Consider the following 261,281-nt stretch of genomic DNA (forward strand, 5'->3'; position numbering starts at 1 on the left):
TTCCAGCTAAAAGACTCTCTATATCCATACATGGGATGGTAGACTAACTATCAGTATGGCAAAAAATCATGTGACCGTGTATAGTTACGACAATCCCATGAAGGAATTATAGCAATAGTTTCAATGCTCTTTGTTACTTTCATAGCTACATGGATCCAAACAGCAAGAATCCTATCTTTCATAATAATTCAACCTGAAAATACTGTAAAATAACTTTTCTAAAATTGTTTTTCTTGCCCAGTAAAGAGATGAAAGATAGTCAGAAAATACTTCAGAAGAACTGGTGTTTTGCCAAAATGATTTACTTAACTATGCATTGCATCATGAGCCTGTGTTTTGTAGCAGTAGTAGTGTTCCCTTTTCTCATTGTGTGTATGTGATTTCTATTATTGCTACTTTCTTGTACCTCGATAGCTACCGGAATACAATTGAAAGGCAGAAGAGCCAATTTTCAATATGATCTGCTCCAGAAATGTGATGTATTTCTTCAACTGTATTATTTTATCTTTTAAAAAAAAAAAAAAATGAAAGTGATCATCCACATGGAATTCTGTATTTCAACATTATTTTTACATTTAATCATAGAAGCAGATTTATATTGGCTTATATAAGCTATTGTCTCAAAATTGTTTTTTTCTAACTATATTTAATATTTCCAATTTAGGAGGTGTCGCATCTCCCTGTGCAAATACAATCAATTTATTCCTTTGGTGAGCACAGCAGCATGCTGACTTTGCTTTAGAACAGCACATGCCGAGGGCCACAACTTAAGTGTGGTTGCATATACATGCAAATATATATGCAAATAGCTTATTTCACACAATGCCCTGGCACTCCTGGCACCTCCTCTCTGGGAGCTAGAAATGCCGACACTCTGAACCCACCTGTTGCAGCCAGCCCATCCACTTGCATCTTTCATTGCTCACCCACCTGGGAGATGCCTCGCCATTGAAGAGCGTATTCCCAGTGAAGGCCATGTTCAAAGGATCCCACCCGCGGGCCATGCATTGAGCCCCGCGTAAACCCAAACTGTACCACGGCCTACAAAGAAACGGGCCATAGGCCATGTGTTGAGTAGCCCTGCTTTAGAACATTAAACTGACGCACGTACACACAAATTGTACAATAACAGAAATGATCTCACATTCCCACAGTCAGTGATATGGTCCAGATCACCATAGTATGTGAGTGCCCCATAATCAATATAATTTTCCTCACAACACCTATGAGGTAGGGAGGTGCTATTATTAGAGATATTTAATGTTATATAGGAAGCCAAAGGCAGAATTGGGAACTGAGGCTGTGTCTAGACTACATGGCTCCATCGACAGAGCCATGTAAATTAGGGTTGTAGGCAAAGGGAAATGAAGCGGCAATTTAAATAATCGCCGCTTCATTTAAATTTAAATGGCTGCCACGCTGAACCGACAAACAGCTGATCAGCTGTTTGTCGGCTCAGCGCACTAGTCTGGATGCTCCGCGGTCGACATCAAAGCCCTTTGTCGACCACTCCGTTATTCCTTGTGGGATGAGGTTTACCGCGGCGGTAAATTTAAATCGCCACTTCATTTCCCTTTGCCCAATAAACAAATCTACATGGCTCCGTCGATGGAGCCATGTAGTGTAGACATACCCTGAATGTGTAAATCTCCCAAGTCCCTGACTACCATTCTAATTCCAAAACCATCCTTTCTCTCTACTTTGTCCTGTCTTTAAGCTAGCAGTTTTCAAACTATGGGTCAGGACTTCAAAGTGAGTCTGTTGCTGAGGTTCAAAGCCAAATTCTCATCAGTGGGGGCCAAAGACAAAGCTCAGTGGCTTCAGCCCTCGATGGCTTTGCCCTCTTCCCACCCCTGCCCAGGGCAATGTGCTTCAGCTTGGACTTTGACCTAGCCCACAGTGGTGGGGCTTGGGCAAGCTTAGACTCCCCGCTCCTTTAGGGTTGTGCAATAATTTTTGTTGTCACAAGGGGGTTGCAGTGCAATGAAGTTTGAGAATGCCTATTCTAAGCAACATATCCATTAGTAGTTTTTTATATTTTGTTACTGTAGCTGGAGATTTCCAACAAGTTCAAAGCTGTATTCCCTGTAATGGCATCTGATCTTGCAAACATATACATATATATGTTTTTAACTTCTCTCACATAAGTGTGCCACCTGAAGTCAGCAGAATTATTGACATATGTAACTTTAAGCACTCATGTAATTATTTGCATATTGGGAGCCATAAGAAAGGGGCCTAATCCTGAAGTCATTTACTGATATGAGTAAATTTACCCTGCTCACTTCAACAGGATTATCTGAATTAATAAATTTACGTAAGTAAGTGTTGGCAGGATCAGATCCTACAATTGCTCTTATACTCTACTGCTGCAGACAAAAGAAAGCATTTCAATAAAAAGATGTTAATGTAACCCTTTTGCCACGTAGTGTCAGCTGCAGCTATGGCTGGGTTAAATATCTGGGGTTCCCTCTCAGAGGGGTAGCCGTGTAAGTCTGAATCTGCAAAAGCGACGAGGAGTCCTGTGGCACCTTATAGACTAACTGGAGTGTAGGATGCATCTGACGAAGTGGGTCTTTGCCCACGAAAGCTTATGCTCCTACACTTCAGTTAGTCTATAAAGTGCCACAGGACTCCTCGTCGCCACAACACAGTACTGGCTCGAGCCCCCACTCAGTAACCTGGGAAATTCACACAAGAGCCCTGCTGCCTCTGGGAGGCAATGCTTCCTCACTCACAAGCAGTTTGAGTGTAGAAAAGACACCAGTACAGGACAAGGAAGAGAACTGGCAGCATGTAACTTCTCGAAGGAAAAAAAGGCCAGCACAAGAATCCCCCATTCCTACAGAGGTAAGTAAATGCTTTCATTGCTCTTCATGGGTTCTGCGATGGTGAATGCTTTGGAAGACCTCACAAGGAAGAAATCGGAAGGAAACCACTTCTACTGGAAGGCATGGGATGCATAGTCCTAGGAATGGGGGTTCCATGACCACCACACCCAAAAGAAGAAGGCGAGTGGTGGTGGTCGGGGACTCCCTCCTAAGAGGGACTGACCCATCAATCTGGAAGTTTTTGGAGAACGTTGGGGATAATTTCTTGGTACAAGTGCTGAAGGAGCCGACCAGAGGCCATATGCAGCTTAACCTTTGAAAGCCTCGGGGGAAGCCGGCGGCGGGGCATCCCAGGCGCGCATGGGCTGCCCGCCCGCCGGAGCCCCTCCGCGGCCTTGAAAGCCTCGGGGGAAGCCGGCGGGGGGGCATCCCAGGCGCGCATGGGCTGCCCGCCCGCCGGAGCCCCTCCGCCGGCTTCCCCCGAGGCTTTCAAAGCCGCGGAGGGGCTCCGGCGGGCGGGCAGCCCATGCGCGCCTGGGATGCCCCGCCGCCGGCTTCCCCCGAGGCTTTCAAAGCCGCGGAGGGGCTCCGGCGGCGGGGCATCCGGCGTACAAGACGACCCCCGATTTTTGGGGGATGTTTTTTAACTTCAGAGGTCGTCTTGTACGCCGGAATATACGGTACTTTCTTTTCTTCCTTTGGTCAGGATCCTGAAATCTACCATCTCATCGAATTAAGGGCTCCGCTATTTCGAATTAAATTTGAAATAGCAGTTTGCATGTATAGATGCTATTAAAGTTCATTCAAAATAACGGCTGTTATTTCAAATTAACTTTGCAGTGTAGACATACCCTGGGAGTGGAGGGCAGGGGAGGCAGAGGTGTGAGCAGCGCAGGGGGGACAGGGAAGGCTGCCCCTCACTTTCCCCAGCAGCCTCTGTCCACAGAGAGCTCGGATCCCCATGGACAGGGGATGCTGCCACCCCACAGTGCTGCCTCTATATCAGAGGCCACAGTGCAGGGCTGCAGGTAGCCAGTCTGCGAGGGGAGCTAGTTTTCAAATTGACTCCTCTTGTGGACTGGCTCCCGCCTGGCACCCTGTGCTGCTGTCTCTGATACAGAGGCAGCAGTGCAGGGTGGCAGGGGACTCCGTGGGTGTGGGGGAAGATTGCACTGGCTACTAGCCCTGCTCCTGGAGAAGTACAGAATAGCTGACTAACCTCTTCAGATTTCATGCAGTTAGTCGACTATTCTGTTATCCACTATCTAACATCCCTAGGATACAGTGCATGACAAAACTGAATGGGAAATGTTAGGCAATGACCAGCAGAGCTGAGGGCTTTATCTCTTAATTGGGTGCAACAGAAAATCTTTGGTGCTATACATTTGGGATCTGATCTTGTGAAGTACTGAGGGTTTTAAACTCCTGTTGCCTTTGACATGAGTTCAGTGTGCTCTTCTCCTTGTAGCCATGGGTCCTATGCTGTGATGTTTTCAATCACCACTAGTCTGTATTCAGTTTAAAAAACAAGTCTACCATATGGCAGCATGCCAAGCTCATTTGAAATTTCTTATTTAGCTTTAGGATGGGTGTTAGAGAGCTCTTCTCTAAGTGTGTGACAGTCTGGCTACTTAGCACAATAAATTAATTATTGAGTTTAAATGAGGAACTTTCTCTTTCTTATATGACATGGCATTAAATCAATGACAATAAGAAACAATCTTTAGGCAAAGCACCTTTTAAATGATATAGGCCTGTGCAGCATATATCCTGTCCAAAAGGGACTCCCATATGTTTGTGCAGACACATGCTGTGTAGCCATCCTCATGAACCACCACTGTTCAAATTAAATCTGCTGCCAAGCTTGAGGTGGTAAATGTACATTCAACTTGCAAAAGGATAACTCTTTCTGATCAAACAGAAAAGATAAAAACAATCAAATGGATCATTAACTGGAGTTATGTGCAATTTTCATGGGGTTACTGTAATGTCTATTTTACAAAATCTGCAGCAGCAGCATCAAATTTGCAAAGGAAAATTATGCAGCATTTTGAAGAAATTAACTTGCCTTCTGTTAATCAGATTAAGTGTTTAGTTTTATCTTAAATAAAAGCATGTTTTAGAAGATTACAGTAAATCCTCAGACCAACAAGTTGTATTGGAAAAGCCTGTCATACATCCTGCTGTGGCTGAGATCTTTGCCATTTCAGAAATGAAGTACAAAATGGAGGGAAACAATGGAGACCCCCATCTCTGCATATGTAATTATGTGGTTCCACAAGCTCATAAGGAAGCATACAAGAGGTGCACACCTTAATATAGCCCCAGGGTTTTCTATGAGTGGTAGAATAATTGTGCTCATGCTTAGCTTCTTTACCTGGGCTTTCCTCAGACGAACAGTATTTGCTGCAGTGTTCTCAACTGACTCCATAATGAACCTGATCCTCTCACTAATAGCCTGATCCTGCTCCCATTTAAGTCGAGCAAAATTCCCATTGACTTATAAGATTAAATTCTTTCACTAGTATTATCAGGAGTAAATGAAACCAATAGAAGTGCTGAGAAGAAGATACTCAATGCCTTAATTTTTAAAGCTCCAGTTCAGTAAAGTACCTGCACATTCTTAATTACCATTAATTTATCCCCATTACTTAAGTGCTTTGCTGATTTAGGGACAAAGAGAGTCATAAATAACATTCAGTTGCAATGACAGTCTTATTATTTGGTATTTACTTCTCCTTTGCAAGTGGGAGTTACCTTCCTAGCAATGACAAGTGAGAAAGAACTGTGAAGATTCCAGAAGCAAAGTTTTTTTTGGCTTTTGTTTGTTTGTTTTTGTTTTTCGGTTGTTGGTTTCTTTGTTTTTTGGCAGATATAACCAGCCTTTCTAAATCATCAGCTCCTCAGAAGCAGGTCTCAGAGATACCTGATCCACACAGAATTCCTTTGAAATTCCCAAAGAAGATGTAGAAAACACCCACGATACTATGGCTTTCTCTAATTTCACTTTTACTTGATTGCATACTTTTATGCCAAAATAACTATGTAGCAGTAAGAACACTTCTACTGTGAGTAGAGACTCATTGACTGACAAGCTAGTGAGCCGTAAAAGTAATATGTGTTAACAAGAATATAAATAAAAATAGACAAAAGTTTTCATAGGGCTTTAAAAACACTAATGTGACAGTGTGACTTGTGTTGGCCATATGTTGCTTTCTCTTATATAGAGTAGGTATAACTTCATTGACATTGTCCGGAATAGAGTTACTGGTATGAGGTCACTTTCAAACCCTTAGAGCTCAATCCAACTCTATTGAGGTCAATGGAAAATCTTGCCCATTGACTTCATATGGAACTTGGAAGCAACCTTTAGATTATTGTTTAAACATAAAACAAAAGCAAAATCCAGGTGGCTTAGATACAAATTATATACATTTTATTTATTTTAAATAACATTCTTATGTATAAATTCTGACGTATTCAAATCATACACAGCTTTTTTAGAAATGCATTTGGAGACATTTTATTTGGATGTGTTGTAAGACTGATAAGATTTTAATTGGGAGTGACTGTAATTTTAATGATTTAGGCCTATGTTTTCCCATTTGAATTGGAAACATTATTAAGCAGAGTCCCTTGGAAGCTAATTTTAGAACTTCACTTTAGGCTTCAATCTTAGGTTTTTATTTAGAAGAATTTGTACCTACTGTTTGCCACACACATTTATATATAAATAAAATAAAGCTTACACTACATTTAATATCTGGACTGAAGATACTGTATCTCAGAGGTCAACTGCCCCAGAATGCTAGTACAATGTTAAAGACTGTCCATCCTGCCTCAAATTATGTCTGATGGGCTATGTTTATTTTGCCTGGTTCGAGAGAGTGACTATTTCAATATATGACACTCCATGATAACACTCCCTGGCCTAAAACTTCATGTAGTTATTTATAGCTATGATGTTCCGTGAGATTTCAGACCTTACATTCACATTAGCCCCATTTTATTCTTGTATTTTTGTCTGTCACATCCAGTGGTCATAGAATAGCATCCTACCTTGTGATCCAACCAGGGAGCCCCAAGCCTATTATAAACTTGCTGTTTTTATACTTCACCCATGCCATTAGAGGAGTCTTTTTGTTCTCATGTACTTGACTATGGGATTTCTGTTCCCTCATCCAAATCAGCAGGGAAAATGGCTCTCCCTCCTCCATGAAATACACATAAGAAGATAATGGAGAAAGTACTTAAGGAATTCATCCGCAGACATCTGGAAGATAATAAGGTGATAGGTAACAGCCATCATTGATTTGTAAAGAGCAGATCACGTCAAACCAATCTGATAGCTTTTTTTGATAGGATAACAAGTCTTGTGGATAAGGGAGACACAGCGGCCATGGTATATCTATAAAATATTTGTTAAGGTCTCGCATGACCATCTTATCAACAAACTAGAAATACAGCCTAGATGGGGCTACTATAAGGTGAGTGCATAACTGGCAGGATAACCATTCTTGGAGAGTAGTTATTAATGGTTCGCAGTCATGCTAGAAGGGTATAACAAGTGGGGTTCCACAGGGGTCTGTTTTGGAACCAGTTCTCTTCAAAATCTTCATCAATCTTTCAGATGATAGCATAGACAGCATGCTTATTACGTTTGTAGATGATACCAAGCTGGGAGGGGTTGCAAGTGTTTTGGAGGATAGGGTCATAATTCAAAATGATCAGGACAAACTGGAGAAATGGTCTGAGGTAAATAGGATGAAGTTTAATAAAGACAAATGCAAAGTGCTCCACTTAGGAAGGAACAATCAGTTGCACACATACAGAATAGAAGCAACTGTCTAGGAAGGAGTACTGCAGAAAGGGATCTAGGGGTCATAAGCTAAATACGAGTCAACAGTATGACACTGTTGCAAAAAAAGCAAACATGATTCTGGGGTGCATTAACAGGAGTGTTGTGAGCAAGACATGAGAAGTCATTCTTCCATTCTACTCTACGCTGATTAGGCCTCAGTTGTAGTATCGTGTTCAGTTCTGTTCACCACATTTCAAGAATCATGAGGAGAAATTGGAGAAGTCCAAAGAAGAGCAACAAAAATGATTAAAAATCTAGAACAAATGACCTATCAGTGAAGACTGAAGGAACTGGGCTTGTTTAGTTTAGAAAAGAGAAGAGTGAGCAGGGAGAAGAGACATAGCAGTTTTTAAGGATCTAAAAGGGTGTTACAAGGAGGAGGGAGAAAAATTGCTCTCCTTGGCCTCTGATGATAGGACAAGAAGTAATAGGCTTAAATTGCAGCAAGGCAGGTTTAGAATGGATGTTAGGAAAAACTTCCTGTCAGGGTGGTTAAACACTGGAATAAATTACCTAGGGAGGTTGTGGAATCTCCATCACTGGAGATATTTAAGAGCAGGTTGCATTGACATCTATCAGGGATGATCTAGATGGTGCTTGGTCCTGCCATGAAGGCGAGGGATGACTTGATGACCTCTCAAGGTCCCTTCCAGTTCTAGTATTCTGTGACTCTAAGATCATTACCATTAGAAACAGCAACCATTGATCTTTCACTATATTTCTCTATACTGTCACATCTCCCTCTTACTACATCTTCACCATGCACAGATATGTATGGCATCATGCCGCTCACATTGTCTCTCAAATTAATCTTTTGTCTTGCAGGATTGCATACTATTCCTTTAGCTGTTAGCAGATGGGACAATCGTACCCACCAAAGGTACATGCATATCTGTAGTAAGGTGGTCCGTTGATCAGCTAGCCTAGTGGGTAGCTCATGGCCTTATGATTTCTGCTAGTCTAGTCAGCCCAGAGGGGTTCCAGCTGACGCCTATATCACTTCCTCATGCTCTAACTGCTCTGCCATTATTCAATCACTACAAAGAAGCCAGGAAAACAAGGTAGAGGGACCCAGGCACGCCCATCCCAGCAGGTCCCAAACCAGGGTTGTTGGAATTAATCAATCTGTCCTGCCCAGTTACTGAGCTACCCCAAATTATATTTCCACCGTATCACTTCCCCTCAGTCTTAAGCTATTGAGTTAGGGAAATGGTAACTAGCTTAGTAACTCCTCAGCATCTTAGGGCTTTCAACTCTCAAAGGTCAAGCAGGAAATCCCCCACTGCTAGAGCAATTCCTACCACTCCTGGAAAACATCAGCCCCACTTCCTGCTGCTATGTGCAGCACATGTCTACCTGACCTATTGGTCTCCTTTTAAATTATTCCTTCTTCACTGGGAACATGCCTTGCACCTCTTAAGGGATGGTGCCTCTCATGCCCAGTATTGGTCTATGCTGCCCTAGTTCAATATGGGGCCTGTAAATGCCATCATAGTATCAGTGCTGATACTTCAGCCATCTGTGCCCAGTATCATAGATGCCCCTCCACAGGCTTTAGTGCACCTGTGCTGTTCTCTACCTATTCATCTGTGCATGTTCCAAGCTGACTCGCTGCATAACTTTGCTCTGTGGCAAAGTTATGCAACGAACAAATGACAGGAGGGTGACCCTGGCTGGACCAGCCAAGGACTTTGGTAGGCTGAGAGAGTTTCCAGTGGATGTTTCAGGCAGTGCAATATGTCCAGGGGCAGTCCAAGGTGACCAAAAGATACAACTAGCTCATTTTATTCCTCCCTTTATCCCTATAAGTAAAGATGCTCAGGTATGTGGTTAATAGAAGGGATACAAACTGGCTATACTCCCAGATATCACAGAACTAGGCTGAACATAAAGTAGAGAAGTTTCTCTTTACTCTTCCTTCAATTGTGTTTTGATTTTTTATCACGTTATTTATCCAATAAAAAGATGCGACTGAATGTGACTGTTTCTTCTGCTGAGTCATTTCACCCTAAGGCCTCACCTCTGTGAGATTTCCAGTTTCTGCTAGGATGAGGTTCCAAAACTAAGCCTGCTATATAACAGATACCCTTCTACAGGCTCAGTAAGATCAGTCTGGTTTTGAAAAGCTTTATGCAAGTAGAGGCCACACAAAAGACTCAAATTGACTTAAGAGGCTTTGGATCAGATCATCAGGATGTTCTCTCAAAATCTGAGAGAATTTGCCATCAGCAAAATAACTCAAATCCTATTGCCTTCCCACCATTACAAAGTGTAAGATGAACTGACCTCCTCCCTACATCAAACCTGCACTCAGATATAGTACCTACCTATTCATTTCCTTTCCTCTGCTTGTAAAGGAGAAAAGGGAAAAATCAAAGTTCCAAATCCACATACCCCCATTTTTAGTGGTGGGATAGGAGGGGTCTGTCTCTATCTGAACTTAAAATCAAACTCTGAAGTTGGCCACTCTATAATGGAGAGAGCCAAAAACCAGGATCTGAAATCCAAATCAGAAGTGGCCCATCCTTGTTATAAAATAGCCTACAGGTTTCCCAAGGTTATAGGAAGGAACATATTGTAACAGTTCTCTTCTTTGCAAACTCCTCCCAAGCTCCCTAAAAAAGATCTGACATGTCACAATGCATACACTTTCATTTTGCCTTTCAGCATTATTGCTCTAACAACTATTTCCAGAAATGTAAGCTGGGGTAATTTTGCCTGTGAAAAGTTGCCTAATCTTTACACAGTAGAAAAAGGTAAGTAGATATTAGAAAAGACACTGCCAAGTAATTACATAGAGATTTTAAGCATTTCTTTCCATTGCCATTAATCTACTCTTAAAAAATTGTATATGCAATCTATGATCTTCTTTTGTCTTTGTCCTCTTCTATTTTATCACTTAACATATCTGCATGACTTAAATCCAAACTTCTTATAAATTTAGGACTGATCCCAAGCCCACAGCAGAGAAAGGGACACTTTCCATTGACTTCAGTGGGCTCTGAATCCAGCATATACACTATTACATCCACCTAGTACTATGGCCCCCCTCCCTCTCTAAATCCCTATGTCATTCACTTGTGCCACATATTAAATTAGACTGTAAAGTCTTTGGGGCATTTTTTCACTGCACCAATGTAGACTGAATGAGTCACTGAAAGTTACAAATTGTCTTATACTCCTTACACCTGCTGCGAACTGTTAACAGGACAAAAGAAGGGCTGGATCAGGCCTCATGACCTGCACTCAAAGGCTGTTAACTGTCAACATTTTTTTGGAGTGGTACATGGATATACTTTCATCATCCACATTACACATAGAGGCCTGTGCATTGAGGCCTGAGGCCTACATCTTAGAGTCACAAGGAGGCAACCTGCTTCCATGTGGCTTAAAGGACATGAATATAAGCTAGAAAATAATTATCAAAGGGAACACAAGTTAACCAAAGGAACTATGTACGTGTCTTTAGCACCTGAACCTTCTGTTTCTCCCCAGCATAAAACAGCTGTAAACTGCATGAACTTCTAGGCATAAATTGCTTGGTAGTGTCGGCATAATTTATTTTAAACTTATGTTTAACTAGAATTTTGCAACAAAGGACCTGATCCTTTAAACTCTTAGGTGACGCCCTTATTCTACTGAAGTGAATGAGTGATAGAAATGTAGCCATGTTAGTCTGGGGTAGCTGAAGCAAAATGCAGGACAATGTAGCACTTCAAAGACTAACAAGATGGTTTATTAGATGATGAGCTTTCGTGGGCCAGACATTCTGCTACATTCTGCATTCTGCTACAAAGACCTTTTACATCTGCACTTGAAAGGGAATCCTCTGAACTGTCATTCATGTTAAAATTCGACACTTTCCAAAAAGGACTCAACAAACATTTGAACTATCTCACCCATTACCAAGATAGTTTCCCCAATTATCACCTCTAATACCATTAACTCACAAACATCCCACTCTCCCTACCTCTAATATCATCAATTCACAGACACTTACCTTCCTTCCTTCCCCCCCCCCCCCCCCCGCATCTTCCTCCTGTTCTGCAATGTGATTTGTCCTTTTCATATTTGTTCATTTTTTTAATTGTATCCTTTGGTATATATGGTTGTGACTACTTTCTTCCACTATTTGATCTGAGGAAGTGGGTCTGGCCCACGAAAGCTCATCATCTAATAAACCATCTTGTTAGTCTTTAAAGTGCTACATTGTCCTGCATTTTGCTGAAGTGAATGAGTGTGTCAACGTTTTCTGGCAATCCTTATTCCTACAAGTATTTCTTATTCACATGAGCAGTCTTATTGACTAGAAAGGGATTATACATGTGAATAGAAACAGTGCATGTTCATCATGGTTTTCAGGATCAGGCCACAAATAATGAAGCATTTATAAGCGTATGTTTGCATTTTGTGCAGGCATTTCACAGGAAGATACCAAATGTTAGATCAGGTCTCTGGAAACTGACTAGCCTCTATTCATGATATGCTCAGTTCATGTCTTTAAAGGAGTTGAGGAATTTGAACAGTTGTACTAACAATTAGGAAAGAGTCAACTTTAAAAAAAGATTTCAGTGATATCAGAAGTGGAACTTTAAATGATGGGTGTTTGCTAGAGTCCCAGCTCCAGCAATATTGCCATATGATTTACACTATTTTAAACAATTTTTGTTTGTTTGTTTGTTTGTTTTTACAGTGCCACTAACCGCTGTACAGATAAAATCTAGATGATAAAATATGACTCATGGGTTTTTTGGGGTTTTTTTTACAAATAGTTACAAATACAATGGAGAGAATATATATTACATTTTATGTACAGAACACACCATTTCTGTCAGGGTAGGATATTAAGCCTAGCTTTTATTTGTACAGGTGATCCTGAGATGTCTTGTCTTCTTCCCTTGTACAGTATGTATACAAGTTCATTAACTCCTATTAAAAATGGATTCATATGTTTTAATAGTATCATCACATTGTATGAGAACTCAGAAAGTGGGAAGAGTGACCCATCCTCAACATTTTCATGATTTATTGATTCTGTTCCCCAAATTGTTGAAGAACTGAAAGTGGATTTTAGTACATGTGTTACACTTACTTATTTAAAAGTGAAACAAATAGGATTTCCCTTTTTATATACAAAAAGCACAAATTCGTACCAGGAAATAAAATTAAGTCTTTACAAAAAAGTATTTTCTGAAAGTCCACTGCTAATTAAACAGGCTGCTTTTCAAAATATAGGCTACTGGTCTAGGCTTTAGTTTCGCTGGAAGTCAAAGTAGTTTTTGATTAATCAGGGGCACTGGTTACCCCCCATCTTTTCATATAAAAATATACTTTAAGATCAGCATAATTGTATGGAAAGTCTTTAACAGTGAAGTCTATGGGTCCTCATGGAAAACATTATACTGAATGCATTTCATAATATTACCTGAAATTCTTATGCGCTACACTCCTTTTCTGCTCACCAGCATGCTAGACCATGCACAACGTAAGAGAGTATCTGAGTAGCAAATTCCTTTGCTTGGAATCGTGGTACAGATTTTGATAGACCTTCAGCGAGGATTGTACATTTTTTAATCCGACTTTGGAATAAGTGAATTGATTCTTGTTTTAAGCTTTATAGTTATGCATTGGAGTTGTCAGTGTTAGCTGTCCATTTGGTGCCACTTCATTTCCATCATCCTCCAGTAAGCCTGAAACATCAGCATTGGGTATGCTGTCATGGTAGCTGCTAAAACTAATGTTGTCCTCCTTGAGCTCAATGGTCCAGAAAGGAGCATTAAGTTTTCTATTTTGATATTCACGGTACATGTAGACAGCACCCACAAATCCCATCAACAGGGCCACAACAATGATAATAACTGTCAAAATAATGATGTTAAATTGAGTCCAGGAGACATCTGCTAATGAAGAGGTACTATTGTCTAAAGAGCTGATAGGAAATATAGTCTGCACAGTTGCTGGGGCAAATGTACTGTTTATCACTCTAGTTGAAAATGATGTTGCCCTGCTGATGTTGGGAGTCGTAGGTACAAATCCTCTAGGTTCAGGACCAAGAATGACATCTACAAATTAAAAAAAGAGATACACAAATAAATATAAACATAAATAATAAAATACATGGTGAGCCATTATGGGAGATCAGGAAATAAATGGCTTTACCTATACCTCACTCTTAGGAATACAACAAACTAAAATTTTAAGATAAAAATTCTTCAGGTCCCATTTACACATCAAAGTATTTGGCCAGATTTTCAAAACAGCTCAACACGTGGTGTGCTGAGTTCTTTTGAAAACCTGGCTAAATGCATCACAACAGGAGCTGCTGGGTGCTCAGCATTTTGAAAACCTGTTCCTCATTTAGTTATCCAAAGAAGAGCTGAGCTCTAGAAAATCTGATCCTGATTGCAGGTGCTCAACTCTTGAAAATCAGGCCCATAAAACCTGGATTCCTCATGATGAATGCAAGTTACTTCAAGTGCAACTCAGTGGGTAAAATCTTGGCTTCGCAAGAGTCAGTATGAGTTTTGACACTAAGGGAAGCTAGGATTTCACCCATACAAAAGGCTCTTTGAAGAGACCTTTTACTAATAAACATAAAAAACAACAAATGGTCTGGTAGCACTTTAAAGTCTAACAAAACATGTAGATGGTATCATGAGCTTTCATGGGCACAACCCACTTCTTCAGACGACCAGAGTGTTGGATGTCCAGAACCAAAATTAAATAGGGGAGAAGGGGGGGGAATATTTTCACAAGCCACAGTCAGCTATCTCACCATGTCATTAAAGCGGCAAGAGAGGTGCAGGATGGAAAAAGTCATTTACCAATGCATTAGAACTGGAGGCAACAGATGGACCAAAGTGAAATTGCTATCTGCAACCTGCAGAGATGGGCATACATAAAGTTACAATGAATTAATATTAAATTCTTACTGATCATCTCTCTTCCGTGCACAGAAAACAATCCTGCCGTCTGTTGGTTCAAGTATCAGCAAGAGAATGAAAGTTATATCAGCTCCCTCTTGAATTAAATCTCTTGTAATGGCAGGAAAAAATGTGGACCTGATACATTCTGGAACTCTGCGCTCTCCTTCCTGTGTAGAACCACATATACATGGAGCCTGCAGCCCATTTAGTGGAGTAAGAGGTTACTCACCTAAGCTGTAACTGACATTCTTCTAGATGAGCGTTCCTGGGGATGATCCACAGCAGGTGTTGGTGCGTCCCAGCGCCATAGAGCATATTCGTCCTAGTAGTGCATTGGGGCCGTGCATGCGTGGCGTCTGAAGCACACAGCTCCATCCAGTATTACTGCACATGCATGGCCGCCCTCCCTTCAGTTCCTTCTCTATCTGGAACCCAGCCTAGTGGAAAAGACTTTTTTTTGTCCAAAGTGGAGGGGAGGAAGGGAGGGTAGTAGAACCCAGAGACATTCATCTCAAAGAACATCAGTTACAGCCAAGATGAGTAAACTCCTCTTCAAGAGAGAGACACATCCCTGGGAGTGCTCCACAGCAGGTGACTGCAAAGCAATTTGTCCTATGGAGGTAGGGACTTCGGATCAGGCAGGTAAGCGGTCTTTAGTATAACCTTTGCTACTCTTGTAGAGTGAAGAAGGCCATCAGAAAGTGCATAGCGCTTAGCAGAAGTTTGTTCTGATGTCCATGTAGCAGCAACACATATTTAGTCAATGGGAACCTTCCGCAGGTAAGCAACAGAAGTGGTGACTGCTCATGTGAAGTGTGCAGGGACTGAGGTAGGTGGTGATAAACTATTGAGAGAATAGCACATGGTGATGCAGTCAGAGATCCAATGGGAAAGCCTTTGGAATGATATCTGATGCCCCTTATTACGTTCCGCAATGGAGACGAACAGTCACGGGGATGACATGAAGGGTTTTGTTCTGTGAAGGTAGAAGGAGGGCACCCTGTGCATGTCAAGGGTATGCATCTGTGCCTCAAAGACATTGGCATGAGGCTTAGGGAAGAATACAGGTAAGTGTATTGTTTGGTTAAGGTGGAAGGTGGAGCGTACCTTGGGTAAAAACTTTGGATGTGTCCATAGAGAGATTTTGTCCTTAAAAAAGATGGTAAATGGTGGGTCTGCCATTAGGGCAGCCATCTAGCCAACATGCTGACATTATTACAACTAGGAACTCCATTTTGAGCATTAAGTGGAGAAGGGAGCATATGGTCATAGGTTCGAATGGAGGTTTCATGAGCATGGTCAATACCAGACCATGAAGGTCCCACGGTTCCTGTGGGGCAGTAATATCAGGATATAGGACCTATAGGCCTTTGAGGAAGCTCTTGGTTATGGGATGTGTAAAGACTGTGGTGTCATCGACGGTCATATTGAACATTGTTATTTCTGTGAGATGTATTCTAATTGAGCCCAAGGAAATCTGGGATTGCTTGAGATGTAGTAGGTAATCAAGGATTGTAGGTAGGGGGGCATCCTCCGGTAATATGTTACGGAAAGCAGCCTAATGTACAAAGCAAGACCACTTGTTAATGTATGTCTTCCTCGTTTCAGGGGCCCTACTATGTAGGAGCACATTATGTATCTGCACTGAACATTGTAGTTCTATGCCCGTGAACCATCGAGGTACCATGCTTTGAGTTGAAGAATGGTAAATCGTGGGTGAGAAGCTTCAGTTCCTGGTTGGAATAGTATGCTTGGGTTGCATGGGAGTGCGATTGGGTGTTGTAGAACCATTCTGCTCAGGAGGGGAAACCACGCTTGCCAGGGCCAGCAAGGTGTTATTAGGATAACCCTCCTTTTGTCCCTCATTTTGACGAGTACTCTGTTGAGGAGGAGGAAGGGAGAGAATGCATAGAGTAAGTGGACGTTCCACTTGATGATAAGAGCATCTCCGAGACAGTGCTTTCCCATGCTCACCCTGGAGCAATAAAGTGGGCATTTTTTGTTTGTTCCGGTAGCAAACAGATCTGTGAGGGTATCCCCATCATGCAAATATCTCTGTCAGCACTGAATGGCTGATCTGCCACGTACGATCAAGAGGTAGGGCTCTGCTTAGGGCATCTACTGTGGTGTTTAGGGCGCCAGAGAGATGACACGGACTTATGGAGATGCCATGAGTTAGGCACCAGTTCCAGAGTGCAATGGCTTCCTTGCAGAGAGCGTAGGCTCATGCCCCACCTTGTCTGTTTATATAAACATACAGACCATATTGTCCGTACATATTCTGATGTGGGTTCTGGTGATGTGGGGAGGAAAATGCTGGCATGTGAGCCAGATAGCCTTGAGCTCAAGGACACTGATGTGTAGTGTCTTCTCTGCCAGAGTCCATAGGCCCTGGGTTGTTAGGTCTCTCGTGTGTGTCCCCAGCCCATGAAGGAAGTGTCTGCGGTGATGACCACTGTGGGTTCTGGAGTTTGTAAGAGTATGCCTCTGCGTAAATTGTATGGTTTTGTCCACCATCGTAGTGATCTTTTTACTGTGTCAGGGACTGACAGTGTTTTGATCAGTAACTATAGATCTAAGCCATCCCTGGAGACACCTCAAACAGATGGGCGTTGGGGCTCACCGTGTTGTATGATCCCATGTATTCCAGGAGATGTAGACAGTCATGGGTTGTGACGCTTGGCATTATGTAGAGTAAATGAACTAGCTTGCAGATCCTTAGGAACCCGTCGGGAGGTACGGAAGCGATGTCTAAAGCAGAGTTGAGATGAGCCCCCATTAATTGTATTGACTGAGTCGGTGTAAGTACTGACTTGCTCTCGTTTATTAGAAGTCCCAGTGATTGGAAGCACAGTTGTACCAGATGGGTGCAATGACAGAAATCATCTTGCGTTCTTGCCTTGATGAGGCAATCATTGAGGTACGGATAAATGGTAAAGCCCCGTTTTCTGAGGTTGGCCATAACCACTGCTAACAACTTGAAGAAGTAATAGGAATAAAATCAGATCCTCTGAAACTCTAGGAGAACGGGTTCTATAGTGCCCGGTTGTAGATTATACTACAACAAGAAGTAGATCATCTCACGAGAGGGTTCCTGAAGATGGATGGGGAGGGTGGGTGGGCTGGAAGGATGGACAGGAATGGGATGACATATCCAAAAGAAATTGTCTGTAGCTCCCATTTGTCAGATGTAATGTTGAGCCATTTGTCATAAAATGGTAGAAGACAGTAAGTGAAAGGTTTCCTAATATTTGGGAGCTAGGTAAGATGGTTTTCAGTTTCTTAACAGCCCCTCAAATCTGCTTACTGGACTGAGGTAGGTGGTTGGAAGTTTGGCCTAGCTATGTCGATGCTGCAGTCTACTGTGGCCACATTGTTGGTATGGAGAGTGATCTTGCTTTTGGTAATGATATGTGAGTTGTGGGTATCTTGGCCTCTGGTATGGTTGGTATCTGTATTGCCTGCTCCTTGTTGCCGGTGTCTGAATACCAAGAGAGCATAATGTGGCCTGGGAATCCTTCATGGAATGGAGAACGTCATTGGTTTTCAATTAAAAGAGCTTTTCGTGCTCAAACGGTAGGTCTTCCACAGATGACGATTTTGCGAAGGAAGGTGGAGGAATTGAACCATGAGGCCCATCTCATGACAACTGCTGTGACTGCTGTTCTTGTGGCCATGTCAGCTGTGTCTAGGGCAGCTTGAAGGGTTGTCCTCAATATTGCCTGGCCTTCTGTGATAGTCGCTCTAAACTGTGTCTTGTCTCTGGTATATCATCAATAAACGTGTTAAACATTGCATAATTGTCATATTTACTGAGGAGCGCTGGCCACTCTTATTTGTAATGTGGCTGAGGTTTACACCTTTTGCTGAGTATGTCAAGTCTTCTATTATCCTTGTCAGATGGTGTGGAATGGTTTTGTTGTTGCTTGTTTCTTTGCTGAGCTGCATCAACTACTATGGAGTTTTGTGGTGGATGAGTAAATTAAAAACTCCGATCCCTTTGTCGGGACATAATACTTGTGGTATGCCTTTTACAGATGGGAGGGATTGAGCCAGGGCTTTCACAAAGAATTTTGGCAGGTTCCATTATGGCTGAGTTAATAAGCAAGACAATTTTTGCAGAAGGCATACCCTGCAGGATGTTTGTAAGCTCATGTTTTGTGTCCTGCACTTCCTCCATTGCAATGTTTAGATCAGCTGTGTCTCTCTTAAAAAGTTCATGAAAAGGAGTGAAGTCCTCAGTGGTTACCAAGGGTGGTGGCATAATAGCCTCGCCCATCACAGAGGGTGAGCTTGTGTCCAGCAATGCATCCAGACCCAATTCAGTGGACTGATGTTCGTCGATTTCGTTCCATTCCCTCTTTATTAGATGGGATTGGTATAGGGGAGAAAATGCTTTCATAGTGTGTTTGGTTTATATGGCCTCTTTTTGTGATGTTGAGGCCATGACTCCATTACTGCTATTGTGGTGGATAAAGCATGGGTGGTGGCAGTCCTTTTTTTTTTGGTAAGAAAAAAGGTGCCGGTACTCCGGGGGGGGGGGGGGGGGGGGGGAGGGGGAGGAGGGATTGTTGAACAAAACAAAACAAAACAAAAAGCCATGCCAAAACAGGGGGGAAGAAAGTGGTTGAGAAAAAGAAAAGAGAGGAAAAAAAAAAAGAAGATCCTTGACTTTAGCAAGGCTTTTGATACGCTTTCCCACAATATTCTTGCCAGCAAGTTAAGGGATTGTGGATTGGATAAATGGATGGTAAGATGGATAGAAAGATGGCTAGAAGGCCGGGCCCCGCGGATAGTGATCAATGGCTCGATGTCAGGATGGCGGTCGGTTTCTAGCGGAGTGCCCCAAGGTTCGGTTCTAGGACCGGTTTTGTTCAATATCTTTATTAATGATCTGGATGAGGGGATGGATTTCACCCTCAGCAAGTTTGCGGATGACACTAAGCTGGGGGGAGAGGTAGATACACTTAAGGGCAGAGATAGGGTACAGAATGACTTAGACAAATTGGAGGATTGGGCCACAAGAAATCTGATGAGGTTCAACAAGGACAAGTTTAGAGTCCTGCACTTGGGATGGAAGAATCCCAAGCATAGTTACAAGCTGGGGACCAACCGGTTAAGTAGTAGTTCTGCAGAAAAGGACCTGGGGGTTACAGTGGATGAGAAGCTAGATATGAGTCAACAGTGTGCCCTTGTAGCCAAGAAGGCTAATGGCATATTAGGTTGCATTAAGAGGAGCATTGCCAGCAGATCCAGAGATGTCATCATTCCCCTTTATTCGGCTTTGGTGAGGCCGCATCTGGAGTACTGTGTCCAGTTCTGGGCCCCCCACTACAAAAAGGATGTGGACGCACTGGAGAGGGTCCAGCGGAGGGCAACCAAAATGATTAGGGGGCTGGAGCATATGACTTATGAGGAGAGGCTGAGGGACTTGGGTCTGTTTAGTCTGCAGAAGCGAAGAGTGAGGGGGGATTTGATAGCAGCCTTCAACTTCCTGAAGGAAGGTTCCAAAGAGGACGGAGAGAGGCTGTTCTCAGTAGTGACAGATGGCAGAACAAGGAGCAATGGTCTCAAGTTGTGGTGGGAGAGGTCCAGGTTGGATATTAGGAAAAACTATTTCACTAGGAGGGTGGTGAAGCACTGGAATGGGTTCCCGAGGGAAGTAGTGGAGTCTCCATCCCTAGAGGTGTTTAAGTCTCGGCTTGACAAAGCCCTGGCCGGGTTGATTTAGTTGGAATTGGCCCTGCCTAGAGCAGGGGGCTGGACTTGATGACCTTCTGAGGTCTCTTCCAGTTCTATGATCCTCTAAGAGCCAGGAAGCCCAGCCGCCCCAGGAAAAGGGGTGCTGGTACTCTCGAGGAGAATGCAATTAATTTAAGTCATGCAGGGGAAATAGGTGCTGGTACACCATACGGGGCATACAGCCACAAAAAAAGCACTGGGTGGTGGTATCTATGGGTATAGAGCCCAGGGGGCTATGCCCTTGTTGGCAGGGTCAGCAAAATCAGAATGAAATGCATGTCCCAATGTTTCTCTCATCACTTGATAACACAGTAGGTGATTAAGTATATTTGGATCATGGTGAATATGATGGTTTGTTAGTGCTTAAAAATGGAGAGTGAAAAGTTGAGGAGACCACCAGTTTTCTCTGATGCCAATAGGTAATATAAGGAGTGAAAGAGCAAGGCTAATGATGTTATACGCGGCGCTGGTGCCTGTGGTATTCTAGACGCAGAACACACAGCGTGAGATGTTGCCATGGTCATCAAAGGAAGGGCAGTGCTGATAGGAAACCCTGTCAGCTGTTGCAGTGCCGTGTTAACCACTTTTGGTCCCGTGATCCCAGTGCTGCTCCGCACCATGGTCGGTGCCAAGTTCTGTGAGGCAGGTACTGTATGATCTGTACCCTCTGAACGGGCACCGTGTGAGGCATCTCTGTGGTGAACTTGGAGGTGCCCAGCTTATCACATGTGCTGAGGCATGACTTGCCAGCGTTTGTTGCCTGTCTCTCAGTCAAGGGCCGTTTAGGCGAGTGCAGATCTTGTGGGAGAGAGGTGACCCATTTCTTCAGAGATTTGTTTAGTTTGTCCCCTTTATCATTGGCAATCTGCGGAAAATCTGGATTTGTGGAAGGGTGTTTGCCCTTTTTTATCATTAGCGTTTTTAAACTGAGGTCTCTGTCTCTCTGTGTCCATGCCTTAAGTTTAGTGTGGTGTGGGCAGTACCTATGAACATGGGAGTCCCCAAGACACTTGACACATTGAGCATGGCCATCTGAGGCCAGCATCTGTGCAGCATTTAAACCCCGGTGGGCCCATAGTTTCGGGTGATCTTAAAACAGCGGGAGAACCAACTTGGGGTGAATGGCATTTTTTTTTTTTTTTTTTTAAAAGAACCTGACTAGGGAGAAGAACTTGGAGTTAACTAAGAGGAAGTTACTCACCTTTGTGCAACTGTGGCGTAGCGGAGGTGCTGTCTGATCTGTATCCCGGGGTCCCCCTGGTTGTGATGTGTAATTCCCACTGACTCCCCCACATGTTGTGATGTAGTGTCAGTACCTTGCTGGTTGCTATGCTTGGGCAGTGGGCTGCGGAGGACGTCCTCTGGCGGTTGTCTGTAAGCACGGCCCAGCAATAGGGGCCTCAGGACAGTGGCCAAACTGGTTCTACTGGTTAAGGGAAGAGATGGGACAAAGGAAGTGTGTGCTGGGGGAAGGGGCAGTCTTGGGCTGAAATCATGGAGGAACCGGTCTAAGGAGAGGGCTGGAATCCAGGGGCCTAGGGACTCCATCTCAAGGGGTCTAAGGTATCCTGGCCCAGACTCCTGTAAACACATCACGTCTATGCTGTGCTGTATCCTGGAGAAGCAATAAACCCCCTCAATTCTACCTGCTGGCGGAGTCTGTTCTTGCTGCTATGGGGGTGCAGGATCGGGGAAACCCCGACTGTGCCATCATAGTGGTATCAGAAGTGGGATGCACTACACCTCGTGGATGGAGCTTCCATCAGCAAGTGACAAGATGCAGTAGAAGGAAGGGGCTTAGAGCCAGGCGTGCTGGAGACAGAGCGAAGCGGTTCCTGGGAATCGTGGGGAGCTACAGCACTAGATCGGTGAGTCTACACCATGGGGACTGGAGGGGAGATGGCTTACACCCAACTCCTGTAGGCAGAGCTGGTTGGGGCTGTACAGAGAGAGGGGCCTGCCCATGGGGAAAGCAACCAAGGCCCAGTTGATTGCCCGGCTGGGAGAGAATGACCCATTCAGGGGCCTGGATCCTGTCCCAGCGGGGAGCAGCCAGACACCACCAAGGAGTGTCTCAGGCTCTCAGACCAGACGGAGGACTGGAGCCCACCAGAGAAACGTGGTGCCCACCCAGACAAGCCCTGCCAACCGCAGTTTGTCCAGGGCGGAGACCAGCCCGGTAGCGCTGCGGTGGCTGGAGATCGAGCTGCGGATGAAGGAATTGGAAGTACAGGACCGTAGAGAGCAGCAACAGCATGAGCGGGCCATGGCAGAGAGAAGAAGCTGCGGGGCCCCAGCTGTGGTGAGAGGGGAGGACTCCAGGGGGCCCGGGGCGGCCAGACGCTTGGAGAAGCTCATGTTGGCCCAATGTAAAGATGTGGGGGACATGGACGAGTTCCTCAGCTCCTTTGAGTGGGCCTGTGAACTGCACCAGATTCCTCCAGCTGACTGGCTGCAAGAGCTCACCCCCGTGCTGAATCAGAAAGCTGCAGGGGTGCTCAACCAGCTGGAGGATTTGCATCCAGGTGATTACGAACGGGTCAAAGAGGCCCTGCTGCACAAGTTCGGGCTGACCCCAGAGATGTACAGGAAGAAGCTCCGGGGGATTCAGAAGGAGCCACGGGAGACCTATGTGGATTTGGCCTCCCGCCTGGCGCAATACTGCCGCAAGTGGGTGTTCAGGGTCGGAGCCCAAGCCGCAGAGGATCCACTTAAGCTGATGATCCTGGAGCAGTTCTCTGAAGCATGCACACTTAGCCTGAGGCTCTGGCTCAAGGACCGGAAGCCAGAGAACCCCCAGGACGCTGGGAGGCTGGCAGATGAGTTCACCAACACCCGGTCTGTGTGTGAACAGGAATTGCGGTGAGAGGGGACCGCACAGAGACCAGTTCTTGGCTGAGTAACGGAGAGAGTCACCTACGAGGTGAGCCCAAGAGACAAGGACGAACCATCTGCGCCCCAGAGAACCAGCCAGGTCCCGGGCAGAGCCGGCCCAAAAGGGCCCGCAGGACCTAACTTGCCATCTCTGTGGGCCACAAGAGGGCTCAGTGCACCAGGCACCAGGACAGGTCCCAGGACCTGGGACTTTTCAGGGTTAACTGGCTGGGGCTGGAGGAAGGGCAGGCTGTCCCAGAGGCAGGGGCTGGCAGGCAAACCTCAATTCAGAGAGGGGGAAAGGATGCTCAGTGCACCTCCCCTGGGAGATCTGACCCTCTGGAGGAGGATTTCTCTGTGTACCAGGTGGGGGCAGGGCGGTCCCTGCGGAGCGAGTGCCTCGTGCCCCTGGAGGAGGATGGCAGGAGGGTGACAGGTTTCTGGGACACTGGGGCGGAGGTGACGCTGGCCCAGACTGAGGTAGTGGCCCCAGACTGTATGGTGCCCAACACTCAGCTGACCCTGAGGGGCATAGATTGGACCCCGTTTAAGGTGCCCACACCTGGGTGCATTGGAAATGGAGGGCCAAGTAAGGCCCCAAGGAAGTGGAGGTGCACCGGCACTTGCCCACGGAGCTGCTGATGGGGGGTGACCTAGAGGAGTGGCCAGACAGACCCCATAGAGCCCTGGTCACCACCCGTAGCCAGAGCCAGTGAGACGCTGGTGACCCTGACCCAGGGGAGGGCTCCCTGCAGAGGGCTCAGGATCTCATCCCAGTCCTGATCCCTGCCCCAGCTGCTGAATTCCAGGTGGAGGTGCAGGCAGACTCCTCCTGGCAGAGGCTGAGGGACCAGGCTGGCCTCGGCACAGCTCAGCCCCTGGGGAGAGGTGACCAGGAGAGATTCCTGTGGGAGTGGGGATTCCTGTACCGGGAATGGCTTCCCTCAGGGAAGGTGAGGGCATAGGGCAGGGGTTCCCAAACTTTTTGACCCGGGGACCAGTAAATCCATTCATGAGCTTTCGGAGGACAGGTAACATTCATTTGCATATCTGCATATTCAATAAGCAAATGATGAATATTCAAATAAGTTGTTTCTGGTCCTCCCAAAGCCCCCAGTGCCAGAGTTGTCAAAGCTTTTGATACAGTCACCCACAATATTCTTGACAGCAAGTTAAGGGAATATGGATTGGATAAATGGACTGTAAGATGGATAGAAAGCTGGCTAGAACAGGGTTTCCCAAACTTTTTACTTTAGTTGGACCCCGGTTTTTTTCAGTACTGTCTTTTGCAGCCCAAAAATATAAACGCATATAAAAAAAAGAATGAAAAATGAATACATTTTCAGTGTTTCACCCGGCTGCATCCTCCACCCAGCCTGGCCCAGGGCTTGGGGGACCCGGTGCCACATGAGCACTTCAGGAGGTGGAGCAGATTGGGAGTAGGGTATCTGGCTAAGAGGGAGGGTGCAAGGAAGGGTAGGGTTGCCAGGTGTCCGGTTTTGTACTGGTTATTCCGGTATTTGAAGGTTGTGTCTGGGAAAGAAATTATCAGACATATAAAATGCCTGGTATTTTCTAATTAGGTACGTTTTATTATACTTAGGTGTATTAGTCCTTAGTTGCCTCGCTGGTAGATGTGCTCACGCTGTCTGAGTATGTCTGCCTGCCAGTACCAGGCCGCGGCCCATAGTTGGGGAAATGCTGGCATAGGGGGTCCAGCAGCAGCTGGTAGTCCCCCAAAAGTATCACTGCAGGCTTCTGTATCTGGCCCACAATGTCCCATTCGCGGGCCACTGGGGTATCTGGCGCACCCAGCTGAGGCTGCTCCAACACTTCTACTGGCTGGGGATATTTGCCCATCCTGCGATTCCTGGGGAAGGCCCAAGATGGGCGGAAAGCTGCTTGGAGGCCCCTACCCCATATAGAGGAATGGTTCCGGAAGACAGAATTAGAGATAGTGGGGCCTGTCAGCCAGGTGACCCAAATGGGGAACAAATACATCCTGGTAGCTGTGGATAGAGCTACCAACTGCCCTAAGACCATGTCCGATCTGCAGCACCGGGACAACCAGACACAAACAATGAAGCACCCATGGGGACATCACTTGAAGAATCTAGCTATCTACGAAGAACTAATGAGGAATGAAGAGCACTGCGGAGGTCCATCTTGAGCCGGGGACAGTATGAAGGAAATGAAGGGAGGATGGCTGCACATGTGCGGTAGTGCTGGATAGAGCCAGGCACCTCACTTGCCGCACAAGCACGGCCCTAATGCAATGCTAGGAAGAATCCATTCTGCAGCGCTGGGACACACCAACACCCGGAACACCCACAAGGACATCTCTCAAAGAACTTAGGCCTTGTCTACACTGGCATGTTTTGTCACCAAAACCTTTCTTTTGGTGACAAAAACAGTGCAAGTGTTTACTCTACAATGTGACATTTGTTGGGAAAAACAACTAGTTTTGGCAACAAAAAACTTCCACACCTGTAAGAGACTTTTGTCTTTTCCACTCCCTTTAATATTGGCAAAGAGCCAGAGTGGACTCTGCAGTTTGTTTTGTAGAGAGAACTGACTTCTGCCAGTATTCTACGATGCCTGCCTCAATGACTGTGCTCAGTGTTTTGTGATCTCTGATGCCCTACAGGCATGTACCCCTCCCCTTTCACAGCTCTGGGAAGTATTTGACAGCTGGAGTGAGATGCTCCCTTTGGGTAACAAACGAAAACCAAATAATTGGAATGCTTCTGTTCTGCTGCTACTGTACGGGGATGTGGGTGGAGAGACTGCTGTGCTGTTTTGACATTCCTTAGCACGGAGAGCTCACAGAGCTATAAGGGAATCCCAAGAAGTGCAGGTATCAGCTCTGCCTTCCCTCAACCCTGCACTGTGTTGCTTTTCTCCGTCGAAAGGCAAGCTAGCAATGTGGCCATGAAATGTCGACAATGAGATGCAGAAAAACTGGTTTGATTGGTTTTCAATTTCAGTGACGTTTGTGTGTCAACAGCACTGTTGTCCCATCACTCCCAGTGTAGACATAGCCTTACTGATAATCTATGAAAGAAGAACTTTCTACCATTTATTCAGAGTTCTTATAAGGTAGCTTCATTGCCACTGTGCACCTGAGAGTGTAGATGCAATGAGACTGAGGAATCAAAAGAGGCCTCAAAAATCAGGCAATGATGAGTTCATATTCTTGCTCTCCACTGATTTGCTATGTGGCTTTGGCCAAGTTTCTAACTGTTCTGTGCCTTTTTTCTCCATCTACAAAACAGAGGTGATAGTACTTCACAGAGTTGTTTTGAACAGTTAGCATAGTAACGCCTGCATAGTACTTTGAAACTAAGTGTTATGATAAAAAAGCCATTATAAAGGTGCCTTTCCCCTAAATCCTTACTGATGTGAGAAGTGCTACTGAATGTAGTCAAATATATGCAACTCATAGGGGGTTAAGAGTTTGCATCCAGCTATAGAAATTAGAGATGTTAAAATGTAATTATGTAATCGTGTAATTGCTGAAAAATTCAACCCCGTGTGCACTGGCTCTCATCTTCCTCCTTGCCCACCCTCATGCTACTGCCTCTGATAGAGAGGCAGCGGGAATGGAAGGAGAGTTGTTGGTATTACCATGTAAACAGTTATACTTTTACATCTCTAACAGAAATTGGGACACAAAATGAATTATACATAGTCTTTTGTTTCCATTCATTTCACGATATTGCCTGCCACATTTTTGGGGAACAGATGAATTACCAAAAACCTAGATGAATCTCCAGTTAACAGACATTCTATATAACACAAGAAAGAGGACTATTTTGGTGTATACAGACATGCACACAAATATGCAGGAAAGGAATCTCACTAAAACTTTTCTATGCTCAAACTCTGCAGATCCTCCCAACATACTGTCTTGAGCTATACAGAGAGGTGTCTGTCAAGAGCCATTTCCAGAATGCCAAAGGTTAGCAGTGCATCAAAAACATCACTGCTGCTCCTTTCAACTTATGCAGTGTTCAGACAAGTTCTCAGTAACTCAAAATAAAGCTTTATAAAACTATAAATGGCTACAGGGAAATTTTCTTTCAGTGTCCCTTGGACTTGCCCTTTTTAAGGAATGAGTTCCCGTGTCCACCTTGGAAAACTCTAAAAGCTGCTTCAACTTCAACAGCAAAACTTTCCATGAATGATTATATACAATATTTTCTCCTTACCCCCATGCAATTTGTGTGTATCTGAATTGTTAAGGAAACATGCCATTGATTCTAGGAGAAAGGTTTACCTTTCTTGGTGCAATTGGCTCCATCTGGATCTTTGACATAACCTTCCTGACACTCCTCACAGTGGAACCCAGCTGTGTTGTGGAGGCAGCCAATGCATTCTCCTGTGTCTGGATTGCACATCTTGGGTGACTGGTCTGGGTCTACATTCCCATTACATTTACATCTAATGCAGATGCTGTCAGAATTGTAATAGCCATTGTCACACTGATTGCAGTCTGGGCCAGTGTATCCAGCTCGGCATCTGTCACAGGTTGGGGTGTGTTGACCAGGTTCTGAAGAAAAAGAGACCATATAAATATAACTGAATGAGTCCTATGGAAGAATGCTCCTTGTGCCACTTGCATGTTTGCTCTGCATCATGCTGATTTACAATCAGATTTTAATATCAATAGGAGATTGCCCATGGAAAAGCTGAACAATCAAGCCTTTAAAAAGCAAGCTCCTTGCTGCAGACTTCTCTCTGTTCAGTCCTTTGTATCTATGCTACCCCATAACCTCCCCACTGCCCACATGCTTAGGTTTCTAAACTTAGGTGCGAAGTCACAGAGCATAGTTAGAATATTTCCAGTCAGCCTCCAATTACTACTACTTCAGGACACCTCTGTCTTGACTGATGGATTGAAGGGAGTATTTGACCCATGCCAGTGAAGTTACGAATGGACAAGAACTTTTCAGATCATTTCAACCCAGGGGACCAGAGGGGAAAACAATCACCAGGTGCTGAAATTTTTATTACAACCTCAAGCTAAGGGAATATCTCCGCACCAGAGACTGACCTAGTGTTCAATTTAGAGGGTCTAGGTAAGACCCATAAATTGAATGAACAGGGCAGCTCCAGCTGGCACCTGTACTCCTTGTAGTTGTGAGGAGTAAGGAAAGCCAATGGGAATGTTTGCTCCTATTTCCCTCATGCTGTGGGGACATCACCAAGCTCAGCATATTTTATGTAGCTGGAGTTGTGTACCTTAAACCAACCTTCCAGGTTTTGTATAGTCCTGGCCTAAGTTTACTCCCCCTCATACCATTTGCCTTAAAACTCAAGTACTCTCAACCAGCTTCATGAAAGCTCACACAAGACCTAGACTTGTTAACATTTATTCTTGCTTTGATAGTAACACAAAGGTATCACACAAATTCTGCCTTCAAATAAGAGTCATCCACCTACAAAATGTTGGATAAAACTACTCTAGTCCATCTCCCAATTAGTGCAAGATTGATCCCAACAGTATGTTTTCTAGCATTTTGTCCAAACTCAAGCAATAGGGCTTCCATCTCTCTTATGTCGGAAGTCTCTTACACTGCCAGAGCATCTTAAGCTCCCCCCTGATTAATTTTCATTCCATCATTCTGTTCCTGCAGAAATAATAAGGCACAGAATTTCATAAGTCTTGCACCCAAGCAAAGAGCATAGAATGTGTGTGGCAGGTCTATTTTCTGTGAGCACTTGACATTTATCCCTGTACAAAGGGTCAGCATATTGCCTGTGCACTCTTTCAGTTCCACGTAACTAGGAATGAAATGTAGGCCTGTTGCTAACTGTAGGAGAAAGAGCCTGAGCATGAGCCTGGTGCTTGAACCAAAGTAAGCAAGAGTTATAGTATGAAAAATAGACAAGCCGTGCCAAAAGTAGATGTTTGCCTGCAAGTCAGTGTCTTTCAGCATTAGACTAGCTAGCACTAATAAAAGCATATAAAATATGCAAATACATTCCACCAAAACAGTACAAGGACATCCAGCTAAATACATTATAAAATAGTTTGAAACAACAAGAGTGAAAGTAGAACAACAGGTAGTAAATGATTTGGAGGAAAGTACAAGGGGAGGTACCAAATGTGTCATTAATGCACAAGATGATATGTAAGGCGTGCATCATAAATTATTTAACTCCGTCTATAAATATTGGGGTACCTCGACTTAACTCTTTGGCCGGCCTGAAGGCAATAGTGAAATCCATACTATTAACTGAGCCAAAATCCATTGTCATGGGTACAAACACATAGGAGCTCGGAGGCCATCTGGCTACCGACAACTATTAATGTACTTCATTTGACAATAAACCTGACTCGGGTGCCTTCTCATCTTATCTGACTCTGTGGTCTTTGGGGGCTCTCGTGAAGTCTGTCACACTAGCTACCTGTCCAGAGCTGGCATAATATACTGAAGGAGCATACAAAAATCGCACATAGCTGAACGTTTATCATCACTAACAGAGCAGAAGACTTGTCAGGACACCACACCAGTAAATCCTGAATTTACTATATTGCTGTCCTGAACTACTACACTAACTTAATGCAGAAGAATGAATTTCATCCACTGCTGATAATGAAGACTAGCTCCATTGTATCTATTTCTTTTTGTCTGCAAAACAATAAACAACACGTAAGCAGGCAGCGAAAACCACTATGAAAACCACAGTAACATGTAACAATTATTGCCTACAGCAAGAGAGATATTCCAGTAGTTTCTATTGCTCTCATAGCCCTGGTCCAACTAGGGAGTTATTTCAAAATAACAAGTAGAGCATCCACACTACCAAGCCCATTATTTCAAAATAACTAGCCCGTTATTTTGAAATAAACATTATTCCTCATGACAAGCAGTTATTTCAAAATAGTTATTTTGAAATAGCAGCGGTATGGCTGCTATTTCAAAATAACTACTCTTCAGAGTCATTATTCCCCAGTGCTTCCTGGTGCTCTAAGTCGAGGTAGAGCATCCACATTAAGGGAGGATGCTTCGGACTAATTTCAAGGTTTCACTGTACTGTGGGCACGCTATTTTGAAATAATGATTTTGAGAGTTATTATTTCAAAATACATTATTTCAAAATAATTTCCTAGCACAGAGATGCCTATAAGAAGTATCATAAATGCTCTAAGAATACTGTTAATAAATACTGCACTCCTAAATAGCATGTGTCACTTCAAAAAAAAAAACACACTAGTTCCCATGAAAGAGGGGATTCAAAGGAAAAGCATGAATTGGAACACTAGAATTATCAGCCCTGAGTACAAATTAGCTGTGAAATATATTGAAACAAGTTGCTTTCACTAGCATAAAAAAAGAGCCTTACTTATTTGGCAGCTTCCAGTAGATGCCACTGTTGAACATGGGCAGAGGTGACATTCGAGGCCTGGAAGGATGCTTCTAAAGAAGCCCACCTTACATTTTTCACAGTGGCTTCCTTCTGTATTTCCTTGACAGTTCAAACAGGTGCCTAAAGAGAGAGAGGGGAAAAAAAGCATAAGCAACATACAATTCATTTAGCAACAGCAGCAGCAGAATACACACACACGTTGTACAGCTTAAATGTTCATGACTAAATACTGATTTTTGTGATGCCTCTTTTTTGGGCAATAAACCTAAGACACATTCAAAAGATATGATTCGTGGCACCACCATATATTTTCTGACCACTACCTCCTTGTGTCTGGAGCAGATGGCTCCAGCCAAATGCATCGACAAAAATAGCTGAGCCAGGACCATGAGGGAGGATTTGCTGCTTGTTTAGGCCAGCAACAAATTATTAATCTGTAAAAAGACTGAGTGAGCAGAGGAGGATTTGGGGGTTCCTGAGCCAAAGTCCCTTCTCTGGGATACTCCTAAAAAGCAAAACAGTAAAGCAAACTGTTGCTTCTTACTAGGGGCTGTACCCTTGTGGCACGATCTAGCCCTCTGTCAACTTTAATTTGATGTTTTACAACTATAGGGAGGAAATGCTGCTAGATATACAAATGCAGCCCCTTTTGAAAGCTCATCCATCAATATAGTACATAAACAATGTAGGATCATCTGCTTCAACGAGCATCTTACTAAGGAGTGAGGTGATGTGGGGAGCTTATTTGTTTAAATTCCAAGTCCAAAACTCTGAAAGGTAAAAGCAGCCCCACAATAAACCAGGGTGCTGCAGAGCAGCATAGTAACAGTATAAGCACAGCACAGGTACTTGCTGAGTTAAACTGTCAGTGTTTTAGACGGGACAAAATATTAGTATCAAATATCAATAGCAACATTACTCTTAGTCTTTCTTTGCTGGTGCAGCAATGACTCTGAAGTCTCCATCTAAATATAATCTGTCCTTGTATTTGATCCTCCACTTAATGGGAGAATGCATAACTGGCTGGATATATTGCTTTTTGGAACCAGCTGATTCACACATATGGCAGAGACTAGCCTTGCCTCTTGTGACTAAAGATGCTTGCAGTGTTCCATAAATCAATCTTGCAGTTGATATTTGATCCTTATTCAGTGGTATGTATGACAAGAGCTGGTGGCTTCTGTGGGATACATGTCCACATGATGAAACCCCCAATCCCAACTGTAATTTCTATTGGCAACCTCACCATGGAGACCAAGGGTTGAATGAATCAAGGAGAAAGTCAGCTATTAGAAATGGTCTCGCATGGTCAGCTTTATGGCACTGGAGCTGGACTTGGCTCTCAGTTTTCCTGCAGTAAATCTGGAATAACTTCACACATTTTATGTGCAGACCTGTCCATTTCAAGACCACGTCCTTTTCCATCAGCAGGATTTGCAAGCATCTACCTCTGTAATAATGCAACTGGCTGGGTTGCCAATGGACCAATTGGTAAACAAACCATGCTAAATATTTCGGAGTGGGGATCACTTCACAACGAAAACCATTAATATTTCAGAACACTTCCATTCTGATTGCACCTTGCAAACATTAACTAAGCCTTGTGACTCCTCAGGTAGATAGGTGTTGTCACACTTACTTTAAAAGATGAATACAGAGAGGTCAAGTGACTTATACAAGGCAATATGTGCAAAAATAAAAACCCAGGATTCTTAACTTCCAGTTCGCTTGCTTAACTACTTTCTCTTTAACACACTAAACCTAATGAACCTGTATCCATACTGTGAGAAAATATCTTTTATATGAAGTTCTGCCACATTACCAACTGGGGTTTCTCAAAACAATGTAGGTCTTCAGTTAGCCATGAGATGGAGCCCACAACTCAGTACTAATGCAACAGAAACATTGACAAGTAATACACGATTTTATATAAACCTGCAGAGGTCAAACAAAGTACACTCTCTAGTTCATATCAAGAACTATGTACATACACTGTGGCTGTGTCTACACTGGGCCACTTATTCCAGAAAATCAGCCGCTTTTCCGGAATAAGCTGCAAGCTGTCTACACTGGCCCTTGAATTTCCGGAAAAGCAACGATGCTCTACTGTACAAAATCAGCCGCTATTCCGGAAAAACTATTCTGCTCCCGCTCGGGCATAAGTCCTTATTCCGGAAAGCCCAATAGTCTTTTCCGGAAAAAAGCCCTGATTGCAAAAATGGTGATCGGGGCTCTTTTCCGGAAAAGCGCGTCTACATTGGCCACAGACGCTTTTCTGGAAAAAGGGCTTTTCTGGAAAAGCAGCCTGCCAACGTAGACGTTCCTTTTCCGGAAAAACTGAAAACGGAATAGTATTCCGTTTTAAGCATTTCCGGAAATTCATGCCAGTGTAGACACAGCCAGAGTGTTAGAAATCAGATCTAATTTACTATCTGCTTTTCAGCTTCAACAACAACAAAAGCAAAGGCAAGAGAAGAAAGAATAAGAATTTTCTACCATTCCATGATAGATCAAACTAACACCACCATGGTCAGACTTTGATTCTGCAAACTATAAAGATGGATTTTTGGCACTCATGGCAAAGAGTTCTGCCTTCGTAGACTGACTGCAGAATCAAGGGCAGAAACTGGCATGTAATTTCATATCAAAATAACTAAAACACACACATTAAGACACTGACTCAGCAAAGCACTTAAGCGCACCTTAACTTTAAAACATGTTCTTATGTCTCAAATTAAGTGGGATATAATCACATATTTAAAGCTAAGAATATGAGAAAGTGCCTTGCCGAATTAGGGCCACACAGGACAAAGTTTGAATATCTGCTAGATATCCCATTATATTTGTTCTTTAGACAGAAGTGGTGGTGTTACTGGCTTACAGTTAATTCTGTGATTCAATACTGACTGTGTCTTTGTTAGAAATGCACAGACAATATAGTACATAAACAATGTAGTAAATAAAGAGAAAATAATTACAAAATATAATTAATTTGATTAACTGTTTCTTTCTGTTGACAAGCCATTTGCAAACAGGTTGCAAACTTTTTGAATTCACTGACTTTCTAACTCACTAGAAAAAATGTTGGTGAGTTTTATTTTACTCTGTAGCTCCTCACTGTAAATTTAAATTTCAAAATTGAAGCTCTGTTGCTGAGCTGCAACTGGTTGTGTAAGTCACATGATATTGACTTTGTTTCAGTTTTTGGTGTGTGCAGGTAGTCAGGAAGGGTCAGGATTTACTGCTAAGGAGTCCTTATCTGTTGATGATGATAACCAGAAGGCTGCTTGAATGCATGCTCAATGATGTATATTGTGCCAACTTGTGCACTCAGGGTATATCTACACAGTAAAGTTATTTCGAAATAACTTTACCAGCATCTACACAGCCAAACCGCTATTTTGAAATTAATTCGAAATAGCCGAGGGCTTATTTCGAAATTGGTAAACCTCATTCCACGAGGAATAGCGCCAATTTCAAAATTGCTATTTCGAAATACAGCCTGTCTCTGACTTACGAACCGGTTACGGACCAAGCAATTGGTTGTAATTTGGTTTGTTTTTAAGTCGGTCCCCATTGAGTTACATGCGACCGCGCTGTTCGTAAGCGCGGATCGTGTTTGTAACTCAGGGTCCGCCATTTACAACACTTTTGGTCGTAACTGTGAACGGTCATAAGTCGACCGTTTGCAACTTGGGCACCGGCTGTAAGTGCTGTGTAGATGCTTATTTCAAAATAGGGGGCCCCCAGCCCTTCCCAGGGTGCCCTGGTGGCAACTCTGGGCACAACCAAGAAAACTCCTCTCCCTCCCTCCCCAGTGCCCTTAAAGAGGTAGACTCTGGCCACAGTGCCTGTACCAGCTCCAAGCCTGCCAGCTCAGAGCCAGCAGTCACTGCACCTGCATGAGCCAGGCAGCCAGTGCCAGCCAGCCCTCCACCACTCCCCAGGACCAGTCTGCCAGCTCCCAGGAGCCTGCAAGGGGCTGGACAAGGCGGGTGCCTGCCTGGTCCAGTGTGGAGATCAGGGACCAAATTCAGGTTTGGGGGGATGCCTCCAACGTCCATGATCTCTGCACTAAATGGAGGAACGCAACCGTCTACAGGCGGATAGCTGCCAGCCTGGCCACCAAAGGCCACATGAGAAGTCAGGAACAGGTTCATATGAAAATAAAGGAGCTGCGGCAAGCGTATGCCAGGGCCACAGGAGGCAGCTCCCAACCAGGGGCATACCCACACCCCTCCCACTATTTTGATACCATGGACCGCATCCTGGGGTCTATTTAGTCTGTAGGACGGTCTGTGCCCTTCAAGTGGTCATCGACCCTGGGGCAGAGCTTGCTGCCTCCTGCTGCTCCAGCCCCTGTTGCCTCCCCAGCTACAGCTCTTTCTTCCTCCCCACACTCCCAGGGATGCCGAGGTCCCCGCACCCACAGTGCTGGGAGACAGTTGGACCAGTGAGACCCCCAACCCTGAGCTTTTCCTTCCACTTCCTCCCCTTGTCTCCCACTGCCAGCTCCCTCCTCCCGCTGCCAGCTCCCTCCTCCCAGGTTTCCCCCTCTCCTCTCCCACCATCCCTCCTCCTTGCCCCAGTCTTACCTCAGTTTCATTCCCCCACCCCAGTTTTGTTCAATAAAGAGGCTTTGTTGTAATGAACACACGTGTCTTTTATCGTACAGCAGGAAGGGAGGTTAGGGAGGGGTAAGTGGAAGGACGTGAGGAAGGAATGAGGCACAAACCCCCAGTGAGGCACACCAGGGAGGCTGCTACTGCCTGCAGAATGTGCTGCCAGGCTCGCAGGAACACGTCCAGGAGAAGCACCAGAGTGCCTAGGGGCAGCTCCGGCTCCATGCTGCAGAGTGCTGTGGTGTCCTAAGTGAGGGCAACCAGAGCACACAGAGAAAAAAATGCTTTGCTGTCCCTTAGCGAGGAAGGCAAGAAAGCAGGGAAACCTTAGAACCAGCTGTCCGGGGGGGGGGGGGGGGGGGGAGGGGTCCCTTTAAGCACAGGTTTCAGATAGCCTCAGGCAGCAGCCACACAAGGTAACTCCCAACCTGATGCCCTGACAGAACCGGTTCCAGCCAGCCTTAAATGCAATTCAGCATCCTATCAGTGTGGACGCGCTAATAGCAAAACACTATTTCAAAATGCATTTTGTGTCTAGACACGTTACCTCGAAATACGATATTTCGAAATAATTATTTCAAAATAAGATATTTCGAAATAACGCTGTAGTGTAGACATACCCTCAGTCTCCACAGCAGACCCTGAGAGGAGCCCCCAAAGACCACAAATCAGATAAGGATTGAAGGTGCCCAGCTAGGTTTATTGTTAAGCGAAGTACAGTAATAGTTGTCAGTGGACTCTACTGAACCACTATGCATATGCAATTCATAACAATGGAATGACTCAATCAATGGAAAATTTCCATTGCTCCGTAGGTCATCCAAAACCGTCCCCCCAAGATACCACTTTGTATACAGGTACTAACAAATTACACATCATTGTTGACGTGTCAGGTTGCCACCTTCGGACGTCAGGCTAACACTTCTTAAATACCACCCATCACCTGGTACCCTGTCGTTTGATTAGACAGCATGATTGATAGAGATGATCATTTTAGACCCTTTCTCGCACCTGGGTCTGTAGCTGTGCAGAGTGTGTACCAAGGTCTTTTTTAATGAGCTGGTGATACCATGTGCTTTCAACTTATGACCAGTACCCATTACTGGGCTCATTGCCAATTAGTGTTTTGCTTTCTGTTCGTGCCTGTTCTGTGAGCAGGGGCCTGTCTCTTGCTCACAGCTTAGCTTTGCTTTACATTAGCCATGTTTTGTCTGTTAGCTAAGCCTCAGACCAGGCCTGTGCTACATGGGCTTATGTTTTAGACCTTCATATTATTACAGTGTGAAGGGACACAAAGACAATTTACTTTTTTTGGCACAGAAAACATATGTAAATTAGGGATGTTAAATTGCATTTAATCAGCTAATCGAGTAGTCTATGAAATTTCCATTGACTATTCAATTAGTTGGTAATGCAGGGAAACTGCAGAGCTGCAGCAGGGTTAGGATCTGGCCCTGCAGTGGCTCTGCCTTTTAAATGTATTAAGAGCATCTTTTAAACCAGCTCCCCGCCAGCACCAGCTCCTGACAGAGGCAGCGGGGGGGGGAGGGGGGGGGAGTGGGAAAGTGACTAGTCAAGTGACTACTCGACTACCCAATGAGCATGTGCTCATTGAGTAATCAATTAGCTGCTTCCATCCCTAGTGTAAATCGATCACAACGTTTAAGAAAAGCCGACACATCATGGATGTAAGGCAAATTCATTACAAAACAAACAAGCAAATATGAATAACCTGTTTCTATAGAGCTCAGAATATTATTGGTGACAATACCAGTTGCATTCAGCCAACACCTGAACAATACATGCTTGTGGTAAATAAAAGAAAGAACAAAAAGTAAGCTCTTAAGGTTAAGCATCATCTTTTGGTTATGCTTTGTACAGGGAGCCCCTAGGGTTCCAACTAAGAATCTAGACGTCATAATAAAGGCTCAGTGTTGCTGTCAAAGTGAATGTCAAAGCCCTCACCAAATTCCATGGGAAGCAGATCAGATCCAAAACAACAAGAATTTGTCATGCAAGTAGATGATTTGACGCCCTATGAACAAATACAATTAAATGAAAAATACAAAGGGGTGAGATTGAAGAGATTAGTCTTTTGAGGGCTGTAATACTTTCATCTGATTCTAGTTGTGGGCTTGGTGCATAGATGGCTAGGGGTGGTATTTAGTGGCCTGTGATACATAGGTCAGATTAGATGGTATGGTGGTCATTTCTGTCTTTCAACTCTGTGAAACTAAATATAGCAGAAATCAGGAAACAGTTGACTACATCTACACAGGAAGCAGAAACTCACAGCAGCAAATTTCACAACCCAAGTGTTATGGCTCAATTCCCCAACCTGGCACTTCGAGTGTAGATATGGAGGCTGGCTAGCAGAATAAACTCTGTAAGAACCGGGATCTGTAATTCCCAGAGAAAAACCTCCCCGAGACCCAAAAAAAAGAGAGGATTGGTCATTGCCACCACCAAGTGTAAATAAAAATATAAAATAAACCCTTTTCCAGGGAAGAGATCACTTGGAATCCCCTTGCTGAGGCAAAGCTCTCCCCGCTGCCCCAACTTCCATTTTGCTTGGAGTTGAGAAAACAAACAGAAATAACCCGCAGACAACAATGGAGCTCTGCTCCTCCTGAGTAATTTAGGCACATAGGTTTAAGGACACAAAAGTCAGCCAATACCAGTTAACCAAAACAAAAAGAAAAAACCTTTATTATTAGAACAAGACTACTGTTGCATACAGAGTAAATGACTGGGTGTTAAAAGCCATGAAGTGAAAGAAACTCAGAGAGACTCCTTGGCCTGTAATTCTCAGTTACAAAATAACCAGCTCAGACATGATTTCCAAACCCACAAACAAGGAAAACAAGACAACCTGATAGACTACCTAAACTTTTCCCTACTTATACATTTCAATGAATTCAAGGAGTCTGTTCCTGGGAGACTCCATCTGTCCTGCTACCTAAGGAAAAAAATGCTCTCCCCAAAACAAAGGAAGAGAAAAAAAACTCTCTAGATTTGAAATTCTTTATCTCCATTTCATTGGCTGAATGCCCAAAGCCCCCTCCCTCAGGTACATCTCCAGAGTTGCTTAACCCTTTCCCTCACTCTCCAGGTAAGTTAGACTCTCCTTTGCAGCTCCTATTCATGACACCAAGTCTATAAATTCAGGCCAGAGAGCTAAAAATAGCCATATAGACATTCCCGCTTAGGCTGAAGCCTGAGCTCTGAAACTTAGGCAGGAACCCAAATGTCTACATAGCTATTTTAGCTCCATGGAATCAAGCCATACAAGCCTGACTCTGTAGACTCAGTGCTGTAGATTTCTGCTTACTGTGTAGATGTATTCTAGATGGTAAGGTCCCAAACCACTACTCACTCACCATTGCAACCTTGCTGATGTCAATAGAGCCCCATCAAGGTTACAGAACTTGGCTCTAAGCAATCAGAAATATTATACCTGTTAAGATATCACAGCTGTTGGAATAGTTATTGCACTGACATGGTTCACAGCTGGTTTGGTTGACCCAGTAGTATCCATCACGGCATTGGTCACACTTGAAGCCAGTTATCCCAACTTTACACTGGCATTTTCCGAAGCTGCAAAGGAAAAAAAAAAAAGACATTTGAATTTGCTGCTTGATGACTTGGTAACTTCCGTTCTCAGTCTCATAGGTGCAATGTTCTCCTTCCCCAAGGGGGGGATCTGTTCCTCCTAATATCACACACACACACAGCAGCAAATGTTTACCAGAAAGTTAATTGCTGCAATATAAAACACAAAAAAGAGTACTACTGGAGTATAAAGCACCTGTGCAACCTCACTGAGTTCATTAGATTGTGTAGGTGTAACTGTACACAGAATTTGACCCTCTATTAACTTTCACTTCACACTTTATCACCCTTACCCTCTGATAATGATCCCTTTCTGAGCACAGCAACTCAGTGACTCACCCCTCCCTTTGAAAGAGCTGTCTCATTGACTTACACATCTCTAGATATTGATTAGCAATGGTGACCCTTGTCATGGACTGTGGTTCTTGATGACTGTCTCCCTCTGTGATTGGAAAGCACCTAATGCTTTTTGGGCACTAATGTGATGTAAGCAGTGGTTTTTTTGTTTTTTTTTGATGGTACTGCCCAGTACGTAGTACCGGCACCCCCAGACACTGTACCAGCACCTTCAGTCAGAGCTCAACAACTTTTCCCCTGGAGTATTGGCACTTTTTTTTTTAAACAAAAAAAGCACTGGATGTAAGCAACAAATGAAATAAGATGACAACAGTTTAGAGTTTGAGTTTGGTTCTGATAAGTAAACCCCTAAAATCAGATGCATAATCAAAGCTTCTCCAAACCACTTTGATCAAAATGTGGTGTGATCACAGATATTTTAATATTTGAAGTTCTGATCAAGGCTAGAAACTAAAAATGAAGAAAATTCCTCCATCATATCTGGATATCCTAATATTTCAGACCTTTTAAAAAGGTTCTCCTTGAGAAACAGGTAATGTTATTTCCTCTGGACCAACCTATCCATCTAAAGTAATGATAGCATGGTCCCATGGGCAGGAATTGGACTGGGGACTCCATTCCCACTTCAGCTTCTATAGGCCTGCTCCAAAGCCAACAGAAGGTAATGAGAGTCTTTTCAGTCACCTCAACAGGGGTTGGAGTAATGAGCCTTAATACAGTAACTTTCACCTGAAAATCATTAAGCCCTTTACAACTGTGAGTAAAAAATATTTCCATTTTACAGATGGAAAAGTTCAGAGATGCAAAGATGACAGAGCCAGTCAATGGTATTTCAGAACAGCTATAGTTCCCCCTACAAATCAGAGACAAAAGTTCTAAGAATTAATGTAAAACATTGAGATTTCCCATCTGGAAAGAGCTACTGATGGGCAAAATGTACATGTCCATGTGTAACATACACTCCCACCTTTTATTTGCGATCTCAGCATTTGCTGTGCCATCCTCAACAAACATCAATTATTTTGTACAGTTCTTAAAGGGGAAGAAGAGACAACTAACTGTGTTTATGAAAAGCTGATTAACACTAACAGAGGCTGATACACAGAATAGCTGGTGTACTGTTTATATTTTGTTTTTAAATAAATGCTGTAGATTAATTAAATGCTGTTTTTGGACAGCATCATTTTTAAAAATTAATATATTTTAGCATTCTCTTGTCAGTTCACTTGGCAAAAACAGTAAATACCCAAAGTGCCATGCACACCCACACAGAAGGAAAACCCACAAATCTAGCCCAAGAGGCTAAACAAAGCAACATTTTCAAAATATGAATTTCAGACATGCTTAATGGACTGATTACATAAAAGAGTAAGAAACTTGTTTCATTAGCCTCCACATCATATCAGGAACTGCAGCCAGCGGAGGCAAAATTTAAATTGATGTGGATAGGCAATTCAGTCCCAAAACAATAAAAAAAAAAAAAAAAAATTCACAAAACCTAAAGTTAACTGAAATCTTATCTTGATATTTAATCCAAAAGCAAATGGAAACCATTCTTCATTTGCATTTGCACATTTCTCCTGCAGCATTTGCAAAATGGTGCTGCTGTGAAATAGAGCGAACAGCCCTGTAGAAAACAAGACTTATTAGACGAGCCAGAAAGTGAAACCAACTGGATCTGTTGTTCTAAAGACTACCAGGACTCCCTCTCTCATGTAGCTGGAACCTCATCCTATCTACTAGTATGGACAAGGGTAAAATGGGCGTGACACCCAAGTTGAGAGCCCATTAAATTGTCTAGCTCAGGGGTGGGCAAAATCTTCTTAGCAGGCTGGATCCAGCCCGCCTAGGGCTTTGATCTGCCCTGCAAGGCAGTTCCATGCCCCACCCCCTAACAGGCGGGCCCAACCTGTAGCACACATGCCGCAGGGGAAGGAGCTCAGCCCCACTCCTCCTCCCCCCGTGCAGCCGCTGGAGAGATAGCAGCGCTGGGGATGAGGCTCCTTAGCAGCACCTCAGCCATATGGTCCAGGGCCAGCCGTGGCTATGCAGTCCGGGCCTGGCCCTGGAAGCACCACTACCATGGCCACAAGCTGGCCCCAAAGGCGCCATGGTCCAAGGCTGGCCCCAGATGCTGAAGGTGCCACTGCTACAGCCATGCAAACTGGGGCTGGCCCCAGAGACACTGCGGCCAGGAGGCTCCAGGCCACCCCAGAGACCAGACATGCTGCAGCCTGGAGCCAGCCCCAGAAATGCTGCTGCCATGGCCACGCAGCCTCGGGCTAGCACCTCTGGGGCTGTCCCCAGGCAACGTGGCCATGGCAGTGGTGCGCCAGCAGCGCCTCCAGCCTCTGGGGCCAGCCCTCGTCTGGGGCGCCTCCAGAGACAGGCTGTGGCCACAGCAGTGGTGCCTCTAGGCCTGACTTGTGGCTACGTGGCTGCAGCAGCGGAACCTCCCTCTGGGGCGGCCGGGACAGCGAGGCTGCAGCCATTACTTCAAGGAGCACAAAACCAGGTAAGGTTCCCCCTCATGCTCAGACCCCCTCCCCAATCTCTTCACTTCCCTCCCCCTCAAGGCCTGGCACCCCTAGATTGCTCCGATATTCTCCCTTGTTCTTGCACCCTCTCTCCTGGTCACACACTGCACCCTCTATTCCTGCTCCCTCGACCTAGCCAGACACCCTACTCCCAGCTTGTTTCTGCACCCCACTGCCCTCCCACATCCTGCACCCCATTCCTACCTTACTTGCTGGCACACCTATCTGGTGCACTGTACCCCTCACTTTTGTCCCTACCCCAGAATCTAAGGAGGTCCATAACTTTTCTCCACTAACTCCAGAACCCCAGAAAAGTAAATCTGGTCTATGGGAAACCCTGAATCTCAGTTCCCCCCTTTCTTTCCCCTCACTCTATGAGTCTGGGACACCAGAGCAGTGAGGTGTCTCAGTTAAGGCCACACCAGTGAGCATTGGGGATTATTGGAATATTTTTGCTTCTCACTCGTGTGGTCTCCAACTGATTTTTTTGTGAGTCAGTGACCGCTGACCCAAAAAGGATTCCCTACACCTGCCATAAATAAAGAAAACATTGAAACCTTTTGTGGTGGACCAAAAAAAGTCACAGAATCATAGAACCATAAAAATGGAAGAGACCTCAGGAGGCCATCAAGTCCAGCCCCCTACCCAAGGCATGACCAATCCCAATTACATCAACCCAGCCAGGGCTTTGTCAAGCCAAGACTTAAACACTTCTAGGGATGTAGACTCCACTACTTCCCTAGGTAATCCATTCCAGTACTTCACCACCCTCCTAGTGAAATAGAAAAAAACTAATATCCAACCTGGACCTCTCCTACCGCATCTTGAGATCATTGTTCCTTGTTCTGCCATCCATCACTACGGTCATCTGCAAACTTGCTGAGTGTGCAATCCATCCCCTCATCCAGGTAATTAATAAAGATGCTGAACAAAACCAGTCCCAGAACTGAACTTTTGGGCACGCTGCTAAAAACCAACCGCCATCCTGACATCACTACCCACTGGTCCCGACCTTCCAGCCAGCTTTCTATCCACCTTACCATCCATGTATCCAATCCACATTCCCTTATCTTGCTGGCAAGAATATTGTGCAAGACCGTATCAAAAGCCTTGCTCAAGTCAAGGTATATCACATCCACTGACTTTCCCATATTCACAGAGCCAGTTACCTCATCATAGAAGCTAAGCAGATTGGTCAGGCACGACTTCCCTTCGTGAATCCATGCTGACTATTCCTGATCACCTTCCCCACTTCCAAGTGCTTCAAAATGGATTCCTTGAGGATCTCCTCCATGATTTTTCTAGGGACTGAGGTAAGACTGACCAGCCAATAGTTCCCTGGATCATCCTTCTTCCCTTTCTTAAAGATGGGCACTACATTTGCCTTTTTCCAATCATCCGGGATCTCTCACGATCTCCCGACTTTTCAAAGATAATGGCCAAAGGGTCCTCAATGACATTTGCCAACTCCCTCAGTACCCTCGGATGTATTAAGTCCAGACCCATGGATTAATGTATGTTTAGCTTTTTTTAAATAGTTCCTAACCTGTTCTTTCCCCATCTGCGGCTGTCCACCTTCGTCCCATATTGCGTCACTTAGCGCATTACTCTGGGAGCTGACCTTGTCCGTGAAGACAGAGGCAAAGAAAGCATTGAGTACTTCAACTTTCCCCACATCATCTGTCACTAGGTTACCGCCCTCATCCAGTTGGGGTCCCACACCCTCTCTGATCACCTTCTTTTTGCTAACATGCCTGCAGAAACCTTTCTTGTTATCCTTCACATCCCTTTCAAGTCGCAATTCCAATTGCACTTTCGCCTTCCTGATAACTCCCCTGCATTCTTGAGCTATACATTTATACCCCTCCCTAGTCATCTGTACAAGTTTCCACTTCTTGTAATCTTCCTTTTTGTGTTTAAGCTCACCAAGGATTTCCCCGGTAAGCCAATCTGGTCTTCTACCATATTTGCTTCTCTTGCTACACATTGGAATTGTTTCTTTCTGTGCCTTCAATAAGGCTTCTTTAAAATACTGCCAGCTCTCCTGGGCTCCTTTCAAATACTGCCAGCTGTCCTGGGCTCCTTTCCCCTTCATGTTAGCATCCCAGGGGATTCTGCCCATCAGGTCTCTGAGGGAGTCAAAGTCTGCTTTTTTGAAGTCCAAGGTGTGTATTTTACCTCTTTTCTTCCTTTGGTCAGGATCCTGAAATCTACCATCTCATGATCACTGCTTCTCAGGTTGTTACCCACCTCTACTTCCCCTATTAGTTCCTCCCTGTTTGTGAGCAGAAGGTCAAGCTGCGCACGGCCCCTGGTCAGATCCTTCAGCACTTGTACCACAAAGTTATCCCCAACATTCTCCAAGAACTTCCTGGATTGGCTGTGTACTGCTGTATTAGTCTCCCAACAGATTTCAGGGTAATTAAAGTCCCCCATGAGAACCAGGGCCTGCGATCTGGAAACTTCTCTCAGTTGTCCGAAGAAAGCCTCATCTACCTCATCCACCTGATTCGGTGGCCTGTAGCAGACACCAACCACAACATCACTGCTTTTGCTTACACCTCTAAACTTGACCCACAGACTCTCAACAGACTTTTCTCCCTCTATATATTGGAATTCTGAGCAATCATAGTGCTCTTTTACATACAGTGCAACTCCTCCTCCTTTTCTCCCCTTCCTGTTCTTCCTGAACAGTTTATATACCCTTCCATGACAGCGCTCCAGTCATGCGAGTCATCCCACCAAGTCTCTGTTATCCCAATCAAACTGTAGTTCTTGGACTGGGCCAGGGCCTCCAATTCTTCCTGTTTGTTCCCCAGGGTTCTTGCATTGGTGTATGAACACCTTAGATAACCAGTTGATCGCCCTACCCTCTCCATTCAAATCAGGGGTCCTTCTTTGTTGCTCGTTCCTCTTTGCATTTCTTCCCGGTATCTGACTTCTCCACTCCTCTCAGGGTTTTGGTCACCGTCCCCCAACAAACCTAGTTTAAAGCCCTTCTCACTAGGTTTGCAAGCATGCCCGCAAAGATGCTCCTTCCTCTCTTTGTTAGGTGGATCCCATCTCTTCCTAACAATCCTTGTGCCCGGAACAGAGTCCCATGTTCGAAGAAACTAAAGCCCTCTCTCCAACTCCACCTGCGCAAACACGCATTTACTTCCTCAGTTCAACGATCCCTACCCAGTCCTTTCCCTTTAACAGGGAGGATGGACGAGAACACCATTTGTGCTCCGAATGTTTTACTTTATTTAAAATGAAGTTTGATAAACAACACGAGAAAGTTAAAACACTTAATTGGTTTAATAATTTAAATTAAACCATTATTACTATCTCCAGCTGGTTCAGAAAATAAGGTCACCATACCCAGCAGGGTAGTTCCCAACCCTGCCCCTTCCGCCCAAAGCTCTGCCCCTTTTAGGTCAGCCCACAGCCACTTCTAAAATTTGTGAACTGGCCCCCCTTCCAAAATTATTGGCCACCCCTGCTCGCCAGCTGCGCGGGTTGGCACACTGCGCATGTGCTGATCGCACTGCGGCACCATGCTGGGCTAAAATCTACTCGCCACGGGCGAGTAGATTGCCCTAATTGTCGAGCCCTGACCATACTGATGAAAAGGACATCAAATTTATAAGCTAGAACTCATCTGAGGAAGAAGAGGGAGGAAGCTTGATTAAAGCACAAAGCCAGCAGTCAGAAATCCCGGGTTTTATGACCATAAAGATATATTTTTAAAGGTACTTACAGGGCTTTCATCTCCCTGGTATTGTGATATAACTGTTACAGGAAGCAGAAAAATAGAAATAAAAAACAACTGAGGAGAAGAAACAGCACATTTTACCATCAAAAGTTATGGTGTATTCTTAACCTCCATTGGTTTGTACTTGTCATAAACAAGGAGTTACTTATAATCCTGGCGAATTACAGACTTACAATCATCTTGTTCTCAACTGATGCAAGAGAAGGTTACTCACTTTGTGCAGGAAAGGAGATTCTTCAAGATGACTGTCCTTGTGGATGCTCCACCTTAGGTCTTGAGTCACCGCTGCATGCCTAGTTGGAGATTTACAGTAGCAGTGCCCTCCACTGGGCCGCGTAGGCAAGGCCGCTACCACGCATGTGCAGCGACCATCCCCTCAGTTCCTTTTCTGCACCAGAAGGACAACGAGTCCAAAGAAGAGGGGAGGAAGGATGGGTGGTGGAGTGCCCACAGGGACAACCATCTCAAAGAACCTCCATTACTGCACAAAGTGAGTAACTTTCTCTTTTTCTTCAAGGAGTTTCTCTGCAAATGTCCATAAGAGGAATACTGCTAAGGTAGGCCATAGAAGTTGTGATGGCCCTTGTGAAGTGTGCACGTAATTGGAGTGGTGGTTGTTGATTAAAGCTGGTGTAAGCCAGGCAAATGCTGTCTACAATCCACCTGAAAATTCTCTGCATAGAGATTTGCATGCCCAAGGATCATTCAGCAGAGCAGAGGAAAAGTCTATTAGTTTTATGAATTGACCTTGTCTCTTCCAAATAGAAGGCAACAGTGCAGCGCACATCAAGCATGTGCCATTTAACTTCCTCAGCGGTGGCATGAGGCTTTGGGCAGAAGATGGGTGGTAGCAGAGGTTCGTTGCAATGCTAGGAGATAAGTATCTTCAATAAGAACTTTGGATGTGGTCGCAGAATCACTCTGTCTTTATAAAATACGGTAAAGGGTATATCAGCCATTAGAGCCCCAATTTCGCTTACCCTTCTGGCTGATGTAAGCGTGACTAACAGGGCAACCTTCACTGGGAGGTGCAGCATTGAACACATGGCCACAGGCTCAAATGGTGCACAGGTAAGAGCTCCTAGTACAAGGTTTAGGTCCCAGGCTGGGATTAGTATTCGAACAGGCGGGAATGTGTTTTGAATGCCCTTTAAAAGGAACAGTCATGGGGTGGGCGAAGACTAATTTGTCTTTGATAGATTGGTGGAATGCAGTTATGGCTGTGAGGTGTAGCTTTAATGAGCTGAGCAAGAGACTTGTATGTTTTAGGTATAAAGGGGACTCTTAAATATCACCCAGTGGAATCATGGATGGATCTGCTGATCTCTGGCTCACCCAGAGAGAGAATCTTCACCACTTGTATAGGTAGGATTTTCTTGTTGCGACTACTTATTAAGATCTGTCTGACCTTATCTGTAAATGTAGCTTCTATTGAGGAGAACCAGTGAGGAGCCACGCTTGGAGAAGAAGGATGTGGGGAGACGGATACCGGATGTGACCCTCTTGCTGAGTCAGGAGATGCGGGACTATCAGGAGCTGCCCAGGAGGTCTTATGGCCATGTGGAGCAGGTAAGTGTACCGGGTCTGGCGGGGCCATGCTGGAGTGATGAGTATGACTAATGCTGTCCCCGCTGTTATTTTGTTGACTACTTGGAGAAGAAGAGTGATTGGCAGGAAGGCATATGCAAGGGGTGTGTCGCAAGGTATTGTAAAGGCATCCCCCAGAAAGTGTAAGCCCAATGCCCGCAAATGAGCAATACTGTGGACATTTCTTTTTTGCATAGGTTGCAAATAAGTTGATCGTTGGGAATCCCCAACGTGTGAATATCATGTGAAGTATGTTGTAATCTATCTCCCGTTCAAAGTTGGAAGCGAACTTCCTGCTGAGGGTGTCTGCTGTAACACTGTCCTTGCCCGGAAGGTAAGAGGCTTGCATATGGACATTGTGATCTATACATCACAACCATAGGTGGGCCACCTCCTGGCACAGGTGATAGGATCTGGCTCTGCCCTGCTTCTTTATGTAGTACATTGTGGCTTGATTGTCCGTAAAAATCTGTACAATGTTGCCTTGTATTTGTTGCACGAAGTTCTAACATGCATAACTATCAAGGCTGACCCAGCTGCCTAGCCAGCTGGCCACAGCGCTCAGCCAGGGTGCACCAAGCTCCACGTGGGCAGGCACAGAGGAGAAGCCGCCAATCAGCTGGAGTGCAGGGCAGCCTCTTTCAGCTGAAAGCCACAGTCAACTGGCTGGGGTGTTTCAGCCCTCCCAACCTCCCAGCTCCCACCATTCCTTGCAGCTACTCACCTGTGGTGTTGGTCGGTGAGTAGCTGCTCCTCAAATGAGGAAATCTAATGTAAATGTACTGCGCAGGCGCGCAGTTCAGAGAGGGCTCAAGAGCTACTCTTAGAGCTCCTGAGGTCGCGATCTACTGGTTGGTGACCACGGTCTTAGGGAGTGGGTGCCAACTAAGGGCTCCTCTTCATCATCACTCAACAACTGCAGTGCCGAGCCTGAAGTATCTGAGTGTAAGAAATTGGTCAATGCAGGAATGCCGTCATTGCTGAATAATGGTGTTGCGGGCACCAAGGATACCCTGAGCTCTTCTGCCGTGATGAAGGGCTGGTACTGGTATATTCCATGCCCAGGGCAGCTGGGATGGAATTATGGCCGCTATGTGCGACACCAACAGCACTGAGAGGAAGTCGGTACCGCATGCTTGTGGCTCTTCAGTGCCAAGGGAGTTATGGGTGCTGACGGTACCATATGTGGCTTGAGCTTTGTCGGTGCCGGAGGTGCCACGGCTGTAGCCAGTTTGGTCTTATCGTTCCTCAGTGCAGATGTGTGCACTGATGGTGCCAATGAAGCTGATTTTGCCTTGGCTTTGCATGGCGCCTTGCTCAGCTTAATTAGGTCCTTGGACCCTCAGGAACCGTTGGTACCGGATGCTCCCGGAGCCTCCCTGTCCAGAACCCTGACCATGGTTGGAACAGGGGGCACTTTAGGTGCTTGCTCCTATTTTTTTTGAGGGGGAGTCACCTTTACACAAGGAATGAGAGGTCTTCCTAGTTTGGTTAGAGGAAGTTTCTTAAAGACAAGCTGGTCGACGTTGCTCTTTTGGATATGGCCAGAGGAGATGGTTGGCATGAGGGAGAGGAGTGCTCTGGATCTGAAGCTGGTCTCACTGTATTCTCCAATGAAAGGAGTTTTAATTGAAGCTCCCGGGCCTTCCTTGTGTGAGCGATAAGCAGTTTGCAATGCTGGCACTGTGCAGTAGCGTGTGCCTGATCGAGGCAATGCACACAATGGGAATGACCATGAGAGACGGGGATAGAAAGCCTGCAGGAGAGGGCAACGTTTGAATCTCAGGGAACCAGGCATCCCAGGGTGAGTAGAACTGTTAGGCCACAAATTGGTGAGGTCTAACAGGAAAAAGGTTTTTAGTTTTTTTTAAATGAAAAAAACTTAACTCTAACTGTAACACTAACTAATAATCAAAAAATATTCAAATTACTAAGCAAATGAGGACAGCAACTGTGGTTCCAACTGATGCCGATGGCAGCGGAGAAGGAACTGAGGGGATGGTTACCGCTTTTGTGTGATAGCAGCACTGTGAGTGCTGCCTGCCCCGCCTGTGTGGCCCATCAGAGGGCATTGCTACTGTAAATCTCCGACTACGCGTGCAGTGGTGCCTCAAGACCTAAGGTGAAGCATCCCCAGGGACAATCCTCGAAGAATGGAGGTTTTGTGTCCTGTGTGCAGAAGATTACAAAAGGTTTATATACACAGCTGAGGTTAAAGGAAGTAGAGCATGAACCTGACCACAAATGTGGTTGGAAGCTACAATTTTAAGAGATTTAAGAAACCTAATTCCTTCCAGTCTGACTCTTTCCAGAAGACTTGCAAGGGACCATTCAAGATGGAAGTCTATTGTACTTACCAACATGGCTGCTTAATAGCCACATCTGCAACCTCTTGCCCCAAGTGATCTGCAGGGCAGAAGACTCTTCCATCAAGAATGACAGTTGGAGGATGGGGGTTAGGGTTTAGATGCCAGTGCTAACCAGGGCAGGCATGAATGGAGGGGGAGAAGACAGACCAAGTCTGTGAAGGGGACTGGAGCAAGCCCAGGGAGGGCTTAACAAAACGGAATAAAGCAATTTTGATTTGGATAATCAAATGCACTAGGGAACCATCGGAGGCTGGTCTATGGTGCAGTGTATAGGTATGAAGGTGAAGAGCAGCCCTCCCGTCTCCAACACACATGCTCCTCTAGAACAAGCATGGTCTTGTGGGTAGGAGACTAGTGGGGGATTTTTTGATGCAGTCGGGTATTGAACACAGTACTCCAATCTCCCTCTGTGACATGGGCAAGTGACCTAGTTGCTCTGGGCTTCACTTCCTCAACTATAAAATGGGAGTGACAGTACTTCCCTGTCTCAAGGGGATTGTCAGGTGAAATACACTGAAGAGCACAATGAACTCTGCTACCAGGGAGATGCAGCAACATGAGCCACCTGGCTGAGATGAAGCCCTGGTGGTGTGTGGAATGCATTTCCATCTTGAATGATCCCTTGCAACTCTTCTTCTGTCAGTATGAGAGGGTTTACATTTCTATTCCAGTGGCCACTGCTGAACTGGCATAAAAGAGACATAATGCCAAGAACTGGCTCCTATATGCTGCACCAGCACTATGAAGAGGGCATAAAGTGCATGGCTAGGGCCCCTGGAGAATTTCTCTTGGTATAGAGGTAATCCCTAGGTGGCAAACAGCCAGCACACCGGGTCTATTCCAGTCTCCTGGGACCATGGCCAGAAGAAAAGGAGCTAGTCCTAGTGACTGAAATGATCCCTTGTAGACGTGAGCAGTCAAATGCAAGTTAGAGCAGCTCAAAGGCTCAAGGATAAGATAAATGCAAAGGTGACTTTGTCTCAATCCCTCTTGTTCCTGCATAGGGCATATTTCTATCAGGGTATGTCTACACTAGCACCCTAGTTCGAACTAGGGAGGCTAATGTAGGCATTTGAAGTTGCAAATCAAGCCCGGGATATAAATATCCCATGCTTAATTTGCATCTTTCTGGCTGGTCGACATTTTTGAAATTTACAAGTCCGGACTAACTGCCCGCGTCTACACGCAGCAGGGACCCGGTAGTTCGAATTAAAGTCCTAGTTCAAACTACCTGTTATTCCTCCTGGAATGAGGTTTAACAGGTAGTTGGAACTAGGGCTTTATTTTGAACTACTGGGTCCCTGCCGCGTGTAGACATAGGGGCTACGTCTACACTGACCCCTTTTTCGGAAGGGGCATGCTAATTTTGAAAGTGGGAATAGGAAAATCCGCAGGGGATTTAAATATCCCCCGCGGATTTAAATAAACATGTCTGCCGCTTTTTTTCCAGCTTGGGGAAAAGCCGGAAAAAAAGCGTCTAGACTGGCCCGATCCTCCGGAATAAAGCCCTATTCCGGAGGATCTCTTATTCCTACTTCATAGCTAGGCAGTTAGTCCAGACTTGTAAATTTCAAAAATGGCGACTGGCCAGGAAGAAGCAAATCAAGCATGGGATATTTAAATCCCAGGCTTGATTTGCAACTTTGAATGCCTACATTAGCCTCCCAAGTTTGAACTAGGGAGCTTGTGTAGACATACCCTCAGAAAAAAGAATCAGGTCCTTGTAGCTCTCTGCTTCGCTGATTAACAGTCTCATTTCAAATTCAGCTGAAAAATAAATCTTTTTATTTTCTGCCCTTGCTACTGCAGATATCAAACTGAGCTCTGGTAACCACACAGTATTTTGAGACGGGGTACAAATTAAGGGCCTAGTTCTTCACGTGAGTAGTCCAAGTTTACAGAATCATTTCCTAAAGCTGTAGCCTCTTGGACTGGTTTCCCTTGATTCTGAGGTGTCCCTCTTATTTTGTAACTTTAGTATTGACCAGTTGTCTATTTTCACGGAATCCTCCTCCCCAGCAGCCTCTTTCCAGCCAGATTCCTGCTTCATTTTAAGCAAAAAGTCCCCCCCCCCCCTTAGATCTCTTCTGTACTTACATGTATCACACGTGGGACAACACCCATTGATTTTACATGTTAGATTAAAAATAACAGGACAGGAAGTTATTTTGAACAAGTTTTGGAAAGTTTGGTATCAATGCTTCTCCAGGAGGATTTTTCTCCATATGTTACACATGGCACAGAGCCAAGTCTTGCATGTGTAAAGATTAAATCATTCAGCACACATAAAGCTTTGCCTGTGGTCACTGCTTCTATAGGATAAAGCCACTTACAACACTGCCTTTCAGAGCTCCAGTCCAGTGAAGACTGTTGAACACTTTTCGAAGCAAAGGTCAATGGCATAAATGCACTGAAATCACAAAAAAGCCTTGTTACCAGAGCAATTGAGCCCATAAAAAAATCCAAAGACTTGAAAAGAAAAGACCCACAGTTTAATACTTGAAGAGTGAGAACTAGACTAGATTTGGAGTGTAAGCCAGGAATATTTTAGGGATAGAGACAGTAAGACACAGCAACGTAAATTGCTTGGTTACTATTTCAAATGATTAACCATGCTGAAACCAGCAAGTTTTTAGTTCTTGGAGCTCACACAGTGGAGGGCCATACTGGAAAAATCTTGATTTCTTGTACCAAAACAGGCTGTCTGCTTGGGATACTATTTTGATCTGTACCAATATTTAAATTATACAGGGGAGATGGACACTACCTAGTGATTCAAAAAAATTCTTCCAGTTGTAGGGCACAAGTGCATTTAAAACTACATTTTTAAAAAAAACCTGCCCTTTTTTTGAAAAGACTTCATCTGTGTCCACATTGCAATCATGTTCTTTCAAAATTAAATCGAAAGAATGCACATAATCAGAACCTTAACAGCTCCTGAAAGGTTCAAGTGCTGGAGAATATAGTTTGGGAACATCTACAGGCTAACCATCAAGACCCTGATTCACCTGGGCTATCATGAAAGAAAAAGCATACATTACAAGGAGAGGAGCATAGAAAAATTATTGTGTAGATGTTGTTCTCAGATGATTTGGACTGATAAAGGAGTGGAATGTCTGTAGGGCAGATGCTGGGGTGGAGAAAGAGGCGGGGGAGAGAAACCCACACTAAAACCAGATGGACCTGTACAACCAGGTTTGATTTTGTTTCCGTTCACCAAGGCTGCATTCTAGCCCCCAGAGAGAGAAGCCATGTGGGATGCAAAAAACACCACACCTCTTGCAGAGTTCTTTTAGAGCATGGAAACCCCTCTCCCCAAATCATTATTTTAGGGCATGGATTCCCCTCTCCTGCCCACCCCTTTAATGGGGCTCAAGCTGGGAGGGCAGAAGTATCTGAGGCTCTTGAATAGCTCCCTGTGTTAAATTATTCCACCATAGCAATCCAGTTCCTGAAGGCACCATGTAGCTCATATTGGTACTAGCAACAACACCATCTCCTTGTTAACAGCATTTGAAGGTGAAATCTCAGGGGCCAAGGGGTGACTGGACAGGGCAATTTATCTGGCTCTCAGCTGGCTACTTGGAAACCTTCCCGGACACACAAGGAGCACACTACTGAGAGCATCTGATGTCTGTTTCCTTCCTCTGATCATCCCCATGCCATTCTCAAGCTGCAGAATACCTACAGGCAGAGAAAAATACAGATCCTTTTGATCTGCTGTAGCTATTGCCACAGTGGGGTGAGATAGCTGCCTGAAACAGGATTCCATCTGAAACTTGGGATAGCCAGCCTATCACTTATACCACTGCGGCAATACTGCTATTTTTAGCATGCTAGCTTAATCAGACTAGCATGGTACATATAACCCAGCTGGAAATTACATCTCCAACTCCAAAGCAGACATACAGGTATTTCACACTGTGGTTCCATAGATGGTGAAGTACAACAAACCTTGATGAGACTCCCACTCCCAGGTAAATTTCTCCAGTCAAAAAGGGCCTTCAGGCTACTATGTCCAGGACAGATAACAGAAGGCAAGAGCATATCCCAACCAGCTGTTGATACAATTCAGTGCTATCGTGTACAGAAAATAAATAGTATATTGTAATAGTGTGTGTTTTCTTTACAAGTGGGGAATCTCTATGGGAGTACCTCACTTTAAAAAAAAAAAAAAAAACCACACATCTGATAGAAGTCAAGAGCCAGGATAAAATTCTTAAATTTTCTAGGCCATTACAAACAGCTCATAGAAAAGTTAAGGACATGCTAGGGGAGGGGGATGAGATCTCTGTTACTGGACCAACTTCTCCTGGTGAAAGAGACGAGCTTTCAAGCTGCACAGAACTCTTCTTCACATCTGTGTAAGCTTGAGCTGGTCTCTCTCACCAACAGAAGATGGCTCAGTAAAAAGATATGACCTCACCTATCTTGTGTCTCCAATATCCTGGGATCAACCCAGCTATAATAATATTACCACTAGCTATAGCAGAGTTATCATTCTACCACTAATCTGTATTAATCTTTCACATCCCTAACTGGTAGGCATCACTTTTAACAGATGATGCTTACTGGGTCCAGTTAACTGTTAACTTGTGGGGGGTGGAGCAGCTCCCTGCCTGCTGCGGGTAGGGGGCTGGTCCAGCCTGATGGGGGCCCACCATCAATAAAGCCAGGATAGAGCTGTCCCTGCTTACAGTGCGGGGACCATTCCAGCCTGGCCTTGGAGGGTGGGGGGGCTGGAAAGGCCCCCATACCCGCAGCTCCTTTAACTGGGCAAACATCACATTTAACCAGTTAACCAATTAAACGTGATTTTACAACTTTAATTTATATGGGACATTCATGGAGGATCATCATAATTAATATGTGCCAGGAGCATGCTGAGCCTTAACTCAACCATCACAATCTATATGCTGATTTTCAAGCTAATTAATGTGTATAATAACCAATGGGGAAATGACGAGCCATTATAGCATACGGTTCACATTCATCTCTCTGCTCCTCTGGTTCCACTACAGCTGTTAGAAGTCACACAATTTTTCCATAGTGGTAATTTAATAACACCTTTTGTGTGCCGATTCAGATGCCAAAGAAGCCCCACGCTGATTATGCAACCCCACTGAGGGTTCTTTTTGTGGAAGGGAGAAGAAGGATGGCTTTATTGCAGCAAACATTGGGTCATTGTGTGAAACATTCCTTGCTTTGTGCCAGTGGACAAAATGTGTGTATATGGAATCCATCGATGGAGTTGGAATACTTAACAGCTCTGAAAGGGCATTTTATAAATGTCAAAGGGCCAGATCATCTGGCCACTGGAACTGCCTCCATAGTGCCATCTCCCCCGCCCTAGGCACTGATCATCCCCTCCCTGAGGTCAGGGACATATGGATACAAAGAGGAAAGCCTAGGGCACAACATTGTGTCCCACGAGCCCCATAGAAAAGCCAGCTGGACTGTTTTAACTCCTCCATACTATTGATGGGGATCCTAGGAGCATCAGTGGCTGGGGGAGCAATGACAGGGCTGATCCAAGGGAGCCATGTTCTCAGGAAGAAGCAGCACAGTGGCCCTGAGCCAGCGGAGAGCCCTCCTGTAGATCCCAGGAGACAAGTGAAGCTTTGGGGTAGAATCACTACCCTTGCACAAGCAGTTATGATCTTAGAACAGAGCAATTCCAAGGTTGCCATTGTTTGTATTATTGTAGCGTGCAGAACCCACATTCCTGCATCCCATCGTAGTAGGCGATGTATAGAGATAGAACAAAGATTTATTCCTGGGGGTGACCCAGGCCAATGACCCACTTACGGCTCATATAAGCACTGAGAGGGGTATTCAATAGCAAATGATTAAATGAGATCAGACAATAAGCCACAGACCTGTAATGCAGCTTATAAAAAAGGAAATATTTATGGCATGGTGAAGAGTTGCATGGGAGTAACAAAAGGGTTGTCTAGACCAACAGATACTCTATGGCCATTTGGAATGTAAATCCACAGAACACAAGCGTGCCATGTCCATGTGGCTCCGTTAACCATGCACTAAAAGCTCCTAACCCACTATTCTAAAAGGGTGTAGTTAACTGCTCTCTAAAGGACAGTTTGTGGGCTGTAGAAGGATCAACATACAGCGTGTGCTGTAAGCAGATACTGCAACTTGCCACAAAGGTAACAGTTCACCTAGATACTACTTAAGCAATTCTTGATCCTGGATTCCTTGCATGCTGAAAGCTCCCATATGGGAGAAAGGGAACTGGGGATGCACAAGGAATATAGGATTGGGCCTTGGAGCATTAGAATTGTGAAGGACAGAGCAAGTGATTGTCAAACCAAGGATACAGGGCCAAATCCTTAGCTGGGGTAAGTTAAAACTGAACATGGGCAAAACACCTATTTACAGTAGTGAAGGATCTGGTTTTAGTACTGGTTGCCTGAAGTTCCTGGGATTGCACCAACATATCAGCAAAGAAATTGGCTCTGTATATTTTCTACACTCAGGCTTTGTCTACATTTAAACCACTACAGTGGCACAGCTGCAGTACCTCAGCGTAGATGCTCAATATAGCAAGGGAAAAGACGCCCTTGTCACTGTAGGTAATACATACATACGAGGAAGAATTTCATAGATGGGTTGAGCTAACGTTTTAGTTTAGGCCTGGTGGTAGCACCTGATTCTCCTCTCATCCACCATTCCCACACCAGCATTCATTTTCCTTCACAAACTGATATGAGGAAGAGGAAGACTGGTTTATAATCATTTATTCACCCCATTGTCAATTACTGTACCTACCATTGTGGATCTGGAACTGAAATCTCATTGCCTATGGCCCAGACTAGCAACCTAGCCACTGGACTATCCTGCCTCTTCAATTACCAACACCATGCAGAGTTAAAGCAGAAGTGACTGACTCACACAATTACAGACTGAGTGTACATATGTGAGCCCTTTTAGTCATCTTTTCTGGATATTCAGTCATCAGAAAAACAAGGCTGTCTCTTTTGGCTAGTTTCTCTAGTATTATCTTTATTTTTTAGAAACACCCTTATAGCAAAAAAGCCAATTATGCAGATGACCCGTGTAATAAAGTGTTTTTGCAATAAAAGGAAAAGCCCCCCCACAAACCCCTAAACACTGTAAAAGTTCTCTCTCTTTCTGGAACCTAGAATCTGCATTGTTACAGCCTTTATTCTTCTATTATAGAAAAAAACATTTTTGCAAAGATTTTATAGTCAGATCTTTTTACCTTTATTACTGCAGTGCAAATCCTCTGATACAGAGGCAGCAAGGGGGAGGGAGGATGCTTGTAGTTGACAGGATTAACCAATAAAGCTAAGTTCAACAGTTAATGGTTTACTTGAATATATGCTAATATCCCTAGAACTTGCCCTCGATATTTCACTCCATTTTTTTTTATTATTATGGCACTTAGAGGCTCCAACCAAAATCAGAGACCCATATCTAGCATAGGAAAGAACATGGAGTAAGAGAGAGTCACTACCACAAAGAGCATTCAGAGAACAAGGAGAGAAACAAAGGCACAGAAAGATAAAATGATTTGTCCAAGATCACACAGCAGAACTAAGAACAGAAGACTCCACCATCCAATGTCAATGATCTAGCCACTAGCTCAACTTACTCCTGTTCCCTAGATTACAACGAATGCTTTAAAGGAGGATTTTAGAAGTGTTGATTCAATATTTTTAAGAGTACTGATTCATCCAGCAGCGAGGTGCAGCTCTAGGGTAGAAACTTAGGAATGGGAAAGCCTGCTACAGAGTCAAGAAAATAACAGAATTTCTTGGGAGGCCAGAGCTGCTGCAAAAGAGAGGATAAACAACCTGCAGTTTTCCACTGGAGAAGCCAGCAGTAATCAACTGCTTTGAGGGGAAAATGTTTATGAATTCCTTCAAGTCAGCAAATGAAAGTAATATCCAGGTTCACCATTTACTGATGGGAGGGGGGGTTAATAAGTTGTAAGAGATGAGGAAATCGTAACTAATTTAAGCACACAACAAAGTATATTCTTAGTCAAATCCCATTTATTGTATGTTGTCCTTATGTAACAATTCCCAATAGAAATAAAAATGCATTAATTCACAGTGATATTGACAAGGCATTATTCAGGAGATGATGAACCAACCTCATTTCTTCTCCGCTAGTCAAAAAAACTGGAAGCAGTTTTTTTTTAAATAAAGGTTTGGGCTGATTTTTTTCTAAGGGGCATAGGGGAGTTAATTTCTTAGGGCCAGAGTTAAAGTTATTTAGACTCCTAAAGACAGAGATGCATAATGGGATTTACAAAAGTGATTAAGTGACTTTTAATGAGAGTTTGGTGCCCAACCTAATTTAGGTGCTTTTGTAAAACTGGGCCCACTAGACCCCTCCGCGGGCATGGAGTCCGCACTAAGGGGGATTTAAAAATGGTGGCGCCTGGAAGATGCAAGTGGATATTTAAATCCCGGGCTTCATTTGCAACTTTGAATGCCTACATTAGCCACCCTAGTTTGAACTTCGGTGGCAGTGTAGACATACCCTTATATACCTTGGTGAATCAGGCCCTCAGCTCTCAATGCTTTTAGAAATGCCAGCCTTTATGTACAGATCATACCAAACACAAGGCTGTCAAGATCCACCAGTAACATCACTAATGCTGTTTAAATCCATAGGAACAAAGCTGGTTGAATCAGCCTTCCACTTCAGATCCAGAGCATCCTCTACTTCAGGGGCCAAAGTTATGTATAATTGTTTCCAGGAGGGTTCCATTTCTATGCCTTTTACTAGCCATACTGGGCATGAGATTCTCTCTCCAGGGGAAGAACATCTATTATTTGACATTAGAATTTATTTTTAAATGGAACAAAATGACAAGACATCCCTACAATGAATTTCAGCCAAGGATCTTAATGTGAACTAATTAAGTGTCACACCATCCCAGAAAGGAAAGTAAAAGTTTGCTATCCCATTCGCAGATGGGAAATTGAGGTATGGAGAAATGACTTTTTTCATTGTTGCTTGCCAAACCAGTGGAAGAGCCAAGACCAGAACACAGCAGCCTTGACTCTCAGTCCCTGCTTGTATCTTTAGGGGAGGCCTTGTTTTCACTGTGAAAACAAGATCCATTTTTAACCCAGGTCAAGTCAACCCTTATTAAGTAACCAGTGTTACTAGCCCAGTGAAGACAAAAATCTATATTAGCTGGTTGGGATAATACAAATTAAAACTACCACTGTCTTGTCTTCACTATGATTGTGACATTAGTCTAACATGTATTGGCTTAAATTACAGCTATTTTTCCTAGCAAAGTCACAGCTATATATACACACACACACACACACACACACACACACACACACACACACACACACACACACCCCCACCCACCCCACCTCTTCCAGTCTCAGGCCTGGTCTACACTAGACCAGGCAGGATGGCTTAAGGTACACCATCCAGCTACACAAAATGAGTAGCTAGATTTGGCTTACCTTAAGCCGAGCCATTGCAGTGTCTACGAGGAGTCCCTTCAGGGTTAGATTTGGGGTTCTACACTAAGGATGTTAAGGACTAGTCAACTAGTCAATTCCCCCCTCCCCCTTGCTGCCTCTATCAGATAGAGGCAGCAAAAGGGGAAGGAAGAGAGGGTACTTCAGAGGGGCAGCGCCACACAACTGATCCCAAGCACTGTGTGGCACTTCAAAGCAGCCTGGCATTTCAAAGTGGCAGGGCCTCGTGGAACCCAAGGTCAGCTGCGGACTCCCTAGCTGACCCTGGGCTCCCTGCGGCATTTCTGTGGAACCCGGAGTCAGCTGGGGAGTCCCCGGGTGATCCTAGGCTCCATGCGATGCTGCCACTTTGAAATGTCGAGTGGAGCCCGGGATCAGCTGGGGACTCCCCAGCTGATCCCAGCTCACAGAACCGGGGCTCAGCTGGGAAGTCCCCAGCTGATGCCGGGTTCTGGGAAATGCCATGCAGAGTCTGGGGTCAGCTGGGGACAACACAGATGACCCCGGTTTCTGGGAAAATGCCATGCGAAGCCCGCTGTGGACTCCTGTACATTTCAAAGCTGGCACACCATGTGCAGCCCAGGGCCAGAGGGAAGTCCCACTGACTCTTGGCTCCACGTGGGTGCTTCCACTTTGAAATGCACAAGAGTCCCCCAAAGGGCTCTTATGCATTTCAAAGGATACACATCCTCATGGAGCCCAGAGTCAGTGGGACTTCCTGCTGGCCTCGGGCTGCATGCAGAGTTCCGCATTCCTCCTCTGAAATTTACAAGAGCCCCAACGGGCTCCTGAGTCTACACTATGGCCACTAACTCGAACGCTAGAAGATCGACCTCCAGAGGGCCTATTACATGTGAAAGTGATACCAATATTAAGGGATGGTGTGAATTTAAACTGCTGTAACTGCACTACTGAACTCCCTTTGGGGACAATCTTACTCTGGTGTTGAGTGGTTTTTTCGGGTTTAGTTTATATTTCTTTGAAAGTGGTTAAGATACATAGAAAAAAGTCACTCTCCTTCTGAAGTGTCTCCACAGGGGGCTCTTATACTAGCACACTCATAGCAATATAACTGAATAAGTTTCCTATGTACACACACAAGCCCTAAGTTGATCATTCTCTCTTGCCCTAGTAAGGGCAGCACGTAGTTTTTAAGTAGGGGAATCCAATACGGCCCCCTATATTGAAAGGAAAACCTTGAAAGAAACCTGGAACTATGGTTTGCTGAATACAAAGTAATCTGACAGTGGGAGGACTTTCCCGAATATTATCAGCCGGGCAGGATGTGGACAGCAAAAAGCTCAGTGAGGATCAGGTCCTTGGCACGGGCACAAGGGAGGGACAGACTATCCTAGCCAGCTTAGCCTCACCACATTGGAATTGCTCCATGGAGACCCCAGTGCTTCCACTGCTTTGCACTGACCCATGCTACTATAGTTAGGAAGGCTGAAGACTGCCTTTCCTGCTTTCTTTCTTGGCTCCTTTCCTGGCTACAGAAAAAGTGGGAGATTAGAGGCCAAACAAAGCTCTTGTGGAGGAATCTCAACTGCTTTCACATAATAAAAATGCAAAGCCTATGAAATAAAAATGGTTATTTACCTGTAACTGTTGTTATTCGAGATGTGTTGCTCATGTCCATTCGAATTAGGTGACTACCAAGCTAACCCCACTTCTAGGAGGAGGGGTCAGAGCAGTCAGAAACAAAAAGTCCACGAAAAGTTGAACAACCCAAACAAATTTATTCAACCAAGCGAACACAGAAAAAATTGTATCAAGTGCAATGTGACACTGATAAACCAAACATATTTACAATACAGAGCTGAGGACTGCAGTGCCCGCCCCTATGTCCTCCCTGGCCTGTTGCGCCAGAGCGTAGTGCGCCATAAAGTAATGGAGTGACGACCACGTGGCCACCCTGCAAATTTCAGTGATTGGAACCTGCGCCCCAAACACTACAGAGGACACCTGCGCCCTGGTAGAGTGTGTTGTAACCCGGGGCGGGACCTTCCCGGCCAGGGCGTAACACTCCCTGATGCACCCTGCGACCCAGTTGGACAACCTCTGGGTTGAAATGGGGAGCCCTTTCATCCTGTCCATGACAGCAATAAACAGCTGCTGAGACCTGTGAAAGGGTTTGGTCCTATCAATATAAAAGGCTAGTGCACACCTAGTATCCACGGTATGGAGCACCTGCTCCTTGGGTGAGGTGTAGGGTTTTGGAAAGAAAACCGGGAGATAAATTTCTTGAGACAAATGAAAAGGTGATACCACCTTGGGGAGAAAAGCCAGATGGGGGCGGAGCCTCATGTTATTGTCAGAAAACACCAGGTAGGGCGGATTTATAGTCAACACCCTCAATTCGGAAACCCTGTGAGCTGACGTAATGGCCACAATAAATGCAACCTTCCAGGAGAGGTGCTTCAAAGAACACGTAGCCAGCGGCTCAAAGGGAGGGAGGGGGCGACATAAGTCTAAACAACACGAGTTTGAAGTCCCAAGCCGGGAGAGGGGGTCTAACCGAGGGATACAACTTATCCAAACCCGTAAGGAACCTTTTGACCATAGGATCAGAGAACAGAGAAACTCCTGCCGAACCAACATGGAAGGCGGAGAGAGATGCCACATGGACTTTGATAGAGGAGAAAGAGAGGCCACTAGACCTAAGTTCAAAAAGATATTCCAGAATGGACAGGACAGGGGCACAGGATGGGTGCACTTCCCTTCGGGACGTCCAAGACGAGAAGCGCCACCACTTAGCAGAGTACGACAGTCTGGTAGAAGGTTTCCTACTACTTAGGAGCACCATCTGTACCTCCTGGGAACATTCCCTTTCTGATTGGTTCAACCATGGATAAACCAGGCCGTCAGGTGTAGAGTCTTGAGATTCGGGTGCCCTAGACCCATCCAGGTAAGGGAACACGTGTACCCCTGATCTGCGGAGGAATGCCGCCATGACTGCCATGCATTTTGTAAAAACCCTGGGTGCTGTAGAAAGGCCAAATGGGAGCACAGCAAATTGGAAGTGGCAGCGGGACACAATAAAACAGAGGAACCTCCTGTGGCTGGGTCTTATTGCCACATGGAAGAAGGCATCCCTGAGATCGAGAGTGGCATACCAGTCTCCTAACTGTAGAACCGGAATGACAGAAGCCAGGGTAACCATTTTGAATTTGGATTTCACGACCACCTTGTTGAGGTCCCGTAGATCTAAGATGGGACGGACCCCGCCCATAGGTTTGGGGACTAAAAAAATATCGGGAGTAAAAACCCTTGCCCTCCAGGTGCGGTGGAACCCTCTCTACCGCCCCCTTTTGGAGGAGCGTCAGCATGTCCTGGCGGAGGGTGTCTTCGTGAGAAATGTCCCTGAAAAGGGACGGGGAAGGAGGGTTGGAAGGGGGCGAGCCCAGAAAGGGGATGGTATAGCCACTCCTGACTAAGTTTAAGACGCAGGCGTCATTTGTGATTTTTGCCCAGGCTTGAGCAAACCGGGTGGGAGGCCAGTGCGCGACTCTCTGGGAGCCTGTCAAAATTGTTGTTTGTGTTGTTGGGAGGGACCTTGACCAACCCCACGGGGGTTGTCCACTCTTGTGCGGCGCCTACGGCCCCTTGAGGCCAAGGAGCCCGCAGCCCCCGTGCTCCCACTGGAAGCATAAGGACGGCGTCTCCAGTATTCCCCACGGGGGATCTGGGACTGCGGTCTCCCCTGCTGTCTGTATGGCAGCTGACGACGCTGAGGAGCAGGCATGTGAATCCCCAAGGACCGAAGGGTAGACCTCGTGTCCTTGAGCGTATAGAGCCTCGAGTCCGTATGCTCCGAGAATAACGCCTTGCCGTCGAAAGGCAGACCTTGGATAGTAGACTGGACATCAGGAGGTATTCCAGACACTTGCAGCCAGGCACCATGGAGCATGACCACACCTGACGCCATGGTGCGGGCTGCAGAGTCGACCGCGTCCAGGGAGGCCTGGAGGGCTGTACGGGCGATGGCCTTACCCTCAGAGGTCATGGCCGCAAACTCCTGACGGGACTCGGCAGGGAGCTTATCCTTGAACTTATCCATGGCCTGTCAGGTATTAAAAGCATAACGACTTAGCATCGCTTGCTGATTAGCGATGCGGAGCTGCACCCCACCAGTGGCGTAGACTTTTCGATCCATTAAGTCAAGGCGCTTGGGTTTCCTAGCTTTTGGGGACGGCCCCAGCTGGGGGAGCTTTTCCCTCTGGGCCGCTGCCTGGACGACCAAGGACCCCAGGACAGGTTGGGAGTACAAGTGCTCGTGCCCCGACTGGGGAACATAGTAGCGCCTCTTGACACCTTTTAAAGTAGGGGTCAGGGTCGCCGGTGTTTGCCACAGGGCATTAGTAATTTTTGCCACCGTTTTATTAAGTGGCAAAGCCAAACGGGTGGGCACTTCATCCGAAAGGATATCGACCATCGGATCTGTGGACCATCGGCTCCACCGGGACACCTAGGTTGGAAGCCAGACACCATCCATAGTAGGGAAGGCCGGTGCCGGATCCACCAGGGCTTCGTCAGGAGACGATGATGACGACTCCTCCTGTATCGGTGCCGGATCTACCACAGGAGCCACATGCGGTACTGGTTGGACATAGGGCACCAGCTGCGGGCAAGTTTCTGGCACCGGGGCATGTGCCTGTGCCACAAGGTCCGACGTAGATGGCCTCTGGGGGGAAGGAGGAGGTTGCGATAACGACGACGATGGTTGCATTCGGCGACCCAAAGCGTCCGACACCACAGAGGGGGGCACGGGCCCCTGCCACTGGTGGTACGCCCACGGCATCCAGAAAGGCCACTGCAGATGCGGCGGCCAAGTCTGCTGCACCTGCGAATGGTTACGTCGATGCCGGGAACGGGATTTCTGGGCCGAGGAGGCTCCCGAGGACCCCGACCTGAGGGATGTCGCATCAGAATCGGACGAATAATCGGACTCTGGCCAGGGAAGCACTGACGAGGAGCGGGGGGCAAACCTGGCCATGGACTCAGGCTTGCCGGCATGTACACGGTGGGGACATGCCGGCGCCTGTTGCGGCACCTTGGGGACCCAGGCCCGGTGCCGAGAGAGTTGTTGGCGCCTGCGGCACTGGGGGACCTAGGCCCGGTGCCAAAAGCAGTGGTGGCACCAAAAGAGGTGCCGGGAGGCCCAGTCCTGGTGCCGGTTGCATCACCAGTGCAAAGCATGATGGAGCTGAGACAAACCCGGAAGAGGACGACATAACTGTCGTCTGGGACACCGGCAAGGTCCACATGGTCGGTGCCGGTGCTTGCGACGGTGTCAAGACGTGCATCGGTGCCGAAGAGCCCGGTGCTGCAGACGTTGCCACAAGGCTAAGGTGGTACGGCACTGGTGCAGCCAAATGAGGAGCCGGGAGAGAGCCCAGCACCAATGGGGGTCGAGCCCAGTCGGGTGCCGAGTGAGGCTTAGGAGCAGGCGTCGATAACTGCGTCGATGCCGAGGCAATTGGTACTGGTCCCACGAGGGACGGTCCCAACGCGTAAGGTGCCTGAGCCTGCCGGTCATGCCAGTGTGGAGGTGAAGCCAGAGCCAACACGGCCTCTGGCGTGGGTGACCTTGACCCTTCTGCCTCAACCAACGACGGAGGGGAGGTGGTGAGACTGATGAGGTCCCGCGCCGCCTCAAAGGTATCCGGTGTGGACAGGCGGTGCGGGGGCAGTTGCCCTGGGCTCGAAGGGCATTCTGCTCGCTTACGCCGCACTGCAGAGGATGTGTGCACCGGTGAGTCGGCACCACGGTGCAGGGCCGGTGTGGTCTTCCGAGACTGGGACCTTCCACGAGACTTTTTCGCCCTCTTGGATGTCGGAGAGTGAGACCAGTGCCGGGATCTCGACGCTGAGGCCCAGGCCCAGGCCCAAGCAGGATATCCCGTGTGGACGCCGGCGCACTGCGCACCATAGGTGGCCAGTCGGTACCGGCTGTAAAGCCGTTTTCATGAGAAGTTTTAGGCGGGAGACCCTCTCTCTTTTAGTGCGCAGCTTGAAAGACTTACAGATCTTACAGGCGTCTGTGAGGTGGCTCTCACCCAGACATTTCAGACAGCTGTCGTGTGGGTCTCCTTTGGGAATGAACTTTGCGCAGACAGCGCACACCTTAAAGCCTCACGGCCCTGGCATTCCTCACCCCCAAAGGGGGAGGAGGAACAAAGGACGAAGGAGACACTAACTACCTAACTAATAGAACTATTTACAATGCTAAGAGAGAAACGGGAACCATTAACTAAGCTAAGAGAGAGAGACTCTCCAACGACCGTCATGGGCGGTAAGAACGAACTGAGGCGGGGCAGCGCCAGCAGGGGTACTTATGCCCTGCCATGGCGGCGCCACTCCAGGGGGCGCCCTGACGGCACTACGGGTACCGCTAGGGAAAACGCTCCGGAAGACGTGGTGCACACACCTAATTCAAATGGACATGAGCAACCACTCGAAGAAGAACTATTGAGTTTTAAAGTAACTGATTCAACCAATCCAGGCTCATTTAACTTTCTTCAGGATAATTTATCCCCTTTGACTAAGAAACAGTGCCCTAGACCCATCTGAGTATGACAGTGTGACGTAGTGGGGGTACCTGGCTGGTTTCTATGCTGCTGGCTCTGGGGGAACCCCCACTGGCTGCCGCCACGACCCAGCAAAACAGGATGAGTCACTATGCAAACCAGTGGCCAGACACCCCCCATGGAGAGGAACAAAGGAAGGTGGAATGCTGCCTTGGCTGGGGGGCAGGGCTGGAAGTTAGGGAGTTGGTTGCTGCCTGTCGGAGGGCATGGAGGAGAGCCTAGGAGAAGGGGCTGGAGTTTAGGGGCCCAGTCTCCCCCATCTCAAGGGGGCCTGAGGCATCCTAGCCCAGTTACTGTGACCAGATTACATCTGTGCTGCGCTGTGCTGGAGGAGCAATAAACCACCCTCAATTCCACTGGCTGGTGCAGTCTGTTTGTGCCATTTCGGGGTGCAGGAGACGGGGAACCCCCAACGCGCCGTCACACTGGTGTCAGAAGTGGGATGCACTGCACCCCGTGGATGAAGCTCCCAGCGGCAAGCGACAAGGCGCAGTAGAAGCAAGAGCCCTGGAGCCAGGCGTACTGGAGACAGAGCGAAGCGGTTCCGGGGAATCGTGGGGCGCTGCAGCACTAGACTGGTGAGTCTGCACCGAGGGGCCCAGCGGGCAGATGGCCTACGCCCGACTCTTGAAGGCAGAGCTGGTGGGGCTGTGCAGAGAGAGGGGCTTGCCTGTGCGGAAAGCAACCAAGGCCCAGCTGATTACCCAGCTGGAAGAGAATGACCAGCCACAGGGCCAGGATCTTGTCCCCAGGGGAAGCAGCCAGACCCCCCCTGAGAGTGTGTCAGGCTCAGAGAGGGGGAGGAGCGCTGGAACCCAACGGAGAGATGAGACAGCGTCTCCCGGGAGGCCTGCAAGCCGTAGCCCATCTAGGGCAGGGGCCAGCCCAGCGGAGCTGCGGCGGCTGGAGATCCAGCTGCGGATCAGGGAATTGGAAGTAGAGGACCAAGAGAAGGAGCGCCAAGATCGAGAGAGGCAGCGACAGCATGAGCTGGCCATGGCAGAGCGGAGAACCGGCGGGGCATCGGCTGCGCCAAGTGCGGATGGGCCCCAAGGTCCCAGGGCTGCCAGCCACTTGGAGAGGCTCGTGGTGGCCCAATTGAAGGACATGGGTGACATAGACGGGTTCCTCAGCTCCTTTGAGAGGGCCTGTGGACTGCAACGGGTTCCCCCAGCTGACTGGCTGCAGGAGCTCATCCCCGCACTGAGCCAGGAGGCGGCCGGAGTGCTCAGTCAGCTGGAGGACCTACAGCCAGGGGATTACAACCGAGTCAAGGAGGCCCTGCTGCACAAGTTCGGGCTGACCCCCGAGATGTACAGGAAGAAGTTCCGGGGGGTACAGAAAGGGCCACGGGAGACCTATGTGGATCTGGCCTCCCGCCTGGCGCAATACGGCCGCAAGTGGGTGTCTGGAGTCGGAGCCCAGACCGCAGAGGAGCTGCTCAAGCTGGTCATGATGGAGCAGTTCTATGAAGCGTGCCCACCCAAACTGAGGCTGTGGCTCAAGGACCGGAGACCAGAGAACCCCCAGGAGGCCGGGAGACTGGCGGACGAGTTCACGGAGAGCCGGTCCGGGTGTGAACGGGAGTCCCGGAGAGAAAGGGAACCGCGCAGAGACCGGATCTCGGCTGAGCGACGGAGGGAGTCAACTACGGGGCGAGACCAAGGAACAGGTCGTCTGCGCCCCAGAGAACCAGCCAGGGCCTGGACAGAGACAGCCCAAAGCCTAACTTGCCAGCGCTGTGGGCAAAAAGGCCACAAGAGGGCTCAGTGCACCAGGTCCCAGGACCGGGGACTTTCCAGGGTTAACTGGCTGGGGCGGGAGGAAGGGCAGGCTGCCCCAGAGGCAGGGGCTGGCAGGCAAACCTCAGCTCAGAGAGAGGGGAAGGATGCTCAGTGCACCTCCCCTGGGAGGTCTGATTCTCAGGAGGCGGATCTCTCCGTGTACCGGGTGGGGGCAGGACGGCCCCTGCGGAGCGAGTGCCTCATACCCCTGGAGGTGGATGGTAGGAAGGTGACGGGCTTCTGGGACACGGGGGCGGAGGTGACTCTGGCCCGATCTGACATAGTGGCCCCAGAGCGGATACTACCCCACGCGCAGCTGACCCTGAAGGGCATAGACGGGTCCCCGTTTAAGGTGCCTGTAGCCCGGGTGCATCTGAAATGGGGGGCGAAGGAAGGCCTCAAGGAAGTGGGGGTGCACCCGCACTTGCCCACCGAGGTGCTGATGGGGAATGACCTAGAGGAGTGGCCCCATGAATCCCAGCGGGCTCTAGTCACTACCCGGAGCCAGAGCCAGCGGGGGGCTGACAACGTGGGTCCAGGGAAGGACTCCTGGCAGCGTCCTCAGGGTCCCATCCCAGTGGACACGGGGTCCAGCCAGGCTGGGACTCCGGACCTAGGCAGAGGTGGGGGACAGGTCCCGATCCCTGCCTCAGCAGCTGAATTCCAGGCTGAGGTGCAGGCAGACCCCTCCTTGCAGAGGCTGAGGGACCAGGCTGGCCTCCATGCAGCTCAGCCCCGGGGGAGAGGTGGCCAGGAGAGATTCCTGTGGGAGCGTGGGCTCCTGTTCCGTGAGTGGCTCCCCCCCAGGAAGGCGAGGGCATGGAGGGTAGAGCGGCAGCTGGTCGTCCCCCGAAAGGATCGCCTCAAGCTGCTGTATTTGGCCCACGATTCCCCCGTTGGGGGCCACCGGGGGATCCGGAGCACCCGGCTGAAGCTGCTCCAGCACTTCTATTGGCCGGGAATCTTTACAGCCGTGCAGCGGTACTGCCGGTCCTGTGACTCCTGCCAGAGGGGCGGGAAGGCCCAAGACAGGAGGAAAGCGGCTTGGGGGTCTCTACCCCAGATAGACCCTCTGGGCTTGCTGAGAGAGTTATGGGAGGGGAAGTCCTCCCTGGATGGAGCATCGGGGGTGGAAGCCGCCCTGGCTGTCCAGAGAAGGCTCGCTGGGCTCATGGCCCCGGCCCGAGAGACCCCGGCCAGAGATCAAGGCCAGCGGAAGGGTGGGTGTGACCCCCGAGGACAGGCCTGGGCCAGTCACCCTGGAGCGGGGCGGCGAGTGGACAGAGGGAAGCCAATTCATGTGGGGCCTCGCCACGGCCGGCCCGAGTCAAGGGGAGCACCCATGTCCCCAGGGCGGGTTCCCACGCAGAGGACCCGAACTTCCCTAGGTCACGAGCGGAGTGACCCTGCTCAGTTCGCTCTCGGAGGGGGGAGAACTGTGACGTAGTGGGGGTACCTGGCTGGTTTCTATGCTGCTGGCTCTGGGGGAACCCCCACTGGCTGCCGCCACGACCCAGCAAAACAGGATGAGTCACTATGCAAACCAGTGGCCAGACACCCCCCATGGAGAGGAAAAAAGGAAGGTGGAATGCTGCCTTGGCTGGGGGGCAGGGCTGGAAGTTAGGGAGTTGGTTGCTGCCTGTCGGAGGGCATGGAGGAGAGCCTAGGAGAAGGGGCTGGAGTTTAGGGGCCCAGTCTCCCCCATCTCAAGGGGGCCTGAGGCATCCTAGCCCAGTTACTGTGACCAGATTACATCTGTGCTGCGCTGTGCTGGAGGAGCAATAAACCACCCTCAATTCCACTGGCTGGTGCAGTCTGTTTGTGCCATTTCGGGGTGCAGGAGACGGGGAACCCCCAACGCGCCGTCACAGACAGACAGAACCTTCAAAGACTAACAGCAAAGATCTTCTAATTTGCTACATATGAGCATCCAGCAAGACACACAGCTTGTCTGGGATGTAGAGGAGGAAGCTGCAGAATCAGAGTCATATCCACAGATAAAAGGGATTTTATTTTGAGCTGATGCCTGCGTGACAGCTCTTAATTCCTTCAGCAGACTTCTCTCTAGCCAAAGCTAGCAGGGTGGATATAAGCTGCCATCTCTGCCTGGTTGGTGCTGTTTCAAAGTTCACTCTAGTCAAACATGCAAGTATAAAGACAGTTTAAACAAGTGAGCTAATGACTTAGATCCTAGCCTACAAATCAAGAGACCTGGGTTCTAATTGCAACTCTGTTGAGTGACCTTGGATAAGTCACTTTACTTCTGTGATTTACTTCCTCCCCTCATTTGCCTTTTTCTACTTGGACTATGAGCTCTTCAGAACAGGGACTGTCTCTTACTATGGAAGGTTCATACAGCACCTGTCAAAGTGGTTTGACATCAGTTGGTGTTCTAAAGCTGTTAAAATGTGGTTAATTGCCTAGTCTCGCCTGCTGTCCCTTTGAATTGTGCAGAGGAAATCAGCTGTGTGGCAGCTCCGCTTTGAAACTGCCACCTCCAAGTGATTCAAAGGGGCAGAATGGAATTCCAGCTGACCCTAGGCTCCCTGCAGCAGGTTCCAGGGAGGTGCCGCGTGGAACCAAGGGTCAGCTAGGGACCCCCAGCTGATCCCGGGTTCCAGGGAAATGCTGCTGGGAGCCCAAGATCTGTTTTAAAGGGGCAGTCCACCACACAGCTGATCCCAGGATTAGCTGTCTAGCTGCCACCTTAGAGTTTCAAAGTGGAGGCTTTGAAGTACCCCTTCCCCCGCTTTCATAGAGGCAGCAAGGGGGGGGGGGCATTTACTAGTTGACAAGTCAACATTACTATCCAACTAATCTTTAAGGGTACGTCTAAACTACATGGCTCCGTCGACGGAGCCAATGTAGATGTGTTTGTTCGGCAAAGGGCTTCATTTAAATAACAGTCAAGTCACCCAATTATATATTATTATATATTGTAGAGTCACAAATAAAATGTCTGTTTTTTATTATTACTCTGTATTCCAGTAAATAGAACACCATAAGGATGTTAGGGTGTGTCTAAACTACATGGCTCCATCGATGGAACCATGTAGATTAGGCTGATCGGCAAAGGGAAATGAAGCCACGATTTAAATAATCGCGGCTTCATTTAAATTTAAATGGCTGCCTCACTGAGCCAACAGCCAGCTGATCAGCTGTTTGTCGGCTCAGCACGCTAGTCTGGACGCTCCCCTGCCGACATGAAAGCCCTTTATTGACCTCCCCGGTAAACCTCATCCAACGAGGCATAACGGGGAGGTCGATAAAGGGCTTTCAGGTCAGCGTGGGAGCGTCCAGACTAGCATGCTGAGCTGACAAACAGCTGATCAGCTGTTTGTTGGCTCTGCGCGGCAGTCATTTAAATTTAAATGAAGCCACGATTATTTAAATCACAGCTTCATTTCCTTTGCCGATCAGCCTAATCTACATGGCTCCATCGATGGAGCCATGTAGTTTAGACACACCCTAACATCCTTATGGTGTTCCAGGTTCTATCTGCTGGAATACAAAGAGTAATAATAAAAAACAGGCATTTTATTTGTGACTCTACAGTCCAATAATATGTAATCAGGTGACTTGACTATTTTTAGAGAACAGTCTGCTGTAATAGCTAAACAGAAAGCAAAACAATGAGGCAAGATGATATTTTAACTGAGCAAAATTAAAAATAGTTTTAAAACAACTCTGAACTGGCCACTGGGCCATGTATAGAAACACACCATCCCAGAAGAGACAGCACTGATCTCTACGGATAATGAAGTTGAAAAAAGGTCTGATTAGCAGCACAGGAATCCATTCATAGCGACAGCACTGTCAGGTCAATGTTCACTCCTAAAATCAACTGTATGCCTGGGGAAAGAGTTTTTGTTTGGGTTCCTTTATGATATGTTATGTACTGGAAGTCTAGTTAATAATTAGCACATTGGGGTGGGGTGGGTGACACTGTAGGGTAAAGTGTGCTTTAAAAAAAAAATAGTGATAGAAATGTAGCCGTGTTAGTCTGGTGTAGCTGAAACAAAAAGCAGGACGATGTAGCACTTTAAAGACTAACAAGATGGTTTATTAGGTGATGAGCTTTCGTGGGCCAGACCCACTTCCTCAGATCAAATAGTGGAAGAAAATTGTCACAACCATATATAATAAAGGATACAATTAAAAGAATGAACACATATGAAAAGGACAAATCAAATTTCAGAACAGAAGGAGGATGGGGAGGGGAGGGAGGTAAATGTCTGTGAGCTAATGATATTAGAGGTGATAATTGGGGAAGCTATCTTTGTAATGGGTAAGATCATTAGAGTCTTTATTCAAACTTAGGCATAAAGTGTCGAATTTAAGCATGAATGACAGTTCAGAGGATTCTCTTTCAAGTGTAGTCTTAAGAGGCCTTTGAAGCAGGATGCAGGTAAAAGGACATTGTCTCAACAACTTGATTACCTGCATCCTGCTTCAAAGGCCTTTTAAGATTATACTTGAAAGAGAATCCCCTGAACTGTCATTCATGCTTAAATTTGACACTTTACGCCTAAGTTTGAATAAAGACTCTAATGATCTTACCCATTACAAAGATAGCTTCCCCAATTATCACCTCTAATATCATTAGCTCACAGACATTTACCTCCCCCCCATCCCCTTTCTGTTCTGAAATTTGATTTGCCCTTTTCATATGTGTTCATTCTTTTAATTGTATCCTTTGGTATATATGGTTGTGACAATTTTCTTCTACTATTTGATCTGAGGAAGTGGATCTGGCCCACGGAAGCTCATCACCTAATAAGCCATCTTGTTAGTCTTTAAAGTGCTACGTAGTCTTTTTTTTTTATATATAAACAAAAAATAGGAGTACAGTTGTCCTTTGCAAAGCAAAGCAACCTTTGCAAAAGTGCAAACTGATACAGAGGAGATACATGCTGTTTCTCCTTGGAGCCCAGGATCCAGCCATTATGCTTCTCAAATCAAGGACTGCCTAGACTGGTCAAAGGCCCATGTTATGGGTTGACGAAGACCAGTCTTCCATTGAATAGACACTTTTTAAAACGGGCACCTGGGTACTAGCTTATGCAATGTGTGAACTTTAGAAAAAACAACAGCAGCAGCTTAAGGTATTTTCATTCTACAGATTGCAGCTCTATAAACCAGAAGGCTCTGGTCTGGCAACATCCGTGGTCCAGAAGGATCAGAATCACAGACATTCCAGGATCAGAGTCCCTGAGCACTGTGGGGGAGTGAGGGGCAGGGACTGTTGTGCGATGTAGGGGGAAGGGACATGAGGCCAAACTGGGCTGCAGGGATGTGGGAGTGGGAGCCAATGCACGGCTCAGCTGAACTGGGGGCATGCCAGTGGCTCAGCTGGGATGCAGGAAGTGCCAGGAAGCCTGGTGTGTGCGCTGGGGGGGGGGGGGGGGGGGGGGAAGGGGGAGGGAGGGGGGCCCAGAATGGGGCTGGCAACAGGGGAGCCAGAAATGGCCTCTGGTCTGGCAAAATCCCTCATCCGGGACAAGTCAGATCCCAAGGGTGCCAGACCAGGGAGATCCAAACTAGAATACCAAAAACAGAATAAAGGGACATGCCCTCTCTGAAAATAATGACTGTATTGGTCACTCTGCTCTTCTAAAGTAACGTGTCTGGGACAGGGACTGTCTACAGTTCTCTCTCTCTGTCTAGTGGTCATCACACTGGATTCCCTTTCTCTATTGGCTTCTAGGGAATACCATTATTATTAGATTGCAAGCTTATTTATTATAAACAGGTAAGACACAAGAAGAGCGTGGGAATGAGGAGAATGAATTATTAGCCCCATTTTTCAGGTGGCAAACTGAGGCACCGAGAGTAAATACCCTGCCCAAGATAACATGGGCAGTCTGCGGCAGAGGTTGGAATAGAAACTAGGTCTCTTGAATCCATAAGACCACATTGAGTGAAATTCTGTTCTTAGATACCAATGGGCAGCTCCTATCAACTTTGACAAGAGAGAGAGGTCCCCACACCTGAGGACATTTTAATCTAGAGTTTTTTGCAGAAGCTTTGGAGCAGGGAACAGCTTTACACTGTTTCAGGCCAGAGAGTACCAGCAGGCTCACCAAGTATGACCTACTGCATATTGCGGGCCACAGAACCTCACCTACCCACTCCTGTAATGTAGCACAATGAAGGCCCAATTCCAAGCAAAGGCTGTAGATGCTACAGCAATACAGATGAGTGTAAAATTTACACAGAATACCAGCTGAACAATCAGTCAAAAAAGTCCAAATACATTTCCTTTCCCATCTCAGTCAAATATCTCCCTCTTATCTTATATAAAGATTTAGTGCAATATGTTTGTAACTTATATGCTCATTAAAACGAACCTGTTTTAACTCCACTGAATGCAGTAGAGTACTTTGCCCTTTGCTTTTTGTTTCCCATCCAATTTTTTCCACATACCAGCATCACTGTGCGTGAGTCTGCCCAACTTATAGAACTAGGACTATCAATATTGCTACAACACAGACAACCGACCTACTTTTTTTTTTTAAAATACCTGGAGGTCATTTTTGTCTGTGGGGAAAAAGTACTGGGTATGAATTGGAAACACAGCAAATTTTTATTCACATTCTCTCACTTGCCCCCCATCTTATTTTCCTCCGACTTTCATTTTTGCTCCCTCTTCAAAAAAGTTATGGAATTCCACAACATCTCAAATTCAGAGACTTCCGTCAAAGAATTCAGTCAGAATATGAAGTCCTTTGAACAAAATGCTACTGATAAGGGGTTTGCCCTGGTGGAGTTAAGACAGGGGTGGAGAATAATTTTTGATGGGGACCACTCCAAGGCCACACTCTTCCATGATATTAATGGAGGAGGTGTAGGGTCTGAGATGGGGTATGGGTGCAGAAGAGGATTCTGACTTGGAGTATGGGTGCTGGAGGGAGTGGAGGCTTTGGCAGGGGGTGGTGACCTGGGACAGGGGTATAAAAAGGGTACCTGGGTTTTGGCTAGAGCAGGAGGGAGTTATGACCTGGACCACAGGACAGGTGTGTAAGGTCTGGAGGGGATATGGGTACAGGAGCAAGAGTGCAGAGGGTTTGGGTTATGACCTGGGGTAGGAGCAGAGGGTAGAGAGGGTCTGGGGAGCCAGGTGCAGACTCTGGCTGAGAGGCACTTATTCAGGTGATTCCAGGCTGAGAGCCCAGCAGGTCCCTCAGGGAGGCTACCTGCCTGCCGCACTCCCGCACACCACTCAAAGTGACTGGCTCTGGGAGGAGGGGTGCCCAGCAAGCACATGCAATTTTCCAGCCAATGAGAGTTGCAAGATTGTGCTGGGGTCAACCTGAAGCTCCACCTCCCCCCAGGGACTGGCAGCACTCAGGGTATGTCTACACTACAAAGTTAATTCGAACTAACAGACGTTAGTTCGAATTAACTTTGATAGGCGCTACACAGGCAAACCACTAGTTCGAACTTAATTCGAACTAGCGGAGCGCTTAATTCGAACTAGGTAAACCTCATTCTACGAGGACAAATGCCTAGTTCGAATTAAGTAGTTCAAATTAAGGGCTGTGTAGCCACTTAATTCGAACTAGTGGGAGGCTAGCCCTCCCCAGCTTTCCCTGGTGGCCACTCTGGGCAGTACCAGGGAAACTCGTCTGCCCCCCTCCCGGCCCTGGAGCCCTTAAAGGGGCACAGTCTGGCTACGGTGCCCGTAACAGGTGCAAGCCTGCCAGCACCCAGCCAGCAGACCCTGCACCTGGCATGACACGAACCAGCCACCTGCTGCCACCCAGCCCTCCGCCTCTTCCCAGGACCAGGCTGGCAGCTCCTAGGAGCCTGCCCAGGTCCGCAAGAGGCGGGCGCCCACCAGGTCTAGTGCAGAGATCGTGGACCTCATACATGACCTCCGCACTAGGCACAGGAAAGTGGCCCTCTAGGACAGGATAGCTGCCAGCCTGGCCACTCAGGAGCAGGTTTGCATGAAAATCAGGGTGGTCCAGTGAGACCCCCGACCCTGAGCCCTGAGCTTAGAATGGCCGTACTGGGTCAGACCAAAGGTCCATCTAGCCCAGTAGCCTGTCTGCCAACAGCGGCCAACACTAGGGACCCTGGAGGGGATGGACCGAAACAATGACCAAGCCATTTGTCTCATGCCATCCATCTCCAGCCTTCCACAAACAGAGTTCCAGGGACACCATTTCTACCCCCTGGCTAATAGCACTCCATGGACCCTACCTCCATGACTTTATCTAACTTCTCTTTAAACTCTGTTCTAGTTCTAGCCTTCACAGCCTCCTGCAGCAAGGAGTTCCACAGGTTGACTATTTGCTTTGTGAAGAATAACTTTGTTATTAGTTTGAAGCCTGCTACCCATTCATTTCATTTGGTGTCCTCTAGTCCTTCTATTATGGGAACTAATGAAGAACTTTTCTTTATGCACCCTCTCCATACCATTCATGCTTTTATAGACCTCTATCATATCTCCCCCCCCCCCCTCGGTCTCCTCTTTTCTAAGCTGAGAAGTCCCAGTCTCTTTAGCCTCTCTTCATATGGGACCTGTTCCAAACCCCTGATCATTTTAGTTGCCCTCCCCTCTCCTACCCTCTCTTTCCCTCTCCCACCTCCTTTTCCCAGTCTCCCCAAGTTTTGTTCAATAAAGAGAGTTTCCATTTTTGAACAAACGTGTTCTTTATTTTGTACATCAGGAAGGGGGGCTAGGGAGGGGTAAGTGGAAGGAGGTGAGGGAGGAATGGGGTACGAGCCCCCGATGGGGAGGACTGGGGTGGCTCTGCGGGCTCCTCGGGGTGGAAGCTCTCCTGCAGCCCTCTGATTGACCCCCCCCCCCCGGATGGCAGCCTGTGGCAAGTGCAGCCGGGATGATGGCAGAGTCATGTGATATGCCCAGTGTGGGCATTCAGGGCACTCCAAGCCAGGACTGCTTTGCTGTCCCTCATCAAGTTAGACAAGCGAGCGGGGAACCCCTGAGAACTGTCTGTCTGGGGTGGGGGTCAGGTCCCTTTAAGCACAGCCCTCGGCTAGCCTGAGACAGCAGCTCCACGATCTAAGTCCTAATCTGATGCCCTGCCGGCACTGCTTCCGGTCATCCTTAACCCCGGTTCAGGGTCCACTCAATGTGGACATGCTAGTTCGAATTAGCAAAACGCTAATTCAAACTAGTTTTGAGGTCTAGATGCACTAGTTCGAATTAGCTTAGTTCAAATTAACTAATTCAAATTAAGTTAGTTCGAATTAGTGCTGTAGTGTAGACATACCCTCAGAGAAGTACATGTCTCCTGCAGCTGGCCACTTTGTTTCAGTGTGCAAGGATGCAGAAGGCAGGCCTGCCTGAGGCTCCTGCTGGACTGCAGGACACTGGTGGGCTGGATCCGGCAGTTTGGCAAGCTGGATCTGGCCCACGGGCTGTATTTTAACCACCCTTGAGTTAAGGGACAGATTTTCCAAATTACAATGACTGAGCAGATGTTCAAAGCCCACATAATTCCCCTTTGTGCCTTTGGGAACATTCCCCTAAGTTTCCAATGACACTTCCAGGATTATTCTATTTTACAAGGTAGAACTGTTAAAACTGTAGGCCAGAGAGTGGGCAGATACGAGCTCTTACCCCGACTGACTGAGGTGTGAAGCTAGTCCCATGAATCAAGGTCAGACTGTGAAGTAAACCAAGCATACCCTGGGTATGTCTACACTACCCCGCTAGTTCAAACTAGCGGGGTAATGTATGCATACCGAACTTGCTAATGAAGCCTGGGATTTGAATTTCCCGGGCTTCATTAGCATAAAGCTGGCGCCGCCATTTTTAAAAGCCGGCTAGTGCGAACCCCGTGCCGCTACACGCGGCACGGGCTAGATAGTTCGAACTACGTAGCCATTCCGAACTATCTGTACTCCTCGTTCCAGACATACCCCTTTTCATTCCAGGGGCACTGCCCACAAGGGTGTGTCAGGGGGTTTACAGCCAGATCCTTAGGAACAGATCCTGATATCCTCCAACAGGCTGGGAAGCATCTTTCTCTGAGTTATTGCTGTCATTGATTACATGTTGTATTTGTGAGATGAATTAAGGTCCTATTCAACCTGAGCTTCTGGATATCAGAGCTCGGCCTTGGACTGTTCTGTTCCTTGGTTTCCCCCAAGAGGATAATAATCATTTGACCTTTCTGAAACATTTTGAGTAGGACTGGTCACAACTTTGTGTTTCACGAGGAGCAACGGTAGTTCGGACTAGAAAGCCTAGTCCAAACTACCTAGTCCGTGCCGCGTGTAGCCGCGCAGCATGGAGTCCGCACTAGCGGACATTTAAAAATGGCGGTGCCCGGCTTTATGCAAATGAAGCCCGGGAAATTCAAATCCCGGGCTTCATTTGCAACTCCAGTTGCCTACATTACCACCCTAGTTCGAACTAGGGTGGTAGTGTAGACATACCCTATGAGATTCTAAAGGTTGGACCTCACTGGTCTGGCACCCTTGGGACCTGACTGGTCCCTGATAAGGGGTTTTTCTGGTCTAGGGGAGGTCATTTCAGTCCGCCCACTGCATGGTAACTCATGGTGGGCCCCCCGCCAGCCCAGCTGAGCCATGTGCTGGCTCTCTGTCCCCACCTCCTCGCAGTCCAACTGAGCTGTGCACAGGTTCTTGCTCCCTCGCAGCCCAGATGAGCCATGTGCTGGCTCCTGGCACCCCCCACCCCCACAGTACAGCTAAGCTGCACGCCGGCTCCCTTGCCCCTTCTCACAGCCCAGATGAGCTGCATGGCTCCAGCCCCACGCCCTCAAAGCCCAACTGAGCCATGTGCAGGCTCCCAGCCCCCACTGCCCTGCAGTGCACCAGGACTCTGGTCCTGGAACATCTGTGGTCATGCCAGACCATGGATGTTGTCAGAGCACAGAATCCCTGAATTTAGGGATGCAACCTGTATTCAGAGTTCAATGTGCAACTGTTCCATACCAACCAGTGACGGGACTGGGATTCTCCCATAGGAGCTCTGCCAATGAGGCAACAGCAGGGGTGCACGGACTCAAAGCATCTCCATGCAGTCCTAGCAGCATGCCCTCTCAGCCTGCACCATTTGCCTCCTGTGGGCTGCCAGTGAAGGGGAGGTTGCAGCTGCTTACCGTGTTCCTGACTGAGCTTTCCAATGCCATGAAGGCTCTAAATGTCTATTAGTGTGGAAAACAACACAGACGCCAGATGGAGAATACTCCCTATGACAGAGTTCCCCTTTCAGGCACAGGATTTGCTCTTCTAGATCAGATCATTGAACCATCAAGCCACGTCTCCTAGGTCAAATGGCACAATCCTTTACAGTGAGAAAAAAAAATCCTTCAGATCAGTCATGCTAGTGCTATTTACGGGGAGATTCCTTCCTGACCCTTGTGGTGATCAGCTGATCAGCCTTGTGGTGATCAGCCTGAAGCATGAGATTTGAGTACCTTAAAAATCCAATATAAGATAATGAAACTGCCAAGCTGAAACTGCTCTGGGAGTTGAGGGAGAAAGTTGCTTCTTTTGCCTCATATAAAATACACGCTGATGGGCAGCAGGAGGCAGCAGGTGAGAGTAAAGACTGGCAGCAGAAAAGAACACAGTGTGCCCCTGTAGTGGAATATACAAATATTCAGGTAGGCAGGCAGTAGAATGGACTAAAAGCAAATGGAAGTTATACTTCAGTCCAAAAAAACTACCTTCACATTTTTAGTAAACAGCTTTTGACTCAAAAGGACACCCTTAGCTGTAGGGTTCTTTCTGTACAAGTGAGAACTGACATGTATTTCACAAGAAGTGAGATTAGTTGTTATTAAGAACCACAAACACAGGGAAGGAACAATCTAATCAAATAATATTAAGTACCTGATGAATCCTTAACAAGGAGGAGTAATTCTTGAATTTTCCTTCTGCTCCACTGTGTTACCAAACCCCCGAACTCACCTGACTCTGAATTCTCATTTTCAAATGCAAAATTCAGCCTAATCTCTGAGCCAGTCAGTAAAGCTATGAATTAGTAAGTCTACAGAAGGCCAGGAGATTCTAGTTCTGAGTGAAATGGTTATTTTGTATAAATGCTTTCTTCTTCTGAAGTCTAATTCAGTTTAGAAGCACTGGTTGTGGCGATGTACCTGGGGAAGGACGATCTGGATGTAAGCTTTACAGCAGACTGTCATCTCTACAATGGGCTAAACAATACCCCTCCCCACTTCAGGAGCCTGCAGGCAGCTTCACAGTCTATAAGAGTCAGTGCAACCATTTGCTGCTCAGGATCACGGCTAGTTTTGACAGCATCTTGCTTTGAGCTTGGGCTTTTATAAACCCCAAATTCAATTGTTAGTAAAACACATAAGCCCAAAGCCAAAGTTCTACCACTTGCAAGTGGAGATAGCAGATTTTATGGGGGTCTAGAGGTTCCCAAACTGCATAAAATGCCCCAGATAAAGTGCCTAGAATCCTACTAAAGTGACATGGAGTCCTGTAGCACCTTATAGACTAGTAGATGTATTGGAGCATAAGCTTTCATGGGCAAAGACCCACTTCCTCTATAAGGTGCTACAGGACTCCTTGTCGCTTTTGCAGATCCAGACTAACACGGCTACCCCTCTGATACTAAAATCCTACTGAATGTTCAGTTACAACACAGCAATGATTTGTGCACTGCAAAATGGATGTTGTTATTAAGACTTCCAGACCTCTAATGATTCACTATGGGGTTGTCCTAACACAAAGCAAGGAGGGTGAGCAGAAGACATTAGAAAACAGCAGAAAAGAGATAGGTTTATTTTTAATCCAGTTATTTTTTTCACCACCAATGGTGAGCAATTTGAGATCCTAAAGCTGTTGACAGAGCAGTGAGCTATATTGTATATTTTCTACATCTGTTATCAATGCCACTAGGCTGTCCATAATCCCAGAAGAATTTAATCATTCAGCAGTCATTAACAAATAACCGATTACAGGATAAGGCCCTATTACTCTAAGTACAAACATTTTACAGCCAATATAGTTTTTAAAAGTGACTAGTAATACATGGTGCCTGAATTTCTGGGTGTCCAACCTGAGATGCCCTTAAATGGTCAGATTTCCATCCTCTCTCTATGAATCAGGCTCATTTGAGATGTCACAAGATGAACCCCTGAAAACCCTGGAAAATGTAGGCAGCATTATTTTTCTTTATTATTTACATTACTGTAGTGCCTAGCACGCCCAGGCACAGAGCAGAACCACACTGTGCTAGATGCTGAACACACACACTACAAAATGATGATCTTGGCCTCACAGAGTTTACCGTATTTTACTACCATGAATAACCTCCATGCTGAGTCTAAGTGGAAAGTAATGAATTGGTAAGGCCAGAGAAGGATAGGAGACTCCAGTTCTTAATTAAATGGTTTATGTAAATGCCTTCTTCGGAGGTCTAATTTATTTCAAAAGCTCTGGTTGTGGAGATGTAACTGGGGAAGGAGGGAAACTGAGGCAGCAGTGCATCCAACAATGGCAATAGTAAGGTCCCATTACAGTCTCTTATTCACTCAACTATTTATTTTGTGAAGTGCATAGAAACAAAGTCACAAAGTTCTGATTGAGATCCCAGCCTCTGATGCAAAAAATTTGCTTTGAAAGTGACTTCTCCCAACACACATTTCCCTGGTAAATTTAAGGCATGATGGAAATATTGTGCGATGAGCATTGGATGTACAGGGAATTAAAAGAGAAATTCTGCAGCAGCATACATTCCACTCAGAAATGGAAGTTAACTCCCTTGTGATTTGCTAGGGGTTTTGCTACAGCTATAGATATTTTCTGATCTTTTATAATCTGATCTTTAAAAGGGGGGGCCAAATATGCTTCATCAATTTTTATAAGGCCAGCTTCCTTCCTAATTTTTTATATACACACCTTTGGGCTATGCCTACACTGGCGGGTTATTGCGCAAGAACGGCCGTTCTTCCAGAAAGTGTCCACACTGCCCACCCACTCTTGCGCAAGAAAATTTACAGTACAACGTGGTAAGAGAGGGCTTCTTACGCAAGAGCTACGCTCTTTTTTTTAAACAGGTGTAAGCTCTCTTGCACAGGAGCTCAGCAGGGGTTTCTTGCGCAAGAAACCCCTATGGCTAAAATGGTCATCAGAGCTTTCTTGCGCAAGAGAGTGTCCACACTGCCATAGATGCTCTTGCGCAGAAGCACATCTCGCATATGGCAATGTGGATATGTTCTTGCACAAGAACCGTTGCGCAAGATGTTCTTGCGCAAGAAGCCGCCAGCGTAGACATAGCCCAAGTTCCACACTACGTGAGGCAATCCCCCACTTGAATCTTAAAATACATCCTGGATCTCAAAATACACCCAAATTGCAACATATTACACAAAATCACTGGGGAAACTTACTGAAATGTAAGTTACTTACTTATCACAAAAGGAACTGACAGAGCCTTTGGAATTGCAGCCACATGGAAAGCAGAGCCCACTGGTTTGGTTCATGAGATATCCCTCCTCGCAGTTTTCACACCACAGACCAGTATAGCCTGTGAGACACTCACATTGTCCTGTTGAAGTATTGCACTCATTCACACTTGCACTCCCAAGAGAACTGCAGTTACATAGATCATCTGCAAAAGGGAAAAGAAACTGAAAGTAACATGCTCTAGTCATAAAATGAAGCATTTAAAAAAATCTCTATGCATGCAAAAATTGTGTGTGTGTGTGTGTATATATATATATATATATATATATATATATATATATATATATATATATATATATAGGGAAATCAGGTGTGCATACTCTTCCTGAGCTTGTAGCTTTGAAACAGCACTACCAACCCCAAGCAGTCAAAGACTACGAGTCAGGGCCTCAAAATAATCATAGGATTAGCTTAAAAAAACAAAACAAAAACAGCAAATTTGGGAGGGAGGGGGCAGGTTGTTGGGGTTCTTCATATTTGCTTTCTCCTGTTTGAATCTCTAAAGTTCATGTTTTCAAGCTTTTCTTCCTAAAACTATGAAGACAAGAAACTTTTTAAAAGTTGAGACTCCCACGACTCAAGGAGCTGACGCTTTTGGAATAACACAAAATATCCCAAGACTCATGATAAAGCTACGACATTTGGTAACATTGCTATCTACTTACATGGATGTCAACTCCATACTATCAGAGGCCCTAACAATCCATTGATTTATCTTCACAAAACTTCAATGAACTAAGGCTATATTATCATCCGCACTTTACAGATAGGAAACTGGTCAGAGAGGTGAAGGACCAGATTTTCAAACAAGATCAACACATTGAGTGCAGACCATGCTGTATGAAAATTATCTTATAAACATAAATGTGCACAACTCAGAGATGCTTTGGACAAAATACTTCTTGTAACCTATCATATTAATTTTATAATCTGCTGGATCTATATAGCCTGTTTTGGTGTATGTATCATTCTTGAATGTGAAGTTAGAAATGTGAAGAATGAGACTGTTCATAGTTTTAAATGTCCCAATGAGAGCCATTACAGGTGTGCCGTCTCCCCGTCTCCCCGCCTTAACAACTTGGTGATCATCCTAACAATCTGTAATTACAATCCTGTAATTACAAAAATGATTAAACTAGTAAGACCTGTGTCCATTCCACTTAGTACTGGAATCCACCTTACACCAGATCAATTTCCATGGAAAAGAGAGGGGGAATGTAAAACAAAAGATTCCCACCCTGGAGGAGAGTCTATTTAAGCTGGCCTGGCACACTTCAAAAGGACATAAACAGGGCTGAAGACCCAAGTCAGAGTAAAAGAGTTTGTCTCGGACTTCAAGATTATACCTGAAATAAGAACAACTCTTTAGGGTAAGAATCTGCTTGAAATATGTTTTTTAGTGAATTAGAACTAGCTATGGGTTTTCTTTTAATTTCGCAACATTGATCTGTTTTCACTTGCAACCACTTAAATCCCACTGTTTGCACTTAATAAAAACATTTTTATTTACTACCAGATGCAGTGTAAATAACTGCTACCGGGGACAGCAGCCATTGTGCATATGTCTCTTTCATTGATAAAGAGGTTGAACATTCTCATGAGCTTTCCCTGCATGAAACTTACACAAAGAAAAAGTGATTTATTTGGGGGTTTGATCCCTTTTGGTGGTTGGTTTCCTGAGTGCTGTGCCCTAACAAAGCATCCTCCCAGAGTTGAAGTGGTTCAGAGTCTGCATCGCTCTGCACATAACCCCAAATCTGCTTTGTCTGGGGGGAGATCACAGGATCTGGCCCAGCAAGACAGGGTTGTGGGAAGACCCAGAAAGAACAAGGTAGGTATCAGTGGTATGATCAGCACACTGTAGAGTAATCCCAAAGGGTATGTCTACACTACCCCGCTAGTTCGAACTAGCGTGAAACGAGGAGTAACGGTAGTTCGGAATAGGCACCCTAGTCCGAACTACCTAGTTCGAGCCCCGTGTAGCCGCGCTACACGGGGTTCGAAGCAGCGGGGATTTAAAAATGGCGGCTCCCCGCTTATGCTAATGAAGCCCGGGAAATTCAAATCCCGGGCTTCATTAGCAAGTGCGGTATGCATACATTACCCTCCTAGTTCGAACTAGGAGGGTAGTGTAGACATACCCAAAGGGACCTCTGTGACCTCACTCCGACACAGTGAATTCTTTTTCAATGCTCCTTGCAAATGGTACAACAACAGCAGCTGTGATGGATGCTGCCCATGGTTCAAAATCTAGCCCTGATGATGGGGCCATCTTTTCTGAAAGCATACCAATGATTGCGCATGCCAAGCATCTGAAAATCTGGACCTAAAATGACTTGCATATAGGAAATCTGTTGCAAAGCTAGAAACTGAACACAGATTAGCCAAAAGTACAATCCAGTGCCTTAACCACAAGAAAATCCTTCCTTTTGTTACCTAAAAGGAAACAAGTCAATTTTAGCCTTGCTGTTGGCAGGCAGAACTACACGGCAGGGACAGCAGGGCAATGATCTTATCTGGAGAGTCACACACATCCCTTCTTCCAGTTTACTTCCCTAGAAGTTCTTCATTTGGAAAGTCTACCAAACCAAGCCCTCAAAAGGTTCAAACCATAAGTTTTCAAATCTATATGAACTGAAATGTTTAGGATTAAAAAAAAAAAAAAAAAATTGAAGAAATTCTATCCAGCAAACTGGGAACTGATACTACAGTAAAACTTCAATAGTCTGGCATCCAATAGTCCGACACTCCTGATACTAGGCTTTTGCCATTTTGATGCCGGACTGAGTGAGCTTCGGCAAAAAATGAGTCATAAGGTAACAGCGGCAGCAGCTGAACTGAGCGAAAAGGGTAAAAAAGGGTTAAAAAAACCAAAAACATTACAGTATACTGTATACAGTATGTACAATAAGAAGGGTTAAGAACACTTTATATACAGTATATACATAACCAGCTTATAGTACTTCCTGATACTCCGGCATATCTGGTAATCCAGCATCACCTAGGTCCCATAGGTTCCAGATTATCGGAAGTTTACTGTATTAGTTTTAGCTTCCTGTCTTTACTTCCACTTCCTCTTTAGTCTCTCCCACGAGCACCACATCACCATATGCAATAAACACACTCAGGGTGCCACTCCTGTAAAATCATCAGTGCTTTTCCAGAAATACTATGCTGCTCCCGTTCAGGCAAAAGTCTTTTTCCAAAAGACTTTTGCGCAAAAGGGCCAGTGTAGACAGCATAGTATTGTTTTCCGCAAAAAAGCCCCGATCGCGAAAATGGCAATCGGGGCTTTTTTGCGGAAAACCGCGTCTAGATCGGTGAACTCTACATGTACTGTTTTCTTCTATATTTCTCCCATAAGCAAAGACAGTATCCACTGAAGAAAAATAAAAATTTCCTTGCTGCCCACTTAGAATGAGAAGCTGACTTGTGGCTGATTTTTGCAACACTGCCTACTATGAAAAAAATCAAGCCTTCCAAAGGGAGTGGCTGTACATTAAAAAGAGACAATAATGGCACCATAACTGGTTAACTTTCTGAAATCACGGAGTTTAAGACCAGAAGGAACCACTAGATTTTCTAGTCTGACCACCTGCATCATTACATCCGAGTATGTACACTAGCAGGTCTTTGGCCATTAAACAAACACTGTTCCACTAAGTCAGTGGTTCTCAAATGTTTTGGTCTCCGGAGCCCTTTACATGCGTAAAAATTTATGCAGAGCCCCAGCGGTCCACTGATTGTATGTGTTGTACCTATCGATGTTTCCAGTTTGAGATGTCCCAAGGAGCCCTTGGGCTCTGCAGAGCACAGTCTGAAAAACACTGCACTAAGTCAAGTAAAAGATTCCAGATGGCAAGGTTTCAAACAGTGGGACTGATGTAGATTAAATACACTAGAACGGACAGGGGTGGGCAGGCCGGATCCAGCTCGCCTAGGGCTTTAATCCGGCCAGCAAGGCAGTGCCAGGCCCCATCCCCTAGCATGTTGCCTGGGATCCGGAGACATACGAGCCCTTTTAATTATTTCTATTTAAAGGGCTCACACCTTCCCTATGCCTGTCAGGCAATGCATTGCCTGGCAGCCACAGGGAATACAATAGCCCCTTAAATAGAAGCAGTTAAAAGGGCTCGTAGCTCCGGTGCCACTAGCAGATTGCTAGGGAGCCAGAGACACATGAACACTTTCAACTGCTTCTAATTAATGGGCTTGCATTTTCTGGGTAGCTGCGTTGCCTGGCAGCCATCAGGCAGGCACAAGCACTTTAAACGGAAGCAACTGAAAGGGCTTGCAGCTCTCGGTCCCACTGGCTTGTTGTCTGGGAACTGCCCGGGAGGTGCAAGCCCTTTCAACTGCTTCTACTCAAAGGGCTTGTACATGCCAGGTGGCTGCCAAGTAAGGTTGCCAGATGGTTTCAACAAAAATACTGGATACACATGACATTACATCACAATCTACATTACATCTTATTTAAGGATACCAGACATTTATATTTTCTCATTTATATTTTCACAATTTGTTTCCTGAACAGAAAGCTCAAATACTGGACTGTCCAGTTCAAAACTGGACACCTGGCAACCCTACTGCCCAGCAACAGGTTAGCAACAGGACCATGAGCTGCCAGCCATATTATGTTAATTCTAGGCCTCCATCCCAGACAACTGTGGAAGGAGGCTAGCTCCCAGCACCCTCCCTTCTGCTCCAGGTCCCTTCCATTGGCCAGAAGTCAGAGGGCAGGGACCCATGGCCAAGCAAAGCTCCCGGTAGGGTAGCTCTCAACCCTGCCCTTTCTACCCGAGGCCCCACCCCTTCCGCGCTGGCCTGCAGCCACTTCCGAAATTTGTAGCCCCTCTTCAAGAATTATTGCCCACCGCTTCACTAGTTACCTAACATGGTAGAAAATGCAGCAGTAATCCAACACAGAGGAAAGTATGCAGCTTTTCATTCAGAACCTAGAAAAACCAACTCTCCAGCTGTCTCAGCAACAAAGCTGGTGGCCATTTCTGCAATTTTGTCTAGCAAAAGCAGTCTTGAGAGGCATTGAAGTAGCTGTTACAGAATCTACTCAGCCAGTGCACAGGAAACAGACCTGAGCCTTTCTGCTGCTAAAGCAGTTAAAAACCCTGAAAAAAGTCACGTGCACAGTGCATATAAACAGTGATCAGATACAGATACGGCTCTCTCAGCCATTTTTTTCTTTCAAAGGCTGCCTGCTTACAAATAATACTTCATGCGACATCCAGTTATATGAGGCTCCTCACACAGATTGCCTATGGTCATAGTGCCCCCCTATGACCCTCACACACACTCCTCCCTAACACAACTCCAAATTAGCAATGCAGAAGAAAATCCATGGAAAAAAAATAATATGGCTCTGTGAACGAGTTCGTCCCTCAGAGTCAACTACAAACTAGTCTAACACAGAGAGTCAACCATGAGCAGCCACCACCACGGCCAATGGCCCTTTTATTGCGCACGTTCGTGCTTCCACCCGAGCCGGATCTGTCGGTCAGCGGAGTAGGGGGGTTCGGGCCCGCCCCCTCTCCGAACCCCGGCCCAGGGCCCTAAAGGCAGGGACCCACGGTCCCTCCCTAGCGGATGGGGGAATGCCCCAAAACGCACCCGCTCACGGGCTCCACGACCCCGCCCTGGGCCGCTTCCTACTCCACCAGGCCTCCTGGCCCGTCCCCCTTGTCATATCCTGCCTCACCTCTCCCTCCTTCTCCTTTCCTCCTGCTCCATTCACCGTGCTCCTCTGCACCGTGCCGACCCCGGGTTTAAATTCCCCGTTGGCTCCGCTCCCCCTCTCCGTCACTTCCCCTGCGACGCCTCCCAGCCACCCTTCCCCCGTGACCTCATCCCTCTGCGCCTCGCCGGCCCCTCCCTCTTGGGCCCTGCCGATCGGCGCCTTTTGCCTCCTGACGCTCCCCGCGCCGACTGCCGGCGCGTTCATGCAGCCCGACGCGGCGGGCTTGGCCGTGCTCTCCACCCCCCGGTGTGTCCGCCCGGCGTCCCCCAGCGTGCTCTGAGTGCGGGGCAGGAGTGCCCCGTCACAGGCTCCGAACTGTACCACTCTGTGTCTATCAAAGGTACTTCTAGGACCTTAATTATCATAGTAAAAGATTGAGGCATTCAGGTAAAGTATATGCCATGACAGGTCACCTGGGAGGTAAAGAAAAGCAATTAACCCACAGAGACACCAAGTGTTACACAGAAAACTTGTAGCAGTGCAGAGACAAGAACGCAGACCAGTGCCCTAACCAGAGAGTCACCCTTCCTCCTGAAAAGCTTGATGGGGCTTGAGAGAAGATTATGGACAATCCTTTCTTCTGGTTTTGCCAATATCCTGCCATGTCCCTGCACAGATTGTGGCCTAGCAGAGAGGAAGAGTGGGGAATGATGGCATCAAGGCTGCTGAGCCTCTTCCCCCTACCTTGTGACAAGGAGCAACATGTGCATGGAAAGCACTCTCCATGCAGGACCCTGGAATTCACAATCCTGCCACCCTTGAAAATTGGAAATGGAATAGACTTATGCACCAAATCAATCAATTCATCCCACTGGCCAGCGCAGTATTGCTCCCTTTAGCACAAAAGATTCCCCTAAGCACTGTCTGTCTGAAAGCAGGAAAGAACTAGACAGCTGCTTTAAAGTCAATTATGAATGTCCCAGAGATTTGACACTGCTGACTATCCAGACTGGGAAAACCTGAAGCTTAAAAGAATTCACTGCCACTATAGGGTTGTGTTGGAAAATGTAAGAATATTTCTGAGGTCACCTCTAACAATTAATCAGATCTGGAATAAAAACTTTTCCTTTACAGGGATAGGCTTTTAGAGAGAACAGCTGGGGTGCTTCTCAGGAAGAGATTTAGGATGGTACCACATTTAAGCAGGGAAGGCTCCCAGCATATTTGTTAGGAGTGGGTTAACCTTGTGTGGTAAATAAAGCTAAAACATCCTGAAAATTATTCAATTGAGTTTCTTATCTGAACAATCATGGGCCATTCTCTTGCCCCTTTAATGCTGACTTCCTGAGATCACTGTAGCGATAGAGGCTCTCTAGCATAGTTGCAGAAAGCACATTTCAAATCCAGGCAGGCCAGAATGCACTCAATCAGAATATATTTGTATTCCCAGTGCCTGTAATAACAATACCTTTATCCACCTTAAGTAACACACTGAATATCTCACATGGATCCAAAGATTAAAAAATTCAAATAAATATTTGTCTACATTTGAATAAATGATGATTTAGTGGATATCCATCAAACAGAAGAGAGGCTAAATATGTCAAGATAATTTGTTCATTTCAAATTATTAACTCTAGGGTGAAGTTTCTCAACTTCCTTCTGATCAAGTAAGGCCTGAAACCAGCATGACTAGTGGGTAAAGATGTAATGAAAGAAAAGCCAAAAGTTGATACTGTATACACAGGGTAGATTCTTTCTGCTCCTACCTATCTGTGTCTATCTTAGACTTTGGTCTTTAACTTGACCAAACACACAAGGAAAAAATGGGAAGGGAAATCTAGTCTCAGGTCTTTGGGAAATTTAATTGAGGGCCCTATCCACTCATACAAAGAAAGCAGTGACTGAAGAGATTCTTATTGAACAAGAAGCAACAAGGGGCATTTATGAACCATCCCCTTTGGGGGACGTATTGCCATCATGGCATCAGAGTATCTGATAAGGACAGAAGGAAAACTAGGGAAACAGAAAATTCCAACCAGGAGCTGCAATGGTGCCTGTAATGTAGTAGGGAAATAGGATCTGGCTGCAAGAGTGTTTTACTGAGGCTGCTGCACAATCTGCAATAAAAACAAACAAAAAAACCACTCATGGCTGGCCCATGTTAGATACTATTGGGCTCATAGTGCTTGGACTGAAGGCTGTAAAACTGCAGTGTCGATACTCAGCTCCAGTTGGTACCCCAGGAGGTGGGGTAAGAAACCCAGAACCCAGGCTCCAGCCTGAACGTAAATATCTAAACTGCAATTTTTTAGCCCCACAGCTCAAGTCCAAGACAGCAGCCAGAGGGGTTTTACTGCAGTGTAAACATATCCTCAGAGTACAGCTGTCCCATCCATAGGATGGTTTGGGGGAATGCCCCAGGCCCTGCAGCCCACTGCAGCCTTCGGGATTACCTGGGGAGGCCAAGTGGGGGACAGCAGCAGGGAGTTTGGGCCCCCCCTCACTCATAGCAGCAGTTATGGGAAGCTGAGCGACACAGCAGACTGCTCACTGCCATCTGCAACTGTAACTACTGTAACAAGAAGTTACAACGGCACACATTACATGGCAGATATGGTGTTAAATCTAACCCTAATCTGTTAACATACAGTGAAGGTCCCTGTAAGGCAATGGAGATGTGTTCTTTGCAAGGTCCAAGTTTTGCTTTAAAGCAGGTACATAAAGTTCTCAGGGGAACATCTGTACTCATGCAATTTGGAGGCAGGCAGGCAGGGTAAGGGGTCTACTAGGACAGGATCCAGTGGGAGGGTAGGGAAGAGATGAGGTCCGATCAGGCTGGTGGGGCAGAGTGGCTTCCCTCTGGGTCTCGTACACGCAGCTTCCCAGGAGCATGCTATTTTCCCCTCCCACAGAAGCCTGTGGGTAGGACTGTGCAGACAGAGTCCAGTCATGCCAGTAGTGCAGGCTGTGAGTGGGAAGGTGAGTGGGTGCCAGAGGCTGAAGCCATGCGAACAGCAGAGGCAGCTGCTAATAGCTTCTCCTCTTTCATCCAGGTTGCCATGTAAGAGATCAGTCTTCACCAAATCACACAGAGTGGCAGAGTGCAGATGACTACTGAATGTGGCCAGAAGCCTGGGTTTTATACTGCAGTGCTATCAGACCACTCACTGATGGCTTGGCATGGGAAGGCATCCTACTGTAGAGGACAGAATAAAGCTGGCCTCCCCAGAAACCTTGAGAAGAATCAAAGAGTTCCCATCTGAGAGCTTCATGGACATATGCAGGGAGGATTCCAGCTCCAGACACATTAGCAAGTTGTTGCAGGCCTACCATGCTGGGTGCAATGTGCAGTGTGCTCTGTGCCTACACAACTGCCTTAACTCACTTGTAGTATGAAAAAAAATTGTGAACTTACCCCAGAAGTCCCCTCCCTGGTGCTCAACTGTCTCAGTGCTTGACTCAGACATCCTGGGAGGAGGGATTGCCACAAAGTGATGAGAAGCTCTTGGTTCTTACGGCTTACCAGCTTGCCATTCTCCTTTTCCCACCCTCCACCATGCAGTTCTCCACGCTGCTGCCAGGAATGTCTTTGCGTGGACCCCCAACTCTATGGCTTGGGAAGCTGGTTTGGTGTCCTCCACACTAGGTTCACATGCAGCTGGTCACAGAAGCAGCACGTTTATGGTGATGCGCCAGACTGTCTGTTTGCCTCCTTTGTTTTGTGATAGGATTGCCTCAGCTCCCTTAATTTAACTCAGCATTGCTGGGTGCCCCAGGAGTATCCTTTCTCTACCTTGCACTTGGCTATCTTTCAGCATTTCTTTTGCTGTTTCAGAGCTCTGAGAGAATGGATTCCTCTCCCTATGCCTTGATGAGGTCCAAGATCTCCTGCACACTCCACGCTGGTGCTCTTTTGCACCCCAGAGAACTGGAGCTCATGGGACTTGGACTTATGGAAGTCTTGGCCATATGTGTTGCTCAGGTGGGCTGTCTGCTCAGAGGCGCACTCCCAACAATGGCTACACAGGAAATGAAATTCAAACTGTCCTGGGGCTTTTCCTGTTCACCTGGGGTATGTCTACATTACATTCCTCTTTTAAGTTTATACTCCTTATAAAATGAGGTTTAAGGGTAATTTCGAAAGAAGGGTTTTCTTTTGAAATCAACGCAGGCTAGACATAGTTCTTTTTTCAAAATAGGGTATTTCAAAACAGCGATTATGCAAACAAAACACGAGAAATTCAAATCCGTGCTTCATTTACAGTTTCGTTCATCTGCATTTGCATTCCTCTCTCAAAAGAGGAATGCAATGTAGACTTACCCCTGGAGAGCAGTAGAAGCACAAGTTCTGGTCACAGCTGGTCACTGTGGGATGCCTCACAGAGGCCAAGAACCTCAACTTTCTCTAGGCTGGGTCTATGCTACTATAAATTCAACCAGGCAGTCTGGAATTGCATTACTCCTTGTGAAATCAGAAGTATCCAACATCAACTTGGACAGCCCTTAAAGTTGACAAGATAGGCTTGTTTTGCTGCCAAGCTAAAGCTATCCTTTTTACCTGCGCTTTTATTGGTGCTTGAGATTGTGTGTGGGGGGGAGGGGGGGCCTGCCTCTTGGTGGCTTTATGCCCCCCCTCTTGGGGTCTTTTCTTCTCCTTTTTTATATACTGTGTTTAAAATATTTGAGGCGGCTTACACAATTTTAAATAGAAAGGTGGGGTATAAATTTTATTTTTAAATAATGGAATAGAAGATAGCAGACATGGGCTCACTTCATGTGCACAACTGCAGAGAAAAATACCTAGTTCTTATTGTTACACTTTGGTTCCGTGATGTGATGGGAGCCTCAAGGGTTAAAGCCGACTACCCAGTGAAAACTACTGGATGATGGTGAAAAATTATTTGTATTAAGTGGAATGATTTTTTTTAATCAAAACTAACAATTAGCAAATGGTTTTTTAAACTAGCAATTGCCCAATGCTTTTACAGGGTAGAAAACCCTAAACTTAGCTGTACTTAACTAATTACAAACTTCTTTGATTACAATTCAACTATACCAAATCACTGCCTCTAATTTGCTTAAGGCAGCACAGCATGCAAACGAAAAATACAAAAACAAAGCCAATATAACTATAAATAAAAACTCCATCCAAAGCCAGCCCCTTTATGGTTATTTTAGGGCAGCTGGTGGAGTTAGTCATAAATCTACTTTTACAACTTAACAACTCCTGGGCTTCTAACACTTATACTTAGCCTAAGCCTAAGCACAACACAACACAAGATTATACAATTTACACAGTATGGTTAACAGAACTTAGATACACTTTACAGAATTACACAGTGAAATTAACACAATTTAACTATTAATTAAACCAATACATTTAAGCAATACTTACAAATCCAGCAACGATAACACCACAAAGACACACTAGAACTCGGAGCATGCTCAGGACTCACGCACCCCTATATTTGACTCGAAGGGTGGGGAGGCAGCCTCAGGGTGATTAATCCTTTAGCCGGGCAAAAAAAAGACACATGCCCTCAATACACGGAACCTTTGTCAAACAAAGGGGTTGAGGGTCTTTTATACAAAAATTCGGTGTAATGCCATGCTAGGGTCTGCATTTGGCAGGGCCTGATAAGCTAGTGTAGGGCCTGATAAGGTAGTATGACAATACTGCCCTATAGGAGTTTTTGTGATGTATGCACGATCCCTTCATGGACAGGACTAGATGGGGCATGGTTAGTGTGAGACAGTTGTGTTTTATTACCTTATGTTTTCTTTTTCTCTTTCCTCTAAGACCGTCAAGCTATAGTCAAATGAGGCTTATCTGTAACTGCAGCTAGGCGCATCTAGTCATGCTCACCTCCTTGTTTTCTGGTGCCTGTGAGTCTCAGGATGCCTGTAAGGTCAAATTCCATTCACAGAAAACTGCATTGTGCTTCCCATGCTCCTCTGAATATCTCACAGTCTGGGTTTTCTGTGAGGGGCCTTGTGTGGCAGGATGGGCTATACGCGAAGGCCATGGACAGAAAAAGCCTGCTTTACAACATGCCCCTGTGGCCATGGCCGAGTGGCCCAAACGCCACTGATTATACCTCCTCCTCGTCCTCATCGCCACCTTTATTGGTGTCGAGTAAAGGTTTCTGTTCAATGAGAAGCACTTGTGCAACAATGAGTCTTGTACAGGCTTTTAAAACAGCGCACCCTAAAACAAGGCAAACAATACATGTTATGAATGTGATGAAAATAGAAACAAAAAGTTCTTTGTATCGTCCTAAACCAAACCATGAGGCTAGCCATCCCATCATGGAACCAAAGTGTAACATGGCGTCACGAACAGGATGTGGTGAATGCCCCTGGGCAAGCAGACCCCCGAGTGAAACTCAGGAAGATGTATTTAGTCATTTAACGTATCACAAATTGGGAGATAACGAGAGTAATAACCCCTCAATGATTTTTAATATAAAAGTAAGGAACTGGGCAAGCCTTAAAAACACAGGCAGCCCCCCTAACAATGTCTTCTCTGGGATGTTTGTTAAGGACACACCACTCTGTCACATTTTATCCGGAAGAGGAGACAAAAGGCCCCGCCTGTGTAACAACAAGGTTAAAAGGGAACGAAACAGACCTGGCAAAACTTTTGACAGCAGCAGAAAACGTTTTAAAGAAATCTGATAGCCACGTGTCAGCCACCCTTTCAGCTACCCATTACCCACGATAGTCCAGGGCACACTCTCTTAATAGAGTTAGTTCAAAAGTTAGAAGAATCCCGAGAGCAAAAGAAATTAAAGCCTGCTTTACAACACTTATAAGTAGGGAGGAAATATTATCTAATGGTTCAGACAGACAGTGTAGGACAGAAGAGCTTTAAACTGGTACAATTGGAACCTCTGGCTTGTCAGATGGGTTACTAACAGACTTGCTCTGTGACCTTCCTCTATGCCTCAGTTTCACCATCTATATTTACCTACCCCGTTAGGTTGGTGTTAAAGAATTGGGTCAATTTACAAAAATTAACACTAAGGACTTGTCAACATGAGGCAATTTCCAAGCATAGCTATACTAAAATAGCTCTTGTACTACAGTTATATTGCTGTCCAGTGTGGACATGCTATTCCAGAATGAAAGTGATGCTGATCACTCAAAAGTGGAGTAAATATTCAGAATAAAAACATTTTTACTCTGGAATAGGATGTTTGCATTGAAGATTTATACAAGTGGAGGAACAGCTATCCCACTATAGCTCTGCTGGGAGTTTTCTCCATGTAGACAAGACCACTAGGTTGCTTTACACTATGTTCAGAGGGCTGAATATAAATAAGAATCAGGCCCCAAGACGCTTAGAATATATGCAGCTATAGAAATACCAAAGCAAACTAAAGAAATGCTCAAGGATTGCTTCTTTCCTTTAATTTGCTTTAAAAGTCTGCTGGGCAGTTTGCTTTTGCTGACTGCATTTTCCTACTGTTTTCATCAACACCTGCAGCCATATAAATGTTCAGTTGATTATAGTTAAGATTTCTATACTCTTTAACCACCCAGGATGTGACAAAGCTAACTGAACACTTCAAGCTTATATATAAACAATATGAGACAAGGATTAAAAGGAATGCTAGCAAACAACGCCAAAATAGCACAAGGCAACCCCCAGACTACCAAAAGTTCAAACTGTGCTTACATATGTACTCCATTGTCTGACATCTCTCGGGAAAGATAATGTCAGAAACATTTTTTTGATACAAGATCAAGACACCTCTGATGAAGCAAGCCTGAAAATGTACAGGCAGTCCCCGGGTTACGTACAAGATAGGGACTGTAGGTTTGTTCTTAAGTTGAATCTGTATGTAAGTCGGAACTGGCGTCCAGATTCAGCCGCTGCTGAAACTGACCGCCAGTTCTGACTTACATACAGAATCAACTTAAGAACCCCAAGCGTCCCCAAGTCAGCTGCTGCTGAAACTGATCAGCAGCTGATTCCAGGAAGCCCGAGGCAGAGCAACTGGGGATGCCTGGGGCAGAGCAGCTGGGGTGCTGCTGGGTTGCTCCAGTAGCGCCGCTCCTCGGCGCTACTGGACCAACCCAGCAGCACCCCATCTGCTCTGCCCCAGGCGTTCTGATTCAGCCGCTGCTGAAACTGACCAGCAGCGGCTGAATCAGGACGCCTGGGGCACAGCAGCTGGGGTGCTGCCGGGTTGGTCCCGTAGCGCCCAGAGCGGCGCTGCGGGACCAACCGGCAGCACCCCAGCTGCTCTGCCACAGGCGCCTGGAGAAAAGCCTAGTCTGCTGGGGGGGAGGGGTGTACTAGCTGCGCCCCCCCTCCCCACCCCAGCAGACCAGGAAGATGCGGGCGGTGGACCGAGACGCACCGCGGTCCCGCCGCCTGGGTCCTCCGCGGCTTTGCTCCCAGTCTCCCTGGTCTGCTGGAGACCAGCAGACCAGGGAGACGGGGAGCAACGCCTCTGAGGATGCCAGCAGCGGGACAGCCATGGGGCGTCTGGGCTGTCCCGCTGCCGGCTTCCCCCGAGGCTTTGCAAAGCCTCAAACTCTCATATTCTGCAGAGTGGAAACACAGTTGCCAATCAAGCCCCTGGACACAGTGGAACATTGGTTCTGGTGCCCTGAGACAAGCACAGAATGGTGGGATCCACATGGTGCTTCAGGTATAGGATGATCAGCAGCAGCTACAAAACTCCCAAACGTGCAAGGCCACTTTCATGGAACTCTGCAAATGGCTTTCCCCCGCGCTGAAGCACAGGGACACCAAAATGAGGCCTGCTCTAACCAGGGAGAAGCTCTAGAGGTCCCAGGTTCAAGTCTGCCTGTTGGCAGTTACACATGTAAAACATGACCATTCTGACGTGGGAACATCTTGCATTGGTGTGAATGGCAACTCAAAGTGTGAGGCAGCAGAGAATCAGATTCACTCTGGATGTGTGCGCACATGCACATGCAGATATTAAAACTTGCTTTCCCATGCCTAAAGCCAGGTCAGTATTAGGAACTTCCACCTCTATAGTCATGTCACTGAGGAATATGATTCATCCCTAATAGTTGACAAAGCCCTGGCTGGGATGATTTAGTTGGGGTTGATCCTGCTTTGGGCAGGGGGCTGGACTCGATAACCTCCTGAGGTCTCTTCCAGCCCTAGGATTCTATGTGCCAATTGCCCTGAGAAAGCTTGCAACACCCAACAGCTACTGGTCAGTTGGGAATCAATTTGGAGAGAAGTCTACAGTGGGGGCTGCTGTGATCCAAGTAGCCAAGGCAATCAATACCAGCCTCCCAGCACTGGGATCTCTGCTGCTGGTTTAAGTTATTTACCTAGCCACACTTTCACTTCAATGCTTAAAGGGCAGCTCTTTAATGTTTTAAGTGTAGACTTAAGTCATTTGTGCTACTGGGCCAACAGGACATTCAAGTCTCTGTTGGATTGTTCTCTCATTATTTACTATATCACCGCATTAGAAATGCGTGGATAAACCAGTCTCTCTGGTTTCACAAAACAGGTCACTTGGAGGAAAGAAAAGAGAGCCTAGTAAGAAATACAAGTAGATACTAGAATGAGGATGATTTTAAATGGGCATTGTCAGTGATTGGATATTAAACCTGCCAGCTTTGTACGGGTGTGCAGGCGTGTACATAGGCTATGATCATTGCACCATCCATTCTGATGACTCTATTCTTCTCAACTGGCAGGCTAATGAAACTTCAGTGAAACCTGTACTTAAGACATTTTTTACATTTAAACTGTTGTAATGTTTTTATATGTGCGTGTGAAGTATTCCTAAAGCTGATGGAATGACAGAATTGAATGGATTCCTCTTAAATTACTAGGTTCCAATCACCATTTACTCATTTTAAATAGGGAAATGCAAATAATTGTAAGCTGTTGATAATATGGACTATTCTAATTACTTTACTGTTTCTAAGATAGGCCAAATTCTCTTTTTATCATGCTGGTTCAATGCATTGAAGTCAAGGAGCCAAATTAAGACCTGATGTAAGCAAGTGCCACGCCCCCTGGTGTTTTACTGGATCTTAGTGGTTCAAACTAGGGCTGTCCACATGTTGTCGACTACACAATTAACCACTACACCTGGGCTTATCAGTTAATCTTGTCCACTACATGCACTCTCCCCCTCCCTGCTGCCTCTGTATTAGAGGCAGCTAGGAGCAGGGGAGGAGTGGAAGCTAGTGCCCATGAGGAGCTGGCTTAAAAGCTGGTCCCCCAGAAGCACCAGATCTGCCCCACCTCGCTGCCTCTGATAGAAAGGCAGCAGTGTAGAGGGTGAGGGGGGCAGATGGGAGTCGATATATTCAGGGAGTCAGCTTTTAAGCAGGCTCTCCACACGTGCCAGCTCTGTGGACCCACCTGCCCCGCTTTGTTGCCTCCTACAGAGGCAGCAGGGGGTTGGAGGTTAGAGGTAGGTAGGACCCAGTGCTGGGGGGAGCTGGCTTAAAAGCTAGTTCCCCCCAGCACCAGCTCCACAGTGCCACCTGCCTCCCACCCCACGCTGCTGCCTATCAGAAGCAGCAATGTGGGAGAGAGGGGCAAGGAAGGCTGCCACAAAGCGGCCTCTGTCTGCAGTGGTCTGGGCTCCCCACAGAGAGGCTGCTCCACAACAGCAGTCCCTGCCTGTGGGGGTCTGAGCTCCCCACAGGCAAGGACTGCTGCCATGGAGCAGCCTCTGTCTGCGGGGATCTTGGACACAACCCCCCCTTATCCGTGGGCAGAGGCTGATGCTACCACATGCTACTGCCTCTGTATCAGAAGCAGCAGCATAGGGCAGCGTTTGGGAACTGGTCTGCATGGGAAGCTGGTTTTTAAAGTGGCTCCCCTCGTGGGATCTACTCCCACCTGCCACTCCATGGTGCTGCCTCTGCTACAGATACAGAAGTGTGGTGTGGCAGGGGGCTCCCTGGGAGTGGGGTCAGGAGTATACTGGCTGCTGGCCCTGCCCCCAGGGACTATCAAATAGTCACGTAACTGCTAAAAATTTAATGTGGTTACAAGACTATTCAGTTACACAGTATCTAACATCCCTAGTTCAAACTGATGAGTAGATGCCTTGCATTACTCTTACGTTAAAGCACCATATTCCAAGATGGTGTAAATCAGCATCCCGCCATCACAGCAAACATGCTAAGTGCCCAGATGGTGTAAGTTGCTGTTGCTCCTTTGAAGCCAGTGGGCCTTATCCTCAACTGTAGTAAATCAGCAAAGAACACCTGAAGCTCTTTAGATCCATTCTGCAGAGATGTAGGTGATGCCACCAAAGGCGAGGCACTGCAGAATCAGGCACAAAGGACACCAAGATCAATAAAAGCTAAACTGCAGAGATACTTCCATGATGAGAAAAAAAAAAAAAAAACACCCTCAGCCCAACTTTTTTCTAGATGAAAGAGTAGAGGAAAATATATATACAAAGAGCTCAGTATCATGGTATGAAGTAGAACTTCATAAACATTAATGAATTAAACTTCACAAAAAACACACCTGTGACATCGCAGAAGGGTGGCAATATCATCTTCATTTTACAGATGAGGAGGATGATCTTGAGAGTCTGGCAAAAAGATCCTGAGTCTGAAAACCAGAGTCCCAAAATCCTAACTGCAATCTAAGGATATGTCTACACTATCAATCTTACAGGCTTTGAATTAGCGGGTCTAGTGAATACATGCTAATTCAAACTGAGAGGGGCACTCCGGTTGACATTGGTAGTCCTGCTTCTATGAAGAGTAAGGGATGTGCAAGGGAGAGTGTTCTCCTTCGACTTCCTGCAGTGTGGATAGTGCCAAAAGTCAAGTTAAGGTACTTCAACTTCAGCTACACAATTAACATATCTTAACTCAATCTTATTCCATAGTGTAGACTAGGGATGTTAAATATCCATTAACTGAATAGTCAATTAGCCTCACGAATTCTTATTGGCTGCTCAACTATCCTCTAGTCCCCAAGGGTGGAGCAGCAGCCAGTGCGCTCCAGCTCCACTCCCGAGGAGCTGCCTGCCAATGTGTGCTGCTGCCTCTATTTAAAAACCAGCTTCCCTCAGACTAGCTGCCTTTTGCCCCATGCTGTTGCCTCCGATAGAGGTAGCAACATGAGGTGGCAGCAGCCCCTGTCTGGGAGGGTGGAGCTGAGTTCTGAGATCTGGCGAGAGCTGGAACCGAGCCAGGCTGCCTGCCCACATTGCTCCTAATACACTTTAAATGCAGAGCAACAGCGGGGGTAGGACCTGGACCTAGCACGAGCCAGGACTTAGCCTGGCTGCTGACCAGCCTGATTAAAAAAAAAGAATTACTAGCAAAAGGTAGGGGGGGAGGAATGCAAGTAGTCTATATCATTCACCTTTAAGTTTTTGCTTATCAGTTAATCGACTACACTATTACATCCCCAATGTAGATATATCGTAAGGGAGCTGCAGGTGTTCAACACCTTTGAAAAATCAGGCCCTAACATCACACATCAAAGTCAATGACAGCAGCAAGCTCTTTAAGGCATGGACAGCCTCTGACTTGTATGTGTGTATAGTACCAAACATAAAGAAGCCCTGATCCTTCATTTGGGGCCTCTAGGGATTATAATAAGAAGTCAAGAACAAAACTCCCTTTCTTTGACACCGAAATCTATCTTCTGATGGCAAGATCATTCTTCCTCCATAATTGACCTAAAATTTGGCTTTTTATGTAGGGAAACCAGCACTGTAGTCTCATTTCATCCCAGAAATATTTTGGTCACCAATTTATGTTAATTGTAAGTGGATATGGGTTGCAAACAGTACTTCCTGAAATGAAACAAATGAGAGATGAAACAAAATAGAGGATTCAAATGTGGTGCTTCACTACGAATTAACGTCACAGGCATGCTATTAACGAATAGTAAACTTCCTGGAACAAAATGCTCCCAGTCAAATAGTTAAGTCAAGGCAAAGACATTCATCATCTGGAGTCAGTCTTGGATTTCTCAACAGCAGTTGAAAGCAAAGGAAAGCATGTTAATCATAATACATACTTTGCAGAAAATGTATGCCCTGTATTCCCAGTTTGCTCTTGGAGAAAGAAGCTCTATTGGCAAGTATAACATTCGCTTGCTTTTTCTTACATAACAGGTATTGAGTTGTCTACAGCTGTGAACTCTCTCATAGTGTAACTCATTAGTGAGTTTCTCTCTGCTCCCACCTTGGTATTGTGTAGCTCACTGTTTGGTGTGTTTTGTATAGTCCAATTTGCACCTGACCCATAGGCTACGTCTACATTGGCAAGATTTTGCACAAAAGCAGGTGCTTTTGCGCAAAATCTTCCCACCTGTCTACACTGGCCATGAGTACTTGCGCAAGAGTACTTGGAGTTCCCAGTGGCTTGGCTGTACCTGTGTCAGCTCAGATAAACCAAGTGTCTGGTAGCCAGCTAGCAGCTTACCCTTTCAAGCTGCATTCCAAAGTTTGAAAAACCCTGCTCTAGAGACTCACACCCAGGGCTCTAGAAGCCTGAGGTTTAATCTCCAGTGAGGACAAGGACAGTCATCATAAACACTCTATCGTTCAGTGCTGGGGATATGGTAGGTAGTCATAACTGCAGCACATATGAACTCATGGGTTTTTTGTTTTCTGGTACTGCACCTTGCATAGGGTTGCCAGGTGTCTGGTTTTGAACCAGACAGTCCGGTATTTGAACTTTCTGTCCAGGAAACAAATTAAGTACAGGCAGTCCCCGAGTTATGCGGATCCGACTTACGTCGGATCCGCAGTTACGAACGGGGTTCCTCTCCCTGGTCTCCAGCAGACCAGGGAGAGGAAGCAAAGCGGCGGAACACGTGGGCAGCGGACAGGGCTGTCCGCTGCCCACGCGCTCTGAGGCTTGGCTCTGCTTTGCCCCCCCCCCCCCCCCGTCCCCCTGGTCTGCAGACTAGAGGGAGGGGGGGGGCAAAGCAGAGCCAAGCCGCGGAACGCCCGGCCAGCTGACAGCCCAGACCGTCTGGGCTGTCAGCTGATCGCGCGCTCCGCGGCTTGGCTCTGCTTTGCCCCTCCCCCCCCATCCCTCTGGTCTGAAGACCAGGGGGACGGGGGACGGGGGCAAAGCAGAGCCAAGCAGAGCCAAGCCGCGGAGCACGCGGGCAGCGGACAGCCATGGCGCGTCTGGGCTGTCCCGCTGCCCCCGTGCTCTGTGGCTTTGCTCCAGACACCTGTGGTACAGCAGCTGGGGTGCTGCCAGTTGGTCCCGTAGCGCCGCTCTGGGCGCTACTGGACCAACCGGGCAGCACCCCAGCTGTTCTGCCCCAGGCGTCCTGATTCAGCCACTGCTGGTCAGATTCAGCAGCAGCTGAATCAGGACGCCTGGGGCAGAGCAGCTTGGGGGCTGCTGGGTTGGTCCAGTAGCGCCGAGGAGCGGCGGCGCTACTGGACCAACCCAGCAGCACCCCAGCTGCTCTGCCCCAGGCGTCCCCAAGTCAGCCGCTGCTGAAACTGACCAGTGGCTGACTACAGGAAGCCCCTGCCCCGGGCTTCCTGGAATCAGCCGCTGATCAGTTTCAGCAGCAGCTGACTTGGGGATGACTGGGGTTCTTAAGTTGAATCTGTATGTAAGTCAGAACTGGCGTCCAGATTCAGCCGCTGTTGAAACTGATCAGTTTCAGCAGCGGCTGAATCTGGACGCCAGTTCCGACTTACATACAGATTCAACTTAAGAACAAACCTACAGTCCCTATCTTGTACGTAACCCGGGGACTGCCTGTACGTTTTATTATCAGGAGTATCAGTACGTAGTTGCGTACTGCCTGGCTGGTAGACATGCTCATACTGTGTGAGCATGTCTACCAACCAGGCAGTATGCATCTATGCAATAGGAGGGAGCGGGGGCACAGCAACATGGAATCCTAAGGGCGGACTCGCCCATGCACCCTGCTGGGACAGTGCACGGGACAAGCAGCGCCCCGGGATCTGTGTGTGCCTGGGTCAGCCCTGCTCCCTGCAAGCTGGTTCCCCCCCAGCCAGCCCCGCTTCCCCCAACCTCCTCCCGGCCAGCCCTGCTTCCCACCGGCCATTTCCTTCCCCTGATCTCCTACGGCCAGGCCTGCTCCTCCCGACCTCCTCCCAGCCAGCCCTGCTTCCTGCCAGACGGTCCTACCCCCTCCCCCCTCAATCTCCTCTGGCCAGCCCCTCTCCCCTCCTGGCCGTTCTGAGATCACGTGTGTCCATTGTTGTTTTTTTTTAAACCCATCTGGTAACCCTAATCTTGCACAATAGGGCCACATCCCTTACCTAGGGTTTTTAGGCACCAGGGTAATAAAAACACTAAGTCATCATAAGTATCTGAATAACTGAGGGCAAAATGGGGAGAGTAAAGACCATCAAACCTAAGCAGGATTCCCTACTGAGGCAAATAATCCATTGGGCCAAATTCTACTAGCAGGTCTTATCCACCCTAGGGATTCACTCAAATTGCAGTCACCAGTGTAATCTCTAGCACAGACAAAGCTGCTATTTGCATTGGAAGATGTGCCCCCTGCTGGAAAGCATTGCAAACTCCAATTGTGTAAACAACCCCTTTGCAAGTCTGCCCTAGTAGCTGTATTGGGGTCAAATCCCCAAGGCAAAAAGGAGGCAAGTTCTACCATTAAAACTTCCGAGAGAGTTTTGACCTAAGTAATATGGTTTGAAGAGAAGGAAAGGCCACAAAAATGGGGGGAAAAAAGCCAGACTGAAAAATATGACAAAGGCAGAGAATGAAGGGACTGCTATAAATAGAAAAGGAAGCTGTAAGAAAAGACAGAGACAATATCCAGACCGGACAGGAGCCAACAGGTCTGCATTCTCATATGATTTGGGAACTTTGTTTATGAAAACTCTGTGGATGAACTTTTTTTTGCGCTTGGTATCATGGAATCAGAAGATTAATTTAAAATAATAATTAGAAAACCACCTATCAGCCCTTCTAGACTGCCTATTCGAGCTGTAAGGGGAAGGGAAGTATGAAAATGAAACCATTTTATACACTCTATCTTGTGTTATGCAATTCAATTTACTTGGTTTCCTAAAGCAGTAAAACAAAACCATATATTTAATAGCAAAGCAAAGGTGTGGAGGGAAACTGGCATGGATTCAGCTGATTACTCAGACAAGCTATCCCTATTCTGTAAGAACAGCACCTAGTTTACAAGTTCACGCAAAAAGTCTCTCCTGTTTCCAAGTCCTCTATTCTGATACAGAGATATAAAAGACCAGGTCATATTTTTCTCCTCTATATATGGCCACTTTTATGGTGCTTACATGTTACTAGGTCTGGATGTTGGGCAAAACAAACCAATATAGCTACGTTTTGTTTGCTTATAGTATGAAAGGTAATAAATAAAGCTGATCAGAAAGAGGAAGTCTGATATGTCAACATTTGTTTTTATCCCAAAAATAAACTTTGTGAAATAAAAAAGTTAAACATTTTTTGATCAGAAACAATCAAAAAATGTTCAACTTAGATTTTTCCAAATGAAAAAGGTCACTAAAACTTTTTCTCCATAAAAAGTTTCAACTTTTCACAAACCCCATTTTCCAATGGAAAAATGCTTTTTTTAATTCAACCAGCCTTAATAATAAATAATAAAATAATAAGCAACAATAATACTCTTAAAGCACCTTTCATGCAAGGGTTTCAAAGAACTTTAGAATTACATGATTTATTACTGATATTACAGTACACATAGTTGCTCCAATCAAGATGAGGGCCCCACTGTACTAGGAACTGCACACGTACAGCGCACAAGGCAATCCCTACTCCACACACGTTACAATCTAGACAAAGGATGGGAGAAAGGCAGTACTATCATCCCCACTGCAAGGCCATCTTGGAAGTCTGTGGCAGAGCTAGGAATTGAATCCAGGTGTTTTGAACATTAGCCCAATGCCTTAACCATAGGACCATCCCTCCTTGTTCCCTGTTCATTCAAACATGACTAAACTATGCTTTACAGTTCTCCACTATAGCACAAGTATTAGAGGCAAATCCATGTATCAGCGTGACCTCTTTTGCAGTTTTCCTGATGTTGAAGAATCTGTATGGTGGAATCTCCAAGTGAGGATGGCAGGGAGAGAGGGGGAACCACATACCCCACCTGTCCCCTCACAAGGGAGAACTCCCCATGGGATCCAACACCCTGGCATTGGGATGTGGGCTGGGACATGAATCTGGCCCATTATATTCAGTGTACATATGAGAACAGAGCTCAGCAATATAACACTAAAAAAAGCTCCCATAACTCTAATCACTGAACTGGGGCTGTCCCAGAGCCTTGGAAGTCCCATTCTGTGGCCTCACTAGTGTACCACCACTACTCCAGAGCACTGCATCTCAGATTGCAGAGAAAAAAAATGTGAGAGTTCTGCAGGAAATCAGAACATTGCAGGGTAAGTAAAGCTGTCACATTTCACTTCAGGTGAAACTGTGCAAAGGAAATGCCTTCTGACCCTATTCTCTGCACGAAGGACATCTGCTTATTATTTCCAGGAACTGGAAAACCTACACCTTCCCAGGCTACAGGGCAATGGAGTCTGCTGGGCTCCTTTCTAGGATCTAAGGCTGTCCCCCATTCAGAAACTCTGTTTCTAAATAACAGTGTTAGCATGAAAAGACCTAGTAAATCCCAATCTGCTTGTAATCAACAGTTGTGAAAGGGATTCCATAATCCCTGGGTCAAGAATCAAATAAATGTGAGGGCAGGGCATGTTGCACACAGCATTAGAATAAAGGTTACAGGGAATTATTAACAATCTATTTTAGGAACAGTGAGATCTTCTGACTCAGGTGGTGTCCTCAGAATGAGTCACTGCTCAACTCCAAGAAGTACAGTGATCACTGTGATTCTTTCTTATGGTATGATTACAACTGTTTCCTTAACATAACACTAACCTTGAATGAACACTGGGTGACAGAAGACATTAATTATATACCTCAAATTAGACAGGTTTCCCTTTTTTGCTAGGATGCTGCTACAGTTTCCCATCCAGTGTTCAAATTACTGCTGAGGATTGGCAAAGGGCGCCCACACACAATCACCCTAACGTAGCCTATTTTTGTTTCCCATATATCCTCCCACCTCTCTGATCTCACCCTTATCTGGCCTTTTAGACTTTAAGCACTTTGTGAAAGGGACTTATTTCCTCAGGTTTGTACAGCACCTAACACAATGGAGTTTCACTTGGATGAGGCTGCTACGAGTTAGAGTCCCAACAACACAGAGCTGTCAAAGCAGCTTTCATGGGCTCCCAGGAATGGAAAAGAGGGGGCAAGAAAAAAAACATACACTGCAGCTATGTGTCAGCCACTTCATCTTTCTTGTCTTTTTACTCTGACGGTTGGAACTGTGTGTGCACAGACCTACATCAAACACCCCATACACTGAGAACAATCCTTATGAGTATGGATTAGAGAGGTAGTGGAAGCTCCAATATTTTGGCATTTAAGCTAGACTAGATAAAGATGCAGAAAAACACCCCGAAGGAAATAATCAACATTAGGAGGGGATTGGATTAGAGGATAGGACAGGTTGTTTTCACATCTCTATCTTCCATGAGCCTCCAAATAGATGCTCTTATAATTCTTAGGCCACATAATGCAGTCAACAAATTCTCTATTGTTACCAAGAAAACATGAATGCACTATACTAATGTAAGTGGCCCTTAAAAGAAAGGATCTATGGAAATTGAAATACTGTAGTTCAAGAGGAAGCTATTGAAAAGACAAGCATGTTGAAATGGATCATAAGCAATTTAAAGAACTGGGCACAATATAATAATCTCACACAGCTCTTACAGTAAAGCCAGTACTTTAAAAATACACATGGCATTAAATCATCTACCCAGAAATATATGCCATCATTTCCATAAATAATACAAGATCAAAACAGTGTTAACTGCATTCTCTGTTAATAGAGACAGCCAGTCGAACTACAGTGTAAAGCTGCTCAAAAATTGATGAAATATAATTTATAGGGAAAGAAAAGAAGCAGATTCAGCTGAAAGCATACTGCAGGCATGAGCAGTAATGTAGGTAAAAGGTTAAACTTTATAGGCTGCCTATAAAGCTTGTGAAATGTCAAATTAGCCACCTTTATCACTGATTTAGTAATCGCCATGAAGAGCTGGGATGGAGGTGGAAGGAATAAATCACTCTCAAGGAAGGAGTGTCCTCCTGTTTCGAAGTATACCTACACCCTAGGTTATGGGTTGAGTAGCAGTAGCTGCAGGTCCAAAATATGTCAGCAGCCATAACCAAAACAATAGGGACACATATGGGGAAAATTCCAACTACTTTTCCAGATTCTCAGTAGTTAATTAACCTGGCAACTAAACTGCGAGGTAGATGACTATTATATTATGGACATTAAGGCATGGATAGATTAAGAGCACAGATTTTTTCCCATTACACTCCACAGCAAAACTCCCATTGATTTCAAATGTGAATTGTGGCTGGTCCCAATTAACTTGTACAGGTGACCAAGCAAGCCAGCAGCTGTAGTCCATCTGCGATTGCTAATGGCAAATACATCCAACAGCCTGACATGGAGCACTAGAGAGGGAGAGCTCTAAGCATCAACAGCAAAATTTTTCCCAGGTGTCTGGCTGGTGATTCCTGCCCACATGCTGAAAGTCTAACTAATCACCATATCTGGGGTATTTGGCATTGGGAAGGAATTTTCCTTCAGGTCAGATTGTCAGAGTGACTGGTAGGGATGTGAACTATCATGTATTTGTGTAAGTGTGTAACCACTGGATTATTTTAGTGGTTATACCTTTACACACAGGGGTAAACAGGAGCCAAAGCTGGCTCCCAGCAAGTTCTAGCTCCCCTCCACCCCACTGCTGCTTCTGCCTTTATCAGAGGCAGCAGCAGGGGGGGAGGGAAGGTGGGGCACGTGGCTCTGCAGGAGCCAGTGCTCCTTCCTGGGCCCACCCACCCCCCCAGCCTTGCCAGTGCCTTTGTGGAAGGGAGCAGGGTAGGGGCGACAGTAAAAGCAGGCTCCCAACAGGCACCTCCCCCACTTACTGCCTCTGATACAGAGGCATCAAGGAGTGTGTGTGTAGTAATTAGGATTAATCAACAAAACCAGGCTTATTGGTTAATTGTGTAACCAACTACAGGCAGTCCCCGAGTTACGCAGATCCGACTTATGTCGGATCCGCACTTACGAATGGGGCTTTTCTCGCCCCAGAACTCGCGGGTGGTGGGACCACCCAGACGCGCAGTGGTCCCGCCACCGCGTCCTCTGCGGCGAGAAAAGCTGCTCCGGGTGTCCCTGGTCTGCTGGGGGGGGGGGGGGGGAGCACACCTAGTGCACCCCCTCCCCCCAGCAGACCAGGCTTTTGTTGTGGACGCCTGGGGTAGAGCAGCTGGGGTGCTGCCGGGTTGGTCCTGGGGGGACCTACCCGGCAGCACCCCAGCTGTTCTGTCCCAGGCTCCAGATTCAGCCGCTGTTGAAACTGATCAGTGGCTGATTCCAGGAAGCTGGGGGCAGAGCAACTCTGCCTCGGGCTTCCTGTAGTCAGCCTCTGGTCAGTTTCAGCAGCAGTGGCTGAATCTGGAGCCAGTTCTGAGTTACGTACAAATTCAACTTAAGAACAAACCTATAGTCCCTATCTTGTACGTAACCCGGGGACTGCCTGTACACACTAACATCCCTAGTCGTTCGGGGTTCTTTTTTTAAACTTCCTCTGCATTTTGAGGCATAGGTCACTTGCTGGTTTGAAGTAGAGTAAATGGTGGACTCTCAGTAAACTTCTAATCTTTACATCAAGATTTGAGGACTTCAGTGACTCAGCCAGAAGTTAGGTGTCTATTACAGAACTCGGTGGATAAAGTTCAGCAGCCTGAGATATGCAGGAGGTCCAAGCAGATGATCACAATGGTCCTTTCTGGCCTTAAAGTCTCTGAGTGGCAGAATTGGAAATATGACCCAGTAGTCTGATTCCCATCACTTAGCCTGCTCTGTGTTAGGCCCACAATCTCCCGTTAAGGTTGCCAGCTGTCCGGTTTTGAACTGGACAGTCTGGTATTTGAGCTTTCTGTCCGGGAAACTGAGAAAATACCAGACATATACATGTCTGGTATTTTTAAATTAAATAAGTTTTATTATCATCTTGAGTATCAGTACGCAACTACACAGTGGGGGAGGGGGGAGCCAGGATGGGATGGAATCCCCGGGGCTGGACTCGCCCGTGAGCTCTGCCAGCCCTGCTCCCTACTGGCTGGTTCCCCCCTGCTCTTCACCCCCAGCCAGCCCCACTCCGCTCAGCCTCCTCCCAGCCAGCCCTGCTCCCCGCTAGCCAGTTTCCCCCGCTCTTCCCCCGCAGCCAGCCCCACTCCCCGACTTCCGACCCTCTCCCAGCCAGCCCCACTCCCCACTGGCTGGTTCTCCCCCCCACCCGATCTCCCCCAGCCAGCCCCTCTCCCCCCGACCTCCTCCCAGCCAGTCCTGCTCCCCTTGAACTCCTCCCAACCAGCTCTGCTCCCCACCGGCTGGTTTTCCCCTGCTCTTCCTTTCCCTCCCCCCGACCCACGGATCAGCCCTACTCCCCCTGACCTCCTCCCAGCCAGCCCCGCTCCACCCTACCTCCTCCCAGCCAGTCCTGCTCCCCTCAACCCCCTACCAACCAGCCCCACTCCCCACCAGCTGGTTCCCCCCAGATCTCCTCCTCCCCCCTCCCATCTGAGATCAAGTGTGTCCAGTATTTTTATTGAAACCATCTGGCAACCCTATCCCCTGTCCTTTTATGACTTTCATCACTATAGCAACTAAGCACCTCCTGTGTAATGTATTCATCCTCCCTATCTCACAGTGATGTTGAGAAGTGCTATTTTTCCCATTTCACAGATGAGGAGCTGAGGTACAGGGCGACAAAATGATTTGCCTGAGTTCAGAGAGGTCAACTGTGGCAAAGCAAGGAGCCGCACAAAGTTTTCACAATTCTCAGATTACTTCTGTAACCATTAAACCATTTTTCTCCTTCTTCCTAGAAAGGGAGTGGTGGCACTATTGTTCCCATGGCAGAAAGCTGGGCTGATGATATGCTAGTGACATGCCCCAAAAACTGTTTTTGGGAACATTCAGACAAATCCTGAGAAAGGGTTCCCATTTAGGTAGCGTGAAGGACAGCTATAAACAGCTCAGGAACACTGGCAAGATAAACACAATAGTTTTAAGGCATGTATAGCGATAAATACTATCAAATACCCAAGATTGTCATGGCTGGCTGTTCTTCTCTTGACTTATGTAGGGGCTAATGAATTCAAAATGTTAGCTGATCATCATAGTAAATCTTATCATAGAGATCTGAACCTTGGAGGGAGAGGCAATACTGCAGAAGTTCTGCAAAGAAAAACTCTGAGCTCTCATGCTTAGACTCTGAATTGGTTATATTTATGGGCAAGCTTTACTTTTATTACTTGTCATTCATAATATATGTCTAATATGAGTAGTGTTAGTGTAAACAAACACAACTCCACTAAGGTTGCTTCTACTCAGGGTGTGGTATAGGGGTGCAGGGCATGAGATAACCCCTCCCTCCCCCCGCCCTACTGCTTTCCCCAAGTCCTCGCCCCACCTCTTCTCACCACTGCTCCACCTCCACCCCACCCCGCTCCTTGCCCAAAGCCTCTGCCCCCTCCTTTCCCAAGCAACACCGGGAGCCAGAGTATAGCAGAGTGGAGTTTGTAACAATACTGCCAATCCTGCACTGCCCAGGCCCCATGCTCCCCCCGCAAAGCCCAGGGCCCAGGACAACCACCACAAACCATCCTATGGATGCAACATCTCTGCTTCTGCTTCCACTTCCACCTCCTCTGAAACAGGACACATGTGCCTGGAGTACAAATTCTACAGCTAACCCTGAAATCCTCCTTAGGTAGAAGAGTCCTGTTCATCTCACTTAATCTATTCTTCCATAGAAGGACCAGAAAGCCCATCTTCTAGCCATATTCTGCAATTCTTCATGTGTTGCTGACTCTCAGTGGAATTAATAGGGAACAGCCAGAAAAGCATCAACCAGGAAAGGAATTCAGTAATTAAACAATGGGCTAGCTTTAGTAAGATCAAACATTCCTAGGCAGATTAGTGTTATGTCATCATGTTTAGATGGTCTGTTCTCTGCACTCAGTGATGTATGTTCTGGAAAACTCCAGCCAAGCATCTCTCTCTTCTGTTTGATGAAAACAGCAGAGGGCTTGATTGTCACATACCTAACTCATCCTTACAAGACCCCCACTATTCTGCTAGACTGCAATACTGGTTATGGGGAAGACAGATGGGACTACTCACCTGAAATTCCCCACTATGCCTCAGCAAAACGATGGCCAGGAGCAGCAAAAACTGTGATGTTCCCAAGAAGGCAATGAAGTAATTCACTCCTCTTCCAGAAAGAATAAACAGGAGCTGAATTCAGGTTTTGAATCCTAACAGGGCCTATGGTCCTTTCCTGGTGTGCAGCTAGTCACTGCCTGTGTAGGCAGGGTACATGGCAGAGTTCCAATCTAGCCTTAGGTAGCAAAGAAGATATAAAAATCCCTACCTTGGGGGCAGATTCTGTCCCCCTTTTCCTCATATTCATGCCAATCAACATGTTACTGTATAATAATCCTTGCCGATTCCAATGGATGCTCAGTGTAACCCAAAAAGGAAGAATCAAATACTCTATGGGCACCCAAGGTTTGAAGATAATCAGAGCCCTTGTTTAGCTTTTATACAGGAGATACCTACAAAGTCATTGCCGCAATCTAATTTATGTAGGCAATTCAGTCCCTGTAAGCTGTTTTTTCTTTTAATATATTCTTAATGGAGAAAAGCAGAAACAATCCATTCTCCCCAGCTACATGTTCCCAAGAGAAACATCAGCTCCTTGCAGCCAGCATGGAAATGAGGTTATTTCTATTGATACAAGATGTATCTTGAAAGTAGCAATATCCCACTTTCTCTTGAGAGCTTGGCCAATCAGATCAGTTTGGCGGAAGCATTTCCTGCCTTCCAAACGGCATTAACGTTTTAATTTTATGAGCAACAGAATGAATTACCTATGTGTTTCAAATCCAAGGGTCTGACTCAAAACCTACTAAAAATCTTTCCAATGACTTAAGGGCCTGATCCACAGTACATTGGAGTGCAGTGCTGTGACCTGCTTCACACGTCCATAGATGGTAAGAAAGAAGAGGTGGATGGGAAGTGGGCCTAACAGTCTTTGGACTACCTCACAGGACAGCAGGCGCAGCTGGGCTGGCACAGGACAAGGGAAATAATTTGTTACTGTAATGAGCAATAGCTGATTACTTACTACTTTAGAGTAAGGGGATTTGGAAGCAGAGAAGGGACTCTGAAAGGCAGTCATGATCCTTTCCTTGGTCTGCCACAGCTGCCCATTACCCCTTATTCACACTTCTGGGGTAAGTTTCAGTCTCACCTTTGAGGGACACACCTCACTGCTATGTTTTATGGGGAAGGGAAAAGAGACTGGTGGCTTTAAAGGCTGACAGTTCTCTTGACAGCAAATTATTTCAGTTCCCATCATGGGTATCAGGTATGTACGGCAGGGGAAAGCTCTGCTCTCCCAAACTGCTAGGCATAGCCCCACCCACACTCTGCCCCGACTACTGCAGGTGTTCTGGGGGTGAAGTGTTGCTGCCCCTAGTACCCGCCCTCCTCCCTCCCCCACTGTGCTCCAGGGCTGGAGAGGCTGGGCTGGGAGGTGCAGCACACTCTGCCTTTTCCCTCCCTGGTGCTCTGCATGGCCAGCCCAGCCCAGCCTCTCCAGCCCCAGAGCACAGGGGGAGGGAGGAGGCAGGGTGTGCTGTGCCACAAGGCCTGGCCAGGCCCAGCCTCCTCCCTCCCCCCGTGCTTCACAGGGAAGGCTGGACTCGGCTGTGCGATGTGGCATGCCTTCCACCAGGGTTGGGGAGGCTGCAGCGAGTACGCACCCGCTCCCCACCCCTCCCTGTGGTTGGAGGTGGGAGCACTCGTGTGGCACGCCACCTCACCTCCCGGTTCCATGCTATACAGCAATTCCTCATTTAACACGTACCCACTTAAACACGTTTTCGCAATAGCATGATTTTTTGAGGGGGAATGTTTTTTGAATTACACGACCGTCCCTGGAATAACACGATTTCCCCAGCCGGCCCGTTGCCAGCAGCTGCACATGGCTTCCCCCACCTCCCTGCAAACCAGCAGAGGGTTCACCACTCACCGCACTATTCCCCGGCAACGCCCCCTCGCCGGACACAGTGCAGGTCCCGGCAGACACGCCACAGGGGCATACTCCCAACCCAACCCCCCTCCGCTCTCCTTCCCTTCCCATCCCCAGAGCCAAACACCTCCCCCCCTGCTGTAACCCATTCCCTTTTCTCCCCCAACCTTATGTCCCAGTTCCAACAGACACCACCGCTTGAAACGCAACCCCCACCTTTTCCATTATTTTCAATGGGAAAATTGACCCCACATAACACGTTTTTGCTTAGCATGATCATTTTCTTAAACATATCTATAGTGTTAAATGAGGAATTACTGTACTTCTATACCAGTGTCTCAAACATTTTAAGACCAAGGAACACCAAATTTTTTTTAAATGAGGAACACCACAAGGATTTTTTGTTGAGCAAAACAAACAAAAAACCCCAAAGGTGGGGGGGGGGGGGGGGGGAAGGGCGGGGAGTTACTGAGCCAAAAAAAAAAAAAAAAGGTTGCCTGCTCCTTTAAGGGTGGCCATTTTGAATTCTCTTGTTCTCCACGGCAAAACGGTGTGCCATGGAACACAGTTTAAGAAACACTGTTCTATACTGTGATAATGGATGACAGATAAGTACTTTCGGTAGACAAATGTTCTCTACTTCAGAATTGCTAATTCTTGTGATTTTATACTTGTTTGTGGTTTTTCTTACATCCCCATATCCTGGAAACATGTGAGTGCTTATTTTAAAAACAAACAAACAAACAAACAAAAAAAAAGCCACCACACACACACACACACACACATCCCCCCAAACCAAACATATACATTTGTCACTCTCTTCATTGCTGAGAATGTTTGAAAATGTGATTTCTAAAGGCTCAAGAATCAGCAAGTAGAGAGACCCACAATTTATTATTGGCTTAAAAATCTTGAGATTTTTAAAAGATTTTTTTGTTCATAGTTTGATGCATATTAGGGATGTAAATTCTCAGTTAAAAAGTTAACCGGTTAGACTCTATGGTTAACCAGTTAATCCTGAAGCAGCCCTCACCATCCACTCCACAGGCAGATAAACTGCTTTAGCTAGACTGGACCCACTGGTTAATCGGTTACCAGATAAACATACTGGTAAGGCTCATGCTTATCGGATAACCCTTTACATCCTTTACCAATTAAGGAGGGCAAAGGGAGCCACTCCAGCCCGGCCAGGCTGGCATGTCTCCTCCCTATTGCAGACAGGGACTGGAGCAGCCACCTGCCCACAGCAGGAAGAAAGCTACTCCAACTCCCACTGGTTAACCAGAACTAGTAAGCATCACCTATTAAGGGTGATGCTTCCTAGCTAATCTTTCATATCCTGAATGCTTATATGAGTTTGACATGGCTCAGACCACAGCACTGCCTCTCCACTGAAAAAACAATTCTGTACTCATTGCTACATTTCCTGCTGAAGGCAGCATCAAATTATTCATTTTTTCCCCACTCACAATATGAGGCTCATTATTTGAAATAAACACCCTGACTCCGGTGACCCCTCCCAGATGGTTTCTACATAGCACAACTATTCTATTCCTTAAATACATCTGAAGGCTGGAAGTAATTGCCCTTTCTTATAAAAATACCGGGCACCCCTCTTTGAAACCTGGATATCTCAGCAGCCACATTGAACTGCAAATCCTGAGCTTTCAAATGACACTGACCATAAGCTGCATTTCCAAGCACTTAAGGATACGCCTGTGGTCTCTATATAGAGACATGGGTTTATTTCGTTGGGGTTGTTCCTGCTTAAGCGAGAGGTTGGAGTAGATGACCTCCTAAGGTCTCTTCTTCCAACCCTAATCTTCTATAGATCTAGGCTGGCTCACAGCTGCTCCCATAGGTAGTTTTACATGCATATCATACCCCCTCCCTTAGGTCTAAGGCAAGTGCCATCCGGATCTTCTTGGATTGCTTTTACCCAAGGGCTGCATCGAGATTGGCATGATTTTCTGGAAATGCTTTTAACTGAAAAGTTTTCCGTTAAAAGCATTTTCAGAATAGAGTGTCTAGATTGGCACGGACGCTTTTTTTTGCGAAAAAGTGTCCGTGCCAATCTATTGGAGCTTTTTTTGGGAAAAGCACATATCACCATTTTCGCGATCAGGGCTTTTTTGCAGAAAACAAAACTGAGCTGTCTACACCGATTTCAGACAGTAGGAAGTCAGTGCTTTTGCGGAAATTCAAGCGGCCATTGTAGACAGCTGGCAAGTTTTTCCCGGAAAAGCGGCTGATTTTCCGGATAAACTGGCAAGTCTAAACACAGCCAAGGTGTCTCCCAGCACAAGGAAGAGCCCAATATCCATGGACTGAGAACCTTCATATTTGGACGGTCATAGATTTTTAAGGCCAGAAGGGGCCATTATGATCATCTAATCTGATCTCCATGAGACAGGCCACAGAACCTCACCCAGTAATTCCTGCATTAAGTCTTACAGTGTGCCAAGAGGGGACAAGGGATGCAAAAAGTTAACTGATCAACTTGTAAGCATTATCCTTAATCGGTAACTTGTGTGGGTCTTTGCCCATGAAAGCTTATGCTCCAACACTTCAGTTAGTCTATAAGGTGCCACAGGACTTCTCGCCGCTTTTGCAGATTCAGACTAACACGGCTACCCCTCTGATACTGTTAACTGGGACACTCCAAACCCTGTGCACCCTCACTTTAATCACATAAACATACCATTTAATCAGTTAATTAAACGGGATTTTACATCCCTAAAAAGGGCCACAGCGAAGTGCTATGATATATAGCAACACCTAGCAGTAGCGGCAAAAGGAAGATTACAGTACTCATCTAGGGGAAGGAGGCAGACATGTGGGCAAAGATGAGAAGGGAGGCAGATCAGCCTCAGTCAGATGGAGGAAGAAAGCAAAGAGTGGCAGGGAATAAGTTGTCCTGGTCTGATTTCAGACTAGCATGGACATCTTCGAATAAAACACATTTCAAAATTGTTTCCTCATTCCCTACAAAAAGCAACCAACAGCTGCCACCTTTTCAGACCTTGAAAAGCAACACACCCTCAGTTCTTTATTAAAAGACAGGTCCAAACCACACATGAGAACCTCACAGATAGCACACATTATTTCTCTAAGGCAGTGGTTCTCAAACTTTTTGGCCTGTGGACCACCTGACTCAATGTAAACCTATCTGAGGACCACCAGCTGCTAATAGAAATGCACCGTTAATTACACCTGAGCCATTCTGCTAGTAATGCAAAGAGAGAGACTGGTTTAATTTAAAGTATTAAACAGATTAAGAGTTTTACCTCTCTCATGTTAGTTTATCAAACTTAATTTTAAATAAAGTAAAATATTGTTTTATGCCCAATACAAAAGTTTTCAATGTTTTTTTTATTTATGGCAGGTGTAGGAACCTTTTTTGTGCCAGGGGCCACTGACCCACAGAAAAATCAGTTGGGGACCAAACAAGTGAGAAGCAAAAAAAAAAAAAAAAAAAAAAACCTGCTCCAAAAATTCCCAACCCTCACTGATGTTGTCCCCAAATGGGAAGCCTCACTCCTCTGGCATTCCAGCCCCACGGGGTGAGGGAAAAGGAGAGAGAGGAATGAGGTTCAGGGCTTCCCATAGGCTAGATTTACTTTTCTGGGGTTCCAGAGTTAATGGATTTTATGGACCCCCTTGCGTGTAGGACAGGGCTGCCAGTGAGTGGGATAGGGATGAGGTGCAGGATATAGGAGGGAGGGAGGGTGCAGAAGGGGGTAAGGGTGCAAGGTCTGGGTGGGAGGTAGGGTGCAGAAGCAGACTAGGGGGTAGGGAGTGCCTAGGGCTAAAGCTGGGGTCCAAAGTAGCTGAGGAGGTTCAGGGAGATAGGGAACAGGGTGCTCCTGGGAGTAGGGCTGGGGTCAAGGGGGCTTCGGGAGGGGAGGGTGAGTCAGGAAAATGGAGGGGCAGGGAGGCTGGGCACAGCACAGCAAGGTGGGGGTGGGCAGGTAGGTAAACCTGGGGTGTCTAGCCCTAAAGGGGGTGGAGTCCTGCGGGAGTCCAGTCCATGGCACCCTCCCCCCAGACTGAGTCCCCATTGGTGCAAAGCCCTGAAGGGTCCAGAGCCTCCACCTGCCCCCTGTGTGTGCAGGGTCCTCAGCCCCAGTGTCACCTCCTCCCACTGCCACCAGGCTGCGTGCACCCCAACCTGCTGCTATGAAAGGGGGGAGCAGCCGCTTGCACAGCGCGAGAGTCCGCCTCACCCGGCCAAGCCCTGCGCAGCCCAACCTGCTGCCTGCCCCATATGGTGAACTGAGGGACGCACTGCTCTTACCATGGCAGCAGAGCTCCTCCACATGTAGCTCCCCAGTCCACAGGAAGGAGAGGGGGAAGTCTGCTTTCTTCACCTCCCCACTTGCTGGTCAGAGCAAGTGCTACAGCCTCATGGCTGAGCGCAGACCACAATGCTACAGCAGTGTTGGCCCCCCACTGTATTGGGAGAGATGTGGGGGCTGAGCTCTGGCCACAGACCACCTGGGAGGTGGCCGCAGACCACTAGGGGTTCACAGATCGTACTTTGAGAACCACTGCTCTAAGGTAGCACCCGTTATGCACTCAGTGCTTCCTGTGTGCTCAAGGACAGGCCTTGGGACAGAAACAGAATGTTGTAACAGAGGAAAGAATGTTGTAACAGACAAATGATGCACAAGTCAGCTCCATTGACTGTAGGAAGCAGGAGCGGATATAGGGCAGGGCGAACGGGGCAGCAGCCCCGGGCCCCGCGCTTAAAAAAGCCCCGCGTATGCGCCGTGGCAAAGGGGGGGCCCCGCGGAGTTACGCTGCCCGGGGCCCCGCAAAACAGTCATCTGCCCCTGGTAGGCAGTGCAGGTTTGGGGATTTGAGAGGGGGGCGGTTGGATAGCAGCCTTCAATTACCTGAATGGGGGTTCCAAAGAAGATGGAAAGAGGCTATCCAGTGGTGCCAGATGACAGAATGAGGAGCAATGGTCTCAAGTTGCAGTGGGGGAGGTCTAAATTGGATATTAGGAAAAACTATTCCACTAGGAGGGCAGTAAAGCACTGGAATAGGTTACCTAGGGAGGGAGTGGAATCTCCATCTCTAAAGGTTTTTAAGTCCTGGCTAGAATGATTTAGTTGGGACTGATCCTGTTTTTAGCAGAGAGTTGGACTCAATGACCTCCTGAGGTCTCTTCCAAACTTATGAGTCTAGGATTTAAAATGCAAGTAGAAAAACACAAATCAGCTCAGAAGGGTCATTTCATGTAAAGGAGAGGGGCTTGTGGAAGAAGGCACAAAAGGGATTGTGTGAGAAGCTGATAAATATGTGGAGAAAGCAGCTGAGAAGTGGAGTCCCAAAGCTTGGTAAAAGACAACGAATGAGTAGGGGCAAAAGAGTTATGTAGGGCTTTGGTGACAAGGGATACTTTTTTCAAAGTGCAGCTAAGTGTCTTAGCAGTAAGTCCCAGTGGCATTTAGCAGCTTTGAAAATGTGATACAAGAAGCTTAAGTCTGATGCAATAATAGGTGGGAGCCTTTAAAATGTTGTGAATGTTCAGCTGGATCCAAACTCTGTCACAAAGGCCTATCTCTTTCCTTATAAACACTGCTTTTGTGTTAGCTCAGATTTGTGAAGAGCTGTGCATGTTAAGATATTACATTGTACTACTCCTCTGTGAGGTGGGCAAGCGTTGTTATTATCCCTCATCTACAAGCGGCGAAACAGACTGAGGTTCGTGTGACTTGCTTGAATTCACAAAGGAAGCCTATGACTGAAGCCAGGGATTAGAACTGAGCTGTTTTTGGTTTCTTAGCACCATACGTATCCCATCCTGCCTTCCCCTTTGTGTATTCCCAGAAACAGAGACCTCAAGAGCACAGCCAATGGCTAACTAGAGGTGGTGACCCAATCAGGGCCATGAAGTGTCAGGATGAGTAAGGAAACAGAACTGCAAATGTCCTCAATAACCCCATTTCCAAAACATTTCGTTTACAAGACAGCTGATTGGAAGTACTGGACTATAACTACTCCTTCCAGGTTTGTATAATCCTCTATGGGATTTGTCTCTTGTTTGTGAGCTAAGTCTATTAGCTAATCTTTCTTTCTAAACACAGACACAATCTGGCTGCTTTCAGATGCACCTTTTCAGAAAACCAGTAACAGTAACAAAGCAGAACATATTGTAGTACAGGCAGTCCCCGGGTTACGTACAAGATAGGGACTGTAGGTTTGTTCTTAAGTTGAATCTGTATGTAAGTCGGAACTGGCGTCCAGATTCAGCCGCTGCTGAAACTGATCAGTTTCAACAGTGGCTGAATCTGGACGCCAGTTCTGACTTACATACAGATTCAACTTAAGAACCCCAGGCATCCCCAAGTCAGCTGCTGCTGAAACTGATCAGCGGCTGATTCCAGGAAGCCCGGGGCAGGGGCTTCCTGTAGTCAGCCACTGGTCATTTTCAGCAGCTGCTGACTAGGGGACACCTGGGGCAGAGCAGCTGGGGTGCTGCTGGGTTGGTCCAGTGGCACCCAGAGCGGCGCTACGGGACCAACCGGCAGTGCCCCAGCTGCTGTACCACAGGCGTCCGGAGCAAAGCCGCGGAGCACGGGGGCAGAGGGACAGCCCAGACGCGCCGTGGCTATCCTGCTGCCCTCGGGCTCCGTGGCTTTGCTCTGCTTTGCTCCCCGTCCCCCTGGTCTGCAGACCAGGGGGACGGGAAGCAAAGCGGCGGAACACGCGGGCAGCGGGACAGCCCAGACGCGCCGTGGCTATCCTGCTGCCCTCGGGCTCCGCGGCTTTGCTCTGCTCTGCTCCCCGTCCCCCAGGTCTGCAGACCAGGGGGAGAGGGAGCAGAGTAGAGCAGAGCGGCGGAACGCGCGGCCAGCTAGCAGCCCAGACGCGTCTGGGCTGTCAGCTGGCCGCGTGCTCCGCTCTGCTTCCCCCCCCCCCATGGTTTGCAGACCAGGGGGAGGGGGAGCAGAGCGGAGCACAGCAGAGCAGCGGAACGCGCGGCCAGCTGACAGCCCAGACGCATCTGGGCTGTCAGCTGGCCGCGCGTTCCGCCGCTCTGCTGTGCTCCGCTCTGCTCCCCCTCCCCCTGATCTGCGGGGGGGGGGGGAGCAGAGCGGAGCACGCGGCCAGCTGACAGCCCAGATGCGTCTGGGCTGTCAGCTGGCCGCGCGTTCCGCCGCTCTGCTGTGCTCCGCTCTGCTCCCCCTCCCCCTGATCTGCGGGGGGGGGGAGCAGAGCGGAGCACGCGGCCAGCTGACAGCCCAGACGCATCTGGGCTGTCAGCTGGCCGCGTGCTCCGCTCTGCTCCCCCTCCCCCTGGTCTGCAGACCAGGGGGACGGGAAGCAAAGCGGCGGAACACGCGGGCAGCGGGACAGCCCAGACGCGCCGTGGCTATCCTGCTGCCCTCGGGCTCCGCGGCTTTGCTCTGCTCTGCTCCCCGTCCCCCAGGTCTGCAGGGCTGTCAGCTGGCTGCGCGTTCCGCCGCTCTGCTCTGCTCCGCTCTGCTCCCCCTGGTCTGCAGGGGGGGGGGGAGCAGAGCGGAGCGCGCGGCCAGCTGACAGCCCAGACGCGTCTGGGCTGTCAGCTGGCCGCGCGTTCCGCCGCCGCTTTGCTTCCTCTCCCTGGTCTGCTCGAGACCAGGGAGAGGAAGTGCCCCCGTTCGTAACTGCGGATCCGACGTAAGTCGGATCCGCGTAACTCGGGGACTGCCTGTATTCTAAATGTGGTTACAAAGATCACTTATTGTATACCTTGCTTTGACTAATACTGCACATTTCAATACACCAAGATCTGCTTTATTTACACAACTAACCGGGGCTATGTATACCCTACAGAGTTTTTTTGAAAAAAAAAAAACACAATTTTTCCAAAAAAAATCTTCACTTACGTCCACACTGCAATCACATTCTTTCAGGGAAAAAAAAAAAAAATCAGAAGAACAGAGGGGTTTTTCCAACATTGGTAAACCTCTTTCTATGAGGAAGAAGCCTTTTTCTAAAGGAGCTCTTTTGGAAAAATGTGTGTGTGGACAGCGAAAAGGGAGTTCTTTCGAAAGAAGAGGAAAAAGCAAAGTTTCCCTGGTGGTCACGCCGTCCATAGCATTCACAGCTTAAATGTAAGATAGTGTCCATTCAGTGTGGATGCTATCTTTCGAAAAAGCAGATCGCTTTTTCGATGCACTTTGGCAGTGTGGACACTCTTTCCAAGTACGTTTTTTCAGAAGATCTCTTCTGGAAAAGCTTCTTCCGAAAGAAACCTGCAGTCTAGATGGAGCCTGTGTACACACAATCATTTCAGATACATCTTCTGATTAGTGCTCAAAGGATTATATTTTGTCCCCTACACCCAAAATATGCATGTTGAAAAGTTCAGATCTGGATCCAGATTCTGTATACCCAAAATTTTGATGGTAAATTGATCTAGAGATCCAGTTTGAACCATTACAAAAGTAGAGGCAGTTTCTGAAATCTGGATCTGCATTCAGATTTCAAACAACCTTAAAATTCCAGGGATTGAGGGCTTCTGACTGTAGGATAGGTAGCAATGAATCCATTATGTGTGGAGCAAACCATTACATTTAATAGGTCTATCTGCCTGTCCATCTTCTTGATTGGGCCCAAAGTTTTTAAAGAGAATCAAGATGGATGGATGTATACAGTGAGACACATTCTGATCTGTCTCTTGTGAAGATTTTGCATTTGTTCTCTCATTCGTTACTCTGATACAAACAAACTTTCTGAATTGAAACTAGAGATCTTGCTCTCTGTGTTGAGAGAACACGCGAAGAGACAAACCCTCCAAATCCTGAGATTCACATGAAAATATAACTGTTTAATAAAGAGAGCCCCAATTGTGTTTTTTTAAGTTTCCACTGAAAGCCCTTGAGGAGGGAGGGGGTCACATTTTCAAGCTTTTCTCTACAACCTTGAAAGCTAGAAATGAAAGCTGAGATTCTGATATTATCATGATTTCAGGACCCAAGGCTTGGGGAATAGCCACACCACACATCATGAAACTAGTGATAAAACTCACAAGGGATGGCAACACCTCACCTACTATTGAAACAACTGTGAACTGAAGTGTGGAAGGGAAAAATACATTGATAATAAAATAGCAACAGCACTTAAACAGCAGTTCATATTTGGATAGAACCAAGCATTAGGCCTGATTTTCCTCCCATTTATACTAATTTTACACCAGGGTAACTCTACTCACTGCAATAGAGTTATAGGCTGTCCTCGCTATAAGTCTGAGATATAAGTCCAAGTTTTTTTGGAATATAGCAAAAAACTGAAAGCGGGGAATATTTTCCCCCCACAGCTGACTTCAATTTGCACAAATTGGGGGGTGGGGGGTGGCCCTTGGTGCAACTTAATAGTGGGAAATGGGAGGACTTATAATGTATCAGTTCCTACAAGTGTCAATTACTTCAGTATGAAACGGATATACGAGCTGACTTATGTGGGGACACGCGTATTCCTTATTTACACTAGCTGAGAATCAAGTCCACCGGCTTCAAACAAAATGTTATTCTCCCCAGTATGGGTTGCAATAGTAGAGCTGAGAGTAAATGTAAGCCTTGATAAAAAGAGGGCCATTTCTGTAATCGGCCATGTGAGATCAATTGATTGTAATGGTAGCCATGTGGTTAAAACCACACATGACTGTTTGAAAAAGAATCTCTACCCTTATGAGACTCCCAGTGACACTTCTCAGATTGGAAAAGTACTAAAAATGTATGGATTAACTAGGGTGCATGCTGAAGGCTGTGCCTACTGTGTATATCAACTTCACAAGTTAAACAGGCTTTTCCATTTGAAATCAGGTATATGCCTCTGATTAAAAATTATATTGCACACACGAGAAATATAAATTACTATATTGCCACTCTCCTGTCCCATGTATTTTGGGTTCAGTGGCCTAAACCCATTACAACTTTTAGTGTAAAATAAATCCTACATGAATCAAACTCAAGCCATTTTTGCTAACAAACATTCAAGAATTAGTGTAACTTGTCCACAGAAGTGTTTCTAGGTTGCCCATCATTGTGAATAATGTAAGGATCAACTGGTTGTAATTATTAATAAGTGGTATTTACAAACTTCTAAGCATTATTAACAAATCATCTTTCCATCCCTGACACAGATAGGAGAAGTATTATTATTCCCATTTTATAGAGGAGGAATTTGAATCACAGAGAGGTGCCCCAGAGCAAGCAGGAGTGTCAGAGGTAGCACTGAAATTAGACTCAAGAATTCCTGAATGCCAATCCTTAACTGAAACCATCCAACCCTGCAACCATGCAAGCACCACACATGGGAACGTAGAAGAATCATGCACAGAACACAGAAAAGTGAGGATCCTCATTAAATTTTGAGCTATCCTTTCAGGCCTTGCATTATCTATGCAGAATACGTGTGCTTTTGTCTATAAGGAAACTAGATAGTCCGGTTAACTGTCTCAAAGCATAAAATCAAGAGGTCTCTTGGCCTTAAAAGGTGGTGATTTTGGACAACATTCCAAGATACTGCTGCTAGAAATAAAGTCATTTTAGAGGGAGCATATCAGTACTTTCTGATACCGCATTACCTGTTTTGGAGGTGATACACTACTTGCAGACATGACCATAAACATTTTTTGAGTGATGGCTAGAGTGTCTTCCAAATATTAGTAACCTTCTGTCCTAGCAGATGTCAGTCAATCAATTTGATGAGAAACACTATGCATACAATCAGATGGAGAATATATTTGTAAATGACTCAACAACCTATATATTCACTTTCTATACTTTCAACCCTCAGGTTCAAACCACACATTCTGGACACTATAATTCGTCAATTAATTAGTTGTACAATGATCAAACTTCATCTGTTTTGTCAACAAAGAGAACTGGTTTTGCTCAGAGAAAATACAGCCATCTCCTAATCTTACCTATCATTTTCAACCTTCGCAATGAAATAAAGACACAAAACTCAACAGAAACAAACGGGGAGCAGGGGTGCAAAATGGGAAAAATCCAACCCACAAACTGCATTTCTAACTAAGTAAGAAAACTTGACTAAAATAATCTGCTGAGAAGGGCACAGATTGCTGAAGCAATAAGAAACAGCAAAACACCCCACTCTTTCACATACTTGTCCAGAATTTGACATATTTTGAAGAAACTATCTTCAATGCTGGGTTACGTAGATGTATATGTCTATGTAATCTTCATTTCTAAAATTACAAGGACAAATTCTCTGCTGGAATAAACTAAAACAGCTCTATTGACTTCAATGAAGTTTTGTCTACTTTCATTAAGAGAACTGAGTTTCCAACACAGATGGATCAGAGCATGAAAACTCTGGAGAGGGATGTATAAGCCCTATTTCCCTTTAAATATCTGCTGAAGACAGCTTTTCTCCCTAGCCTCTGCTACTAAGTATCTCTCAGGCTTTCCTATAATGCCATTTTGAAGATAGATATTTGGAAGAGCCAGCACAAAACTAAATTTCAGACTCAACTCCACTGAATTGAATGAGAGCAGAATCAGTTCTAGAGCGGATTATGATACAATACTTCCCAGAATGGAAAAAAGCTGAAGGCCTTTTTCCCACTTGCCCCGGGGGGAGGGGGAAGGGAGAAAATCAGGCACTGCATTTGCACAGGCTCCTACCAAAGTCTCTAAAAATGTTTATACTTTGTACATCCCCTTCCCAGTATACAGAGTTTAGACAGCATCCACATAAATATATGTACCACGAATCCCAGTCTACGTGAATTTCCTGTCACTGGATGTGGGGATAGAACCTCTTATTCTTAGGACTCAACTTAGGACAGGGGGCACAGTGCTTTACAGTGGGCACACTGTAGTGTAGTTTCACCTCAGAACCTATCCAGTTCTGCTGACTAGAATGGAAGGAGAATCATGCCCTCCTTCACAGTCTTCCCAGTCCATTTAAGGATGTTTCTGCTCCAGCTAAGAGCTGTTCTTGCACTCAGCATCTTCACTGGTGCCCTTGCACAATTTACTCAAGATGGAAGGGAAGGTGTCTTTGTGCCTTCCTCCTCTTCCGTGTATTCTATGAGCAGCCCAGTCCCCCCACCATATATAATTAATAAGTATATACAGGTGTCTCATGTGTACTGTTTGGATTTTATCTCATCCTCCATTGCAGCTGAGATGCCCTTTATCATGAACGCTACCTTGCTCCCTTTGAAGCCAATGTGAGTTTTGTCATGAAATTCAAAAGGAGCAGAATTGGAACCCAATGTACTATTTGTTCTGTAAACTGTTTTTCTGTGATGCCTTCAATTACCCCCTCCTCCATGTACAATTTAGAATCCAAAGCACTAAAATAAATGTCTTTTAAATGGAATGCCTAGTTGTAGTTCCTGGTCAATAAAAAAAAAACCTCATCTTTGCTTGTATAAGCATTATTTAATATATGGGCATGGAACCGTCTACTATTTAATCCAATTTCTAAGTTCTCATTGACTTCAATGGGAGCAGGATGAACCCCATAGTAAAGGTTAGTATGTATACGTAACAAAATTGCACATTGACTTTCTTACCCTCATACCCATTTATAAAAACAAGTGATGAAATACTGTGTATATATTCTAGCTCAATTAAACTCAATTGGTTTGTATTTGCATGAGTCCATTGTTGCCAAAGTAAAATAAAACGATGGAAATCATGGTTGCCTGTTAGAGGAAGATACTGGACATCAGGCATCTCTTTAGAATAAGGCTTCACACGCTTCTCTGGGGTTTTACAATGTGTCCATTTGTCATTACTGTCCATGTGACATTAACACAGGCTGGTGCAGGAGAAATAGGCAGCGAATAAAAAGTTTAAAACCTTCACTCACTGTTAATGTGCAACTGATTAAGTTTACATCCACCCCTTGTTTATTCTTAAACAGAACATTATCTGGCCTGCACCTGAAATTCCCACTGCAGGGTCTTCTATTTTAAACACCACAGAATCATAGAATACTAGAACTATAAGGGACCTCAAGAGATCATCAAGTCCAGTTCCCTGCCTTCATAGCAGGATCAAGTACCATATAGATCATCCCTGATAGATATCTCTCTAACCTGCTCTTAAATTTCTCCAGTGATGGAGATTCCACAACCTTCATAGGCAATTTATTCTAATAATTTAATCACCCTGGCAGGTAGGAAGATTACCCTAATGTCCAGGGTAGGAAGTTTACCCTAAACCTCCTTCCTTTGCTACAATTTAAGCCCATTGCTTCTTGTCCTATCCCAGAGGTCAAGGAAAACACATTTTCTCAGTGAATGACCCAAATGTACTGCCAGAATTTAAAAAAAAAAAAAAGAGAGAGAGAGAGAGAGAGAGAGAGAAGTGAGAATGCCAGAGGATGTACAAAAACAACTCTCCTCCACTCCCCCCCTCCCCAAAATCCAAAACTACAACCCTTTCCTTGCTACCGCTAAAATCAGATTTATTTGGAGGAGGAAGGGGAGGAGTGGAAAGGGAAAATGGGAAGCAACATTTTTCTTCCGGGCTTTCTGCATCTCCCACCACCAGCACAAAAAATTGCCATGGTCACCAGGAGTTGGGGGAAAGGGAGACCAGGGCGGTTTCCTTTGGTGCTGCTCAGGAGCCCGAAGGAAGATGCTCAGGCTGCGCAGCGATTCCTACGCCCCCCTAGCTAGTTGGAACCTGCGGCTCCCTTCATTGTTATCCGGCAGGAAACGAGGCAGGGCGGGGGAGGGAGGAAACTCACCTTTGCGGCTGCTGCCGCTGGTGGCCACGTCCAAGTCCTCCTCCTCCTCCCCGGCAGGTGGGGAAGGAATTGCAGCGAGGAGGCCGGTGGGGCGCGGGGTCGGCTGGGGAGAAGCTGCTGCCGCCGCCGCTGTGCCGAGGCTAGGCTCAGCGCCCGGCGGGGTTAGGCTCGCCCCGTCCGGGGCTTCCGCCGGCGTTTGCCCCGAGGTGGCGCTGGGCTGGGGGCTCGGCACCGCGGCGGCTCGGGTGGGCGGGGCAGCGGTGGCCTCGGGGCTGTGCTCGTCCCCCTCCACCGCGCCGGTGACTGGGCGAGTGCCCGGCAGCGCCTCTCCCAGCTCCGAGCCGGTGCCCAGCGCGGAGACCAGGAGCCAGAGCAAAGCGAGCCGCGCCGGGCTCCCTGAGACCCTCATGGCGTGACGCAGCCCTCCGCCATCCGCTCCGCCAGCCAGCCCCCCGCGCCGCCGTGCGAAGAGCGCTGCCCGCCAGCCGGCCGCGGCACCATCCCTCCGCTCCTCACAGTGACAGCCGGCCGCGAGCCCTGCCTCCCTCGCGCCGCCACGGGCGGGTGGCGAGCCGCAACCAATAGCAAGCCAGCCCGGGGCACGTGATGGCGCCGCCCAGCCAATGGCAGGCGGGCTGGGGGCTTGGTTGCAGCGGACGGGGCCGTGCGGCATTGTGCGTTACCGGAGTGACATGGGAGGCCGCGCGTCGCTCGCTGCTGCTGCTAACAAAGAACTCACCTCCGCTCCCGCGTGCCCTTGGGGGGGGCTTGTTTCCATGGGGGGGGGCAGCGTTGAAGCTGCAGCAGGATTTTCCCCTTTCGTGCTTTTTAAATACAATTCCCGCTGGCATTTTGTCAAAGCCCAAGGTGCGGGGCTTGCGGGGAGAGGCGAAAAGCCCGCGGCACCGTGTCCTTCTCAGCCCAGAGCTTTCGTAACAGCCTCTCGCCCGTGTTTTCGTAACGGGAGCCCCAAGCGCCTCTCGCTGACAGCTGGAATGCAGCCACCTCTGGGGTGGAGTGGCCTGCTGTTCTGCTCCACTGGTGAGGTTATGTAACAGGCTCCAGTGGGAAGAAGCATGTTGAAGGGAGTAAGAAGGGGGTTGTGGTTAATGTTCACTCATGTTTTCCATCCATGGGTGAAATTAATTTTATGTGCACAGAGGCAATGCAGATGGCACCCCCACTAGAAATACATGCTGCTAGGTGTGATGCTCTACTAAATAACTGGGAGACACTTGAGTATCTCCTAACCCATGCACTCATTTTACAGGGAACACTGGTTCATAGGTACTGGAACTAGGCTTGTCAGAGTGCTGCAGCATCCCCTGGCTTGAAGGGTTTTCATTATGTACAGGGTTTCCCATTCCATACATCTATCACTACCCCTCCTATACAAATTGTTCCAGCACTCCTGCACTGATTGTGGTTACATGCATTAGATTGCTGTTCAGGAGATTAGGATGAAATTCTTGGCTTTGACAGAGTGCTGTCATCTTGTACAAATCACTTAATCTTTGGGCCTCAGTTCTCCACTGGTGAAACTGGAATAATAATGCTTTCTTTCTCCTGCTCTTTCTTTGTGTTGCTTATTAAAACTGCCATCTCTTAAGAGCAGGGACTATTAGTGTCAAGCAAGAATAGTCATTTAGAAACTAACCCATGAGGCTGATAACACTTTGAAATGAGCCTCAAGTTTGATAAAACACTGGCCACAGATTATGATCTAGGGTATTGGAGGCGACCTTAGTGAGACTGCACTATCATGGAAAACTACTGACACCACTGTGGAAAAAAATGGAATGAAATTATTATTTATTGAGCACCCAGAGTGAGGACACTGCTTCACAAACTTAACAGGGAGATCCAGCTCTGCTCCTCAGAGTTACAAGCAGCCCTATTCTGTTTTGTTACTAATGAAGAAAAACAAGACTGTGATAAACACAAATGCATGTGTGCCCAAGTGACTGCTATTGCGTTTTTACGTGAGACACTAGCTGATTATAGTGGGAGAACCTCTGCTAACACAAGACAGACAGGACATCATGTACTGCTGGAGCTGGAAGTAATGCAGATGTTTGCAATGTGTTTAGGTATTGTTTATAAAAACTGATAATTCAGGCTACTTTCAAAAAAGAAATGTGCTGGAAAATGTAGTCTTGTCAGGGTGGCGGGTATATTAGACAGGGGAAGGCATTGCCTTCCAAAACTGCCAGCATGGCCCCATCTTTCCCTTCCCTTCCCCTCCCCTCCCCTCCAGAATGCCTACTGGGGGCAGAGTGTTGCTGCTCTTGAGCACCCGCCCTCCCTGTGCTCCGGGACTGGGGAGGCTGGGGCTATGCACTGCCCACCCTCCCCATGTTCTAGGACTGGGGCAGCTGGGGTCATGAGCCTTCCTCCCTCCCCATGGTGCTGAGAGAGGGCAGCTTGGCTCCCATGGGGCAGGGCCTGAGCAGAAGAGGTAGGGCAGAGGGCTTCCCCCAGCCCTAACTTCACCCACTGCCCATGCTTCTTGTCACACTTTACTGTTGCTGATCTTATCAGCCACATGTTCTCATCATTATTTACATAGCACTTTACAAATGAGTAAGGGAGGCAACATCCCCACCCTGAGGATCTTAAAGAGACAACAGACAAAGGGAGACGGGGAAATAGGATGTGAAAAAAATTACAGAGTGAGTAGGATGTTTGAACTTCAGCATATCTGCTTTGGTTTCACATTTGGCTGTCTGTGATCTCTCTTTAGCAACAAAGCATTATGAGCTACCAAGGGTTGCTGGGCAAGTAGTGACACATCCCCTCATCCATTTGGATTTGTTCCATAGGGCTGTTAGGCATGCATCCTGTAGTTTCAGATTTTGTTGTTGGTAAACAGTATATACCATACTACACACATGCCATCCTCCCCCAAATGTGCTCTCTGTGAGTATATGGAGTTAATAAGATGCCTGGACAAAGTGAGTTTTGAGAAATAAATGGAAGGCCACACCCAAAGCCCATTACAATCAGTATTGACTGTATTGATTTCTGTGGGGTTTGGATCAGGCTATGAAAGAGGAGAGGAGTGAGTGGGGAGATTAGAAGGGAGTTACAGGCATACAGGACTTCATGGAAGAAAAAGTGCAGAGAGCAGAGCGAGAGGAGGAAATGAAGGAGGCTGTTAGCTGTGTATTCTTGTAAAAATGACTATCAATCTGAACAGTAATTTCTATTGTGCTGCTTCAAGGGGTAACTGAGTTAGTCTGTACAGGATAGACTTAAAAAAACAAATAGTCTTTAAAATGCTACCAGACTAACAAAACATGTAGATGGTATCTGTTCTTTTTACTACAGGCAGCAGATTTCAACAGGTGCCTCTCCAAAGTTTAGACATTACTTGTTGGAAGGCGGCAAGGTGATAGGGAACAGCCAGCATGGATTTGTAAAGAATAAATCATGTCAAACCACTCTGATAGATTTATTTGATAGGATAACGAGTCTTGTGGATAAGGGAGAAGCGGTGAATGTGGTATACCTAGACTTTAGTAAGGTGTTTGATACAAGCTTGCATGATATTCTTATCAATAAACTAGGCAAATACAATTTAGATGGGGCTACTATAAGGTGGGTGCATAACTGGCTGGAGAACCATACACAGAGAGTAGTTATTAATGGTTCACAATCCTGCTGGAAAGGTATAACAAGTGGGTTTCCTCAGGGGGTCTGTTTTGGGACCGGTTCTGTTCAATATCTTCATCAACAATTTAGATATTGGCATAGAAAGTACGCTTATTAAGTTTGCAGATGATACCAAGCTGGGAGGGGTTGTGACTGCTCTGGAGGATAGGGTCATCATTCAAAATGATCTGGACAAATTGGAGAAATAGTCTGAAGTAAACAGGATGAAGCTTAATAAAGACAAATGTAAAGTGCTCCACTTAGGAAGGAACAATCAGTTTCACACATACAGAATGGGAAGCAACTGTCTAGGAAGGAGCACAGCAGAAAGGGATCTAGAGGTTATAGTGGACCAAAAGGTGAATATGAGTCAGCAGTGTGATGCTCTTGCAAAAAAACCAAACATGATTCTGGGATGCATTAACAGGTGTGTTGTGAGCAAGACACGAGAAGTCATTCTTCCGCTCTATTCTGCGCCGGTTAGGCCTCAGTTGGAGTATTGTGTCCAGTTCTGGGCACCGCACTTCAAGAAAGATGTGGAGAAATTGGAAAGGGTCCAGAGAAGAGCAACAAGAATGATTAAAGGTCTAGAGAACATGACCTATGAAGGAAGGCTGAAAGAATTGAGTTTGTTTAGTTTAGAAAAGAGAAGACTGAGGGGGGACATGATAGCCGTTTTCAGGTATCTAAGAGAGTGTCATAAGGAGGAGGGAGAAAACTTGTTCATCTTGGCCTCTGAGGGTAGAACAAGAAGCAATGGGCTTAAACTGCAGCAAGGGAGGTTTAGGGTTGGACATTAGGAAAAAGTTCCTAACTGTAAGGGTAGTTAAACACTGGAATAAATTGCCCAGGGTGGTTGTGGAATCCCCATCTCTGGAGATATTTAAGAGTAGGTTAGATAAATGTCTATCAGGGATGGTCTAGACAGTATTTGGTCCTGCCATAGAGGCAGGGGACTGGACTCGATGACCTCTCGAGGTCCCTTCCAGTCCTAGTATTCTATGATTCCCCTCCCTTACTCCGAACAAAGCCAGATAACGCCTTTTCTAACTCCGCACTTGTCTACGAGGCAATTGACTGGCATAGTGCAACATGGACAATTTACTGGCACAGTGCTTCCTACTGGTCAAACTGGGAATTAGCTCAGTCCTCAGTCAGGTGCCCCCTTCTGGATGGTGTCTTGTCTATCATTGCTCTACATCACTGTTTCCTCTAACATTCTCTATCCTTGGTCAGGTTGAATTTTCTTTTGGATAGGTTAAACTTCTTATGTGCAACACCAGTATTGAAGTAGTGTATGGATGTGCACCACCAATATAAACAAAACACAAATCTTTTACAAGACACCTGTGTCTAATTGCTGTGAGGTACCCTTAGTGACTACAAAGCTTTCTTCCACTTGAAGGAGACTAGAAGCCCCAGAACAAATTAACACATGGCTTCAGGTTTTGTAGACAGATGCATGTTTCAAACAACTTGCAAATAAGGTTTCATCCTACAAAACAACTAGCATCACACCTATTACTTGATACTTCTGACTCATAAGAGCCAGAACTCTACCACATAGCAAAGATCTGGCCTTAATGCAATACAATATACCATGTATTAATTAGTAACACAGGATTAAAAGAAATCATTAAGTTCAGAGTTTTAGAACTGTAACGTTCAAAAAAATCTGTTGAAAATCTTTTTTTCTTTCTTATCTTAAGTTTTGAACACCTATGTAAACTTTGAAATGTAATCATGCAAATGTCTTCCTGGCACACAACCCCCCCATGCAGCCAGCTTCCTCCCCTCCCCCCGACAGATAGAGAGGACTGCAGCAAGTGAGTCAGGACACCCCAAACAAACTGCCCCCTGCCTCTATCTCACTGCACGTGCCAGCACCCACTCACCCTCTTGCTCCCATCCTACCCCATGCACTCAGCACCTTACCTCCCTCTTCCCAGCCTAGGAAGGTTGAAGAGACTGCTAGGTTTCTGTGTCTACCCCTCTCTCTTTCTCTTTCTCAGGCAGACAGGTCTCTCCAAACTCCCTTCTCCTCCCCTCCCCTCTGACTTCTCCCCAAGTCAATTAATTAATTACTCCCTCCAGCCACTTATTTCCTGCTTATCTCACCTGCTTATTTGCTCTGGGAGTATTTTAGTTCAGTGGGCGGCAGCTCTGCTTAGCTGCTGCTTAAAAATGCCTCACCCCTTGCTAGTCACCTGAGCTCCCTGCCTGTGCTGGAGCTTTGAACCTCTGAGTGGGGCTCAGAAAATAGCTGTGCACTCACACAACCATGCAGCTTAGAGGGAACTTAGCTCTACATTCTCTTTACCTTCTGGCTCTGGACCCACATTGCTCCCAAGACCACAATATCCTCTTCAGAACACTGCCCTCTGGCAGTGCCCAGTACTCTGGTTTCTTGCCCCTTTCCAGGTGTATCAGCAATGCTCAGTCTTGCACCTGCCACCCCGGCCAACTACAGTCAACATCTAGCCCCTCACCTCAAGGGCAAGCTGTTGCCTATATAGGCCATGCTCCAGTGTGGCTACATGCAAGGCAAATGAGGAAGGCAGAGGGACCAAAGGCCCACCCACTACTCTGGGTCCCAGCCCAGGGATCCTCTGGCAGCAGCTTTGTTCTGCCCTTCTTCACTCCCCTCTACTGCCTCTTGTTCCCTGGGACACTTCCCCATGACCCCTTGCACCTACTTGGTCCCTGTATCAAGGCCTACAGCTCCCCTGAGCCTGCCCAGCACAGTTCTATCCAGGGTGCTTTATCCCAGGGGCTACGTCTAGACTACATTCCTTTTTCGTAAAAGGGATGTAAATTATGTCTAATTTTCATAGAGGGATAAGGGATCTTTCAGAAAAGGCTTTATTTTCCGCAAGATCAGCATCTAGACTGGTGCTTTTTTCCGGCAAAGCTCCGTGCGGAAAAAAAGCGGCAGCCATTTTTATGCTAATGAAGCGCGGGAGATTTAAATACCCACTTCATTAGCAATTGCGATATGTCTAATTTACATCCCTTTTACGAAAAAGGGATGTAGTCTAGACGTAGCCAGGGAGTCTTGCAACCTCCCTGATCAAGACCCAGCTGCTCACTGTTCTGCTAAGCTGCTCCCTATAAACAGGGATGCTTCAGCAAGCCACCTTTTCATTGTCTCTCCTAGGAGGCCTTTCCTCATTGGCTGGGGCTCTGCACAAGCTCCCTCCAGCCTGCTTTAATCCCTTCTGGCTAGAGTGGAGCAGCCACCCCACTACACATAACTATTCCAGAATAACAATCTCAAAGCAAAACCCAAAGGGATGTAGCCTCCCTGCAGATCAAGCACCATATGGATTGATCTCTAGCTATTATGTAATAACTATTCTGGAATATCTTTCACAATGCAGAGTAATTATTCCAGAATAAAATCACTTTTTTTCAAGGAAAGAATAGCTCCATGGGAGGTTTTCCAGAATAACTAAATTATGCCAGAATTGTGATTCCAGAATAGTTATTTCAGAATGGCCATGTTGGCCATTTGTCTCCAAGTAAATAAGCAGGTCTTCATTGAAACTTTTGGCATGTTCCCACAGAATGTTTCAAATCTATCAAATCAGCACTTTCTGATGGAAAGCCATTCTCCTCGAAAAATTTCTATCAGCCATTCCCAAGCTCCAAACCACCCAAGCTGACCTCCCACATTTCAATGACAATTTAAAAAGTTAATTCTGACACCCAACAAAATACATGGTTCCAACATACAAAACTGAGTTTTTAAAATCAATGTTAATTACAAAGCAAGGAAAATTATTCCTCTCTGTGGAGTTAGTTTTCAAATCACTGAGCATCATATAGCATCACAACTCACATTAAGTCTATGAGTACAGGTTGCACCTCTAAAATCCGGGTTTCTAACGTACCGCAACATCCATAGTCTGGCTCAACCACGGATGAAAGGATCAGCGAGTCCTGGTGTGCTGCAGGGTGGTAGGGGCCCGGGAGCCTTCACATGGCTCAGCTGTGCTGCGGGGGAGGGAGGCACCAGGAGCCTGGGCACAGCTCAGTCGTCCCTTTTCCAGGACCCGTCAGGTCCCAAGGGTGCCAGATTAGGGAGGTCCAACCTATATTAAGCAGTTTTTGACATTATAGTGTCCTCTTAGTAAGCAAATCCCAGAAATTACTGTGAGTCTGATATCTACAAATGTGACCAGCCTTGTGATATAAATGTCAGTGTATGATTGTTTTGCTCCTTAAAAAGTACACTCCATAAACACACATTAATTCTAAGAATTCAAAATCATCCTCTGGAGAAAGTTGTTCTACATTATTATTATAATCTCCTGTCCATGTTTTATCGGTACAAGACAGCTTTTCCTACTGTGTGAATGTGAAGAACAACAGTCTGGCTGCGGTTGCTGTTGCTGCTTTAATGATCCCTGCCTCCTTAATTGGAGAGACTATATCTATGGGAGTAACCAGATTTGTTCATAGAGCCCTTCCTGGCCAAACTGTGGTGCCGTCTATTGTTACCTTTAGAACTCTAGTCTCTGTGTTAACAGTTGCTGTATTTAAAAGGAGATAAACTTGTTTAGGTCCCCACTTGTTGATGAATAAAATAAAATAATAACTTATTATTATTATTATTTACAATTTTTTTTCAAAATTAAATTGTCCCATGCAGCATTTGCACCCCAAACATTAAAAAATTGTGCTAGTGTATGTGAATCAGAATGGAAGACTGCTTTAGAGTCAATCTGAAATATAAGCAAAAGGCTTACCCCTGTTTTTGCTCCTGTAGACTAGTGAAATGCAAAAAGTAAACAGCATGGCTGCGTCTAGATTGGCATGATTTTCCGGAAATACTTTTAACCTAAAAGGTTTTCTGTTAAAAGTATTTCCGCAAAAGAGCGTCTAGATTGATCCTGGAGTTATCGTTAGAACGATGTGCTTTTGCGCAAAAGCGTGTCTAGATTGGCGGCGCACTTTTGCACAAAAGCAGAAGCCCGGAACCATTTTGAAGAGGGCAAAAGGGCACCAGCCCTTTCCGGGGGCAGGGCTGGAGCTCCGTTCAGATACGTGCTTAAAGGGGTCTCACCGGACAGCCGTTTGTCTCCTGTTCTGTGTGTTAGGACCTCTTGCAGGGACTGACAGCCCTAGCAGGTTTGGTGGTTGCCCTCTGCCTTTTGGACACCATCCTTTTGCCCCCTAGTGCTTTTTCCTGGTTTTGGTTTCTTGTGCCTTGCTTTGTCTGCCATGGAGCCACGGGTGGTCATGTGCCTGCTCTGGCCCCTGTCGGCCATTTTCGAGTGCCTGCAGCTGGTGCTCCAGGCTGGTGCCCTCGTGTTCCAGAACCAGGAGGTGCAGATTGCCTTGGACTCCCTCACCAGGGAGGCCATGGCGTCCCTGAGGCATCCCCACCCCACCGTGGAGAGGCCTGTGACGGACCGGGCCGTGTCTGGGCACAGCTTAGGGCGTCCGCTCAGGGCGAATTGCTCAAATCCGGGGCTCTTTACAGTCCCCCTGACTGGCGACCTCTCCAAACAGGCCACAAACCAGTCCCACAGAGCGCTTCAGCAGCCTGCCTGAAGCCTCCCGAGCAAAACCCCTTCGACACCCCAGCAATATCCGTGCCCCAGATGGCCCCAGGCCTATACACAGGTGGGGGGTCCTAGCACCCAATCCCACCTACCCCGAACAAGTTCTGTCCGGTTCCAAGAAACCAGCCACAGATCCCTGGTCAATTTACCCTCTGGATCTTACCCACAAATCACGCTGGGCCAATCCTTTAGAATCTATATCGAAAGGTTTATTATTACAGGAAAGAAAAGCATGAGAGTAAGGTTATTAAAGTACAGTACGTTACATGCACCGAATCTCCCAGTTCTCGATGCAGGCGCTAGCAGAGATGTTGCAGCTGCTGGTTAAAAGTCCTTATTGCACATCCTGAGATCAGGATGGGTTCCCAGGTCTTCCGGGCTCTTCAATCCCTGCAGTGCTGCCTCTGGGATGAAGTGCTGAGCTGAGAACCAAAATGGCCTCGACCACATGGCCTATTTATCTCCTTCCTGGCCTCTTCTGGTCTCAGCCGGTCACCTGGTCCTCAGCCTCTCTCTGCTGGCAGCCCTTGGGTCTCCGCCCTCCTGCTTTAGGTGTGTCTTTGGGCCATCAAGGGCCATTGTTCCACAGGGCTTTGCTACCCAGCCTGTCCATAGCAATGCTCAACCACATTCACAGAAATATCCAGCTTCCACACATATTACAGATTCCTACCTACACACATAGACATTATACATTCACATAAATAGCGTACATAAGATCAACAAACAATTCAATCCCCATTCAATCCCCCCATACCAATTTCTGGGGCCAACACCCCCACCCAGGGGTGCAGCAGCGATCTGGCTGCTTCCCTCCAATTCAGCAGCGTGACACCCCCAACGCAAAATTGATGCAGGAAGTGATGCCAGTAACATCACTGAGGGCATCACAGGCCTCCCCCAACAAAATGGTGGTGTGCCTCAGTTTCCCTTCTTACACAGGACCTTCTGGCTGGAACCCTTTTTGTACTGTAAGAAGTTCCAAGACCAGTTACAAGTGTTAACCACGAAATAGCAACATCACAATGTCCCCTTACATACCGTCTGTCGTTTGGTACATCTCCAGACAGATCACATGGTATTTTCATAAGATCATGCACACTGTATACCGTTACAATTCTCTGCAACAATAATCCATTGGTTACAAGAATTAACATCAGTAACAAGAACAATCCTATCTCAGGTGTATATTGACATTCTCCATCAGGCCCCTTCTCTGGCCCCACACCATTGCAGTTTTGGCCCTTCAGGTTTAAACTGCAAATCTTCCTGGCCAAAACAAGTCCTGCCCCTCCCCCTTGTCCTCTGGGCTCCAGGCCTGAAACCTCTGGCCAGACCAAGACAATGGGCTGGCTGGGTGTGACTCCCTGGCTCACAATGGCCCTGGAATTTTCCCCCTTCCCCCACTCAGTGGGGTAACAGCAGTGAGCTGTAGACTCCCAAGTCTCTCCTCTGTCCACCTCCAACCTCTGTTTCCACATGGAACCAGATATCCACCTCCCTGATTGAGTATGAGTGTCCACTGTGTCCAGAGATGGGAGCGTAACTGCCATCTCCTGCATCCTAGGGAGAGTGACCACACAGCTGTTCTGCTCTGCATACTTAGCTACACAGTCCTCCTCCTGAATCTGAGACACTAACTTCCCACTCTCCTCATTCACCTGGGAACAATCCTGTCCCACACACACTGACTTCCCAGCAAGCTGGTCACACACAGTCACTGGGTTAGCAGCCTGCTCCAGTTCTCTGGCTGTTCCTGCCTCCTCTGGAACAACCCTCAGTCCCTCCGAGACCTCTCCACCACCATCCACACTGGGTTTCCCTAAACCCAAGTCAGTGGAGTCACTGTTAACAGACAAGTTCTGTCTGTCAGGCACTGCAACAAGGGCCTCACACAAGAAGCTGCTGCCTTTTACAGGCAGAGCTTTCTCCTGAATGCCTTCTCCCAGCAAGGCCCTGTCACCTCCCTCAGTTACAGCAAACTGCTTGCTACAAGCACTGCCAGGACTCTCCTCCCTATGAGCTTCCTTAAGCAGCAGTTCACCCTTCCCTGGCTCTGCAGTAGCATTGCCCTGCTGAGCCCCAACCAATTCCTCCTGCAATTCCCTTACTCCCTGGGTCATCTCTGGCCCCTCAGGTGGATTCACAGATAATCCCCTTTCAGGCACATAGATAGACTCACAAGAGACAGGATCAGAGGCATCTTCACTCCCTGTACAGCTCTCTAGATGGCTGTAAACGGCCACACCATCATTAGGCACCAGAGTTAACACACCCTCATTCTCTCCTTGTGCCTGGGCTAAGGGGTCTCCCTGCTCCCACCGAGCAGCTCCCCCCTCTGCCAGCAACACAGCAGCATCAGGCACAATATCAGGGTCACCACTGTCCGGTCTCTGGGGTTCTGGTAAAACACTGACTGACTCTACCTGAGTCACCTCATCCCTCTCCCCAGCAGACACAAACCTTGGGCCACCCCCTTCCTGGGCCTTAGCCATATCCAGACCCAACTCTGGGACAACCACACTGCTCTCAGCCTTCACAGGCTGTGGGGCACCTTCCTCAGACACAGGAAGAAACTCTTCCCCACACACAGCCAGACAACCAGAGACAGTTTCACCCTTGTCCCAACACCCCTGGCTAATCTCAGGCATACAGCTAGCCACTGGGACAGCTTCCTTTACTGCCCCCTTGCTACTTCCACCAGCCAAATTGCCAGCTTGCACACACTGTGCTTCTTCACACAAATCAACTTCAGCTTGTGCAGGTTCAATTCCACAAACCTCACCAGCCACCAACTCCTCAACTAAAACTTCACTCTGGCCAGCCACTCCAGGCTGCCTCAGAGAAACACTTCCCTGATTTCTGGGCTCTTCTTGCCCTGGTTCTGATTCCAGCCTCACCTCTGAGGCATCAGACAGGCCCTCACCCACAGGCTCACTGCCCCCCTGCACAGACACACAGCCATCTGCCACAGGCACACATGTAGAGACACTTTCCCCTTGGTTACAGGGAGACTGACCAGCTCCAGGAAACTTTTCATACCCACATGCACCCCCTTCCCAAACCTCCCTGTTAGCTACAGGTAACACAAAAGGTTTGCATTCACACATGCTTTGGGGTTGGGTCATCACATCAGCTGGGCAAAATACGTCTGCCATATCATAAGCACACTGCATACCCACAGAGTTATACATTGAACCTTCAGGAGGATACAGTCTCTCTTGTTCTTTTAGTCTCTTAAGCTGGAGGTCAAGTCTAGCATCTTCCTCCTTGGCTAGGGCCATCTTCTTCACATGCTCTACCTCTTCCCTCCGCTGTCTCTCAGCATATTCTGCCTTTTTCTCCTCAAGTTCTGCTTTTCTCATCTCAAGTTCCCGATCCAGCTCCTTCTGTCTCTTAGCAATTTCTTCATCTGCCTTCTGCCTTCTTTCAGCAGCTTCCTTGGCTTGCTTCTGATCCCTTTCATCCACATCTCTGGTTAGTAACAACACTACCAGATCTAGTTTAGAGGCCCTTTTCCTAAAGGCAATGCCTCTCCCCAAGCACAAATCCTTCAGAGCACTTTTGCTCAGACTCTCATATAATTCCGGGTTCATTGCAGCGGCTCTTTAATCAACCAAACTCTCAACACCAAAAATCAAATTTAGACAGCGTGGGGTCCTGATCCCAAAGCTCAATTGACCAAGATCTGTGGATCCTGCCGACTACGCCACTGTGACGGACCGGGCCGTGTCTGGGCACAGCTTAGGGCGTCCGCTCAGGGCGAATTGCTCAAATCCGGGGCTCTTTACAGTCCCCCTGACTGGCGACCTCTCCAAACAGGCCACAAACCAGTCCCACAGAGCGCTTCAGCAGCCTGCCTGAAGCCTCCCGAGCAAAACCCCTTCGACACCCCAGCAATATCCGTGCCCCAGATGGCCCCAGGCCTATACACAGGTGGGGGGTCCTAGCACCCAATCCCACCTACCCCGAACAAGTTCTGTCCGGTTCCAAGAAACCAGCCACAGATCCCTGGTCAATTTACCCTCTGGATCTTACCCACAAATCACGCTGGGCCAATCCTTTAGAATCTATATCGAAAGGTTTATTATTACAGGAAAGAAAAGCATGAGAGTAAGGTTATTAAAGTACAGTACGTTACATGCACCGAATCTCCCAGTTCTCGATGCAGGCGCTAGCAGAGATGTTGCAGCTGCTGGTTAAAAGTCCTTATTGCACATCCTGAGATCAGGATGGGTTCCCAGGTCTTCCGGGCTCTTCAATCCCTGCAGTGCTGCCTCTGGGATGAAGTGCTGAGCTGAGAACCAAAATGGCCTCGACCACATGGCCTATTTATCTCCTTCCTGGCCTCTTCTGGTCTCAGCCGGTCACCTGGTCCTCAGCCTCTCTCTGCTGGCAGCCCTTGGGTCTCCGCCCTCCTGCTTTAGGTGTGTCTTTGGGCCTTCAAGGGCCATTGTTCCACAGGGCTTTGCTACCCAGCCTGTCCATAGCAATGCTCAACCACATTCACAGAAATATTCAGCTTCCACACATATTACAGATTCCTACCTACACACATAGACATTATACATTCACATAAATAGCGTACATAAGATCAACAAACAATTCAATCCCCATTCAATCCCCCCATACCAATTTCTGGGGCCAACACCCCCACCCAGGGGTGCAGCAGCGATCTGGCTGCTTCCCTCCAATTCAGCAACGTGACAAGGCCACTCTGGAGATTGGACACCAGTACGGACTGGTGGGACCGGCTGGTCCTTGGGCAATGGGACGACCAGCAATGGCTCCGGAATTTCCGCATGCGAAAGCGGACGTTCCTGGAACTGTGTGCCTGGCTCACCCCTGCGCCCCCGAGAGCCACCACCCGGCTACATGCACCCATCGCCGTGAACAAGAGGGTCGCCATCGTGCTATGGAAGCTGGCCACCCCGGACAGCTACCGATTGGTGGCACACCAATTCGGGGTGGGAAGATCCACCGTCAGTGGAGGTAAGTCCCAGAGGGTATGTCTACACTACCACCCTAGTTCGAACTAGGGTGGTTAATGTAGGCAACCGAAGTTGCAAATGAAGCCTAGGATTTAAATATCCCGGGCTTCATTTGCATCTTACCAGGCGCCGCCATTTTTAAAGCCCCAGTAGTTCGGATTCCGTGCCCACGGCTACACAAGGCACGGAGTAGGTATTTCGAATTAGGATTTCTAATTCGAACTACCGTTACTCCTCATTCCACTACCTAATTCGAACTACCTACTTGTTCCACTAGCTAATTCGAACTACACTGTTTAAATCCCGGGCTTCATTTGCAACTTCGGTTGCCTACATTAACCACCCTAGTTCAAACTAGGGTGGTAGTGTAGACATACCCAGAGGGAGTGGGGTGGGGGGAGGGTGCTGCACTCCATGCCCAGGGGCAGCCAAGACTCCAGGCTGGGTCACCCAGGGGGTTGGTCCGTCCCTCCCTTGCACAGGCCTGCTGGTGGCGGGGGGGGGGGAGCATGGGGCAAGGGGGCCCTGGTGTGTGTGTGTGTGCATGCATGAGGACAGAGGGAATCACGGGGGGCGGGGGCAAGGGAGCGCACACTCACCCCTGCCTTATGTGACGTGTTCCGTTGTGTTTCTCTGCACCCTTCTGCAGGTCGTCCACATCATCAATGGTATCCTGCTCCCGAGAGTGATCCACCTGCGCGATGTGGATGCTACGCTGGCCGGCTTTGCTGCCCTCGGGTTCCCCAACTGCGGGGGAGCCCTGGATGCAACCCACATCCCCATCCAGGCCCCTGAGCATCGAGCAGCCCATTTCACGAACAGGAAGGGGTACTGCTCCATTGTTCTCCAGGCCCTCGTGGACCACCAAGGCTGCTTTCTGGACGTCTATGCAGGCTGGTCCGGCAGGGCACATGATGCCCGCATCCTCCGCATTCCGGACTGTTTCGCAGGCTGGAGGTGGGCACCTACTTCCCTCGGCAGGAATTGACTGTCAGGGATGTGCCTATGTCCATCTGCGTCATCGGGCACGTGGCCTACCCCCTGCTGCCCTGGCTAATGCGGCCCTACACGGGGCGGCCAGACCAGAACCGGGCCCGGTTCAATGACCGCCTCAACAGGGCCCGAAATCAGGTGGAGCTCGCCTTCGGCCGCTTAACAGCCCGCTTCCGTTGTTTGCTCACCTATCTCGAGATGGGTGAGCAGAATGCAACAGAGGTACTGGCCAGGTGCTGCGTGCTCCACAACATTGTGGAGTGGAGTGGGGAGGCCTTCCTCCCTGCATGGATGGCAGCTGAGGCACAGACATTTGAACAGCCCCACACAGCTACCATCTGCCAGGCACACCAGGATGGGGTGCGCATCTGAGAGGCACTGACGGGCATGTTCGCACAAGCCCCATAGTAGGGTCACCTCGGTCTCCCCATATAACTCCCTTCCATCCCCTCCCCTTCCTCCTCCCCTCCCCTCCCCTTACCTTCTCCCAACTGTAAAGCGTTGATTCCAAGCACATCGGCCGTCATTGTAAATGTTCATCGGGTGCATTGGACATAGTTAGGGTTTTTCTTTTAGTTTAGGCTACGGTTTAGGCCACCATCGCCTGTCCGAGCTGTCCCAAAGAACGGGAAGAGGATTCAGGGTTCGTGCAGAAGGCTCGAGTCAGCGTACCCGATTCCAGTCGTCTTTGAGGGATCTCCTGGCTGTTCCTCTCCCAAGGCCCGGAAGGACCAAAGGATTGAGGTGGCCAGCAACACTACAATCGTCCCTGTGTCTATACTATGTACATATTCTTTTGTGTGCGTCTTTTAACCTTTCTTGCTTGTTTGTAATCTATGTTAATATAGTTGTGGTTTAAATTTTACTTAAAAGTGTCAGTATTTATTTATGCACCACAAACCAATGACCAATTAAAGGAACGACTGGTGATAGATACAGAATTTGGTGTCCGCATTTTGTAATCCTCTTAAATTTAGTTGGCTAATTGGCATCTCAAATCATTTATTACAGTTACCTCGAGTAACACAATAACCAACACAGTTTTGTTTTCAACTGAAAAACTTGTATGTTTTTATTTACAAGGGGGAGAGGGGGAGGAGACCTTCAACTGGGAGGGGGAGGGGCTACTCCTGGGAGGCGTAGCCCCTGTGACCGCTCCTGCGGGGGCGGACCTGGACATGGGGGGCAGGCTGCATTGGGGCAGGCTGCACGGGGAGGTGGGCAGGAGGGGCTATTGCAGGAGGGGGCATGGGCAGTGCTAGGGGAGGGATCGCGGGGGCATGGGGTAAGGCCATGCCATAATGAATGGCATGGGCTATGTGGGCAGTGAGGGTGGCGATGGAGTCAGCCATCCTCGTGCACTGGTCCTGGAAGGTGGCCCAGGCCTCCTGGCACCACTGCAGGTCCCACTCGACGCGTTGCCCAATCGCAGCCTCAATGTGCTCAATGGCCTGCACATGGCACCGAAGGAGCTGGTCCCGGTGGTGGAGCCTCTGCCTCCGTGGTTGGGCAGCTGGGGGTGCAGCTGCTGCCGGACTGGAGGGTCCCCGGCTTGTGCTTGGTCTCGCTGCAGGGAAGAGAAGAAAGGATGGGTTAGTCAGGCAGGCCGGCCACTGTCCCCACACCTCATGCCCTCCACCCCTGAGCCAAGGTGACACCGAGTAGTGTGGCTTCGGCCTACTCAGGGTATGTCTACACTACCCCCCTAGTTCGAACTAGGGGGGGTAATGTAGTCATACGGAGTTGCAAATGAAGCCCGAGATTTGAATTTCCCGGGCTTCATTTGCATAAAGCCGGCCGGCGCCATTTTTAAATGCCAGCTAGTTCGGACTGCGTGCCGCGCGGCTACACGCGGCACGAACTAGCTAGTTCGGATTAGGCTTCCTATCCGAACTAGCTGTACGCCTCGTTCTACGTGTGTGAGGGATAGTGGGAAGGAGAAGGGGGGGAAGTGCTCGAACTGCCCTTAGGGACACCTGAGTTTTGCTGCAAGGATGGGATACCCCCCCAGTCACTCTCCTGGTTCCGTCCAGGAGACATCCCACACGATGGGGATCTGAGAGCCCAGACCACCTCTGCCAGATGTGCTCCCAGGCACTGTGTGGGGATGCATCTCGCTCCCTGTCAAACACGAGGCGTACAGCTAGTTTGGATTAGGAAGCCTGCATTTGTTTTAAGATCTCAGGTTACCAGGAAGTCCGGGGCTACTACGGGGTCTCCCAGTGTCCAAACCGCTTTTTTCTGTTTAGCCTGCTTTTGTGCAAAAGTCTTAGCTAGCTGTCTACACTGGCTCTTTTGCGCAACAGTTTTTCGCAAAAAGGACTTTTGCCCGAACGGGAGCGTCAAAGCATTTCTGCAAGAAGCACTGATTTCGGACAGTAGATCATCAGTGCTTTTGCGGAAAATCAAGCGGCCAGCGTAGACAGCTGGCAAGTTTTTCCGCAAAAGCAGCTGCTTTTGAGGAAAAAGTGGCCAGTCTAGACGCAGCCCATTAGTGTTGAAATGTTTTAATGATTAGTGATAGTGCTACAGGTTGGACCTCCCTGGTCCAGCACCCTGGGGACTTGACTGGTCCTGGATAAGGGATTTTTCTGGATCAGGGGAGGTCATTTCAGCCTCCTCCCCAGCTTCCTGACTCCCCCCACAGCCCAGCTGAGCCACATGCTAGTTCATGGCCCCTCCCCTACCCAGCTGAGCTGCCCACAGGCTCCCTGCCCTCACCACCCTGCAGCAAGCTGGGGCTCTCTGATCCTGGAACATCTGTGGTCATGCCAGACCACTGATGTTGCCAGACTAGAGAATCTCAGATTTTAGAGGTGCAACCTGTGGTCACATATAACAAAGAGAGAGAGAGAGAGAGATTAGATGGTTTTAACTTTACATAGGTGTCCTTTAAATAAACTATAGGATCACTCCCTTGCTTCTGCTAAGGCTAGCGTGACCAGATGTCCTGATTTTATAGGGACAGTCCCAATATTTGGGGATTTGTCCTACATTGGGTGACTGTAATCTACTAGCCCTAACCCAATTTTTCACATTGCTGTCTGGAAACTAGGGCAATAAAAATCCAGTTCAAATGATTTCATAGTATTCTTGAGGCTTGTTTACACTGTAGTTTCAGCCATCATTTATCTATACCACTGTAGCTGCACTAGAAGTGTGTACTGCAAGTCTCCCCACTGCTAGGCTTACCTCATGGTTTCAAAAAAAATACCGGACACACTTGATCTCAGATTGGGGGAGGGGGGGACTGGCTGGGAGGGAAGTGGGGCTGGCCAGGAGGAGGTTAGGAGGAGCGGGGCTGGCTGGGGAAGATCAGGGAGGGCGGGGGGCAAATGGCTGGCAGGAAGCAGGGCTGGCCAGGAGAGAGCTAAGAGGAGCGGGGCTGGCCAGTGAGGAACCAGCCGGCGGGGAGTGGGGCTGGCTCGGGCGCACGCAGATTCTGGGGTGCTGCCCATCCCGCACACAGTCCCAGCAGGGTGCACGAGAGAGTCCAGCCCCAGGGATTCCATCCCGCCCCGGCTGTACCCCCCTCCTCTCTACTGCCTGGCTGGTACACATGCACACACAGTGTGACTGTGTAGTACGCCAGGCAGTACGCAACTACGTACTGATACTCCTGATAACAATAAAACTTAATTAGAAAATACCAGACATTTATATGTCCGGTATTTTCTCAATTTGTTTCCCAGACAGAGAGCTCAAATACCGGACTGTGGATCAAAACTGGACACCTGGCAATCCTACCCACTGCAAAAGGGTCAAAAATACTTGCATCAGTGCAGTGTAGCAGTTTTTAAACGAGGGCAAGTCACTTAGTTTTTACTTTACTACTGCATAGCTACACAAGGAATTCACACGACTGCAGCTACTTTGGTTTACCTACCCAAGGTTAAACTCCCAAAGTAAACAAAGAATTCTCTCCTGTTGCAAACTACGGAGGAGGGAAACTGCACACAAAATGGATGCCTCCCAATTTCACTAAGGCCTGATCTTGCAGACATTTCTGTTTCTTATTTGAGTTTACTCACATGGATGCTCAGGGAGCTACTCACATAAGTAGAGATATTCATGGATCAGGCTTAATAAAGCAGAGACCATGCAGCACACCTCTGCCTTGAGAATAACACTGCAGGGAGCTAAGCTTAGGCTTTGTGCGCCAATATATTCATTTTCCTTTAGCAATTACCAAATCCTCTTACCCCAGCCACACAGGGAATATCACGTGGCGTATTTCTTACAGAAATTAAGCACTTACTCCAGAACAGCAATCATGTTACTTTACAAGTCACTTGACTTGACTCCTGGCTCCCCACATCACAGGAGCCACGAAAAATTCTGCCTCACCATAGAGTAGCCACTAATATAGATGCATGTCCTTCATGTCAGTGCAAAGTCTTCAGATGAGTAGGGCTGTCCAAAACCTCAGCTCTGCATTCTGGGGATTTCCCATTGGCCATGGCAGAAGCTGGAGAAGGAATCTTTCCTTTATGTGGCTGCAGAGCTGGTTGACAGCCTCAGAACTGCAGAAGCCTGTATAACTTTGCCACTCCCTATTTCCCATTTGCAAAATAAACTTAATCAGCATCCTTCTTGCAGCTTTTCAGAAAGCAGCACAAGTGCTGCCACAGGCCAGCTAACCAGACCTAAATATAGAGCATAGAGCAGCAGCCAGCTAACCTCAGAATATGAATATAAACAAAAACAGGAAGAAGACCAGGTCGAGCTACAAGACCCTTGTAATTTCCCAATAAACATAATTATCAATTTGCTGTCCCTAGAGCGTGTTTTTTGCAGACTCTGCTGAAGCTATAGGGGATGACTTAGCAGTCCCTGTTCCTCTGTTCATTTGTTTCCACTAGTGCAAAGTACCTAGGGTGACAATATTTGCTTGAGGCGCCCCTGCCATCCCTACATGGAGAGCTGGACCAAGACCCCATGCTGCCTGCCCACTCAGGGCTGGCCCAGTCTGAGCTGCTCTCCCAAGCCCTCCCTCCTGTACATACATGGCTGGAATTGCCGCTTCCCTCCTTCTCTTCCCCCACATGTTCCTCCACACACTGCTAGGGGTTGCATCCCACCTAGGGCAAAGAGGACAAATACTCAGATTTGTCCAAAAAATCAGGACAGGACTTAAAAAAGGAACTGTCCCAGCCAAAACAGGACATATGGTCACCCAACTAAATCAGAACAGCAGCAATTTATACCTGCTAGCCTTAGTATTGGTATAAATTACAAAAGGCATCAGAATGGTGCAGTTGGATTTGCTAACCTTAGAATGGCAGCACATTCAAATCCCTACAGCACCTACTCTTCCCTCTTCATCTTTCTGAGGCAGAAGAATTGAACGCTATGCAGTTTGCTTTGGGGGAAATGGATGAAACCTTCACTGCTAAATGTCTGTGTTAATTTAAAAGATCTTTTGACCCTTTCCACAAGAATAGTGAAATAAACTGAATTTCTCCTTATTTGCTAACTGCACCAGGAGCTACTTTCTAACAAAGTAGATTTATTCTAACTGTATTATATGAAGAAAATGTGCACAATTCATGTAAACTTTTTCCTGCCTTAACTCTCATTGGAATTGACACATACCAATGAAATATTTAGATATTATTTAAACTACACTTTCCATCAACTGTTCCATCGACAATCCTCCAGCAAGCTCTCCTGCTAACAGAGATGTTTTTTAGCTGTGCTAGCCTCACTGTCCCCTACATGGAGTTCACAGTGGTTGTGATGAACAGCATAGTGTTCTTTGGTGGCCTTGCCTTTGCTGCAAGATTATTTTCCATGCTTTCCTGCCCTCCTGGTCTACCATCTTCCTGTGACTTCCTTTCTACAAAGGGTAAGTTTGGAGGCCCTTGGGTGCTGGTGGTGGCTGAGTGTGGAGCCATACAGGCTTCTGGGGAACAAGACTGTGCAGCATTGAAAAACAAATCTGTTTCTGGATTTCCCAGATTTCTCAAGCGTGGTGGGGCTTTTGGCTTCAAATCCTACATGCTATGATGACCACACTGAATATCAGCCCCTGCGCCCTGTTCCTGAGAGGTCAATGATGTGCCAGCCACACCCACATCTCCCTTGTGAGAAGTGGGGGACACTGCAGTGGGAGCCCAAGGTCCTTCAGAGTTGGTGTAGTCCAAAGTTGATGAAGAGTTCAACTGTGACCTCTCTAATTCTTCACTTGTCCCCAATGTCTGGCATAATCAGCTGGATAGGTGCTTTGGGCAGAGTGTGCAGGTGATCAGTGATTCTTTAGATAGTACTAAGGGGAAATAGGAAGTCAAGGCCTATTTCCCCTATTTGCTGTGCTTTGTTCTTCTAGTTGCCCATGATTTGAGGGACGCCTTGTTCAACTGCAGGAAACATTTCTGTTTGAAGAAATGTGCTAGGTCAGGAAGAGTCCAGGGGACTCTCCATAGTTCATATGAGGCTCGGTAACACCTTCCTGCCTTTCCATGGTTTCTCTCCACTCTTTGACTTTCTCCTTCTTCCACCTTTCAACTGAGCTTTGAATGCCTGTGCTGGGCTGTCATAAAAGGGCATAATTCTTTGGACACCTCAGATAAAAATCAGATAGAGCTGGTTTCTTGCAAGAGACACAGTTGCTCCTGATAGACAGAAGGAATGGTTGAAGGAATAGGAAGGGGACGCTTTCTTGAGCCACAATTTAAATGTCAGTACGGGGGCTGCGTCTATACTACAAGCCTCTTCCTCAAGAGAAAATGTAAATGGAGCGTTTGTTTGCAAAGGTTGCTCTCTCATTTGCATTTCTTCTTTGGATCCCTTTTGTGCAAGAGGTTTTTGTGCAAAAAAGCACTGTGTAGATGGCTCCTTTTTGCACAAAAACCCCTTTTGCTCAAGAGCCGTTCTTCCTCATTTTTTGAGGGGGTTTTTGCTCCCCATCAATCACAGTGATGTGGAGGAGACCAATCCCATGCATGGGAACCTGCCAGGGGGGTGAGGAAGAGAACCTATTAGTACTCTTGCCAGCAAGCGGTGTCTGCCACTCACACACACTTCCCCCCACTCCGCCTCTCCTCTAGCAGGCAGGGATAGAAGTTCTCTCACTGTGGGATGCCACCGCTGCAGGACCTGGCATATGCAGGACACAGTAGGAAGCCAAGCCGCCCCATCTTCCCCTCCTGCCTGCAGTCTCCTGGCCTGGCTGGCATCTTCCCATGCCAGCTTGTCCCCGGGCTGTGTAGCAATGCTCCCCTGGGACATCTGTGCCCCGTTTAGGCAACACATGGCCTTGCTCAAAGCACATCACCATTGTCTCAACCAAGACCTTTGGTATCGGCTCTGACATTAAGGCTAGCTTCATATACAGTGTCTCCTGTGATGACAGCTCTTGTAACTTTTATTCACTGCTGGCCCAGATGCGAGCTTGGTTTGTCCCCCAGCTTCCATGCCATCTACCCAACTCTGCAGGATCCACAGAATGAAATGCATGCAGGAGGACTTCATGTGGGAGCAGTTGGCCTGCTTGCAGTCCCTCATCTGGGGGCTTGAGGAAGAGCATCAGGAGTGGGTCACTGACCAGGAGGAGCACTGGGCTGACCGGGAACAAAGGAAAACTGCCTGGGACCAGCTGCTAAGCCAGCACAATGCCATGTGTTCCTCTCTCACCTCAGTGATGGAGCACATGGCTTCGTGTATGGCGTGGGCCATCAGCCACCTTCCCCCGCCCCTCCCCATGGCTTCCTCTCCTAGTCTTCCCAGGGGCCATCAGGGCCCCAGAACATAGGTGGTGGGATCTCTTGGGTAGCCAAACCTCCCAACCATCCAGAGGCAGGCACCGGTCCCAGCCCTCATGCTGGAGCCCTCCTCCTCCCTCTCCCATTCCAGGTTCTTTCCCCAGTCCCTCCCAATTCTAAGTCCCTCAATAAACAGTCCTGTTTTTTCAAGAAACATGGCTTTATTATTTGCTCTGCAGGGGAGAGGGGAAGATGTGAAGGGAGGGGAGGGGGATGAAAGGCACACAGAGGGAATGCAGGGGCCCCTTGTGGAGAGGCACGGAGGAAAGTCTCACAACTGGCCTTGTACAAAACTCTCCCACAAGGCCTCTCTGATGAGCAAAGTCCCTTGATATGCTCTCCTTATGGCAATAGTGTCTGGCTGCTCAAATTCCCTGGCCAGCTGTTCAGCCTCTGCCCTCCTCCCTGGCAGAAAAGTCTCCCTCTTGCTCTCTCATAGGTTGTGGAGCACACAGCAGGCAATCACCACGAAGGAGATATTGAGCTCCTGAACCTCCCCTTTAAATGGCCGAATGCACATTCCACCACCACACACACTGATGTCAATGAAGTGTCCCTTGTGATCCCTGCAACACCATGGAGAAGTACCCCTTTTGGTTGATAAAGTCCAAGGCATGGTGGTCTGGGGCCAGGATGCGGATGTGCATGTCGTCTATGACCCCCCACAGTTGGGGAGGCCCATGGCAGCAAAGCATTCCACGTTCCCCAGAGTGATGACCCTCCATAGCAGCATCTGGTTGATGGCCTTTGCTACTTGTATGAGCATGGCCCTGACTGTGGATTTCCCCATGCTGAGCTGGTTCCCAATGGAGCAGTAGCTGTTTAGCATGACAAGGTTCCACAGTGCGATGGCAATGCGCTTCTGTGTGGGGATGGCGGGTTGCATGTGCATGTCCTGTCACCTGACAGCAGGGGCAAGCCACTTGCAGAGCTCAAAGAAGGTGGCCTTCTGCATGCGGAAGTTCTACAGCCACGGTTGGCCATCCCATCCCTGCATGAGAATGCAGTCCCACCAGTCCAAGCTTGTCTCCTGCCACCAGAAGTGGCATTCCATGGTGTTTAGGGGATTGAGGGTCACGTGCAGCAGCAGGAGCACCAGGACCTGGGTGAGCAGGGTCTGCAGTTCACGCTGGAGTTTATCCTGCAGATTCTGGTCCTTGTCCTACTGGAGCAACATGTGGGCAGTCTGGAAGTACTGTGCCATGAGGCTCAGCACGAGGCCCGTGAGCATAGCACTGCTCTGCAGCAGCTCTGGCTCCATGGTTGCAGTGCTCTGGCATCTGCAAGGGCAACCAGAGCACAAGAAGGCATGTGCCGACTGTATCCCTTTTGTGTCTCATGAGGGGGGATGCAGTGAAGGAATGACTTGTAAGATGCAGCTTTAGAGAGGAGCCTCCATAAGCATATGTTGCTGTTTGTCTGACCAAACAGCCACAGGAAGTATCTGCCCTCCTGGTGCCCTTCCCAGAGTGCCTCCAGGGGCTCTAAGTCTGAGGTAGGCTCCAGTCAATGTGGACATGCTATTTTGACTAATTCTGATTTCGATGCTTCCCCATAGTGGAAACATTTGATACTATTTTGATTTTGTTAAATCGGGAGTTATCATGTCAATTTTAGTTATTTTGGAATAATTTCTTAGTGTAGACATACCCTTGCAGAACTTTGGATTAGTGGACATCTTGAGGTGCTTTCACCCCACAAGTAGGCAGCAGTCCTAGCTGAAGGATACTCCAACCCACATTTCAGGGGATTCTTCCCTATAAAGGCACCAGACCAGTCTCACATACACGTCAGCTGCCCCTCTGGCAAGCAGGAAGCCTCACAAGCAAAACCCCTTAAACACCCCAGCTTTCCTGAACCAGACCCGCACCTTACATAGGTGAGAGGTTATAAAACCCAATCTCACCAACTCCAAACAGGTTTTTCCAATCCCAAAGAATCAGCCACAGTCTCAAGTCAATTTATGTCTTGGATCTTACCCCAAAGAGCACTCTGGGACAATCGTTTAGCATCAAAAATATAAAGGTATATTAATAAAAGAAAGAAAAGAGTTGAGAGTGAGATTGTTAAGGAGAATACATTACATACATCAATCACCAAGTTCTTGATGCAGGCTCTTAGCAGAGATGTTACAAAGTGCCAGCTTAAATCTCTGGGGGTATGTCTACACTACCCCGCTAGTTCGAACTAGCGGGGTAATGTAGGCATACCGCACTTGCAAATGAAGCCCGGGATTTGAATTTCCCGGGCTTCATTTGCATAAGCGGGGAGCCGCCATTTTTAAAACCCCGCTGGTTCGAACCCCGTGCAGCGCGGCTACACGGGGCTCGAACTAGGTAGTTCGGACTAGGATTCCTATTCCGAACTACCGGTACACCTCGTTCCACCTCGTTCCACTAGGAATAGGAATCCTAGTCCGAACTACCTAGTTCGAGCCCCGTGTAGCCGCACTGCACGGGGTTCGAACCAGCGGGGTTTTAAAAATGGCGGCTCCCCGCTTATGCAAATGAAGCCCGGGAAATTCAAATCCCGGGCTTCATTTGCAAGTGCGGTATGCCTACATTACCCCGCTAGTTCGAACTAGCGGGGTAGTGTAGACATACCCTGGTGTACATCCTATGACAGGATGGGTCAGCAAATCCTTCTAGGCTTTTTGTCCCTAGTAAAGGTGTTTCTGGAATCAGGAGCATGATTGAGGACAAGATGAAGGTGGCCTCTGGTACTTTTATATCCCTGGTGCCTCCCAAACTGTAGTTGGTCACATGACCAAGTGACTTATCTCTGTCTTACATGCAAGTAGCCATGATGCACTAACTGGTTTGCAGGTTTCCAGACACATTCCTCAGGTGTGTATTGGCCACTCTGAGAGCCATTGTCCATGCAGCATTGCTAATTAGCATAGCCATTCACTGAATAACCATCCCTCACAATAGCTGGTTGAGGTCCTTTGCTCCCTCCATGACAGAGAACATTTAAAATACAAGAAGAGAGCCCATATTCACAACTTCACATACAAAAATCATACAAGTATATGAGTAGCATACATAAAATCAGCATAGCGTAAGCTTTCACTTGACACCTCACATGTCCCACTTTGCACTGAATTTGGAGCAAACACACACCAGTGGGTGCAGCAGTGACTTGGCTGCTCACATAAAAATCCAATAATGTGACAGCTGGAAGATCTGAATTTCACCAAAGCATTTGCCGTGCTCAAGGAATATTGGCAGCAGCAAAAGTCCTTGTACAAGGTGGTGGTATGTTAGGATGGTCCAGATCCAACTCTTCTCTGAACAGTCAGTGCTTTGGAACATGACATCTTGGTCCTTCAGAGTAGCCTGTATTTCTATAACTTCAGCCATTACCCCTTATTAAATGGAATAGTCCAGGAAGAATCATTGGAAATTTAGGGGAGATTCTCAAAGATAGTAATGGGAGTGAGGTGAGATTTGGATCCCTGCCAGCTCATTTTGGAACCCCCCCCCCCATCCCTTAATTTAGTTTTTTCTGAACAGACTCCTGAATGTGCCAGAAAGGGCTCCTATAACATTTAATTAGAAAGATTTAATATTCTGGCAACATCCTTTTACATCAGTCTCAGAATTCAGAATATTGTTTTCCAGCAAGAAGCATTTATGTAGCGTATGGCAACCTGCAGCATTACTCCACTCTCTCTGGTCTCCTGACACTTCCTGGTGGATGCATGTGACCCTGGGTGATTGTGTTTTCCTGGTACAGTGGCTCTCAACCTTCAGGCTCCTTGTGGCCTAATCAATAATCAGCTGCAGCCCATGTGATGTCCTTAGGGCCATGCAGGTAGTATATGTGTAAGCAAGGTCTGAATCAATGCTTCCATTGAGAACATAAGAATAGCCATGCTGGGTTAGACCAAAGGTCCATCTAGCCCAATATCCTATCTGCCGACAGTGGCAGATGCCCCAGAAGGAGGGATCACAACAGGTAATCCTCACATGATCCCTCCCCTGTGTCCCACTTCCAGAGAAACAGAGGCTAGGGGCACCATTCCCACCCATCCTGGCCATTATAACCAGCTGGAATGGGAAAGAAATCCTGGATGTAGTTATGTAAATACAGTTCACTCAGTTTGCTTAGTTCCTGCTAGACATTCAACTGTTAGAAGGTGTTTTGCCCATTGTAACCAATTTGACTCTTGTGGGGTCATAAACTGTGTTAACACTAAACGTAGAAGTTGTAAGATATGATCACCAATGCTTGCAGTTAGTGGGGGAATGCAAAAAAGTCCAACTGTGTTTAACTCAGTTAAAAAGAGAGACCCTGTCAGTATAAATACATTAGGATGGACAAAGGCTCGTCTTCCAGTGTCCTCTAGATCAGGGATGGGCAAAAGGGCCCCGCAGGCCAGATCTGGCCTGCCAAGTGAGTTGATTCAGCCTGCGGAGGCCCTGCCGTTCACCTGCCCCCAGGCCAATTAGGATCTGGGGGCAGGGAAAGCGCACAAAGTTTCCTCTGCCCTGCCAGGAGTACGTAGCACTTTGAAGTGCCCTGTGCTCCTGGCAGGGCAGGAGAAGACTTCACGCATTCCCTCGCCCCCAAGCCCTGATTGGCCTGGGGACGGGAAGAGCATGTGAAGTTTCCTCTACCCTACCCCTGCCCTGTGAGGAGTGTGTGGCACTTTAAAGTGCCGTGTTCTCTGCGCAGGGCGGGAGGAGGCTTTGCACACTCCCCCACCCCCAGGCCAATCAGAGCCTGGGGGTAGGAGAGCGCATGAAGCTTCCTCTGCCCTACCCCTGCCCTGTGAGGAACTCGTGGCACTCCAAAGTGCTACATGTACCTGGCAGGGTGGAGGAAACTTCATGCGCGTCCCCTGCCTCCAGGCGCTAATTGGCCAGAGGGTGGGGGAGCGTGCAAAGTCTCCTCCTGCCCTGCCAGGGGCAAGGGTGTTTAGTGGGGGGGGCAAAGGGGCTCTCCCACCTCTAGACCAATCATGATCTATGGGCGGGGAAGCCCAGAAACATCCTGGCCCAGCCCCTTCTGTTTTAGGCCCCACTGCGGCCCGGAGCTACTTCAAAAATTTTTGAAGTGGCCCCCGGCCAAAAATTATTGCCCACCCCTGGTCTAGATGAAGCTGGAGAGGGAGGTGAGTTAGCAGGCTGCATGCCCTCCAGACATGTTTCTCCCCCACTGTTTCAATTATAGAGTTAAAGAAAGGCTCCATAAGGAGTCTCTTTTGTATGTAAATTTTCTCCAGTGGGTGCTGGAATCTCTTGTGGCTGGACTGTGCTTTGGGCTAAGAGCTGAAATCACTGGCCCAGAGCCAAATACACCACAGGCCTGTGGAACATGAAGTGAGCAGCCAGCAGGGCAGCGATGGAGAGGCGTGAGGAGTGACCAGCAGAGCGGCAGCAGAGAGGGGCAATGAATGGCCAGCAGAGAGCAGGTGGATGGCGAGTGACCAGCGGACTGGGTGAGATGCCTCTAACTCCCACCCCCCACTCAGGATGGGAGGTGAACTCTGCAGATCACCTGTGAACTCTGGTCTGCCCTGACCAAGGGCAGCGACTGTGAGTGGGGGTCAGAGAAGGTTTGGGCATGTGAAGGGACATTTACATTGCTGGCCGTGTGAGCCTGAGAGGAAAAGGGCGTCGCCTACTTGAGCTGGGACGTTTACTCATCCTTTTGGTTATGGACTCTGCTTGTGGTGTTTTCCCAAATTAATGCCACGTTACTTCCCTCAGCTTTTATTAAAGGTTTCTTGTCTACACACAGACTTTGTGCTGACGAGTAGGGAAGCATTGCCTCCCAGAGGTGCCCAGGGGTGTGTGAATTTCCCAGGTTACTGGTTGGGGGGTCGAGCCAGTTCTGTGTTGGATGGATGAAAAAGAACCTGGTCCTGGCTGCTGCTGGTGCTATCTGGCAGAAGGATTACACATGTGTGGCATTGATATGCCCCACATAAAACACAGAGAGGTGCATATATGGTCCACAGTAGTAAATTGGTTGAGAGCCACTGTCCTGCAGGATGCTGTACAAGCTTTTTATCACACAGCACTCTGATAACTTGCACTGGGGGTTCTTGCACAACATGACATAAGAACATAAGAACAGCCATACTGGGGTTACGTCTAGGCTAAGGAATTTTTCTGGGATACCAGAGGTATCCCAGAAAAACTCCGGTGCATGCAGGGAATGTGTCTGCTTTTCTGACATTTTTTTCAGAAGAGCAGACGCTCTCTTTCGGAAGCCCCTGTATTCCTCATTTCACAAGGAATAGGGACTCTTCCAAAACAGGAGGTTTTTCTGAAATTTGGCCCATAGTCTAGACATAGCCAGGATCAGACCAAAGGTCCATCTAGCCCAGTATCCTGCCTTCTGACAGTGGTCAATGTCAGATGCTCCAAGGGGAGTGAACAGAACAGGTAAATCTTCTCCTGTCACCCATTCCCAGCCTCTGACAGAGGCTAGGGACACCATTCCTACCCATCCTGGTTAATAGCCATTGATGGACCTACCCTCCATGAACGTATCTAGTTCTTTCTTGAACCTCTAGTTCAAGAGGGTTTAATTCTAGTTAATTCCTAGTCTTCACAACCTCCTCTGGCAAGGAGTTCCACAGGCCGTGTTTTCTGGAAGATCACCAATGCATGATTATTCGATGACAATATATACCTCCAAACCAGTGGCACCGCTATGGGCACCCGCATGGCCCCACAACATGCCAACATTTTTATGGCTGACCTGGAACAACGCTTCCTCAGCTCTCATGCACTAACGCCCCTTCTCTACCTACGCTACATTGATCACATCTTCATCATCTGGACCCATGGGAAGGAGACTCTGGAAAAATTCCACCACAATTTCAACAGCTTCCACCCCACCATCAACCTCAGCCTGGACCAATATACATAAGAGATCAACATCCTGGACACCACGGTGCAAATAAGTAACGGTCACACAAACACTACCCTATACCAAAAACCTATCGACAGCTTCATGCCTCCAGCTTCCATCCCGGACACACTACACGATCCATTGTCTACAGCCAAACACTAAGGTACGACCGCATCTGCTCCAACCCCTCAGACAGAGACCAACACCTATAAGATCTTTACCAAGCATTCTTGAAACTACAATAGCCACACGAGGAAGTGAGGAAACAGATTAACAGAGACAGACATGTACCCAAAAGCCTCCTGCTATAAGACAAGCCCAAGAAAGAAACCAACAGAACACCATTGGCATCACCTACAGTCCTCAGCTAACACCTCTCCACCGCATCATCAGTGATCTACAACCCATCCTGGACAATGATCCCTCACTTTCACAGGCCTTGGGAGGCAGGCCAGTCCTCGCCCACAGACAACCCGCCAACCTGAAGCAAATTCTCACCAGCAACTATACACTGCACCACAGTAACTCTAACTCAAGAACCTATCCATGCAACAAACCTCGGTGCCAACTCTGCCCTCATATCTACACCAACGTCACTATCACAGGACCTAACCAGATCAGCCACATCATCACTGGTTCATTCACCTGCACATCTACCAATATAATATACGCCAGCAATGCCCCTCTGCTATATACATTGGCCAGATTGGACAGTCCCTTTGTAAAAGAATAAATGGACACAAATAAGATATTAGGAATGGCAATATACAAAAACCTGTAGGAGAACACTTCAATCTCCCTGGATGCACAGTAGCAGATTTAAAGCAATCCTGGAGCAAAAAAACTTCAAGACCAGACTTCAAAGAGAAACTGCTGAGCTACAGTTCATCTGCAAATTTGACACCATCAGTTCAGGATTAAACAAAGACTGTGAATGGCTAGCCAAGTACAAAAGCACTTTCTCCTCTCTTGGTGTTCACACCTCCACATCAGCTGCTAGAAGTCAGTCTCACCCTCTCTGATTGAATTAACCTCATTATCTCTAGTCCACATATTTATACCTGCCCCTGGAAATTTCCACTACATGCATCTGACGGAGTGGGTCTTTGCCCATGAAAGCTTATGCTCCAATACATCTACTAGTCTATAAGGTGCCACAGGACTCCTTGTCACTTTTGCAGATCCAGACTAACACGGCTACCCCTCTGATACTCTAGTAGATTAGTAAGTGCAGTGCCCCCTTTCTACAGCTTCAGATAGTGTTTCACTGCCTGTTTGATTTCTGTCTTCGATTTTTTGCATCAGCCTTTCAGCAGCTTGGAACTGATTTTCTCCAGCCCTCTGTTTATTCTAGTAGATAGTGGAAGATACAGCAACCCCACAAGGCCTGTCGTTTGTTAGGCCAAATGGACCATTCTGAAATCTCACAATGACAAGATGGTAGGTGTAAAGTGATTTGATGTGTTTGTGCAGCTTTGGGGATGGATCACAGTTTAGCTGCAGATTGACTATGACTTTCATAAGTGATTTGTAATCTGGATACTTTGTTAACAATATCCTCAGTGATGGTGACATCATCCAAAAGCACACACAAAGATTTTTGCCTTGGTTGCATAAAGAGTCTCTCATTAGTACCCACAGATTCTCCATAGGTTACACACTCCCGCTCGCACACTCAGATATTTCTCTAACAACACAGCCAGAGGCAAGCATCCAGATTTTCCCTCTCTAATTGTTCTTGGCTCCAGCCAAGAACTGAGCAGCCCTAGCAGCCTCACTTTGTTCCTTTCTATCTCACAAATGGACAAAATCATCAGCTTCTAGAATTCTGGCTGTATTTCTTAAAGGGCCATCACACCATATGAGATTTCCTCCCACCACACTCTCTCTTCTATTTCCTACTAGCAGACTTACCCGCATTGCCTGGGTCCTTCAGGGCAGGGGGCTGGCAGTGCGTGGGGGAGGGGGATGCAGGAATCAGGGCTGGACCTTGGGGATGTTGAGGAGGGGGAATGCAGGAGGCTGGGGGTAGGGAGTGAGAGCTGAGGGGTGAGAAGGGGCTCTGGATGGGCGGTCCCATCCCGTATGGGCCTTTTCTCTCCCCCCAGATAGGCCTAGTTGGCAGGGGCCTTTTCTCTCTCCCCAGCCCTCCCCCTGGCCTCCAGGGGCATTTTCTCTCCCCCCAGATCCCACTCTTGCTGCAGGGGTCTTTCTTTCTCCCCCTTCAGTGCTATGGCCAAGGTCCAGAAGGGGGCAAAAGGGTTTAAGGGAGGGGGGCAACTTACCTGGAGTGTTTGCAGGCAAGATGACAGAGCCCCAGCCCTGCTGGTCACTCCCTTGGACACTCTGCAGGATAGCTCTCACCTGTGGGCTTGCTGCCCTCAGTGGACACCCTCAATATTGTGTCCCTCTGAACAGTAACCCCCCTTTGGATGTTATGGAAAACAGTCCCTTTCCCAATACTTCTAGTTATCCTGGCACAATAAAGTCTGATCTTGCTTTAAGTTAGGAGAAAAGGAAGCTGCCTACCAAACTTAGTGGCCCTAGCTCCTACTGTTTAGGAGGAGTTCTTGAACAAATGGACTTGTAACAGACACACAAGACAGACACACTCTAATATATATATATAAATAATGGAGGGAGAGATTGGGAGAGATTGGGAGAGAGAGAGAGAGAGAGAGAGATTTCTGTGTATGAAGGGGCACAAAAAGTGTCACTTTACAGAAGATGATTTGCATGCTCTTAGAAATGGAGCAGGATCCCCTTAAAATAACATTTCAAAACCCATTGGGGAAAGGGTTCCCTTATTACATATGCCAAGAAGAGACAAAACATCAAAGCCTCTTGGTTACTTGAAACTAAAACATGGAGGCAAGCCCTAGGATCAGAAATCATTCGGATATTGGAGATGACAGAACTCCCATGAAATATCACTTTCTCACCAAATCCCTTATGAATGTATACATGCAGGGTTTTTTTTATTTTAAATTGGCCTTTGCCAGGCATTTCTGTTATAATGGAACCCACAGAGAGAATAAGAATCCTACTACCACGGTACCAACAGCAACAACAAGAGTTCTCCTTTAGCTCTTGGACTTAAGGCACCATCCATAGCTCTAATTCCAGTTCCCTCTGTGTGTGTGATTTATAAAGCCCTATGTAGTACTCTTAAACTGATACCCCTATGTATAATGGCAGCATAGGGAGACGACAGTTTTTTAGAGATGTGATTTTATAATCTTCAGCAATGTACTAATGAAATGTTTTAAAAATAAATTTTAAAGTAAGGTCCTGTGAGTAAAACATTAAATTCAGAAACTATCAGAGGCTGGCATATGCCTGTTAAATGGCTTCATTACCACTTGAATGGTTCTTTCACAGGTTCTGCTAACAGGTCTGACAGGCTTTTTCACTTTTAAGTTAACCAGATCCTCTCCCAAGGAAGCAGAATCACAGAACAGGGACAGGAAGAAGCAGGTGAGTAGATATTAAGATCCATTGATGCCCCAAATTTTTGTATTGTGCATATAGATAAGGATTGCTCGGCAAACCCGACTCAGTGGCAGGTAGCTACATGTCATGACCCTCTTTCTGCCATCTCGCTCCCTGCTGTGGTGTTCATTGCTTTGATGCTCTAATATGTACATTACAATTTTTTCTTGCTTTTGTGCAAAATACATATTATCTGTACCTAACATGGAAAATGGCAGAATAGATTTTCTAGTCATGAAAGATGACTGGTTTATCTAAGCACAGCTACTCTTAGTATTCTTCCAGCATGACAATGGAAGAGATTTTGTGAAGAACTAATGTAAGTGGCTGGCTTGATTATAAACAGGATCAACAATAGATATTTGCAGTCCAAAATTGTTTTGCGTGAAGACTTTATATTGTATCTAACACCCTCCGCCATTGTTATGAACAGAAAAAATACAGCTAGCCAACCAGAGAGAGGAATTTTAGGGTGGTGTAAGGATATTTAGCTAGGAGATATTGAAATATACCATAGGGCCCAATCACGCGGTGACTAGGGAGTGATGGTGGAAGTGGGGATGGATTCAATTGAGTTTTTCAGTGTTTAAATGCTATGGCTCTGTGTAGAAATCAGCCAAGGTGGAAACTACTAGCTCCTGATCGAGATTTGTCTTATGTTGGTTTTCGGCAGAAAAAGATTGCTCAGGGTGGTCTGGCCTCCTCCAGCTCAGAAAACATGACCCATTGGTTCTTTTGGGAGGCAGGATTTGGCCCTATCTGCCTCACCATTTCTTAACAGAAGGGGTATAGCATAGACAGATACAAGCCCCAGTCCTGTAAACCCTTAAGTGAACAGTCCTTGTTCTAGGAGCCCTAGAGAAATCCCATTAACTTCCCATGTGAGTAAGAATTACTTTTGTGCAGGGCTGGTTCAAATGCTACAAAAGTTAGAGCTGCAGGTAAGCCCACATTACAGGATCCCAGGACTACATGAATGAGCTAACACTTGTGCTAACCCAATGCATCAGGGTAGGGAACCAGGCCCCTGCTCATCATCCTGGAGCTGATGTTCCCATCCTATCCCTGCAAGCAGTTCTTTTGTCCCTGAGGAGATGAATAATAGAAGATCAGGGTTGGAAGAGATTTCAGGAGGTCAAAGCAGAACCAATCCCAACTAAATCCTATTAGCCAGGTCTTTGTCAAGCCAGACCTTAAAAAACCTTTAAGGATGGAGATTCTACTACCTCCCTAGGTAATCCATTCCAGTGCTTCCCCACCCTCCTAGTGACAGAGTTTGTCCTAATCTATAACTGGAACCTACCCCACTTGAGTAGGTCATTCCTCTGTGACAAACTGTTACCAGTCCCACCCCTTATCTGACAGACAGCTGCTGTGCTCCCTAGGACAGACTCAAGAGCCTGCTGAGTCTCCATTAGGGATGCAATAGTATGATCGATTAACCAATTAACTGTTAAGCAGAAGCTTATAGGTTAATGCTATAGACTACACACATTTCCCTCTCCTCCTCTCCCTGCCAGTAAATTTTTAGCAGGCTGGCCAGCATCCTGGCTCAGCCCTGGCTTGTGACAGGTCCAGGACCTACCCCTGCTGCGGTTCTGCATTTAAAGTGTATTAGGAGCTGGGTGGCTCAGTCTTGGCTCATGCTGGGACCAGGACCTACCCTTGTTTCAGCTCTGTATTTCAAGTGTATTAAAAGCCTGATGAGCAGGCAGCCCAGTTCAGTTCTGGCTTCAGTTCAGACCTCCCTGCCCAGACAGGGACTGCTGCCACATCGCACTGCTGCCTCTTTCTCAGAAGTAGCAGCGCAGGGCAACAGGCAGCCAGTCTGCGAGGAGAGCAGGTTTTTAAACTGGCTCTTCTTGTGGACCAGCTCCCACCTGGCACCCTATGCTGCTACCTCTGGTACAGCGGCTGCCAGCCCTGCCCCCGGGGACTACAGAATAGTCGACTAACTGATAACATTTCATGAAGTTACTCAACTATTCAGTTAACTGATATTTAACATCCCTAGTCTCCATCTCTCTCTGGTACAGTTACCTGAGATTACAGGGTTTGACCACTGAATGTCAGTATTGCTCCATGAAAATTCACATACAATGGGCAGCATCAGGGTCTGAGTGGCCACCAATGCAGAGGCTATGCTAAGAGCATGTCTTCACTATGGGCTAGATCAGTGGTCCCCAGCGCAGTGCCTGTGGGTGCCATGGCGCCTGCCGGGGCATTTATGTGTGCCCATTAAATCATCTGTGCCGGCCCTGACCCCGGCGCGTGGCACATGCATGGTGCCAGCCCCGGGTGCGTGGCGCGTGGGCAGCCCCACCCCCGGGCGCGCAGCACATGCGTGGCCCCGCCCCCATAGGCGCAGCGCGTGAGCAGCCCCGCCCCTGGGCGCCTGGCAGTCCCAAAAGGTTGGGGACCACTGGGCTAGACCAAGGGTAGTGTCAATCCAGTAGTGTCCATGTCTAGCACTGATGCACTTAATCAGTGGTCCCCAACCTTTTGAAGCACAAGATCACTTTTTGAATTTAAGTGAAATTCTACGTCATGATCTACGTCAAACCGCAATCCCCTTGCTCTGCCTGCTTCATGCCCCTTCTCTGAGGCCTCACCCCTGCTCACTCTGTCCTACCTTCCTCTCTCCCTCCCCCATTCTCCCTCCCTTTCACCAGGTAGGGGCTGAGGGTTGGGGCACAGGCTATGGTATTGGGCCAAGGGCTTTGCAGTGTGAGAGGGGCTCTGAGCTGAGCCAGAGGCAGGGGCTTTGGGTTCAGGAGGGATTTCATGACTGGGGCAGGTGTTCAGAGCTGGCTCCAGCTGGGTATTGTTTACCTCAGGTGGCTCCTGGGTGTTGGTGCAGTTAGGCTAAGGCAGGATCACCCCTGCACCACTCTCAAAAGCAGCCAGCAAACTCCCTCCATCCCAAGCCCTGTTGTGCCCTCACCCCCATACTCTGTTCTGTGGAGATAGGCTACAGGGTGGGAAAGGGGGCACCCTGACATCAGCACCTTCCTCTCCCTCCCCTGCTCTGCTCTGCTCTGCACCGCAAGCAGGAGGCTCCCAGGGAGGGGCAGCTCCAAGGCAAAGGGCAGGAGATGCACAGCAGTGAGGAGAGGGGCAGCTGAAGTGCCGGCACTTGACAGCCTATTGGCCAAACCAATGAAGATCACCTGTCAGAGGCTCCAAGATCTACTTGATCTACTGGTTGGTGACCACTGCACTAAATCAACCAGTGAGTGCTCTCCCATTGAGTCTGATACTCTACCAAAAAAAGAGAAGAGTAGGCAGAGTCAATCTGAGAGTGTCAGTGGTGACCTACCATGGGAAGATACGGCAGTAAGCAGATCTAAGTGGGTTGACTTCAGCTGCATTACTCATATAGCTGAAGGCTGATTGCCAGAGGGATCTTCTACCTTGTAGATAACTCCTAGGCCACTGTCTCTGCAGTGCTTCTGAGGTGATGAGGAATGGAGACTGAGCAGTCCAGCCAGCGGGTACATGTCCTGAGGACTGTGTGGCACATGTTTGCCAGGGGCTGCTTCTTTCTAGAGCATCAGTGCCTGGCAATTCATTCATGGATGCACCCACCACCAGGCCCGCCAACAGGGGAGAACAAAGGGGGCAACTGCCCCGGGGCTCAGCAATTCTAAAAGGCATGGAGTTCTCAGTCACCCCTGCTGCTACTGTGGCAGTGGTGGTGCCCAGAGCTCTGGGCTCCTTTAAATCACTTCTGGAGCACCATGCTACATGCTCTGGGCATCTCTAAGGGCAGAGGGGGGAAGGCACATTGTGGTCTGGGTGATGCTGAGGGTTGGCTGCTGCCAGCCCTACTTCTTCTGCCCAGAGCCCCCCATTCTGGGAGCTGCCCCTCCCCCCACCTGGCCCAGGGATCCAGCATGGCTGTTAGCTCCCCTGCCCACCACTTGGGAGCCTGCCTTTGTCAATGGGATTCTTAGAGCAAAGGACAGATCGCCCAGCATTCCTGTTCCCACTCACTGCCAGTCAGGGGAGCCTTAAATCATTTAACCAAGACATAGTAAGCATCAATGTTAGAAACGAGCATTCCTTAGCTCGTAGCCTAGCTCCTTGTCCTTGCTTATGGAACTGGGAGAATTGTCAACAGCTTGCACTGAACTTTGGGCTTTTTAAAGCATGAACCACTACTGCTGCCTGAGCTGAAAGACCTACTTCTGCTAGCCAAAGATGTAGCAGGCTCCTCAAACTTGGCATGTGGCCCAGCTACCACTAGCAGCGGACATAGCATGATATATTAATTTAGATGGACTTTATAGACCAATGTGTTAATATAACACAGTCACTTTCCAGAATTCAAGCCTGCTGACAGGAGGGGAAGAGTAAAGGGGGCAACTGCCCTGGGGCCCGGTGATTCAAAAGGGCTCGGGGCTCCTAGATGCTGCCACTCTGAGGGCTGGCTAGGGAGGCATCATGCGGTCTGGGTGGCACTGAGGGCCCCACCTCTTCCAAGAGCATGGAACCAGGCCCCACCCCGCTTTGCCCAGGGGCCCTGCAAGTCTGCTGGCCACACTGTCAGCATTAAACAGCTTTAAACAAGGTTTGGGGGTTGGAATACAGTGATCTGAGCCTGCTTAATACCATGACAAACACACAGTTAAATATGTTTTTAACCTTTTATTCAAAATACAGAAAAGAAGGAAAAGCATTTAAAGCATTTGAAATGTAAAGTAAGTTCACTAAGGTTTTCATTTAACAACATCCCTTCTTCATTTTCTCTTTAGCTGGAGAGAGTATTTAGAAGAAAAAACCCATTGCCTGATGATGGTTTCAATAGTATTAAAGAGTATTGTAACTGTCCTTGAAGAAAATAATTCAAATGACATTGTGCTTTTATTGCTGTTGATGTTAATGTCTAAACCTGTTAAAAAGACAAAGTAACTCATGGACCCCAAAAGGAAATTATTATTTTGTCCCCTAATGAGACTAATTAAACCTAACTCTCAATTTTGGTCTGTTGATTTTCAGTATCATAATGTTCTTATTTACTAGGCATGATTTTAATATAGCTCTTTAGTTATAGCCGTAGGAATTTATGTTTGGATGAATTCAGTCTTTTTTGCATTAACATTTGTTGTTATAGGTTACTGTGACACCTGATGAACTTTCACTCTCTTTTTATAGTTGGGCTCACAGGGTAAATTTGTAGGTGTGATTATTACAAGCACCACACTAAAGTTATGGCTACACTGTAGCCTTCTTGCGGAAAAGTATATGCAAATGAAGCGAGGCGTGGAATATCGCTGCGCTTCATTTGCATAAGTAATGAGCAGCCGTTTTTGCGCAAGAGGCTTTTGCGCTGTGTAGCCATAGTCTCTGTGCATGTGGGTAGCACTTACAATTTCCGACAGTCCCTTATTTTTTCATTTCTCAGAACAACAAGATTGAGAATTGCTCAGTGTTGCGAAAAAAAGCCTTGGTGAATGTGAATATTGCTCATTATTAAACATAATGATGATGATGATGATAGTATCAGGATAATGGGTGGAGCAAAGTTGCTAAGAAAACAGCCCCTTATATCAATAATAAATAGGAGAGTTTTACTTTGGGAATTGCCATATTAAGGCTGGGACATTTAAAAGAGCTCAGTGCTCTCGTTAAAGTCAATTGTGAGTGCTTCTGAAAATTCCCACTTTGGGTTAGCATTCATTCTAATTTCTCCTGTTGGACAAGCCTGTGATTGGGTTTTTGTTTTCTTTCTAGAACCTTTGTTGCATTGTTTCTTCTTGTATCTACCACATTCAATAAAATAAATCACCAATTAAGAAAAAGAGTTAAAAGACCCCATGGAAAAGTATGAGAAGCAAATTACCATGAGAATTCCATACACTTGTATAGTTTCTGCTGCAAGCCCAGCCTTATGGAATTGTGGAATCTCCATCTCTGGAGACATTTAAGAGCAGGTTAAATAGACATCTATCAGGGATGGCCTAGATGGTACTGGGTCCTGTCATGAGGGCAGGGGACTAGACTTGATGACCTCTCGAGGTCCCTTCCAGTTCTAGTGTTCTATGTTTCTATGACTAAGTATGCAGCTTGTCAGTGAGGTGCAGACAGTATCTGGCTCATGAAAAAAGAAAAAAGTGAGTTGGGGAACACTTTTTGCATTGGCTCAGTGGAACAGTACAGAGAAAATAAGGTACTGCATGCTGAGGTACTTAATACACAGTGGAAATTCTGCCCTTAATTGAACAAAGCTCTCATTGACTTCACTGGGAGTTTGGATAAATCAAATGCTGCACGTTTGCTCCTTGTGGTGGCATTCTTCAGTGATATGAATGCTAGAAAAGTCAGAGAGAAATCCAGAAGAACTGACAGAGAGGGCTAGAAAGCTGCAGGAAACAGGACTTCGTCCCCTGGGAGAGAAGGAAGTGAGCGCTTGAAGTGAACTGAGGAACTGTATGGTTTAAGTTTGGACAAGAAACCTGCCTAAAGGAGACTGTGAGTGTGGCAATGTGTTTTGGCTGGGGAGAAACCATGTTGTGTTACAACGATTTGTCCAGGTGTTTTCCCCTGTCCCAACAGCCAATGGAAATCTTCCCACTTATTTCAATGTCTCAGGACCATTAAAATGAGGAAGAAGGAGTTACGAGAGCTCTAGACTCATCATTCGTATGACTACAGTGCAACACTATTTTGAAATAACTAGTACTATTCCAAAATAACTTAGTCCACGTCTACACAGCAGGCAGTTATTTTGAAATAGTGACAAAATACTATCAAGCTGGAGGACTTCTTACTCCGACTCCTGTAACCCTCATTGTACAAGGAATAAGGGAAGTCAGAGGAAGAGTGCTCTATTTCGAACTAAGTGCTGTGTAGATGCTCCCTATTTTGAAATAAGCTGTTTTGAAATAAGCTCAATTTGTGTAGCTTATTTCGAGTTAAGCCCTGCCGTGTTGATGCACCCCATATGACCATGGACAAGCCACTTCCCTTCTCTCTCTCTGCCTCAGTTTGCTCATCTGTAAATGGAAAAAGTACTCCCCTGCCTTCCAGGGCTGTTGATGATAATCATGTATCAGGCAATGTAAATATGAGATACCTCCATGGAAAACATTATAAAAATGCTAAGTATCATCAACACTGTCCACCTGCATTAGCTGTTTTGAAAGTTACACGGTGGCCCCTGGCATTTTGCCTTCTCATGGTAATGTTTTACACTTACATACCAGTTGTTGTCACCCAAAGGATCCCTCCCAAGCACCATACAAAGCTCATCATACATGCCACAAAACTACCACTGAAATCCAGCTTTGCTGAATAACCAGCCGCCTCCTGTGTAGTGGATGCTGGAGCTGGACAGATTTCTCTGATGGGAAATGCCAGTGTCAGTGTGCCTGAGGGAAGTGTTAGGGAATTTTACTTCCTATAAGCTGAGGTGGGTGGGCAGTTGTTGCTATGGATTGGGGGATGCTCACCGAAAAAGCTTGGGAGGTTTTGCGTGCAAGTTTAGTGCTAATGAAAATATGCTAGTTTGAGAGCCTTAGAGACTGACATCTGGGTCCTGCCCTTCTCATTAGCTCTGCTGGAGATAGAGCAGGGTGACTATGGCATCCTGGGCAGCAGCTTGGGCTAGTTGAACAAGTATGTAATGGGAGGGAGGGGTCAGGCATCATTCCTCAGTGCCAATGCTGCCATGGCCACACGGGTGGTTTTCATTTGGTAGCTTGAGCAGAACTAGCACATGTCTGTCTATTTCACTGGGAAATGCCCTCCCAGTAGACATGTAAATCCCATTTAATCAGTTAACTGGTTAAACGTTACATTTAACTGCTAGTGGGGGGGGGGGGGGGCTTCTGTGGCCAGGTTGGGACCGCTACAGGCAGGGCTGCTCTGGCCAGGCTGGAGTGCCTCCCACCCATTGTGCCTATGGTGCATTGGGCCTCACCAGCCTGGAGCAGCCCCCCACCCAGTATGGGTGGGGGGCTGCTCCAGCCTGGCTGGGCCACTGGTTAATCGGTTACTGGTAACCAGTAATATCCCTGGCTCCCAAGCACAGTGTAAACATACCCCCATGTCTATCTACAGAAAGCAGAGAAACATTTCAAACACTCCCCAAACTGCCTTGCCAATACATCTCAGCTCTTGGAGGGTCTCTCCTCCTCCACCCTAGCAAGTCACCACCAAACTCATTTCCACCAAATGACAACTTTCACTCATACTAACCTGAGCTGGATTCAGAAGGGCACCTAAAGGTGAAATGCCCTGGATCCCATTATCAAGTCCCCAAGCCATACACACTGGGCTCAAATATTGCTAACATTAATAAGTCCTTCCTTTCCAAGGAGATTACAGGCCAACTCCTGGCCTCTTTCAAGTTGAAACCTAACTGGGAGTAATTAAATTATAACAATTGTATCTTTCTTCTGGTCTACCCAAGAAATTCCAGGCCTGCCCCCAGCAGAGACACCCGCACCAATGACTCATGCTTCTAGAGTGAGCAATCTGTGCGAGAGAGCAGGGTGTGGAGGGGCCATGTGCAGATCAGTGGGAGAAAGAGGTTCAAGTGTACAGACTGTTCTGTCGCAACATCTCTCTGCTGTTAAGTGCGTTGAGTGCCCTTCCAGCCCATGGCCCCGTGACCCTAGAAATTTATCATCCCTTTATCTTGCAAAAGAAGCACAAGCATTTTTCAGGCAAATCTAAAATGTCATAGAACCCATGGGCCTGATTCTCTCTTGCCCGGTGTTCATTGTCTGTTGTCTGTTGTGCATTAATAGGCCCTTGGAGGTCCTATCAGACTTGGGTCCCATTGTGCTGGGCACTATAGAAACCACTTGCATTAGCCCACAGCGCATGCATGTTGGAGAGTAAATGCTACCAAAGCATCTTACAGCCACTTTGCACTGGTTAAGTCACTCCAAATCAAGCCACATGTGCCTATTCCTACAGTCTCCACTCTGTCCAGACTCCCACTGGAATCAACAGGAGTTTGGGTTGAAAATGTTTCAGAGTTTGGCCTTGTCAGGGAATGCAGCTTGACTGCCATGCAGGGTTGAGCAGACACCCTTCATGCTCCCTTCACCCCTAAACGGCAACCTTGGGACAATCACAAGGAGGTTGTAGGAAGTGGCCCAGGAAGGGTGCCTTAAGCATCCTTTGCTGTCAGAGCAGTCGTAGCCCTCAAAAGGCCCTGGGTAAGAGCAGCACAGCCAACAGCTTCCACAGGCCCCATGGCAAGTGTGGGGAGCGGCTCCACACTCCCAGAAGGGACAGGGCCTCAGACAGAAAGGGTGGGGCTCAGCAGTGCTTAGAGCACAGCACAATCCCCCCCCCCACCCAGCTCTCAGAGCCATGTGGAGCACGAGGTGCTGCATTCCTGCAGTGATTTAAAGGGCTTGGGGCTCCAGTCACAGAGCCCCAGGCCCTTTGGAATCGCTGGGCCCTGGAACAACTACCCCCTTCACAGCTCACTGTCGGCAGGCCTGGGTTGGAGCCCATTGGAGTGGGAGTGCCCAGGATTCCCTACCAACAACCCCCCTTTCACAAATCACGGGCCTAAGCCCTGAGAAGTAGCTGGGGCTCCCTACCAACCAACCCTGAGTGAGTGTTGTCACACCCAGCTGGATAGAAGAAGGGAGGTGGGAGTGGACTGGTTGTGAGAGAGGACTTAGGTTGTGGGCGGAGCAGTCTAAGGAGCTGCAGACTTTGAGGACAAAGTTTGGGCTGAATCTTGTGTTGTTTCCTATGCGACTAAATCCAAATCCCAGAAAGAGGATTGTACAAGTTGCAAAGCAAGCTACTCAAATGAGCATGCAGGCAGCCAGTGCTCAGAGAATCAGTGGCGATATTTTGTATATGATCAGGAGCCTCAGAGCAAAGGGCCTCTAGAGGTCATCTAGTCCACTCCCCTGCACTTTCAACTTTTGAATGAGTGAAACAAAACAGAGCTATCCCCTCTGCCCCCTTAACAAAAAGACTTCCTTGAAAATCAACATCTCAGAAGAACCACCAGGTTTGGATGAGGTTTGTTTACCAGGAGGGTGTAGAATGAAGGATCAAGCAGACAGCAGACAAACCTTGCTTCTCCCCCCGCCCCTCCCATTTGTTTTTTCCCCCCTCTCATTTGTTCTCCATAGCTAGTTTGGTTTTCCTTTTTGGAGATCTGCAGAAGATTCAGCCTAGGATGCAACTCTGAGAAAAGCAGAGCTGCTTTATTCAGGGTCCCTGAGCTGGAACAACAAGGAAGGGAGGCAAAAGGGGCACCTCCCATGGGGCTCCTTCTGTACGTGCCTGTGTGGACAATTTGACTCCCACCCATCTTCTTAGAACAGGCACAACCCTAGCTTCAGCCCTTCCCCAGGACTGGAGCTGCAGCCAAGGTAGGTTCATGGTGGCTACCAGAGCTGGAGCATGGACCACGGTACTAAAAATAGCACTGCAGCCCTCGCCCAGGAACAGTTGTACCATGGCCCCAGCTCCAGTCCTGGCACATGTGTCAGCCATCTGCCCACCCCAAGGCTGTGCCCTGTGTGCTGGGACTGGAGCCAGGGCTGTGGTGTTATTTTTAGTATCATGGTCACAGCACCAGAAGCTGTCATGCAGCTCCGGCCGCAGCTGCTCCTGGGGCTGGGTCACATGGCAGGTGGCTGCCCCATGTGCTGGGACTGGAGCTGGGTCACGGTCCAGCTGCTCTTGGGCCAGGGTCAGGGTACTAAAAATAGCACCGTGGCCAACTCCAGTCCCAGCATGTGGGGCAGTCATCCACCATGCTGCCCCACCCAGCAGGCGAAGGTATTAGGATGGCAGAAGGTAAGGGCAGAGGAATAACTAAGGAGAAGGTGAAGGTAAGGAGAGGAAGGGGCTTGTGCTGAAGGGAGTGAGGGGCAGGGAGAAGAGACAATGCCAGGGGGCCAAGAGGAGACAATAAGGGGAAAGGGCAGGAGAAAGGGGGAGGGGAGAGAAGGTGTCAGTGGAGGTGGGAGAAGGGAGAGAACAGGGTGAGGGGTAATGCGGGCAAGAGGGAGGCAGAGGAGAGGGGAGGAGTGGGTGCCAGGAGAAGAGGGGTCAAAAGGAGGGCTGGGCATGAGGAAGTCAGGGGATGGAGCAAGTCATGTGTGAGGGCACAAAGGGGTGAGAGGAGAACTGGGACAGAGGGTGGTGAGGGGATGGGTACCAGGGAGGAAGAGAGCAAGGGGGGCAGGTATTGGGAGGGGATGGGCAGTGAGGGAAGGGGGAAGCACTAGGAAGGTGCAGGGGGTAAGGGAAGGTGCAGATGCCAGGAGGATTTTGGGGGTAAAGGAGAAGGGTGGACATAGGGAGTGGAGTGGAGGGAAGGGATGAACACCAGAGGGCAGAGGAGAGCGGCAGAGCAGGTGGGTAGAGGGAGGTGTTAGGAGAGGGCATGAGGAGGGATAGCTACAGATGATCAGAGTGGGGCTAGAGGAGGGGTGGGCACAGGAGGGAAGGGAAGGAAAAGGAAGGGCAGGTGCAGGGGTCAGAGAAGATGGGTGGGGGGCAGGAACCAGGGCAGCAGAGGGGGCCACAGCAGGTACCAGGGAAGAAGATGTGGTGAGGGGAGGATGGGAGACATGAGAGCAGAGGAGAAAAGGGAGAGGTTTATAAGATATTTATAAGATATTTTTAATAACTTGGGTGCAATGGTGGCCCACAGCCAAACAAGTGCACATGACCTCAATCAATATTGGTGCACAAGACAAAACTTACACTGGCCTTCCAGGCTGCCTGCTAGCTGAGCTACCAGTTGCTGGCAACCTCTGTGGCTGGGGCTCTCTGGTCTGGCGACATCCATGGTCCTGCCGGACGATGGATGTTGCCGGACCAGAGAGTCTGTATGAAGACAAGCATGAAAAGATTATGAAATCTTTGCCGAATGCACCTTGCAGGTAGTAAAACAAGCTACATATTGTCCAGTGTTTTCTAACATATTGCAACAGCATGATTATTTATACTATACACCTATTTAGTATGCATATACCGGCAGGATATATGGGGCCCTACACAGCACTATTAAATTCGTGTCCCTGTGCTCTGTGGCAGCTGGGGTGGGGACGATGATTTTTTAGAGGTGTGATTTTATAATAATCAGCAACACACTAATGAAATATTTTAAAACACATTTTAAACTAAGGTCCTACAGATTAATGCAGTAAAGTCAGAAACTGACATTATAAAACTGGGGTTGTGAATGCCTGATACATGGCTTCATTACCTTTTGAAAGACTTTTTCATAGGTTCAATGTTCTGCTAATAGGTCTGATAGGCTTTTTCGCTTTTAAGTTAACTACATCATTTCCAGAGGAAGCAGAGCCATAAAACAGGGACAGGAAGATATGTGTAGATGGACATTAAGACCCAGAGGTACCACACATTTTCAGGTGCCTTATGCATCTGCGTATTTTGCATATGAGTAAGGATGGCTCTGCACAGAGGGCAAGCAAATAAAATGGTGAAAACATAAGACCCATCTTGAAGCATCAACCTAATTTTAGTGACATAGCCCAGACTTAGACCATATACAGACATTAGTGTTCCCTGTAAAATGAGCAGTTGGGTGGCCAGAAGATAAAATCTATTAGAATACTGTCAGCTTCACAGGACTCTACATATGCTTCCATTTAATGGACATTGTTTTCCTAATATCCTTCTCTAGTCACTCTGAAGTGTTCAGTAGCACACTGTGAGTTGGCCACAATGGATACTGTTCTGTGAGAGAGGAAATATTTTCGGGTTGTTGCCTCTCACTGTAATGTTATTAGACAGTAGCATGGGACACATTTTTTGCTATTGGTGGTGAAAACAAAACATAACATAGCACTTTTTCTACCTGAGTCCTCCTGCCATCCCTACAGTTATGTTCAGTACAAAAATAACATCCCTTCGTTCTGTTAATGATGCATTATGGACGTCTATATAATTCAGTCTGCCCATTTTTTTTAATCAAGCAAACCGAGGGGGTAAGGATCCCAGCTGTCCAATGGGAAAAATAACCAGGAGGTTGAGCTTTCTCTGGTGAGATGTTCTATCTGTGCCTTTCTCTTTCTTTATACAATGTTATGCTCCTGAGGGCACATGGACTTCATGGGTGTCAGTTATAACACACAGGACAGGAGCTGTAATGGACAGAAGGAGTGCTGACCAGCACCTGGTGATTAAGGGGTTAAAATCAGGTAACTAGCAAAGGTGTTGTCCAGGGGGCCAGAAGACCCAATGAAGATAGAGGGATGAATTTGAATTGGATATAGATTCCTTGCCTGCTTTTTTATGGGGGAGAAAAAAGCCAGGAGTTGAGAGACACAGAATGATTTAATCCCAGGCAGCACTACTATGCCTACAAGGAATTTGGAGCATGGAAGTGGACTGAACAAAGAGGATATTGGAAGTAATGAAAAGGGGGGAAAGTGGATCTAGTCGCATTCAGGGTATTTTCTCTTTATTTTGTGATTTGGTTTGAACTGCTCTGTGTGAATCTATGTCTCCTCTCTCTCTTTACCATCTAAACTTTGTTTCCAGATACTTTTATCTCTATTTTAATTTTCTTTCCTTAATTGCTCTGTAGCATCTAGCAACCAAGTATGCGTTATCAAGTTTATTTTTTGTTTTGTAATAAAAATCACCTTTTTTTAGAATAGAAATAGAAATGTAGCCGTGTTAGTCTGGGGTAGCTGAAGCAAAATGCAGGACTAGGTAGCACTAACTCTTGTTAGTCTTTAAAGTGCTACCTAGTCCTGCATTTTGCTTCGCCTTTTTTAGGTGATTTGATTCTCGTGTCCTGGAAGGTCTGTCTGTCTGTGTCTGCATGTCTCTGACTGTGGAGTCAGCTACCAGAGGCTGAAGCTTGTTTTTCTCTTTTTAAGTTCTTTTGGGACAAAAGAACTTGGGGTATCCCTGGGAGTGTTTAGGATAAAGTTTAATAAAGACAAATGCAAAGTGTTCCACTTAGGAAGGAACAATCAGTTTCACACATACAGAATGGGAAGTGACTATCTGGGTAGGAGTACGGCAGAATATGAATCAGCAGTGTGATGCTGTTTCAAAGAAAGCAAACATGATTCTAGGATGCATTAACAGGTGTGTTGTGAGCAAGACACGAGAAGTCATTCTTCCGCAATACTCTGCGCTAGTTAGGCCTCAGTTGGAGTATTGTGTCCAGTTCTGGGCACTGCATTTCAAGAAAGATGTGGAGAAATTGGAGAGGGTCCAGAGAAGAGCAACAAGAATGATTAAAGGTCTAGAGATAGAAATGTAGCCGTGTTAGTCTGGGGTAGCTGAAGCAAAATGCAGGGCAATGTAGCACTTTAAAGACTAACAAGATGGTTTACCATCTTGTTAGTCTTTAAAGTGCTACATTGTCCTGCATTTTGCTAAAGGTCTAGAGAACATGACGTATGAGGGAAGGCTGAAGAAATTGGGTTTGTTTAGTTTAGAAAAGAGAAGATTGAGGGGGGACATGATAGCAGTTTTCAGGTATCTAAAAGGGTGTCATAAGGAGGAGGGAGAAAACTTGTTCATCTTGGCCTCTGAGGATAGAACAAGAAGCAATGGGCTTAAACTGCAGCAGGGGAGGTTTAGGTTGGACATTAGGAAAAAGTTCCTAACTGTCAGGGTGGTCAAACACTGGAATAAATTGCCCAGGGAGGTTGTGGAATCTCCATCTGGTTAGATAAATATCTGTCAGGGATGGTCTAGACAGTATTTGGTCCTGCCATGAGGGCAGGGGACTGGACTCGATGACCTCTCAAGGTCCCTTTCAGTCCTAGTATTCTATGATTCTATGAAGTGTTCACTCCCAGTTTTAGGGATAAAAAAATCACTTGATCTTGGTAGTTTGTTTGTTTGTTTGTTTGTCAAAGCCAGGGAATCTGTGACTCTGGGAAGTTTTGGTAACCGGTGCCTGTAGCTTCACTCTCTTGTGGGCCCCCCACCTTCTGCATTCAGAGTGCCATAGGGGGAAACAGCCCTGACAGGGGCATACACTTCACTGCCCACAGCAGGAACAGGCAATAAGAATCTTTTTCAAAACCAGCTCTGTTTGATTTTAAGGACCTATAAAAGACCCTGCAGGCTTCCTGCCACTCACAACTTAGGACGAGATGGATCCCAGCTGGATAGAAAACTTCCTGTTCCCATGCTGGGTTTAAATAGGGGCTGTGGAGCATCTTGCCAATCAGCTGCTAAAATGGAGGTGGGGGCTCTCTCTGAGTTCTGCTCCCAGTCTGACAAAAGTTAGCAGAGCCCAACAGTGAGAGGTTGGAACCTGCTAGCTCCCATGAGCATTGGAGACCAGGGTTGGAGGTCCTTGAGGGTTCCAGAGAGAGGTTCTCTCCTTAGACAAGACTCTGTTTACCATAAGGACAAGTAGAAGTGGCTGGGGTAACATGGTATCAGATCCTTAGTCCCAGCACCGTGTCTTACTGACAGCGGCTAGTACCAGCTACTTTGGAGGAAGATGCAACAAACCCTGTGGTGGTCAGTTATGGGATAATATGTCCCCGGACAGTTTTTTCTTAACCCCCATAGTCAGGGGACTCATGCCCCGATTCATTAATTGTTGTTGTTTAGCTTTTTAAAAAGATCCATCTATATTTACAATTCTATTAATACTGTAAGAAGAAGCCTGTGAGTCAGCAGCAGCAATATTAAACATAAACTAAAGGGATGGTGGCCAACCCTCTGGAAAGGCAAATGAGGGATGAAAGAAATGGTTACACAAATAGAAATGCTCTGTTATTAGCTCCCTTAATGGCTAATGGTTCCTTTGAAAATGCACAGTGCATAAGCTTGCAGTCATTCATTACCTAACCACTTCACACAACAGGGCACACTGTTACAACAGCTTTTATTACAAATTTCTTCAATCACACCCACTTGTCAAGGCGAAGTCAGACTAATGACTATACTCCTTTATATTTTTAATCTCTTCTGGAATTGGTCAGCTTTATGATCCTATTTCCCATTATCTGGGAATAGATCAGAACTCAGAGTGATATGACTCTGTTTGTATGGACTCACTTTCATAACATCTCTTTCAGTCACATTGAGGGGAAAAAATTACCCATGCTCTCCTGAGCCCTTGAAACTAAGGGCTAAATTGAGCCTTTAGGTTGAGCTCCTGGTGGGTCTGGAATTTAGCTATACAGGTTTCACCTCTATAAACTAGCACTCTGTGGTCCAGCAACTTCTGTAGTCCACAAGTACCACGGATGTTCCAGGATCAAAGGCTACTTCTAGACTGCAGGCTTCTTTCGGGAAGAAGCTTTTCCGGAAGAGAGCTTCCGAAAAAACTTCTTCCGAAAGAGAGTGTCCACACTGTCAAAGTGCATCAAAAAAGTGATCTGTTTTTTCGAAAGATAGTGTCCACACTGAATGGACTATCACAGCTATCTTGCATGTAAGCTGTGATTACTATGGGCAGAATGGCCACCAGGGCACCTGTGCTTTTTCCTCTTTCCTCTTCTTGCAAAAGAACTCCCTCTTGCCTGTCCACACATGCCTTTTTCAGAAAGAGCTCTTTCGGAAAAGGCTTCTTCCTCATAGAAAGAGTTTACCAATGTCGGAAAAACCCCTCTGTTCTTTTGATTTGTTTTAGAAAGAATGTGACTGCCGTGTGGTTGTAAGTGATTTTTTTCAGAAAAACAGATGTTTTTCAAAAAAAACCTTTGCAGTGTAGACATACCCAGAGAGTCCTGGCATACTGGTGGCGGGGGGGGGGGGGGGCAGGAAGAGGGGCGGCAATGTGCGGCCCAAGTGGGCTGTGTGAAGGGAGGGTCTGGGAGCTGGTGCATGGCTCATCTGGGCTGCATAGTCAAGGAGCCAACGTTCAGCTCAGTTGGGCTAATAGGGGGAGCCAGAAAGCCCAGTAGGGGGCAGGGGAGGAGGGTGAGGCTGGCAGCAGAGGGGCCAGAAATTACCTCCTCTGGTTTGGCAAAATCCCTCATCTGGAACCAGTCAGCTTCTGAGGGTGCCAAACCAGAGAGGTCCACAGTAGGACCAGAACCAGGAAAGAAATGCATGGACCTAGGCAGAAACCAGATTTTTCATTTAGGGTACGTCTACACTACAGCGCTAGTTCGAACTAACTTAGTTCGAATTAGTTAATTCGAACTAAGCTAGTTCGAACTAACGCATCTAGAACTAAAAACTAGTTCGAACTAGCGTTTTGCTAGTTCGAACTAGTAAGTCCACATTGAGTGGACTCTGAACAGGGCTTAAGGATGGCCGGAAGCAGTGCCGGCAGGGCATAAAAGGAGGACTTAGAGCATGGAGATGCTGTCTCAGGCTAGCCGAGGGCTGCGCTTAAAGGGTCCCGACCCCCACCCCGGACACACAGTTCTCAGGGGTGCCCCGCTTGCAAAGAAGTTCTGGCTTGGAGTGCCCTGAGTGCCCACACTGAGCACATCACACCACTCGGCCATCACCCCGGCTGCACTTGCCGCAGGCTGCCATCTGGGGAGAGGGGGTAATTGGGGGGCAGCAGGAGAGCTTCCACCCCCAGAAGCCCGCAGAGCCAGCCCAGTCCTCCCCATCGGGGGCTCGTACCCCATACCTCCCTCACCTCCTTCCACTTCCCTTCCCTAGCCCCCCTTCTTATTGATGTACAAAATAAAGATAACGTTTCTTCCAACATTGACTCTGTCTTTATTGAAAAAAACTGGGGGAGACTGGGAAAAGGAGGTGGGAGAGGGGAAGAGAAAGGCTGGGAGAGGGGAGGGCAACTAACATGATCAGGGGTTGGGAACAGGTCCCAGATGAAGAAAGGCTACAGAGACTGGGACTGTTCAGCTTAGAAAAGAGGAGACGGAGGGGGGACAGGATAGAGGTCTCTAAAAGCAGGGGTTGGGTGGAGAGGGTGCATTCAGAAAAGTTCTTCCTGAGTTCCCATAAAGAAGGACTAGAGGACACCAAAGGAAAGGAATGGGTAGCAGGCTTGAAACTAGTAAGAGAAAGTTGTTGTTCTTCACAAAGCAAATAGTTAACCTGTGGAACTCCTTGCTGCAGGAGGCTGTGAAGGTTACAACTAGAACAGAGTTTAAAGGGAAGTGAGATCAAGTCATGGAGGTTGGGTCCATGGAGTCCTATTAGCCAGAGGGTAGGAGTGGTGTCCCTGCCCAAAGTTTGTGGAAGGCTGGAGAGGGATGGCACGAGACAAATGGCTTGGTCATTGTCTTCGGTCCATCCCCTCCAGGGTCCCTAGGGTTGGCCGCTGTCGGCAGACAGGCTACTGGGCTAGATGGACCTTTGGTCTGACCCAGTACGGCCATTGTAAGCTCAGGGCTCAGTGTCGGGGGTCTCAGTGGACCCCCTTGATTTTCATGCACACCTGGTCCTGGGTGGCCAGGCTGGCAGCTCTCCTGCCCTAGACGGCCACTTTCCTGTGCCTAGTGCGGAGATCGTGGACGAGGTCCACGATGTCCGCACTAGCCCAGGAAGGTGCCCGCCTCTTGCGGTCCAGGGCAAGCTCCCGGGAGCCGCCAGCCTGGTCCCGGCAAGAGGGGGTGGGCTGGGGGGCATCGGGTGGGTGGCTCTGTGCCGTGCCAGGTGCAGGGTCTGCTAGCTGGGTGCTGGCAGGCTTGCACCTGGCACGGGCACCGTAGCCAGCCCGTGCCCCTTTAAGGGGTCCGGGGCCGGGAGGGGGGCATAGAGTTTCCCTGGTGTTGGCCAGAGTGGCCACCAGGGAAACCTGGGGAGGGCTAGCCTCCCACTAGTTCGAACTAAAGGGCTACACAGCCCTTAGTTCGAACTAGCTAGTTCGAACTAGGCGTTAGTCCTCGTAAAATGAGGTTTACCTAGTTCGAACTAAGCGCTCCGCTAGTTCGATTCAAATTCGAACTAGCGGAGCGCTAGTGTAGCGCATAGGAAAGTTAGTTCGAACTAACGTCCGTTAGTTCGAACTAACTTTCTAGTGTAGACATACCCTTAGTGACAAGTTCCACAACTGCAAAAGCGACGAGGAATCCTGTGGCACCTTATAGACTAACTGAAGTGTAGGAGCATAAGCTTTCGTGGGCAAAGACCCACTTCGTCAGATGCATGTAGTGGAAATTTCCAGAGGCAGGAATAAATATGCATATTTATTCCTGCCTCTGGAAATTTCCACTACATGCATCTGACGAAGTGGGTCTTTGCCCACAAAAGCTTATGCTCCTACACTTCAGTTAGTCTATAAGGTGCCACAGGACTCCTCGTCGCTTTTGAAGTTCCACAACTGTAACATTTTTTTCCATCGCTGGAAACAAGTCCTGTTCCACAAAATTCTGAATGCAAACTCCTTTTGGGTTGATAGAAACATTTTGTTGTGATGAAAATCAAAATGTTTTGCTTCACTTTGATGGTATGTCTAAAAATAAAACATTTTTATAATATAAAATGGAAGGCATTTCTCAATGAAAACTAATTTTGAAAAAAATGAAACAATGTTAAAAAGTTGACACTTTTGTAGCTTTCTTTTAAAATGAAAATTTAAAATAAGAAAATGAAAATGGATACAACTTTGGCTAAACATTTCATTTTCAATGAATTGGGTTTTGCCAATGGATAAATACTATGACAGAAAATTCCCAAGCAGCTTTAAAACTGCTCATTAGAGCATCACAAGGACTTCTTCAGAAGTGAACTCCATCAGCTAAGCCTGAGCACCAACCAGCCCAGCCCACTGGCCGATTAGTGAGCTCAGGTTAGGACTGGCTGGCTTATGACTGGCTGGCTGGCCAGCTTGGATGAAGGTAGCCAGCAGGCCTACTTTCAAGCTTTGCAGCAGGAGTGGCTCCCCTGCTTTGACTCTTAGCCTGACTCTTGACTCTGGCTGTGACCTTCCAATTGACTCCAGTTCTCACTTCTACCTGAACTCCTGGGTCTTGACCCCAATTCCTAGAGACTGACTGTTGCTCCTACCACTAAGCATGGCTACCTATTCCCTGGTTATCACATGCTGGGCTTTGGCCTTTTGCTTAAAGTGGGAGAAGCAGTTATTTACACCACCTCTTTTTGAGAATGTACCATGCTCCCTGTCATGAGTCCAGCCAGCATTGGTGGCTTGTACACAGGTGAGTGGGGGGCAGAGTCATGGTCCTGCTGGCTCTACACCCATTTGCTCCCACTTGTGGGAAAAGAATTTTCAAGCAGGCAGGCCCTGGCACTCATTTAGTGCCATGATCTAGATTAGTCCTATGCAGCTGCACAGAGTAAGACCCTGTTCCCTTGTGCAGCTGCATAGACCAGGCTGCAATCAAGACCTTTTATGTTTATAGCCTTAATGCAAAATCCTGGTTTTGAAATGTCTTGAAAAATGTGTTGTGCTTTTCACATACAGAACCAGACAAGTAGCAATCACAGACATTACTAATGAGTACTCTGAAGTATCATCAGTCTAACATTCATCCTCTCCTCCTCCTTCTCCCTTGCCCCACACATCTGGGCCTGGAAATTCTGCTCCCTATTTGTTCCCAAAATGCCTCCTCAAGACACACTTCTATGGTACAGCTGCCAGTAAACCAGCCAGCTAACAACAGCTATGCAGTACAATAATCTAGGGGAGCTCACATTCTATATTGATCCTAGAAACACATCCAGGGTATGTCTACACTACCCCGCTAGTTCGAACTAGCGGGGTAATGTATGCATACCGCACTTGCTAATGAAGCCCGGGATTTGAATTTCCCGGGCTTCATTAGCATAAGCGGGGAGCCGCCATTTTTAAATCCCCGCTGCTTCGAACCCCGTGTAGCGCGGCTACACGGGGCTCGAACTAGGTAGTTCGGACTAGGGTCCTATTCCGAACTACCGTTACTCCTCGTGAAACGAGGTGTACCGGTAGTTCGGAATAGGCACCCTAGTCCGAACTACCTAGTTCGAGCCCCGTGTAGCCGCGCTACACGGGGTTCGAAGCAGCGGGGATTTAAAAATGGCGGCTCCCCGCTTATGCTAATGAAGCCCGGGAAATTCAAATCCCGGGCTTCATTAGCAAGTGCGGTATGCATACATTACCCTCCTAGTTCGAACTAGGAGGGTAGTGTAGACATACCCCCAGATACTTTGAAAACATCTAGTTGTGCACTCCATTGACTCATAGAACCATGTGGTCTTATTGCTGTTATCCTTGACCTATCTCACTAAACCAATGTCTCTCCTTCGCCTTGTAACGCTTACATGCATTTTGTTTGGCATTAAGCTCTTTGAAGTAAAGGATCTGTTTTCCTGTGAGTTTTCAACAGCTATCATAATAGGACCATGATTCTGACTGGGGTTTTTGAGTGCTACCACAGTGTACATAGGAATAATAATATTGAAGTCTCTGATCCTGCAATGAGCTGCAAAATGGCAGATTCTAGTACTCCTAAAGAGAACCATTGAAACCAAATGAAAGGATCTGGGCCTAATTGTTTATAGCATGTTCATTACCATAGAATCTGAGCATCTACCTTCATTACAGTGCAAGACTGTTAACAGTAGACACCCAGGTAAAGGGCCCATTTATTTCTTAGGTGCCAGATGGCTGTTTACATTTTTGTTCATGTGAATAATCTCAGCTATAAGGCTTGGTTTTTCCCCATTAGATAATAGTAATTACCAGAGTGAGCCAAGCAGTTAAAAAAAAATCTTGGAAATGCTGCAAGCCTTGCAAATATCTTAAAGCACTACCTATATTGCCTCTCATGTCTGCTTCCAGCTTCCATCTCAGTCAAACACTAGCCCCAAGAAGGTGTGTCTTGCTGTCCTCCAATTCCTCCTCAACCTTCCTGGAGTTTGTAGTGACTTGTCCGTTAACTTGTGGCCCATTCTTCACTTAAGATAACTCATGTAAATGCTGGAGCTTCCACCTCCTTGTCCAGACTTTTCCCCAAGGTTATGCCTACACTGAAAGAAAAAAAAAACCCTAAAACCCACAGCAGCAAGTCTCACAGCCCAAGTCTACAGGCTCAGACTCGCTGTACGGTGCTAAAAATAGCAATGCAGACATTTTTGCTCTGATTGCTCTTTAGGATCTGATACCCATGTCCTTGCGGGCCTCCAAACCTGGGCAGGAATATCTACACTGTTGTAAACCTTCTGCCAATTAGTGCCAGCAGCAGCCAGGGCCAAATTCAATATCTAGGCGTTCCTCTCCACCCAACAGCAGCGGATATAGGGCAGGGTGAGTGGGGCAGCTGCCCCGGGCCCCGCGCTTCAATAGGCCCTGCGCCAGAGCCAGGGGCGGACTGGCCTGGTGGGATACCGGGAATTTCCCGGTGGGCCATCCGCTGAAGGGCCGGCGGCTGCTGGAGGAGGAAGTGGGGGGATTGTGGCAGGGTGCTGCAGCCCCACACTTTTGAAATTCCCCAGTGCCAGCCAGTAGGGGCTAGGTGGGGCCAAGGGAGCTCATGCGTGGCGTGGTGAAACGCCACGCAACAGCTGAGAGGGGAGATGCCAGGGCATGGTGTGGCGTGGCGTGACGCCACGGCCCGAGAGTTTAAAACGGCATGGCCCAGAGTTGCACCGCACGGTTCGGCACGTGGCCTGGAGCCTGGGCCGGGGCCGAGGCCGTGGCCGACCTGCACACTGGAAGGCAGAAGGTGGATGGCAGAGGAAGGGGCTTGTGCTGAGGGGAGGGGGGCAGGTCAGGAGAAGAAAGAGGAGGAGAGACAAATGCCAGGGGGCCAAGTGGAGACAATGAGGAAAAGGGCAGGAGGGGAGGTGTTAGTGGGAGGAGGGACAGGGTGATGCTGGGAGAGGAGGGCATTGGGGCATTGGGGGCTAAAGGAGAAGGGGGAGGTGCTGGGAGAAGGCTTGAAAGGAGGGGTGGGCGTGAGGAAGGCGGGGATGGAGCAAGGCATGTGGGAGGGCACAAGGGCATGAGGGGAATGGGGGCAGAGGGTGGTGAGGGGGTGAGCATCAGGGAAAAAGAGGGCAAAGGGCTCAGGGGCAGTGAGGGAAGGGGGAGGCATCAGGAGGGTGCAGGACTAAGGGAAGGTGCAGGTGCCAGGGGATTCTGGGGGTGAAGCAGAAGGGCAGACACCTGCAGGGAAGGGACCAGCACCAGGAGGAGAGAGGCAGGGCAGGAGTGTAGAGGGAGGTGTTAGGAGAGGGGATTAGGAGGGGGTAGCTCACATGATCAGTGTGGGGCTACTGGAGGAGTAGGCACGGGGGGGGAGGCCCTTTTTTCTGTTTTTTCTCCAAAGGGAGGGCCCCGTGATATTGTGCTGCCCTGGGCCCCGCAAAACTCTCATCTGCCCCTGCCAGCCAACCAACACAAAACTCACTTGAGGCCCCACCCAGTAACCTGGGAAATTCACTCATCGCCCCGGGTGCCTCAGGGAGGCAATAATAATAATATATGGAGATATTCCTATCTCATAGACCTGGATGGGACCTTGAGAGATCATCGAGTCCAGTCCCCTGCCTTCATGGCAGGACCAAGTACCATTCCCACTTGCCAGCACAGAGTCTGAGCATAGAAGAGAAACCTTTAATAAAAGGGAAGGACATAAGGAGGAGGAAGGGAGGGCATTAATTTGGGAAAACACCACGAAGTCCATAACCAAAACCATGGGTAAACAGCTCAGCTCAAGTAGATTGGGCAATGCCCTTTTCCTCTCAGGCTCTCAAGTCCAGCAATGGAAATGCCCCCTTCACATGCTCAACCCATTTGTGCACCCCACTCATAGCCACCACCCTTGGTCAGGGCAGACCAGAGTTCTGAGGTGCATCTGCAGAGTTCTCCTCCCATCCTGAACGCGGAAGGAGGTGCATCTCATTCACTCCATTGGTCACTCGCCATCCATCTGCTCACTGCTCTTTAGTGCCGCTCTGCTGTCAGGAGCATCCACCTCCTTCTCCAGACTTTTCCCCAAGGCTAGGCCTACACGGAAAGAAAAAAAAAATAAATAAAAACCAACTAAAACCCACAGCAACATGTCTCACAGCCCAAGCCTACAGGCTCAGACTTGCTGTACGGTGCTCGCTGCTGCTGCTCTGCTGGCTGCTCCTCTTCATCGCTGTCCTCATGGCTGCTCATCATGCTGCTTGTCGCATCTTCCTCTGGCTTGTGGTGTATTTGGCTCTGGGACAAACATAGTGATTTCAGCTCTTAGTCATTTCAGCTCTTGGCCCAAAGCACAGTCCAGCCACAAGAGATTCCAGCACCCACTGGAGAAAATGTAAATATAAAAGACACTGCGTATGTAGCCTTTTTAACTCTATCATTGAAACAGTGGGGCAAACAGATCGAACCAGTCTTGAACCAGCCTGGAAGACCCGTGCAGCCTGCTGACTCCGAGTCTTCCCTCCCTAGTTTCATCTAGGGCAGTGGTTCCCAAATTTTTCAGCATCACGCCCCCTTTTTGATTTTTGAGAAACCCTCACCCTCCCCCCAAAAAATAGCACCATGAGTTGTTGAGCAAAAAAAAAAAAAAGATTGCCCTTTTAACAGCAGAGCAGGCACTGCCCTTTTAAGGTGGCCATTTTGAAGTCTGCCCCAGCCAGCCCAAGCTGCTTGTGTTCCTGCGGACACCTGAGCGGATGGACCAGAATCTTTCTCGGGGGTAGGGGAAGGTTGATGGGCAGGGCTGGGTCACCTCGGGCCCCCCCTGGAATTTCTTCACGCACACCCAGGGGGGCATGCCCCCAGTTTGGGAACCCATGATCTAGGGGCAAGAAGGAAGGACGTTGTGCACTGTTCCAAAGCTGTGTTTGCTGGGTTAGCAGTAAAATTCCTGAGTCCTTTACAATAGGTGAGTTTGGAATCTCTGGAATAGCAACCCCCTACCTACACCCACTCCCAAAGTAAATGTTGTTGGGATTATGCTGTTGTATTGCCCCAGTGTTTCTGCTGCAGAAAGGAAAGTCTGAATACTGGCTCTGATCCCTAGCTATGCTGGTGTCTCATGTTCCCAGTTCCTTGGCAATATTTGTCCACCTTGTAAAATGCCCTATAGCTTTCCAAAATGTGTAGCCTGGGCTCTAAAGAGACCTACCCAAGGATTGAAGGGACTGACAAAAAAGCATGTAGCATTGCTTCTACATAAGGCTACTATAAGGTGGGTGCATAACCGTTCGCAGACAGTAGTTATAATGGTTCACAATCATGCTGGAAGGGAATAACAAGTGGGGTTCTACAGGGATCTGTTTTGGGACCAATTCTGTTGAAAATTTTCATCAGTGATTCCATCAGAGCTGGAAGAGACCTTAGGAGGTCGTCAAGTCCAGCCCCCTAGCCAAAGCAGGACCAATCCCTGCTAAATCAAGCTAGCCAGGGCTTTGTCAAGCTGAGACTTAAAAACCTCTAGAGATGGAGATTCCACAACCTCCCTAGATAACCCATTCCAGAGCTTCACCACCCTCCTGGGGAAATAGATTTTCGTAATATCCAACTTATACCTCCCCCACTGTAAGTCTCAACTTCAGACCATTGCTCTTTGTTCTGCCATCTGTCACTACTGAGAACAGCCTCTCTCCATCCTCTTTGGAACCTCCCCTCAGGAAGTTGAAGGCTGCTATCAAATCCCCCCTCACTCTTCTCTTCTGCAGACTAAACAAACACAAATCCCTCAGGGTATGTCTACACTACAAAGTTAATTCGAACTAACAGACGTTAGTTCGAATTAACTTTGATAGGCGCTACACTAGCGCTCCGCTAGTTCGAACTTAATTCGAACTAGCGGAGCGCTTAGTTTGAACTAGGTAAACCTCATTTCACGAGGACTAACACCTAGTTCGAACTTACTAGTTCGAACTAAGGGCTGTGGAGCCCTTTAGTTCGAACTAGTGGGAGGCTAGCCCTTCCCAGCTTGCCCTGCTGGCCACTCTGGCCAACACCAGGCGAACTCTACTGTCCCCCTCCCGGCCCCAGAGCCCTTAAAGGGCCACGGGCTGGCTACAATGTTTGTGCCAGTTGCAAGGCTGCCAGCACCCTGCCAGCAGACTCTGCACCTGGCATGCCATGAGCCAGCCACCCAATGCCCCCAGCCCTCCCCCTCTTCCCGGGACCAGCCTGGCGGCTCCCAGGAGCCTGCCCGGGGACGCAAGAGGCGGGCGCCTGCGTGGTCTAGTGCGGAGATCGTGGACGTCATCCAGGTTTGGGGGGAAGCCTCCAATGTCCACGATCTCCGCACTAGCCACAGGAACGCGGCTGTCTACGGCCGCATAGCTGGCAGCCTGGCCGCCAGGGGCCAACACCGCAGCAGGGAGCAGGTCCGCTGCAAGATTAAGGACCTGCGGCAGTCCTACTCCCGGGCCTGCCTGCCAGGGGCTGACCCGGAGGCCTGCCCCCACTTTCTGGCTCTGGACCACATCCTGGGGGCGCATGCCGTCCCTGCCCCCTGGGTGGTGATTGACCCCGGGGCAGAGGGACCACTCCCTGACACGGAGGAGGAGGAGGAGGACACCGAGAGCCAGGAGCCTGGCGGCAGCCTGCCCAGGACCCAAGAACCCTGAGGCACCCCACTGAGCCGCTCGCCTGTGTCGTCCAAGGCCGGGGAGGCCTCCACATGTGAGTACCATCATGCTCCCCTTATGTGTACGGAGGGCTGGGGGGAGAGGGAGCCCAGGGACCGTGCGCCTGGGCCTTGCCCACCACGGAGCAGCAGCTGGGTGTCATGCAGGGGCCCTGGCCTTGCAGAGGGGAGCTGGGTTTCACCACCTGGGCCCCAGGGAGAATTGACCGCTGCTCTTGTTTCACCACAGCCGCAGCATCTGGGCCTGCAGGGCGCACCACCCCGCCTGCAGCAGCCACCCGTGCCCGGGCCAGCAGGAGAGCTAGGAACCAGGAGGACTACCAGCGGCGGCACCTCCGCTTCCTGGATCACCAGCTCCGCACCTAGGGCCACTGGGTCCAGGAGGACCTTCGGCTGCACCAGCGGAGCTTGAAGGCGCTGGAGGAGCAGGGCCGTGCCCTCAGAGGCCACCTCCAGAGCCTCCTCAACTGGTTCCCGCTTCCTCCTGCTCCCCCTGCTCCCCCTGCTCCTGCTTCATCCGCAACCCCCATCCCTCCTGCCCCAACCTCCACACCCATTCCCCCCCAAGGCCCCTGCACCCGCAGTGCTGCAAGATGGGAGAGGCAGCCGGACCCCCACCCCTGAGCTTTCCACTTATGTTAAATAAAACAAGAGGTTGTTTCCCAAAACAGGTGTCTTTATTTGACATTAGGAAGGGTGGTTAGGAAGGGGAAAGGGGAAGCGGGGGAGGGTGGAAGAAGGCCCCAGTGGGGCATGCAGGGAGAGTTCAGTCCTCCTCCTCCTCCACCAGGAAGCTCTCCCGCAGGGCTTCCCGGATCCGGACAGCCCCCCACTGGGCTTCCCGGACAGCGGCGGTGCGGGGCTGAGCGTAGTGGCCAGCCATGCAGTCAGCCTCAGCCATCCAGGCTGGCAGGAAAGCCTCCCCCTTTCTCTCACACAAATTGTGCAGCACAGAACATGCTGCCACTACAGGAGGTATATTGTGCTCGGCGAGGTCCAGACGGGTGAGGAGGCATCGAAAGCGGGCTTTCAGTCACCCAAAGGCCCCCTCCACCACGATGCGGGCCCTGGTGAGCCTGGCATTGAAGGCCTGGCGGGAGGGATTGAGATGCCCCGTGTAGGGCTTTATCAGCCACAGCTGTAGGGGGTAGGCGGCATCCCCTACCAGGCAGACGGGCATGTCCACGTCCCCGACCCTGATGTGGCGGTTGGGGAAGAAGGTCCCGGCCTGCAGCCTCTGGCACACGGAGGAGTTGCGGTACACCCGTGCGTCGTGTGCCTTGCCGGACCAGCCCACATTAATGTCCGTGAACTCTCCCCGGTGGTCACACACGGCCTGCAGGATCACGGAGAAGTACCCCTTGCGGTTGATGTACCGGGAGGCCTGGTGTTCCGGGGCACGGATGGGGATGTGCGTCCCGTTGATGGCCCCCCCACAGTTGGGGAAGCCCAGGGCGCCGAAGCCTTGGATGATGGCGTCCGGGTCGGCGAGGCGGACCACCCTGCGGTGCAGCACCCGGTTGATGGCCCTGACCACCTGCGGAGAGAGACACAGCAAAGCACGAATCAGTGGGGCGCTCGGTAGCTGTCCAGTGTGGAGCGCTTCCAGAGGGCGATGGCCACACGCTTCTGGAGGGGGATGGCGGGCCTCATGCGAGTGTCCCTTCTGCGCAGGGCAGGGGCGAGCCACTCGCAGAGCTCCAGGAAGGTGTCCCTCCTCATCCTGAAATTCTGGGTCCACTGTCGGTTTTCCCAGAGCTCCAGGACAATGTGGTCCCACCAGTCGCTGCTGGTGTCCAGACGCCAGATGCGGCAGGGCACGCTGGCATCCAGGCGCCGCCGCGGCTCCTCCACGGCCCCCAGGGCGGCCAGGCGGAGAGGCAGGGGGCTGAGGTGGTGCCAGGCAGCCTCCAGCCATTGCTGGCAGGCTTGCAGCAGCAAGTCCAGAAAGTGCACCAGAAGGTGCAGGGCGAGCTCTGGCTCCATGTTGCCACCTGCGGCGGTGTCCCCAAAGGGAAGCACCGACACACACGGGCACAGAGACTAATGCTTTCCTGTCCCTCAGCGAGGTTGGCAAGCAAGCAGGAAAAGCTGAGAACCGGCTGTCCAGGGGGGTCCCTTTAAGCACGAACCTCAGATAGCCTCAGACAGCAGCCACACAACGCAACTACTGACCTGATGCCCTGCCAGAACCGGTTTCAGCCGCCCTTAAATGCCCCCCTGCGTCCAATCAGTGTGGACGCGCTAGTTCGAATTAGCAAAACGCTAGTTCGAACTAGTTTTTAGTTCTAGACGCGTTAGTTCGAATTAGCTTAGTTCGAATTAACTAATTTGAACTAAGTTAGTTCGAATTAGCGCTGTAGTGTAGACGTACCCTCAGTCTCTCCTCATAGGTCATGTACTCCACCACCCTAATAATTTTGGTTGCCCTCTGCTGAACCCTCTCCAATGTGTCCACATCCTTTCTATAGTGGGGGCCCCAGAACTGGACATAATTCTCCAGATGTGGCCTCACCAGAGCCGAATAAAGGGGAATAATCACTTCTCTAGATCTGCTGGCAATGCTCCTCATAATGCAACTTAATATGCCATTAGCCTTCTTGGCTATAAGGGCACATTGCTGACTCATATCCAGCTTCTCATCTACTGTAATCCCCAGGTCCTTTCCTGCAGAACTGCTACTTAGCTGTAGAGAGTATGCTTATTAAATCTGCAGATGATACCAAGCTGGGAGGAGTTGCAAGTGCTGTGGAGGATAGGGTCAAAATTCAAAATGATCTAGACAAAGTAGAGAAATGGTCTACTGTAAATAGGATGAAGTTTAATAAGGACAAATGCAAAGTACTCCACTAAAGAAGGAACAATAAGTGTCACACACACAGAGTGGGAAGCAACTATCTAGGAAGGAATACAGGCAGTCCCCGAGTTACGCGTCCGCAGTTACGAACGGGGATTTTCTTGCCCCGGAGGACTGGAGCGGCGGGATGCCTGGTCCTGCCGCCCGCCTCCTCCGGGGCGAGAAAAGCTGCTCCCCGTCTCCCTAGTCTGCTGGGGGAGCCAGCAGACTAGGGAGACGCGGAGCAAAGCGGCAGAGGACTCGGGCCGGACCCGTGGCGCTGATCTGGAAGCGCCGCGGGTCCGGCCCCGGGTCCTCCGCCGCTTTGCTCCGCGTCTCCCTGGTCTGCTGGGGGGGGACGCAGAAATGATTAGAGATTTGAAGACGTAAAATAAGAAGTTCTGCTTATTCTGCATAAGGTTGCTTCATTAGAACAACATCAGCAAATCCTCAAAAAGAGAGCAAAGCTGGACTATCCATGTAAGAAAGCAACAAGGATGCATATCTCCTTTATACCTTATCATCTCTGGGAATGAGAACTCAGAAAAGGCCTCCCAGCTTTTGAGGGTGGCAAATAAAGTGGCTTGACTGTCCATGCCCATTACCATCTGGGCGGTCCTGGCTTGGTGCATGCTGCTGAAGATAAACTCCTTGACACCCTCCCTACACCCAAAATCTAAGGTGGATGAAGGCACTGTGTGAATGCAAAGTGCAATACTGTTCCTGATTCATTCCACCTGTGATTACTTTTGTTTTAGAATAAGTATGTTCACGCATGGAGTTAATCAGGAACAAGCCATTGTCGATAAGTCCTACCTTAAAGTATTAAGTGGCTGTGCCCCTTAACTCTTGGATTAAGCCAGCATTTGGGCTTTTTTCTTTTAATGAAAGTCTTCAGCTAGTTTAGGAGGAAGGAAAAGGTTACACTGAAAAGTGTTGTCAATGCAAAGATATCTGTGCAGGAGAAACTGCAGCAATAAATGAGAAGGATGAACAGCCTCATTCATATAAGTGAGCCAGCAATGGGGACTTTAAATATCAGTACTGTTAACTATTTCATTCCTCAAGTAAGAAAGAAGAGGAATGATCCCTAACATCTCAGATAGTCACTGCCACTACCCTGCTTCCTCCACAATCAAGAAAGAGCCACAGCCAAGGAGCCTAGCTGAGCCCATATGTGTAGTCAAGACCAGTCAAGGGGAACTTAGAGCACTATTAGAGCATGTCTACACTACAGAGGTCGATCTTCTAGCATTCAATTTAGTAAGTCTAGTGTAGACCCCCCAAATGGAATGCTGAGGGCAGCCGCCACCAGTGTCTGGAACTCCTCAATCTGCAAGGAGTAAGGGAAGGCAACAGGAGCATATGCCTTGTCCTCCTCCCCCAGGATAGACACCACGGCAGCTTGATTTAAGGTGAGTTGAATCCAGCAACACATTTTGCATAGCTGGATGGCATACTGTAAGTCGACCTGCCTAGTCTAGTGTAGACCGGGCCTCAGTTTGTAACATTGAGCAGTACCTGATATTGGGGATTCACGTGGGCAAAGCGTGGATGAGTACTACCACCTCCTCCCCCCGGTTCAGCTGCTGACCTCTCTTGACACCACCCATCCTACAAGTATATTACAAAGGCATAATTGGCAGAGTCTCTCTTTTTAAATTCACTTGAACTCCTTTTATCTGGCAATCCTGGAAAACAGGGCATGCTGGATTAAAGATTATGCTGGACCAGGGAGGATGCTACAGGGTCTGGACATGAAGGGATGCAGATGGTAGCCTTACCTGGGACCCCGCTCCTGGGGGTGCACATGGCTTCATGCTCCCTGTTGCTCTCAGGCACCGCTCTGCTGCTATGGGAGCAGCAGGGAAAAGCCTCAGGGTAAGCAGCTCAGCATGCTGCTGAACCCCCATCTGAGGGGGGAGAGGCAGCAGCAGGGCACAGAGCCACTTCCTCCTCCATACCACGGATGTTCCCGGATTAGGAACGTCCAGAGTATGGAGGTTTAAGTGTAGTAACTTTGTTGCTACAATGTTTTACATGCATCACTCAAGGGATGGAATCACCTAGCTCCTGTGCCATAAAGCAGCCAGCACAGCATATTTTAATGATAGTTGGGGAAGGGGAATCTTTATTAATAAAGGAAAATCCCACATATCTAAACCACCGCACATTAGCTAATCTTCTCTTTTCGATGAGCTGCCACGGTTTTCCTTTGACCATCTAAAAAAACCCTATGTGGCTTTGTCTAGACCAGTGGTCCCCAACCTTTTGAGGTTGTCGGGTACCAGGGGGCGTGGCCGTTGGCCCGCCGGGCGCCCAGGGGCGGCCCCCCCCAGCCACGCGCCCGGGGGCAGGGGCCCCACCCTAGCCGCGCGCCCGGGGGCAGGGCCCCCTCCAAGGGCCGCGCGCCTGGGGCCGGCGCACCCCCCCCCGCCGAGTGCCGCACGCCCGGGGCTGGCGCTCCCCCCCCCCCGCCGAGCGCCGCGTGCCCGGGGCCGGCTTCCCCCCCCCGCCGCGTGCCCAGGGCCGGCGCTCCCCCCGCCGAGTGCCGCGCGCCCGGCGCTCCCCCCCCCAAGCGCGCTTCCCCCGCAAGCGCCCGTGCGCCATGTGCCCAGGGCCAGGCCAGCCCCGAGCACCTGGCGGGCGCATTGAAATGCCCCCGCAGGCGCCATGGCGCCCGCGGGCACCGTGTTGGGGACCACGGGTCTAGACACACATCTGTCCTAATACTAAGTATTTCAAACATGCTTTCACTGCCTTGCCCAGTAGATGGTAGCAGAGGATTCTTATTTCCTCATGGCTATGTCTAGACTGGCATGATTTTCCGCAAATGCTTTTAACGGAAAAGTTTTTCAGTTAAAAGCATTAGCGAAAAAGAGCGTCTAGATTGGCACGGACGCTTTTCGCCATTTTCGCTATCGGGACTTTTTTGCACAAAACAGTTTTCAGCTGTTTACACTGGCCCTTTTGCACAAAAGCATTTCTGGAAAAGGGCTTTTGCCTGAACGGGAACATCAAAGCATTTGCGCAAGAAACACTGATTTCGGACAGTAGAACGTCAGTGCTTTTGCGCAAAATCAAGCAGTGTAGACAGCTGGCAATTTTTTCCGCAAAAGTGGCCACTTTTGTGGAAAAACTTGCCAGTCTAGACACAGCCCATATGTCTGAAGTTCTAAAATGTTTTCCTCCTCACTTTACATCCTAGATGGCAGCATGTTGCTGCAGCATCCCCAGCTTTTTTTATATTCAGTAAACTTCCGATAATCCGGCACCTTTAGGACCCAGGGGGTGCCGGATTATCAGATATGCCAGACTATAGGAAGGGGGGACTATGAGGGGTCCAGGATTAGGGTAGGGGGGATGCCACCCCAGACCCCTCATAACCCCCCCTTCTGATAGTCCGGCTTTGCCCCAGGCGTCCCCGATTCAGCCGCTGCTGGTCAGTTTCAGCAGCGGCTGAATTGGGAACGCCTGCGGCAGAGCAGCTGGGGTGCTGCTGGGTTGGTCTGGTAGCACTGCCCCTCGGCACTGCGAGACCAACCCGCAGCACCCCAGCTGCTCTTGGGGATGCCTGGGACAGAGCAGCTGGGGTGCTGTCGGGTAGGTCCCACAGCGCCGAGGGGCGGCGCTACCGGACAAACCTGGCAGCACCCCAGCTGCTCTTGGGGATGCCTGGAACAGACCAGCTGGGGTGCTGCCAGGTTGGTCCTGCAGCGCCAAGGGGCGGCACTATGGGACCAACCTGGCAGGACCCCAGCTGCTCTGCCCCAGGCATCCGGATTCAGCCGCTGCTGAAACTGACCAGAGGCTGACCAGAATCAGCAGCTGGCCAGTTTCAGCAGCATTTGAATCGGAACACCTGGGACAGAGCAGCTGGGGTGCTGCCGGGTTGGTCCAGTAGCGCCGCTCCTCGGTGCTGCGGGACTGTCAGGAGGCGCTCCCATCACCACCTCCACCCCACTGTGCCTCAGTGCCCCAATCGACTGCCTTCACTCAGTCCACTGCTGGACCACCTACAGTCTGTCTCGGGTGCTCATCACCGGCCTTAACATCATTCTCCCCTGAATCAGCCTCGAGCTTATAGTCTCAGCTTATAGTGCCGCCGCGACACCCTCATTACAGCAACCAGGTGTACTGCGGAAGACAGAAGGGGGGGCCCGGACCCGCCCTCGCTCACAGGCCCCAGCCCAGGGCCCTAAGGACTCAGATCCATATAAGATCCGGTCCGGCCAGTGGGGGCGAGCCACCGAAATGCACCGACCCGCCAACCACACTGGGTTCCACCCTGGGCTACTTCCCTTCCCCCGAAGGCCCCTCCACCTTCCCCTTTGCAGACAGGATTGCTGACGGAGGAGGGACGAATCTTGTCCGCGGCTGGTCGCTTTCTCAGGGCCCAGACCTTTTCTCTCCCAGGCTCGGGCTTTCTCCTGGCTGGGCTGGCGGGCCTTTTGAAATGGCCGCCGCCGCCCTATTTGCCCTATCCCCGGCGCGGGCAGTGCTGACGTCTGACCACAGCCCCGCCTTATGCCAGTACCCCTGCATGACGCCCCCGGTCCGGGAGGTGGGGCCTTTCCTCGCTCCCTCTGTCCGCTCCAGGGCTTCCCTGACGTCGCCCCGCCTGACGTCAGCCCGGGGCGATGGCCAAGCGGCGTGAGAGTAGGCGGCGCAGGGGTGAGCCTCCCCGCCACAGCGGCTGCCCAGCGCTTCGCCGGCAGCGGAGGAGAGACAGGGCGGGGACGCCCCATCACAGGGACCAACAAGGCAGCACCCCAGCTGCTCTGCTCCAGGTGTCCCCAAGTCAGCCGCTGCTGAAACTGATCAGCTGCTGACTCCAGGAAACCCCAGGCATCCCCAAGAGCAGCTGGGGTGCTGCCGGGTTGGTCCCGCAGCCCCGAGGGGCAAGGCGATGGGATCAACCCGGCAGCACCCCAGCTGCTCTGCCCCCGGCTTCCCAGATTCAGCTGCTGGTCAGTTTCAGCAGCGGCTGAATTAGGGAAGCCGGGTGCAGAGCAGCTCCAATTGTCCGACTGCCTGGAGCACTTCCGGGTTCCCCATGGTGCCGGACCATCAGGCGTGCTGGAACATTGGATGCCGGACCAATGGAGTTTTACTGTATGTTGAATTCTGATTATGTTATTACTTTACTTTTTTTTCCCTTGAAAGTACTGGGCTCATGCAAATTTCAGTGAAATCAATGGGAGCTTCAGGTTTCTCAGCATCCTTGCTGTTCTGTTGAAATACTACTCCTAACGGATCATCACAGATTTTTGTGTTTAAGACTAAGGGTGCATCTACTCTGCACCGTTTTTGCAGAATAATGGCTGTTATTCCGGAAAAACATTACTAGTGTGCACACTGCAATTGCGTTGTTTCAACAGAAACTCAAAATAACAGATGGCTTTTTCTGATGGCAGTAAACCTCTTTCCACAAGGAATAAGCCTTTTTATGAAAAAGCTATTTTGGAAAAGGGTATGTGTGGACACAGAGTAGGGAGTTTTGGTGAAAAAAGAGGCCTCCAGAAAATAACACTCCATCCACACTCATCACAACTCTATAGTTCCTGTTCCCTGGCCACTCTTAAAGCTGCAGACACAGGGGACAGGGCTTGTGGAAGGAATCAAACCCTCACAGCTGCCAGTGCCACACAACTGGGCACTATGTCCCAGCCACAAGCCCCCCAAGAGTCCCCTGCTTATCCCAGAGAGCATTGCACAGGGCTCCCAGGAGACAGCCAGGGGCCTCAAAAGGCATGTGCCTTCCTGGTCTGGGGTGGAGATCCTGGCCCTCCTGGAGGTATGGGGCCACAAGGAGAACCTCCAGGACCTCTGCTCCAGATGGAACAATACTGACTTCTACCGCTGGATGGCTGATAGCCTGGCCACAAAGGGCCATACCAGGAGCCTAGAGCAGATCTGCAGCAAGGTCAAGGAGCCGTGGCAGGACTATACCAGGGCGAGGGTGCACAGCTCACACTCTGGGGCAGGACCCTACTCCTGTCCCTATTATTATGACCTGCACTGTATCCTGGGGGGGCAATGTAGCCCCTTCACCACCCCTGGTGGTGGACTCGGGGTTGGAGATGCCTGTCATTGCCCACCCGGGGGTCCCTGCCCATGAGCACCGTGACTGGAGCCAGTACCTCAGGACTGCAGGCATCCTCAGAGGCCGGGGAGGGATCATCAGGTGAGTGCTCTTTCACACACACAGGGTGGGGGTGGTGGGTGCTGAGAGGCTGGGGTGTGATCGCCAGTCGGCCTTCTCGGCCTGGCCATTGCTCTGCAGTCTGCACATGGATGCACGTGCAGCACCAGTCCGTGCCATGCAGCCCCAGGAGGCAGCACGGAAGCATCCCTGGGCTCCTGCACACAGGGTTTGGGGAGGCTGTGCACACTTCTGACCCCGGGGGGGAAGCCCTCCCATCACGAGCCACTGCTGGAAGGAGGCTGGGGACAAGGACACATGCACACACAGACATGCCTGCATGCTCAAGGCTGCACCCCCTCCCAGGCATAGTGCTGTCAGGTGCAGTTGTGTGTGCAGCACGGACGGAAGCCCAGGCTGCTTGAAGCCCCTCCCCCAGCCATTGGATCCCAATGTGGCCGGATACTTCCCTTGCCTGCTTGTCCGTGAGACGTGGTGGGGGTGGGAAGCATGGTCCCTTGGGGACCTCTGGGCTCCTGTAAGGGAGGGCCCGCTGTCCAGGCCACACATGGTCTTGCTCCTGGAACATCACTGTCCTCTGACCCGGGAACTGTTGCTCTCAGCTTGCTGATGAGGGCAAGGCCTCAGGGACGATGTCTCCAGGGATGACTGACCACCTCTCTTTATTCGCCCCAGTCAGACCAGCCATGACTGTGGGACACCACGCGAACCCGCTGCTTGACCCCGGGGGAGCCGCAGGCACTGGAGGATCCAGGAGGACGTTATGAGGGAGCACATCTCCATCCTCTGGGACATGCAGCAGGGATGCAACATGTGTGCGACCATCCGGGAGCTGATGACCTACCTGGCACAAGGCCCAGTCACTGCTCCAATCCCTGCCCCTCGTCCCAAGCCTGACCCCGCTCCCCTCCCATGCCTTACTGTGCTCTGGGCCCCCCCTCCTGCCTATTCTCCTATCCTCCCAAGACCCCCATCTCCACCCCTAAGGTCACCAAGGTCTCCAGACACGAGGCAGAAGATGCACCCAAGCCATGCGCTACTCTCAGTCCCAGCTCTGAGCCTCTCCTCCCTCCAAGTTTCTCACCTACATCCCCTCTCCCCATTTCCAGGTTCTCAGCCACCCTTCTCCCCAGTTACTTCTATCCCAAATAAATAAACAATTTTTTTTCTTTTTAAAACAAAATGTGTTTTTATTGTGTCTGCAGGGAAGATGGGTGGAGGGGGGAAGGGAGGGATTGTTGTGGGAAAGGCAGAGAGGAGCAAGGCACAGGCCCCTAATAGGAAGACCCTGAGGAGAGTTACTGGGGTCCTTGAGAGAAACTCTCCCTCATGGCCTCCTGGATGCTCACATCCACCTGATGGGCCTGCTGGATGGCAGCTGAGCATGGCTGCTCAAAGGCCGGCCCTTCCTGGCCGACCTCTGCCCCCCACCCTGGAAGGAAGGCCTCCCCCTTCCTCTCCACAATGGAGACAAGCAAAGAAACAAAACAGAATCAAAGGGGGAGACCTGAGCCCTTGGAAAGTCCCTGAACCCACCTCCCTTCTCCCCCTCACAAGCACCCCAGTAGCCACCCTCTATGAAGCCCTCCCCACCCTTGCAGGACTGTGTGAGAGCAGGACTGCAGAATTCCTTAGGGATGGGGCTCCCCCCACCATCCCTCAGCCCACTCCCTGCACTCCCAAACTCCCCTTTCCCTAGGGTCCCCCTTTCCAGTATTCTTCCCCCAGGGAATGTAGCCTGATAGTGCCATACCTGCATGAGTGCCTTACCTGCATGAGGAGAGCCCCATTGGTTGACTGTCCCATGCTGAACTGGTTGCCCATGGACCGGTAACTGTCGGGTGTGGTGAGCTTCCAGATGGCAATGGTGACCTGCTTCTCCAGGGGGATGGCAGGTTGCATCTGGGTTTCCTGTCGTTGGAGGGCAGGGGCAAGCCAGGCACACAGCTCCATGAATGTCTCCTTCCTTATCCAAAAGTTTTGGAGCCACTGCTGGTCATCCCACGGCTCCATCACCAGCCAATCCCACCAGTCGGAACTGGTGTCCAGCCTCCAAAAGTGTCACTCCACCGTGGGATGCAGTTGCAAGGGCCTTGCTCCCGCACACAGGCAGAGGTTCTCAGACATGAGTCCTGAGTCGAGCTTATGCAGGACCATGAAGGCAGCCTGCAAAAACTGGTGCAGAAACAGCAGCACAGCAGTGTGGGGCCATCGCATGCCCAGAGGCAGCTCCAGCTCTATGGCAAGGAGCATGATGTGGTGTCCAAAGGCAGGGCAACCAGAGCACACAGTGCAAATGCTTTGCTGTCCCTCTCTAGGTAGGCAAGCAAGCAGAAGAACCTAAAAAACAGCTGTCCAAAGGGGTCCCTTTAAGCAGCAAGCCTTAGACAGCCGCACCTGGAAAGCAACTGCTGATCTAATGCCCTGCCTGAAATGATTCCGGGTGGCCTTAAATGCAAGATAGTGTCCAATCAGTGTGGACTCTATCTTTCAAAATAACAAATCGCTATTTCATTGCACTTCTCGTGTATGGACGTGCTATTTTGTAATAAGCTTTTCTGGAAGATCTCTTCTGGAAAAGCTTATTCCAAAAGAAGCTTGCAGTCTAGATGTAGCCTAAGTCTAGTCTGGACTACTGCGAAGCATAGGTACAGAGAATTCCTCTCAATTAATTCCACATGGAGCCAAAAACTTATTTAACTAAAGAATATCTTCCAGAAAGGCATTTAATCTTGAATGGAAGATTTTGGTGCTACTTCTATGCGACATGCTTCTTGCGCAAGAAGCCTTTTGCGCAAGAGTTTTGTGCAAAAACTTCTTATGCAAGATCACATCCACACCTCAAAGCACATGGCAAAAGTGATGTGCTTTTGCGCAAGAGAGCGTCCACACTGCATGAACGCTCTTGCGCAAAAAAGCTCTGATGGCCATTCACAGAATGGCCATCAGAGCACCTGTGCTTTTTCCCATAGAGGTTTCTTGTGCAAGAAACCACTCTGGAGCGTCCACACCTGCCATTTTGCGCAAGAACTCTTGTGCAAAAGGGAGTTATGCCTTGTAAAAGGAGGTTTACCTACGGCAGAAAAAGCCCTCTGTTCTGTCGTTTTATTCTTGATTTCCTTGCACAAAAGCGCATTTGAGGTATGGATGCTCCATGGGGTTTTGTGCAAAAACAGGTGTTTTTGCGCAAAAACCTTGCAGTATAGACGTAGCCCAAGAAATTGTTCCAATGGTTAATCTTCCTTATTTTTTAAAATGCTTTATTTTTAAATTTGAATTTGTTTGTCTTTAACTCCCAGATTATTGGTTTTGTGCCTTTCTCTGCTAGATTAGAGAGCCCTTCAGTGCCCTAGCCTCCCAGTACCTCTCAGCCTTCAGCGTGTTCATTCCTACAACATCCCTAGCAGAAGTGGGAAGAAGCAGGGTGGGGCCTGGTGTGAAGGGCGAGGGGTTGTCCTGGGATCTGCATTTCTCTAGGGATGGTGTCAGGTTCACCAAATTCATGGCAGCTCACCAGGCAGGCTGCTTGAGTGTGGAGAGACCATGCTCCCTGCATGCTCCCTGCATGGTGGGCTGCCAGGGCTCTGGTCAGCCTGGGGATCCTTGGAAACATTTTGAAAAGATAAAATTTTGGAATTCCTATTCTAGGGGAAACTTTTCATACTGTCTAGGAATGATTTTTTTAAAAAAATTGTGATTATTTCCAGGAAACAGAAATTCCAGTTTCTAGCCAGCTTTAATAATAGAATTGCTGTTATATTCCCCAAAGGCCATGCAATCCCATTATTCCCTGTTTTCTAGGGTCTGGGCCTCTCACCTTTTTTTTTTTTGGAACCTTTTTTTGGTAAACATGTCATGGGGAATTTAAACTAATGTTCAATTAATTTGTGGAATGATCTCATGTTAATTTTGTGTATGTATGTTGGGTTTTTTTCTTAGAAAAGTGAGGACAAGGGAGAAGCTGTTTGGGAGAACGGGAGAAGCCTTTGTTCCCAAGGGTGCCATTCCAGTTTTGGAGAGGTGTGTATGTGTGTGGGGAGAAAGTTTAACCATGATTCCAGGAACTACTTGTGCAACTGTAATCTTTAGGCTTGCTTTGCAGACAACAATTTAGAAATTAGCTGACGTTATACATCTAAAGAATCTCTTAATTCTTATCTCTAATATTAACATATTCTGACATCCTGTATCATGTCACTTTAAGGGACATTGGTTTGGTTTAAGATATTAAAGCATATTCTTTCTTTTAAATACAAAAAAGGGGGAAATTTGGCTTAAGATACACAGCTCCATCTATGTTAATTATATAGCTGGAGTCGAAGTATCGTAAATCATCTTTTGGCACCATCCACACGACCGTCCACACAGCAGGACTTCCCTTACTCCTCATGAGGAGCAGGGCTATTGGCGTGGATGGGAGCACGCTCTCAGTTCGAATTAGTGGGGCTTCACTAGACCCACTAATTTGAATCCCGTAAGGTTGACTGTGGCAGCATCAATCTTCTCTGTAGTGTAGACAAGTCCTAAGATAGTCAGCATGTTTTGCACCTTCCCTTGAAGAATCTGGTGCTAGCCATTGTAGCCACTTTGTTTCCAACTTCACCTATCAGAGAGTCATCAGAAAACCCCTGAAAAGTCACTTGCTGTTGCTAAGTAACTTACGTGAGGGAACATTTCAGACATGCAATAAAAAGTGTCCATCTCACTTGAGAGAATCTCTCTCCCTCAGCGAGTGAGGGACACGCAGGTCAATGTCCGAGTGAGTGACGGAGTCTCTCCCCTATGAGGGATGAGGTAGTGGGGGCAGGGTCTGTGGGGGAGGGGGCAAGACAGGGTCTCTGAGAAAGTATCCCTGGGAAGAGGGGAGGCCACGTCACTGGAAGGCTGTGCCCATGAGGCACTACTTCTCCCAGAGCTGGGAGATGGTAGTAGAGATGCTATCTACACTGCCCAGCCTTCTCCCTCCACATCTGATCATGGCTTTGCTTGGCCTGGCAGAGGCAGAGTCAAGTGGTTCACTTGCTAGAGCTTGTGGCGACTCTGGGCCAGGCCACACCTGAGGCTCTAAGTCTCAGTCTGCTGTGGCTTAGCCTGCTTCCAGCTCGGCAGGTTTGCTGTCTCCAGTCGGGACACCGTTCCCGTTGGCTGAGTGAAGTAAGAAGAGCACAAAATTGATTTTATGATGTTTTTGTGACTATACATATTGGTGACTTCTTTCCCTGCATGTCACTGCAGTGAAAGTTGCTAAATTTGTAACTGGTCACTTTGACACTTATTTCTTCGATAGAGAAACCAAAAAGTCACTAAATCTAGCAACTGAATTATTAAATTGGCAACACTGCATAGAAAATAGGATGTTGAGCAAGATACACCATTGGCTTGATCTGGGATGGTCATTCTGAAGTTTCCAATGCCTTCACCTTTTGGTAGTTTAGCCAAAAGAACTGCAGGAGAAGCTCTGTATAGTGGTATTTGTGCTTCCGGTTTCAGCTGGAAGCAGGTAGTACATGGAATTTAAAAGAGGGAGGGTGAACAGAGGAGGAGAGCTATTTAAACATTTTTAGCCTCCAATGAAAATTTGGGTGGAACTTCAAACAAAAAATTGGGTTGGTTATTTCAGCTGATCCAGTTCTCTCAATCAATGGTAAAAACTGCAGTAAAGAAAGGACATGCCCAAGCACAGAAATAATTGGTTAGTGGTTAAAACCCAAGGGTACATCTACACTGCAAGCTTCTTTCACAATAAGCTATTCCAGAAGATATCTTCTGGAAAAGCTTATTTCAAAATAGAGCGTCCACACTTCAGGGAAGCCTCAAAATTAGTCTGAGGCAGACTCCCCTAATGTGGATGTGCTATCTCACTTTAGAGCCCCAGGAGGCACTGGAGAGGAATAACTTTAGAATGGCCCTGGCGAGGGCCATTTCGACATAGCAGCAGTGGAGTATCCACACACACCTTGTTCAAAAAGAGCTTTCTCGGAAGAGGCGTTATTCTTCGTGAAATGAGGTTTACCATCATTGGGAAAAGCCCTCTGTTATTTCGACTTTCTTTTGAAATAACGCACATCGAAATTGCTAATGAAGCAGGGATTTAAATATCCCGAGCCTCATTAGCATAAACATGGCCACCACTTTTTTTCGAAACGGAGATTTTTTAAAAAATGGCAGCCTGGATGTGGATCTGTGGAAAATAAAGCATTTTTCAACAGATCCTGTAAACCTAATTTTTTGAGGAATACAGGATCTGTCGAAAAAGGCTTCATTAGCAATTTCAATGTGCTTGATTTGAATCCCTCTGTCGACAGAAGGATGCAGTCTAGACGTAGCCCCAGAGACACAAGTCATGACAACCTCTCTATAGAGAGATTATACATCCTGCCTCTCTGAGGATGCACCAAGGCTACGTCTATATTGGCAAGATTTTGCGCAAATACTCATTAATGCAAGAGTTTTTGCATTAGAGTATTTGAATAAGATGTGCTTTTGCACAAAAGCATCCATGCCAGAGTAGATGCTCTCTTATGCAAGAAAGCTCCAATGGCCATTTTAGCCATCAGGCTTTCTTGCGCAAGAAATTAACGCTACCCGTCTACACTGGACTCTTGCGCAAGAACAGTTGCGCAAGAGGGCTTATCTCTGAGCGGGAGCATCAGAGTATTTGTGCAAGAAGCACTGATTTTATACATTAGAACGTCAGTGTTCTTGCACAAGTACTTGCGACCAGTGTAGACAGGTGGCAAGATTTTGTGCAAAATCTTGCCAATGTAGACATAGCCCAAGTGTTTTCATGTAGCATCTGAACATATTATTTAAATCATCAACTGCTTGGATGAGGAAGACTCACAAAGAATCTGCCTATCATCCACATGAAAGTGACAGAGGGTGTGTCTAGACTACATGCCTCCTTCGACGGAGGCATGTAGATTAGCCAGATCGGAAGAGGGAAATGAAGCCGCGATTAAAATAATTGCGGCTTCATTTAAATTTAAATGGCTGCCCCGATCTGCCGATCAGCTGTTTGTCGGCAGATCGGGGCAGTCTGGACGCAACGCGCCGACAAAGAAGCCTTTCTTCATCGGCACAGGTAAGCCTCGTGAAACCAGGTTTACCTGTGCCGATGAAGAAAGGCTTCTTTGTCAGCGCGTCGCGTCCAGACTGCCCCGATCTGCCGACAAACAGCTGATCGGCAGATCGGGGCAGCCATTTAAATTTAAATGAAGCCGCGATTATTTTAATCGCGGCTTCATTTCCCTCTTCCGATCTGGCTAATCTACATGCCTCCGTCGAAGGAGGCATGTAGTCTAGACACACCCAAAGTGATTTCAGTGCTGTGGTAACAGACCCGATCTCTCTGGGGGCTCTTGTGAAGCAGCAAGGAGCCTGCAGTGGTCTCTCAGGGAGAGAGGCCGGGGGGGGGGGGGTGCCTCTGTTTCAGAGGCTCTCAAACTTTTTGGCTCGTGGACCACCTGGCTCAATGTAAACCTTTCCATGACCACCGGATGCTAATGGAAACTCACCATTAATTACATAATTACGGCGGAGCCATTTTGCTAGTGCTGAAGCTAGGGAGAATGGTTTAATTTAAATTATTAAACAGATTAAGCATTTTAACTTTCTCATGTTAGTTTTTCAAACTTTATTTTAAACAAAATAAAAAATTAATTTATGTCCAACACAAAAGGTTTCAATAGCCACACACCTAAACACCAATACAAGCATGGATAAAAAGGGTGGCTTTGGCCTGGCACCAAAACAATGCCAATATTAGCAGCAGGAGAATGTCCCAGGGGAGAGAATTTGCCACCATGCTTTCCTTACTCTGAAATTTTAGGTGCTGTATTATTTATTTCACTGGTTTAATAAAAGCCCTGTGATGGTATCAGATGTTCTTGGATGACTGAGGAAACCTCCTTAAGGCCTGCACCTAATCTGCAGAAGGATGGCTGGTCGGGAACCTATCCGTGATTGCCCAGCACAGCTTAAAGTTGTGATACTGCCTAAATACAAGCACTAAGTGGACTGAAATTACTTATGAGCTTCATAGGTCAAGGCTAAAATTTCCAAGTACCTAAATCATAGAATCATAGGATAGAAGAGACCTTTGGAGGTCGAGTCCAACCTGCTGCTAAAAGCAGGATTTAGGGTCCTAAGCCTCATCTTTAAAGGTGATTTAGGTCCAGATTTTCAAAAGGGTGAGGCATAAAACCTGTTAAAACACCTCAAAGCACCTTAAATATACAGATGGGCACCTAATATGCAGATGGGAAAAATTCCAAAATTCAGACACCCAAGTACTTTTGAAAACTCTCACCGACCACCCAGGTCCTTTTGAAAAATCTCATTAAGCACTATCTGTATCTTTAAATACCATTAAAATCTGGTCTTCTAAACCAGAAGTACTGCTGACTTTCAATGAGTTTAGGTTCAGTTTTTGAAAATAGGACTTGAAGGTCTGATGGATAATTAAGAGTCAAATTTCATGGCTGCTTTTCTCTAATCATTTTTTCTCCCATTACTGGAAAGGGAAATAACTTGAGATATAGCCATCAACTCAAAGAGCAGTCAATTCATGTAATTTCAGTTCATTTTGTTTCCTTGCTATCCAGTGTTTATCTGGCTCTCCATCAGGGTATCATCTGTAGTGGAGGGAGGGGACAAAATTGTCAGCATATAGAATATCACCTATGATTACATTATATGCTGCAAATCAGAACGTCAGTCAAGAAGTGGAGCATATAGATCACTGTTCCCTCTAGGATTTTCCAGCCATGAGCAGAGTGAGTTTTGGCTTGTGCACCAATATTGAGTTCATGTGTGCTGGCTTGGATGTGTGCCATGGTGGCACCCAAGTTATTAACATACACACATTCCTGGCTGCTGGAACAGAAACCCTCCTCCCTCCCCGCCGTGCAGCATGTCCCATTCTCAGCTGCCAGAGCAGACCACCCCGGCCATGCAGCAGGTCCCATTCCCCACCACTGGAGCACACACACACACACACACACCACCACGTGGCAGGTCCTGTTCCTGGCTCCAGCCACCAGAACAGGCCCCAGCCTCTGCTGCCACGTAGCAGCCCTGACCATCGGAGCAGGCCTCCACCACGTGGCCACAACAGGTCCCAAGCCCCAACCCCAGCGGATCCCTCACTACGCCATCTCAGCTGGCCCTGCCCACTGGAGCTGCCACCTGCCATGTAAGTGCTGCTGCACAGCTCTCCAGAGGAAGGGATAGAATTTGTGTGTGCAGCCATGCAGGTGCACATTTTAGAGGGAACTACGATACAGACCTATGAAAAGCAAAGATAGGGTGACTGCTTTCTTTGTGCTATAGCACGTGATGCCACAATCTCCATGATAGCCTGGAAAACCCATGGAGCTGCCGTTCTAATGGCAGGAAGTAATCCTCCCAGATTTGAGAAAGCCTCCCAGATTTCAGTGGGATCTGCACAGAGTTGCTCGAAGAATAGTGCGTAAATTGTACAAACATAGGACATGTATTATAATGGCTAGAGGAAGAAGGATGATGGTTTAAGTGAAGTTAAAGTTACATAGTTGCATATAAATGGAGGTACTGCCACTTTAAGAGCTCAGGTGTGAAAGCAATTGTAGGAGCGAGGTGAGGCTCTGCAGAGGATGAGAGAGGCAGAGGGAAAAGCTGTAGCAGAGGAACTGTTTGTGTTTTGATAGTTTACTGAAGTTTTATGTTGAAAAATAAGCTCATGCCCTGAGAGAGAGTGGGTATGGCAGTGAGGCCAACATGAACAAGTGGAAATGGAGGCAGTGACTAGCCTGGTGCTGGATAGGGTCAGTGGTGCTATTACAATGCCTGCAGATAAAATATACGCTGTGCCTTGTACCTCTGCACTGCTGGCCTTCTGCTGAAGTGTATACATAGAATCATAGAGCTGGAAGAGACCTCAGAAGGGCATCAAGTCCAGCCTCCCGCTCTAGGCAGGACCAATCCCGACTAAATCAACCTGGCCAGGGCTTTGTCAAGCCGAGACTTAAACACCTCTAGGGCTGGAGATTCCACCACTTCCCTAGGTAACCCATACCTATAAGTAGAGCTTGCCAAGCGACGGTGAGCCCTGCTTGCCAGCCGTGCGGAAGCGCACGCTGCGCATGCGCAGACTGCACTGCGCGGCCCTGCCAGCTTAAAATCTACTCACCACAGGCGAGTAGATTGAATCATTTGTCGAGCCCTGCCTATAAGCTAGAGTAGACTGCAAAGGGTTACACTGAAATTGTGGTGGACCATCAGCATGTACCTAATACATCCCCCAGCACTGGAAGGCTATGTCTATACTACCTAGTTATTTCAAAATAAGTTATTTTGAAATAATAACTCCCAAAATAACTATTTTGAAATAAGCCTATTCCTCTTTACAAGCAGGAGTTATTATTTTGAAGTAACAGGCTTGGTAATATGGATGCTCTCTGTTATTTTAAAATAAGGGGAGACATGCCCGGAGTGTGCTCTGGCCAGCACAGCTGATCCATTATACAGCAGAGAGGTGGTAGGCACCTACAACAAATATCAGCACTCTTTCCTTTCAGAACACAATAATAAAATAGCATCCTGGCATGTGAAAGTGCTGCCGTCCCATCAAACACAAGGTCTGCACACTTTCCTTTCCTTAATATAGTAACATACAATGAATAAAAATTATGCCTGTGTGTTTCTAATAATACCTTCATTCAAAGACCTCCAAGCTTTTGGTAAAAGTTAAGCAGCCCTCAAAGCCTGTGTGGTGTCTGCTTTAAAGACCAGAGGCAACCTAGGTCACTGTTGAATTTTATTTTTTAATATGGCTGATATTTTTGAGCTTTTGGTTCGGTTCCGGATAGATGCCAGACACGTGGAACTACAAATGCGTACTCATGCTCCCCCCTGAATTCTGTATCTCTGAAAACTCCACAGAAACATGTGGCATAGCAAGAGCTACTCTTGGTGGTTTCAATGCATTATCTACACAGTTATTATAGTTGGGTTTTCTCCCACACGCGCTAACCCCTGTCACTTCATAGCTTTGGAGCACTTTTTCACCATGAAATTTTCTCAGAAGTGAGGGAGCTTGTGCCAGAAAGTTGGTGCTGGTTGGTGTCCAGAATACCTATGTAAAGTGCTGTACTGTGTGCCTACAAACTGACAAAATGCCTCCTTTCAGAACCACTCACTTTTTACAGGGACATTTTATTTGGTAATTTCCATAAAGATGCTCATAAAACGTAATTATTTCAGATGCCCAGAACTATGTGGCTCTTTTAATTTTTTGTTTTATTATGTGATAATGTTTATTGGAGGGGAGTACTATGTGGTTTTGAAAAATTATCCTAAAAATGTTGTTTGCTCTGGATTTTTCTGATAGTTCTCAGTATTTGTATAACTTCACTCTGTAGGGAACTGCAGGGATTGACTTGAGCCCCTCTGTGGGGAGAGTGACATAGCAGGAAAGGAGAATGCGCTGATTTTTGCAGGTTGGGAAAATGCACTCTTATCACGGTTCTGAGTGTGCTTAACTAGTCACTTGTGATAATATACCATGCATTTCAGTGACTGATTAAAGCCAGTGGAGAAATGCTGAACTTTTGTTATTAAGGCACGTTATTTTCTCCCTCAATGAGCACAAAGTCCTAGACACGTTGGAGCAAGCATCAGCCACATCTTACTCCAAATTACCTCTCTGGGGGTTTGTCTACACTGCACGCTTATTTCAAAATAAGCTATTCCATAATAGTTATTCTGAAATGGCTTATTTCAAAATAGCACATCTACACTGCAGGGAAGCCTCAAAATTAGTCCGAAGCAGGCTTTCCTAACGTAGACGTGCTAACTCGATTTACAGTCACAGGAGGTACTGGGGAGAAATAACTTAGACTGGCCCTGGTGAGGGGCTATTTCAAAACAGCAGCAGTGGAGCGTCTACACATGCCTTCGTTTGAAATAGCTATTTTGGAATAGGCGTTATACCTCGTAAAATGAGGTTAACAGATTTTAGAATAACCTGTCTGTTATTTTGAAATTCTTTCAAAATAACAGAATGACTGTGTAGACATTTGCATTGTTATGTAACCCTTCTGCCGGGTAGGCCTGGCAGTAACTAGGGCTGGGTTCAATATCTTGGGGTCCATCTCACACAGAAGCAGCTCGAGCCCCCACCCAGTAATCTGGGAAATTCACACACCCCTGGGCGCCTCTGAGAGGCAATGCTTCCCCACTCGCAAGCACTGAGTCTGAGTGTAGGAAAGAAACATTTAATGAAACAGAGAGGGAAGTCATACGGCATTAACTTGGGAAAAACACCACAGAGTTCATAACCCAAACATGAGCTAAGCCCCCCTTCCCCCCTCCAGCCAAGAATCACCTGAAGTCCAAAGAGTCCCACACCGCAAAAGTCTCTGTCCCTGGTCCATGTCTCCCAGGGTCCCAAAGTTCACCCGCAGGGTTTTACCTCCCTACCTGCATAGAAATGGGGTGGAGGTATAGATAGGGGGCACCTTATGACACCCCACCACACTCCACCAGCTGTCTCGTCCCACACCACCGGACACTCTGCTGGTCGCCTGCCGCCACTCCTCGCCTGCTGCTGCCGCTGGTCGCTGCTCCTTGCCTGCTGCCGCTCCGCACCACACCGCTGGTCGCTGCTCCTCGCCTGCCGCTGCTCCACGCCACACTGCTGGTCGCTGCTCCTCGCCTGCCGCTGCTCCACGCCACGCCACTGGTCGCCGCTCTGCACCATGCTGCTCCTCGCCTGCTGCCGCTCCTACAGGCCACGTTACGCCACCAGCCAGTGATTCCCACTAGCCACTCTGCCGGCTGCCACCACTTCACTGGCTGCAGTGGGTCTGGCTCACAGCCAAACCAGTGATTTCAGCTCTCAGTGATTTCAACTCTTTAGCCACCAGCTGGACTAGCAAAAGAAAAGACTCCTCAGCGAGTCTGCTTTAGGCCTGTCCTTAAAACAAAGGGGGAAAGGGGCAGGTTGGGCCAATCTTACTGCTCACACCTGGCAGGTGTGACACAGGTTGACTCAAGCTCTTTAACCCTGCCCCCCAGCTCAGTTCACTCAACTCTGGAAGGAGGGAGGCTTGTTCCTCAGAGACTTCTTACCATGATGGTGGTGTCTCTCCTGCAAGCACTGGTGGCATGTTTTACAGTTCCCACATTTAAGGGGTAGCATGATTAGTGACCCCCACAACAGTCCCAAATCATTTACAATTCTCCACATTCCAATCCAACACTGACCCTCCATCAGCCCTGGCTGAATGGGATTTACATAGCCACACCTCATATTCTCTCCTGAGCTGTATTTACATGTTAACAGTTAATTACCTTGCAGAGCTAAACAATTGTAGCGGGCACACCCACCCCTCCTTTTAGCTGGCTAATAGCAAGCAGCAGTTCAGCCCCTGCTTACAGTTGTTTAACGGCACAGTGTAGACTCACCCTGGGGCTATGTCTACACTGGCATGATTTTGCACAAGAACTCTTTTGTGGAAGAGTTCTTGTGCAAAAACTCTTCAGAAGAGAGCGTCTACACTGGCATGTGCCTTTGCGCAAGAGATGTACTTTTGCGCAAGAGCATCCATGCCAGTGTAGACACTCTCTTGCGCAAGAAAGCTCTGATGGCCATTTTAACCATAGGGCTTTCTTGCGCAAAAAATTCATGTTGCCTGTCTACACTGTCCTCTTGTGCAAGAACAGTTGCACAAGAAGGCTTATTCCTGAGTGGGAGCATCATAGTTCTTGTGTAAGAAGCACTGATTTCATACATTAGAATGTCAGTGTTCTTGCACAAGAACTTGCGGCCAGTGTAGACAGGCAGCAAGTTTTGGCGCAAAAGCAGCCGCTTTTGCGCAAGATCACACCAATGTAGACACAGCCTGGATGTTTACAACTTCCTCAGTTGCTGTTCTTTCTTGAACCTACCTTTTTATTTTGAGAGAATGGGAAATCATGAGGGGGTTGAACTATTTGAGGCTACACATGAATTCCAGTTTCTCTTAATCCATCTCAGCCTGCTTTCCGACCTAGAAACTGTTTTGGTATCCGTGGTTGATCTAGCTATTGATGATGGGGAAACGTGTCATAAGATGAAATGGGATTTTTTAAAACCATTAGCATGGTGCTAACTCTGCTCCATGGGAGTTCAATGGGAGGTTTTGCTGCTAGCTTCAGTGGGAGCAGAATTAAGCCAACTTGGGATGCTCTTTAAAAATCCCACCCATAGTGTCTATTTATTATAAGTAGCCAAGTATAGTTGACTTGCTTGTGGGACCCAGTCAGGTGGATGGAACGGTCCTTTGATAGATAGGCTCTTTCCTCTCTCGTAGGAGTTGCAGTCTAGTTTTGAGAAACTATTCATTCTTTCTCCATCACTTGGTCCTGCAGGACTCAGGCCTGTGAAGCTCCTAGGGAGATTAAGTGTCACCAATGTGCTGATGACAGTCACATCTGCAAATATTTTTTGTCTAGCCCAGATACTGCAGCCTCCTTCTATCTGACCCGGTAGTGTGTGACCAAGTGTGACTCTCTCCCAGTAAGAGAGAAGTGATGCTTGCTGACAGAGGTCTGCATCATCTTTTAGGGGAGTCAGCAAAAGGTTTTTTTGCCAAAATGTTTTGGAGCCTCTTGTGTGCATTTCTGCTTCTGGATTTTCAAGTGTAAACAGGTAGGCCCTGTCTATGTCAGCATGGTAAATTAATGGAGATTGCCTAGCTACTAGAACTGGAAGAGACCTTGCAAGGTCATGAAGTCCACTCCCCTGCCTTCACAGTAGGACAAAGTACCATCCCTGACAAATTTTTGCCCCAAATCACCTCTACAAGGATGGAGCTCACAACCCTGGGTTTAGGAGGCGAGTGCTCAAACCACTGAGCTATCCCTCCCCACCTAAAAGCAGCTGCTTTTGCGCAAAAACATGCTACCTGTCTACACTGGCTGGGCGTTCTTGCACAAGAACACTGATGTTCTAATGTGTGAAATCAGGGCTTCTTGCACAAGAACTATGATGCTCCCGCTCAGGAATAAGCCCTCTTGCGCAACTATTCTTGCGCAAGAGGCCAGTGTAGACCGGCAACATGAATTTCTTGCGCAAGAAAACCCGATGGCTAAAATGGCCATCAGAGCTTTCTTGTGCAAGAAAGCGTCTACACTGGCACGGATGCTCTTGCACAAAAGCACATTTCTTGCGCAAAAGCACATGCCAGTGTAGACACTCTCTTGCGCAAATACTTTAACGCAAGAACTCTTGCGTTAAAGAGTATTTGCGCAAGATCATGCCAATGTAGACGTAGCCTTACACTACATTCCCTCTATGATCTATGGCTAGCTAGATTGCTACAACCATTACTTTCCGACATAGACCTCACAAGGATACTCCATGTTTTTGTTTCCAAACTATACTACAGGCAGTCCCCGGGTTACGTACAAGATAGGGACTGTAGGTTTGTTCTTAAGTTGAATCTGTATGTAAGTCGGAACTGGCGTCCAGATTCAGCCGCTGCTGAAACTGATCAGTTTCAACAGTGGCTGAATCTGGACGCCAGTTCTGACTTACATACAGATTCAACTTAAGAACCCCAGGCATCTCCAAGTCAGCTGCTGCTGAAACTGATCAGCGGCTGATTCCAGGAAGCCCGGGGCAGGGGCTTCCTGTAGTCAGCCACTGGTCATTTTCAGCAGCTGCTGACTTGGGGACACCTGGGACAGAGCAGCTGGGGTGCTGCTGGGTTGGTCCAGTGGCACCCAGAGCGGCGCTACGGGACCAACCGGCAGCGCCCCAGCTGCTGTACCACAGGCGTCCGGAGCAAAGCCGTGGAGCACGGGGGCAGCGGGACAGCCCAGACGCGCCGTGGCTATCCTGCTGCCCTCGGGCTCCGTGGCTTTGCTCTGCTTTGCTCCCCGTCCCCCTGGTCTGCAGACCAGGGGGACGGGGAGCAAAGCGGCGGAACACGCGGGCAGCGGGACAGCCCAGACGCGCCGTGGCTATCCTGCTGCCCTCGGGCTCCGCGGCTTTGCTCTGCTCCCCGTCCCCCAGGTCTGCAGACCAGGGGGAGGGGGAGCAGAGCAGAGCAGAGCAGAGCGGCGGAACGCGCGGCCAGCTGACAGCCCAGACGCGTCTGGGCTGTCAGCTGGCCGCGTGCTCCGCTCTGCTCCCCCTCCCCCTGGTCTGCAGACCAGGGGGAGGGGGAGGGGGAGGGGGAGCAGAGCAGAGCGGAGCAGAGCAGAGCGGCAGAACGCGCGGCCAGCTGACAGCCCAGACGCGTCTGGGCTGTCAGCTGGCTGCGCATTCCGCCGCTCTGCTCTTCTCCGCTCTGCTCCCCCTCCCCCTGGTCTGCAGACCGGGGGTGGGGGGGGGAGCAGAGCGGAGCACGCGGCCAGCTGACAGCCCAGATGCGTCTGGGCTGTCAGCTGGCCGCGCGTTCCGCCGCTTTGCTTCCTCTCCCTGGTCTGCTGGAGACCAGGGAGAGGAAGTGCCCCGTTCGTAACTGCGGATCCGACGTAAGTCGGATCCGCGTAACTCGGGGACTGCCTGTACTGTTTATAGCTCTGCTTATAGCAACCATTGAAGAGTATTGGAACCTCCAGATAGTGTAGGATGAAACTGTCTTCCTAAGCAAGAAGACTGAGTGAGATATGCACAAGTATGTACACTGGCTTCTTGTATGCAAAACAAAAATGTTGTTGGTGATCTTTGAAGCCTCAAAGAGGCCTAGACCCAATATCCTTAGCCATGTATCCTATTACAGATGGTAAGATCAGCTAGATGGTTCTCATTCGTTCCTAGAGTTGAACTCTTCTGAACCAGCCATAAAAGTTATCTTGATTCTGAAGCTTATGTCATTGGGTGTGATCAGGTAAATGTCTTGTATCATGGCTTGATCTCACTTTTTTGTTTAATATTATTAATGTACCTGGCAGAATAACCTTGTAACTGCTGATGCACACACAATATAAACCTCAGCCTCGCTTTCCCTTCTAATTAGGCTGCTTCTAGGTTTCCCTGTAAGGCTCTTACCCCATTCTCTCGGAGCCAAAGAGACACCTCAACTCCTTTATATACTAGCTGGACTCACATACCAGTGTAACTCAGCAGTAATTGCCCGCAGTATTAGTGCAGTGTTCTATCACCTGTGCCTACTATGACTCATCAGAAGAGCCCTGCTTTTCAAAACAAGGTCTGAGGATTCTTCTACACCAGTGTTTCTCCAGTGGGCTGTGGGCCTGCTTTGAGAAAGCCGCTAGCAGGCTGTTCTGGTTTGTTTACATAAAGGTTCCCTAGTCTTAGAGCCTCGCGGCTCCCATTAGCTCCAGTTCACTGTTTCCAGCCAAGGGGAGTTGCAGGAAGCAGCGGCCCAAGCCATGCCACTACCATGGCTCCCCTTGGCTGGAAATGACAAACCAGAGCTAATGGGAGCTGTAAGGCTCCATGGCTACTAAACCTTTAGATAAACAAAGCAGAGCAGCCTGCTAGTGGCTTTCTCAAAGGAGCCCACAGCCCACTTGAGAAACACTGGCATAGACAGAAGGATGATGATTTTTTTCTCCTCCCTTTCTCTGCACAAATAATCTTTTCTTGCCTAGTTCAAAGAGTTGCCTGGTGAATGCAGTGGAAATTGCCTACTAGCAGGCGTGTGCCTGGTGATATTTTCAGCAGGGACATGAGGGCTGGGTGGGGTAGCAGCAAGGCACTTGCTGTTTGTCTGTTAGATGTGTCAGGCTGGTGTAACTTTTTGCAAAGACCTCTGCCATGTTACACAGCAGCTTTGTGGCTGACCTTTAATAAATGAGTGACTTATCCCACTGCCAAGGACCATCAGGGGGAGGTCAGTATTTGGTATTTCCACACCCAAAAAAACAGCTCCAAGCTAGATTTACAGCACAAAATACCTATTCAGACCTCTCCAGGCCTCTGTTTTCATTGATTTCCATCTGATGCTTGTATATATATATAGAGAGAGAGTGAGCCCCTTTTTTCTGAAATAAAATAGTATTGCTGATAAGGGACAGCCTTATCCCAGAATGTCATTGCACGACAACCAGGATTTTATCTACCCATCTGATTTCTGTCACAATGTTAACAAACAACTAGTATGGAACCTTTATTTTCACTCTACAGACTGCCCTTGAGGTGCTACGTGAAATGCGTTGTTCTACTTTTCATTTATACTTCCCTCAGCAGTTCCTTCCTTCTTCAAAGAGCTTCTTAAGATTCAGTGTTCTATTTATCCCACCAACTACTTTTTAAATATAGATCCTTGGTTATATTGCTTATAGAGAGTTCCATTGTCAGTATTACCAGCTTTTGCCATTTTCAAAGGATTACCAAGCATTGCATTTCTGTTCATGTATGGGATGCCCTTCAAAACTGAATCTGTGCCCCCTTACTTAGAGCAGCAATTAATATACTGTGGTGTTTTCCATTCCAGGTATAGGGGACATACATGGCAAATACCACAGTCAAGGTGGATACCGTGTCAAGGCAAATATTGGGATTTTTAATAGTGCTCCATGTGTAAAGGTTGAGGTGCAAAAAGTGTACAAGGACCCTATCTCAAAAGACCTTGGAGGCTAACTCAGAATAATATAAACTTAAAAAACAACAAATAGTCTGGTAGCACTTTAAAAACTAACAAAACATGTAGATGGTAGATTTCGTGGGCATAGGAATGTATAAGGAAATGGGCAGTGCCCACGAAATCTCATACCATCTACATGTTTTGTTAGTCTTTAAAGTGCTACCAGACTATTTGTTGTTTTTTAAGTTTATCCTGTATAGACTCACTCGGTTACCCCTCTGAAGCTTCAGTATAAGATACCTGAGGTGCTCGTCATCTTGCAGGATTAGGCCCTAACATACGAAGGCTTTGTGAAAGAAGCAGGTTTTACAAAGAGAACTGCCAGAATGTTTGTCTGTCCATTGTACTTCTAGAGTATCTTCCACGTGAGACCATCAGAGCACTTTATAGACACTCATGAATGAAGCTTCAGCAGACCTCTGAGAAACCATGGTGCAGAAGTTACAGAAATTGCCACCGGCCACTCAGCAAGTGGGTGTTAGCACTGAGATTAGTACTTTGGAGATTTTTGTTCCTAACCTGACTCTGAATCACTAATCCATTCTGTCTCCCTTCAGCAGTCAAAATCTGATGCAGCTTTCGTATATTTTGATTATTAACAGACACACATATTTAAAAATAAACCCACTGGTCACAGGCTCAAGCCAATATTTATAGTTAATTAATACTAAAGTTGTTGAAAAATGGGGGGTACCCCTACAGAATTTCAATTTTTGGGGTGAAAATTTGAAAACTGAAAAATGTCTGGAAAAAATTGATTCAGAAATAGCACAATGCTGCCTTATGTTCTTATATTTCCACATACACTGGACTCCCTGACTGGACTACATCTTACCTGAGGTGCCATGATCTCTCCATTGGGCAAGGGGAAGCAGTGCATCGTGGAAAGTTATGGGAGATGTAGTCTGCCCACGAAGCCCAGACTATAAAGGAAAAAAAGGAATAGAAGTCAGTTGAACTACAACTCCCATGAGGCAACATCATAGCCAAATTAAACAAAAAGCAGTTTGGATTTCATTGTGTTTTTTTGGGGAGGAGGGCAAGGATTAAGAAAAATCAAAATTTTCCATACAAAGCAAACAAATGTTTAATGGAGGACCTAATTTTCCTTCAAAACAATTCAGAGAGAATTTTCAATCAGCCCTAATTAAAATTACAATGCAGTGCACATTTTTAACATGTTCCTATCTTTGCTTTTGCAAAACTCAAATCCTCTGCAAATAAAGAGAAGAGCCTTCACCTTCACCAGATCATTGTGCTTTGCATTACACCATAAAGATCAACAATTTTGCGCTATTCTGGACAAAGGGCTATTTTTAAGCATACTGAGACATTGGTCAGTGCTTCCAGTAAAATGAAATAAAAAATACTTTATTGCGCCACCAAATTCCCTCATTAATACTGATGGAGACCAGTATAGTCAAGCAACATGGGTGTACTGTGCCTTGTTCATAGGCATGTGTCTTGTATTGAGGAAAATGCAACCTTTGGACCCAGTGTGCAAGCAGGGGCCATAAAGTGATGTCCAAATCACACAACTGCATACTCAATTTGTTCCTTGCTAGTACAAAATCCATTTTTCCTGATCAAGAGTGAATGTGCCCAAATGTTTTACTTGGATTTCCTATTTTAATAATTGCACGGGGCATAAGCATGTATTGTTTATTAGCATGTACATCATTTTAAGCACCTGAGCAGACTTTTGACTTCTATGGGATCACTCCATGTAATGGCACTCACAGTCTGAAGATCTCAAAGCTCTTTACAAAGAGGGTTAAGTATATTTGTTCCCATTCTGAAGATGCAGAAACAGAGGAATAGAGAGCTCAATCTCTAGAGGAAAACTGGGACATAAAGCAGACAAACTACAATTCCTTCATGTTGTAATGACTTGCCTGAATTCAAACACTAATGGCTTTGGTCAGTGAGGGTACGTCTACACTGCACAGCTATTTTGGGATACCGGAGGTATCCCAAAATGGCTACCTCATGTTTACACAAGCCACCCATTATTTTGAAATATTTTTCAAAATAACGGGTGCTCTATTTCACCATCCTGGTAAACCTTGTTGCACGAGGAATAAGGAATGACTCAAATAGTGTGTAGATGCACCAAATAGTGTGTAGATGCTGTGTAGATGCACGAAATTTCAAAATAAGCTATTTCAAAATTGATTCAAGATAAAATACACAATTTTCATAGCACAAATTACATATCTTATTTTGAATTTAGGGTGCTGTGTAAATGCACCTCACCGAGTTGAGAGAAGAACCTAAGACTCTTTGTAATGAGTCCTGTGGCATGCACTGTATCCTGCTGCCCATATTTTATTGCCAATGCTACTCAAGTTTTGATAGTGTCTTCCAAGGCCGCTAACTTGACTCTTCTACACACTAAGTAGTATATATGCACTTTCAATGTACAGTTCTTGTAGCTCTGCATAGAAAACCAGACCCAACTGGAGTTGGATCTGGCACTAAGCCTTGATGCACCAAGATATTTAAACAGATTTCTATGTGAACTTCAGTGGAATTACCCATGTGTTCTGAGTCAGGCACATGCATGTGTATCTTAGTGAATGGGAAACCTATTCAAAAAGCACTAAAATGTATGGTGCTTTCAAAAGAACTGTCTTAATATTTCTGACCTTTATCCTTCAAAACAGCTTTGACTTCCACTTCTATACTTCAATGCATTAACCATTATGACTCTTTAATATAATATAATTGCAAGTGCATTGAAATCTTTAAGTGGTCAAGGGTCCGAATAAAGAACTCCATAGATCTGATCTTTTCAGCTTTATATTCTGCCTCTCTTCTATTTTTTTCCCTCTCCAATGAATAGAAGGCTTCATCTTGCAAACGACATCAAGACAACACACATATGAATTGACTCCACCACAAGCTCCACAGTAACACACTCACTGTTTGGGGGAAGTAAATATGTGAATTTCAAAAGTCGTTCTGTGTGGAGAATCTGTTTGGACTAGAACAGGAAGTGGAGAGCAGGCATATAGGTTGAAATATTAATGAAGTTTTTTATAAAGGTTTCATTCAAGGCTTTCAAAGCAAATATAACTCTTATGGGACTCAGAGTTTATCTGCCAAGTCCAAGAATCAGGCTGAAATTTAAAAAAATATTTAAAAGTCTGCATAAGAAGTAGAAAATTAAATGGCAGATCTACCTCACAAAGTCACACACACAATTTCAAGAGATTACAGACATAGGAAGAGAGAAAAGTTTGCAAAATAAGATTTGTAGTGTCCAAGTCCATGTGTATTGGGATATACTTGTGTGATAAATTCTGTCATGTTGTTTTACATTAGTGTGGGTAGCAGGCAGGTTAGGTTGAACTAGTGTGGATTACACTAAATGGATGACATTCCCTTCCAAGTGGCAGGTCCATATAAGAGGATAAGAACCTACTGCTGTATTGCTAATGGAGTTACTCCTTTAGCACAAGTGGTAAAGGCTTATGATTTTGTGTTCAGCCCCCTCTGAAATTGTTGCATTCATTCAGTGCTTGTTGCTCAGAAGAAGCTGTGTAAACTGCAAGTGTTGTTAGAAACAAGGTTGCGTTGAGGAACAGATCTATTCTGGTACAGGGTGACATAATAGGGAAGATAACAAGGAGTTCTGTGGCACCTTAGAGAAAACAGATTTATTAGGGCACAGAGTTTACAGAGGCATGGGTATATCTAAAGACAAGTGTAAACTCCACTACAGTTCATCTGATGAACTGGGTTTTACTGATGAAAGCTTAAGCCCTAATAAATCTGTTAGTCTCTAAGGCCATGTCTACGTTAGGAAATTATTTTGAAATAACTATTTTGAAATAGTGTGTCCACACTACAAGGAAGCCTCAAAATTAGTCCAAAGTAGGCTCCCTTAAAGTGGACGCGCTACCTTGGCTTGGAGCCCCAGGAAGCACTGGGGAGTAATTACTCTGAATGACTCTGGGAAGTAGTTATTTCAAATAACAGCAGTGGGGCATCCACACTACCGCTATTTTGAAATAACTATTTTGAAAGAAGTATTATTCCTTATGGAAAGCAGGAGTTATTATTTTGAAATAACCAGCCCCTTATTTCGAAATAACGGACTTGGTACTGTGGATGCTCTGCTTGATATTTTTACATAAGGGGAGTTATTTCGAAATAACGCCCTAGTGTAGACCAGGGCTAACGTGCCACAAGACTCCTCGTTCCTTTTGTAGATACAGACTAACACAGCTATCCTGCTGAGACTTTCATAGGGAAGTCCTTGATCTCTGAGGCTATGTCTACATTGCACGATTATTTCAGAATAAACTATTCTGGAAGAAATACTCCAAAAGGGATTATTTTGAACTAGCCTCATGCTCATCGAACTGCATGATTAGTTCGAAGGATTAAATCCCTGCTCGTTCGAACCCCGTGCCGCACGGCTACACGCGGCACGAACTAGGTAGTTCGAACTAGGCTTCCTAGTCCGAACTACCGTTACTCCTCGTGGAAATTCAAATCCCGGGCTTCATTTGCAAGTGCGGTATGCTTACATTACCCCGCTAGTTCGAACTAGCGGGGTAGTGTAGACATACCCGGAGTGAGTGAGGTGTCAATACCAGGTGTCCCAGAGGGAGTGAATCCAATAGATAATGATCAAGTGATCTCTCTCCTGACATCCATCTCCACCCTCTGACAAACAGAGGCTAGGGACACCATTCCTTACCCATGCTGGCTAATAGCCATTAATGGACTTAACCTCCATGAATTTATCTAGTTCTCTTTTAAACCCTGTTATAGTCCTAGCCTTCACAAGCTCCTCAGGCAAGGAGTTCCACAGATTGACTATGCACTGTGTGAAGAAGAACTTCCTTTTATTTGTTTTAAACCTGCTGCCCATTAGTTTCATTTGGTGGCCCCTACTTCTTATATTTTGGGAACAAGTAAATAACTTTTCCTTATTCACTTTCTCCATACCACTCATGATTTTATAGACCTCTATCATATCCCCCCTTAGTATCTTCTTTTCTAAGCTGAAAAGTCCCAGTCTCAGTATGGGCCAGTGTAGACAGCTCAGATTTGTTTTCCGCAAAAAAGCCCCCATCGCAAAAATGGCGATCGGGGCTTTTTTGCAGAAAAGTGCGTCTAGATTGGCCACAGATACTTTTCTGTAAAAAGTGCTTTTGCAGAAAAGCGTCCGTGCCAATCTAGACGCTTTTTTCCGAAAATGCTTTTAACGGAAAACTTTTCCATTAAAAGCATTTGCAGAAAATCATGCCAGTCTAGACGTAGCCATGCATCTGTATGCAGTATTCCAGATGTGGGCGTGCCATGGATTTATATAAGGGCAATAAGATATTATCCGTCTTATTCTCTATCCCTTTTTTAATTATTCCTAACATCCTGTTTGCTTTTTTGACTGGTGCTGCACACTGTGTGGACATCTTGGGTGCGTCTAGACTGGCAAGATTTTGCCGATTTTGCTTTTGCGCAAAAACTTGCCAGCTGTCTACACTGGCTGCTTGAATTTGTGCAAGAGCACTGACTTTGTAATGTAAAAATCAGTGCTTCTTGCGCAAATACTTTCACGCTCCCACTTGGGAAAAAGCCCTCTTGCGCAAGAATACTTGCGCAAGAGGGCCAATGTAGACAGGGAAGAACTGTTTTGCTCAAAAAAGCCCCGATGGCTAAAATGGTGATCAGGGCTTTCTTGCGCAAAATTGCGTCTAGACTGGCCACGGATGCTTTTGTGCAAAAGCACTTTTTGCGCAAAAGTATCTGTGCCAATCTAGACTCTCTTTTGCGGAAATACTTTTAACGGAAAAACTTTTCCGTTAAAAGTATTTCCGCAAAATCATGCCAGTCTAGATGTAACCCTTTAGAGAACTATCCACGATGACTCCAAGATCTCTTTCCTGATTAGTTGTAGCTAAATTAGCCCCCATCCTATTATATGTATAGTTGGGGTTATTTTTTCCAATGTGCATTACTTTACATTTATCCACATTAAATTTCATTTGCCATTTTGTTGCCCATTCACTTAGTTTTGTGAGATCTTTTTGAAGTTCTTCACTGTCTGCTTTGGTCTTAACTACCTTGAGCAGTTTAGTATCGTCTGCAAACTTTGCCACCTCACTGTTTACCCCTTTCTCCAGATCATTTATGAATATGTTGAATAGGACTGACCCTTGGGGAACACCACTAAGTTACCCCTCTCCATTCTGAAAATTTACCATTTATTTCTACCCTTTGTTTCCTGTCTTTTAACCAGTTATCAGTCCATGAAAGGATCTTCCCTCTTATCCCATGACAACTTAATTTACATAAGAGCCTTGGTGAAAGACCTTGTCAAAGGCTTTCTGGAAATCAAAGTACAGGCAGTCCCCGACCTACGCGTATCCGACTTATGTCGGATCCACACTTACGAATGGGGCTTTCTCGCCCCGGAGCTCACAGGCAGCGGTCAGCCACCTCAAGCTCCGGGGTGAGAAAAGCTGCTCCCGGTGCCCCTGGTCTGCTGGGGACCATCTCCAGCAGACCAGGGGCATCGGGAGCAAACCCGCAGCAGCGGCGGGTTCCCGCGCTTCTGAGGCTTTGCCAGAGCAAAGCCACAGAAGCGGGGGACCTCGCCACTGCTGCGGGTTTGCTCGTGGTGCCCCTGGTCTGCTGGGGACCGTCTCCAGCAGACCAGGGATACCGTGAGCAAACCTGCAGCAGCGGGGGGTCCCGCGCTTCTGAGGCTTTGCTCTGGCAAAGCCTCAGAAGCGCGGGGACCCCGCCGCGGCTGCGGGTTTGCTCCCGGTGCCCCTGGTCTGCTGGGGGGGGGGGGCACAGCTAGTGTGCCCCCCCCAGCAGACCAGGCTTTTGTTGTGGACCCTGGGGCAGAGCAGCTGGGGTGCTGCCGGTTGGTCAGTTTCAGCAGTGGCTGAATCAGGACTCCTGGGGCAGAGCAGCTGGGGTGCTGCTGGGTTGGTCCAGTAGCGCCGAGGAGCGGTGCTACTGGAGCAACCCAGCAGCACCCCAGCTGCTCTGCCCCAGACGTCCCCAAGTCAGCCATTGCTGAAACTGACCAGCGCTGACTACAGGAAGCCCGAGGCACAGTTGCTCTGCCCCGGGCTTCCTGGAATCAGCTGCTGATCAGTTTCAGCAGCAGCTGACTTGGGGTTCTTAAGTTGAATCTGTATGTAAGTCAGAACTGGCAGTCAGTTTCAGCAGCGGCTGAATCTGGACGCCAGTTCCGACTTACATACAGATTCAACTTAAGAACAAACCTACAGTTCCTATCTTGTACGTAACCCGGGGACTGCCTGTACACTATATCTGCTGGATCCCCCTTGTCCACATGTTTGTTGACCCCTTCAAAGAACTCTAATAGATTAGTAAGACATGAATTCCCTTTACAGAAACCATGTTGACTTTTGCCCAACAAATTACGTTCTTCTATGTGTCTGACAATTTTATTCTTTACTATTGTTTCAACTAATTTGCCCAGTTCTGACGTTAGGTTTACCCATCTGTAATTGCCAGGATCACCTCTAGAGCTCTTTTTAAATATTGGCATTACAGTAGCTATCTTCCAGTCGTTGGGTACAGAAGTTGATTTAAAGGATAAGTTACAAAGGCTAGGGCAGGTGTGGGATACGGCCCCGGAATGGGAGCTATGCTCCCAGGCCTTGGCAAAGCCTGATGGAGCTCTTTCATTTTCATCTGCACCTGCTCCTGCATTCAGATGTGGCCCTTGGTGGCCAGGCTGATGGCCATGCAGCCATAGTCCTCAGCATTCTGGCATCTGGTGCAGAGATCCTGGAGGTTGGTTTCGTCACCCAAACATCAATAAGGATCTCCGCCCCAGACCAGGAAGGGGTGCATCTTTTCCGTACTTGGGCACAGCCCTGGGAGCTGGGAGACTGCTCCCTGGGACCACTGGAGGCTGGGTGGGAGCAGCAGTTGCTTGTTTTAAGCTAAATCGCAGCAATGGCAGCTGCTGGGTGGCTCAGGGCTGTCAGGGCCTGCTGTCTGCCACAAGCCCTTTCCCCTGAGGATGCAGCTTTAAGGGCTCCTGGGGAAGAGGAGACTATAGAGTTTTGATGAGTGTAGACAGAGTGGCCAGCAGGGTACCATGGGAAGGGCTGGAGGCCCCTTATTTCGAAATAACTCCAGCCGTCCTGTCTACACAGGCACTATTTTGAAATAGCTATTTCGGAAGAGGTGTTATTGCTCATGGATTTAGGTTTACAAACTCCGAAATAAGCCACCCATTATTTCGAAATAACGGGCTAGCTGTTATTATTATTATTTCAGAGTAACAGACGTTATTCGGAAATAATGCTGCTGTGTAGATTCACCCTAATAGGCCTGTTCCCTTTCTAATGTAATTTATTTCCCAAATAATGACTTTGGCTCAGAAATGTCCGGGCCAGTTGTTTTCCCTAAATTAAGGTTAGATTATTACATCTCACTCGAAAGAGGTATTGTAATTAAGCATCCTCTCCCTGCCATTGGCCAGGGAGAGTGTGAGAAAGCAACTGATCTCATGGTTCAGTTATTTCTCTAGCACCATGTTTTTTGTGACAGCAATCTGTTACCGACCCTGTGTGCTTTGCCCTGTGCCACTGTATGGCTATGCTGTCTGAACCATTCACTGATGCCAGTGGAAACTGTATACTACTAAGGAGAAGAGAGTAATCATATGGATATGAATCAACAGTGTGCCCTTGTAGCCAAGAAATTTAATGGCATATTAGGGTGCATTAGGAGGAGCATTGCCAGCAGATCTAGAGAAATGATTATTCCCCTTTATTCAGCTCTGGTGAGGCCACATCTGGAGTATTGTGTCCGGTTCTGGGCCCCCCACTACAAAAAGGATGTGTATGCATTGGAGAGAGTCCAGCGGAGGGCAACCGAATGATTAGGGGGCTGGAGCACATGACCTATGAAGAGAAGCTGAGGGAGTTGTGTCTATTTAGTCTGCAGAAGCGAAGAGTGAGGGGGGATTTGATAACAGCTTTCAACTTCCTGAAGGGAGGTTCCAAAGAGGATGGAGAGAGGCTGTTCTCAGTAGTGACAGATGGCAGAACAAGAAGCAATGGTCTCAAGTTGTGGTGGGAGAGGTCCAGGTTGGATATTAGGAAGAACTATTTCACTAGAAGAGTGGTGAAGCACTGGAATGGGTTATCGAGGGTATGTCTACACTTGCAGCCTATTTCGGAATAGGGCTGTAAATGTAGGCATTCAGAATGGCAAATCAAGCCCGGGATTTAAATATCCTGCGCTGGATTTGCATCTTCCCGGCCAGGTGCCATTTTTTGAAATTTACAAGCCCGGAATAACTGCCTGCGTCTATATGCAGCAGTGAAACAGGCATTTGAAATAAAGCCCTATTTCGAATTACCTGTTAAACCTCATTGCAGGAGGGCTTTATTTCGAACACCCGTTTCACTGCTGCTTGTAGACACAGGCAGTTATTCCGGGCTTGTAAATTTGAAAAATGACGCCCGGTCGGGAAGATGCAAATCCAGCGCAGGATATTTAAATCCCGGGCTTGATTTGCAATTCCGAATGCCTACATTTGCAGCCCTATTCTGAAATAGGCTGCAAGTGTAGACATACCCATAGAGAAGTAGTGGAGTCTCCATCCCTACCAGTGTTTAAGTCTCGGCTTGACAAAGCCCTGGCTGGGTTGATTTAGTTGGGATTGGTCCTGCCTAGAGCAGGGGGCTGTATGTGATGACCTTCTGAGGTCTCTTTCAGCTCTATGGTTCTATGATTCTATGAATTATGGACTGTCTTATGGGGGAAAACTTCCTGTGACTGGACTCTGCTATGAGACTCTTGACCGTGGAATTCATGGTCCTTTCCTCTAATGTGTCCGAACCAGCATCTGATAGGGAAGGAAAAAGCAAAGTCTTAAGTATAAAACCTCAGACTTTCTTTGTTGCCTTTTTTGAAACATCCATTCAGAGCCTCAAATACACTTGCACGTGTTTTTTACTTATACCCTGTAGATTAGCTCTGCCAGCACTATTAATATTCCAGATCATTTTCAGAGTACACAGCATGAAAATAAACACAGGCGCTTTCTTTTCTCTCCCTTTCTAGAACAAGGCTGGGTGTTCCACTGTGCATGGCTTCCACCTCACATCTTGGTTACCAAAGCATAGGTTGCCAGCAGAAAAACTTGTCTCTTTCCTCCAAACATCCTTACCTCGCCACAACCTGGCATACAGTGACTTTCAAAATGCTCCTTTTAGAAGCCCTCTCTTGAAATGGAATGCATGCGTGGCAGTGTATTTACTCTCTATTTTGGGACAAGGTTATTTGTTTTCTGTCCAAGTCTTCTAAGGTGTGCTCATATACTAATGTGAATGACCTGGGTATCCTTTATAAGTGCACTAGCAGACTTATCTGGCATTATCTGGTCTGGCCCTGGTGAAGGGGAGGTGCCGTGCTGGCCACTCTATCCACACTCAGGAAAACTCTGTATCTCCCCCCTTTCCCTGGAGCCCTTAAAGCTACAGCCTCAGGAGAAAGGACTTGTGGCAAGCAGGAGGCCTGACAGCTCTGAGGCTCATAGCAGCTGCCACTGCCTTGCTTTTTTTCAACAACGAGCCACTCAGTTGGTCCTACTCAGCCTTCTACTGATCCCAGGTAGCAGTCAGATGGCTCCCAGCAACCTGCCCAGGCCCGAAAGAGGTGTGGGCCTTCCTGGTCTAGTGTGGAGATCCTGGACCTTATTGAACTTTGGGGTGATGACCATAGGCGTGCGCAGCACATTTCATTAAGGTATACACCCTAAGAATTTTTAAAAAATGTACTCTGACCCCCATTAGCCACACCCCTGACCCATTAACCATGCCCTTGACCCCCATTAGCTGCACCCCCTGACTCCCATTAGCCACGCCTCTGGAGGTAACACTCTCAGGGCAAGATGGACACATGACCAGAAGAAAAAGGTGTCATGTGACCCCCCCTCTAAGGACTTTTCCTACCATCCTCCTACCAATAGGGATTAGTTTGGCCCCCAACAAACCCCCCTCATGCAACTATCCTGCAGTTGCATTAACCCTATGGCTACGTCTACACTGGCATGAATTTCCGAAAATGCTTTTAACGGAAAAGTTTTCCTTCAAAAGCATTTTCGGAAAAGCGCATCTAGATTGGCACGGACGCTTTTCCGCAAAAGCACTTTTTGTGGAAAAGCGTCCGTGGCCAATCTAGACACGGTTTTCCACAAAAAAGCCCCGATCGCCTTTTTCACGATCGGGGCTTTTTTGCGGAAAACAGTACTATGCTGTCTACACTGGCCCTTTGCGCAAAAGTCTTTCGGAAAAAGACTTTTGCCCAAACAGGAGCAGCATAGTTTTTCCGAAAAAGCACTGATGATTTTACATGAAATCGTCAGTGCTTTTCCGGAAATTCAAGCGGCCAGTGTAGACAGCTGGCAAGTTTTTCCGGAAAAGCGGCTGATTTTTCCGGAAAAACTTGCCTGTCTAGACACAGCCAATGTGTGTGACATTAACTCAGGGGCAGAGACGCTGGGGTAAGTGTTCCCTCTAAGAGTTTCCTCCCATGAGGAGAATGAATTTTGTGTTGTGCACCAGTACTGAGTTCATGTGGCTTGTTTGGATGTGCCACTGTGGCACCCAAGTTATTAATAAATATCTTATAAGCCTCTACCTTCTCCCTCTGCTGCCATGTCTCCTTCCCTTGCTCCATCATCTCCCCTGGTGCCTGCTGCCCCCCAACTCCTCACCCTCCTCTGCTGTCCTGACTCCTGCCCTTCTCACTGCCTTCAGCCCTCCTGCGATCTGCCCCCCTCCTCCAGCCCTTCTCTCCCCCCTGTGCCCACTCCTCCAGTAGCCCACTCTGATCATGTGAGCTACCCCTCCTCATCCCCTCTCCTAACACCTCCCTCTACACACCTGCCCTGCCTCTCTCCTCTGATGCTGGTCCCTCCCCTGCAGGTGTCTGCTCTTCTGCTTCACCCCCAGAACTCCCTGGCACCTGCACCTTCCCTTAACCCTGCACCCTCCTGGTGCCTCCCCCTTCCCTCACTGCCCCTGTGTCCTTTGCCCTCTTTTTCCCTGATGCCCACCCCCTCACCATCCTCTGCCCCCATTTCCCCTCATGCCCCGTGCCCTCACACATGCCTTGCTCCATCCCCGCCTTCCTCACTCCCACCCCTCCTTTCAAGCCTTCTCCCAGCACCTTCCCCTCTCCCCAGCATCACTCTGTACCCCCTCCCACTGACACCTCCCCTCCTACCCTTTTCCTCATTTTCTCCACTTGGCCCCCTGGGATTTGTCTCTCCTGCACCCCTGTCCCTTGGTGCCTTCCCCTTTCTTCTCCTGACCTGCCTCCTTCCTCCCCCCCCAGAACAAGTCCCTTCCTCTCCCACCCTTTCCACAGAGTGTAACAACACATTTGATAGGTTACACACTGTATTTTGTTGAATGCATTTTTGAGTTATGTATTGTTATAATTCCTATACCAATGTGCATGAAGTACGGCAGGGGACCGTCCCAACAGGAGCTCTTGGGGATGGGAGCTGCGCATTCCGGCTGCAGGGTCTGAAGCTACAGGAAGCAGCTGGTCTAGGGCTGCGCCCCAGATCTTCTTCCACCTGCCCAAACTCAGCTCAGCTCAACTCAGCTCAGCCATGCCAGGGAGGGGAGAGAGGAGGAGAACACAGCCAGCCTCCACCCCTCCTGGCTCACCTAGTCCGCCCTCCCCCTTCCACTTTCCCACCTGGGTTTTAAACTCCCTGTGCTTGACAGGGTGGTGGGGTGACATTGCTGCGTCCCTGACACCTCTTTCCACGGGGTCCTAAGCCCCGCCGGTTCTGACCATGCAGCTGCGTATGCACAGCAAACCCAGCGGCGCAGCGCCAGTTCCCCAGAGCACCGAAGCAGTGCTCCTTCTAGTGTGGGGGCTCGTGCCCCTGTCACATGGCCCTTTGAGACATTAGGGTACACCCGGCACACCCCGTGCACATGCCTATGGTGATGACACCAACCTCCAGGATCTCTGCACCAAGTGCAGGAATGTGGACGTCTATGTCTGATATCCTGGCCAACAAAGGACACATCTGCACCCAAAAGCAGGTGCAGATGAAAGTGAAAGAGCTCTGCCAGGCATATGCCAGGACGAGGGAGGGTAGCTCCCACTATGGGGCAGAACCTCACACCTGCCCCTACTTCGAGACTCTGAACCACAACCTTGGGCGTGGGGCAGTCCCTTCATCCCTCCTGGTAGTAGACTCAGAGATCAAGAGGCCCGTCGTCATCTTTCTGTGGGACAAAGATGAAGAGGAAAAGATGGAGGAGGAGGAACTGGACAAGGCCAACACGAGCACCCTCCTGATCCTGAAGCCAGTATCCACGCTTTGGACATGTTCCAGTTGTCATCCAAGGCCAGGGAAGGAACATCATGTGAGTACTATCATGTTCCCTTCCCACAGTGGATAGAGGTGGTGGGCAGCAAGGGGTAGCCCGAGAGCAACATTCCTGCATGAGCAAAGCCCCGACGGTCGATCTCGCCATGCTGAACTGGTTCCCAACATATCGGTGGCTGTCCAGGAACTATCCTGCATGGCAAGCTACCATAGGGTGATGGCAACACACTTCTGGAGGGAAATGGTAGGTCTCATATGAGTGTCCTGGCCCCTCAGGGCCGGGGTGAGCCACTCGCAGAACTCCAGAAAGATGTCCTTTCTTATCCTGAAATTCTGGAGCCATTTCTGGTCTCCCCACTGCTCCATAACAAGCTGGTCCCACCAGTCTGCACTGGTGTCCAGATGCCAGAGAAAGCAGCGCATGGTGTGAAGGGAAGGGAGGGTAGGATTCAGCTGCATGAGCCTTACCTGCAGAGATTTGAGAAGGGTCTCCCAGAGGAGCTGGGAGTTGGGTTCCTTCAGGGCCTGGGAGGCAGCCTTCAGAAACTGCTGTATGACCAGACACTGGTTCAGAAACTGCAGCACAAACTGCAATAGCTGTTGACTGCCCAGAGGCAGTTTCAGCTCCATGGTGAGTGAGCAGTGGTGTCTGCAAGGGCAACTACAGCAGGCAGAAGAAAAGACTTTGCTGTCCCTTGCGGAGGTAGGCAAAGGAAAAAAGCCTGAGACACTGCTGTACAAGTCCCCAGGCATGGATGGCCTCAGCTAAGTCCTTGGAGAGCAAGGTCCAGGTGAGCCATGCTAACCTTACTGCCTAAGAAGGGGGACCTCCGCGATCTAAGGAATTGGCTTCCTGTCTCGCTCCTCAGCACGGACTATAAAATCATCTCCAAGGCAATCTCACTGAGACTGCGGTCTGTGCTGGTGGGCATGGTTTGTCCAGACCAGACCTACAGCATCCAGGGATGCACCACGTTTGATGACCTTTATCTGGTCTGGATTGTCATAGAGCTCTGTTGTAGGCATGGTCTGTCATTTGCCCTCCTGTGCTTGGATCAGGGAAAGGCGTTTGATTGGGTGGATGACGGATATCTCCTGGGCACTCTGCAGGCTTTTGGCTTCAGGCCCCACTTTGTGGGGTTTCTCCAGGTGCTCTATGCCTCCACAGAGTGCTTGGTCAACTGGACCCTGACCACACCGGTCAGCTTCAGGTGGGGAGTACATCAAGGCTGCCTGCTGTCAGGCCAGCTGTATCCTCTGGCCATGGAGCTCTTCCTCTGTCTCCTTCACAAGAGGTCGATGGGCTTGGTGCTCCATGAGCCAGAGATGCAGCTGGTCCTGCCAGCGTACGCCGATGATGTGCTCCTTGTGGTTCAGGACCCAGGTGACCTGGCATGGGTGGAGGCTTGACAAGCTGTCTACTCGGCAGCCTAGGTCAAGAGCTCTGACCTGGGGGCTCGAGGCCAGGTGGTAGGTGAGCTCCCTCCCACCTGCGCCTCAGGCCAGCAGGTGGAGCATGAGTCCACTGCTCTTTCTTGTTTTCTTTTCTGCCACGCATCCCTCCCTGCCAGAGAACTGGCACGATTTAGAGTCCAGGGTGGCTGAGCGGTTGCGGAGATGGACAGGATTGCTCCGGTGCCTCTCCCTGCATGGGAGGGCACTGTTGCTTAATCAACTGGTCCTGTCCACAATCAGGATCATAGCCCCATCATGTGAAGCGCTGTGTAGGAAAAATGGTACCTGCCCAAAAAAGCTTACATGAGACTGCAGACATATACAACAACACATGGGGCTAATACAAGTAATAGTGAGATTCATACAATTCATGTAAGCATTTTCCCCATACCTTCACTTTACAGGTGAGTAACTGATGTGTAGAGACATTCATGGATTTGCTCAAGGAAATCTTGCAAAAAGTTTGTTGCAGAGACCCGGATCTTAAAACCAAATCTCTTGGATCCAGTCTCAAGTGCTGACCACAACATCATTCTTCCTTTCTTGTCTAAAGCCCCAATACCACAGAAACATATATGATTAACTCCACAATGAGTGGGTTCACATGCTTACATGTTCTGCAAATGGCCTATATAAAATACAACTGCAAATTTTCTGATTCTGTTGATTCTGATTCTGATTCTGAGTCACTTGATTTCAGCAGGAGCAGAATTTCCTCCCAGGCATAATTTTTAAGAAAAGCAACAAATGGAAAAACAAACACCATTTTTTTTTCTGTTTAGAGCAATGAATGGATGCATTTTTGTAAATCAAAGGGAAACGAGTCATTTTATGTGATAAGCTTTAAAAATGTTGCATGATCCTCTAAACACATCTCTCCTATGAGACCTGCATAGAACAAGTATAGAATGTAGTTTATACTGTTTTGAACTCAACATATCTCATTATAAATTCATGCATTTGCTTGATGCTCTGTTATACTCTAGTGTTTTTTCCCTTAATCCTTTGCCACTTTTTTTCTCTATATGTGGCCATAAAATAATCTTTCTAGACATGGCAGTGATAGATAGGACCTGCTAGAAATCTGCAGTAAACTCATATGCAATCTTATATTCATACTTTTTTTTAAATTCCAAAAGGGATCATTACATAATCTAATCTAATCTCCTATATAAAGGTACTTAAATAAGCTATTTGGCACAGGGCCCATATTTTTGTTTTGTACAGCACCTAGCACAATTGGGCTTAGTTTGATGGTTGAGGACCTTATGGCACTACTGCAAACCAAATAATAAATTAACACTCTCAGGATTCTAGTTAGTTACCCTGTAATATTGTGGACTACCAATAGATGGTGGCAAATGTTGTTGAAGGCTTGGGTCTCTAGAAGAAAAAGCAAAAGTGGGACAGGAAGTTGCTGCTGACGGCAGAAGTAGCTACTTCCTGACTTTGTGAAATGTGCAACAACACTTGAAGTAAAGCCTGTTTGGGAACATACTTCTCCATCTAGTCAGGCCTCAATTTTCTATTATCTTAGACAGGATATGAAGTAAGGATCTGACAGAGGTGTGTACATGAGTGGTGCTGAGAGTAGTCAGAAATACAACCTGCCTGCAACTGGGTTTCCTGAATTTAAAATTGACCCTCTTAGCCAGCAACACCTAATCTCCAGCATCTGGAATGATTTTCTTCAATTTCATTCTTAGCAAGACACTCAGGGATTGCTCTCCAATTTGTTGCTCTCCTTAGGCTGTGAGTATCTTATAGAGGTAAGGATTGCTTTCCTTGAGTGTTTAGAAAACGCCACGCGTATAGTGAGTGCAGCTAGCTATAACTAAAATAAGGAAAACATACAAATAGTCTCCCCGGCTTTGTCCTGACTGCCCCAAGGGGATGCGTTCACCACAGGATAACAGACATGTTAGCTAGTCTGCTGGAAATTCCAAGTAGAGACAAAGAGCTGTAGCTTACACTGCGGAGGCATACCACAGGCAGAGGCATACTGCTGAACTCCTCTAGCTACCTCACCACAGCTCCTCTTCCCTCTAAGATTAGATAGTGAGATAAATATGACGAGTTAGTTATTTTGGAATTCAAAACCCCTTCTCTCTTTCTCTTTCTCACTCTCTGTCTCTCTGAATAGGGCTATATCTACTCTTGAGTCAGAGGCAGACTGACTATTTGATCTGAGGAAGTGAGTCTGGCCCACGAAAGCTCATCATCTAATAGTGATAGAGATGTAGCCGTGTTAGTCTAATAAACCATCTTGTTAGTCTTTAAAGTGCTACATAGTCCTGTATTTGGTTTATGCTGTTAATGTGGGACTGATTCTGATCTCACCTTACTGTAACTCTATTAACTTTGCTGGAGTTATTCTTGATTAACTCTCATGTAAATGAACTCACAAGTTGTTTCCTTGTCTGTAAACTTAATGTAGAGTGACAGTTTAGGACAGGCTCCTAAGCTGCTATTGACCTATCAACTCAGTCTTGGCCCACTGTGTTCTGTCTCACTGGTCATGTTCTTTTCTCGTGGTATCTCTGAGGGTACATCTAGACTACGTTTTTTTCAAAAGGAGATATGTAAATTCTGTGCTAATTTGCATATCTTCTTCCGATCACTTTTTCAAAAGTGGTTTTTTTAAAAGTAAAAGTAGTCTGGACACGTTTTTTGGGGAAAAAAACATTTTGCAAAAAACCTGCTCTTCCTAAAAAAAAGGAGGTTTACGCAGTTTTTTGAAAAAGTTTTAAAAAAAATGCATCCAGACTGCTTTCACTTTTGAAAACCCACTTTTGAAAAAGTGATCAGAAGAAGATATGCAAATTAGCACCAAATTTGCATATCTCCTTTTGAAAAAACCCCGTAGCCTAGATGTACCCTGACTGATGGATTCTAACCCATTTTGTCAGGATGTGGGTGTTTGCTAGAATACAGTGGGCTTGCTGACATAGTCCCATCAATCTCACCTTCTGCCACCACAAAGTCTTGCTATGAGCAAAGCATGGCCAGCTGCTTTTATACTTTTGTCATACAGAGCGAAATCCTGGCTCCATTGAAGTCAATGTCAAAACTCCCATTGACTCCAGTGAAGCAAAATTTCTCTATTTCTGGTACTGAAGAATACAAGTTCCAATCCCATCACCCGTTCCTTGATGCAAATGTCTACATCACGTCTGACCTACTTTTGGGTGCTCAGAGATCGTAGTGATGAGCTTGGTATAAATAAGAACATAAGAACAGCCATACTGGGTCAGACTAAAGGTCCATCTAGCTCAGTATCCTGTCTGCCGACAGTGGCCAATGCCCGATGCCCAATGCCCCAAACGAGGAGTGAACAGAACAGGGAATTATCAAGTGATCCCTCTCCTGTCATCCATTTCCAGCCTGTGACAAACAGAGGCTAGGGACACCAGTCCTACCATCCTGGCTAATAGCCATTGATGGACCTAACCTCCATGGATTTATCTAGTTCTTTTTTGAATCCTGTTAAAGTTCTGGTCTTCACAACATCCTCTGTCAAGGAGTTCCACAGGGTGTCTGTACACTGCATGAAGGAAAAACTTCCTTTTGTTTGTTTTAAACCTGCTACCTGTTAATTTCATTTGGTGACCCCCCAGTTCTTATGTTATGGGAACAAATAAATAACTTTTCCTTATTCACTTTTTCTGTACCAGTCATGATTTTATAGACTTCTATCATATCAAATAACTAACTACTAGAGTCAAAATGTCTGACATGCTGAAGCAACTTATGATAAGCCCTAAAACTGATCATTAGGATTATGATTAGCATGGACTTTGTTGTGTTTTATAGACACATTAGTCCAATGGCACATGGGCTGTGTCTACATCGGCCCCTATTCCGTAATAGGGATGCAAATGTAGCACTTTGGAATGGGCAAATCCGCGGGGGATTTAAATATCCCCCGCGGCATTTGCATTAACATGGCTGACGCTTTTTTCCGGCTTGTAGATAAGCTGGAGAAAAGCGCCAGTCTGGACGCGATCCTCCGGAAAATAAGCTACTTGAAAGTAGGAATAAGAGATCCTCTGGAAAAGAGCTTATTTTCCAGACTGGCGCTTTTCTCCGGCTTATCTACAAGCCGGAAAAAAGCATCAGCCTTGTTAATGCAAATGCCGCAGGGGATATTTAAATCCCCCGTGGATTTGCCTATTCCAAAGTGCTACATTTGCATCCCTATTACGGAATAGGGGCCGATGTAGACACAGCCATTGTGTATAGCACTACCTTGAGTCATAGCCTAGCCCAACTTAAAAAGGGATGGGATGTTTGAGTCATAATCTTCTCCAGACATGATTTTATCTTCACTAGATCTCTATTCTTCAACTTGATGAATGACAAAACAAGCAGTATCTGCAGTTTTTTTTTCTTAGAAAAAAATAGGGGGCAGAGGAAGATACTCCTTCAGCACTTGGGTTTCAAATAGATCAAGAGATATGGACTAGAAATAGATAATAAAAATCCATAAAAAGGCTGTGACCAGAGTAAGCCTTAAAGAGAGTAGTCAAGACTTATTCAGTGGGTCTTATTTTGTAGACTAAAGAAATCGTATCAAAATGGCCTCTTTGTTTGAATTTTCTCTTTCATCCAGTTTTCAATAGAAAGGCCACTAACCTGGCTGAAATATTTTTGACTAGTTTTATGGAATAAAAAGATTCAGGACAGCAAACCAATGACCAGATGCCAACATCTGGTAACTTGTCTTGTAAGTGGTCAGATTGTCCAGCAGAAAGAAAAGGTGCTTGAAACTGCTGATATTTTGGCAAAAAAGAAATAAAAACAAACAATAGAGAACTGTGATCGTACAGTGTTTCCATATCTGTTCTATTAAAAGTTTCCATAATTTTAACTCCCTATTTTATAAGGTAGATAAATAGCATGAAAGCTATTGGACAGGGAAGTGTTATTTAAAAATGTATGGCTATTAGCCAAATTAATAACATAATGTTACAGTCTCTCTTCACGTAATGCTTGCAGTGCTATTAAAATAACAAATAGTAGCAGTGACTCATTCTGTGGAGTCCATTAGTGTCTATGTAGAATCTAAAGGGTCAGAGGGTTAGTCTGTATCTGCAAAAACAACACAGTGTCATGTGGCACCTTACAGACTAACACATTTATTTGGCATAAGCTTTTGAGGGCAAAAGCCTACTTTGTCAGACTCTACGTTATGTAGAGTCTATTATGAACTCTGTATTCTGCTGCCTTATTTCTCAGCTAGGATGAACCAGACAGGACTGTGTGTGACTTCAGGGTAGTTCTCATTTATGGGCTTTAATTATATGCTGTAGAAAGATAGATGGACACTTGAAGATGTAGAAGATGTTCCGGGGGCTCTGGATCACTGTTAGAGATTGAGCCTTTCTATTCCTCACCTGCAAAAGTGCAATGACTGTTGCAGCTTTCAAAAATAATCTAAAATGTTCATATATTAGAATGGGAGACTCTCTAGTTCCAATTTCTTTTCTAACTGAGCAATGTCCGGAGGCTTTCATAGGTGGAAGAGGTAGTTGCTCATCTAGTCTGTCATGCCCACGTCTATACTGTAGCATTTTGTTGGCAGAGGAAATGCAAATGAAGTACTCATTAGCGTTTCTTGCACTCTCATTTGCATAGTCTCTTCCGATCCATTTTGTAGAAGAGGATTTTGCAGAAAAAAATGCAGTGTAGATGGGGCTATTTTGCACAAAAAAAACCTTTTGTGAAAGATTTTGTAAACTTCCTTTTTTGAGGGATAAGGGATTTTGTGCAAAAGAGGTTTTTTTGTGCAAAATGGCCCCGTCTACACTGTGGTTTTTTTCCGCAAAAAACTCTTCCGCAAAGAGGATCGGAAGAGACCGAGAAATGCTAATGAGCAGTTCATTTGCATTTCCTCTGCCGACAAAATGCTACAGTGTAGACATGGGCATGACAGACATAGAGATGAATTTAAACTGCTAATTCCTGTCCAGATACAAATTTAAACCAAGCTTTGCAGGTGTTTTGGGGTATGTCTACACTACAGAGTTAATTAGAAATAAGAGCCCTTATTTCGAATTAACTGTAATAGCTGTCTACACATACAAACTGCTATTTCGAAATTAATTCAAAATAGCGGAGCTCTTATTTCGAATTAGGTAAACCTCATTCTACAAGGAATAATGCCTAATTTGAAATAGCTAATTCGAAATAAGTGCTGTGTAGATACTTATTTCGAATTAGGGGGCCTCCAGCCCTTCCCAGGGAGCCCTGGTGGTCACTCTGGGCACAACCAGGAAAATTCATCTGCTCCCCTCCCAGCCCTGGAGCCCTTAAAGGGGGCAGACTCTGGCCACAGTGCCTGTGCTAGTTGCCAGCCTGCCAGCACCTAGCCAGCAGACTGTGCACCTGGCACAGGATGAGCCAGCCACCCACTGCCACCCAGCCCTCCACCACTCCCCAGGACCAGGCTGGCGGCTCCCAGGTACCTTCCTGGTCAAGTGCGGAGATCGTGGGCCTCATTGAGATTTGGGGGGAGGCCTCCAATGCCCACGATCTCCGCACTAGGTGCAGGAATGCGGCCGTCTACAGCTGTATGGCCACCAGAGGCCTATACCAGGGCCTCCCAACCAGGGGCTGACCAGGATGCCTGCCCTCACTTTGAGGCCCTGGACCGCATCCTGGGGCATCAGACGTTCCGTGCTTCCCTAGTCATCGTGAACCCCAGGGCAGAGGGCTCTGCCCTTGACACAGGGGAAGAGGAGGAGGAGGATGACAGCAGCCAGGAGCCTGCAGGGAGCCTGCCCTGCATCCAGGAACCCCAAGCCATCCCTGAGAGCCAGTCAGCAGCCTGGGCGAGGGGGAGCCCAGGGACCTTACCCTGGAGAGAGACACTGCACACTGCCCTCCTTCCAGACGCCCCTCTACACAGAGTAAGGGCACAGCCACCCCTCCCCCACTATAGGCAGCACAGGGGCTGGGGTGCAGTCCTGGGCCAGTTCGCATTCCAGGGATAGCAGGATGTGATGGTGTGGACACCTGCCACCCTTGCCTTGCAGATGGGGGCTGGGTTTCACCCACTGTGTCCCCAAGGAGAACTGATCACTTCTCTTGTTTCACCACAGCCGCAGCACCTCTTGCGCAATGCCATTATTCCTGAAAACAATCAGCGTAGCGACATTGCACAAGAGGGTTTTTCTTGCGTAAGAAGGGGCAGTGTAGACAGCTCCTTCTGGCACAAGAGCCTCTTCCTCAAAAATGGTGGCTCATTAGGTATGCAAATGAGGCTCAGCGATATTCCACGCTTAGCCTCATTTGCATATTTCTGGCGCAACAACCTGCCAGTGTAGACATAGCCAAGTACTATGGTCTCTCTTACCATCTTACCTACCTATCTCCTTAGTTCTTTACTAAACATTGCCTCTACCACAAGCTAAACAAAATGTACAATGCCCTGTTCTCTTGCAGCATGACCAGACTACAGGAACCTCTTCTATCCTATGGTAAGAAAACTGGGACATGGCTTGGGTGGACGAATATGTCTGCATGCGCGCACCTGTGTGAAACCTGTTTTTAGTGAAATTATACTTCTAATATAGCAAAGTTCCCATTTACGTGAATGGTTTAGGGTCAGGCCCCTATAAACTTTTTTGTAATGATCAATTCATTCCTACTGCAGAGCATTTCAGAATCTTTTTTTAACTGATCTCTGAGACTTTTTTTTCTTTGCTCTCCTAATTTAATGCACTAATTTGGTGCATAAGAGGTGGAGCCCATGATATCCTGTTCCTGAGGAAGGAACATCGGGGAACACTGCAGCCCACTGTTTCAACACTGGGTATATTTACTTTAATTGGGAAGCGCACTTGTTGAGTCTTCAATTAATTAGGTAAAGCTGCATCTACTGAAAACAGATGAAAGAGCTACTGTGTGGGAGCAAGAGGAAAAAACCTGAGGGGTGAAAGATACAAGTGCTAAAAAACAAATGGTGTTAGTGAAGCCAGAGAGCAGCAATCACAGGTATGAATCTGTTTAAAGCTTCAATTGTAGACGCTGTTTTTGAAACTGGCTGTAGGTGAAGTTGCCACTACTGTTCTGTAGGATATTTGGTGTGATGATTGGGGGTGGGAAAGGTATTTTAAAGCAGATCATGGAAAATACCTATATGTTAATCAGGATCAGATTCATTACAGTCGTGTTTGAGGACCAACCATGAATGGGTTCCTATTGTACTAGATGCTGTACAGTCACAGATGACTGTCCCTGACCTGAGGAGCTTGCTACTAAATAGCCAAGAGAGATACGGGGTGAGGGAATGGTAGAACACACAAGCAGAGCCAGGCTACTACAGCAAGTGGCATGTTAGGCCTGTGGTATGGGGGTGGAGTGGAGCTGGTAAGCATGTGGCTTTAGTTAGGAGGAGGAGAAGATAAACGGAAACAAAACCCAAGTGAGAGAGGCTCTGGAAGAGGCAGAAGAGACTAAAGTAAGAGGGGATAGATGTGCAGTGAAGACTGTGCAGGGTGCCAATCATCATGGAGAAGGGAACGTCCCCTCAGAAATATAGAAAGTTTTCTGAATGTCCAGAGTTCCTTGCTTTGGCAGCTTCTGCAGCTGCTCCTATCAGCTGGACTCTCTGACTGGCTCCTCTATTGTTTTTCCTCATAGCCACATGGGGATGGAACCCACTCAAAACTCAGCACTTCATCCTTCATTGTTTCTCCATATTTCAGGGTAGTTAGGTTAAACTTCAATATGTATTTCATGTGTAATTCCCTACAACTATTCTGGGACAAACAAAAAATTATGGATCCCTCAGAGGGTTATTGGTTTTTGGGCAGTTTCAAAATCCAGATGTGAATCAGCATTTAATAGCACTGGTCTGTTTCTGAAAGAAAGTCATCAATCTTTCTTGTTTGCAAGAGATTCTAAAAGGACACTCCTGATTTTATTTTACAACTGTCCATTTTTCTTCAGATCCAAAATCTCAAAGCAAAAGAGTCAAAAATCCAGGTTCTAAGACAAAATTGCCATGTTCACAATCCAAAAATATACACATAGTATTGCTAACCCCATGTGTTTTAAAAATCTCATTAATTGGGGATTTTATAAAAAGTGACAAATTTGAGTTTATTTTATTTGCATTCTGGTTTCCAAGTCTTTGGATTCATGTTTTTAAGCTCTGCTTCACACCCATGACAGAGAGAAACTTTTTAAAAAATGTAATCTCCAGATTCCAGGTGCTGTTGCTTTAAGAAATGTGACAAAATATCATGAGAGTCACGTTAAAATTATGATAGCTGACAACACTGGAACATAAATCCACCATCTCCAAAAAGAGAGCTTGACTGAAACCTTAGCCCAGATCTGCTGGAAAGATTTTGTGAGCCTTGGCAGAGTTTTGGCATTGACACCAGGAAAAGTGGCTGCAGTGTTTATTAGAAAATTTTATCATGGTTTTAAACAACTCTACTAAGTCAAAAACTCATTTAGTGCATGGCTGTATTAAAGTAAAAAAAGCCTCCTTGTTGACTAAGCCATACTTCATCACTGGAGATAGATAAATAGACTTACAAACTGTCTGGGGCTTTTAAAACTCTCCTCTTCTGGAATGTAAATGCAAAAATCTTTCAGATACTTCTGATGAAAGTTTATGTTCAGCTGATGACTACATACCAATTTCCAGGGAATTGTAATAACAAAACACACCATTCTATTCAGAGGCTGAAAGAGCTCTTCTTTGACCGTGCTGACACTCAGTTCCATGTTCAGTCTTTTTCCAAATAGGAATACTAAATTTTTTCATGGTGGAAAAAGACGTTTCCACCCATGATGGTCCCCTGGGACAGGATGAGTTTTGTCTTTTTATTGTACAGGCAGTCCCCGGGTTACGTACAAGATAGGGACTGTAGGTTTGTTCTTAAGTTGAATCTGTATGTAAGTCGGAACTGGCATCCAGATTCAGCAGCTGCTGAAACTGATCAGTTTCAACAGCGGCTGAATCTGGACGCCAGTTCCGACTTACATACAGATTCAACTTAAGAACGCCAGGCATCCCCAAGTCAGCTGCTGCTGAAACTGATCAGCAGCTGATTCCAGGAAGCCCGGGGCAGAGCAACTCTGCCTCAGGCTTCCTGTAGTCAGCTGCTGGTCAGTTTCAGCAGCGGCTGACTTGGGGACGCCTGGGGCAGAGCAGCTCAGGTGCTGCTGTGTTGGTCCAGTAGCGCAGCCGCTCCTCGGTGCTACTGGACCAACCCAGCAGCACCCCAGCTGCTCTGCCCCAGGCGTCCTGATTCAGCCACTGCTGAAACTGATCAGCAGCGGCTGAATCAGGACTCCTGGGGCAGAGCAGCTGGGGTGCTGCCGGGTTGGTCCAGTAGCGCCAAGGAGCGGTGCTGCGGGACCAACTGGCAGCGCCCCACCTGCTCTACCACAGGCCCCGGGCTTTGCTCCGTCTCTCCCTGGTCTGCTGGGGGGGGCACTAGCTGCGTCCCCCCCCAGCAGACCAGGGAGACGCTGAGCAAAGCGGCGGAGGACCCGGGGCCGGACCCGCGGCGCTTCCAGATCAGTGCCGCGGGTCCGGCCAGGGTCCTCCGCCGCTTTGCTCCGCGTCTCCCTAGTCTGCTGGCTCCCCCAGCAGACCAGGGAGATGGGGAGCAGCTTTTCTCGCCCCGGAGGAGGCGGGAGACGGGACCAGGCGTCCCACCGCTCCAGTCCTCCGGGGCGAGAAAATCCCCGTTGGTAACTGCGGATCCGACATAAGTCGGATCCGCGTAACTTGGGGACTGCCTGTATTTTTATTTTCAAAGCTGTGGAATATTCCTAACAAATCCATTTGTCTAATGCCATGGGGTTAAGTACTGGCAATCTTTGGAATCTGATTTTTTGCTAATGCTAGTCTAGCTTGCACTCCATTGCACAGTAGTCAGACTTTCTGTAACTGGAGCCTCTGGGCAGAGGAGAAGTTCAATGATTCTGCCAGCAAATAGATGACTCTGAAAACAGAAGAATACAAAATGCTTGTGGGGAGGGGGGGTTCCTGGAGGCAGTGTCTGTTAACAGACAGCGTTTATGGCAATCTTTAGAAAGAGACTTTCCGATCCCAAGCGTAAGAAGAGTGAGATGCTCAGTTACTGCTGCTGCCCTTGGCTTCACAAATGTTAAAACAAACTATAAACATTCAGAGCTGAAAAAGTTGCTGCCTCAGTCCAGTTACACTTTTATTCTGGCTGCATTAGCTCTTCTTTGTGTTCTTAGTCTTGCTTAGCTGCTGATACTTCAGCCGTCCCTTCTTTAAGGCATGTCAGCCCACCGCCGAAGCTTAATTCCCGAGGAGCAACTTTGCCTCAAGGATTAATTTTAATCTGAGACCAAGGAAGAGACCGAAAGCCTGTTCTCCTGCCACACATGCAGCTACTGCTACTTAGAATTTATACAGGCAAAAACTACCATCACCCTAGGCATGTCTCCCAAAATGAAGAACTTGCTTGCACACTTGAATTTGAAGGAGAGGTGTAACTTCCAGATGGGGGAGACACAGCAGTGCTAGCTCTGATACAGCGTGAGCTCTAAAAATAGCTATGTATTCACAGTGGCACAGGTGGTGAGACAGGCCAGCTGCCAGAGGAAGTAGCTAGGTTCTTGGGTGGGGCTATATTCAGAGCAGCTAGCCCATCCTGCCACCCCCACATCAACACTTCAGTTTTCAGCACATTAGCTCCATCAGAGCTAACACGTACATGTCTACCCAGGCTGGAAATTACACTGGCAATTTGAATGTAAGAAAAAAGGTCTTGGCAGTAACCTGCTATCACAACACTATTGTCATACAGCTGGGCACAAGCCAGCGGAAAGAACTTTCTATGAATATTCTCACGTATTTAAAAAGAGATGCTGTTCAGCTGTGCTCACTCCTCACCCTCATCTTAACTTTGTATAACTGATCAAGCCAGTTGTGCTCACATAAATTCTTCTATACGAGATAGGATGCTGCCTGACACAGCCTTGAGATTGGTTTCCCCAAACCCCATGTGAGAGCTCTGGCACAGAGGCAATTACATGCTCTTAATGACACTCTATGGGTACCATTAGCAGCTAAGATCACACAAAGTTATTGTGTGTGTGTGAATGCAGTTGGGGTGTGTCTACACTGCACCGTTATCTCAAGATAACTAGCGTTATTTTGAAATAACAAAGCTAGCATCTACACAGCAATTCTGTTATTTTGAAATCATTTCAAAATCATGGATAGCTTATTCTGAAATCTGTAAACCTTATTGCATGAGGAATAATACACATTTCGAAGTAGCTATTTAAGAAAAGGGCGTGTGTGGACATGGCAGAGGGAGTTATCATATATATAGTAGCCCAATGTCTGTAATGCTGTAGCGTTACAGAGTCGCCTCTGGGAGGTGCTGTTGCCTTGCGCCGTGGCACTCAGTTGAGTTCTGTGCCGCTCAGCTGGGCTGCCACAGGGCCCAAACGGCTGCTTGCACCGCTTGTTCCCCCACCGCGGCCCGGCTGAGCGACACAGAACTCAGCTGAGTGCCACAGCAGGAGGGAAAGGGGGGCGGGGCAGTGACGTACATGGCCAGGGGGAGGGGTCCAGCCGTGTACGTCACCGCCCCATCCCCCTTCACCTCCTGCCATGGCGCTTGGCTGAGTTCTGCACCGCTCCACCAGGCCGCTGCAGAGGAGCAAGCGGCGCATGCGGCTGTTTAGGCTCCACGCTCCCCATGCTGCATAAGGAGCGTGGAGCCCAAACAGCTGCTTGCACTGCTTGCCCCCACATGGGGAGCACGAAGCCCAAACAGCTGTTTGGGCTCCGCGGTCCCCCGAATGAGAGGCAGGCGGGGGAGGAGATGGGAAAGGGAGAGTGAGAGGCAGGAGGGGGAAAAGAGAAAGAGAGACGGAGAGAGAGGCAGTAGGTGGAGGAGAGCTGAGAGAGAGAGGAGGGAGGCAGGAGGAGGAGGATGAGGAGAGAGAGAGAGAGCCGGACATAGAGGAGAGTTCCGAAAAATCCCGTTGTATGACTAGGAAGCCTAGTTCGAACTACCTAGTTCATGCCCCGTGTAGCCGCGCTGCACGGGGTTCGAACCAGCGGGGTTTTAAAAATGGCGGCTCCCCGCTTATGCAAATGAAGCCCGGGAAATTCAAATCCCGGGCTTCATTTGCAAGTGCGGTATGCCTACATTACCCCGCTAGTTCGAACTAGGAGGGTAGTGTAGACATACCCATATATAGTAGCCCAATGTCTGTGACTCAGTAATGCTGTAGCGTTACATGTTGACTCTAGGGGGCGCTGTTGCCTCCCGCCGTGGCGCTCAGCTGACTTCTGCACCGCTCAGCCAGGCCGCCGCAGGGGAGAAAGCGGTGCAAGTGGCCATGCTGCATGGGGACCGCAGGGCCCAAAGGCTGCTTGCGCCGCTTGCTCCCCTGCGGCGGCCCAGCTGAGCAGTGCAGAAGTCAGCTAAGTGCCATGGCGGGAGGCAAAGGGGGGTGGGACGGTGACATACACGGCCGGGGGCGGGGCCTGGCCGTGTACATCACCGCCCCGCCCCCTTCCTCTCCCACTGTGGTGCTCGGATGAGTTCTGCTCTGCTCAGCCGGGCCGCCATGGGGGAGCAAGCGGAGCAAGTGGCTGTTTGGGCTTCCCCATGGCAGTCTGGCTGAGTGCCGCAGAACTCAGCCGAGTGCCACGGCGGGAGGGGAAGGGGGGCGGGGTGCTGACGTACACGGCTCCGCCCCCTGGCCATGTACGTCATTAGGGTTACCAGGTAGGGTAAAAAAAACAGACACACTTGATTGGGGGCAGAAGGGGGGAAGGACCAGCCGGTAGAGGTGTGTGGCTGGCTGGGAAGAGGGGGGTGGGAAGCAGAACTGGGGGCGGTCAGAGGTAGCGTAGCTGGCCAGGGGAGAACGGGGGAGGGGTGGCCAGCGGGAAACAAAGCTGGTTGGGGGTGGGGGTCGGAGGCCATAGGGTTGGCCTGCGGGAAGCAAACTGGTTGGGGGTGGAAGTCAGGGGCAGCGAGGCTGGCTGTGGGAGATCGGGAGGAGGGAACTGGCTGGCGGGGGGCGGGGAGAGGGAATTGGCCGGCAGGGAGCCGGACTCACCCAGGCACGTGCAGATCCCCAGGTGCTGCCTGCCCCCCTCCTGGTCCCAGCGAAGAAAGTCCAGCTGCGGCTCCAGCACACACTGGAACAGCGCTCAGGAGCAGGGGCAGAGCTTCCCCTGCTTTCCAGAGGCAACTAGAGGCTCCCAGCCTCCTAGTCACTCTCCCGCCCCCACCAGGCTTCCATCTGGCACCCAGCCGGAGAACCAGAAAATACTGGACATGTACAATGTATATTGTACATGTCCGGTATTTTCTGATTTTTTTTACCAGACAGAGGACCCAAAAACCGGAATGTCCCATAGAAAACTGGACACCTGGCAACTCTATATGTCACCGCCCAGCCCCCCTTTGCCTCCCACCATGGCTCTCAGCTGAGTTCTGCGCCACTCAGTCGGGCCACTACGGGGGAGCTCAAACAGCCACTTGCTCTGCTTGCTCCCCCGTGGCAGCCTGGCTGAGTGGCGCAGAACTCAGCCAAGAGCCATGGTGGGAGGTGAAGGGGGGCAGGGCAGTGACACGTGGTATGACAGTGGCTGCAGGCCCCGCCCCTTGGCCATGAACATTACCGCCCTGCCCTCCTTGCCGAGTGCCACGGCGGGAAGTGAAGGGGGGCGGGGCGGTGATGTACATGCACAGGGGGCGGGGCCTGGACGAGCGTGCATCTCCGATGGAGACAGAGGAGAGCAGAGAGAGAGTGAGAGGCAGGAGGAGGAGGAGAAGAGAAAGAAAGAGATGGAGAGAGAGGCAGAAGGCAGAGGAGAGCTGAGAGATGGGGGAGGCAGGAGGAGGAGGAGGAGGAGGAGGGGAGAGAGAGAGAGAGAGAGAGAGAGAGAGAGAGAGAGAAACCGGAGGCTCAGGAAAGAAGACGGATGTGGAGGAAAGACCTGAAAATCCCGTCTTATGATGAGCTAATTGACTAGTTTCAAAATAAAAGGCTTCCAGGAAATCCCACGGGTGCCCTGCTGACCACTCCATTCATTCTCATCAGGACTTTATAGTTCCTCTTCCCCTACAGCCCTTAAAACTATAGCCACAGGGGAAAGGGCTTGTGGCAGGAAACTGGCCCTGACAGCCTCCCGCCACACTGCTGCTGCCACAGGATGTCGTCTGGCCAGCATGACTGACCTTCCCAGAGAGTAACCTGATGGCTCCCAAGACCTGCCAAGCAGCGAAAGAGGTGTGGGCCATCCTGGTCTGGAGTGGAGAATCTGGCCCTCACTGGGGTGTGGGGCGGGAAGGAAAACCTCCAGGATATCTGCTCCCAATGGCACAACGCTGACATCTATGGCCACATGGCCAATATCCTGGTCTCAAAGGGCCACATCTGGAACCAGGAGCAGGTCCAGATGAAAGTGAAGGAGCTCCGCCAGACCTATGCCAAGGTGAGGGAGCACAGCTCCCACTTTGGGGCAGAACCATACTCCTGCCCCTATTATCAGGATGTGCACTGCATCCTGGTGCAGCCCCTTACCCACCCTTGGTGGTTGACTTGGGGCTGGAGACACCCGTCATCACCCTCCCAGGGGCTAAAGCCGGTGAGGAGGAAGAGGAGGAGGACCCCGACGCGGCCAGCACTGTCACCTCCGTGACTCTGGAGCTGGAACTCCAAGGCCTGGATCTGTCCCAGGCATCCCCCGAGGCTGGGGAGGGAATATCAGGTGAGTGCTCTTAGGCACATGATACAGAAAGGGGGTATGTCTAGACTATAGGCTTTTGTCGGCAGAAGTTGTGTCAACACAAAGCTTCTGTCGACAAAGAGCGTCTAGACTACATCCACTTCTGTCAACAAAGAGCGTCTAGACTACATCCACTTCTGTCAACAAAGAGCGTCTAGACTACATCCACTTCTGTCAACAAAGAGCGTCTAGACTACATCCACTTCTGTCGACACAGCAAGCCTCTTTGTCAACATGAGAGTGTAAACGCAAAGGATAGTGTAGATGTAATAACGCCTTCTGTCGACAGAACGTTGCCAACAAAAGGTGTTATTTCTTGTAGAATGAGGTTTACCGCTGTTGACAAAACTGTTGAGTTGTCGACGTTATGTCAACAGTGTAGACGCAGGTGTAGACTACAAAACCCTGTAGTCTAGACACACCCTGGCTGGAGGTGGCAAGGGGCTGGGGTGCACTCCTTGTGTGGCCTTCTTGAACTGCAGAATTGCACCGCAGTCCATGCATGTGAATGCGCGTGCAGCTCCAGTCTGGGCCACACAGCCCCAAGAGGCTGCATTAGAGCACCCCTGGGCTCCTGCTTGCAGGGTCTGGGCAGGCCGGCCACACTTCTGACACACACCTTCCCAACACAAGCCACTGCTAGAAGGAGGCTGGGGACAAATACACACACACACACACACACACACACACACACACACACACACACACACACACACACACCCGAGTCCTGCACACAGCACATGGGCATGCCTGTACGCTCGAGGCAGCACCTGCTCCCAGGGACAGTGCTGCCAGGTGTAGGTGTGTCTGCTGCTCACACCCTCTTCCCCGCCTACACTCTCACCCCTTCTTCCTCAGCAGCCAAGGATACAAGGTTTCCCCTTGGGATGCCACCACTGCCAGACCTGGTGTTTGCATGGCTCCGAGGCAAGCCCAGCCAGCCTCTCCGGCCCACATGATCCTGGTGTGGCGGCAGCTTTCCATGCTTGCCTGTCCCCACAAGGCGGGGTGGGGGAAGCCTGCTCCCCTGGGGATGTCTGGGCCTCTGTAAGAAAGGGCCTGCCATCCAGGCCACACATGGCCTTGCTCCCATGACATCACCTTCTTCTGACCTAAGAACTGTCAGTGTCAGCTCACAGAGGAGGGCAAGGCCTCAGGGACAGTGTCTCCAGGGATGACTGACCATCTCTCTTTATTCTCCCCAGCCAAACCAGCTGTGAGAGGGAGGCGGGCAACACCACACAAGGCAGCCAGCCGATTAGGAGCTGCAGGTATCAGAGAATGCAGGAAGAACTGCTGCGGGAGCACATCTCTGTACACTGGGCCCAGCACAAGATGCTGGACCAGAGGCTCCGGGAGGACAGGCAGTGGTGGAGACCTGGACAGAATTGCTGCAGCAGAGACACAACATGTGCGCAACCATGCAGTCTCTCCTCACCCACTCCTACTCCTACTCCTGCTGCTTCTCCTGCCCCAGTCCCAGCTCCTAGTCCTGCCCCTCCCCCCATGCCTGACCCTGCTCCACCCCCCCATCTTGCTTCTCCCCCTAGACTCTCCGCACAATTCCCCTCCCCCTCCCCATGGTTGCCAAGGTCCCCACGCATGAAGCAGAGGAAACATCCGAGCCAGGCGCCACTCCCAGCCCCAGCTCTGAGATTCTCCTCCCCTCTCCTCCCCCTTTCAGCCCCATTCTCCCCCCTCCAATGTTCTCATCTCCCCCCCCTTCCCTTCCCCTCTTCCAGGTTCTTTTCCCAGTCCCTCCCCAGTTACTTCTACCCCAAATAAATAACCAAAGAGTTCCTTTTTTTCTAAAAACAAACAGTTTGTTTTATTGTCTCTGCAGGAGAGAGGGATGGAGGGGGCAAGGGAGGAATGTTGGAGGAAAGGTCGAGAAGGGCAAGTCACAGGCCCCTAGTGGGGAGGCCCTGGGCAGAGTGTCACCGGGGTCCTTGTGAGAAACTCTCCCTCAGGGCTTCCTGGATATAAACCACTGTCTGATGGGCCTGCGGGATGGCAGCTGTGCATGGCTGTTCAAAGGCCCTGCTCCCCACCCAGGGAGGAACACGTCCCCCTTCCTCTCACACAGGTTGTGGAACATGCGGCCATCCCCTGGGGGATGTTCCTCTCCCCGCATCCAGACAGGTCAGGCATCAGAAACAGGAAGTGAGATGCCCGAAGGTGCACTCCGCCTGCATGGGGGCCCTGCCCAGGGCGCATTGAAGTGGTCCTTGCTGGGATCAAGGTGTCTGGTGTAGGGCTTCATGAGCCACAGAGTGAGAGGGAAGGCTGTGTCCCCCACAACGTACAGTGTCATGCCCATGTCCCCAACGCTGATGGTGCACTGGGGGAAGAAAGTGCCAGCCTCCATCTTGTGGAAGAGTCTGAAATTGCAGAATATGCAGACATCATGCACCTTCCCCAACCCCCCGATGTAAATGTCAGTAAACTGCCCACAGTGGTCGACCAGGGCCTGCAGGACCATGGAGAAGTAGTCCTTGCAGTTTATGTAGAGATTCCCAGTGGCTGGAGACCCATATAGGGATGTGGGTGCCATCAATGCCTCCCTATCCCCGCAGTTGGGGAAGCCCATGGCAGCAAAGCCAGCAATGATGGCGTTCATGTCACTGAGGTGGATGACCCCACACTGCAAGACAGTGTTGATGGCCCTCACCACCTGCAGCCACCCCCTATGTAGCCTAGCTCCTCGGCAGGGCTGTGTGAGGGCAAGATGGAAAACCACCTGGGATTGCTCAGCTCTGGTCTATTGATAGATGAGCCAAGGAGGTGATGTTAAAATTAGACTCACAGGGGTGCCAGAGCCCTTGGGAGATCACTGAGCCCTCCCCTTCCCTCCTAACCACACCTGCTAAGTTAGGGTTAGGGTTAGGGTTAGGGTTAGGGTTTAGAATGGAATTCTAGTTCAAGGCTGAATTGGAGCCTGGCTAGGTGTAGAATGCCTGGACCAATATCCCATAAAGTTAATTTTCATTATGTTTTCTTTATTCCCCTCCCCCTCCTCCTCAAAAAAACCCCCTGAGATTTCACAAGAGTTCAACAAGTGTACCCTGTAAGTTGGGCACTTGGGCAGCTACCCAGGAGAGATTCAAACACCATCCCGCTGATTAGCAGAGTGCCAACAGTGCCCACAGCCAGCAGAATGTGTTTCTACTGGTGATGCACATCTGCACATGACTAAATTTATTCCACACATGGAGGGCACATTGATTTTGACCACAGTTGGAAAATTAAGCCCCTTGTAAGTGGTGAATCAAACCTGGAATTTATGAGACAGCTGCTTTAGATCCAAAATTTAAATCTGAATCCTTTCTCCCTTATCCCCAATTAAATTCAAAGTTGTCCAAATCAAAGATTTTGGTATTGACCCCTCACTAGCTCAAATATCATCAGATGCACGACTAGCCCCAAGCTAAAGCCTGCAAAGAGGTGAAAGACAAAATATATGTTTTATCAGAGCCAAAAACTGAGACCTTGAACTTTTCTATGTTGTGAAAAAGATGAGCATTCGACATGGCTCTTGCATAGTCCCGTAGAGAATAACAACAGACATGGCTCATTTTAATCCTGACATGCTGCATAAATCATATAAAAAAGCTGCATGTTTTACATATTTAGCTCTCCATCCTAAAAGAGAATTGCTAAGAGAAAATAAAGTGATATACGATGAAAGAAGTGGAGGTAAGAGAGGGGTTTGTGCCTGCGTGTCAAGATTTAGAAGTACCATAAAAGGTTAATTAACATGCTGTTGTGCTAGACTGAGAATTGCCAAATGGAATAAAAGTTTGATTCTAGGAATACAGGAGCTGGTTTTCTAGCAGATGTAATGGTCTCTGGGAAGATTAAGTAAGGCTACGTCTACACTGCATCTCTCTTGCACAAAAGCCTATACAAATAAAGCAGATTAGCATATTGCTGCGCTTCATTTGCATAATTAATGAGAGGCTGTTTTTGTGCAAGAGCTTTTGCACAAAAAGGGGCCGTCTACACAGCTCCTTTTTGCACAAAACCCCCCTCTTACACAAGAGCCATTCTTCCTGAAAAAATGAAGCTCTTGTGCAAGAGGTGGTTTTTGTGCAAAAATGGTCCCTACTTAATTATGCAAATAAAGCATTGCAATATGCTAATCCACACTTAATTTGCATAGGCTTTTGCTCAAGAGGGGTGCAGTGTAGCCTAGGAGAGGATCAACTAACCACATAGCAATCATGAGAACTGTGGTAGATTACCTACACTATGTTGCTGTCTTCGCTAAAGTTAAGGGAGTGAGTGTGCTATCGAGAAATGTTATAGTGAAATCCGAAGAAAAGACAAATTGCAGGATGCAAAATCTTAACTGAGGGGCTTACTCCCATATCCACTTAGCTCTCCACTGGTAGCAGAGCAGGCTGGTTCTTTGTAGTCCCATTTGACATGAGCAAAGAGTCCAGCATTTACTGGAACTGCAAGACACACTTTAAAGGCCACTGCCCTTAAAAATAAAACAAATACTGTTTAAGATCCCGGATCACAAAAGCTCTGATCCTAATTCCATGACAGGTTAATTTATAAGATTCAGATTGGCTTCAATGGGAATTGAATCAGGCCTGAAGTGTGAAATGCAAGAAGCTATGGAAGCCCTCCCGCAGTGCCACTCAGCCAGGAATGTAAGAAGGAATTGCATATCCTGTGACAATTGGGGTGTAGCTACAGAGACCTAAAGTCACTCTCCAGGCTCCACCTTGAAAGCAGGGCTCTGGACTTCAGGGACAGGACAGACTTTGACAGGCTATAGCCTCTGGTATCTATGTGTGTATAATGCTAGACTAAAAATATAAATAATTGAAAGTGCTTGTTGCTTTAAGGCAAAGGATAACACAGGATACGGTGCAGGGAGGGGCCGTTAAATCCCTAGTGCAGGGGTGGGGAACCTATGGCCAGGGGGCTTGCCTAGATCCGGCCCCTAAGGCTCAGGGCTCTCTCCCGCAGTATTAGGGAACTGGCACTAATATTCCAGCCTTTCAACATCCCCACAGCTCCCACTGCAGAGCTGTGCCAGATAGGCACCCCCTATGGCCCAGACCCTGCACTCCACTCCACTGCCTCACCCTACCTCCCACCTAGCCCTCCCACCCCCAGCAGCCCGCTCCCACAGATTGAACCCCTCATTTTTGGCCCCACCCCAGGGTCCGGTGTGCAAGGTGCATGTGGGGAGCGTCTTCCTTCTTCTTAGTCAGGGGCCATGTCAATAAGGTGGGGTGGGGCCCCCTCAGGTGGGGTGGGGCCCCCCCAATTTTTTTTTTGCTTCTCACTTTCGTGCAGCCCCCGTCTAATTTTTTTCTGTGGGTCCACAGCTCCCCACCCAAAAAAGCTTCACTACCCCTGTCCTAATGTACTGCAGAGAACACCTCAGTATCATCCCAAAGAGGCCAAGACAGGGGCCACTAGATATTCACTTACTCAAGCCCAGAAGCTCCAAGACACAGGATAGGCACAAAGGGGTGACGTCACTAGTGTGGAAAAGGAACTAGTGACTTTCGAAGGGCTACATTGTGGCTATAAGCTAGAGGAGGGATTCCACCAACTTTCCTCTTGCCATCCTGCATTTCCACAAGGTGCCTGTTCTGAATCGGGTTATGGTCTAACCACTGGTGTATTGGCCAATCTGTTGCGGGGGTTTCTTTGTCCCCAGTTCTGCCCTGAGTTTGAGACAGGTTAATCAACACTGATGCATTTCCATGAAAAAAGTCTGTTTTGACAAATCAGTGTTTTCTGATGGGGGAAACCTGTTCCAATGAAAAAATTCCCAGCCAGCTCTATTGGGTTCAAACCCTCCTGTTAGCTAGAATGGGGCCAGTTACATATTCAAACCCAGTAATTACACAGTCAAACCCATACAAAAGCCCAGATTTTTTTCCCTGCAGCTCAGATGATATTTGACAGAAGAATCTCTGGTGAGAATCATAGAACACTAGCACTGGAAGGGACAATCAAGTCCAGTCCCCTGCCCTTATGGCAGGACCAAGAACCATCATCATCCCTGATAGATGCCTACCCAGCCTGCTCTTAAATATCTCCAAGGATGGAGATTCCACAACCTCCCTAGGGCAAGTTTTTCCTAATGTGCAACCTAAACCTCCCTTGCTGCATTTAAGCCCATTGCTTCTTGTCCTATTATCGGAGGCCAAGATATTGAACAGAACTGGTCCCAAAACTGTGGGAATAACACTGTGGGCCACAAAGCCTGAGCTGGGATCATAGGCTCTGAATACAAGGACTAGGGCCCACAAAGTAGAGCATTCTCAGGCCCACTGAATGAGTAGGGCTGAAGGGGGCAATTGCCCCCAGTCCTAGAGATTCAAAAGAGTCTGGGGCTCCCTGCACCGCTGCCACTGCTTTTGCAGTGGCAATGGCACTTGGAGCCCTGGGCCCTTTAAATGGCTGCTAGAGCCCCACATGCTCCGAGCAGCTCTGAGGGCTGGGTAGGGGTAGTGGGGCTGGTGTGGAACGCTCTGGGCAGTGCTGAGGGCTGGGGGGATGGTGTGGCGCACTCTGGGCAGTGCTGGGGGGAACTGGTGTGGAACGCACTGGGCAGTGCTGAGGGCTGGGGGGATGGTGTGGCGCACTCTGGGCAGTGCTGGGGGGAACTGGTGTGGAACGCTCTGGGCAGTGCTGAGGGCTGGGGGGATGGTGTGGCGCACTCTGGGCAGTGCTGGGGGGAACTGGTGTGGAACGCTCTGGGCAGTGCTGAGGGCTGGGGGGATGGTGTGGCGCACTCTGGGCAGTGCTGAGGACTGGGGGGATGGTGTGGCGCACTCTGGGCAGTGCTGGGGGGAACTGGTGTGGAACGCACTGGGCAGTGCTGAGGGCTCGGGGGCTGGTGTGACCCACTCTGGGCAGTGCTGGGGGGGCTGGTGTGGCACCCTCTGGGCAGTGCTGAGGGCAGGGGGGCTGGTGTGGCGCATTCTGGGTAGAGCTGAGGGCTGCGTTGGGGACATGCTGTGGTCCAGGCGGAGTTGAGGGTGAGCTGCTCCCAGCTCTGCCCCTTCTGGGAGTGCAGAGCCACCCCCACCCTTGCCCATAGGCCCAGCAAGGCTGTTGGCTTGCCTGGGCATTCTGCTTTGGGCATATTAGGGACACTCTCGTTTTCCTGGGAAAGTTTTTGAAAAGCCTCATTGCTGTTCTAATGAAGAAGGAAAAAATCCAAAATCTCTGTGTACAAAATGGGGTTTAAATTAGCTGTCACCACTCAAGGTGTGTTTGCCATGGTGCTAAGCAGCCTGAGGTCTTTGGACACCAAACCCTACCCCTTGTTCAACACATTTTGGACAGCAAACCGAGTTATGTTAACATCTTTGGCCCATTTATTTTTGTCTAAACTAGTACAAGAGAACCAGCCATTCTGGCTCTCCATTGGAATATGCTGCATCTAAATTGATCTGGTTGGCATTTGTTGCATAAGTTTGTTAGGATGTTGTTTCCAAATCTCTGCTGTATCTACCACATCTCTCTATATTCAGTTGCCAGAACAGCTTTAAAAACACCACCCAGGAAGGATCAGTGGCATTGACAAACAGTGTCAACATTACTAACAACTCTTTTCCCCATGTCAGAAAAAGAAGAGAGTCCTCTTCACTTTACTAGCCACCTCAGGAAAAGCCTGAATAAACAGATAAACTTTGCAATATGCCCAGGAAGTCATTGAGCATAGTGCATCATAACAGGGGTGAGGAAAGCAAGTCCCCCAGTGGAGAGCCCTCACTATTTTAGGGCTAGGAAAGGGATGTAAATGATACCTTCTTAGATTCCCTCTGGGTTCTTTACACCCACTTTGTGCCACCAGAGCCACACTGTAACCTCTGAATTTGGCCCACGGTCTCTAAGAAATCTACAAGTGTCCAAAGAGAAAGGACTTGGACCGGTTCTGGTCTAAACCAATCAACGAGAAGCCCAAGAGACTCTGCTGTATTAAAATGTTCTAAGGGAGGAAACACCTGGATTCCATCAGACTGCAGTGCAAAATCTGAGAGAAATGTAGATCTTTCAGTATTTAAGGCAAAGGCAAAATAGCTGGATCTGTTACCCATCAGAATTTTAGATCTTGTTGGATGCTTAATTCAGAACATTCCAGGATTGTGCCAGAATTACACAGAATGCAGCGTTGTTAGCTTTGTACCTACATGCTCCTCTTGGTAAGTGTTATGAGCCGAATTGGCATGGCATAGGAGGAATGTGAAGTTCTGTGGTAACAGCATTGGTTAACATAGTTATAGGTGCAGTATATGGAGAGCTGTTCTGTGAAAGTATCTTTCATTCCAGAATCCATGTGGTCTAGTGGTTAGAACTGAAGGCAGGGAGCCAGAGGAGAACTGGGGTTCTTCTAATTCAGCTAGAGTCATTTACACAAGACACTTATCCTCCTTGGGTCACCTAAGTCAACCCAGAGACTACTGCATCTGGATTTTTTAACTGGATGAGGGGAAAAGTGTTCACCTTGAGAACTGTCAATTGAGATACTTGTCTCTCTAACTTGTCATTTTTTCTGGCTCTGGAAAATTACAGGAGCAGCCTGGGTCTCCATGTGTTACTTTGATGGCAGGCTATGAGCTAACAGTATAAAGAATCACCACGAAACTGATATTTTTCACATACGGAAAAAACTCATTTCCATTTTTTGAGAGAAAAGATATTAGATAAATTACAACATTCACTCAGCTATGTCAATTTTGAGGACTGTACTTGCTCTGGTGATTCTGTCTCTTTACTATATTACTTTACGAGAAGCAATCCCATTCCAGGAATATCCCATATTTCTGGCCCAATCAACCCCTTATGTTGTTTTAAGGTTTGATAAGAGGAAACTTGTCCAATTTGGTGGGCCTAACTGACCATTAGAAGGAGTTATTTAACAAACAGACAAACACATAGACAGACAAACTCTCTCAAATATATAGGAGATGGAAGTTAGAAATTCTGTCTGAAGTGACTTGCTACGCAGAAGGCCTAGGCCAAGATTTTCAAACTGTGATTTAGCGTATCTCCATTTTGTGTGTGTCCAGACTGAGATACTTTAAAGGGACCTGGCTTTCAGAAGTCAGGTACTCAGCACTTCCTGAAAATTAGGCTCTTTTACAGTATCTCTAGTGGTGTACCAAAACATGGAGGCACCCAAAATCATAGTTGCTTTTGAAAAATCTTGACTCAAAAATGCAATTTTCATCCATATTTATGAACTGAACTAGAGGGTTCTCGTTTTCATTGTTTGGACAGAGACTAATTTTGTTTTGAAGATGTCTTTATAGATGAGCTCTCAAGGTTCCAGCAGCCCTTTGACAGAATGTGATGCTGTGTCCAAATTTATGGCATGATTTAAAATGGCAGGTTTGCATCTTTCTCCAGCCCGGACTGCTCTTTCACCATCTTGCAAAGTGACATTTCGGTTGTGAAATTCCACTCTTTTTTTCCACCGCAGCTGCTCAGCCCCATAGCTTCTGTAAAAGTATTGTAGAGCATAAATCACACTCTCCTCTCTTGATTTATCTAAAACAGTTGACTGGTCTTGTCTCCGATTTAAGTCTAAGTACAGCAGAAAATCTTACTCTTGGAATGAGATTGAGACACAATAGCCCATGGTTTTGAGCTGACCTGTTTGTATGAATTTTCCTTGGATCCCCTGATCTGATTTCCTTCCTGCTCTTACTTTTGCACATGCACTTTTTTTTCAGCCTCCGACCTGTGTAGCATGAAGGAGATGGAGAAAAAGAGACATCCTGAATCAAAGTATATGAAATCTGCCTCATCTACAGTAAGCAGCGGCCTCTCTCCTGAACAATCTCACCAACTTCTCCATATCACCTAACACTATTTGCTCAGTGTGGCTCAAATCTGAAAAATGAGTTTGTAAAACTGTCTCTTCTTATTCCTACAGCTGAGCAAGAGAGATTTATGTTTGGTAAATTTCTACCATGTCTACACTACAGCAGTTTTGATCATGGATAAACAAGCCAGTGTCCAGAACAACTCCTTGTGTGTGCAGCAGGGCAATGGACATCACCCAGGCCATTGTATTCCCATAAACCAGTGACCACTGAGGGTATGTCTACACTACCCTCCTAATTCGAAATAGGAGGGTAATGTAGTCATACCGCAATTGCAAATGAAGCCCGGGATTTGAATTTCCCGGGCTTCATTTGCATAAAGCCGGCCGGCGCCATTTTTAAATGCCGGCAGTTCGAACCCCGTGCCGCGCGGCTACACGCGGCACGGAGTAGCTAGTTTGGATTAGGCTTCCTAATCCGAACTAGCTACTCCGTGCCACGTGTAGCCGCGCGGCACGGGGTTCGAACTGCCGGCATTTAAAAATGGCGCCGGCCGGCTTTAAGCAAATGAAGCCCGGGAAATTGAAATCCCGGGCTTCATTTGCAATTGCGGTATGACTACATTACCCTCCTAATTCAAATTAGGAGGGTAGTGTAGACATACCCTACTTCACTTCTCTCCCCTGGTGATGTGTCAATGACTGTGAGAGGAATTTGCTGAACTAACTAAAGACCAGCACCATTAACCCTCTCACCTGGGATGTGCAGGCTAGATACTTACTATCATATTGTAGGCTCATTCAGCAGTTATGGCCAATAAGAAGTGAGCCAATAGCCATTCTGCAGTCCTCCATCTTGCTCTGGGTTTCCCAGTGCATCACCTTTTCTCTATATTTTAAATGGCAAACTCTTCATGACAGGGACTATCTTCATTTTGCACCTTGTATAGTGCTAAGTGGTTAGCTGCAGGAGAGGAAAGTGGGGGAAAGAGTAGGCTGGGAGTCATAGAAAGTGAAAATAGATTTCAGAGAGGTAGCCATGTTTGTTTCAGCAAAAGCAACAAGAAGTAGACTTTAACAAATGTATTAGAACACGTCTTTAAGGTGCCACTGGATTCCTTGTTGATTTTACCTTAAAATACTATGTAAGATTAGGGATGAAATCTACTGAGCTGAAACATAAAGCAAGTTCCACAGAAACATGAAGCTGTTTTTTTTATCTTGTACCCTAGTTGCTCTTGCAATGCACATGGTTTTAGAAAGATCTGAAAGTCCAGGTCACTGGCAGAAACATGTACTTCCACTGGGAATGAGCAGAGAGTTATATGAGGTCACTATGACAAAGCAACTGCAAACAGAGGGGCCAAATGCAGCCTAAAATTAAGCAGGTGCAACTTGCATGGAAGTCTCTAGGCCACAAGCCAGAAAGCCAGAAATCAATTTGTTAAGCATTGACCATATCAATGACCAGATCAAAATGGGAGTAACAAAATAAATTAGCTCGCACTGATGTGACTTCCAGTATGTGTGATTAACCCTGGAACACTCTTGTTTGTAATATTGGTGTGTGTGCTGTTTGCATACACACACACAGGATGTGTGTCTAATCTATTAGGCTGTGTATAGACTGGCCACTTTTTCCAGAAAAGCAGCCGCTTTTCCGGAAAAACTTGCCAGCTGTCTACACTGGCCACTTGAATTTCCGCAAAAGCACTGACGATCTCAAGTGAGATTGTCAGTGTTTTTGTGGAAATACTATGCTGCTCCTGTTTGGGCAAAAGTCTTTTTCCGAAAAACTTTTGCGCAAAAGGGCCAGTGTAGACAGCAGAGATTTGTTTTACGCAAAAAAGCCCCGATCGCAAAAATGGCGATCGGGGCTTTTTTGCGGAAAAGCGCATCTAGATTGGCCATGGACGCTTTTCCACAAAAAGTGCCTTTACGGAAAAGTGTCCTGCAAATCTAGACGTGCATTTCCGAAAATGCTTTTAACAGAAAACTTTTCCGTTAAATGCATTTCCGGAAAATCATGCCAGTCTAGACGTAGCCTTACAGTTCTTTGAAGGGGTTAACAAACATGCAGACAAGGGGGATCCAGTAGATATAGTATACTTAGATTTTCAGAAAGCCTTTGACAAGATCCCTCACCAAAGGCTCTTGTGTAAATTACATGGCCATGGGATAAGAGGGAAGGTCCTTTCTTGGATTGAGAACTGGTTAAAAGACAGAAAACAAAGGGTAGGAATAAATGGTAAATTTTCAGAATGGAGAGGGGTAACTAGTGGTGTCCCCCAAGGGTCAGTCCTGGGACCAATCCTTTTCAACTTATTCATAAATGATCTGGAGAAAGGGGTAAGCAGTGAGATGGTAAAGTTTGTGGATGATACCAAACTGTTTAGGATAGTCAAGACAGAAGCAGACTGTGAGGGACTCCAAAAAGATCTCACCAAATTGAGTGATTGGGCAACAAAATGGCAAATGAAATTTAATGTGTATAATTGTAAAGTAATGCACATCGGGAAAAATAACCCCAACTATACATCTGGCTATGACAAATCAGGAAAGAGATCTTGGAGTTATTGTGGATAGTTCTCTGAAAACTTCCACACAGTGTGCAGCGGCGGTCAAAAAGGCAAATAGGATGCTAGGAATTATTAAGAAAGGGATAGAAAATAAGACAAAGAATATCTTACTGCCCCTGTAGAAAACTATGGTACGCCCACATCTTGAAGACTGCAAAAGCGGCAAGGAGTCCTGTGGATCTTGAAAACTGTATACAGATGTGGTCTCCTCACCTCAAAAAAGATATTTCGGCCTTGGAAAGGGTTCAGAAAAGGGCAACTAAAATGATTAGGGGTTTGGAACTGGTCCCATATAAGGAGAGGTTAAAGCGACTGAGACTTTTCAGTTTAGAAAAGAGGAGACTGAGGGGGGATATGATAGAGGTATATAAAATCATGAGTGGTGTTGAGAGGGCAGATAAAGAAAAGTTATTTATTAGTTCCCATAATAGAAGAACTTAGAGGACACCAAATGAAATTAATGGGTAGCAGGTTTAAAACTAATAAAAGAAAGTTCTTCTTCACACAGCGTGTAGTCAGCCTGTGGAACTCTTTGCCAGAGGAGGCTGTGAGGCTAGGACTATAAAAGAGTTTAAAGAGAAGCTAGATAATTTCCTGGAGGTTAGGTCCATAAAAGGCTATTAGCCGGGGGATAGAATTGGCGTCCCTGGTCTCTGTTTGTCAGAGGCTGGAGAGGGATGGCAGGAGACAAATCGCTTGATCATTGTCTTTGGTCCACCCTCTCTGGGGCACCTGGTGCTGACCACTGTCGGCAGACAGGATACTGGGCTAGATGGACCTTTGGTCTGACCCAGTATGGCCGTTCTTATGATGCTACAGTAATCACTCACCGCATTTAAGTTGCTGTGTTGTTAGGCCAGTACCATTGCAAGCCTCAAGCATTCAGAAATTTGAATTGTCATAAAAAACAATAAGCATCCGGGTTTTAATGACAGAGAAAGTTACCATTTTAATAACCAAGGTGCATGTCTCAGTTTTGACTACTATCCTGGAAAAAACATCCAGTGATTAATCTATTCCTGGCTTTGTTCTTTTTGCGACCAGGGACTCTGTCTATGGAGCATTTTATTTCCCGCTTTCAGAGACATTTAGCAAGCCTGTAGCAAACAAAACTAGAAGTAGCCTGAATTCCTATTGTGGGAAGATGGAATAGATAACAAATTATATGCAAATGTTTGTTGCCTGAAAGGCCAAATGCCAGTACTGTAGCTTGTTTTAAAACAGTTCAGCTGAGTAAAAGCTTTGTGTATGTTCTCCTGCCATTTGGGATTTGTGGATCAGCTTTGTTTAGCTAAACAAAGCCTTGGAGAAGCAGGACCTGATTTTTTTGTCACCAGTGTAAGTCAGGAAAAGCTCCAGTATGGAGCGTGGAGTTATAGAGCTACAATCTTGGTGTAAGAAAGATGAAAAACAGAGCCGTATGGGCTGTTGCTTCCAATAACCAACCAATTAAGCTTCAGAGGGGTAGTAGAGTTAGTCTGTAACTAGAAAAACTTAAAAAACAACGAATAGTCTAGTAGCACCTTAAAGATTAACAAAACATGTAGATGGCATCATGAGCTTTCGTGGGCACAACCCACTTCTTCAGATGACTGGAGTATCGAAAGTCCAGATCCAAGAATAAATAAGGGAAGGGGAGGAGGAAAGGAGGGAAAAAAAGGAGAACCCATTAAGGTTTAGCTTGTACCTGTTTTACTTTGTCGTTCCACAACGAGGGATAATTCATTGCACTTCCTCAGCCCCTGCTGGTCAGAAAAGCACACAATAGCAGGTCTCTACCTACAAATGCTGCATTGCCATCACAAATAGACATCTGTTTTAGCATTCTATCTCAGGTGCATCACAGCTCCACATTGCACTATGGAGTAAGTTTGTCCGCTGACTTCCTTGGGGCTTTCACTGCTTTTGGCTTCTGAACATGTCTCACATGGTGATTTTTGATGGACTATTGGTAAAGCAAATGGAGTGTCAGCTAGCAAGGATGTACGTTGGGCACTGGGCCATGCTACTAAAAAGAGGTTTCCTGGGTGTATCTACCATGAAGTTCAGTGTGAAAAAGGTTAATTCATTCTACTATATTTTGTCTTTACAAAAGACAGTGTGTCAGCTGGGGAATAGCTCACACCAAAGCACATCACATGAACAAGACAGGTCATGGTCTCAATAACTACAGTACCCTCCGAAGAGACTCAAGATGCTCACCTACTGAGGCCATGTCTACACTACGAGATGAGGTTGAATCTATTAAAGTCAATTCCTGGTCACCCAATTTTGCAAAATCCCCACTGTGTGCAATAATTCAACATAGTTCAAAGTAGCACATACAATTAGGGAGACTGCTGTTGACTTTGAGAGCGATGCACTGTGGGTAGCTAGCCCATAGTGCCTACACTGCTTTGCTTTCTGGATGATGCTCCCAGTGCATGCTGGGAACAAAACTGTGCAGCAGGTGGTTATGGGTTCATGTTGTCAGCATCCCATAACGTGCTCGTCTACTCTCTCCCCTTTGATTGGGATCAACAATCTTTTTGTGCCTTTTTTGGCCCTTATTACCTGTGCAGATGCCATTGCAGTGCGAGCATGGCCCTCCTCGTGGATCCTGTTTTTCATCAAACCATTGTGATGTTGATATCTACCTTGATGTGCCTAATGGAGCAGTATTTCAGGAGCATAAGCACATCACTCCACCAGGAAGAGGACGAGGAGGAATCTCCTCCGTCTCGGGAGGCCATGAGCATGCTGTATAGGCAACCCCTTGCACTGACCAATTTGGAAATGCAGCTGGCATTCAATCCTCTGGAAACAGTGGAACACCGGTTCTGGTGCTGTGGGACAAGCACAGGCTGGTGGGACCACATAGTGCTGCAAGTATGGGATGATCAGCAGTGGCTACAAAACTTCCAAATGCACAAGAGCACTTTCATGAAACTTTACTAATGGCTTTTCCCTTCCCTGAAGTCCAGGGACACCCAAATGAAACCAACTCTGACCACGGAGAAGCACGTGGCAATTGCCCTGTGGAAACTTGCAACACCAAACAGCTACCGGTCAGCTGGGAATCAATTCAGAGTGAGGAAATCTACGGTGGAAGCTGTTGTTATACAAGTATCCAAGGAGATCCGTACCATTCTGCTACAGAGAATAGTGACTCTGGGAAACGTGGGTACCATAGTGGATGGCTTTGTCATGATGGGGTTCCCTAATTGTGGTGGGGCAATAGATGGAACACACATCCCCATCGTGGTACCTGACCATCTTTCCAAGGAGTACCTAAACTGCAAGGGGTACTTCTCACTGGTGATGCAGGCACTGTGGATCATAAGGGCTGTTTCACAGACATCACTGTGCGATGGTTGGGAAAGGTGCTTGATGCACACATCTTTAGGAACTCCGCCTCTTCAGAGGAACTTTTTCCCCAAACCATAAAATTAGAATGGGAGAGATGAAAATGCCAATAGTGATACTTGGTGACCCAGCGGCGAGGAGTCCTGTGGCACCTTATAGACTAGCTAAAGTGTTGGAGCATAAGCTTTCGTGGGCAAAGATCCACTTCATCAGATGCATGTAGTGGAAATTTCCAGAGGCAGGTATAAATATGCAGGCCAGAATCAGACTAGAGATGATGAGGTGGATCCAATCAGGAAGGATGAGGTCCACTTCTAGCAGCTGATCTGGAGGTGTGAATACCAGGCATATTTATACCTGCCTCTGGAAATGACCACTACATGCATCTGACGAAGTGGGTCTTTGCCCACGAAAGCTTATGCTCCAACACTTCGGTTAGTCTATAAGGTGCCACAGGACTCCTCGCCGCTTTTTCAGATTCAGACTAACATGGCTACCCCTCTGATACTTGGTGACCCAGCTTATCCTTCGCTCCCATGGCTCATGAAGCCATACATTGCTCCAGTAAGGAGCAATTCAACTACAGGCTGAGCAAGTGCTGAAAGGTGGTTGAATGTGCTTTTGGGCATTTAAAGGGAAGGTTTAGGAGTCTACAGACTAGGTTAGGCCTCAGTGAATGCACAATTCCCTTTGTGGTGGCAGCCTGATGTGTGCTCCATAATATTTGGGAGAGCAAGGGGAAAGTTGTCTGACAGGATGGGGGGTCTGAGTCAGAGCACCTAGACACAGATTTTGAGGAGCAAGATAGCAGGGCAATAAAGGAGAGCCCAGAGCGGGACAGTGCAAATAAGAGAGGCTTTGAAAGAAAGTCTTACGAATGGCTAGATAGTTCGAACTAGCTAGCCCGTGCCGCATGTAGCCGCGCGGCACGGGGTTCGCACTAGCCGGCTTTTAAAAATGGCGGCGCCGGCTTTATGCTAATGAAGCCTGGGAAATTCAAATCCCGGGCTTCATTAGCAAGTTCGGTATGCATACATTACCCCGCTAGTTCGAACTAGCGGGGTAGTGTAGACATACCCCCAGATGCTCCATCACAGCAGTCAGGGATGAAAAGATATTCTCCTAGTGCTTCACTTGCATTTCTCTGCATGCGTTCCTGCCCTGCCACTCTGCTATACTCTCCTGCCA

The 261,281-nt window shown here is 47.6% G+C and overlaps 1 protein-coding gene and 1 long non-coding RNA gene across 4 annotated transcripts; one reads left to right on the forward strand and one right to left on the reverse strand.

Moving 5' to 3' along the window:
- Nucleotides 1-6,887: 6,887 nt before the first annotated feature.
- MEGF9 (multiple EGF like domains 9) lies at nucleotides 6,888-126,975 on the reverse strand. Its single transcript, XM_075905148.1, has 6 exons — nucleotides 126,415-126,975; nucleotides 81,715-81,916; nucleotides 38,691-38,830; nucleotides 30,588-30,731; nucleotides 27,514-27,786; nucleotides 6,888-13,754 (listed from the first exon to the last, which is right to left on the reverse strand). Exons 1-6 carry the CDS (start codon nucleotides 126,821-126,823, stop codon nucleotides 13,300-13,302), a joined length of 1,623 nt encoding a protein of 540 aa, XP_075761263.1. The 5' UTR covers nucleotides 126,824-126,975; the 3' UTR covers nucleotides 6,888-13,299.
- LOC112543586 (uncharacterized) lies at nucleotides 117,386-122,957 on the forward strand. 3 transcript variants are annotated; one of them, XR_012897155.1, is made up of 4 exons: nucleotides 117,386-117,521; nucleotides 118,290-118,395; nucleotides 118,522-118,701; nucleotides 122,822-122,957. It is a non-coding gene; the product is annotated as an uncharacterized LOC112543586 (long non-coding RNA). The 3 variants fall into 3 exon arrangements; XR_003086818.2 differs by having other exon boundaries at nucleotides 117,395-117,521; nucleotides 118,285-118,395; XR_012897154.1 differs by lacking the exon at nucleotides 118,290-118,395.
- Nucleotides 126,976-261,281: the final 134,306 nt, after the last annotated feature.

Source organism: Pelodiscus sinensis, chromosome 22 (genome assembly GCF_049634645.1).
Source record: "Pelodiscus sinensis isolate JC-2024 chromosome 22, ASM4963464v1, whole genome shotgun sequence".
Classification (NCBI taxonomy): Eukaryota; Metazoa; Chordata; order Testudines; family Trionychidae; genus Pelodiscus; species Pelodiscus sinensis.

Excerpts from the sequence above, each read along its gene's own strand:
- MEGF9 (XM_075905148.1), bottom strand. The coding sequence starts at position 126,823 with ATGAGGGTCTCAGGGAGCCCGGCGCGGCTCGCTTTGCTCTGGCTCCTG. Across the intron at positions 81,917-126,414 it reads CAGCGGCAGCAGCCGCAAAG|ATGATCTATGTAACTGCAGT; the intron begins GTGAGTTTCCTC and ends TCCCTTTTGCAG. Across the intron at positions 27,787-30,587 it reads TACTGGAAGCTGCCAAATAA|AACCTGGTCAACACACCCCA; the intron begins GTAAGGCTCTTT and ends CTTTTTCTTCAG.